The sequence below is a fragment of the Marmota monax genome, unplaced genomic scaffold, assembly GCF_021218885.2.
Source record: "Marmota monax isolate L192 unplaced genomic scaffold, Marmota_monax_Labrador192_F-V1.1 WCK01_AAM20220418_F8-fsc00004, whole genome shotgun sequence".
NCBI classification, from domain to species: domain Eukaryota; kingdom Metazoa; phylum Chordata; class Mammalia; order Rodentia; family Sciuridae; genus Marmota; species Marmota monax.
In genome coordinates, this window is record NW_026692881.1 from 31,065,815 (window position 1) to 31,354,172 (window position 288,358).

General features: G+C 44.5%; 3 protein-coding genes, 1 long non-coding RNA gene and 1 other non-coding gene across 6 annotated transcripts; 2 read left to right on the forward strand and 3 right to left on the reverse strand.

The window, feature by feature from the left end:
* Positions 1 to 14,456: 14,456 nt before the first annotated feature.
* Positions 14,457 to 50,728, forward strand: Slc18a2 (solute carrier family 18 member A2). The gene is made up of 15 exons (XM_046450026.2): positions 14,457 to 14,659; positions 16,074 to 16,428; positions 25,843 to 25,901; positions 26,166 to 26,249; positions 26,516 to 26,608; positions 27,375 to 27,464; positions 27,578 to 27,621; positions 27,693 to 27,753; positions 29,676 to 29,771; positions 38,412 to 38,490; positions 38,667 to 38,718; positions 39,297 to 39,360; positions 41,051 to 41,170; positions 41,308 to 41,441; positions 48,332 to 50,728. The coding sequence occupies exons 1-15, from the start codon at positions 14,539 to 14,541 to the stop codon at positions 48,434 to 48,436; spliced, it is 1,557 nt and encodes a 518-aa protein (XP_046305982.1). The 5' UTR covers positions 14,457 to 14,538; the 3' UTR covers positions 48,437 to 50,728.
* Positions 50,729 to 51,259: 531 nt separating this feature from the next.
* Positions 51,260 to 128,468, reverse strand: Pdzd8 (PDZ domain containing 8). The gene is made up of 5 exons (XM_046450025.2): positions 127,455 to 128,468; positions 97,780 to 97,902; positions 80,634 to 80,736; positions 61,392 to 61,554; positions 51,260 to 56,436 (listed from the first exon to the last, which is right to left on the reverse strand). The coding sequence occupies exons 1-5, from the start codon at positions 128,318 to 128,320 to the stop codon at positions 54,233 to 54,235; spliced, it is 3,459 nt and encodes a 1,152-aa protein (XP_046305981.1). The 5' UTR covers positions 128,321 to 128,468; the 3' UTR covers positions 51,260 to 54,232.
* Trnaa-agc (transfer RNA alanine (anticodon AGC)) lies at positions 114,603 to 114,674 on the reverse strand. Its single transcript has one exon. It is a non-coding gene; the product is annotated as a tRNA-Ala (tRNA).
* A 74,533-nt stretch (positions 128,469 to 203,001) lies between the features above and the next one.
* On the reverse strand, positions 203,002 to 248,833 carry LOC124096244 (uncharacterized). The gene is made up of 3 exons (XR_006852818.2): positions 248,335 to 248,833; positions 204,279 to 204,417; positions 203,002 to 204,070 (listed from the first exon to the last, which is right to left on the reverse strand). It is a non-coding gene; the product is annotated as an uncharacterized LOC124096244 (long non-coding RNA).
* On the forward strand, positions 248,599 to 255,674 carry Emx2 (empty spiracles homeobox 2). Of its 2 annotated transcripts, XM_046449923.2 has the most exons (3): positions 248,627 to 249,870; positions 251,817 to 252,001; positions 254,174 to 255,674. In XM_046449923.2, exons 1-3 carry the CDS (start codon positions 249,462 to 249,464, stop codon positions 254,339 to 254,341), a joined length of 762 nt encoding a protein of 253 aa, XP_046305879.1. In that variant the 5' UTR covers positions 248,627 to 249,461; the 3' UTR covers positions 254,342 to 255,674. The 2 variants fall into 2 exon arrangements, with proteins under 2 accessions (XP_046305880.1, XP_046305879.1); XM_046449924.2 differs by lacking the exon at positions 251,817 to 252,001 and having other exon boundaries at positions 248,599 to 249,870; positions 254,174 to 254,277.
* The last annotated feature ends 32,684 nt before the right edge of the window (positions 255,675 to 288,358 follow it).

Here is a 288,358-nt window from a genome sequence, read left to right on the forward strand (position 1 = left end):
CCTGTTTTGCTCAGGACTGGAGCCTCACAATTCCCCCTCCTGCCCTTCCTTGGAAGGCATCCCAGTTCTCCTAGAGCAGGGACTTTGTTATGAGCTCTGTTGTGCCTCCTCAGCTCCCCACATGGGCTTTGATGTCCTGAGCCCTGTCAGAGGCCTCTTACTTGCCCCCAGCATACCACGGAGTTCCGTGGACGTGGATGTGGGCTTTTGCCCGATTCTGAATGTGTATTGTCTAGTGCCAGGCTCTGACACGTGCTGCCTCCACAAGGGAAGAAGGACTGATGTGCTCACCACTGAGTCCTTGGTGTCTGGCACAGCTCCTAGCACACAATAGGTGCTCAGTAAAGTGAAGGAACGAACACTGGATGGCACAAGACAGGCCTTGATGATGTGCCTAGTCCTGAGCACTCAGGAGGATCCTCCAGGGCAAGCAGCACCCTGTGTGGAGTTGGAAGCTGAGCCAGGTGCGCACCTGTTTGCCAGGGGAAAGCCCTGGGTGAGGACACAGAGATGAGAGGAGACAAGACAGACAGTCCTTGCTCTGTGCCAGACATTGTGCTAAGCTCCAGTGTCCTTCTAGAACCTTCAAAGCTAAACTGACAAAGGCTCTGAGTCCATGAACAGCTGGGCAGGACACATCCATGGTGGTGGTGGGGGGGTACCCCTGCAGCAGACTCCCAGCACCTTCCTGTAGGTTGCACCATTTGGGACAGAAGGGTGGCGCTAACACCAGGGAAGGTGGCCGCAGTCTTGTAGCCACTGCCTGGAAGAGCCTCCCCCAGTCCTCCCAGCTGCTGTGCTGTGCTGCTGTCACAGAGAAGATGGCCTGCAGTATGGGAATGGGTTTTTGAAATGGAATTTATCTACCACAGAATTCCTGCTCTTTGCCCCAACAATGCCACTCCTAGGGGCTCTCTGATAATTGCTCAGGGGAGAAGAGCCACGGTCACAGGCATTGCTCACCGCAGCTTTATCTATTCATGCAAGTGTCCATTCACAGAGAGCCGTCAGGCAAATTCCTGAGCATTCTCGCACTGGACTCTGCACCATTCATTGATGGTGCAACTCTTTTCAATCCACACCTATTCCTGTCATAGTAAGGCGGAAGCACAATAAAATACTTTTTAATTATTGGGAAGGTTTGCCACAGAAGGCTACTATTGCCGAGTTCGACTCCGCGGCAGTAATTGTGCACAGTGCAGGAGAGAGAGGGTGGCGGGGACGTGCTCCGGGGCCTGCCGGGCTGCTGGCAAGACTCTTATCTTGACCTGGGGAGTGGTCACATTGGGGCTCACTGCCCAATTATTCTTCACACAGTAAATGTGTTTGGTGCTCTCTTCCTTATGCCTGATATATTTCATAACGAAAATATAAGGAAAAAATAGCAGCCTGTGGTAAAAAAAAAAAAAAAACTCTTTTAAAAAATATTGAAAGGTAGAAAATTACAACTAAGAATTACAAAGTAAAAACCTTCACCTTTCTGGGCTCCCTCTACACCCACTGTTTCATTCCCTGGAACTAACTGCCGTCAACACCACAGAGGGTGACGAAAACAGCCTTCCACAACCCTCCCATCTGCATTTTGCACGAGCCCATGTATGTACACCTGTGAGCCTTGCTTTCCCTGAAGAATGATGTGTCTTTTGATATATATTTTTTTTATGGTAAACACTGAGCTACTTCAATTGTCTCCAACGTCAGTTGGTGTCCCACCACCTACTCTCACGGCCCCTCTGTGCAGACAATCTGGAGGCTTCTGGGATTGTCCTATTGCCATTCCAAAGTCACACAAATGACTTGACATACGAATATCTTAACTAATTTCAAAAAGATTTCTCACCCTGACGTATCCTCTCCCATTTGGGGGTTTGCAGAACACCTCGGTTTGTAGGACAAACTTCATCTTTCCACGTCACCCTCTAAGGCAATATGTGTTTTGCCTGCCTCAGAGGAAATGGGATTGTGTGATCTAAAACCTCAAGATGAACCTCAGGAAGTCGCCCTGTCGATAGACCCTGGGCCACCAGCATAAAATGAGCAGACCAGAACCTTCCCCAGAGTCTCCCACAAAAGGAGAGGCTGTGTGTGCCTGTGTGTATCTTGTGCAGCGCCCGAGTAATGGTTTTTACAGGAGGCGCTGTCTCCCCAACAGTCAATGTAAATCCAATTGGACATAATGACTGGATTTCTCTCCCCTCAGAGATGGTGACAGTGATTTCTCAGATGCCTTTTAGTTACAGACACAATTCTGAACAACATAATTGGGTTGGGTCTTTGCAGTCTGCCCTATTGGACTATTGATTAGCCACTAAAGTCTTCCGCCCTGCGGATGTCTGGGTGCGCAGTCGGCATAGCAAGTGGGCGAAGACGGCCCTGAGTGGGGGTGTGGGCGCCTTCCCAGAGCTGCATCCTGAGGCGGAGGCTCCTCCCAGAGTCCTCTGCCGCTGACAACCACCTGTCGGCACCCACGTGTCAGCACCCCAAGCCAGGAAGTCCTGAGAAGCCGAGTTCCAGCCTTTGCTGTCCTGTTTCACACCTGTGTGACTTGGATTTGCACTGTCCCTCTCTGGGTCTGCTTTCTTGTATGTCAAAGGTAACCTTCAAGGTCCCTTCTGGCGTTGAAGGCCCTCCCAGCGCCATCTCATAGAAATTGAATGTGAGCTATAAACACAAGTCACATAAGCAATGGAACTTTTCTAGCAGCCACATTGAAAAAAACCAAAAAGACACTGGCAAAATTAGTTTTAATAAAATATTTTATTTAATCCAACAGGTCTTAAATAATATCTTAAATATTTTTGCATGTGAACAATATAGAAAAACTTAGTAAAAGATTTTACATTTTCTTCATACTAAGTCTTTGAAATCCACCCTGGAAGTTTGTGCTCACAGCATCTCGATCCAGCCTGCTTGCATCTCAAGATCCATGCCTGCACGTGGCAGGTGGCCACTGGATCAGACTCAGCAGGGGTATCTGGGCCATGCGTGGCGGGATCTGGCTCTGGCCCCAGTCCCTTACACTGCCTTTCCCTGGGGAAGCCTGAGGATCTACAGATCTCCTCTGTGCCAGGATGGCCACTGCCCTCAGCAAGGCATGGGAGAGGGCGTTGCTTCCTCCGCTGCCAGAGTTCCATTTGGAGGAAGAACAAGACAAAAAGAAAGTGTGTGTGTGTGGGGGGGTGGCGGAGAACATGACCAACTGACCCTACCTGGGAGCAGTGCGAGCTGGTAAAGGCTGTAGTGGAGGCGACCAGCAGGGCTATGTGTTCTTAGAGGCAGAAGCCCAAGAAGACCTCCAGGGTTTGACTTTTGCAGCCGAGAGAAGACTTTCACTAGCCTCTGGGGCTAGACATAGGGGATGGGAAGTCAGAGGGATGAAGAAAATATGGTGATTGTTTCTGGAGCTTTGAGGAGGCCAGTCTGGTAGAGCAGGCGGCAGGAGTTAGCAGCCGGGTGGGGTGAATTGCAGACAGCCTGGAAAGCCAGGCAGAGAGTTCAGATAGGAGGTATTAGGGAGCCACCTTGGGCTCTTGAGCTGGGGAGGAGTTCATTAAAGAAAACACTGGTTCCTGCAGATTGGCTAAGTCGCTTATGAACTGGAGGCAGCGCCCATGACGGGGAGGCCAGTTAGGATGCTGCAAGAGCAGGAGGTGGTCACTGTGGATGGAGAGGGAAGAGTGACCATTCAAGGGAGACTCGCAGGAAGCCTGTGCTGTGACCAACGTCAACTTTGATGGTGAACTGGAGCCATGTGATGACATCTGGTATTTTGCTTTTGGCTGGGCTCCCCTGGCCGAAGGCAGGAAGGACATTCTGGGAAGATGATCAGCCTTAGCACAGACTCATGGTCAGAGAGAAACTGGGATGCAACAGGTAGCTGCCGGGGAGGAGGGGGCCCTGAGGGGGCCCTAAGGGTTCCACCATCTGAGGCCTCAACAAGAGGAGACAGCAAGTCCTTGTTTGTACTATAAATTGAGTGGGTTTTTGGTCAGATGGTGGGATGTTGGGAAAGGTTTTCCAAGTTAAACCAGGTTGAATAGGTAATAAATAAATAAATAATTCCAGAGGTGACATTCCGGGTGCGGCAGTCATTTATGCAAAGGCTTGGAAACTGAACCAGGCACAGCACATCCCCGGGCCTGCGTGGAGCCAGCTTGTTAGGGCAGAGGTCCCCTGGGAACGAGTGCCCAACAACGGATCCTGTGAGTCACACTCCGATGGCTAATGTACTGCCTAAGTGGCCAAGGAACTTGCGTCACAGTGGCATTTAGAAGTTTATTTTGTTTTTAATTTATTTTTTAGCTGCAGTTGGACACAATATTTTATTTATTTTTATGTGGTGCTGAGGATCGAACCCAGGGCCTGGCATATGCTGGGCGAGTACTCTACCGCTGAGCCACAACCCCAGCCCCTGCATTTAGAACTCTTACTCTGTGCCAGGCAGCCTGAGGCTCTGTGGGCAGCGGTGCCCAGGACTCTGAAGGCCCTGCCCTCACCGGGCAGGGAGGATGCAGAAGCCAGACATTAGTAAAATTTTGATTATAACAAGAAATGCCGGACTGAAAGGGTTAGGGACCTAGCAGTACAGCGCAGGGCCGTGAGCGCAGAAGCAGGGAGACTTCCCTCAGAAGAAGTGCTTTCCCATAAGTCTACCTTCCCGCTGCCTGGGGTGGGGGGGCTGCCTTGATAAAGGGGAAGAGGGGAGGACCCTGTAGACAGTAGGAATGGCCAGAGCAAAGACCCCAGGGTGGGAAGGAGCAGAGGAAAGGAATGAGAAGGTAAATCATAGGGAGAAGAGCTTCGCAGGCAGAATGTGAGGAGGCTCTCAGGCCAGAGCACCTTTGGCTGGGATGCCAGGGCTCTGGGGGTCCGTGAAGCCATGCAAGAGCCCATACAATCATGGGAACTTGATCTTAGACATAGGACAATGACAGATGTGCAAATTAAGTAGAGAGAATGGTCAGGGCAGGACCAGGCACGCCCCATGGGGCCATATCTTTGGCATTATCCCAAGTGCGAGCTACAGAAGCATCTTAGACAGAATGGCGTGGCCACTGTGGTACTCAGGAGCCTTCTTGGCTGGTGAGGAGACTGCACTGTGGGAGGCCTGGGCAGACCACAGGGCCATCATTGGGGCCATTGCAATGGTCTAGAGAGTTGAGGATCAGGCATAAAGCTGCCTGGTTCCCCTGCAGCTCTCAATTACTGCAAATGTCCTCAGACAGGTTAGTGATTCTATTAAAGCATCCAAACCTGGAGACCCACATTTACAGATAATGTGCATGAAGCCAGCTAATTCAGTGATCCAATTATTAAGTTAGAGCATCTATGACTTAATTTCATTGGCCGCCAGCAAGGCATCATTCAAGTTAATTGACATCTGCTTTGCCATTCCCTCTTAAAATCTGAACAATCGATTTGGTTAAATTTCATACAGAAAATGTGCTTTTGTAGTGCCCCATGCATACCTCAGAAAAGCCTGAGAACAAAGTGCATTCTTTTTTAAAACTGTAGTTTCATTATATGTATGTATGTTAAACAACTATTAAAGTTGGCATCAAGGGGAAAAAAAAAACCTAATTAAATGAGACAGATCCTGGTTGAGACCTTCCGGGAACACTTGAAAAGAATTCAAAGTCTGCTACTATTCAGTGCAAATCAACGTCAATCAAGCCAAGGTGGCTGAGGTTATTATTTTCCATCTTCTATGTCTGCTGATTTGTCTGTTTAGGTGTCAGAGCAATTGTTGAGAAAATGATACTTCATTCCTTTGCTTTGATTATGAAATTGTCCGTTTCTTCCTTTAATTCTGTCCAGTTTTCTTCCATATATTCTAAGCCCTATGATTGGTAAATATGTGTAATGACTCATCTTCTGGTGATTAACACTTTTACCACTATGAAGTGTCCTTCTTTATGTCTTGGTTTAAAGTTTTATCTGAAATTGACATAGTCACCTCAGCTTTCTTGTGCTTACAGGTGGCATGTACTGGATTGTTTCAACTTATTTGAGATATATATATATATATATATATACATACACACACACACACATATATAAATTTAAGCAATGTCTGCTAAAGATAGCATAGAGTCAAGACAATTTTTTAATTCATTCTAATTTTTTTGTGTGTGTGTGTGTGGTTCTAGGGATTGAACCCAGGGCCTTGTGCATGGGAGGCAAGCACTCTATCAACTGAGCTAAAAATTTCTTTTTTTAAAATCTCAGTGTCCTTTACTATTTAATATAATGTCCACATAGCTGGGTCTCAGCTATCATTTTATTTTTGTTTTCTGCTTGGCTCCTGTATTTTTTGTTTATGTTCCTTTTGTCCCACCTTCCACAATAATTTGAATATTTTTTGGAAATCCTTTTAATTAAAATTTTTCTGTTTCCATCTAGCTATTCTTTGCATTATTTGCACACCAACTGCCTGACAGAGTATATTATATATGCTTAACTTTTCAGAGTCCATTTACAGTTAATAATAGACCACATAAAATGTAGAAATCTGGCCACATTACAGCCTCATAACCACCCCCATCTTTTAAGTTGTAGTTATTTGGAGTAATATATTGATTCATGCCATAAAGTCCTCAAGATAATGTCATGACTTTAATTTTATTCATATTTGTTTATTTATTTTTGGTACTAGGGTTTGAATGCAGGGCCTTGAGCAGGGTAGGTGAGTGCTTTACCACTGAGCTACATCCCCAGCCCTGATTTTAATTTTTTTAAAAATATTTTTTTCGTTGTCAATAGACCTTTTATTATTATTATTATTTATTTACTTATATGCAGTGCTGAGAATTGAACCCAGTGCCTCACACATGCTAGGGAAGTACTCTACCACTGAGCCATCACCCCAGTCCCTAATTTTAATTTTAAATAAAGATGCATAAAGAAAATAGGAGGAAAAAGGCAAAATTCAAAACAAAACAATCCACCCAATAATCTTTGCTGGTAGCCAGCTACTCACCTATCCTGAGGGTCTTCATTCTTTCTGAGGATCTGGTTTCCATCCACCACCCTTTCCCTTTGGTTGGGCTTGAGACAGAGCAAATCCCTGCCTGTCCCTGGGAGATGTTTTCCCCATGTGGCCTCTGTGTTCAGGACAGCCAACCCTGTAAGGACAGCCTTTGTTAGGTCTTCAGGTCACCAGCCCCTTTGATGGACATATCATGGAGGGGGGACCTTATGTTTGGAAAGCTGACTTAGTTCCAAGTGCTTCATGGTAAGTGGCTCTTGCAAGGCCTATTTCTTGGTTTACTTCCTCCTGTTTCCAGACCCCATTCCTGGTTCCCTCCCCACAGGACATGCTCGGGTGCACTTGATCCACAGCCTTGTACAGGAATGTAACCTCTAAATGTGTAGTGTGTGCTTTTCATACACCCACCTGGATTGTCTCTCTTCCCTCTCCTCTCCCTCCCTCTCCCTCCTCCCCTTCCTCCTCCTCCCCTTCCTCCTCCTCTTCCTCCTCTTCTTCCTTCTTCTCTTCCTCCTCTTTTATTTGTACTCAAAGCATCCTAAACTCACCTGTGGAGGTGTGTGTGATTCACTTCTTTTTTTAAAATATTTTTTCATTGTCAATGGACTTTTATTTTGTTGATTTATACGTGGTGCTGAGAATTGAACCCAGTGCCTCACACAGGCTAGACAAGCACTCTTTCACTGAGCTACAATCCCAGCCCTCAGTGTGTCACTTCTAATGGCTCCCTGGGGCTTCTCAGTGAGCATCTTTCCCTTCACTCACAGGATCCCCCAACCTCTCAGCTCCATCCCCAAGGCCTCCAGTAAGTGCCTGAAACCACAGACAGTAAAAAATCCCGTATTTATTATTTTTTCCTCTCCATACATACTTATGAGACACAGTAAGAGATCAACAACAATAACTAATGACAAAATAGAACAATTATGACAAGTAACTAATTATAACAAGTAAGTAGTCTCACAAGGTCTTTTTACAGTGTGCACCCTTCTTGTGATGATGGGAGGTGATACTTAAAAGGGAGCTCTTGACAGCTTCTCTTCGGCATATCTGAATTGCAAGATCACTACCCCTGTGCTCTGCAGCTGCAATTAGGTAAAATATGGGTTACGTGAACACAAGCACAGCACGGCCACATCAGCCCATCTGATGGCGGATTTGACTAACAGGCAGGGAGCATGCACCCTGCAGATATGCCGGACAAAGGGATGATTCATGTCCCAAGCTGGATGGAGAGGCACGGCGCGAGGTTTCATCCTGCTCCTCAAGATGGTGCACCATTTAAAACGTATAGGTTGTTTACTTCTGGAATTTTCCATTTCATATGTTCAGACCATAGTTGACCACTGGTAACTGAAACCTGAGAGAGAAACCCTGGGCAAGGGGGGACAGCACTACTGATTCCCTAGTGATAGAAACTGAGATTGCTCAACCCTCCACCTCCACAGGCAGCACTGCAGTGACCACCCTTCCCCCTTGCGCTGTGGCAGGGATTTTTCTGAGACATAGATGGGTGAGACACTGCAGCCTGGAGGGTCCCTCTTGCTTCAAGAGTGGTCTCAGCCCTGGGCCCTCTCACTTCCTGCCATTCTCTCCTGCTCTGCCCAAGTGTCTCACAGCAGAGAGACCTTCCCTCAAGTCACCCATAAAGCCATCACTAGCACAATGGCTTTGTGTCACCAGGAGGTTAGTAAAGCATTTGGGGATGCTGCAGTCCTCAGTCTCTGGATGATGCAAATAAGCCCTGTCCAGATGGAGGCTTCATTTTTCTCTCATTAAAGGACCAGGGACTAAGGGCCAGGCCACAAGAACCACTGGGGCCTGTGCACAACTGGAGAGGGGTTTGCACCCGGCAGTGTGAACCACCCCTGGTGAGCTAGGGGATCCTGCGGTATGTCCTGTGTGTACCCCAGCTCTCCAGGAACAGCTGTGGGTGCACAGGCCTCCATCTTCAGGGAGCCCCTGGGGAGCTTGGGCCAGGACTGAATCGGAGGCTTCAGTGTGCACCAGGCAACACCCTCGCTCCCCAGGGAGCAATTTGATCTGGATTCCTGGGGTAAAGAAAGACCCAGGGAGGGAGATTGCTGGACCAGAAAGTAGGCACTCACTCCACCAAACCCTGATGGCTTTCCAGAGGCTACACAGCCCACTTCTCCAAGGGAAGGGTACCCCTATACTTACCCATCACCAACAAATTTCCTGCCCCAACTTCCTGTTGTTGCCGGTGCTGGAGGTGTAGCACTGGGTCTTGCTGCCATTTTAACTGGCAATTCGGATTGCTCGTGTGTCCAAGTGTCTCTTCATGAGCTCTGTAATCACTGGGCTCCTGCTTGTTCCTGCCTGTTCCTGTCCAGTTCTCTTCGGGTAGCGTACTGGAGGTGGCTGCCTAGGAACCACTGTGTCTCTTCAGGATGGCTCTGTTCACTTCTGTTCTCACCCATCCTTTGAATTTCACAGCTTAATGCACAGGGAAAAGTTGGTGTCCCTTGTTCCCTAGTTCTCTGGTGAGGGCAGCACCCGAGGTCCGCCTGGAACACCTGCACCTTCCCTGTATTCAGCACTTGCAGTTTCCCAAGAACTGAGAAACCTCACTGAGGGTGCATGTCGGGCACCGTGCGAGGCTCATCCCATTCCATCTCCAGAACTACTCTATGAAGGAGGGACTATTACCATGCTCCAGGGACAGATGAGAAGTCCACCCTCATAAAGGTTAGGCTGCTTGTCTAAGCTCGTAATGTGTGAAAGTGACCCAGCCAGGATGCTATGTCTGGTTTTCACTCAGATTAGTGTCCCTCAAATAAAATCTATTTCAAATAACTGCTGTGTCCCAGGTGGCCACGTGATGTATCATTCCTAAATAGTGAGACTTAATGATGAGGTCAACTCTGGTGGTACCTTTGTGCCTTCTCAGTCCCTAGTGCCTGACAAAGGTGCAAGTTGGTGGAGACAAGGGGCTGGGTGGACAGGGGAACAAACAAACGTGCTCACTGGGCGGCATCCTCAGAGTCTGCTCCTCCTGGCGAGGCCTCCTGTGGGGAGAGCAAGGGCGCCTCTCCTTCTGGTTCCCCAGCTCTGCACTGCAAAGGAAGCCTAACTGGCCACAGCGGTGCTTAATGAGCAAGGACCTCATTAAGGAATGTCAATGATAGTGACCAAAAAGGGTGTTCTGGAATATCAGTGATGAGTGAGCAAAAAGAGTGTCCTCTGTCCTGATACCTGGCGAGACAGATATCCCCAGGCACAATAAGGAACATCCTTTCTCCTGGAGAGAAGGACTCTGGAGGAGGTACTGGTTTTATGACCGCTAAGAAGGGAGGGACCTTCCTGATACTGGGTATGGTGTCCAAAAAAGAACGGCTTCTCCCAGGAAGTGATATCAGGGCTGGTAATGAAGAATGAGGAATCTGTAGCTAGGAAAAGAGGAAGGACTTACAAGGAACAGGGTAAAGAAAGTCAAAGGCCCTGAGGCAGAGAGAGATACGGGAAGAAGAACCTGTGTGGCTGGACGGTACTAGAGGAGGCTATGAAGGTCTGAAAGCCCAGGCCACACTGGCACACGTGAAGATTTCTCAAGCTGCTTGAGACCCTCAATCCATATATCTTCTATTTCAAACTGATCTGCTGAGGTCAACCCCACATTGGTGGAGCCAGAAAAATGTCCCTTTATCACCTTACCTCTCAAGCATCCTTTGTCCCTCCTAGAATGCAAAGAAAGGCTCACCTCTCACTCAACCTAACTCTGGCCATCTTATTGTTACCATGTCCTGAGGCATAAAAGCATCCAGGATAATGTTGGTGCCTCTTTAATCAAGACTCAACAAATTCTCTTCCTACTCATTGAATTAAGTAATGTATTTTAATTAAGTAGTGCAATTTCCCTTTTTATGTTTAATAATTATTTATCAAAGTTCAAATTATATATAGGATACATTGATCTTTTGTGTATCATTCATAATTATCATAATCATACAATCCTCAAGGGAACTGAAAAACTTAGAGCCTTGTGGCCATAAGAAAAATTTAAAAAGTTAATGCATATTCACATTTGTTGCACTTCACATAACAGATGGGTGGTGAATAAAGAAGTTGTGGGACAGAAAGATTAGAGTGGGATAAAATTCTGTTGGAACTGGAGTGAAAACATACTTTGAAGGTGCAAAGGACACAGTGTAAATTTTTTTGACTGTAAAAGAGAAACTCATTTGTATTTTTAAGTCTAATGTAGTAGTTTTGCATTTTTATGCTTATATTCCATCAGATACATTTTAAAAAGAGATGTGATAGCTTTTTATGTGAAGGTCTATGTATGCAATATGTCCCAAATTTGTAATAATAATAAAAACACCATTCTAAATGCCAACTTAAAAATGTATAAGGCAGGGCTGGGCTTTTGGCTCAGTGGTAGAGCACTTGCCTCTTATGTGTGAGGCACTGAATCTGATCCTCAGCACCCCATAAAATAAATAAGTAAAGATATTGTGTCCATCTATAACTAAACTTTTTTTTTAATGTGTAAGGCAATTTATTTATTTATTTGGCATCAGGAATTGAACCAGAGGGGCCTAACCACTGAGCAATATTCCCAGCCCTTTTTATTTTTCATTTTGAGACAGGGTCTCCCTAAGTTGCTAGGTTGCTGAGGCTAACTTTGAACTTGTAATCCTCCTGCCTCAGCCTCCCAAGTTGTTGGGATTACAGGTGTGTGCCAGCTTGACTGGCTAGGCATACATATTTAAAAGAAAATTCTTATGGAGAGGGTGTCATAAAAATGTGGAGCCTTTATTATAGGCCATCGTGTCCTGGGAGTGGTGGCAGAGACCAGTAGGAGGCACGTTCCCTGGAGCCATCTTCCTCCAGCTGGCTGGGCTGGAGTTGGGTGTGGCTCCCTGTGTTCCCCATTATGATGTGACTACATGTGACTACCAGATGTAAGCACTCAAGGGCAAGGATTTTGTCTGTTTGGGCCATTTGTGTCTCCCCAGCAGCAACCACAGTGCTGGTACATGGAAAGCACTCAACCTATTGAATGAATGAATGAATGGCCAACATTGACTGGGCTCTCACTGAGAGCCGCCCATTCATGCCCCTTTAGTTCCCATGACTACCCTGCAGTAGGTCCAATTAGTATCCCCACTTGACAGATGGGGAAATTGAGGCATGAAACAGCTCAGAAGCTGCTCATATTCACCAAAGAAGTAGCAGACTGGGACCCAGGCATCCTGGAAAGAATCCTTAGAATGAGGCCTCTCTGTCCCTGGGGTGCCTGTGTCTTTGGGTTCTGAAGCTCCAAAGCCAGCACTTAGGGGCACTCCAGGAATGTGATCCCTCCACGGCCATCTTAACAGCTCTCTGCCGTCTGCTTTCTCCTCCTACATGGTTTTCCTTCTCCCTCCCTGTTTAATATTTAAGTCACATACATCCTGGGACTTCCTGGAGACCCATGTCACTGACCTACTTACCTATCCAACCATCTTTTCTCACACATGGGGGAGGGGAGCAATGGGAAGCACAGGGGGTCTCTGGAAGGAAGGAAGGAAGGAAGGAGGCGGAGAGCGGAGATGGCCGCAGATCACACTGCTGCTCGGAGCAGACTCCTGCTGTCAGCAGGAGAACATTAATAAAACAAGGTCAGACTCCTCTGCCTGGAGACTGTGACAGGATAACACTGATTCTAAGTGGCTTTCCAAGAAAATCTCTCCTGTTCCTCTGGCCCAGAAGATGGGCCTCCAAAGTGCTAGCTGTATGTATGGGGTGGGGGTGTGGGGGGGAGAGGGGTCTCTATTTTGTAAAAAGGACTTGGAAATCCAAGGTGAGCTCTTACCCCTTGGTAGGGAGAAGAGCTTGAGTTCAGCCACTAACACGCACTGTGTCCCTCTCGCCCTAGCCAGACCCCAGTCACAGCATGGAGGAGTGCCCTTCACCAAAGAAATAGGCAGTGCCTTCTGCCTACAGCCACGTGATCCTGGTGGCCCTAGAGGTCCCAGCCTGTTGCTCCTACTTTTGAACTCAAGGGCCTGGGATCCTTTCCTCTCCCCACTCCCACTGTGGGCTGACCCTGAGAGGCATACTCTTTTCCTGTCTCTGTCACTGGCCTGAGGGTTCCCAGGGCTCAGAAGACTCCAAATGGGAACGTGCATCAGGCTGCAGAGGTGGGAGAAGGGAGGGAATGGTGGGTTGCAGAAGATAGCTTCCACAGTGTTAGGGTTTGAAATGGGGTTTCCTCCAAAGCTCCTGTATTGATGCAGGAATGTGAGAGGACTGGATTGTGAAAGCTGTACTCTAGTAGTCCATCCTAGTTTGTATGTACTGGGTGGTAACCGGAGGCAGGTGGGGCATGCCTGGAGGAGATGGGTCACTGGGGTATGTCCTGGAAGGCTGCATCTTACCTGCGGGCACTTCCCGCTTTCTCTGCTTCCTGACGCCGCTGTGAGCTGATCAGCTTTGCTCCGTGGGGCTGTGACCCCCTGTTTTGCCTCACTTAGGCCTAGAGCAATGGAGACGGCTGCTTATGCACCCAGACCTCTGAAACCATGAACTCCAAATAAAAATTTCCTCCTCCAAGTTTTGGTCACAGCGATGAAAAAGGTAACCAAAACACTTGGTGTCGTCCCTGGCTTCCAACACCTAAGGCCCCTTTTGATGTCACTTCCCTCACTGCCTTCATCCACGTACCCCTGGACCATTTCATCCACACTGAGGCTCAGAGAACCACGCGACCTGTGCAGAGCAGCTCGGGTCACTACTCTGGGACAGAAGAAAGCACTGACCTCTCCTCCTCACCCTGAGCCCCTGACTCTTCTCCGCGGACCCTGGACCCCTCGCCCCGCGGCTTCTGATCCCCTCCCTCCGCGCCCCTGCCACTTCACAGGGCCCAGGTTCCCGGGGCTCAGGCACAGGAGGGCTGGCAGCCCCTCCCGCGCAGCAAGCGACGACGTGGGGTGGGCGAGGCTGGGGCGCCCCAGCCCCCCGCCCCCGCTTCGCGCCGGCCGTGACGTCAGAGCCGGACCGGGTAAACCGAGCGCGGCGGCCGAGCGCTGGGCGGAGACTGCGACCCCGAGCCGCGGACGGACGGAGCCCACGTCGGCCGGGAGGCGCGGGCGTGAGGAGCCTGCAGGCAGCCGCCAGCGACACGAGGTATGCCAGCCCGGTCTTGTCCCCTGCACGGCGCGGAGGAGAGAGGGTCGGGGAGAGCGGGGAGGACCGCAAGCCACACGCGGGGGCTCCAGGGGCCCCCGGGAAGCGGGCCGCGGGGCTCACGGAGAGCGGGGTCCACGGCGCTCTCGAGCCCGCAAAGAGGGGAGACCCTCGGGCGCGGCGGGCAGCGGGACAGCCAGAGCCCAGCGGTCCCAGGTCGGTCCCCGACGACGCTCCGTGCGCTCGTGGGGATGCGCTAGCTGCCGGTGAGCGAGGCTGGGCTTGCTGCTGTCGCCAGTCGCCGCGGACGACTCCTCACCCGCCGCTCACAGCCCCGCCAAGTCTGAGCGCTTGGCCGGGGGCTGCCTGGCTCCCCGGCCCTTACCGCGTTCGCTCCCGCAGCCGCGTCCCGAGCCATGGCCTTGAGCGAGCTGGCACCGCTCCGCTGGCTGCAGGAGAGCCGCCACTCGCGAAAGCTCATCCTGTTCATCGTGTTCCTCGCGCTGCTGCTGGACAACATGCTGCTGACCGTCGTGGGTACGTACCGCCCCGGTGTCCCCAGCCCTCCCGGCACCCTCCTCCGGGGCTCCCTCCTCCTAGGTGCGGTCCCAGAGCTCTGCGCCTGCCTGGGAAAGTTGGAGAACACGCTTTGCAAAAGAAAAAAAGTTAAAAAAAAAAAAAAAGTCCCTAAAAGACTGCAGTGCCTGGACTTGAAGGAGTTGCGTTTGTGGCTTGGCTTTCCTGGTGGTCAGGTCAAAACTGCGACATCCGATAAGACCCGAAACTTATGTTTCCTCTTGATAATTTCTTGCTTCCTTTTACCCACTTTCACCGCGATGAAAAAAAAGATTTCTATTAAAGAGAAGCAGTTTCCCGAGTTCAAAATAATGCGTTCAAATAATTATGCTTCGAGAAAAGGTGGGCTAATTATTTGGTGTGATCCTTCCTTAAATAAAGGAAATGACGTTTAAATGTGTCAGTGGATGATTTGAGATGGAAGCATCTCAGCACGCAGTATAAGAGCAATTGCAACAATCCCTTTTCCTATAGTGGATTTTTGAAAAACTAAATACTTAAAATGTAGATCTCTTAATTAGCCTCGTTAACAGAAAAGTGTTTGGCATGTTTCCCCTTAATATCCCAATTTGCAGCAAATAAAAAAAACAAAACTGTTTTCATTCAAACTCTTAAGTGCTGGGTCATTTCCTCTCTCCCCATTTTCAAGTTCTCTCATGACAGTTTTCTGGGCCTCAGGTTTTCAGCTCAGGAGCATCCTAGCTCATGCCAGTTCAGGAACAGTTTGCCTTTGTCTTGAATGCTTTGTTTCATACACACCCAAGCTTCTGTTGTATCACACAGTTTTCTTTTTCCTTTGTGAAAGTCTACAGAAATCTTAAATCTTACGGGTTGTGTGGGAAATTGCAGATTCCCACTCACAGAATGATGAAATCGGTCTGTTGCAGAATTTCCAATTTATTGCTTCCTGCAGGTTTATCTTTTTCTAAGATGTGTAGATGTGTCATGAAATTTAGATTCCTGTTTCCTTGCTTCATTCATTTACAAATCTTTTGAGCCTCTCAGAGAAGCACTGGTTGATTCTAGATCAGCAATGACTTGACTTCAGCCCAAATTTTGCTTTTTTAAAACATTTTTTTTTTTCTGATGGAAAGCCATAATGAGAAACCCCACAAATGACAAAAACCTTTGGGGCCGGTCACTTTGGCACAGCAGCTGCCCCTGAGAATAGACAGAACTCCCAGGGTGTCTTGGGGCTTTGCTCTCCTCAGTGGAGCGAGCAATGTGAAATTGTTCCAGCATGTGGTCCTGCTTCTGGAGTAGATATGTCCCTTCATTGGGTCTCATTTGGATTTTGATTAAACCATAGTTTTGCTGGCTTTTGTCTGAGGGAGGGTTTGGGGGTGGTCATCGCTTTGTTCTGCTCTTGTCCCAGTCCCCATCATCCCTAGTTACTTATACAGCATTAAGCATGAGAAAAATGCAACTGAAATCCAGACTGCCAGGCCTGCGCTCACAGCCTCCGCCTCAGGAAGCTTCCAGAGCATCTTCTCCTATTATGACAACTCTACCATGGTCACTGGGAATGCTACTGGAAACCTTCATGGGGAACAGCTGCATAGAGCTGCTACCACACAGCACATGGTGACCAACAAGTCCTCTGCCCCTTCTGACTGTCCCAGTGAAGACAAAGACCTTCTCAATGAAAATGTGCAAGTCGGTCTGCTGTTTGCCTCCAAAGCCACCGTCCAGCTCCTCACCAACCCTTTCATAGGGCTGCTGACCAACAGGTAGGTGATGTGAAGCTAGCCAAAGGGTTTATGTTTTTATCACTCCATATGCATTTCCCTGTGCCTTTCTGATTGATCAATTGTCCATATCTCAGGAATCAGTAGCGTGTGAGCTGGGGAAAACCCAGTCTCCTTACTCTTACGTCTCTGTCCTCAGTTAACCATGACTTCCCGTTTGTTCCCTCTTCCCTCCTGTTGTTCAAAGAGTATGAAGATAGTACAGAAGACAGATCAAAGAGAACAAAACAGTGGTTCTTTATAAATGCCGAATTTCTTAATTATATTTGTCGTAATTGCCCTTGGTGGCAAGAACTCTGCGGTCAGGTCACCATGGCTGTCATTAGATCCTATATGCTCTGTGACTTTCTCTTGTCTTCTGCCTCTGGTCAAGCACCTGCTTGTTGAAAGCTGAGGTGGCAAAGGACCTAGTAGCTGCCTAAGTGAGGAGTGTGGGGAAAGTCTGGTGCATGGACCTAACTCTAAACTGATACCCAGGTCCTGGGCCACACTCTGCTCATTTCTGAGCTGTTTCTACAAGCACAAAGAGAATTGAGACTATTTTTTCTGGAGAATCCAAGCTGCCCGTATTAGCTTTATATGAACATAGTGTTCTGATGGTTTTGGCCCTGCATTATTTGGAATAATGGTTCATTTCTCCATTGTTGGTGGCCATCCAGTGAATATTTTTGGTTCTACACCTGAGATAGCCCAGTTCTACCTGGCACCTGGGGGGCTCATAGCACAGGACATGGGGTGCCGCAGTCTGGCTGGGCACAAATGCCGCAGTCTGGCTGGGCACACAATCACGAGCCACCACACAGCTTGTAGATTCAAACAGCAACTCTTTATTCCCGAACTCACACCAGCCATCTACAAACACGTTCTGGGGAAATCCACGTTCTCTGCCCAAAATCACCTCCACTGGGCTTCTGTCTCCCAAAAAATACTGTCTGAATCCCGTGAGAACTCAAGGGGAACTCAGGCAGCAGGATACGCCCTGTTCCCAGCAGGAATAATCTTAAACCTTAAACCTGGAACCTAAACTGGGAACGCCCTAAACCCGATTATCCTAAACTGGGAACACCCTAATCCGCCCTGGTCCTTGAGCAAGGTCACCTACATTCAATGTCACTGCAAAATGTCCTATTTCCACGAGTCCTTCCACTAAGCAACATGGGGTACGCTGGCAAGGAAATTGTCATACCTACTTGTCTAATGGCTCCCAGCAATGGGGATCCTCACCAAAGGTTTCAGCTTCAAGAAGTGGGAGCAGTTGGGGTTAGGGTATCACATGAACAAGTAGCCCCAGAGGCAGAAATTCAAAAGTGGCAGGGAAGAGAGTGCCCAGAGTCTTACCTTCCAGCCAGTGCCAGAGCTGTGACAGAGATAAAGACTAGAGAGGGAGGAAGAGTGAACTAAGGGGACAGGGCTGAGGAGAAAGGCTCCTAGGTGAGGCTGTGAGGCCTCAAGTGCCAGGCCAGAAGTGGGAAGCAGTTGGGATTCATCTGAGATTCCAGAACCAAACTGAAGAGCCAGTGAACCAAGCAGTGGGGAGGTAGGAAGGAGCAGGAGTGGCTGCATAATTTGTGGTCCCAGTGCAAAATGAAAATGCAGAACCCTTGTTCAAATGCTGTGAAGCCTTTCAAGATGGCAGTGACAGGGCACTGAGCCAAGCAGAAGCCCTTCTGAGAGTGGGGCCCTGTGCTTCTGTGGACCTGGGGTGGCGGCAGGGGCTCAGAGAAGGTATGGCAGATCTCATCTTCTTCCAGCACCAGCTGTCCTTGGACACATGGGGTAGCTGCTTGGAGCTCACAGTGAAGTGCACAGGAGCACATTTCCAACTGCAGTTTAATTTCTAGACTGAGTAATGCTGTTGAATCCATGTTAACCATCCCAGGCCATGGCCAGCCCTCCCTTCTGCAGAGCAGGATGAGATAGCTGCCACAAACCATACTCAGTTAGCCCTGGATGGGCTGACTGTGAGCCCACCAAGAAGCACCATTATGGAGGTGACATTCTGCCGTTCCTCTGTTCTCCAGGAAAAACAAACACACCTCAGGAGTTGCAGAATTATTTTCTTTCTTTTTTTTCAAGACTAAGAGTGCTTCTTAAAATATATCTGACATAATTACAGAAAACTGCTCAGGGTTTTGTATCCCAGAGGAGCAAACAGCTCAAATACTATATGTGAAAATTGAGGATGTTATTGTGGCAATGTTTTGCAGGTCTCATGGGTGGAAATGTTACTAACCCTGGATGTAATACTTGGAAATGCCCTGAAATAATGTCAGTATTCTAATCTTGCAAATGTAAATGGCAAATGAAAACCTTTTAAGAATCCCCATTTTGTTTTTAAGATGCTTTGCTTATGCCAGGAGGAACAAACTTGTTTATAATCCGTGAGGCCTTTCCACTAGTAAATGCTGCAAGTTCTTTGAGGTTGCAGCCAGCTAAGGTTTATATTTGGGGCTATAAAAAGTTGACCTCCAAGAGAATACTAAGTTTATCTTGTGACTTGTAAAATTTAGTCTATCCTTTTTTAAAAAAGTATTTTTTTAGTTGTAGTTGTCAATACTTTTATTTTATTTATTTATTTTTATGTGGTGCTGCAGATCGAACCAGTGCTTCACACATGCTAGGCAAGCACTCTGCCACTGAGCTATAGTCCCTGCCCAAATTTAATCTTTCTTATAGTAGGTGATCCACTTTAGAAATCATTGAGAGCAAAATTGTAACCCTTAACTAGTTTCCCCAGTTACCCAGCAAATGGAAAACCATCACTAGTATCCAGTGCTGCCTGTAATGTAGAAATTCAAACAAATTTTAATATTGATGTAGGCAAAACAATTGAGTCAATTCCATCATCTCTTCAAAATGACTGTGGTACTCTCTAAGCCCAGTAGATGTAAATTTGGGGACTTATGGTTCCTCTAGGCACTCCAGGACTCTGCTTCCCTCCACAGTTTAGATGGAAACTAACACAAAAAGGACAAATACATTCCATTTGCACAGAAAGAACAAAGGGACAGGTCCCTCTGTCCTTGTGAGCCATTGCAGACAGTCTTTTGATGTAATTTGGGCCAGTCTCATCCTCAATTACCAAGAGGAGGTATGACTCACATTTTCTGTGTAGTTGGTAAGCACGTGTGTTTACAACAGCATTCTAAAGTTGGTGAGTGTTTTTGATTAAAAGAGGAGCAAAAACCATTATGCATAACTTATGTTTTTAGTGAAATAAACAAGTGTACTTACACAGTATTTTAAGATTGGCTCCTGTATTCCTGGAGAAATTAAAACCATGACATGGGAACTTGCAGAGACTTTCATAAAAGCTTTTGGGCCAGTTTCAGGTTTAATGGGCAAAGGAGCTTGTAGAACAGGAGGAGAAATGTTATGGGAGTCCTGGGCTTAACCGAGCCTTGACTTCAGGGGCCCCAACAAACCAGGACTAGCCACTCCTTGCAACAGAAAAGGTCACAGTGAAAGTCAGGAAAGGAGCATTGACCAATATGGCCATGTTGGGAAGGCAAGATGAGACCCAGCATCTCAGCCCTGTCTTTGGGTGCTAACGGGAGCATACAGAAAAAATTGGGGCAGGGGCCAGAGGTCTGCATAATTAGGTCATTTTGGCCAAACAGTTGTCTGGTTGTTCAGTTCTGGTTCTGTGAGATTGCTCTAGAAGAGTCCTTACTGCTTGAGGGGGCGATTTTCACTTGTTCCCCAGGGTGTTTGTCTCTCAAACCCATGATCCTGGCAGAGGGTAGTGACTGGAAACTTCTAGGCTCGACTCCTGCAGTCTGAGACAGGGTGTTGTGAATCTTACTTCAGTCTTGAAGGGGGAGCGAGAGAGGTTAGGTAAATATATTTCTGGTAAACCTTGTATTAATATTTAGATGAACACTCTTTACATGGTCAGTGTGCCTGCATGCAGAACTGAGCGGGACCTGACCCAAAGTTTAAGGTAATAAAGGAGACAAAATAAAACTAGAGACACCAAGCTCTAGCCTGCTTTTACTTACCGTGGTTGGGCACCTGCAGGCTTGAGTAGGGAGCCACTGCTTTTAGTGAAGGTGGACTCTCAGTCTCTGTGGGGAAAGCCTTTGCCCTCAGCCACAGTAGGGCTATAATCCCACGTCTGTGTACTGTCCCTGTTTCAAGGCTCTGTTCTCCCCACTCCTGTTCTTTGTACCTGCTTACAGTTATACAGCTTGTGCTTTTAGCTACTGAAAATAAAGAATACAGGTTAAAAAATCTGTCATTCTTGCATGTTCTTGGGCCCTTTCTGGTTGTACCACACTAAATAGGTAAAGGTATATAGAGTTTTCATCAGCGGCCAGAGAATTTGGAAAAAAAAAAAAAAATCAGCCTAATTTCTTTGGACCTGGACTTTTTCTGGCTCCAGCTCCTGATGTGAGCTGGCCCAGCTTTGTAAATCCCCCAAAACTCAAGGAGCTGCTTAGTCAGACTGGTAGGAGCCATGACTCTTTGAAGCCCCTGGCTTTAATTTAAGGGGGGCCCATTCTGAGATGAGACATCCAGCACCACATCGGCCCAAGCCCAACCCTGTATTCATGGTCATGATGGTGCCACCTTAGTGCCTTTTGTCAGATGATACAAGAAGGTGGACAGCTTGTCTGTTGTTTTAAGTGTTAGGGTAAGTCTCTGGCCTAACTCTGAAAACACAAAGTAGCCATCTTAGGAAGTGTTTAAGTGTCCGTTTGGCAGTAATCTGATACAAATTATTCTTTCGTTGACTCTTCGGTTACTATATTTCCACTGAAAATATGTGACCACATGAGGAACAAAGGGCATTTGATTTTGTCATATGTCATTGTCAAGTATCTAGCAGCACTTTTTAATGCCTGAGCCTGCCTTGCTTGACTCAATTTCCATCTTGGAGGTTCGTGTGACTTACTTTACAATTCTAGTTGAACTATTCATTTCAGAGTTGTGGTCATGAATAACAGGAGGTAGCAAAATTATACTAGTGACACCTCTCATCATTTGGCCCAGTAAGTGGATTTTAAGCTTATATGTACATAAAAGGAACGCTCACAGACAATGTGAAAACAAATTTCCCTTTCCCCTGCCATAATTCAAGCAAAGATGTGGCTCCTTTTTCTCTTCTTTCTTTTTTGGTGCTGGAATTTGATCCTGGGGCCTCATTCATGCTAGCTTGTCCTCTATTACTGAGCTACCCCCAGCTCAGTGTGTGGCATCCTGGTCTGCCCTTGCCTAGTGTAAAGTTTAAATAGTAGTTGCAGCTTTAGAACCAAAAGATATTCCAAACCTTCCAGCCGGCTGGGGAAGGAGTTAACGGCATTGCTGGGGCTGTCTCCCTTGGCTTCCTCCTTAGCCGTCATTGTCTGGGTGGTCTGTTTTTTATCAAGCCAGAGTCAGTGGCTTAATTTATTTCCATAGTTACCTAGTCGAGTTGAAAGCAGTTATTTTTCAATACAAATCTTAGCTAACATCTGAATGGCAAGGAGGAAGCTAGCTACGGGGCATGAAATCTCTCTGAAATCTTACTGGGGTTATTATTTTCTCTCTCTCTCTCTCTCTCTCTCTCTCTCTCTCTCTCTCTCTCTCTCAGCTTCAGCCAGTTACTCTAAAGTGGGCTTTGCAAGAATCATCAGTGACCTATTCAGCTTCTCTATGAACAGGGGAACCGGCTGTTCTGGACAGGGATCTCCCACTCCAGATGTTGCGGGGATGGTAGAAGCACAGTATGACAGAGTCTTCACTTTGAAATCAGAATAAACTGCAGTGGAATTAGAGCAGTTCTCGTGGGAGCAAAGATTGCAGTTGAGCTGGTGTCGGGAACAGGGCCCCCACCTCAGGAAGGGCAGTAATTCGTGGGCCACATAAATACCTGCTTACATCTTCTATCTGCAGAAGACCTGCAAACCTCAGGGCTAAACCTGAGGATTTTGTTTAATTTAATAAATGATTGATAAACTTCCTATTATAGCCAAGAAAATTTGAAATATCATCCTGTTCCTTGACATTCACTTCCTGTTCCACCTTTTAGGAGTGATCTGAGATAATTAAAAGGGAACAGATCCCTTTGTCTTGTCTGGTGATGGTTCACCCTGCTGGGTCCTTACTTTGTGTCCCTCCTTTTATCATTTCCCAAAGTAGAAGAAACTGTGGTCTTTGCAAGCTAAGAATAGTCTACCTTAGCCTCTCTGGCAAAGAGAAACTACTTATTAGCATTTGAGAATAAATATCATTTGTCAGTGGCCATTAAGGGACATATGGGTTTCTCCACTGACTAGGTCTGTGTAATTAGCCTAACTTTTATTGTTTTCACATATTTTCCTGGGATTCAATATGTGATTTTTAATCTTCCTCAAATTGGGTTAACTGCTCCCTGAGGCTTTATAGAGGATGACCGTGGGCTGGCATGACTCACTGGGAGATGATGGACATTTGGTTAAACGTTGGCTGAATCAGATCTAGCTCTGCTGGTAATACGTTAATTGAGATAGCCTTGAATCCAGATAAGAGGCCAACTCAGATGGTTATGACTAACATCAGTTGAGCTTCTGTCTATTTGTAGACATTGTAGGGAAAGACAAAGGGCTTTGTGTTCTGCCCACTACACAGTGACCCAAGGGTATGGACCACCCTCTTTCTGATGTGAATGTGCAATTTTTGGGCTGGAGGAGTTTGAGGTTGGAGACCTAGCAGCCACCTGTTGGGTCTGATTTGCCTTGGGGCTGAGTATCAGGTAAAGATGCTGCCAGGCACTGGCCACTGGGCAGCCCTGTCAATGGCTTGGCCAGTGCTGAAGGTGCTACAGCTGTGTGTCTGGCAGGAAGGTAGCTTTTGCTCTCTGCAGTTGGGGGTGAGCCACTCCATCTCACCGAAGACCACGAAGGCTATTAACTGGCCAGTCCGGGTGTTTCCACCCAGCTCTGCATTCAGTTATTCCATACATGCTTTGCTAAAACCCAGAGAAATTTTAAATGGATAGTATTGCAGTGTTTATAAAGCAAATGCAGCCTGAGGCTTGGTGAGAAGACCCGTGTGTGAGCACACAGCCCTGTGGACTTTGATGAGATTGTGCACCTCCATCCCAAGTATCACTGGGAATGTCCGTCCCTGGGGCTAGTGTACCCACATGTATGCCAGCAGGACCTGGCACACGTTAGATACTCACAGTATACCTGCCACCTGAGTTTGGGGCAGGTTGCATACCTTCTGGAACCCTAGTGCTGGCTGCTGAAAAGCAGGCATAAAGGCCAAAGGAACTGCAGGATCCCCAGGCCATCTGCCTTCACGATGCAATCAGAGAGTGTCCTAGCCTCCTGGGAAGAGCATGGCTCCGTGGCTTCCAGCCAACCCCAGCTATGTCCTGTCATGGGACCTCAGCTGCTGGCCAAGGTAGACTGGTTGTGGTATCACTGGTGGTTTGGGGCCACAGATGGGTTATTGAATTTTCTTGAGTTCTGACCTGAAACCATTCAGGACTTTTGCCTGCAGTCTGCAAAGGGACCAGAAATGTCTTTTGTGGCCACAGGGCTCCACGTTAAGGCTTTATTAATAACCAAAGCTAAGACCTGGTGAAGGGAGGTAAACCCCTAATTCCAGTGGCTTTGACACACATACCTGGCGCTTCAACTACTGGGTTTCCCAAATGTATGTTGAAAGGGATGAGAGGCCTGTATTTATTCCAGGGGAGCCACGAACATTGTGAGCTGTCTATTCTCTCACAAGATGTGTCACAGTTTCTGAAAATAAACTGCCTGTGAGCTCTTGCTGAGCCTCTTGAACTTTGCCTTATTCAGTGCCCATCAATGCCTTGTGAGACCCCAGTGGGGTTTCTTTGGTCCTTATGAATAAGGAGCACAGAGCACTCTGCTGGGGTGGCTGAGATGAGAGAAGCTGCCCTGTGATGGCCATGTGAACTGTGGCTCAGGATCCCCGTGTCTCTCCTCTTCACCTGATTTGCTTGGAGCCCCCTTTGTGAATTATGAGCTCATCTCAGTTCACATCAGGGAATCTTTTCCGGGAGGGGGACTGAACTGACTGAGAATCTGTTACAATTTTGAGAGGCTATTTATATTTTTGGTACTTGGTTTCTGGATGCACACAAAGCCATTTTAAAAACTATGAGTATAGTCAGGAGAACTTTTGGAAAGATTCCATTTAAAGCCACTTCTGCCCTTTACGTCCCTGGGGAAAAGCTACCAAAGGAAAAGCTCTGGACTGAAGGAAAGCTAGTGGCCCGACTGAAACTAGTCCAATGACGTTGGACAAGTCATTCTTTCAAGCCTTGGTTTCCTTATTTGTAAAATGGGGGCGTGATTGTGTGCTTTTAGGAAATTATTGAACTGGTTGGTCTATGTGTTTGTAGGGTTGGGTGCACCCTTTAAATGAAGATGCTGTGATTGTGACTTTTTATGAGAGACTGGGACGCAAGAACCCGTCCAGGCATGTCTGGGCTCATCAGCTTTTGCCCTCCTGCCTTCCTGGGTTCACTTGGTCCCTCTCCAGGTTTCTGGGGCCTGGGCTGTTGTGGTTTGGAAGAAGCCTACAGTAGGGCAGTGGCTCATCCAGTGGGGGCCCTGCCTGCTCAGGGCTGAGGGGCAGGCAGCTGCCTGGGGCTGCAGGGCCGCTGCACAGCAGGGAGCTCTCGACAGCGCAGCAAAGCAGAGGAAGGAGAGGGAGGAAATGAAATTTCTGAAGCGCCTTCTGTGCTCCAGGCACCCGGTGGACAGTTTATCATCCACATCTCTACATTCCCGCCCTAGAAGATAGGGTAGCGTCTCCCTGGGCTGAGCCGACCTACGTGGCTTTAGGCAGGGTCACGTGTCAGGCAGCCAGGCATCTGGCCTGGTGCTGGAGCCCTGTGTGGGAGGGTGATTTTCCTTAGAGAGAAATTTGGGTTTTGAATTTTTGTACAGAAAAATGAGGTGTATCTTTTGAGGTGGCCTCACTGGGGTCAACGGGAAGGCAGGTTTTAAAACCACCTCCTAGACAGCATGGTTGTCTCTGCTGTCAACTGAAGCACTTGATAGCCTTTTACCAGAGTCAGGTGATTGCAGTTGGTCCCCTTGGGGACGTTCTAGCAAAGACTACAATCAAAGAGATTTAAAAAAAGGGGATGGTGGTGGTGGAACTGGGGGCCATGTATTTTGGGTATGTTCTGGGTTACTTGCTCATATTGTGTTGACATTTATTCCAGAGAAATTTCTGTTCCGAGTGGCAGTCTACAAATGTATTCACGTTCTAAGACAGTCCAAACACTGAAAGGTCACATAGGAAGCACTGAGGATATGAATTTTTAGAAAAGCCAACCAAGCGCTTATCTGTCTGATCCCAAAGGATAATCAGGAGAGAATCAATATAAAGCCTTAAAAAAATACCCAGCAGTCACCAGATTTCCCTCATGTTTGTGTTTTGCAGAATTGGCTATCCCATTCCTATGTTTACGGGATTCTGCATCATGTTTATCTCAACAATTAGTAAGTGTCTCATGTTTGCCTTCTGAGTGTGGGTCTCAGAATGAATCCATGAGCTGACAATCAGAATACAACCTGGGGTGTGTGTATGGGTAACAGCTACAGAAAGCAGCGGCAGAGGGGACCTCCTGGAGCAAGAGCACAGTGTAGGAACATTGAAATGCTCCTTTGGAAAAGGGTGGGCCTCAGAAAGCCCCTGTTGGGATGGTTCCATCCTGTCCTCAGGGGCATGGCCCTAACAGCTGGACTGGCCTCTTGTCTTGGCAGTGTTTGCCTTCTCCAGCAGCTATGCCTTCCTGCTGATCGCCAGGTCCCTGCAGGGCATTGGCTCCTCCTGCTCATCCGTAGCTGGTAGGTGTGGAAACAACCGTTGGAGGGGGAGGCCCAGCCCTGTCCTGTGCAGCCCTTGCACAGCTTGTTGAACTTGGGGACTCAAGGCTGGGTGGTGGTGGGGATTCTCAGAGAAGGTGCCCTCCTCCTTCTTGGATTTCGCTTGGTTTTATGTGTCAGTTAATCTCACAGTTTCCAGAAGATCCCTGGTCTGGCTGGGGAGAGAGGGTAAGTCACAGATGCCTCTGAGCGCCCTCCAGCTGTTGACTGTGTCTTCTCTTGTTTAGGGATGGGCATGCTTGCCAGTGTGTACACAGATGATGAGGAGAGAGGCAACGCTATGGGGATCGCCTTAGGAGGCCTGGCCATGGGGGTCTTAGGTGGGTAAGGCCATCATGCGAGCTTGCAGGCAGAAGAGGCCTGTCTGGCTTTGGGCAGTGACAGTCCTTGCCCAGTGGCCCTGGATACAGTGGGAACAAGTCTATATTTACACTGACAGATTCCCCAGCTGCCCCCCAATCTGCCTTTCTACTTCCTACTTTCAGGGAGACTGTGGAAGATAGTGGGAAGAGTCCTGAGTTAGGAGGACCTGATCTTTGGTCTCCCAAACCTCCTTTGGCCCTAATGAAAAAGAAAGAGTTGAGCAGGAAGGTCTGCAGACCCTCAAACATTCTGAGTTATCCAGAGAACTTTCCAACCGCCTGTGTCTGCCTCCCCAGAATGCCCTCCCACACAGACTTCATAGGCCAGGGGACAGATCTCTCCCCTGAGGGAGAGTTGGATCCTTTCTCTTTTTCTCTGACATTTGGCCTTCATTTGGAGGCATGGTTCCCATCTGTGCCAGTCTGGAGCAGTGGAACCCAGATGCCCCTTTCCTGGGCTCTGGAAGTGGTGCTGTCCTGTGCCTAAACCGGTTCCTGTCCCCCCTTGCCTTTTCAGTGGCCTTATATGCTCTTCCCACTTCTCAGGTGAAAATCCACCTGGAGGAAGCTGTTGAGGCAACTTAGTATTGACGACATAGAATGTAGGGTGTGTACCCCAGATCTTTCTTTGGAACAGAGTAGAGAGGGAAATGCAAGAAGCAAGTAATGGTTCTGGTCCGGGGCAGGGCGTCCACGAGGCTGGCATGGCTCCTCTCTCCCACAGTGGGCCCGCCCTTCGGGAGTGTGCTGTATGAGTTCGTGGGGAAGACGGCTCCGTTCCTGGTGCTGGCTGCCCTGGTGCTCCTGGATGGAGGTGAGTGAGGCCGTGTGGGCACCGTTGCTGTGACCATGGCCTGCACGAGGGTGCATGATCACGGCCACACCTGCTTCCTGAAAAGGGGATCCTCTGTGTTTTCTCCCTTGCAGCTATTCAGCTCTTTGTGCTCCAGCCATCCCGGGTGCAGCCAGAGGTGAGCAGCTGGGGAGTGAGGGCCGGCGGTAGCCACAGTGACTCTTCTAAACTCCTGTTTTTGCTTGACAGAGTCAGAAGGGGACGCCTCTGACCACTCTGTTGAAGGACCCATACATCCTCATTGCCGCAGGTGAGGCTTCCAGGTTCTTCACAGTCGAGGCCACACCCTTGAGGCTGGGGTGGGTGGCAGGTACCAGTTTCCATATTGCTGCTGGAAATGTAGGGCAATGGAAGAAGCCAAAGACAAGAGGGGTTAAAAGTCTCAGGAAATGGTTTTCTTCTGTCATTGATTTCTGACCCTTAGACAAGGTCTCTTTTGTGTTTCACTTGGGGCAAATCTAAATGGTATACACCATGCTCTGCAGAGCTGCCAGAGTCACATTGTGCCCCGGGGACGCCCTGCCTCAGAGTTTTGTTTGAAGCTAAGCCTGCTCATTCCCTTTGTGTCAAAGTCATCATTGTTTGGCCTTGAACTTTCTGGAAGGATTTGCACTGCTGAGGTCTTCGGTGGGCATACTGCTTCTCTTAGCTACTGACAGTGGAGCCCCAGAGGGCCCAGGGGACCCCTCTCCTCCTGCAGGAGCACATCCCCATGGAGCAGCTGGCAGGTCGCAGAAATCACCCTTTAGTGAAAGGTCACGCCTTTGGTTTCTTGGCGTGGATGGGCTAAGAGAAAGCTTTAGGGTTCTGTGACTCTGGGGAAGGGGAAAGGCTGCATTCATCCAAGAGGCTGTTCCCAGTCTGTCTAGGTAGCAGTAGGCCACCTCCCTGCTTGACAAGGGACCAGGTTCATGTAGGTGCTGCCTGGACCTGAGGCCAAGGTCAGCAGGGCCCTGGTGTCAGGCGTCAGGTCTGACTAGTGCTCTCTGGGATGGCCCCGCAGTGAGGCATCACACACAGCTATGGTGAGATTTTTCTAAGCAGGGCTCCAGCTGTCCAGGAGGACTGGGGTGCCTGGGCCCCTGGCCCTGCTGTCCCCGAGGCCATTTAAAGGCTAGTTTTGTTTAATCCTGCTGCTATTGGCTTTTGTAGAATTGGGAAGCTGGTGCTGAGACCTCTTCCTGCAGCAGGCCCTGCAAAGCACAGGTAGCATCCCAGAGCTCAGATGTACCTGGAGCCCTGGCCATTGAAGTGTGGGGATGAGGAGGGTGTGGTTGGGGACCAGGTCTCAGAGATATGACTCCCTGAACCTTGGGCATACCTGGTTTGCCTGCCTAGAATTTCTTGAAGTCTTACTGCCTGGTCCCATTCATGAAAGGAAATACAGAGATATACTCAGTACCGTCAGACCATCCCCAGTTCTGGGGCAGGGGAGTTGGGAACAAGGTGGGTGGGAGGAGAGTCCAATCATTTCTATGTTCTGCCTTTAAATGTCACAGAGAATGAAAAGATCTCTCATTACGTGTGCAGCTTCATCACGATTGCAAGAGTTCTTTGAATTTGTTCTAGCAAATTACAGGTTCCATGGAACACAATACAGGAGGCTCCCAGATTGATAGAGACAGTTCTGTGTGTCTTTTTCCAGATTGTTCTATGTTTACAAAGGGTCTAGTTAACAGAGTGATAATATTTGCATAGGTACCTTGTATGTTTAGTTGATTAAAAAAAATCCCTCCATAGCACACCTGTGCTAACTGCACTGTGGTCTTTCTTGGATTTTCTGGCATTTCAGGGAATCATTAGAAATGTCCACGTTCATTGCACAATAAAACATAGTCACAAGAGCTCAGGTTGTCATCACCATGTGTGGCCTGGAAATTGCTGGCTGCTGGGCAGCCTCAGGCAGGTTCCTTCATTAATAGATTGGATAGATTAACCAAATGACCAGTCAGCGCCCTCTAGTTCTAACCTCATGACTCTGGGATTCTACTTGTTTAAAATTATAATAACAAAAAACTCCTTGTTAGCTCTTTGGCTTGTTGTTTTACCTTTTCCTTATGGAAGGAGGAGAAGTTCTAGATAATGTGAGCTGGGGTCCAACTGTGTTTGGCGAGACCCTGGAGGACACTCGACCTGAAGTCTAAGCATACTCACTTTCTTCCTCCTTCAAAGGCTCCATCTGCTTCGCCAACATGGGGATCGCCATGCTGGAGCCAGCCCTGCCCATCTGGATGATGGAGACTATGTGTTCCCGAAAGTGGCAGCTGGGTAAGGACTGGGGTGGGTTCTTTGGATTCTAGAACTTTTATCCCCAGAGTGGTTCCCATCAGTGCAGCCCTACTGAATTGAACCAGGATGATGCAGTGATTGCTTCTGTTTGACTCCTGTTAGGGTCAATGTCTAGGGTACTTTTGGGGTCTGTTTCAGCTCTGGGTTTTACATCATCCCTGATGAAAGCTTCAGATGGAAAGGTTAAAGTATAATATGAGATTGAGATTGATATAGAGATATATAGAGAGAATATTCACAAACTTTTATTAAATTGCTACTTCTTTTATTTCATTATTGTTAATCTCTGCTATTCTATAAACTTTGGCATAGGTGCATAGGTGTTTAGGGAAAATGATATATGCAGGATTTGGTATTATCTGTAGTTTCAGGCATTCACTAGGGGTCTTGGAACATTTCCTCCACAGAGAAGGGGCTACCACTGTAAGTGCATCACAGTTTTTTGTTATTGTTGTTGTTGGCATTTAGCATTGATGTTTTTGTGACTGTAAATATTGATTCAAGTTGAGCATTGTAGGGTACTGCGATTAATTTTTTCTTTCTACAAACTTGTTTTTCCTGAACAAGTTTTTGCCTTGTTTTTTTTTTTTTTTTCATTTTCTTAGTTTTCTATGTAGCATTTATGAATCACCCCCTAGACTCTGTGGCCGGTATGAAGGTCCCCTAAAGGCGTTCATGTTCATTGGCTGACCTAATCTTTCTGGCTTTCCTCATCTGTGAACTCTGTTCCATCTCTGGGTCTAGATGGAGTGTTCTCCAGGCCTTGCTCCCCATCCCCTGGGCATCCTCTTTGCTTCTCTTGTTTCCTGGGTTCTTCTCTTCTCTGTCCTCTCTCAGGTCACCCCCTCATCATGTGGAAGGGCGATGTCCAGCAGCTTTGGGAAAGAGGGTGCTGCGAGGTGTGGGAAGTTCCGAGGCCCTACATACCTGCAGATGTCTCCACCCGCCCCGTGGCTGACTTAGTCTGCCTTCACAGTTCCTGATGGAAAGCATTTTCTTCCCAAGTTTCGAGGCCACCATTCTATTGCATTCTAGCATCCCGCACTGCTGCTCAGGAGGCCCTGGGTCTTCTGATTCCTGAGTCTCTGTTGGAGCCTTTACCAATCTGGGTTATGAGTGTCTGCGATGGCAATGGGCCATGGTTTTTTATTTTTATTCTTTTCCCAAATACTGGCGGCTTGCTGGGTTAGCCCTTTCACCTGGGGAACCTTTTTCTATGATTACTCTCATTAACCCCTCCCTCCTCATTTTCTTCTTTTACTCCACTTAGTTGGATGTTGGACCTCTATGTTTCATTCTTTTTATTTCTCACCTTTCCTTTTTTGCCCTTAATTTATTAATCTTTTATCTTTTAAGCTATCTATCAAAGTTTTAAGTTGATGCTATCACATTTTTTTTTTCAGTCCTGGCGATTGAACCCAGGGCCTTGTCCATGGTATTGCTGTACAAGTGAGCTACATCCCCATCCTTTTATTTTTTTTAAACATATTTTTAGTTGTTGATAGACCTTTATTTTATTTATTTATATGTGGTTCTGAGAATTGAACCCAGTGCCTCGCACATGCCAGGCAAGTGTGCTACCACCGAGCCCCAGCCCCAGCCCCTTAATTTTTATTTAAAGACAGGATCTTGCTGAATTGCTAATCTTGAACTTGCAGTCCCCTGCCTCAGCCTCCTGAGTAGCTGGGATTGCAAGTGTGCTCCGCCATGCCCAGCTGCCTGTCTTCAATTTGAAGAGCCCTTTTGTATTGTGTGTGTGAGTTGATCTTTGTTGAAATGACACCCCCTGGCCATTTCAGTAGGGACTTTCTTTCAATCCCAATTTCAGCTTCTATTGCCCCTTGCCTCCTTGATGCCCATTCCTTGGGACCTTAACCATTCCAGTTTAGCTTCTCTAGAGAACCTGCATCCTTCTGGGATGAGGGCTGGAGGGCTGGAGGGCTGGAGGGCTGGAGATCCAGCTTCTCTCAAAGTAGCTTTCCCACCTTTTCCCTGTCCACAGTCCCTGCTCTCAGCCGACCTTCTCAGCTCCTCATTCCTCAGCTCCTGAACTTTCTGGAGTATGAGGCACAGGGCTCTTGCTTCTTGTTGACAGCTCCACATGCAGGTGGAAGGTTCCAGTGTTCCCTGTGTGTCCATTGCCCTCTGTTTGCTTCTCTTTCTTGTTACTGCTTCTCTTGGCCCATTCTGTTTGTCCTTAGGCCTGGGGAGGAGCATGTGGGATGTGTGCCTAGAACTTTCATTTATTCTTTTAGGAATATTTGAATAGACATTGGGGGTGTGGGAAGTGGAGTAAATCCTAGAAATTCAGTCTGCCTTTTTTTTTTTAACTACAAGGCCATCATTTATTTTAATGGTGAATATTCTGTTTAAGATTATGCCAGGGGCTGTGGCTCAGTGGTATAGTGCTTGCCTAGCACGTGTGAGGCCATGGGTTCGATCCTCAGCACCACATAAAAATAAATACATAAAATAAAGATATTTTTTTAAAAAGGATTATGCCATAAATTTGCAACCATTGCCTTTTGTTGGGCATTTGGGTTACTGCCAGTTTGTACCATTAGAAACCATACTGCAGAGAATACCCATCATCTGCATCCCTCTTCATGTTTGGAGATATATTTGACGGGCACAAATCCTAAAAGTTAAACGAATGTTTTAGTGCCTGGAAGTGAGTGTTTTAGCACAGCTATTATTGGTCTTCAGTCTTTTCCAGTGACTAAAACGTGTAAGAAAGGGGAGCTTGTTTTAATTTCATTTAATAAGTGAAATTGAGCATCTTTTTGTAGGGTTTATTAGCCAATTTCTTATTGATATTTGCCCCTTTTCTTTAAAAATTGATTGATATCCATCTTAGAGATTTATTTTCCTTTCATAGTTTTTTGAACTCATATGGGAGATCGCAGGGAGACTCAGTTTTGAGTTAAGCTGGCGTTTTTAATGTCCCCAAGCCTTTCTGCAGGCCACCTGTATTTGTCCTTGAGCATCCAGCCCTCACAGGGGTGTCTTCTTGGAAGCTTCCACCTCTTGATTTAGACTGTGTCCTACTCTGGCTCCCACCACGTGGTCCAGCCTGAGAACCCGCCAGTCCCTTCAAGTTCTGCATTGATTCGCTGGTGTTCTCTCACCAACCAATCCTTAAGCAGCCCCAAACTAGGTGTGAGGTTTCTTTTTGGGGTGATCATAGTCTTGTGGATTCAGTTGGTGGTGGCGATTGCACAACCTGGTGAACATACCCAAACCAACCAAATTGCACACTGTCAAGGGCGAATTTTACAGGATGTAAATTGTGTCACAAAAGAAGCCCCAAATACAAGAGTTATTCCCTGTAAGAGGGAGGACTCTTGGAGCTAAGCAAAGGTTATTTCTTAGGCATAAAATGTATCTCTGAACTTCGGAGTCAAGATGGGAGAGGAAATCCAGGAACCTTCAAGGTCCTGGGGAAAGCACCATGCTCTGCAGGAGGAGCACTTCCTCTTATGCTTAGTGCTGATACGTTTTGCAAAAGATGAGGACATTCTCAGTCTTGCTGCTGCTCTTGTAGAGGTGTTTCCCAGCTTTCCCTTCCCTCTGGGACCTGGGTCTCAGGTGTCCTCAGGAAGCACCGTCTCCCAGGTGGGCGTGCACAGCCCAGCAGAGCTCCCTGCACTTGACTGCACAATGTGGGCTGTGAGGCTTTCCCCAGGCCTTCTGAGTTCCACTTAATTGGCCCGTGATCCTAATTAAATGTGGCCCGGTCATGTGCAGGGCACTCTAGCTGCCCTGCTCTTGTCCTCTTCAAAGCCCGAGGCTTCCTTTGTAAAGTCTTTAAGGTCAGCCGGGAGCCCTGGGCCACGTGGGTAGACAGCAGAGTACAGGCTGCCTGGATGTCGGAGGGAGGTCATTTTTCAGGTTCATCACCTGCGCTTTCAGTGTCCACCTGACCAGCACCACACATTTCCACCACTGAGGTTCCTCTCCCATTTGCCTCAGAGGTAGACTCATCTTTCTTCAAGAGAATCTAATTTCTCTTCTGTTTTCCTCAGATCCAGCATGGGGGAAACATGCCACCTTATGTGGGTTTCTGAAGTTTGGGGTCCATGGCTCCTGCATCCCCCCAGGCCCCAGAATCTGGGGATACTGTGGGAGACAGAGTTATGAAGGACCAGTGCCTGCAGGCCAGTCAGTCCTCTGGAGCCCCACAGCTCTCCTGCCCAGTTTCTCTCGGCTCAGGAGTCTTCTGCAATCTGCTATAACCCAGTGGGGACAGGAGCCTTTCCACCTCTGTGTGTCCCTTGTCATTTCTGGAGAAGGAACAAAAGTCAGAGCTTACTAACTATGTGGACCACACACAATTACTCTCCTTGGGCCATGGTTTTAGGGGAGGTAGACTCCTTTGGTCTGCCCCCCACCCCCACCCAAACTCCTCTCTGACATTTGGCAGGAAGTCCTGAGTTTGAGTTGGTGGAGAGAGAATTCTTTCATGGTGTTTTCTTTATACCTTAAGTTCTAGTCACATGACCTCCCCCAGAACCTTGATTCTTAGGAACTCAGAATTCAGAGTGAGGCCTATAAATCCCCAAGGGGGAGCTTAGGCCCAGGCAAGGCTGGAGTCAAACTCTTTCTTCTGGTTCTTCCAGCCCATTTGTCTTGAATAAGATGTGGTGATGCAGTGTGGGATGGAGGACAGGGTGGGGCCACTCTGCTCCTAGCCAGCTATGACCTCATGTCATGTCCTGTGCCAGCCCTGCAGGGTCCCAAGACAAGAGGATGGCCAGCATCCTGTAGTTCCCTGATTTGAGGCCTCCTCTAGGATAGGGCAACCTAAGACCATTGTCTCATTTCATTTACAAGCAGAGCCTTGGGGGGGTGGGCACTTGGGGGCAGGTCATTTGGAGCTGGGAAGAAGCCCAAGGGCACATTCCTTGCATCACTTCTAGGACTGTGCATCCAGCTCCAGCTCCTGAGCTTCAAGGGGTCGAGCTGTACCTGGTGTGCTGGCAGTGGCTGCAGGTGAAGCCAGACTAGAGAGCACTGGGGTGGGTGGAGCAGCTGCCTGTGCTGAACTTTCTGGTATGACCAGAGGTGAGTGAGGAAGCCACCAGCATCCCTGTCAGGACAGCAATGACATGCAGGAGGAGGGGCTCATGCCAGTGGCCATGGGCACCATGTGTACAACCAGGCCCAGCCAACACTTCTCATTGAATTCTGAAAAGAATCGGCCAGCAGGTTGCAGATAAAAGGTCTCCTTAGGCAGAAAAGGCCTGCAGGGAACATGGTGCAGTTTCTTTGATGCCTTACAATTGAAAGACCTTTCCTGTGAAGACACGGTGGGGGGCCTGGTGGAAGAGCAGGTTTGCGTGCTACAAGCCCCTCATGGTCTGGTGATGAAGGGGCTCCAGAGAGGTCAAAACAGGGAGGAGGAGAGCTACTGAGGAGCTTGGGAAACAAAGCCTATGGGATGCATTTGGTCCTTCTTTTCTTTCGCTTGTTGCTCATCTGTGTAGCCAGCAAGAAGATGGAGGTGGGGTCAGCTGTAGGCATCATGTTTCCAAGTAGAGAAAGAACTTGAACTTGTCCACAGGGAAACTGGTGGGAGCCTTGTATTGGAGAACAATCCAAAGCCCTGGTGTGTTTCATTTGGACTTCTAGGTCTTACTCTTCTTGTGCTAGTGGCTGTTCTGGGACAAGGTTGGCGCCATCTTCCATTGGCTCTGGATGCAAACCATGACGTTTAGGGCTTGTTGTCAGAAGCCTGCCCAATTTTTGGAGCTATCTTAGAAATGGCTGGAAAAGTCCCCTGGTCCTGGGTGTTGGAGCAAAGGTAGATGGCCACCTCTGGCAACTACTGGCTGAGGGCTCTTCACCCCTTATGGGCTGCCACTTGAGACACTGAGGTGTCTTTGAGTTCCAGGACTCTGAGGTTCTGTAAGTTGTGGAGCCCTGGTGAGAAAAGGGTGCTGAGCAACATCAGAACAGGTGCAAACAGGCTCTTCCCTCTCCATGGCCATGCTCTGGGTACCTCCTGAGTGCCACTGTTGAACTAGGCCACCGAAGACAGGTGAGGGGTTTCTGCTCACTGGGAACTTATTGAGCATGGAGAAGGCCAGCAGGCTGGGGTGGAAAATGGGAGTCTGGGGTTTGCATGGAATGACAGGGCACTGAAATCAAACTGGTAGGGCTGTTTACCAAGAGCCATGAAATGCACCTAGCCATTTGATCCTTAAAACCATGCTGTGAGCTTTGCACAATGGGAGCTATGGCTGTTTCTTGGGCTCTAAGAGGTTGAAGTGACCTTTTCAGGCCTCAGGTAGCAAGTTCAAGTTGAAGTGAAAACCTTGCTGCATGCCTACTAATCTAGTGCTTTTTGCTTGAGACTCATAAGATGGAGTTTGCGCCTGTACAGCCCTGCTCTTTTGGCTCCTTGGTCCTATGTGTGAGCTCTTCCCATTCAACAGGTTGGGAAGATGTGGCTGCTCTGTGGCTTCTGCTGGAGCTTCTCTAGGTACCCCTGCCTTAAGTTTTTGGCTTCAGTGCTGCATCCCTTGCCCTACTTCTGGAGTGAGTACTGACCAGGAGCCCTGGAGCCCCGCTGGGCTCCCTGTGAGCTACTTCATTTGACGAGATCTTACAATGGACTGTCTGTGGCCCAAATTCAGCTCTTAAGCAGGTTTTTTTTTTTTTTTCTTTTTTGAGTGACTGGTATAGTGTTAATTTCTTGGGGTTTGTTTTTAAAGGATGAATTTCCAACATTTAAATTCAGATTTCCTGTAAGAATCCAGAATTCCAGCTTATCTAGAAAAAATAGATCTTCCAATACTGAAACTGTGGTCTCCCAGGGTAGCGACTGATTGGAGAGAGTAGCAGCTGCCTCCTCTGATGGGGTCTTGGCCCCGCATGTCACCAGACCTCCTCCCCACTCCAGGGTTCAGTCTGTTTCTCTGACTCTGGGGCTGAATGTCGGTGGCTCTTTATCATGGGGCTTGCACTGTTGTTTTTCTTACAGTTTATTGCTTCCTTCATTTACTCCTCCCTGGCCCCAGAGCCACTTATCATGACACAAGGATGACAGGATTTCTATGCACAGACTAACAGTCTGTGGAGTGTGGGAAATTGGCTGCTTACCTCGGAGGTCAGGTGTAGATTCTGTCTGCTTTGGGGAGCTTGGCCAGCTGTGGCTCTGGGCTCCTGGACCACGGTACCTGTGCTTTTGTTACATTCTTAATGAGGGTATGTTTCTGTTCAAACATCATCTGACTTTTTCTTTCAAAGACATTTTTGTGGTGACAAGAGCCACACTGTCATTGTCTCTGCTGCAGGCCATTGCTGTGCTAGGCACATGGCTGTCAGTAAATGTTTGCTGAATCAGATTACACTGAGCAATTATTTGGCCACCGCATATTGCCAAGTATGGTGGAAATGATTCCCTGGAACATGAAGTGAGATTGCTCTTTATTATTATTTTCCAGAATCCCCAGGCCTGGAATGATTTGGTTTTGGATTTTGCTCATGGAACCCATCATTCTGAAGTCCCTACTGTGTTGGAGGCTTGACCTTTCTCCGGGTTTGATGGCTTTCATTAGTGCCTATTCTTAAAGGGACAAGATCATACTTGTCCAGGAAGGCTCCAGGGCCTCTGCTTTTGGAATGCAGCAGGCGCTTACAGACAGTCTGGGACCTAAGGCCATCATGATTGAGAACTGGGAAGCTTTTACCATTTGTGGATAAGGCTTGGAATCAAATATGATTTATCTGTCTTCTGACAAAAAATGCTAGAGTTTGATAAGTAGTCTCTCTTAAAGAGATTGTCTTGTCATCCTAATAATAGACAGTGAGTTGAGGTGGACACAGCCCATGGCAGCCAAGCCTGGTCTGTCTTGACTAATCTTCCTGTTCAGTGAAGGGGCATATTCAAGGCAGCCACTGCCCTACCTGCAGGAAATCTCTCCTGGCTCATGAGAACCCAGGAGATGCAAGTAATTCGACCACAGACGTGAAATTGTCAGTCACGTATGATTCCACTGCAAAAGGTGACCATGTAGATACAGTTCTGTTTTTGATATGTAAAAATGGTCATGAAACTAATTGAGAAAAGCAGGATGTAGAGCAGTAGGCACAGCATAGCCCCTTTGGAGTGCACAGGATCCTGTGCACACATGTGTACGTATAAACTTAAAAGGGAGAAGAGTGATGGGGTTTGGATAATTTTATCTCCTGTCTTTTCGCTTACCTCAATTTCCCCTAATACTTTCAACGATTGCATTTTACTTCTGACATGCAAAATTGAAGAGAGGAGCAGGACACGTGCGTAGACGCCTGGCGCACACAGGTCCTGTTGCTGGCCTCCTGCAGCTGGGAGCTGTGCGTATCAGTGCACGTGTCATGCCTGCTCCAGACAGATGAAGCCGAGGATAGAGAAATGATTTTCATCTCTGGAGTGTCTCAGCAGCTCTGTGGGACAGACGAGCCGTGTGGGGTCCAGACTGGAGCCGTGGGCTGCCGGATATGAGCTGCTCGGGCGCGGGCCCTGGGGCTTCATTTCATCTGCTCTAATCAACACTGGGGTGTCTGTGGTTATTAGTTTTTCTAACATGTGACTGCTCTCAGTACTGATAAGGTGTCCTTTTCATAAATTTACAGGCGTTGCTTTCTTGCCAGCGAGTATTTCTTATCTCATTGGAACCAATATTTTTGGGATACTTGCACACAAAATGGGGAGGTAAGATTAAATGAAAACAGCCTTCTTTCTGTTATACTGATAATGAAGTGATTCTTTTAAAAAAATTCTAAGTGTTTCTACTTTAGATGTTACAATTGTTTTGATTTCCATTGAATATTTGGACTGGGGAAAAAACATTAAATGTTCATTTATTGATGTGCTTTTTCTTTTGACAGGTGGCTTTGTGCACTTCTAGGAATGATAATTGTTGGAATCAGCATTTTATGTGTGAGTAAAAGATGGCATTTGACAAGTGGGAACAGTCTGAGACTGAGACTTTGGTTTTGGGCAAGACTCACCAAGCAACATTATAGCAATTCGAGTTTGGTGATGTTTAGTTTTGTTGTCTTCCATTTTATCTTTTTTTTGGGGAAAAGACTCTCCAATGCATTTATGTTAGAAATTTAGATATTTTATTACCTAGTTTGCCTTTTACCCCCTCCATTATTTAAATCTTGCCATATCTTAAATACTGTAGAGCAACTAGCCTGAAACAATAGCAGGATGTCTTCCTAGAATAGAACATCTCCTACCAGTGGCCAATAAATACCCCAAATGAGACCTCCTTGTCCTTGTCAGACATTGAGTGTGGACTAGTCTGATCCCTCACAGATAGCAGCTGACTAATTTTTCATGGTCGTCAGAATACTGTTTTAATGATTGGGACGTCAAGTCCCATCCTTCCTTTTCCTTGTGTAGGAAGTAGCCATATCAGGCCCAGAGAAAACATGTTTTTAAGAAGTTTTTAAGATTACTTGGAGTTGGATATTCCATTATTTTATCATGACATTTATTTCCTCTTACAGATTCCTTTTGCAAAAAACATTTATGGTCTCATAGCTCCCAACTTTGGAGTTGGTTTTGCAATTGGTAAGTTGCATGAAGCTTATGCCTAAATTTAACACTTATTTAACCTCTAGGAGAGATTTACTCTGGTAGAGTAAGTAGACTGTAGTTCTCAGCCTGAATTTCTAGAGGTTCGAGCAGAGGCTGCTGGCAGCTTAGCCCAATGATATCCTGTAGACCATCTCCACAAACACTTTCTTCCACTACGCATCATTTATGTCCTGGAAGCCAGCATTTCTAAATGCCTGATGCTTAGAAGCAGACTGCTGTGCCATTGCTATGCTTGGGCAAACAGGGGACCCCCTCACCTATAGCACATCTCCCAGGACTCCTATCTGAAAACAAACCAAACAAGGCTGGGGGACAAAGTCTGTTTTTTTATAGGGCTCAGTAAGGGAGTGCTGACTGCTGTGCCCAGATTTTCACAGATAGAGGCAATGGGTCTTTGTAACATAGGAAAAATGTCAGGAAAGAACTTGTTAATATTTTGGATGAACAGTGTGTTTTTGTTTCTCATTAATTGAATAATAATTGATCATGATAAAGGCAAATGCCAAATCTGTCACTCCATTGAGGCAGGAATTTAATCTTTGATTGGCACAGCAGAAAGAATAAATGGAGCCCTTCCTGACCCCTGAGGAGTTAGGTCCTCCTGGTTTCTGCATGTCCCATGGCACGTTCACAGCCTCAGTCCCAGTCACCGTTCGACTCTTTGCCTGGCTTCCAGCTCTTATGTTTGGTTCATCCCTTGCTCCCCAGCACCTTGCCCATATCAGGAGATCAGCAAATACTCTTTGAATGAAAGACATTTCTCTCTGTGTGGGCTGTTGCCTGTGGAGGGGAGGGAACTAACATTTCTAATGTTTGAGTCCTCCCCTGGTGTGTTCATGGACACTGGCTCTCCGCAGCCAGTCATCAGCACCTCCATTTTGTAGATGGAGAAACAGTGTTCAGAGAGGTTAGGTCTGACCATGCTCACTCAGCCAGGCATTTGAACCCAGCACTCTGAACACTTGTGCCCTTTATGCTCCCTGTATCTGGCTGTTTAAGAGATCAGAGATTCAAATACTGGTCTTTGTTGTTGGTTTTAGCCAACTACATGAGACTCCCTCTTTGGGTTTTACTTTCCCAAGTAGAGCCAGATGATCTCTCAGGCTCCTTTGTATACTGATATCTTCTGATTTCTCCGTAGCATTTTCCACCATGGTGACTCTGATGGTTTGAGTGTGAGGGCTGGTGTGGATGGGGAAGAGGCTAGGTGAGACCCGTAGGTGTGCCAACTGGCAAGGGACAAGAGGATGAGAAAAATGGCAAATCAGGGAAGCACCAGCAGGAAGTAGGCTCCTAGGGATCCACATAGCTAGTAACCTGCAAGACCACTGGATCTGAAGAACGGCACGGTAGGTCACCAGAGGACTAGACGCTGTCACCCAAAGATGGGCCATTCTGGCAGAGGGGGACAAGGTGAGGTTAAGGCAGGGGGCAGGCAAGTGGAGGCTTAATAAAGGACTCAGACCGTGGTGCTGGATTCCACCCTCAACCTCAGTTACCTTCCACTGTCCTCAGTGAAAGGTTTGCTGTCAAGGGTCCACCATTGCAGGTGGTGATGACAAAGGGGAAGAGCTGGCAGTGTAGTGAGTTTAGAACACTGTCACTCAGCTCATTTTTGCTTTCCATCTGTTTTCTATACACTGTGCTCCCTGACTGTCCACAGGGATGGTGGATTCATCAATGATGCCTATCATGGGCTACCTTGTGGACCTGCGGCACGTGTCCGTCTATGGGAGTGTGTATGCCATTGCAGATGTGGCGTTTTGTATGGGATATGCTATAGGTAAGAACATGGCTCTCAAAAAAGCCTTTTACCTCTGTGCAGGATGGATAATGCCTCCTAAAAATATTGAAGTCTTTGCATTCTCTGTGGACAAGGCATTTGGGGAGAGCTTTATCTAATTCTCTGTTTCCTGAAAGGTCCTTCTGCTGGTGGTGCTATCGCAAAGGCAATTGGCTTTCCATGGCTCATGACAATTATTGGGATCATTGATATTCTTTTTGCTCCCCTCTGCTTTTTCCTTCGAAGTCCACCTGCCAAGGAAGAAAAAATGGTAAGAAAAATTGGGGATTCAATGAAGCCATCTGGGTTATTTCCTCATGGTTCAATTGGAAAATATATTTCTGATCCTTTTGGGCAGAATTCTCCAAACACAGAGTTCCTGTTTCGTTTGTATCCCAAGGGTAGTTACTTGTTTTATTTTTACTACCTTTATAGTTATTTCTTTCAAGTAGTATGTTTTTAAACTTAAAGAATGAAATTATTTTGTACATAGATTAGCGTCAGTACTCTTTTCAACCAAGTATAAGCCTGGCAGCATTCAATTTGATTTTCTGTGGATCTTGCAAATCTTGGACATAATTTCCCAGGGTTCACCATTTGTGGCACTGTTTGCTTTCTCCTCTTTCAGCATTCAGTGACAGTTGGTGTCTTGTTCCTTACTGTATATAGGAATAGAGATGATTTTAGGTATTTTTTTCTTATTGAAAACCATTGTATATGCACCCTGAGGCCCACATGTGAACATGTAGAAGTGTTTAATACGTAATCATCAGAATCGTAGCCACAGGCAAGATACCGAGAATAAATTGTCTTTTTGAACAGATTCCAACTTATTGGTTCTAAATTTGAATTTTGAAGTGTACAGGTCATTTTGCCCTTTGGGTGTTTACTCTACCCAGCAGAGAGAAGCTCAGTGTTTCTGATAATTATTCATACTTGGTAGTAATGTTGCTGATTTTTTTTCAATATCAAATGCTGATATTCATGTAGCTAAGGAGAGGGTCTTGGACAAAGAGTAAATGAATTGAGCATGAGAAGGTGATTTTTTTTTTGATATTTAGTTGTAGGTGGAAACCATACCTTTATTTTTTATTTTTATGTGGTACTGAGGATGGAACCCCGTGGCTCACATGTGCTAGACGAGTACTCTACCACTGAGCCACAACCCAGACTGATTTTTTTTGTTGTTGTTTTTATGAGGCTAGTTTATAATGTTTTCTTGGAAGTATGTTGGAAGTTCTTTCCGAGAGTTGAACTGAATTGGTCTTAGTGCTTTGGCATTTTGTGAACTGCCCTCTGGTGATGGTTTTCTCCAAAAGTGGACTTAAAGACAGACCCTAAAGTTAGGTTATGTGAACTCGATGTTTGGGGCATTTTAAAAATTCATCACTTTGTTCATCAAGTCTTAAAAATATGTCAAGTATTTAACTAGATAACTAAGTTGCTCACGACCCACTGGACTCTGAAAAAAGGAGAGGGAAGGTGCCATGGCCCTTGAGTCCCTTCTCCTTTCTCTCCTCTTACGAGCATGCGTCTCCAGTTCCCCTCTCGTATGGGCCTTGCAGCTTTCCAGCCTGGTTGTGTATATTCCTGCTCCATCTTCATCTGGCTGACCAGAGTGCAGTATCATGTGCAAAACAGGCCAGAACATTCTTAGCACAATAATATATATATATAAATTACCTGAAAATACTTCTGTCACTCAGGAGACTATTTGAAACTCTTTAGATGTCAGAGGCTAGCCTGGGCCTGGCAGCAGCTGAACTGCCCCCGCCCATAGGCCTGTGTGATTCTGTGTCGAGTGGGGAAATGAGAGCTTCTGCCTCACACGGTTGTTTGAAGAGTAAACAAAAGTGTCCCAGCAGAATGCTTGGCTGTGTGACTCAGTGAATGTGTTCCTGTCATCTCCAGCATCACCCTCTTATCCTTCTTGCTTTGTGTACCTCTCCACTTACTCTGTCCACCCAGTGGCACCCGAATATCCTCCCTGCCCCCCTCTGCATCATGACAGCTTCCTTCCTTTTGCTATACAGATCCCAGAACTGCTGGGTAGATGCCTCTCACCAGGGTGGTGGGCCGCAGCTGTGGTGTTATCTGTCTGTGGTCCACAGTATGATGGCTTATCTGAGGGAGTGAAGGAAATGAATGAGGTCAAAGGACAAGTGGGGGATGTGCTTCCTCAGCCAGTTGTCACTGTGTCCTGCAAAATGATGGCAGAAGGCAGGCCTCAGGACCCCTTTTCTTTCTCCATATAAACCAGAGCTTTAGTTCATTAAAAAATGATGGAGGAAGTGGAAGAGACTATCCTGAAAGGGAAAGCAATAAGAATTACAGGTTTCCAGAAAGCCACTCCACTCTCACTGTAAAATGTCACAATCCTCAGTAAGTGCCTAGCTAGATAAACCATTAAAATCTTGAGAAAAATGTGCATCTCACTGCCTATAATTGATGCCCATAATGAAGGATGCCATTTGACTGGCATGGTGGTGACATTTGAGGGTGTTGGCTAGCAGCTGCTGCCTGCTCATTGTGCAAGTAGAGCAGGAAGAAAGTGGGTGGAAGCTGATATAGCACCTAATGACAAGGGGATGTGCGGGTTGGACACTGTGTGCCATGAAGGAGAAAGAATCAATTACCGTGCACTTGAGAAAACTCAGCAGAGACAAGTGCTGGCATTCAGGATCAGCAGTAACCAAAGGCAGCGGGATGCGAGAGCCAGAGGCGGCTTGCACCCTTAGCAGAGTTCTCTCATGAGACAGTGTCCTGATAACAGGGTGTTCAGACTTGACCTCTTTTATATTGAAAGACCTGATGCTACTTTCATAGATCACAACTCACAGAATCATGAATTAGCTTGTAAGCACTTGAGTCTTCCTTCTATTTGGTTTATTGGATTTCTGTTTCTTATAATCAGCGTTAACAATATAGGCAGAGGACAACAAAACAAAACAAAACCCTCACGGATACTTGAGTCCCTCTGTAAATATAAGGAATTTCCATATTGCCATTAGGAAAACTGTCCCAGGGACAAGGCAATTCAGGGCAGCCCTTAACTCTCAAAATACCCAGCTGAATTTTGGTATGGATTTTTCTCTTCCAGGTTGAATAATAATAATTTTTAAAGGCAGGGCAGGGTTCTTAGTTTTGCTCTTGAAGTTCCTAATTGTTGCCAGGGCAGAAGACTCTGTAGTGGGAGAACTGCCAATTGCTTTTACTGGATGGCTCTGATAGTGGTGCCATAGGTCCTCCAACAACCCTGTCTCCTGGATGCCATGGGCTGGGCAGGGATGGGTGGCCAGAGGCTAAAGACCAGATATGCTCTACACATTGCAATCCATTTGTGGAAACCTGTTCCTTTGCAAGGCACTTACACAGTGGGTACAAAACCACTTTTTTTTTTTTTTTCTAGGTACATTAAAAACAGAGAAAAAAGGAAAACTTTTTTTTTTACTAGATCTGGTACCTTTCAAAGTCCCCAAGACTAGGACTTTTTCCTTCTAATGCTTTAACTGTTGTTTCCTTAGCCCAGAATCACATTTCATTTGGTCTGACATGGTTTTACTACCTTAAGATCTGGGTTTTGCTCTGTATCTGACATGAGCTTAGGTGTTGCAGGGGCTACCCTTGGCTCTTACCATTTGGGCTTTGCTCTATCGCAAAACACCAATGCCTCCTATTGATTTTCTCTTCATTTGTGAGGTGACACACCTTTCTCCCCAAAGCAACATACAGAGTGCTGGTTTAAATTGTGGACCTGTGTGGGCTGTGGTGTAGCTCAGTGATAGAGTACTTGCTGAGCATGCATGAGACCGTGGGTTTTAGCCCCAATGACCTCCCCCACCACACACACACAAATTGCCTGCTTGCTCCACAGACCCGCTCCTCATCATGAACTTGACTTAGACCCACTTACACTATTTGTGCCTTGCTTTTCTTTCCTTCCCTCTTCCTTCTTCCCTCCCCTCTCCTTCTCTCCCTTTCTATCAAACCTCAGGTGATCCACCACAGAGCTACATCTCCAGCCCCTCCCTCTTTTTTGTTTCTTTCAGACAGTTAAGTTCCCAAGCTGGCCTTGAACTTGTGGTCCTCCTGCCTCAGCCTCCTGGGTTGCTGAGACAACAGGCGTGTGCCACCACTCCCAGCTTGTGCTTGCTTTTCATGGTGCTTTTGCAGTATTACATGCCATCTGCCTTATTTAATCATATATTACTTTTTTGGAAAAAAAAAGTACAATTTCATAATTACTCTTTCAAGACAGGTTCAGAAGCCAGTGAGCTAGGTTTTAGAAGCTATGAAACAGTATTTCATGGAAGAAACTTCTTTACTGGACTGTGTAGCCAAGTACCATTGGCTGTGTTGATAAATACTGGTCATTTACTTCTGTATAATGCCAAATAATCAGCCTGATAGAACTTTCACCCTGCAGTGCATTTTAAAAAAATGTTTTTTGCAATGCTGGGGATGGAACCCAGGGCCTCCAGCATACTAGGTAAGTGCTCTACCACTGAGCTACATCCCCAGCCCAGCAATGCAGTTTTATAGAGATTTTTTTTTGTGCATTTTAGTTGTACATATGGTGGGATTCATTATGCCATATTCATAAATGCACATAATTTTATTAATCTTGTTCTCTAGTACCTTACCCTTCTTTCTCCTCAGGAATGTAATTTTTTAGTAAGTTCATATTTTGTGCCAGGTCCTAGGTTCAGGGGATCCTTAAGATTACACATTCAGGTGTAATGGTGAGTGAGCCAGAGAGTGGAAGGCAATCAATCATAAGGTAGTGATGGCCATCTTTCCGAAGGAAGTCTTGCTGCCTTTGGGCAAGTGTGGCTCAAGGCCCACTTGGCATTCCTGGCTCTGACTTCCGACTGACTTCTCACATTGCTTCCTCCCCAGATCTTTGATGGTCAGGCGGCTTCCTGCTGCCCTGTTGCTGAATAATGCATGCTTTGCTCATGGCCTCCTCCCCTGCTGTCCAAATCTTTTCATCTTTCAAGGATTTTCTCAACTCCCTTTCTTCCATATAACCTTCTCTGGCACTTGACCCACAGTAAGCACTTGACCTGTGACCCTGGAGGACCTGGCCTTACTTGTGCAGGAAGGTAATTTAGTTGCTGACACTCTAGAAGGTGTCTTGGAAGTTCTTGATGGCTGGATGACTGCTTTGTCATCCAGCTTAGAAAATGCCTTATAACTAGGGGAGTGTTTCTCAAAGCCATCAATAGCACCATCACATGAAAGTAGGGATCTGGAATTTCATTTTTAACCCGCTCCATACCCATTACCCATGCGCCACCTCTCCCACCCCCAAGTGATCCTTAGACACATTTCTTTGAGAATCACTAGTCTGGGCAGATGAGACAGTTAGCTACTAGGGGGTTAAATTAAACCTTTGTGTAACATAGGGAGAATGGTCCTGGTGTATGATGTCTGTTGCCTCAGTTATTTTTAGAAATTGAACTCTTTTTAAAAATACAAGCATCAATTCACTCGGCAAGCAGTATAATCAGAAACAGTTAAGTCCAAAGCTGACAGTGTGAGCTGGCAGCTTGACTCTGAGGTCAAGGAAGTCTTATCTTTATGTGTCACACAGGCAAAATCATTTGAGAATTTCTTGGGAAATGATAAATGGGTTAAGCATTGACTGGACTCTTATCACATCTGCAGGACAAGAGCTGGGGTAATAGCTAACAGACACTGAGATAGGTTGCAACAGGCCAGCATCAGGAACATTCTAATCCATTTAGATTTTCAAACTACACAAAAAGGGTTGAGAAATGGTTCATGCAAAGGGAAGAAAACTGTAGGAGACGTACCTGGGAAGAGAGAGAATCCACTGTAGTTGCATGTGGCGTCCCACCAATGGCCTCGGCGTTTCCAGCTGCCTGGGTGTGTCGCACACCTTTGTCCTGAGGCTGTCGAGGCTCCCTCAACCTGTCACCTTCTGCTATACTGTTGACCTTCACATCTGTGGGTTCTGTGTGTGTGGCTTCAATCAACTGGTTTGAAATATTTGAAAAAACTGCATCTGTACTAATGTATACAAACCTTTTTCATTATTCCCTAAAAATACAGCATAACAAGTCTATACACAGCATCTTCAGTGTGTTAGGTATTATAAGTAAACTAAAGGTGATTTTTGAGTATACAGTATGTGTAGGTTATGTGCAAACAATTACACCACTTTATATAGGGGATTTGAGCATTCACAGATTTGGTGTCCTGGTGTGTGTGTATGTGTGTGGGGGGGTGTCCTAGAATAATCCCCTGAGAATTCAAGGGACAGCTGTGTATCCCTTGGTCCAATAACCACTCTGTGCCTGCTTCCTCAGCCTACCACACAGAGTTATTCTGGAGTTCAGGAATTGCATCTAAAATGCTTAGTATAGTCCCAGCCTGGTAAACACCAGCTGTCACCAGCCTGCATGCTTGGTTCCACACATTTCAGGAGGAAGAACGGCTGTCCGTGCTTAGTGGTTGAGTATGCTTTGAAAACAAGGCATTACTTGTTTTTTTTCAGTCACACTATTTAAAAAGTTTTTAGTAATAATAAGAAGGCGAGACTTTTATGTTCATCAGAGGAGAAACACATTAAAAATAATCATACCAAATGGATGAGGACAGCAAGGATCTGAGGAAGAAGTGGTCTGGACATCACATTAATCTCAGGACAGTGTGTGTATATGGTTGATATCAAAACCACATCTATGAATGGAAATAATGGAGTGAGTGGGTTGTAGTCCAGACTTCCAGAGGTTTCTAAGAAGTGTGAGCTCCCCTCAAGAAGCATTATAAAATGTGCTGTCACAATAGTTGGACTGGGTGATCCCCAGAGTCCCCACTTTCATTTCCCAGAACCTAGGTATAACTCTCCTTAAACTTAACCTCTTATTGCACAGCATCTAAATTCCCAGAAATGACTTTTCCCTGAAAAGGTAAATGAAAACTTGGCAACGACCATTTCTGCTATCTCCTACCACTGGGAATTTCCACACAGCAGAGAATTCCAAGTCTTTTAGGCCAGGTACCTGGCAATTGTGCCAAAATGACTGGGTAATAACAGATAGTACAGCACTTTCAAACTAATCCCTAAACAGTAATTCCATCTGATCTTTACCTAACAGGAAGTTAATGTACCTGCACTGTGCTCTTTTTTAGGCTATTCTCATGGATCACAACTGCCCCATTAAAACAAAAATGTACACTCAGAATAATATCCAGTCATATCCGATAGGTGATGATGAAGAATCAGAAAGTGACTGAGACCCTCAAAAATCATCGGTGTTTAATTGTATACAAGTGTTTCCAGTGAAATGACTCATCCGGAGCTGTCTTAGTCATACCATCCATCCCTGGCGAAAGAGTAAAACAACCAAAGGTTATTATTTCTTTTCTGTGGTTATGATTGACTGCCAACAGCCTTATAAAGAAAAAGAAGCTTTTCTAGGGGTTTGTATAAATAGTGTTGAAAACTTTATTTTATGTATTTGATTTTATTAAATATTATACAATATATTTTGACGAAATAGGTATATTGTAAATCTATAAATATTTGAATCCAAATCAAATATAATTTTTTAACTTACATTCATGAACACTTGGACAAAAATATCTTATATTTTTTCTGAATATTGGTAATGAGTGTTTAAAGCACACATTGACTCTTCCAACAATGAGAAATTAGAAGGAAGTCTGAAAACAATCACATAAGACGGCATGTTATGTAGCAACACTGAGAGTATTATTTAACTTGTAATTACTATCAGTATATTTATGAGTTAAAAGCTAGTTTTCTCAAGTGCAGAGGACAAGAACTCAAGTCAGTATCTTTTGGATTTATCTGTAAATCTTTCGCCGGCATTAGTTTTCTACGTAATCACCTACTTGGAAAGGGATGGTTGTAAATTATGTTTACATGTCCTGTGGTTGGCAGCAAACATTAAAGCCAACATGGGAAAATAGTAAATGTTCTGAAAGCAGAGAAAAGCACCGAAATGTCAAGTTATGAAGCAAAGCTTTCCTTGTAAGATGTGTAGTTCTTCTTATTGGGTGAGAATGGGGAGTACAGGCACCTTACACTGTTAAGGTTGTGTAAGCAAGGTAAGGTTTGTCAACATCTAGTTCAAAATTTTTGGAAAAAATAAAACAAGGCTAATTGTTGCTATAAATTGAAAACTCAGACTGTAATATCTTCAGCCGGTCTGTAGGTCATCCAAGTGTTTTTTTTTTTTTAGGGATCTATTAATTTTTGGTTGTCCAAAACTATTATTTTTTGACTCCCCAAAGTTGTTCACATAATGTGGAAACAAATTTTAAACAAAAATGGAATTAAATTGTTTATGTATTTAATCCCACATTAGAAAATCAGATAAAATTCATAAGGTGGTCAGGACACATCTCCTTTCCCAGGCAGAAAAGAAAAACCAAACATAAAAATGTGTGTGTTACCATATCATCTGTGTGCTGGGTAATAAACATTTTCTAAGCATGATAACATTGATATATCTTTTTAGTGTACCAGCAAATACTGTTAGTGAATATTGTTGTTTACATTGTTTCATATGAGGTATGACTGGAATGTGAAGATAGTGTGGAATATATCCCAAATAATACTAATTCTACAATTCTGTAACCATAAATTACTTCATGTCAGTTTGGTTCAGTAAACTGTGTGTTAACTTGGACATCAAGGAGCAAAGATCTTTAGAACAGAGACTTCTCAACCTTATTGACTACTACATATTCTCTAGGAAAGTGGCTAGTACTTCTTTTGCTTTCTAAAGCTCTTCCATGGGGATTAGATGATTTGATAATTGGTTTCCAAGGGCAGTGTGTTTGAGAAAAACAAGCTTCCTACTCAGTAGTGTGGACTATTACACAAGTCAGCTACTTTGGAAGACGGCTCTGGAGGAATTCTTACATGGCCAAAACAAAACAGCAGGATTGTTTTCACTTGTACAGAATAGCCTTTAAAAAAATATACTAGGAGCTGAGGATGTGGTTCAGCGGTAGCGAGCCTGCCTGACACTTGAGGCCCTGGGTTCAATCCCCAGCATTGCAAAACCAAAACAAACAAAAAAGAACCAGTGTGCTGCAAATTGCTTCTTAGAGGGACTTGTGGTTCTCCCTGCCCCAATACTCTATAATTTATTCCTATTTTACTTTTGCCTCTAAGGATTCAGCTTCTGTTAAGGCATGCTTGCTATTGATCCCTAGGAAAAAGATAAAACAGATGGATTTTTGAGAACTGTTTGGGGAGCAAAAGAAATGTATGTATTTAAGGAGAAAAATGATAAGGTATTTTATATGACTAATATTCTGGATTAACAAGACTGTGAAAACGGGTGATGTTGTATCATGTATATCAGAACAAAGAACATACAGCTCTCTGAACATTTATTTTTTTGAAGAAATGGCTTTTATGTTTGTACTTGGTAATACAGACACAAAAACCTTAATGAGGTAGTAATGAATACTCATCTTTCTTTTGACTGCTATTGTGTATCTGTCCTAATCATGTTTTAGCTAGCCTATTTAATAAACCTGATCACACTATACTGTGCCTGTTTGTACTCTTTCATAAACCAAATATTGTTGGAATAAAATATATTAGGTATCATTTTGATTATGGATGTTTAATTAAAAACTCTTCTATGCTTGCAGGCTTAATTAAAAGTCACTCCAGGTTAGTGTGTACTTTTTAGCTTCCCACATTTGTTTTAAATAAAAATATGTAACTAGGCACATTATGTCAATGTGGAAAATAGTTATCCCCAAACTTCTACTCTTGCATTACTATTCTGATTGCTGTGAACAAGTTAACTGTACCTGATAAAAAGAACTATAATATCCAGCCATTTGGCATAATGTACGCAGGCCCCTGGGTCCTGGAAGTTTTGTAAAACCCTTGAAATCAGGGGCATTCTGAATGGGGTGAACATGATCCAGCTTCCAGGGCTGAGGGTCCACAGTTTTAACCAGACCTTAAAGGGTATCCGGGACTCAAAAAGGATGAGGGGAATCTCCCACTCTTTTGGGGTACACTATTATCTCAATTTAGAAACAAAGACAACATTTTAAAAAAGATTTAAAGTGATTTTAAATTTATTCACTTTTAGAGGACTTGAGAATCTTATTCATTATCCTACTACTAGAGCCAAATGTTTTCAAATTGCCTTTTAAAAATCTAGATACATTTAAATTTAGAACTTGGTAGTACCCTCAAAGTTTTTATACTGCTTTCTTCCCTCAGAATCACAAAATATCCACATAATAAATATTTCAACCAGTTCTGATATTGAAGAATGTTTCCTGATATTAAGAAATGTAGCATATATTTTATAATTGCAAAATAATGCCAAAATGTTGCTCATTTTCTCTAACCCATTCATGTAAATACCAATATGGAAAATATACACTCTAGTAGTCTAATTATTACTATATAGCAGAAGCAAATCCATAACTATGATATTTCACAAGTTAAGAAAACAACAATTAAAAAATTGTTTTTGCAATTTCATTTTGTAAAAGTGGACTTCAGTAGCTTATCTGCATGGCCAAATTATACCAGGCAATAATTCCACATAGATGCAGCAATCACTTTTTTTTTTTTTTGGATGGCATCAAATGAAGATATTCTTTTTTTCTGTGGTAGTCTTTATTTATTTATTATTTTTAGCTATTGATAACATAGCATGGCAGCAAGATTACATCAGTAATGTAATATAATACAATTTTTTCACTGAAGCCTTATACCTTACTATACTCTAGGCTGTCTGGAGTGTTCCCCCCTTGCACTAAAGTACAACTGAGATGCCTCTACTGCTTCTTCCAGCAGATAGAAAAATATTGCACTACATTCAAGGTATATTTTACAAATGCCATTAGCAGCATTACTGAGCTTTCCATAATTGTGGTTTCAAAGAGTTAAATACTTTAAAACATGAGTAGATTCTTATGAAATCAAAGTTTTGCATTATCTCCATTGCTCTTTCAAATGCAACAGCTTCAGGGGCATGTTTAGATGTCACTAAAACTCCCATGGTTTAATCTATAAACACCAACCACTTAGATACTCCGCCTTCCTGGTTAGCAATGGTAAGTTATTTTACAATAGGAAACATGGTTATACATTGGGCAGACAGGTTCACGCATATGTTGTGGGACACTTTAGCTTTCAAGGGATTTGGTGTGGAAAGTCTGCTGTAGCAGTGTTCTTTTAAAATTCGAGCATGCGTAAACAATGAGAAAGGGGGTTCACATACATTCTTGTTATAAACCTGGCCAAGAAAGATATTTAGTGTCTTAATATTTTCCTTAGTAGTCTACTGATTTTAAAAGTGGAATGACTTTTCTACCCTCAAAAATGTTTTTCTCATATAAATAATATCTTCTATCTGTATAGCTTTTTGCTGTTCAAAGTGCTTTTGTAGTTATGCTACTATTTTCCTCACAACAACCCTGTGAGGTAGTTATTAGAGTAAGTAGTATTATCCTAGCTTTACAGATGGGAAACGGCTGCACTGAGCCCTTCTGTGACTTGCTTATGGCTGACAGCTCATTAAGGGAAGACCTTGAACTTAAACTCTTATATAGAGTCCTGGGTCACAATCCTTACTGTGCCTTTCTTTGCCCACCATGAAAGCTGTTTCATCTTGTTTTAAAGTCGTGTTGATTATGTATCAACTTATCAGACTAGTTACCTATAAAAGGGGAAAAATATATATATTTATTTTGTAGGCATATAATAGGCCCAAACTATTAAGGTATACAAACAGAGGTCAAGTTTACACATTTTCCCTCAGATGTGTTACTGGCATCAATAAGTGGACCAGTATCAGAGAAGATCTTCATTTTCAGAGAACTGGTTCCAATTCCTATGTATATGGTCTATTTTTTTTTTCTTTCTAAAAAAAAGAATGACAGTCTGCACTACAGAAATATTCAGAATGATCACTATTCCTTTAAGCCTGTAAAATAGATGAAGCAATAAATACACTTTGCATAACTCCTCTCCTTCACAATATATACTCCTACATGAGAATGTTTTTAAAACAAAACCAATTATCAATAGTCATTTAACAACAGTCCTCTGAAACTTTAAATATCCTTGTACATGCTTTATTTCCTATGGGAGAACTGAAGATAAAAAAAAAAAAAAAACCATCATGAATGCTTAGGACTTCCATTTAAAAGGAAAGAATTGAAATTTTGAAAAATATTGAAAAAATATTTCAAAACCCTACTGGCTACTAATTTTCAGTAATCTTGTTATCTTCTACAAAATTCTTGACCAACTGTATTCTATTATTCCCTATTTTGTTTATCAATGCAAGCCCTTCAGATTCATCACTAGGTATCTACTATACTTCAGCTGCACACAAGCTTTAGACAAAAATCTCAGAAGCATAGATAGCAAGCAATATATGTAAAAAATAATTTTACTAAATCAGCATAATAGACTAAAACTGCAGCATCTGCTTCCATGTTATATTTGGCAAAAACAAAAGAAAAAGCCCCCCAAAGCCCCAAAGTAACAAAAATCTCAAGCAAGTAGAAATGACAAACTTCAAAACAAAAAACAAAACAAAAAGATTCAAAACCTGTTCCCTCAAAGATTGCTGTTGTCAATTTGGGCATGCAGCAAAACTGTTCTTATAACCGTGATGGAAATGAAAATATTACGAGTCTGGACAATATCCTATTTAACACTAATTCAAAAACTAAGTTGAAGGAAAAATAACACAGTGAGACACCACACATACATAAATGTGACAAATTAGCTTACATAATTAGAAAAAGTTAAAAATAAATTAGTAAAAATAAATTCCCAGTATAAACCCCAAAAAAGCATAGCTATAAATGCAACCCAAAACAACCAATTAATGAGCTGGTCATATTTTTACTGGAAAACAAACTCATTCCTGTTCTTTCTTATACAAGTAAATAACTGGAGCAGCAGGCTGAGGTGCATTATAAGAGAACTGAAACATGGCTGTATCCATGGTACTTTAGATGCATCTTTTCCCCAATCATTTGAAAGCTGACACAGCCTGTTGGTTACACAGACTCGGATGGACCAAATAGGTCATCTGAGATACTGCTGAATGGCTGCGAGTCTATCAGTTGGCTTATTTCACTATCAAGGTCTTCTTCTGTATCTTCTGTGTACTTGCTTATTTTTTTGGAGTGCTGGTCTAATGATAGACTTTCTAAAGTTTCAATATCTTCAATGCCTGCCCTATAGTGGATCATAAGAAGTGTGAGAGCTTGTAGTCTTTCACCCGATTTAGCCAAAGCAGCTGAAAGAACTGATTTTTTCCTTGTATCAGTTGTCTCTTTTTCTTCTCTAACAAGGGAATTATTGTGTTCCAACTCCTGATCAATCTCATTCTGTAGTTTATCCAGCATAAACTCCAGCTTCTGGATTCTCTCCTCTGTAGGCAAGCCCCTGTACAGATCACGGCCGATTTCTTTAACTGCAATAAAAACACTGTCATCCAGCCCACCTTCTTTTCTCACTAACTTTATTCCTGTGCTGCTTCCTCGTTTGGAAGGACTGTTTGGACCACAGACCTCTGTGTCACTGCCTTCATTGTCTGATGTGTTGGGTGTGTGTTTTGGTGAAGGTTCTACAAGATCGGTTCCTGGTTCAGAAAGGCGAGTTTTAGAGACTTGACGTAAATTTAGCAAACGAGAGCTTGTATTAATAATGTGCCTTGTCAAACCTGTCGTTTTATTAACTGACTTGTTAGCTTCGGCATCAACACGAGGAGCCAGGCCCAAGAGGGGTTCCTGTCCTTCTAGCCTAAGGTTTTTCAGGGTTCGGTCTATTCGTCTCTCAGTTGCTCCACAAAGAGGAGTCTCAGCTAGACACTTTTCTTGACATTTTTTATGGCAAACATAAGCACAGAACATACACTGGGAAGCTGCTTTTGTCCAAACTTTTTTTTTACAGTAATCACACCAAGTTGGGTTTTGGAACTGAGTATCCTGGAAACTATGTTTACTTTCTGATGAACCCATCTGTCCAACAAAGTGCTCCTCTTTAGGCAGGATAGAAACTTCTTCAACCAAATGGAGTTCTTTTTCTTTCTCTAAATTAGTAACTACATGGTGGTCTGGTTCTCCTTCCTTCAAATATTTGAAGTGAATAGTAATGTCACCATAGCAAAATTTGTCATTGAAGCCCTTTTGCATACTCAGATTCCTTAAAGCAGTTCTAGTGACCATGGCCTTAGGTGCAGGAGCTTCCAGTCTGAATTTTGAAAGGTATTCCATGTTTGATGTAGCTAAGCATCCTAAAGCCACCTCTTCAAGTTTTAAGCTAATGTGCCCCAAACAGATGAGACCTCCCAACTTGAAAGGATCCCTGCACCACAGTGCAACATTCAGGTATCTGTGGCAGGCTTCTATATCAAACAAACAGGATGCTCTGGTTTTTGTCCACTTTCCTAGCTTATTCCGATAAAGAATTTCTGATGACTCCCACATTTGATGGTCATCCGAACTGTCTTTAGTAGGGCAAGAACCTTCTGAAGTAAAATCTTTAGTCATTTCTTGCTTTGCTATAAACTGCTTAGATGTAGTCACATCTTCTATGTGATCCACATTTTTTGCTTGCTTCTCAGATTTATCTGCAGGAGGAGGAGGAAGAAGCACCTTCTCTGGCTTTTCAACAAGAATGTCTGGTTCAGCCTGATTTGGGGTGTCAGCAGAAGGCAAAGGAACTTTTAATTGTGGTCGTGGTGGCACAGGTGGTTTGAAAGTGGATCCTTGGGTGGGTTTTGACACTTGTGCTGGGTCTAGTACCTCAGAAGTTTTTAGGGCTGGCGGTTTATTTCCTTCTTTGGCTGGAATTTTTGGTGGTAGTGGGTGACTTCCTGTAACTAATTTACGGTTTAAAACTGGGGATATAGCGCCAAGAGGTTTAATAGAAAGTGTTGTTGGAGTACGTTTGGGACTATGACTTAATGACTGTGCCTCATCTTTGAACTCGTTTTGTACTCTGACATCACTTGCCAAATCTTCAAATTCAGAATCAAGGTCTCTATTTTCAGCATCCACTGCAAGTCCTGCAGCTTCCTCTTCATAACTTGGTTGGCATGAGCTTGACAAAAAGTTTTCTTCCAACTGGCCAAAATTATCTTGCAGAACAGTACCTTGATTGCTCTGGCCAACAGGCCTTTCATAGTACACCAAGACTCGGTCACCAGCCTGCTTGATAAGCTTCAACACCTGTAGTGTCGATGTAATTTTTACACCTGGTTGAAGATTTAAAAGGGAAAACATGTAAATTACTGCAATAAAAACTGCCTAATTTTTAAAATATAATTGCTATTACCTCAAAATTATTTAACCAAAAAACAACACAAATGTATGATATTGTCTGTAGAGGTAAATGTTTAAATTCCTGGCACTGAATTTCAAGTGAAATTTGTCATATTTATACATGCACTTGATCAATCTCTTCCCCCTGTACCTTTCTTTTACTTCTTTTCCTCCTTCTGCCCATCCATTTGCTCTACTCTAACGATCTCCCTTCTATTATTATTAATAAAAGTGGAATTCATTGTGAAAAAAATTATTTACCTTATGGAAGAATAATAGGGAAACCTAAGGATATTTGACTTTTGACTCTTGTACTGAATCTTAGCTGAATGTGTGGATATTCTGGAAATTTACCTTGTCAGCCTGGTTATTAACTGCTAATTGCTTCCCATTCTTTCCTAGGTTAAATGACATTACTTCTGAGTTTGAAATGAGAAAGTGAGCAGACAGAGACCTATTTAAATGGGCTTTGTTATTGGTTAAACCAGACTTAGAATGATGAGAAGCTATGATTCCACTGAAAGAAATTCCAAAATATTCCCCAGAGATTGCAAGCTATGTGCCAAATGACTTAAATCAAGAGACCAATGCTTAAAATAAGTGTAGCAAAATACTATAAGATGGACAATGGACTCAGATTCTTTCTATTAGCTACAGCCACACAACTCATTTGTTTCAGGATGTGAAAAAACAAGGGATAAATTGCTTAAAGTTAAACAAATTGGTTACTATCTAAATCTGGAATATCTATCTTAAATTTTATTATTTTCTAATTTTGATACCAACAGAGTTTAACACTCAAAAGACACAAATGGATACAGAGTGAAAAACTCTTCACCTTTACCTTCTAGCTATTCTGTCCCTTCCATAAGGTACCCAATGTGTTAAACATACTCTAGAAGTATTGTCATTTGAAGATGTGACTTGTTTCCTGCAAGTCTTCTCAACTTCCTCAGATAGTACTTATTTCTTACGTAGAGTTTGGAGAAAAAGTCCTTGTTTTCCAAAGGTCTCCAGGCCATCCTCAATAAATCAAAGTTAACACCAGCCCCTTCTAATACCTTGATCTCAAGAGTTCCTCAACTGTGTGATCTACTTCAGTGCCTGGAAAGATCATGCTGTAGGCTGCTCATCAAGTTTAACTTTCCCATATCAAAGATCTCTCATTCTAAATTAATTTCTGACCACATCTCCAATTTTTCATCTATTACAATACTGTCTGCTGACTCTGCTTTTAGGTAGTTTACTGGCCCAACCATTCCTTCTTTCTTTGCATGGTCCCACTGGTCTTCTGATATCACATGCTTTGCTATCCAACTTAAGTGTCAAGATTACAAAATAATGTTCTCACAAATATTTGTGATTCTCTTGTTCTAGCCCTTTCCTCTTCTAGGTTTTTTTTTTTTTTTTTTTTTAAATAATTAATCCTCAGATTTGCTAGCCCTCCACCCCCTTTTCCTGCTTTTCAGCTTTCCATCTGGATCTAGAATTGAGTCATGCTATCCATCCTCGGCAAGGTGTTCAGTGCTGCTTAGCATTTAGATTGCTCTCTAATAAAACAATTAAGATTCCAAATCAACAGTTTTAAACCTTTCCTGTTCCCTGAAGCTCAACCCTCCCTACTCTTTCTCTGCAGATAGATGTCATCTATCTTACTAACCAAAAAGCACCACATGAAGTTACCTGAACTCCCTGCCAGTAACTATTTTATTTCAGAGGAGGAAGTATCCCTTTTTTATATTTTTGATCCTGCCCTCCTGTCTCCTTCAGGATTTTGCTTTATCAGTTATTCTCTATTCCCCCCACCCTTTGGGTACTAGGATTGAACTCAGGGGCACTCAACCACTGAGCCACATCCCCAGCCCTATTTTGTATTTTATTTATAGACAGGGTATCACCGAGTTGCTTAGTGCCTCACTTTTGCTGAGGCTAGCTTTGAACTCTGGATCCTCCTACCTCAGCCTTCTGAGCTCCTCCAATTACAGGTGTGCATCCACACTCAGCCTCACTTATTTTTTCTTACTTCTTTTTTCTTTAGAACTTTTCTTGTCCTTAGCTTTCAAGATACTGTACTAAACTGGTTCTCATCATCTCTCCTCTGGTTTCTTTTCTGTATATACACTTGACCTTTACACGTAGTCACTACGAAGGTTTGTCTGTCATTAGTTCTCAGCCTTTTTTTTGCTTTCTTCCTGGTACAAAGGTCCCCTCTAATAGTTCACAAACTAGCATATTTGTTTTTGGTTGGTTTCTCCTTTTATTCACTACTGCCCAACTTCCAGACAAAACCATCTGGATACTTCTTTGGCACTACATTTTTGGCACAGTTAAAATCCTTCTGTGACTCTCTGATCCTCTTATCCTGACTATTATGAATCAACCTGCCACCTCCCAGTTAGCTCAATTTGAATCCTGGAAGTAGCAGACTCCCTAGATCCATTCATCTGTCAATTCTAATTCAGAGTTCAGGTCCATTTGCTTTCAGTGTTTGGATACTCCTGATCACTGCCCTCAACTACGGAAATAAACAGTCTTCAACTACAACCTCTCACTCAGACCTTTGCTACTTTAATCACCAAGTATATTGCTGCCAGATTTTCCTAAAGTTACAGCTCAAAAGCCTTTGGCCAAAAAACTCACATTGAAATCCAGAGCTTTCTAATGTGGTTCTTCATGATTCACCTAGCTTTAACTTCTAATGCTTCTCTCTAAGTACACTATGTCACAGGAACACCTCAGTTTGACATATACATAAATGAAAAATAAATCCATCCAGTGATCTTTAGCAGGAAAAAACTTCAACTCAACCTAAATCCATTTATTTGTGACTCAAAAAATCTGTCCTTGTCTCATCTCTTTTCTAATCATCAGGTGCTTGTGGAGATGGCTACTGTACCTCTCTCTCCAGGCTAGATCATTCAGGTTTGGATTTTTCTTTTGGAATACTTAAAACATCCTTGAAAGCTATAAAACCAGTAAAATGGACTATTAATGAATTTAGCTATAACATTTTGCCAATCTTATTTCAACTTTCACCAATACCCTGATACTAAGTACCTTAAAACTTTTATATATCCATATAAGTGAATCAATTACAAATATACGAAAAATAGCTGTTGACATGGGGTAAAGTTTGTGACATATTTAAAAAAAAAAAAAAAAAAGCCTACTACCAAAAATACACTGTAGGCTTTTAATTTGCTTCCTAGAACTGGGGCAGAGGATGTACTTAAGGGAGAAAAAAAAAAAAAAGCCAGGAAAGAGATGTAAAGTTTTTCTGTTATGCTTTAAACCTTTTGTCAATGATTGTTTATTGCATCTGTCTAATCAATAAAAGTTATATTTTTATAAATGTTAGATTTGAAGGAACAATTTTTACTTTTATTCTCTGTATACGTTTGTATTGGTTGAATTTATTTGTCATTTATTTTGAATTACAGATATTCACTACTTCTGTCATTTAAAATGAAACCCTAAAAGAGACATAAAAAAGTAAAAAAAAAAAATTTCACCCAATATATAAAACCAAAACAGGGTATGTGTGAACATAAAAAAATTATATTGAATTGTGAGTTTAGCAGAGTTTTTTAGACAGCTGACATAATGAACGGAGGGCTATTTTATGACTTTCCTAGTGTCTTCCTAGTGTTTATGGACCAGTAGCACTGGCATCATCTGGGAAGTTGTTAGAAACAGAATTCTGGGCCCTTCCTCAGGTCTACCAAATACATATTTGAACATGTCTACATGACAGGAATACACATGGAAGTGTGACAAGTGCTGCTTAGGCTATGATCAGAGCATGTGACAATGCTAACTTAGTTGGGTTTCATTATTTTCTTGTCATGATGAAACTGAACCAAAGACAGGTTTTTAGTTTTTTGAACTAGAAATTGATTCCAGGGGCACTTTACCACTGAGTTACATTCCCAAGTCCTTTTTATTTTGAAGCTGGGTCTCTCAAAGTTGCTGAGGTTGACCTTGAACTTGTAATCCTCCTGCCTTAGCCTCTAGTCTCTGGGATTACAGGTGTCTTTGGTCACCCTACCAAAGACAGTTTTTCGACATGTAACCAAGGATAATTGCTCTTTGCTTTGAGAACTGCTGTATCTTATTTAGTGTCTTAGCTGTGAAAGAACATACCACAATGCCCTTAAAGGACCAAATGTGACCAAGCATGTGTTCAAGAAATCTCTTACAAGCCATAACAGCCAGGTACCACAAGGTTAGAAAAGGGTTCGACTTTCCCCTCTGGCTGTGCTGTGCTTAGACATATATATACAAGAAAGTAATCCTATTAATAGGGAGTTTTTGTTGCTGTTATTAATAATCTGGTTGATAAAAAGGTATGCAGTAAGCAGGTGATGTATTTTTCCACCAGTGATTTAGGCTGAACTCTAAATAACAGCCTCCTAACAAACAGCTGGCTTTTCAAACAATATGGGGCCTTAGGACAGTGCAGATATATCCTCTTGGACAATGAATAATATTTCTTCTCCTCTTCATTTTCTAATTGTATGGGATGGGGGCAATAGTGCTAGTACTCATAGTAGTAATGGTGGTAATTATGAAAAAAGATAACTTATTGACTTACCCTAAAAAACAAGAGAAGTAGAGGATAGGAAGAGAAGGAAAATTAGAGAAGTTACATAAAAGTGGTCTAAAAATGAAGTTAATGATTTATATGTTAGGACTAAAATAGCATATGTTTTAAATGCATTTGTAAAGTATCCTTCCAACTAGCATTTAAAATAGTTTATTTCTTTCCATAATAAAATTAACAAGTGCTTATTATAGAAGTAAGGAAGAAGACAGACAAGAAAAACTCCACATCTACTTTCTAGTTTCTCTGTAAATATTAAATATTTATTTACATTAGCATCATTACCTCCAATAGCAATGAGTCGATCTCCCCGCTGAAGATCTGCAATTGCAGCAGGTGAGTTTGGGGCCACAGTTTCAATTATGACATGCCCAGCATATCCATCAGTTGACTGAACAAGACGAAGTGTAAGTCCAACGCTTTGTAAATTCCCTTTTATTAATTCAACCTTTGATAAAGCATGAAAAAGTAAAAATAGGTTCAATGGATTCACAGTAGTAGAGTGAGATAACAGTAACACACTGAGATCACCACAGATGACTGTGACTTCTGCACAATGGTAAGCATAATTACAGTCAAAGGAGGGATAAAAATCATTATTGAAACAATGTAAGTTAAAATATTCTCAGATCATACACTTAAGTTATTGAAAAAAATCAAGCACTTTGTCTTCCATGTGTTTTATTAAGGATTCATGCTTACTCTAGAAAATGTGGAAGTGGAAAGGCAAAATAAAAGAAAACCACTCCAAATCATACCATCTAGAAATACTGTTAATATTTTGTATTTTCTAACATGTATTTAATAGAAAATTGAGAAATGCCTCAAAACTGAGGCATTGTGAATATAAATAGACACCCTATTAATATAATGATATATTTTGAGTAAAATTCTAAATCTTGCTTTTTTCAAATATAATGGTAATAATTAAATGGGAACCACCCCCCCGCAACGTGTCTATACTGAATATGTACAGACGATTTTATTGTCATTACTTGAACTACAGTATGACAACTATTTACACAGAATTTACATTAGATAAGTAATCAAGAGATGATTTAAAGCATATGGGAGAATATGCATAGGTTATATGTAAATACTCTGCTATTTTATATAATGGACTTGAACATCTGCTGATTTTGGTGTCACAAGGTAAGAAGTTGGGGATGGAGATACCAAGGGTGGACTGTGTAGTTTGAGTTTTCTTTTTTGGGAGGGAAGGCAAAGGAAGAGTTTACATTTACAACTTATTAAGTTATTTTATTAATGAGATGCTGTGTTCTACTTCATCAGGATGAATTTGTTTTCTAAACAAATCAGTCACCTAATTTATCAGGAATACATATTCCAGATTAATATCATCTGTGAATGAAGAAGAAAAGCATGCCATTCAAATCACCAATTAAAAAAAAAAAAAAAGGACTCCACAACCCTCCAGATGTCAAGAATTCAACTGGTGTTTATGGTGCTCAGTTAGAAATCAGTCTAATTATATCATCCTCCAGCTGACATTTCTTAGTCCTGTTCTTTAAGGGTATGTCATGAGGAACTTTGTCAAATACCTTAATATCCAAACATATCATTGTCTGTGGCTTTAATATATAAATCACACTTAGCTAAAATGCAGTTTCTCTAAATAATGATGTTGGCTGGAACCCTTATTAGAAGTTGTTCTTTAATTTGAGTGCTAATAGGGTTTAAAAAGTTTCTTTTCTTTTTTTTTTCATTTGAGGAAAATCTTAATTATATTATGTTGGTGGGAGAGGAAATTTGGTCAAAGTTTGAATTACATAGAGGTTTATAAAACACGAAGATAACCCATATAAAAAACATAATTTATATCAAACCTCCCCAAACATCCATCACTGAATTCCTGCCTTATGATCTAGTAAATAAATCATCTTATAAAATATTTTTCAGTTAATAAAGCTCTAGGAACACATCCTTGCAAATCTAGGAACACACACACACACACACACACATTAATAGACAAAATGCCAATTAGGAAATTTAGAATGTAAAATCTCTAGTTACATTCAGAAACTTACTAAGAGTAGCAAATAAGAAGTTAATTTGTATGAGTCTGAATACTGGATATTTAAAAAATTAACAACTGGGTTTAGAATGTGTTTTCTATGACTCTTTGCTCTTCAAAGTAGAATAGAAGCTGGGAGGAATGGGTTTGAGAAATGAATTGAATCTAGTAAAAGTATCAGAATAATTTAGCTTCTTTATTTTCTGCCTATAAATCATGTTCTTTTTCATTTCAAATGATAGTTGAAGTAAACATTCCAGATGGAGAAAGAGATTAATGAGGGGAAATATTAACTTATTCCCTCTTTCCCCAATTAAGTTTGGACAGTGTCTCAAAAGTGACTCAAGAGTATAAAAATATCTTTTAATTAAAAATCTGATAGAATGATGCACTTCAAAATGAGTATAAATGGAAATACTGTATTTTATCATAAAATTTAAGATGAACTTTAGAAGACCATTCAAACGATACGTAGCTTTTAGAACAAAATTGACATCTCCATGGAGTTAAGACTATTCTTTTTAAGCAAGAATAGTGAAAAAAAAACACATAACTACCTCCCGTATATATATCTATATTTTAAAGTTATACATGACAATTGAATATACCATGCACTATATATATATATATATATAAACACAAAACATGACTTTTGAAATGATATGACAATAAACAGAAATAGAAATCCTAAATACTTCTCCTATGTTTGATGAAGCATATAATATGCATTCCCTAGAACATGATGTATTACCTGAGAAACTGTTCATAACATTTTATTGTGGAAAATTTCAAATAGATACAAGACTACAGAAAACATTAAAATAAACCCTAGTAAGTTGTAAAATATGGTCACAGATTTCTCCTGTCCTTGTATGAATGTTCTCTGCAATGTAACTTTACTGAACTTGCAATTAGAAGTATAATTTATTCTCTAGCCTTTTCTCAACAACCAATATAACTGGGGGGGGGGGGCCCACCCGGGAGGTAAAGCAGAGACACAGGTGATCTGAACATTATTAACCTTGAGTTAACTGACACTTATAGAACAATACACCTCACAATGGGACAATACACTTTTCAAATGCCTACAGAATATGGAAGACCATAAAACAAGTATAAGTAAATTTAAAAAGACTAAAATTGTAAAATGTCTATTTTCTGACCATAATGGAATTAAGTTAGAAATGATTCATAATTAGTAAAACCCTAAATGTTTGAAAAGTAAAACAACATACTCCTAAATAATTCATGGAATCAAAGAAGAAATTGCAAGGTAAAGTGAAAATATGTTTAATGAAATGATGAAAATATAATCAATGTGATTATAACTAAATCACTGAGAGGAAATTTACAGCTTTAAATGCTCATGTTAGAGAAAATAATCTAAAATTAGTAATATGAATTCCCACTTTCAGAAATGCAAAACTCAGAAGGAAACAATAAAGAGAAGAAACAATGAAACAGAAAATAAAAGAGAAATCAATGAAATCTGATTCAATGAAATGATAAAAGAAAACTGGTAAGTCTCTAGGTTAAACTGATGGAGGACATGTATTATTAAAATCAAGAATAAGAGAGACAGCACTAGAGATGCTACAGATCCTATGAACACAATAGGACAACAATTTCATGTCAATACAGTTGACAGCCTAGATGAGCTGGAAACATTTCCTTCAAAGATAGAAATAACAAATACCCACCAAAGACAGAAAATTTTAATACTCCTATTATCAGCTGAATACATCAAATTTACAATTTTAAGGTCAGTCCCTATGCCCCAGCAAAGAAAGCCCCTGCAGGTCTAGGTTGCTTCACTTGTGAATTCTTTTTTTAAATTATTTTTTGTAGTTACAAATGAATACAAGACCTTTAATTTTATTTATTTATCATTATATGGTGCTGAGGACTGAACCCAGGGCCTCACACATGCCAGGCAAACGCTCTACCACTGAGCCAAAACCACAGTAAACCCCACTTGTGAATTCTTAAAGAAGAAATTGTAACAATCTTACCTGGAATCTTTTAGAATGAGAGAAAAAGGAAACACTTCCCAAATCATAGGTTAAGGTCAATATTCACTTATATCAAACACATAACAAGAAAAGAGAACTATAGAATAATATCTCTAATATTCAAGCATGGATGAAAAATGAAACAGTCTAGCAATATTAAAAAAGGATAATAAAAACATAACCAAATAGGGATTGATTCCAGGAATTCAAGACTGGATTAGCACTCAGGAATTGATCAGTGTAAATTATCATATTAACAAAATAATGACGAAAGCCAAATAAATATTTTAACAACTGCCAAAAAATTCGTTTAATTTAAAAATCCAACATCTATTCATGAGAAAAGCCCTCAGCCAACTAGAAACACAAGGAAATTTTTTTAAAACTAATTATGTTCATTTACAAAAATCTACAAATAACATAAAACTCAAAGGTGGAAAAAAAAGAATCCATGTTTTCTATCTGAATCAGAAACAAAGCAAGGATTTCTGCTCTTATCACTTCAAAATTCAATACTGTACAGGAAGTGACAGCATGATGAAAAAAGGGAAAGCATAAAGACTGTACAGGGAGGAAAAAAACATCTGTAGATAACAGCATCCTATACATGGATCATTCCAAGGCATATAACAATTTTTGTCTTAAGATATTTAATACACAGATCATTATTTCAGATCACCCTTCGTTTTTTTCATTTTAAATATTTATGTTAATAAAATGCATAATTCTTAATTATAGATAATTAGTATTACCAGACTATAAAGGATTAGGCCACATATAATTAGAAGCAAGAACTAAATGTTTATGAAAAAAAATGCCACCAAAATAAAATCCAAGTTTTTAATTTTAATACTGTTAAATTTAGAGGAAAAAAATTAGACCATTTAAACTTTTATCAAATATTTGCATGTGATTAAAAAATAAGTGAAAGTAATTTAAAGAACAACAGTCCTGTCTCCCCATTACCAATACCAACACCACCATAGCAACTACTTTAAAACTCTGTTTTTGGTTGTTCTTTAAGTTACCCTTTGTTTTTTGCTAGATAATATATGTATATGTTATTATTTCTTAATATATCAAATTTTAGGCAACGTATTGACTTCCTACTATTAACAAATATTCCCCCTTCCCCAAGTTATAATAAAGCTGTAGCACTGTTTTAGTTCTACTATATAATAACCTTTCTGTAATTTTAATTAATACATTATACTCCTATTTGTTATTCATCAACTACAGAAAATATATATTTTGATATTTAAACTTCACTCATTCCCTCCATCTTTCCTCCTTTTTTTTTTTTCTGGTCGGTGTGGGGTGTGTGTGCTGGGGCTTGAACTCAGGGCACTCAACCACTGAGCCACATTCCCAGCCCTATTTTGTATTTTATTTAGAGACAGGGTCTCACTGAGTTGCTTAGCACCTTGCTTTTTGCTCAGGCTGGCTTTGAACTCAAGATCCTCCTTCCTCAGCCTCCCTAGCCAGTGGGATTACAGGCATATGCCACCATGCCTAGCATAAGTGACACCATATAAGAGAAATAAGAAATGAAATATATAACAATTATCAAACACTTACTATATGCTTAGTATAGACACCAATGTTTGCTAAGCCCTCTCTGGCTTTGGGATCCATGCAATCCTTTAATCCCACATATGTTACAGCAGGAACAATCATGCTCATATAAACCTGGTTCCACTGCTTTGTCTCATTTGATGGTTCAGAGGCACACACCTGATCAAAATGAACCAGAATTCCGGGATGGTTTGAATTTAGACTCAACGATCTCTTGAATCTCTCTTTATTCTAAATGTAATTATAGCTGTAGGAATCTGTATGTGTTCTTATGGACCTTGCAAATCTAAATCTGTAGTGATGCAAGCCATATAAACTACTCAGCTCACAAGGAACTGGAGAATGTCTCCAGATTTCAAACATCCAAGTAACCAGGAAGAGAAAGCAAACAGAAGTAGTAGCTCAAAGTGGCTTGGTCTTCTGTTCTAGTTTCTTTCTTTTTTGTACTGGGGATTGAACCCAGGGGTGTTTAACCATTGAGCTGTATCCCAGTTTTGTGAAAAAATAATTTATTTTGAGATAGCATGTCAGTTGCTGAGGGTCTTGCTAAATTGCCCAATCTGGCTCATATCTATGATCCTCCTGCCTCAACCAACTGAGTTGCTAGGATTAGATGCATATGCCATTGTACCTAGTGTCTGTTTCATTGTACCTAGTGTTGTTTCTAAGGCCTGACTGTATTCTTGCTTAAAGGTGTGCAGAGCTTAACCCACACCACCATGCAGTATCACTTATGCCAGGTGCGGAGGCATAAGCCTGTAATTCCAGTGGCTAGGGAGGCTGAGGAAGGAAGATCTTGAGTTCAAAGCCAGCCTGAGCAAAAGCAAGGTGCTAAGCAACTCAGTGAGACCCTGTCTCTAAATAAAATATAAAATAGGGCTGAGATGTGGCTCAGTAGTCAAGAGCCTCTGGGTTCAATCACCAGATGGCTGCCCTGGGGTCCAGAAAACACCCTAGTATCTTTAGGGTAAGTACTTTTTTTGCTTGCACTAGTTTTAGTGTGTATCTGATTTTCTCTAATAGGCTTCTAGCTTGCCAGACATTGTGCTAGACACTGTCATATATAATATCTTATTAATCTGAAATGCTGGTTTATTAAATTGAAAAGCTAAAAATAAATTATAAAGGTAGGATGTACTCTGTGGCTTAGCCTGTGTCAACTGGCTTGAATTTGTTAAAACTAAAAGGTAGATTTCTACTGGAGTTAGAAATACTATTTCTATGACATGCACAAAAATGTCTATTAATTACCAAGAATTGTGACACATGCTAACTAAACATAAAATTGCATTAGTTGACTCACAGGGGTCATTATATACAAGATTGTGAATAGTCTGTGTTTAACTTCATCACTGATGCCAGTCACCATTTAAAAAATTCTAGCTGTTTGTGCATCTGTCTTGGAAAGAGCAATTTAATAACAACAAGACTGCCTTTAAGAGCTCTCACACTCTGACAGCCTTTTAGTCTTAAAGACACAGCTGGAAGCCCCTTGGCAGGGGGACAACACATTATCTTTTCCATCCCTTTCTAACTAACATGGATGAACATCATTTTATATGCTAGATAACAAGAGGATATATTTTAATAGCACATCGATGTAACTCTCTTATTTTACTTTATTTATTTATTTATTTTTATATGGTGCTGAGGATCAAACCCAGGGCCTTGCACCTGCTAGGCAAGTGCTCTACCACTGAGCTACAACCCCAGTCCTCGAACTCTCTTATTTACAAACTGTTCTCTCCTACACTGGCTTATAACGTCAATGAAAAATAAAAAATCCAAGAAAAAGTAAAAAGATCACCAAGTGAAAAACACTAAATTACTATGATCAGTTATATTTTAAATATACTTTCATCAAATAAAATTCTCAAAATTACCTCACAAGAACTATTTCTCGGCTTTTTTTTTAAGAATAGTGATGCAAGGAAGGGAAAAATATGATATAAAACATAATAATCAGTTCATGTATGTCCATGACACCAATATAAAACTGAATTTTTCACAAAGGTATACAATCCTGAACACAGATGAGCTTCTCTGTCTTCAAAGGAGCAGGAAAGGAGGGCATGTGCAAGTTACTGCAATTATTCAGTGATTTAATAAGAGCCACTTAATACAAGTAAGGGGAGGTGTGTTAATCAGCTTTCCACTGCAGTTGCAAAATACCTGAGGGAAAATAGCTTAGAGGATGAAAGATGTGGTTCAGGTTTCAGAGGTTGTAGTTTGGTCTGCTGGCTCCATTGCTTTAAGCCTGAGGTGAGGCAGAACATCATGGTAGAAAGGTGAGGCGGAGTAAAACTGACTGTCTCATAAAAGCCCAGACGTAAAGAGAAAGCCGAAGGGGCTGGGGACAACAAATAGTTCCCAAGAACATGCTTCCAAGTGATGACTTCCCTCAATAGGGAACTCCAGTAGAAATCTACCTTTTAATTTCAACAAAATTAGGCCAGTTGACACAGGCTACCTCCTACACTACCTCTCATGAAAGTCTTCAAGTAGTTAATCCATCAATATATTAATCCACTGATGAGGTCAGTAACTAAAGATCATTGTTTTTGATGGACCAATGTATTGACAATGTATTGATCAACTTTGCTTGGCTTTCTTTTGAAATATAAAAGTTTCAAGCAATTATATTTAGCATATTAAAGGTATGTCTCCAAACTTTGTATTATAATCGAGAAAAACTAAATTTAAACTAAATAAGTTATCTTATTAATTTTAAGGTGAACTTCTAGGTACAACCTATTTGGCACAGAATGTATCGGAAATGTAACTTTCTGATCATTTCATGTATTAGTTCAATTTGTTTATGATTACCAGGAAAATTACACCAGGCTAGGGACTAATAGTTAGCTTATTGTCCATCCCAACTGGGAACAATAAGGTTGTTGAAGATCTAGGACTAGATTTCCTCTTTTACCATTCCGGTAACCTTTAAAAGTCACAACTGATTATCCTACTAACACCATTAGTACTAGGAAAACACAAAACGAAGCATGTTTTTGTTCATATTAATTTTCTTATTCCTTCCTTCCCCAAACACACTTGGGTATAAGGTAACACAAGAAACATCTGGCTTCATTAGAAGAGGCTGAGTTAGAACAAGAGTAGTATTACTCAACATCTATTTAAAAGGCTATTTCTTTCTTTTTTAAAAACATTTTTTTATTTTAAGACAGAGTTTCACTATGTTGCCCAGGCTAGCCTTGAACTTTTGATTTTCTTGCCTCAGCCTTCCAAGTAGCTGGGGTTACAGGTGTGCACCATCATGCCCAGCCTAATCCATTTTTGTCTCTTGGTTCTAGATGTGAAAAATCCATAAAAATTTAAATAATATATGATACATAATTATATAATATGCAATTATACAATAAAAATATAATTGTATCAACTAATATAAGCTCTGTATTCTGATTTCCAACACATTTTAATGTACCTATCAATTTCATTGAAATGCTTGAGAATTTAAAATTTGGGACTTAATGGATTAAAAGGATATGCCAGGCTGAGCGTGGTGGTGCATGCCTGTAATCCCAGCAGCCCTGAAGGCTGAGGCAGGAGGATCACAAGTTCAAAGCCAGACTGAGCAAGAGCGAGGTGCTAAGCAACTCAGTGAGATCCTGTCTCTAAATAAAATACAAAATAGGGCTGGGAATGTGGCTCAGTGGATGAGTGCCCCCTGAGTTCAATCCCCGGTACCAAAAACAAAACAAAAAGTATATGCCAATAAATTATTATCCCAAGAAGTCACTAAAACTTGATTCTAGAATAAAAAAAGGAAACATATAAAAAAGAAATAAAAGCCAAGTCTCTGAAGGTATTAGTCTAATCTACTTCTAAACACCAGTTATTCTTTTAAATGCATAGAAGATGCAAACAAATATTTCCTGCACCCTCCCTCAACTACTTATAAATTATGTATACCTTGTTCCCAAGGACCACATTAAATTCTAAATTAACTACTATTCAGTTCCATCATTCTTTTTTAAAAAAATATTTTTGTTATTGATGGACCTTTATTTTATTTGCTTATTTATATGTGGTGCTAGGAATTGAACCCAGTGCCTCACACGTATGAGGCAAGTGCTTTACCTTTGAGCTACAACTCCAGCCCCAACTTCCATCACTCTTAACAGAAGAAAGGAGATACTATTTTTATTAGTTGTCTTCTTTGAAACTGTCTCTTACCAGTAAAAATTCACAATGTGAATGCATACGATCACACTATCCTTTTCGTAGAAAAAATAACTCTTTGAAATCAATACATGGCAATGTCTTGCTTTTATCTCTTGGCAGAAAAATTATCACTCTCACAAAACTTTTCAGAGGCCTGTCATTTAAGTTTGACCAATTCATAAAGGTATAAATTAGAATAGTTCTTTAACTTGTAAGCCAGATAAATAAAAAAGAATCCGTCAACTAATATATTTCTGCTGAAGTAAAATTTGATGTCGCCATTCCAATGATGACAAAAATTACATGTGTACATATGCACATACATACACACAAGTTTTTTTGGACCAGGCATTGAACTCATGGATGCTGAACCATAGAGCTACCTCCCAGCCCTTTTTTATAGTTCATTTAGAGACAGGATCTCCCTGAGTTGCTTAGGGCCTTGCTAAATTACTGAGGTTAGCTTTGAACACATGATCCTCCTGCCTCAGCATCCCAAGCTGCTGGGATTACAGGTATGCCCCATCATACCCAGCTCACACAAAGTTCTGAAGAGAACAGGTCTGAAAAGTACAAGGAATGAATTCTAAATTCTTTCACATGAACTCTCAGAAGGTAAATATTTTCCTTGTGATAATAATGCCTACATTTTCAGTAATTAACTCTTAATGGATAGCTGAAAAACCACTGATATCATACACCTCTACCCTGCTCTGGTGTGGATATTGTGGCAGATGGCCAGATGGCCTCATAATAGTGGGAGTACATGTGGAAGGAAGAGAACCCACAGCAAAATGTGAAGCGAGAGAAGGATCCTGGGGCTGTGCTTGCTCTTATAACATGCTGTTTAAGAGCTCAGTAGTCCCAAGAGCTACCTGCTGAAGGCAGTACCCTCTAACCTCTGACCTAAGGATTTCCTACTAGGCCCCACCTCTTAAAGGTTCAATCACTTCCCACACTGCCAAACTGGGGACCAAGCTTCCAACACTCAGGCCTTTGGGGGACAAACTCAAATAATACCCAAATCATAGGAAAGAGGCTACTAATAATTGTCTACCACACTGGGTTGCTGTTGTCAAGATTAAAGGAAATTATGGGCATAAAAGTCTGGCATTTCCATTATCTTCCCTCAGGAAGACTTCTTTCTAGGTGATACAAGTGAAGCCCCTCAAAACAGAATGCCACTTTGGCTATCTGATAACTTGGTCTCTAAAATAACTAGAAAGTAAATTAGGACTGCATCCGTAAGTATGCTAAAAAAGTAAAACTCCATTATACAAATGCAACATACCTAAGAGATCTAAGGAATAAAAATGTTCTTCAACTTAAAAGGGTTCAAAAGGTGGTTAGGAAAATAATTATATCTAAATGATTACAACACACTCAGGTTTCTTCTTTTTTCTCTTTTTAAATCTAATTGAAGTCTCTATCAATGTTTTGATTTAAAACAAATTTAAATTTTATACAGCCATTCAGTGAAATAAAAAGCTAAGAAAAGTAGGCAGAGGCTGAGGTTGTTATGGAAACAATGGAGTGGAACATTCTTGCCCTTTATAATTCCTTTGTCAAACAGAAACAGCTTTATTTTGAATCATAAAATCAACCTTCACCTTCATATATTACATTATAGTCATGCAGGATGACTTGTATCTTACTAAAAAAGTGGGAGAGTCTAAAGGATAGTTTTTTTCTTTTACAAGTTTTAAAAATAACCTTTTATCTTGAAATTATTTCAAAATAGAAAAGTTGCAAGACATTTAAAAAAGACATCCCATTTATCCTGAACCCATATTTCTCAGTTGTTAATACCATCTCACCACATTTGTTTCTCCCTGTATATTTTTTACTGGATCATTTAAAATTAAGTTTCAGACATAATCACAGTACAGTTATCAAAGTCAGAAAACATTGGCACAATACTATTATATAATTTGTAGACCTTATTCTAGTGGGATGCAATTTTGAAATATATATCAACAGCCTACTATTCTTACATAAGTACAAAGGGGATACTTAAATCAAGGGTCAGCAAACTATAGTCTATGGGTTGATTTTTTAAAAAATCTTATTAGAACCATACTTACTTGTCTATGTCTTGTCTATGGCAGCTTTAACTAAAACAGCAGAACCGGGTAGTGTCATGGCAATTGTCTATCCTGGAAAACCCCAAATACTTACTTTGGCCCTTTCCAGAAAAAGTGTACCAAACCATGACTTGAAGAATAGAATGCATGTGAATATACATATATTGATATTAATTACAGATTTCATTAAACATCAAAAAACTGAAAAACATAAACCCTAAATCCCTAAATGTTTGTCAACAGACTGAGTGATTAAATAAAATAAGGTATACACTAAAATACCATGCAGGCATAAAAACAGTGACACGTGTACAAGCAGACAGAAATATGCCCTCAGTATATTGTTAAGCTTTGAAAAAGGCAGGTTATAAAAGACTCCTGATGTTATTGTTAAAATATGCAAGCTTCCTTGCATTTTGAAAATGAGTACATTATTACAAAAATTAAAAATCTCTTTCATATTTCCTTCCTTCTGCTCAATGGCTATGTACAACATTCTCAGCATTGATCAATTTATGAAAGATAATTCACACATCATTCATCATTTTGAAAACAAGTCATCTGTCCATACTCTAAAAATTACTAGATAACCTTTTTCTTGGCACTGGGAATTGAACTCATGTGTGCTAGGCCCACTGAACTACATCCCAGTCCACAAACTAAGTCAAGTTCAATAGTAACAGTGTATGCTGGTATTGTGCTAAGTGTTTTCACATATTTAAAACCTGTAGCCTATAAGGCAGATGTTATTCCCTTTATCTTAGAGATGATGAAACAATTTGCTCAGAGTCATAAAAGTAGAATGGAAATGTGGACATGAACGCAGGCCTACTAGGTACCATTTGTGGAGATGATGCAGTAATGTTAAGAATACCAGCTGTGGAGTTATTATACCTGGCTTTGCAGACTGTCTTTATCCCTTGCCAGCTATGTGTGACTTTCTCCTTTTGCACCTCAGTTTCCTCATATGTAAAATGGAGATGATGACAGTGTCCATTCTCATGGAGTTGATCAATGAGGATTAAATAGTTATTGCATGAGTAGTCTTAAAACTGAGACTGGCAAAGAGACTGTATATTGTAGTGCCGACAAACCCTGGACTGGGTACATCTGGGTCATGAGTTGAATACTACTACAGCTCTCTGATAACACCACTCTTAACACCTTTCTAAATCATTCATGATCTAGTTCTACATTCTGTATAAACTCTTTATATGACTCAAAACAAGTTATATGGCTAGGTGAGTTTTTGTATTGGGGACTAAACTTGGGAGCACTTGACCACTGAGCCACATCCCCAGCCCTTTTTTGTATTTTATTTAGAGACAGGGTCTCATTGAGTTGCTTATCGCCTTGCTGTTTGTGAAGCTGGCTTTTAAACTTGAGATCCTCCTGTCTCAGCCTACAAAGCTGCTGGGATTACAGGCGATGCAACACAGCACCCGGCCTAAGTTAGTTTTTAATGGGAAATTACTACTGTGCTTGAAAAGGATGTTTTAGTCCGTGAGAAAGTATGAACCGAGTCAATCAATTTTACTTGGGTCACAGTAAACTGCAGGGTCCTGAAAAACAAAATGTAAAAGTAATGTTTAAGTTTTATGAATATGTTCTCCTTAATCTTCTTTCAAAATCTCTTTCTAAAAACCTTTTTAGCAAGAGATGTAGCTCAATGGTTGAATGCCTAGTATGCATGAGACCCTGCATTTGATCCTCAGCAAAATAAAAATAAATTAGAATGTTATCACTATATTGTAAAAACACTGTTTTTCTTATCCTATTTGAAAAAAGAGAATTAAAAAATATAGCAGCATAAAGCCCAACAGTGTTCATCTTAAAAGTTCACTAGAAGTTGAAATAACAGATTTGAAAATTTTAAAAAAGCAAAGAACAAAACAGCAGATCACAAAATTTCCATCTCTGGACTGGCCTGTTTTTATAGTTTGCCACTGTAATTTCAAAACCAACTTGTCCTAAGTGAGATCCTCTTTTGCCTTTTCTTTTTCCCTCCTCATAGCCTGGTCTTTCTGGCTTCCCTTCTTACTCCCAAACCTTTCCAATTCCAAAGGTATGCAAATTCACATTGATAATATTTTCCATTTCCATTGTTATCATCTTGGATCAGACTTTTATTAGACATCACCACTAGTACTTTATGTTCAAATCAAACCATCCTTGACTTTACCCACTGTGGCTGGTCAATACACATATTATCAATAAACTACTATGTGCCAGCTACTGTACTAGATATTTTCATATACAGAATCTCATTTAACCCCCATACATCCATGAGAAGCACTATCAGTCCCATTTTATAGAATGATAACTACGTGTGGATAGAATGGCTTTGGGAACTTTGATGAAGGTCATGCTACCAACAAGTGGTCTGAGATTGAAATCCAGTTTCAAGACTACCTAAAGAAAGACTGTGATGAGCTTGTTTTCATTTTAAAAGCCGCCATAGTTCCTACTATCTTTGACCGTAAACAGTCAAATTCTTAGCCTGGTATTTAAAGCACTCTATAATAAGATCCAAGCTTTCACTCTTATTTGGCATAATCTTCCTATGCTACCATATTCTTTAGACAACTTTGACAACTCACTATATCTTAATTATACCCAAATATTCTTACTCTTTATTGGGGTTTATGCCATGTCCTCCATCTTGAAATGCCTTCTTTACCATCTCAAAATTCCACATACACTGTGAGGCTAGGCTCAAATGTCATCTCCTTAATATATTCTTTTCTAGATTTTCCAAAAGAATGTTGCTTTCCTTTCAATGGAAGCTCATGGTATTTTATACTGAAACTCTGATTCCCTTCATATGTTAATAGTGATACTGATGATGTACACAGTACCACTGTTCACATTTCCATTAAAGAAAAGGATCACAAAATGACTTATCTCCTCATATTCAGTTTCTTCTCATACAATAGTGCCTTACACTGATCTGATATGGAGACTTTATGTTTCTGTATTTTAACATAAGTGCCCACTCTTTTTGCAGCATTTCACAATCATACTAAACAGTAAGAAAACCTATGGCAGAAAACTGCATCCCTCATTTTTAATTAAGATCAATTTCAAGAGTGAAAATGTTGCACAGGATTTACTATTAAAGCTCAAAGGCATTTAGTATTTAAAAAGCCAAATCGCAGAACATTATATACAGTTAAAATTTCACTGAATCCCTCCTGTATTTGCAAATATTATCAGATTGAACTAAACCAGAGTTTTCATAAAAACTGACATTTTCAAAAAAGCTTTATTTGCATTAATCTTTCTCTTTCTTTTCATAAGATTAAGACTGTAAATGGCAAATGGTTAAATAGGTGCACCAAAATGCTACCTGCAAGGCATTTGGCCCTACACAAATACCAAAATGCCAACTTTGAGGCATCTGGCCTAAAGTATTTATAAATCTGTCTCAGATGTTCTTACTCAAAAAGTCAGAGTTCTTTAGGGAGCTCTTTTATGTTCTTTGTATGAACACTCAACAAAATGTAGCTAGAACATTCAATATCACTCAGCAAGAATTCTAAAATTCTCTAAAACTAAAAGGGTAAATCTTAGATCATACTTAGTCATTTTATTTAGGCAACCCTGAACTTACACATAGTCAGAAGTCCTTTTGACATTTTTAGTAATTCCAGAAGTAAAATACTTACACCAATAGGTATCACATTTGTAAACTAAAATTCTCATTCTACAAACCAGACTTTTCACAAAAGTAATATTCAGCAGGAAATCTTGTTTTGTGGACTTCCTCTTCAAAAGGTTTTTATTTTATTAAAACAGATCAAAAACAGCTTTGAAGGAAGGAAGGAGACAGAAACATGATTAAAAGTCACTCTGAAACCCTGAAGGTGTGAGAACAAAAAAGTGTTGAGAGTACCTGGAGGATGGAGGCCAGAGTCTTCTCAGAAACAGTTACTGAATATCCAGAGTAAAACCAATCATGACACTTGCTGTAATGAAAGATACTGGTGGCGATAACACTGATCAAATTAGCATAGAGCTACAAATATAAAATTCCAACTGTGACACAAGTATTTATCAAGGAGTTTGTGCTAGTTAGGAAAGGCTTCCCAGAGGAAATGATGATTGGTTTATCAGGTTCTGATGAGAAAAGAGAAAACACCTGAGTATTTGAAAGCATGGGACTTAAAAATGGGAATGGCTACTTGGTGACAGAAAAACTGAATACCAAATAAGGAGAGAGTGAGGAAACTCAGATATTAGCTACAGTAAAAAGTCACTACTACCTTAGGCTGGAATGACAGAGGGGAAAAAGTGGTATTAGAAGAGGCCAGGGGCTGAAGTACCAAACAGAAGTTGGAAGCATTGTGGGCCTGTCCTGGGAGAAACAAAGAGCATGGAGGAGAAAGAGCCTCTGCCAGACATGTTGTCCAAAGCAGAGGATAAGAGGAAGACCTCCCTGGCTTCCCCGGTGCTTCACTTCCCATGAGTGCTTCACTCTGGTCAAACTTGGCTGAAAGCTGGATACCCTTGAAGGCTTGACACACAATGGCAGAGGCTAGTCCTCTTAAGGCATGGAGCAGGGAGGCGGCCCAAGAACAAACCTGAGGGCAAACAAGCTAACATCTGGCACAAGCAGAGATCTAAAGAATGGGGTGGGTGAAGATATGTGTGGAGGAGTGAGTTGGGGGGAAGGGTACACACATATCAGGATCCTGTAGTGTACAGAGAGTGTGATCAGGTATGACGGAGTAAAAGACAACCAAACCACACATGGTTTGGTTGAGAATGAGAAGCAAGAAAGAGGGCAGGGAAAACAAATAGGAACCAGACCAGGAAGGTTGACTTTGTCACATCAAAGAATTTGTTCTTAACCTAAGAGCAATAAAAAGTCATTGAGGGAGTTGGAGAATATCATGCTAAGAGAGGTAAGCCAATCCCAAGAAAACCAAACGCTGAATGTTTTCTCTGATAGGTGGATGCTAATCCATAATGGGGGGAGGGGGACGAGTGGAGGAACTTTGGATTGGGCAAAGGGGAGGGAGGGGCAGGGAGGGGCACAGGGGTAGGAAATATGTTGAAATGGGATGGACATCATTACGCTAGATATGTGCATGATTGATTGCACAAATGGTGTGACCCTACTTTGCATACAACCAGAAGCGAAAAATTGTGCTCCATTTGTGTACAACGAAGAGTATTCTGCTAGCATGTATAACTGACAAGAACAAATTAAAAAAAGAGAGAGAAGGAAAAAAAGCCATTGAGGGACTTAAGTGGGCAATGGACAGAATTAGATCTATATTTCAGAAAATCATTCTGTCTTTTTGCTTCCAGGACATTGACTGAACAACACAACATACCAGGAATTATACTAAGTGTAGGACACATAGCATTAAAAATATAGCATATTTGTCCTCCTGTGAAGTCTACCACCAAGTATGTAGCCTGCAGTATTATCAAAGACCTTTTAAGTATTCTTTTAGCATTAATCACTTGATTATCATCAGGGACATGAGGTTTATATTCATAATTCCATAGACTTAGTTCTCAACTCAGTAAATTTGTTGATTATCATTTATTTTTTGTATTTATACATTCTCATTAATTACACCCATCTGTCTTTTCAGCTGAAGAACACTAATTCTTTTTCCCATCCATTTACTTTTATATGGCTAACTCATTTCCGTGTACCCGGGGGTACATTTTAAGTAAAATATTGAAAGACAAAATCTGGTTGACATGTGCCTTTGGCCTATCTTAGACCTTACCCTTTTTCTTAAATGATGTGATACTGAGGAGTGCATTAGATATCTTGCAATCATAAGGATAAAACTATATGAGTGACGGAAGATGAAGCCAGGCTCTTTTACTACAGCGTTGTAGTGTCTTAAAACTTCAAAGGCACATTAAAATACTGGAGGAATTAAATTTCTTTCATTCTGCATATTCATTACAATTAGTGGTTACACGCACTGAACAAATTTCAACATTTAAAAGGTGAATTTAAACCTGAAGACTGTATTTATACAATGATAATGTCCTAAATTCATCATTAATTTAGCATACTTGTTTTCTAAAGAGCTATTTTCTACTCAAATTTGAAATATATCCCAAATTATCAAATCCTATTCTCTGTTATTTTGTCTTGTCTTGAAAAACTAATTCTCCTCCCTTGAGTTATTAAATTCAGACATAGGTAATTTAATGCCTGAAGACACTTAATGTTTTTGACATTTTCAATGAGATTACTAAATACAGTAACCTAGAATTCTTTCTTGAAAACTGTTAATGACATATACTAAGATCTAAAATAATAATTCAAGATGAAGGTCTTGCTAGCCTTTGTTCTAAAGTATTAAAGCTGTCTAATCTCATATCTTTGCAAATATAATAAAGGAAACTGAAAATGCCAACAGCAATGGCAAGTTACAACCAACTTGCAGTCAAAAATGTACTTAGACAAAACAACATGTTTCAATGTAGTTATGTATTTCAATACAAACTCTAAAACTGGATATTTTATTCCTCTGAGGAGCTGATTCAAGCAGCTGAGATATAACTTAAAAGAAAGTTGGGCAATGACAGTCACCAAATAAAAAAGGAAAACACCTTTAAACCTCTATTTTGACCATGTCAGTTACCAGGGTCAAAATCTTCAGCAGCTCCCACTATTTTCATCATCTCAAATTCTGTGTGCCAGGCTGCCCTCCCTTGCCAGTTTTACTTCTCCCTACTTTCCCACTCTCATCAAAATTACTTTATTCCTTCCAAGAAAATTTCTATCCCCCCCTCTGATTTTTATGTAAGGATGTTCACAACAGAAAGAAATTGAAAACAAATTAAAAGTAAAAGGAACATACATAAAAATACCTTGCCATTACATGTTAAAAGATTTAGCAGCATTTTTGACTGTTAACCCTGAAATACTAGGGAGATATTAATATTAATATTGGGAAGAGAAAAAAATACATATATATGTTCATTATTTACCTATGATTCAGATTTAGCTGAGCATCGCCTCCAGTGCCTTCTTTTTAGAGGCTTTCCCTGTTATCACCAGATCTAAAAAGCCTCCTTTGTCATACACCTTTTCATGTACTTTTCTTCCCAGTACTTGTCAATCTCTGGAACTTTGTTCACTTTTTTGGCTTATAGTTTATTGCTACATTCTATCCTATAATGGGAAGCTTACCTCCCAGCCAGCTTCTAACTCCCACACCAAACCACTACCCCATGTTCATATAACAGGTATATGATCTTTTCTTTTTTGGAATCGTCCCTCCAGCCTCCAAACAGTACCTACCACAAAATAAGTGCTCCTAAAACACCTGCTAAATGAATGAATGCTGTGAATTCACGTTTTCTCAGGCATTCAGTAAAACTATTTCCTTCTAATCCCTTACTGAAACAATTTTAAAGTTCTGGAATGAAAATCAGTCAGATTTTACTTCTTAGGCAGACAGTCTGAATATTAACTATTTTCACGTGATTTATTTTATTACCAATATTGTACTATTTTAATAAGACAATTAAGAACTGGTCATCACTATTTGCTCATGACTAAAAATAACTCTATGAATATAAAAATATTAATAAAAATATGCTTAGAGAATAAAACCTTATACAGAAGTAAAATTAAGTAAATCAATTTTACCGTCTTAATAGAACTCCTTTGTTTTTCTTCCCAAACACCACTGCTCAACTCAAGTGTGCAATGAATATTTGCTTCTCTATCATAGGATCCAAAAATGAGTAATCTGCAGTACAAAATAAAACAGGAAGAGCATTATACCGATTCTATGCATTTTTTTTTATTTCTGGTCACTATAAAAATAAATACTTATTCCATTACTATTGTGGTTTATTTACAGGGGAAAAAAACAAGTCAAACCTAACATTTTGTATGCCCTCTAGTGGAAAAGCAAAGTAAAGCTAAAATTAGATGAGATCACAAGATATGCTCTTTTTCAGCAGCCAAGCCAAACAAGAAAATATTATCCACTCATAAGACACTGACCACATAGCCTTATGTAGTAAGCAAGAGTTAGAGATTTTTCAAGACTGTCGAATTAAGAATTTTAAAAGTTGCAAATCGATACAGTACACCAGCTCCACAAGAATTAAATACACAGAAGTATAATACAATTGTTTATAAACAAACACACAACTTCATCTCCTAATGTGAACCTATGCAAATTATTTACTTCTCTAAATCCAGCTGCTCCTGCAGAAAATTTGGGGTTAAAAATAATACTTACCTCTAAGAATTGTTCTGAAAGTACAAGACAATGTATAAAAGGCATTTAGCACAGTGTTTAGCAAACTCTAAGTGCTCAATGGATGTGTGTCATTTCTATTATCTTGAAAACAATTATCAATGAATAGCAACACCTAATTTCCCTTTTTACTAGGCTGTCCTAAAAAAGAACATCTGAGGTCCAATTATGAAATGATGTAAAAACTGTCTTTATTACTGAATTTAAAAAAAGAGATCCCTTATGTGTCCAACTTCTATTTTACCTATATCCTTAGAATCACACTGTAATCTTCCAATTTGTTTCAGAACAGTTTTAGCACTAACCAACATTTTGACTGTTACTCTACCACTTCATCTCTACATGAAGATTATAAATAGGAGTGAGATAATTAAGTAGATAAAATACATTAGAGAAATCTGAGAAAATTGTGTCCTGGGTTTGGCAAATCATGACATCATGTGCATACCTAACAAACTGGCCTTTTCACATACTGAAAAGTCTGAATAAACTTATGTAGAAAAATACCTGATTTAAATAATCCTTCAAGAATCTTACAAGGAGCTTAAAACTCAGCATTTAACAACCTATTACCAAAAAGAAGGCAGGCCAAAAGAACTCATAATTTTAAAATACTAACTTCTAACTACAATTTTCATTCACCAAACTCTGCTGCCACCATCTGTTTAAAGAGTAAACTACCTCAGAGCCTTTACTACCATACAGAGAAAAGAAGGTTGGGCACCACCTAGCGCTCCCAACAGAATTCTCAGAAATTCTCCCTGAATTCATAAGCTATTCCATATTTTCCATAGTGTTTTAAAAATGCTTTTAAAAATAATTACACAAAGCATAACAAAAATTGACCACAGACCTAAATGAAGAGCTAAAACAAAATTCTTAGAAGAAAACATAAAATCAAACCTTTTTGACCTTGAACTACGCAATGGTTTGCTAGATAAAACATCAAAAACATGATCGCCAAAAGGGAAAATAGATAACTTTGGCTTCATCACAATTAAAAAAGTTTTGGAAAGGGCACACCATGAAAATGAAAAGATAACCCACACATTGGGAGAAAATATTTGCAAATTATGTACTTGGTTAAGTCTCCAGTATCCAGAAAAAAAATGAAAAACTCTTACAACTCAACAATAAAAAGTCAAATAATCCACTTTTAAAACAGGCAAAAGGATCTGAATAGGTGTTTCTACAAAGATGTACAAATGACCAGTAAAGCACATGAAAAGAAGCTCAATGTTATTAGCCATCAAGGTAATACAAATCAAAACTACTTGAAATGCACTAGAATAGCCATAGTGAAAAAGGTAGCAAGTACTGGTAAGGATATAGAAAAACTGGAATCCTCATACATACTGGCGGGAATGTAAAACAGTGCTGTCACTTTGGAAAACAGTTTGGCAATTGCTTAAAAAATTAACATATGAGGGGCTGGGGTTGTGGCTCAGAGGTAGAGCACTTGCCTAGCATGCGTGAGGCAGTGGGTTCGATCCTCAGCACACATAAAAATAAAATTAAAATATTGTGTCCACTTATAACTAAAGAAAAAATATATTTAAAAAAGTTAACATATGATATGATTCAGCAATTTCACTTCTAGCTATACAGCTGAAAGAAAAGCTTAAAATATTTATATTAACATCAAAATAGGCATATGAATGTTCAAAGGAGCATAATTCATAACAGCCTCAAAGTGTTAACAACCAAAATGTCTAACAAATGATAAATAGGTTAAACAAAATGTGGTATATTCATAAAATGAAATATTTTTTGAAGCAAAATGAAGTACTAGAATATGCCATAATACAAACAGAAAATGCTAAGTGAAAGACGGTCACAAAAGAACACATATACGGAATATGAAAATTTATAGATAGAAAGTAGATAAGTATGTATAACAAATTATAAGAAGCCATTGTTTATTTATTTTTTCATTATTTATCATTTATTACTTATTTTAGTTTATTTTGGGTACTGAGGATTGAACCCAGAGGTGCTTCACGACTGAGCTATAACCTACTTTCACCCACTCCCAGTTTTTTCATGTTTTTGAGACAGGCTCTCACTCAGTTGCTTAGGACCTCACTAAGTAGCTAAGGCTGGCTTTGAACTTGTGATCCTCCTGCCTCACTCAACATCCTAAATTGCTATGATTATAAGCATGTGCCCCTACTCCCAGCAAGAGGCCCTGAATGAACAGACCAAGCCAAATGGAGTTATTCAAAATTAAGTACCACATAATCAAACTGAAACTTTAATGAAGCAGATAGATCCCCAAACACACCAGTTTTTCCTAAAAGCAATACATTTCAGTATATCTGAATCAGTATAATAAGGAAGTTCCCTTAGCTTTAACCTTGACAAAAAAGCAATCTGAAGTAACCTGATGTTAATTAACCTTTTTTCCCTTCTATTGCTGTTTCCTTGTTCCCATTTCATTCTTAACAATGAAAACCCACTGTTTTACTACTGCCCATTGGGAACTATAAGGGGTTTTGTAGAAGGGATGTCACCTGCTATTTTGTTGAATAGTTGCTGCCTTGATTCATGAACTGCAAATAAAATCCAATTGGATCTATAACTAAATTTGTCATCACTTTGTTGTCCAACAAACTTCCCAATGTTGAATTAGGAAAAACTAGAGGAGAATGGGAGGTCTGCTAATGAGTATGGGATTTCTTTGAGAGGAATGAAAATGACCTAAAATTAGATTATGATGATGGTTGCATAACCCTGTTACAAATACAGTAAAAAACAGTAAATTGTACACTTTAAATGGTAGAATTGTATGGTAGACGAACTTTATCTCAATAATGCAATTCAAAGAAAACAAATAATGAGTGATTATAATAATGAATAATCATTTTTCTGTGATAGGGTCATAATAAGTTTCAAAGATGTTAAAGGATAATAAATGCTTGGTTTACTATTATTATGAATCAATAATAATATTGCAACAAGATTATATATCTCAAAAAATATATAAAAAAAACATAAACATGACCTTTACCTGATACAGAAATTTGATAATACAACATATTAAAAGGAATCTTAGGACAAAATAAATTCAATAGAAATCATTAAAAATATTAAAAAGATAATGACACAAATATTTGAAACTTATCATTATTGTTTTTTCTTTTTTGCTATACTGGGGATCGAAACCAGGGCCTCACATATAGTAGGTTAAGTGTTTTACCACTGAGCTACATTCCCCAGCCAACAATTTATCATTCTTAACAATGGATGTTTAAAGCACACAAAACATTATTCATTCTATTCAAAAGTCTTTATTTATTTATTTTTTTAATGACAAATATCCCAGCAAATGGACTCTTTCGCTATTACTGACTGCTCCAATCGTATGAGTACGGGTTGAATATCTCTTATCTAAAATGCTTGGGACCAGTAGTGTTTCAGGTTTCAGATTTTTCTGATTTTGGAACATCTGCATATACCTTTGAAATGCTTAGGGAATGGAACCCAAGTCTAAACATGAATTTCATTTATGTTTTATATATACATTATACATATAACCTGAAGGTAATTTTATACATCATTTTTAGTGTTCTTGAGTTTTGACTGCAACCTGTCAATGAAGTCAGATGTGAAATTTCCCACTTGTGGGTACATACTGGTGCTCAAAAATTTTTGGATTTTGCTGCATTTTGGATTTCAGATTTGAGATGCTCAGCCTGTATTTTCATTGTTTCAGTTAAGTTTATTTTGATGTTTAATGATTAAAATATTTTGTCTGGTTGTTTAGAATTTAGTTTTGCTTTTGTAATGTATATTGATTTAACTGATTTGAAATCAGCTTTTGATTCTAGTCAAAGCATTACACAACATCTTCACATACATCACATCTTCTTTTTACATTTCTTCTGTTAAAGCACTCAGAAGGAACTGCAGCCTTTAGTAAATGTTCAAATACTAGAAAACACCAGCAAACAGTATTAATACTCAATAAAGAAAGTAACATCAGTGCTTCCTAGATAAGTTAACTTCCCTATTGCTGTGGTCTGGATGTTCCCCACAAAACTCATGTTGAAGTCTAAATCTCCACTATGAGGTATTATTAAGGGAGTAGAAACTTAGTCCAACAATAATATTTGAAGGTGGAAATACTGGGAGGTAAATAAAGTTAAATGAGGCCAAAAGAGTAGGACCCTGATTAGACGGGGTTCTGGCTTCCTAAAAGGAGAAGAAACTTGAGCTAGACACTCAGTCTTCCTTACTAAGAGATCAATTTTTAGCAACACTGTTTTCGGTCATAAGGCCTGCATAAGAAGTCAAGCAGAGGCTAGTGCCATGTTCTTGGACCTCCAGAACTGTGAACAAAATAAACCTCCCACTTCCCAGCCTCAGATATTCTATTATAGCAAAAGCAAACATACTAAGACAATTTCACAGAAACACTTGTCAAAATTGCCAATCTAATAATTTAGTCCAAAATTTATCTCTTAAAAAAGTACTATTTCTTAGAATTTTAATAAAGTATGTTTATGAACTTATGTTTAATATTTTTTCAGTCTAAGAATAACAAAAACTTACTCCAGACTGTTTAGATTGTAACTATTTTCAACAAGCTCCATATCTCGTTCCTGGGACATAATTCTTTACATTAGTGTTTCCTGCGCCTGCTTTTGACTTCGATTATTAGTGGACTCCTTTGACCAGTAATGCATCTATGTTGGCTGTCAGGCTTTACTTCTCTGAAGAATAACAGTATTTCCTCCATTTTCCTGATTTCCCAACTGTTATCTATTTCCCAATATATTTTTTTTAATTTTTATTGTTGGTTGTTCAAAACATTACATAGTTCTTGACATATCATATTTCACACTTTGATTCAAGTGGGTTATGAATTCCCATTTTTACCCCATATACAGATTGCAGAATCACATCAGTTACACATCCACTAATTTACATATTGCCATACTAGTGTCTGTTGTATTCTGCTGCCTTTCCTATCCTCTACTATCCCCCCTCCCCTCCCCTTCCCTCCCATCTTCTCTCTCTACCCCATCTACTGTAATTCATTTCTCCCCCTTGTTTTTTTCCCCCTTTCCCCTCACTTCCTCTTGTATGTAATTTTGTATAACCATGCAATTTCCCTTCTCTCTCCCTTTCCCTCCCACCTCTCATCCCTGTTTAATGTTAAATCTTCTTCTCATGCTCTTCCTCCCTACTCTGTTCTTAGTTACTCTCCTTATACCAAAGAAGACATTTGGCATTTGTTTTTTAGGGATTGGCTAGCTTCACTTAGCATAATCTGCTCTAATGCCATCCATTTCCCTGCAAATTCCATGATTTTGTCATTTTTTAATGCAGAGTAATACTCCATTGTGTATAAATGCCAAATTTTTTTTTATCCATTCGTCTATTGAAGGGCATCTAGGTTGGTTCCACAGTCTTGCTATTGTGAATTGTGCTGCCATGAACATCGATGTAGCAGTGTCCCTGTAGTATGCTCTTTTTAGGTCTTTAGGGAATAGACCGAGAAGGGGAATAGCTGGGTCAAATGGTGGTTCCATTCCCAGCTTTCCAAGAAATCTCCATACTTCTTTCCAAATTGGCCGCACCAATTTGCAGTCCCACCAGCAATGTACAAGTGTACCCTTTTCCCCACATCCTCGCCAGCACTTGTTGTTGTTTGACTTCATAATGGCTGCCAATCTTACTGGAGTGAGATGGTATCTTAGGGTGGTTTTGATTTGCATTTCTCTGACTGCTAGAGATGGTGAGCATTTTTTCATGTACTTGTTGATTGATTGTATGTCCTCCTCTGAGAAATGTCTGTTCAGGTCCTTGGCCCATTTGTTGATTGGGTTATTTGTTTTCTTATTGTTTAATTTTTTGAGTTCTTTGTATACTCTGGATATTAGGGCTCTATCTGAAGTGTGAGGAGTAAAGATTTGTTCCCAGGATGTAGGCTCCCTATTTACCTCTCTTATTGTTTCTTTTGCTGAGAAAAAACTTTTTAGTTTGAGTAAGTCCCATTTGTTGATTCTAGTTAACTCTTGTGCTATGGGTATCCTATTGAGGAATTTGGAGCCCGACCCCACAGTATGTAGATTGTAGCCGACTTTTTCTTCTATCAGACACCGTGTCTCTGATTTGATATCAAGCTCCTTGATCCATTCTGAGTTAACTTTTGTGCATGGCGAGAGAAAGGGATTGTTTCATTTTGTTGCATATGGATTTCCAGTTTTCCCAGCACCATTTGTTGAAGATGCTATCCTTCCTCCATTGCATGCTTTTAGCCCCTCGACCGACCAGCAGCACAGGCCCAGCGGCCCGCCGGCATGGTAGACACATCACCCCTATTTCCCAATATTTAAAAAATATGGAAGTTTCTGAAGAAATGACAGAAACGAATGCCTACTGGAAATACTAGGACCAGTTAGATGTATGCTTTTAGCTTAAGATGAACTACACTCCTCATATTTAAAGTACTAATTTTCATTCTATACCTCTGTATTCTTACAATTCAATCTTCAGTAAACAAAGCCAGACATTCCATTCAAATTATAAAATCACTAGGAATAAGTAGTAACAACCATTGGCTAATACCTGTTTTAATTAAAAAAATAATCAAATTACACAGAGTAGACAATAAATGAGTATAAACCAAATTTTTACTATACTATTTCCAAAGAGTGAGGAAAGATCAGCACTATTAAACAAAAAGCAAAGGAAATTGCCTTTAGACCCCTCTATCTGTTGAAAGAGCTATTATTAGCTCCATGAAAGTTCTGAGTTCAAAATATAAAGTAAAAGGTATCTTGAAAGCTTATGTTAAACACAAACACAAACCAGATCTATCAAGAAATAGGGAAAAAGAATTTACATGGCTCAAGAGCAAACTACTGAGAAAAGGAAAGTAATTCCCAATGCCCCTGTATTAAAAAGTTGTTTTTTTAATAATTTAATATGAAAGGAGAACCTTGTGCCCAAAGGGGGCCAACTATCAACTCATCAGTTGTTAAAAAAATTAAGCTTGGCTGCTCACTCCCTCTCACATTCCTCCCACTCAGAAACATCCTCACATAAGGACTCAACTCTACCGTCTACGACAGTGACTTAAAAATCAAATCTCCAGGCCTCATCTTTCTCCTACTCAACCTGTAAAACTCCAAGAATTTGCAGAAAACTTCTACAAGGAAATTTAACCACACCCTTCTCCTTACGTCACATAAAATGAAATCCACTTGCTTCTGAAATTAAGCACCTGTTTCCCTTACTACTCTTCGAAGGTAGAAAGCTAAGTTTTGCTCTTTACATCTCCAAAATCTGAAAAATAATAAATACTTGCTGGCCAAATTAATGCCAATGATAACACGATTCTATACAAGAATCCTTAGCATTCCTTTTCCTCCCCTGCCTATACCATCCACAGTCACTCTAAGCCCTGTCCCAGTTACCCCTCATGTCCCTACCTTCCTGTTCTTACTAATGTGTATCCTCACTCTTACTACTGCATCCCTTAGTTTGTCTCTGGGGATTCAATCATTCCTTTTAAAACCCACCCTATAACAGTCTTCTGAAATAGGTATTTCTTAATGATACCAACAATGACTTTTCTTTGATTAAAGGATCACAGTCTTCTTTTGCTAGCAAATTTGGCCCTCATTTTTATGCTTCTACACTTCATTCAGACAGATCCCTGAAAATATTTACAATTCTCACTTTTATCAAACTGGCTTTTTCAATTATGTAATATCTATCATCCATCTGTCTGTCTCTTATTCATAAGGTTCTCAATAGCAGCCTCAACTAGAAAACATATTTCCCTTGCACTAATTTCTATAACTACTTAAGCCTCAATTCAATCAGACAGCCTTGAATAGATGATTGGCTTATGCATTTGTTTTTGTCGATTAGCTTAACTGCACTTTCATTTCCAGAGGGCAGGCAATGAAAATGAACTTCACACTTTCTTGTATTCACCACAGTACATAGACAAAATTTTTCACTACTGACAGTAACAGAATGATTGGCGGTAGAAGTGGTGGCGATAGCAGTAGTAGTAACAATTAACATTTACTATAGGAGCAGTTCTAAGAGCTTTAAATGTATTATTACACTAAATTTTCAAAATTACTCCATGAGATAGATTATATTATTACCCATGATTTATAGCTTGTAAAACTGGTCACAGAGAGGTTGGGTAACCTGCCAAATATCACACAGCTAATGAAGACTACATAAATTGAGATGAACAAGTTGAAGAAATTTTGACAGCAAAAAAAAAAAAAAAAAAAAAGACAGTTATCTTTTGGTTCAAATCATTAACTTATTTGCAAATAAAATACATTAAAAGCACTGATGGACAGTTATGGCATAATGGTAGAAAGATAGGGAAAATTCAAAGACATAATCGTTTTATGAATTCTTATTTCTGACCACAGTTCATTTTTTTATAGTTCATCTTTGTGGAAGGTATTAAATATGAGCAGATAGCATGCCAACACAACATTAAAAAGAATTGGAGTTCCACATTTTAAAACAGCACTGGTTTTATGTCAGCTGGCTCCCTAATTTTCTTAAATTCTTACAATTCAGGCACCAGAGGAATTAAAACAGCTATATTTTGCCATATGAAATAGAGTAGAAGTATACAAAGAAACAAAACTATTTTCTAACATCATAACTTTAGGGAGGAAAAAAAGAGAATCTATGCAAATGCAGGACAGATGAATTCCAAAATTGGAATCTTCTGTAAAGTTTAGTCAAAAGCAACTTAATTATAGGGAAGATTCTTTAATTACACCCTACAGAAACAAACAAACAAAAAAAAAAAAAAAATGAAGAGAAAACACCACTTGGCTTTATTTATTTAAACTTTCATGGGGAACTTAAATAGCTAATAAACACAAGCATAGTCTCAAGACTTCTATATTCTATAGATAGAATCATTTCTAAATTCACACAGAATTATAGATATAAGATATAATAATAATCAGCAACAAATCCAAGAAATTCCTTCCAGTTTTATTAACTTTGAGTGAAAGTTATACAAATTTAAATGTCTCATGTTTAAACTAATTTCTTCTCTTTCCTTCCATGAAGGAAAAAACTTTCAGCCTTCATCTGAATGATACTTGATTCTTTTTCTTTTCTTCTTTTTTTTGGGCAGTACTAGAGATTCAACCCAGGGCCTTGCTCATGCTAGGCAAGTGCTCTATCTCTGAACTACATGCCCAGCTCTTGGTATTTCATTCTTAATTTACATTTATAAATCATAAGACCTTGAAAAGGTAACTTATTTTAAAAATACTAACCTGCCCTTAAAAAGGCAAAAAAATTCTAAAATTTATATTCTTCTAATATAATATCAAGATTTTAGGACAAAGTATTTTTTCTTCTGTAAGTTGAAAAGAAAAAGAAAAAAAAATATGGAATAAGATAACAGAGTAAGGAATTTTGGAGTCAAACACAGATCCCAATTCCAGCTGCACATTCTTAAGCAAGTAACTCATGTATCTTGGTTCATCTATAAAATGGATACAATAATACTAATCTTATAAAAATGCTCTAAGCTAAAAACAATGAATGCAAAGTGCTTACTACAGGGACAACATATTGTAGTTAACTCAGAATTATGTGTAGCCATCATGTCCTCAAATATTTAGTTCTTCCTTTCTAAAAATTAAATAAGATGTCAAAAATTAAAATAAATGCAGAAATTATAAAGAATAACCATATATTAACTACTCAAGGGGGAAAAAACAAAGATTATTACTTAGTCTCATTTGCTTCCGATAGAGGTTTTTTTATTAAATATATTTTTTAGTTGTAGGTGGACACAATACCTTTATTTATTTATTCATTTTTATGTGTTGCTAAGGGTCAAACCTAATGCCTCACATGTGCCAGGCAATCGCTCTACTACTGAGCCACGATTTGAGCCCCCCCATAGAGGTTTTTAAAAAACATAATACCTGGACCAAAAATAATCACATAAATTCAAACTCAATGCTAAAATAAATGAAGACTTCACAAACAAATGCAAACTAGAAATATTTTGTGGTTATAACACAGAAACCATAACCATTCTTGTAAATTAATTTCAAAATTCTGTAATATTAATATGCCAACCTACAGAAGATCTAAACATATCACTTTAAAATATGAACATAGTGCTATTTAAAGGATTAATTCTGTTCCTCCCTTCTAACAAATTTTCATCTTCAAACTGTTTCTCCTATTACATATAATAAGACAAGTGATATCATTAACAAAGAATTAAATCACAATCAAACACTTCCCTTTGCCTTATAAAAACCAAAGTAAAATTATTTTTCGTTCTTGATGGATGTCAGGGGCCAAATCACCATGATAAGAGCCATTAAGTGAGTGTCTCCTATGTGCAAGGATTAATGATAATTACAATCTAGTAAGATCAATATTAGCATTCTGTATTACAGATAAGGAAACATTCAGTGAGTCCAAATGCATACCCCAGGCTAATATTTAGTAATTAAAACAAGAGATGATGAGGGTATAATTGTAAGATTCTAAAGCTTAGTGGCATGGTTTGAGTCTCCTTAAATGCCCTCAACAGAAGCACAAAAGGCAACCAAGAAAACTACAACAAAATCAAGTGACCAGTAGACAGAATGCTATTACCTCAGCAGTGAAGTGGTCAAACCTTCCATAAACTGCAATTATAGAACTAGACAAAAAGAATGTTTAAAACACACTTAAAGACAATGAAAACTTACTCATAGCAGACTTTTGAGATTAATATTTAATCTAAAAAACTTGCATCTGGAAGATGTACAAATTGCTAGCTTGTGGTTTTTCAAGTCTAAGGACACTATTTGACCCGAGCCCAGTTCACCTAGCTCAGAGCAAAGGCTGCAGGAAAATGGTGGTTAGTTTGGGCAGCAGAAGTTTGAAGCTTTATGGGCTTCAAGTTATTAGAAGACAGAATGCAAAGCCAGCAGAGCTAACAGTAGTTGACCACATGTCCTCAATATGGAGGGTAGGGTCAGGAGAACTGCAAATAAATCCTCAACTCCTTGTAGTAAATATTTTTTGTGTGTTTTAAATTATTTTGTTGTTGTTGTTGTAGATGGACAGTATGCCTTTATTTTTATTTATTTATTTTTATGTGGTGCTGAGGATCGAACCCAGCACCTCACACATGCTAGGCAAGTGCTCTGCTACTGAGCTACAGCCTCAGCCCTGTAGTAAATGTTTTTTGTATCTGAATAAAAAAAAAGTCTGAAACTATTACAGAACTGAACAAACGAATTAAAGTACTGATGCTGTTGGGAGAAGCAAACACAAAATACAAAATGGGAGAAGGACCAAGGCAAGAAAAAACCCCATGAAGATGAAATGAAGCTGGACACATCAGGTGAACTCAACAGACTTCTAATGTTACATGTATGTATGTGTAAAACATAAATGCATTTCCTAAATCTGCCTGAAGAAGAGGTCAATAAATATATGAAAGAACAGTGAACACACCCAGATCCTGGTTTCTTTCTTTTTTTTATTTATTTATTTTTTTAGTTGTAGATGGACACAATGCCTTTACTTTATTTTTATGTGCTGAGGATGGAACCCAGTGCCTCACCTATGCTAGGCAAGCGCTCTACCACTCCAGCTCCCCCAGATCCTGGTTTCAAAGACTTGCTTTAGTCAGCTTTCATGACACTGTGACCAATATGCCTGACAAAAACAACTTAAAAGGAGGGAAAGTTTATTAGACGCTCATAGTTTCAGAGGTTTCAGTCCAAAGTGGTCATTCCAGTGCTCTAGGCCCAAGATGAGGCACCATAATATGGGAACAGGGCCCAGTGAAGGAATGCTGCTCAGATCATGGAGAGGTCATGAAGCAGGGAGAGAGGGGAGAAGGGGCCACAGGGAAGATGCAGCTTCCAGGGCACACCTCAGTGACCCATCTTCTCCAGCCACGCCCCACAAGCCTACAGTTACCACCCAGTTAGTCCATTCAAACGAGGATAGACTGAGAAGGTTGCAGCCTTCACAATCCAATCATTTCACCTCTGAACATTCCTGCATTAACACAGGTGCTTTGGAGGACATCTCATATCCATACCATAACCACCATTTCTATTAAAAGAAAACTAAGGTTCTTTGGAAACATAGTTGATACTAGGATTATGGCAGAGGGAAGATAAGATAAACATATAACTGCTTGTTACAGCAGAAAGTAATGAAGTTCTCAAAAATAAAGTTGGGGTCATGTCATAAGCATGCAGGGGCCGGCTTGATAGGGGCTCCTACTAGCCAAATCTGGGACAATTTAGGCACTAAAATAATTAAAATGGTCCTTCTCCCATTTTGTATTTTGTATTTGCTTCTCCCAACAGCATCAGTACTTTTATTCATTTGTTCAGACAATAAGGGATTACAAACATTGAGAAAAACTGAAATTCGTGAGTCCATGATGACAACAGATTAATGAGAATAAGGCAACAAAGAATGCCAACTGCTTTATTTTATAATATTTAACATTAAAAAGTTTTTTAAAGATGTATTTTTGGAACCCAGAAAAATAACACGTTAAAAGCTGCTAAGAAAACAGAGGCTTTAGAACAGCATAAGTGTGACTCAGTGAAGAACTGACCTTAATTAGTATCTCCTTCTATTTAAAATCAGTTCAGACACTCCGAAATACACTGCTTTGGAGTAGGGGATTCTTACACAACAAAGATTTCAGCCTTTGCTTTCATTGACTATAATCTTAATTTGTTTTAAAAAATGTTATTGGGTTAGTAAAATCAAATCCTCAAATATATCCACTACATTATTCAATGTCTTACATAAAGCTTTATGGACACATCCCTCTTAGAATGTGAAGTCAGAATTTTTTTCTCCTAAAGGACATGCATACTTTATCAGAAAATTGAATTAAGTGCTTGTGAGGTAATACAGGTTACTTAGCTTGAGTTAGCCATTTTACAATGTGTATATATCTATATCTGTATCTAATGTATTTCAAAATAATATGTTGTACAAAATAAACACAATTTTTCAATTAAAAATAAGTTAATTTTTTAAAAAATGATAATAAGAGCTAAATAATTCATCAATTTCCTTTGTTGCCAAGGCTGTCAGAAAATTTATCTCTTTTCTATATGGTTGTTTTGATCCAATTTATCTTGTATTTAATCTCACAAGGGTATATGTTTTCTTTGAAAAACACCTCAAGTTCTTCAAGATAGAAGAGGGACTGCAGGTTAAAATTAAAAACTAATCATCTTAATAATATGATACCACACTAATGTAAAATAATAGAGCCTCTTAATAGCAGTACTACAAATATAGCAATTGAATTCATTTGTGGTTAAAAAAAGAAGCTTTAGTCAACTCAAATATACAACCATTTAGACTGATTGCTTTTTAATAAGACAAAAGCAAAATGTTGGAAGCAATATTTACAAACAAAATTATCTTTCCACATCCAAGCTACTGCTTGGGAATCTCAAAACTATATTTCAGATAATTAGAATTGAACTTCCCTTTACAGTATGAGACCCTTTAAATTAATAAAATTCAAATTCTAATTCTTACAACAAAATATGCAAAAGAGAAGACAGTTTGTTTAATGACCTTTTTCTTGATAAATACTATAATGATGATCTTGAGAAATAATAACAGAAGCTACTTCAACTGCAGGCTTACCACAAGGTAGGCACTGTGGTTCAGCTGCCTATCTCTGATCAAAATTACCATCTCTAAGAGTTTCAAAAAGCATTGTGTTCTATTAACATTTCTAATTTGTTTCCACATTGGCAAAATTTACTCTCAAAACCTTACAACAGGGAAATTCAATAAAAGTCTTCAAAGACTTTTCTGTAAGTCTGAAGTTACTTCAAAATAAAGTTAAAAAGTTCTCACTCAGAACCATTTTATTTTTATTTCAAATTGATACTTTAAAAACTGAAAGTCCTCACATGGAACTATGGCTACCTGTGGGTGAGGAGTATGATATTCCACCTTATGGATCTGGAGAAACAATTACTGAAGTTATATTCTTTGTACTTGATTCAAGTTCTACAAAGTTTAACAAATAAAAATATGAAGCTAAAATTAATAGTAAATAATCCATATGATATAACAATTCAGATAGGTTTAAATAGGTCTTGTTCAAACAGCAGAAATGTGAATATGCATGCCCAAATGCTAAAAACAAAGGAAATGCCAAGGCATGACCGCATGCTAATTCAAAACAACTTTATGGACAGACAAATCGTCTACAGAAACACCTTAATTTTAACTGGTTTGTGTTGTTTTAAAATTTTGACCATTCTATTTATTTCCAATTTTTTTTGTATCACTAAGTAGTTATGGTTAAAACACACACACTCCTCAAGGTGTTAAATATTTAACTTGTTTCCAATATGTGAAATAAGCATTGCTTTTGGTTCTTCCTCCAAAAAAAGGGGCACTATTATTTGTTCTGATATTTTCTCTAGAGACATTCTCTGCTTCAGAGATGACAATAAACCACAGAGGATGAATTTACACTCAAAATAAGACAAAAACTGAAATAATGCTTAGTAATATCTCCTCTTTAGTTGGAATCTACCTGAGAGTTCTATTTTACAGTAAAATGTGTGCTATCACCTTGACTCCATCCATCATCATCAACCTAGATCCCTCTCTCTTTATCATCAACCTTGATCCCTATAAGAACTTTTTTTAAAATATATTTTTAGACATTGATGAACCTTTAATTTTATTCATTTATTTATATGTGGTGCTGAGGATAGCACCCAATGCCTCACACATGCTAGGCAAGTGCTCTACCACTAAGCCACAACTCCAGCCCCTTGTAAGAATTTTTACTGGTTTCTCATGCACCCTTTCAGATTTATTATGCAGTTCTTTATTAAAATAAAGAGGGTTGCAACTACTCCACAAATTGTTGTGCTTTCCTTTGTACCATTTATCTCAATTCAATGAGACCTAAATAATGTCTGTCTACCCTGTGGCAAGGCTTCGAGTAGTTCCACAGGAAAAGCAAAAACATCAGTGAGCAAAGAAACACCAAAACTAGCAGTCACACAGACACGAGCTAACACACATTAATCAATCCTTCACCTCACCAGCAATACTAAGGCAAAAAAAGAACTAGTCTTTTCTAAATACGGAGCATAGTACCTAATACATCTATTTTACTATAGTTCCTTTTACAAAATATAGAGGATATTTAGTCTTTTGAGGGAGGGGGCAGGGACAGTAAAAGAATTCTTTGTCAATCACACTTTGTGACAGAATGATGCATAATCGCAATGTCACTTCAGGACTTAAATGAAACCTTGGTACTCAAGTGCTTATTTTTATTATGGTTTGGAAATAAAAACTATAAGTACCAAGTAAATGATAAAAGCAAGCATCAGAAAAATGTAGCAGACAGAGTACATTTCACTTGGAACTATCAGGAAAGACATTAAGGCTGAACTAGGCAAGGTTGGTTTTAGGGAGTAGAGAATGGGGTAAGACAAGGAAAGAGCGAAGAGTCAACTTAAGGGGTTTTATACTTTAAAATATCTAAGCAGGGAATGGCAAACTACAACTAGTGGTCCAAATCCAATCCACTGCTTATTTTATTTGGTTTAAAGGTTCATCAACATTTAAAAAATTTTTTTTAATTCTTTTTTTTTAATGTTTTAAATGGTTAAAAAAATCAAAAGACATTTCATGACACATGAAAATTAAGATATTCATATATGAAGTTTTACGGCTACACAGCCAAGCCATACATTCGCATGTCTGTGATCTACAAGGCAGAGCTGGGAACTGCAACAGAGACCTCAACTCACAAAGCCTAAAATATTTACTATTGGCATTTCAGAGAAAAAAATTGTCAATCTCTTCCCTTAGGACAGCCTATTTATCTCAAATATTATAAGTGAGGGGCTGGGAAGAGGATGGTGAGAAAGAATAGAATAAGAGACTCATAGGTGGAAGTAAGGATTTTAGTCCACATCCTAGAAGTAGTGGGGAAGTCATTAAATAAAGAGTTTTAAGGAAAATGACAACTAGATTTGTATTTTGAAAAGATCATTCTGGCTGTTATACTGGGAGCTAGAGTGTTAAAAGATAAATAAGAAAACTAGTGTAGTAAATAGTTCAAGCAAGATAAGAACTTAATTTGTGGGAGCAAAATTATTTCTGAACCCAGAAGGGTTCAAAGTCTGGCTATGCAACTTGCCAGGTTATTTCAATTCTCACATTCATTATGTTACAACAGTTTTAGGTAGAGAAAGCTAAAAATATTCCAAAGTATGTACATCTAAAAAGTTTGGGAATTATTACAGAATAAGTGCTCCCTCAGAACACTTTCTAAAATGTTTTATTCTTGTTATACACTAGAAAAGACTTTTACTAAATTTACAATTAAAGAATTTACAAGTAAACAATACAACATAAATTAACAAAAACAAAAAAGGGAATATATACAAATGCTGCTTAGGTACATTTTTCAGAGCCCTTTTTTCCCATAGTGTAGTAGTAACAAAACAAAGAACGTACCTGCTACATTCTAACAACGTAACTTTAAGACGTCCTTCAGCAAGTGCCCACTGGTGTATATGGATATACTCTTCATCTTCTTCAGATTCTTGCAAGGTCTGATATGGAAAAAACGGCTTGAACCTGACAAAAGTAAAAATAAGTCTAAATTTCTAAATAATACACCACTCTAAAGTTCAAAGCACAATAACAAAACATACACATACTTTAAAAAACAATACAAAACACCTAATACTGCATGTGCTCTACAAAACCAAAGCTTATTGTATCTGCCCATAAATGGCAACAACTGGTGGTGGCACTTTTTTTTTTTTTTTTTGGTACTAGGGATTGAACCCAGAGATACTTTTATCACTGAGCTACATCCCCTGCCCTTTTCATTTATTTTGAGACAGGTCTACCTAAGTTGCTGAGGCTGGCCTTGAATTTTCAATCCTCTGGTCTCAGCCTCCCCAGTCACTGGAATTATAGGTATGTGCCACCATGCCCATAAAATGGTGCTTTCTTTATAGCACCCAGGAATTCTCACTTTTTGGTCTGCTCTCAATAAAAAGGCAGGACTCATCACTAGAAAGGAAACTCCAGAAGGAGCCAGTAGGTTTAGGTGGGGCAAGAGATTCTTTGGATCAGATGGGAAAAGTGTTCCTATAGCACAAGTTCAAAATTCAGAATGTACTGTTTTATGGAAATGAGATAAAAATTAGTACATGATAATGATAATTTCAGTAAAAATTAATAGCAGCAAGGTATTCACCAGAGTAACAAGGTAACAAGTAACCAGTCTAGTAGCTGTTTCACATGCATTATTTTATTTAATGCTCACAAACTAAGAGGTGATATTGCTTGCTCTTTTCTGCAGATGAAGAGTGAGTCTTCATCTGAGTGAAGCATTTGTTCAATTTTACACAGTGGGTGGCCAAACCAGAATTCAAGCTAGTCTGACTCCACCAAAATCCAAACTATCTCACAATTTTGTCACCCATGAATTATTTGGGCTATGTGTTCATTGTTAACCCTTATTTTTAATGGAGATACTTATGCTGAATTACATAAACTGTAGGCTTTAAAAAAACTTTTTAATCTGAAATAGAACTCATACTCCTCCATTATAGCAAAGGACAAAGAAAATGAGAGAAAACTGGGCTTGAGGCCCTGTAGTTTTCAATTCACCCTAAACACTATCACTAACCATGGCATTTGCTTGTTCAGAAAGTTTTCATGGCTTCCCACTAACCACAAAAGAACAGCAAGAAAAGAGCTAGGTGTGGTGGTGCACACTAGTAAGCCTGTAGTCCCAGCTATTCAGGAGGCTGAGGCAGGAGTCACAAGAGTTCACAACCATCCTGGACAATATAACACTATCCTGTTTCAAAAGAGAGAGTGCTAAGTCACTAGTTCCACATTCAAGATCCACCACAATTTTTCTAATCATATATTTACTTAAAATAAATCTTTCATTCTAGGAAGTTACCTTCTATAGTTCAAAAACATTACATATTCCTGCTTTCAGGTCTCTGTGCCCACTGAAGGTTTTTCTTAGTACTCAAGGATTGTCCAGCTCCTAAGCTCTTTCTATATTTGGTTTCAGATTCTAGACCACAGCATTCCCATCCACTGGTTTCAATTCTGTTTATCTTGCAGTCATTTAAATGGCCTAGTCTCACAATTCTCTGCACAAGTCACATATCTGACAAGTCTCCTCATACACTTAAGACTTGAGTATGTGATGAGTTAATTATAAAAATCCAACACTGAAAATGAAATAAAACACTTGGAAAGTATTAATAGCCCACTATAGTTTATACCAGAAAAATACTGAAGAGGGGAAGTATCACCACCTATCTGAGGTGGCAACCTACGGTGGGTTCACAAAATCTGACTATTTCAATAACTTAAGGAAACGGCCAAGAAACCATGCAAACACACAGAAGTACCTTTTCAAAATACAGGGATGGCTCTGTAACCTTAGGGGTCCGTAGAAAGAGAGAGAGCCACTGGAATTCTTTTTTTCTTATATAGAGAACACACAAGGGGAGGTTCCATGGAACATTCTATCCCAAAAAGGGCAAAGGGGTAGGATTACCAAGGAACAGGTGAGTGTAACTCAACCCCACCGGGTGACGCCCACTCCTGGAGCCACACCTTCCTAATCCAAGCAGAAGTAAAGCCCAATGTATTGTGGGGTACAATAACTGCTCAGCACCTCTTTACTCAGGACTTACAGGTGTGCACAAAGCTTCTGTCCAGAGCGGCTCCCAAATGGGAAGGGTACTGTTTTATGTCTTCCTGGTAAACAGTACTAAAGAAAAAAAAACTTTTTAAGAAAACAGAATTAGACACACAGACAATGCTTAGTGCTTTCTCCTTTATCTGAACTAGTATAGCAAACAGAAGTTTCGTTTCTCCCAGCTACTACACTAATTTGCATTTGAAGTCATTTGATTCAGACAGACTGGCACCAAAGTTTAGAGGGAAAAATATAGGAACCAAATTAATTATATTAACACAATGCTATAACTGAGTGCTTTTAACACAAACCTTATAGCTCCTAAAGAGCATATAACCTTGTTACTCTGTAATAAAATTACAAATATCACTACATACACTAGCAATTTCAAATGTAGTAACCCAAGCTAATTAGTTAAAATAAAAACTGCTTTTAGAAAACTTTTCTTGTCAAGTTTAAAGTTAAAATTCAATAAAAAAATTTCTCACAGGGGTGTGAATTGAATGTTATATGGAATAAAGTCTAATTTGGTTAAGTAATACCTAGAGGGTTTAACTAAGAGTGTTTATGCACAAAAATATATTAAAATCAGAAAAACAAAATAAAAATAAAATAAAAATAGAAACATATTCCTTTTAAAATGAATATACTAAGCTGTGATGCAGCTCAGTGGTAGAGCACTTGCCTAGTATGTTTGAGGACCAAGCTTTAATGCCCAGTGCAGCCAAGAAAAACAACAGAATCCACACACGAATGTTTTATAAAAACACTTGGTTTTCAAAACATTTAAGTACAAGCCTTTTAAAATATCTCAAAACCATAAGGACTCCAAATAATTATGCAGACTTCCTGTTTCCCTTCCTTTTATCTTCCTGTCCTACCGAATTATCTTTCCTTAGTTTATCTCCTGTTAGTCAAAAATGTCCATTTTCTCGCTCAAGTTCCCAGGAAACGAGCCTTCTTTACCAAGCTACCTGAACTCCTCCTACAGAAACTTAGGAAATTAACCTAGGAAAATTTATTTTCAGGGTAATAGCATGAGGAACTGTGCTGATGGGCTCCCCAGTGAAACTGGTGAAAACTATTTTAAAACAAAATACCGACCACGCGACTGGGCGGCTAGAGATCACCCGCACGCCGGCGACAGCCCACCCGCTGCCCGCGTGACTGGGCGGCTGGAGACCGCCCGCCCGCCAGCGACCAGGAGCTGAAACCAACCAGAGACAGTCCAGTCCCACCCCCCCCATTCGGACACCCCGGCAAGGAGCCTGGGGCCAGCCATAGCAGAGAGGTGACGACACAGGAGTTCGGCCATAGGAATTCCTTCCCAGCGGATTCCACTTTAGCAGGCATAGTCTACCAACACAAAGGAGAGACAACAGAGATATACAAAACCAAAACAAATCTATAGAAGAGAGCAGAAACACAGCAATCAAACAGAGCTGGAAAGTAACGTGAACATCATGAAAAAACAAGGGAAAAAAGGAGTACAAACAATGCAGGACAACTTAATTCTACAGGAGGACCTAGAAGCATCAGAAACAGGGATAGGGAAAGAACTCAAGGCATACCTAACTCAGATGGAAAGGAATATTAGAGAAGACATGAGGCAGCAAGTCCAAGCAATAAAAGTATATTTTGAAAATGAATTAAACAAACAAATTCAAATGGCAAAGAACGAGCTTTATCAGGAGATAAAGATCTTTAAAAAAAATCAAACAGTAATCCTAGAAATGCAGGAAACTATAAACCAAATTAAAAACTCAAACAAGAATATTACAAATAGACTAGATCAAGTAGAAGTCAGAACATCAGATAATGAAGACAAAGTTTATCAACTTGAAAAGAATATAGTCAACACAGAAAAGATGCTTAAATCCCATGAGCAATCTATTCAAGAGATATGGGATGTCATAAAAAAACCAAATTTGAGAGTCATCGGGATAGAAGAAGGCATAGAGATTCAAACCAAAGGAATGGACAACATATTAAATGAAATAATTCTAGTAAACTTCCCAGAGATGAAAGATGGAATGGATTGCCAAATCCTGGAAGCCTACAGGACCCCAAACATTCAAAACCGTAATAGACCAACTCCAAGACAAATAATTATGAAGATAGCCAACATACAGAACAAGGAGAGAATATTAAAAGCTACGAGAGAAAGGAGGCAGATTACATTCAGAGGTAAACCAATTAGGTTAACAACTGATTTTTCATCACAGACTTTAAAAGCGGAGAAGATACTGGAACAATGTATTTCAAACGCTGAAAAACAATGGATTCCAACCAAGAATACTGTATCCAGCAAAATTAAGCTTCAGATTTGACAATGAAATTAATATCTTTCACGATAAACAAAAGCTAAAAGAATTCGCAGCCAGAAAACCAGCACTGCAAAGCATTTTGAGCAAAATACTACAAGAAGAGGAATTGAAAAATAGTGCCCAAAACTAACAGCGGGAGGTATCTCAGTAAAGGGGGAGGAAAATAACCAAAAAGTAAAAACTAGCCAAACTAAAATAAATAAATAAATAAACATGACTGGAAGTACAAATCATATTTCAATTGTAACCTTAAATGTTAATGGCCTAAACTCACCAATCAAGAGACATAGGCTAGTAACCTGGATCAAAAAAACAAATCCAACAATATGCTGCCTTCAGGAGACTCATAAGATAGGAAAAGACATACACACGCTGAAGGTAAAAGGTTGGGAAAAATCATACCACTCGCATGGCCCTCGCAAGCAAGCAGGAGTGGCCATACTCATATTGAATAAAATCAACTTCAAACCTAAGTTAATCAAAAGGGATAAAGAAGGACACTATATACTGTTAAAAGGAACCATCCACCAACAAGACATAACAATTATCAATTTATATGCACCAAACAATGGAGCTGCAACGTTCATAAAACAAACTCTCCTCAAGTTCAAGAGTCAAATAGACTACAACAAAATAATTATGGGTGACTTCAACACACCGCTCTCGCCATTAGACAGATCCTCTAGACAAAAACTGAATAAAGAAACTATAGAACTCAACAGCACAATCAATAACCTAGACTTAACCGACATATATAGAATATATCAACCATCATCAAGTGGATATACATTCTTCTCAGCAGCACATGGATCCTACTCAAAGACAGACCATATATTATGCCATAGGGCAACTCTTAGTAAATATAAAGGCGTGGAGATAATACCATGCACCATATCTGATCATAATGGAATGAAACTGGAAATCAATGATAAAAGAAGGAAGTAAAAATCCTACATCACATGGAAAATGAACAATATGCTACTAAATGATCAATGGGTTACAGAAGACATAAAGGAGGAGATAAAAAAATTCTTAGAGACAAATGACAATACAGACACAACATACCGGAATCTATGGGACACAATGAAAGCAGTTTTAAGAGGGAAATTCATTTCTTGGAGTTCTTTCCTCAAAAAAAGAAAAAAACCAACAAATAAATGAACTCACACTACACCTCAAAAACCTAGAAAAGGAAGAGCAAAACAACAGCAAATGTAGTAGAAGAAAGAATTAAAATTAGAGCAGAAATCAACGAAATTGAAACAAAAAAAAAACATTGAAAAAATTGATAAAACTAAAAGTTGGTTCTTTGAAAAAATAAATATGATCGACAGGCCCTTAGCCATGCTAATGAAGAGAAGAAGAGAGAGAACTCAAATTACTAACATACGGGATGAAAAAGGCAATATCACAACAGACACTACAGAAATACAGAAGATAATTAGGAAGTATTATGAAACCCTATATTCCAATAAAATAGAAGATAGTGAAGATATCGATAAATTTCTTAAGTCATATGATCTGCCCAGATTGAGTCAGGAAGACACACACAATTTAAACAGACCAATAACAAAGGAAGAAATAGAAGAAGACATCAAAAGACTACCAACCAAAAAAAGCCCTGGACCGGATGGGTATACAGCGGAGTTCTACAAAACCTTCAAAGAAGAATTAATACCAATACTTTTCAAACTATTTCAAGAAATAGAAAAAGAATGAGCTCTTCCAAATTCATTCTATGAGGCCAACATCACCCTGATCCCGAAACCAGACAAAGACACTTCAAAGAAAGAAAACTACAGACCAATATCTCTAATGAACTTGGATGCAAAAATTCTCAATAAAATCCTGGCAAATCAAATACAAAAGCATATCAAAAGAATTGTGCACCATGATCAAGTAGGATTCATCCCTGGGATGCAAGGCTGGTTCAATATACGGAAATCAATAAATGCTATTCACCACATCAATAGACTTAAAGACAAGAACCATATGATCATCTCGATAGATGCAGAAAAAGCATTCGACAAAGTACAGCATCCCTTTATGTTCAAAACACTAGAAAAATTAGGGATAACAGGAACTTACCTCAACATTGTAAAAGCTATATATGCTAAACCTCAGGCTAGCATCATCCTAAATGGAGAAAAACTGAAGGCATTCCCTCTAAAATCTGGAACAAGACAGGGATGCCCTCTATCACCATTTCTATTCAATTTAGTTCTTGAAATACTAGCCAGAGCAATTAGACAGACAAAAGAAATTAAAGGCATAAAAACAGGAAAAGAAGAACTTAAATTATCGCTATTTGCGGATGACATGATAATATATTTAACAGACCCAAAAGGGTCTACAAAGAAACTGCTAGAGTTAATAAATGAATTCAGCAAAGTGGCAGGATATAAAATCAACACGCATAAATCAAAGGCATTCCTGTATATCAGCAACAAAACTTCTGAAATGGAAATGAGGAAAACCACTCCATTCACAATATCCTCAAAGAAAATAAGATACTTGGGAATCAACCTAACAAAAGAGGTGAAAGATTTATATAATGAAAACTACAGAACCCTAAAGAGAGAGATAGAAGAAGATCTTAGAAGATGGAAAAATGTACCCTGTTCATGGATAGGCAGAACTAACATCATCAAAATGGCGATATTACCCAAAGTTCTCTACAGGTTTAATGTGATGCCAATCAAAATCCCAACGGCATTTCTTGTAGAAATAGATAAAGCAATCATGAAATTCATATGGAAAAACAAAAAACCCAGAATAGCAAAAGCAATTCTAAGCAGGAAGTGTGAATCTGGAGGTATAGCGATACCAGAGTTCAAACTGTACTACAAAGCAATAGTAACAAAAACAGCATGGTACTGGTACCAAAACAGGCAGGTGGACCAATGGTACAGAATAGAGGACACAGAAACCAATCCACAAAATTACAACTTTCTTATATTTGATAAAGGGGCCAAAAACATGCAATGGAGGAAGAATAGCATCTTCAACAAATGGTGCTGGGAAAACTGGAAATCCATATGCAACAAAATGAAACTGAATCCCTTTCTCTCGCCATGCACAAAAGTTAACTCAAAATGGATCAAGGAGCTAGATATCAAATCAGAGACACTGCGTCTGATAGAAGAAAAAGTTGGCTACGATCTACATACTGTGGGGTCGGGCTCCAAATTCCTTAATAGGACGCCCATAGCCCAAGAGGTAATAACAAGAATAAACAAATGGGACTTACTTAAACTAAAAAGTTTTTTCTCAGCAAGAGAAACAATAAGGGAGGTAAATAGAGAGCCTACATCCTGGGAACAAATATTTACTCCTCACACTTCACATAGAGCCCTAATATCCAGAATATACAAAGAACTCAAAAAATTAAACAATAAGATAACAAATAACCCAATCAACAAATGGGCCAAGGACCTGAACAGACACTTCACAGAGGAGGACATACAATCAATCAACAAGTACATGAAAAAATGCTCACCATCTCTAGCAGTCAGAGAAATGCAAATCAAAACCACCCTAAGATACCATCTCACTCCAGTAAGATTGGCAGCCATTATGAAGTCAAACAACAACAAGTGCTGGCAAGAATGTGGGGAAAAGGGTACACTTGTACATTGCTGGTGGGACTGCAAATTGGTGCGGCCAATTTGGAAAGCAGTATGGAGATTTCTTGGAAAGCTGGGAATGGAACCACCATTTGACCCAGCTATTCCCCTTCTCGGTCTATTCCCTAAAGACCTAAAAAGAGCATACTACAGGGACACTGCTACATCGATGTTCATGGCAGCACAATTCACAATAGCAAGACTGTGGAACCAACCTAGATGCCCTTCAATAGATGAATGGATAAAAAAAAATGTGGCATCTATACACAATGGAGTATTACGCAGCACTAAAAAATGACAAAATCATAGAATTTGCAGGGAAATGGATGGCATTAGAGCAGATTATGCTAAGCGAAGCTAGCCAATCCTTAAAAAACAAATGCCAAATGTCTTCTTTGATATAAAGAGAGCAACTAAGAACAGAACAGGGAGGAAGAGCATGAGGAAAAGATTAACATTAAACAAAGACAAATGGGGGGAGAGAAAGGGAGAGAGAAGGGAAAGCATATGGAAATGGTAGGAGACCCTCAATGTTACACAAAATTACATATAAGAGGTTGTGAGGGGAAAGGGGGGGAACAAGGGAGAGAATTGAACAACAGCAGATGAGGTAGAGAGCGAAGATGGGAGGGGAGGGGAGGGTGGATAGTAGGGGATAGGAAAAGTAGCAGAATACAACAGTCACTAATATGCCATTATGTAAAAATGTGAGTGTGTAACCGATGTGATTCTGCAATTTGTATTTGGGGTAAAAATGGGAGTTCATAACCCAAATTGAGTCAAATGTATGAAAGATGATATATCATGAGCTTTGTAATGTTTTGAACAACCAATTAAAAAAAAAAAAAAAAAAAGATGCAGGCAAGGTTGGTTTCCAGTGAGGATCTCTCCTTGGCTTGCAGATGGCTTCCTTCTCACCGTATCCTCTCTTGGCCTTTTCTGCGTGCATATTCCTGATGTCTCTTCTTCTTAGAGGGATACCAGTTTTATTAAGTTAGATCTTATGATATCACTTAACCTTAATTATCTCCTTGAAGGTCCAATCTCAAACCACAGTCACATTGAGGAGTAAGATTTCAACAGAAGAATTTGCAAGGGACAGAAAGAGGGCACAATTCAGTCCATAACACAAATGTAACTGCAGAGCCTGGTCTACAGTCTGAGGCTGATCTGACTGCCATCCTGTTAGCTGCAGGAATATATGCTCTAGTACCAGAGTAAAGGTACCTGCCAAGGAGTCTTCTCCTCTTGCATGTATTATTATGCTTGATACTCACAATTATATGGTGAGGCAAGCGGGTCCCCATCACTTCCTCATTTCCCACAGACACATTAACAGGGTCAGGAAAAACAAACTGTCTGCCGAAGGATGCACTTTTTATTTTAAAAATGACATAAAAATACAGGCCCACAAAATGGGGGCCTAAGGCAAAAATGAAAAAGTGATCCAGAAAATAGTGAATCCAAGTCAGGAGAGCAATGATGTCTAAAACCAGATGACCAATATGTGGCAAGCCAAATAAAGGAAATAAGAGAGATAAAAGAAATGAGGCGGGAGAGGGGCACTGTGAAAATTTGGTTTAAGGCTATATGATAAGAGAATAAAAAAGAATTCAAACAACTCAAGGAACATATTGCTTTTAATGATACAAAGGTTAAGAAACTAGAATATTTAAAAGGAAATGTTGAGAAGGAATTGTATGTGGACATAACATTTATGTAGACATAATAATGTGAATACAGAGAATAAGAAAGACTTAACTATAAGCAGAACATAAACATTATAAGTCATATAAAAATAAGGATGTAGTTCAATGAATGAACTGAAATAGTGATATAATTATATTGGGAAAAGGCAAAAAAAGGAAGGCAAGAGAGGATACTGCTTAGCTAAATCCTCATCTATCTTAGAAAGTCAATCAATAGACAAGGTCTAAAGTTGTTAAATTAAAAATAGCTATATTACATTGCTTACCGATATAGAGATAATACCATAATTTATTGAATACTCACCATGGAAACATTTATTGAATACTTAGCATGGAAAGGCATTATATTAACTTAGTTAATTCCCACAACAATTTCATGAGATAGGTAATATTATTAACCTCCATTGTGCAAATGAGGGAGCTGAGACACAGAGACATTGAACAATTTGCGCTCCGATACATCGCTATTAAGTGGAAGAGTCAATCTAAGCAGTTTAGCTTCATGATCATACTCTTGATTAATGTTTCAACATTGTTGAAAAGAGAAATTACCAATGGTTGCTTCTGAAGAACATGATTTAGCACAGAAAAGTAGAGGGTTTAGGAAGGAACTAATGATTTTCATGATAAATCCTTCTGTTATATTTGGTTTTTAAATTATGGGCATTACCTAAAACAAAGATAGACAATACCAAATGTTGAAGAGGATGTCAAATTGTTGGTGTGAGATTATTAAAATTACCTTGAAAACTGTAAATATCTACTTAACCTGAAGAGATACACATAGCCCATGACTTACAACTGTACCCCTAGTCATAACCAATAGAAAGGTGCAGTGTTCATCAAGAGACATTGTAAGAACATTCATAATAACACTATCCACCATCATCGGTAGAATGGTTAGCTTGAGGTACATTCACACAATGGAACACGCCACAGATTGGTCCCACAAATATACTGTAGTCTAAGAAGCAAGACCAAAAAAAAAAAAAAAAATGAATACAGTATGATTCTATTAAAAAGTTTAAAACATACCAAAAAACAAAAAACAAACAAAAAAAAAAGCAATGGTGTTTGAGGTCAGGAGAGTAGCTACTTTTAGGCTGGCCAAGGCAAGGCAGGAAAGGACAGGGACTAGGTGGCATACAAGGGGCTTCTTGGTTACTGATATATTCTGTTGTCACTTGTTCTGAAGGCTGGTTTCATGGGTCCATTCATATTGTCAAAATTCACTCTGTTAAACTTTTACAACTGTTACACTTTTCAGGTAATGACATATTTTAATAAAAGTTTAAGTAAATGTTTAATTTTAAAATGTATATTAGTATAGTAGAATTTTAAAATATATTTAACATTTTACACTTACAAGAGAAGCAAGCCTTCTTCTCACATATGGATCTGAGAAAATCTTTTTTAACATTTAAGATATTTTTTCAATCTAAGATGTCTTTTCAAGATTGCTCTTGAATACCAGCTGGTGACATCTTCATCACACGGTAGCAATAAAACTGTTAGTAAACACTGCAATCTTTAGAGAAAAAGAGTTTACAACAAATCCAATAGAAAAATATGCTGTGATCTAGATCTACTCTTGATTTGTATGGGGCTTGTGTGTCCTTGCCTAAATGAGAAATCAGTTAAGAATTTTTAGCTCAAGCCGGGTACAGTAGCACACACCTATAAATCCCACCAGCTATGGAGGCTGAGGCAAGAGGAACCCAAGTTTAAAGGCAGCCTTAGCAACTTAGCCAGGCCTTGCAAGCAACTTAGCCAGACCCTGTGTCAAAAAAAAAAAAAAAAAAAAAGGTCTGGGAATGTGATTAGGGGTTGAGTATCCCTGGGTTCAAGCCCTGGTATCCACCCCTCCCCCAAACCCCCCTCCCATAAAAAAAAAGACAAATCCTTACACCAAGCTCCTCTATGTTTACCAAAGTTAGTCCTCCATATTATTTCTTCTGATGAACTGTATCTATTAACCACTCTGATCCCATACCTAGCCCCGTCTGGTAAACTCCTTTTCACTATTCAAGTTCTACTTTAAAGTAACCTCCTCTCTATAACCTGTCTCCCTCCCTTCTCTACCATCTGGTAATCGCTTCCTCACTTAAGTTCTAAAATTACTTTATAAACACTTCTATTATACTACCAGTCAACCTGTTTACTGCCTGTCTCTTTCCAGTGCTCCTCAAATGGCACCTTCCTCACAATTAAATCATGAGTTGCTGAGAAAAAGAACCATATGTCATAGGCAGTACAAACAGTGGTTAAGAGCAGAATTTCAAGCCAGACTGCTTGGCTAGGGATCCTGTTGTACCATTTCCCAGCAATATGACCTTCAGAAAACTGTCTTTAATCTTCAGTTTCCCCAAATGCAAAAATTATACCTACTTCATGGTGGTAGTATAAGGAATGCATAAAATAATGAAAACCACTTAGAACCATGCCAGAAAATTCCTGTTTAATAGCAGGAATTTAAGCTGAACAATAAACAAAATGCCTCAACATGAATCGGCCATTTAATATATATCCACCAAAATAAAAATGCCATTTGATGTTAAAATGGTGTAACTGTAATTATTCTACAATACTTGGATTTTTCTGAAACTCTGGAAATTCCTAAAAGAAATTCCATAAAGGTTTTATTAGTCTACTTTATTATAACAATTATGGTACATTTTTAATTTAAAGTTACTATATACATGTTTTTCCTAAAACTACAGTAGCCTTAAGTCTTGGAGAAGATCTCATTCACTGTTACTAATGGGTTAATTCCATGGTCATTCCTTTTTTCTTTTCTATTAACTGAATTTCCTATAAGTTCTCTTTTTAAGGCAACTGTGTTTAATCTGGAACTGCCTAATATTTAACATAATATTTTCCATCTTAACATCAGTTAATAAGAAATAATTTTTCATCTTATTTTTAATGTTAAAAAAGAAAAACTCTATTTGAAGATCATCATAAACTTTTGAAAATAACAAAAGCACTTCCAAATACTAATTTATTCCACAGACTATTACACATGAAAGATAACTCCATACATAGCCAAGAGTTTAAATCCCTTCATTTTACTGATGAGAAAATTAAAAACTAAAAAGATTAAAGAAATGACCAAGTTTTAAAATGTAGGTACACTGACTCTCAGGCCTGTCCTCTTTTAGGGATATATTTGAAGGCTCCAGACTAGCAACATTACCCACCGTGGTAGAAACATATTATTCTTATTCCTACCAGCATTTACAAAACTAAGTTTGGCTGATGTGATAACAGAATAATATGTGCTCTACCATGAATCTACCATTAAGGTAGGTATCCTACTCTGGGTGGAGGAAAGTTGGGGGTCATGTCCAGAAGGAACAAAAGGGAAGAAAAAAAATTAGAAATAACCCAGATAGCTTTTAAGTCATATGCAGTTATAATTGAGATTACTATTGACATAGAAAGAGTTCATGTCTGTCTTATCTAAGGTTTTGGAGTACTCTCTGCCCCTCCCATCCCATGATACAAAACCTTTAAACCTTTGAGAAATTAAAGTATTTTAACATATTATCATGTTATTATTTTAGCTTAAAATTTTTCATAGTGACAAACTTTCTTCCAGTAAAAGCAAATAAAACAGTGAAGTGTTTAAATAAAACAAAGGAATGCATTTGAATCTTAAAAGATAATTTACAAAGTTAAAATAAAATATAGGAAAATGTTTAAGTTAAAAGGGGCTGGGATTGCAGCTCAGTGGTAGAGCCTGTGGAGCATGCATGAGGCACTAGGTTTGATCCCAGCACCACATAAAAATAAACAAAATAAAGGTACTGTGTCCATCTTTACAACTAAAAAAATAGTTAAAAAAACAAAAAAAAGGCTATGGCCAGGGCCGGGTGCAGTAGCACACACCAGTAATACCAATGGCTCAGAATGTTAGGTAGCAGCTAGCAATGAGCATTGAGATATATGGATTAATGGGACTAACAACAGGGTCCACCCGGAAATTGATGTGAAGTTAGGAATTATAGCTATAAGTGTGTCTCCATGTATCTAGGAAGACTTTGCACTGTAACTTCTGACCAGCTATTGACCCCAGTGCCCACATTAACATGGGACTGACTTGTAGACAAAGCCCTCCTAAGTAGGATGGCCACTATGACAATTCTGGAGAGGACCAACTAAGGTCAAATACTCTACCACCCAACATGAAGGAGGGACTGAACCTATGATTGGTAAAGAGTACAGAAGGTGGTCCCCAGTTCTCCTGGTAAGCATCAAATAGTAATAAAATTTGGGGACAGCATTGTATTTCTTATCATTCTCTGCACAGAGATAGCCCACTCTCTCTTAAGAGTGCTCTCTGCTTACACCTCACGTTTCCTTTATGTTCACCTCACTTTTGCTTATAATAAAGTTCTCTTGCATGGCTTTTGGTATCTGACTTTAAATTTTCTTTCACTGGAACACAAGAACAGGGGTTTGGAGTTTTAGCTCCCTGCTTTCCCGTGACAAGGAGGCTGAGACAGGAGGCTAACAAGTTCAAAGCCAGCCTCATCAATTTAGTGAGGCTCTAAACAATTAGCAAGACTCTATCTCAAAATAAAATATAAAAAGGATGTGGCTGAATGGTTAAGTGTCCTGGGTTCAATCCCCAGCACAAAAGAAAAAAGAGAAAAAAAAAAAAAAACCTCTGTAGGAAATCAGGATTCATTGTTGAATCTCAGAGCACTATACATTATGTTGTATAAAATGAACCAAAAGTCTATGTTCGAAAATGCCTACAGGATCAGGAAAATTTAAACACTAAATATTTAATGAATTTGGCATTACTGTTGAAATTTATTTTAGATCTGATAAAAATTAAAATTCTTCTTCTTTAGATATACAGACTTTGTATTTGTGGATAAAATATGTGGAGATTTGCTTCAAAATAATCCAGGTGGGGGAGGGAGGTTAGAGATAAAATAAGATTGGCTGTGAGTTGACAACTGTTAAATTAGGGACAGACATCTGAAAGTTCATTTTACTACATGTTTTACCTCTGAACTATGAATTTTTTCCTAATAAAAAGTCAAAACAGTGCTGGATATGGTGGAACACACCTTTAATCCAGCAATTCAGAGGATTACAAGTTCCACGTTAGCCTCAGAAACTTAGGAAGACCCTGTCTCAAAATTAAAAATAAATAAATAAATTTAACGAACTGAGAATATAACTCAGTGGTAGAGTATCACTGGGTTCAATCCTCAGTACTGCAAAAAAAGTTAAAAGTCCCCACTATATAGTAATATAATATAAAAGTATGAGCTCTATAATCTCAGAAACCTAGGTTTCAAATTGAGTAATTCATTTAATCTTTCTCACCCTATATTGATTCATTTATAACTGAAATATCACTATTATGGTATTATTATGTAGATTTGATAATATACATATAAAACATATAGTACTGTCCTGGCCCAAATTAGAAGTTTAATAAATCTAATCATATTTCTTACTTTCTTCTTCAACTCTTCTTTTATAAACTGCAAAATAGTTCTCTGCCAATTGCTGACCCTTAATTTCCAGTTCTGTGTTCCACATCCATTTTAATATCTATCATCTAATCTTTGTATTTCCTCTGATTTTCTTCTCTTGGGTTTTCTATTATTTCTCCTTCACATGTCTGCTTTTTCTTGACAAGGCAGTTTAAAATAGTGCTATTAAGCACACAGGCTTTAGAGTCAATAGTTAGTCTTCAATTTTGGCTCTAATCCTTACTAGCTCTGAGACCCTGGGCAAGTTACTTCAGCTTTAAAACCCAAGTTTCTTCATCTGTAAAGTAAGATAATTACAGAACCTAGTTTTGAGTAGTTATTGTAAAGATCAGATGAGAAATTTCTCATAAAGCATTTGGCACAGTGAAATGCTCCAGAAATACTGTCTATCAACTTTCTATTTATTTATATTAAGGCTGGTTTCCTACAGAATCATCAGGGAACAAACTGTTCCCTCTTCACAAGGAACTACTTCAGGACTCAGCATTCACCATGTGTGAGGTTCAAACTCATAGTATTTGTCTTCCTCTGACTTCACCCACCACATGGCCATGATTTCAGTCCCCATGCTAGTTCATTTTTAAAAAAATGTGTGTTCTGTGATATTATCAACTTGTAATTGCAAAAGAACAATTTAACAATAGCTAATATGCCTCCCTATTTTAGGTATCACCTTTCTACTTCTGTGTCATTAAGTTTTATAAATAAGATTATATTAAACTCAACATATTAAGAATATATTAAAGAAACCCATGCAGAATTGTCCTGTTTATGGAATTCCTTGGTGTGTTCTATTGCTGACCAACTCTATTCACATGGGGAAAGGATTTTAATTTCTGTAGTTCTACAGAGAAAAAAGTACTCTTGAATAGTTATGAAACTATGAACAAGAATAACAAACACTATCACAAAAAAACCCCAACAACCCCAAAGTTTCCACCGCTTGTTCCTATACCCTCTCTCTAATAATGCTTATTTTTTTCAATTCTGCATAAGAATAATCAAGATCTAAAATGTCTCCAATTTTCTTAAGTGGATTTACCTATACAAGGAACAAAAGAGTAATAATAGAGGCTTGCTGGTCTCTCATAAAAGAACTTAAATAGCTGGTGACTCAAAGGTGAATCAATGTCAACTGATATCCTATGCACCGGAGAGATAAGGTATCAAGTGAGATGAGTTGCTCAGGGAACCTAAGTCATTCTCTTGACCAGGTCTGTCAAATCTAATATCCTTTTAGGTTCACCAAAACCCAAAAAGAGTCCTTTACCATTATCTAGGATCAAAACTACTACTTCATATATCTCTAGCACTTATGCAAATTACACAATACTTCACATACACAGTGTATTCCCATGACTCATAACAACGTATGATATTATATACATATAATTATTTTGTGTGTGTGTTGGGGGTGGTGGTGCTGGGGATTGAACCCAGGGCCTTATGCATGCTAGGCAAGTGCCCTACCACTGAGCTACATCCCCAGCCCATACTTTTTCACATGAGGAAAATAAGGATGAAAAAGGCCAAGTGTCTTGTACATGATCATGTAATAAATGGTACAGTCAAAACTGAAACAGATCTATCAACCCTGTGTGCCAAGATGGACAAGCAATACCAGACAGCAATTAAAAATAGTATTGTGTCTAATATTTACTAAAGATAACTGATAAAGTGAAGTAATTGAGATAGTTCCTTTATATGTGGCAAAAAAATATGTAGACCAGTGGTTCTGGTTCTCAACACCCCAATACAAATTTTAAATTATTGAGGACCCCAAAGGACCAATACTTTTGTGAATTATATTCATAAATATTTCCCATATGAGATATTTAAAATGATAGTGTTTATAACATAAGAATGTACAAGCTTACATTTCATTAATAGGGTGATGAGTCATCACACATAACTTCTGGAAAACACCACCAATATACTTATGAGAGAATGAGAGTGCTAAAGGCAGAAACATTCTCAAATTACTATGGGAATTGTTTTGATTTGGTAGGTTTTGATTTGGTAGGTCCATCTTGGGAAAGATTGGAGATTCAAAAGGATGCCCCAATAACACATAGAAAACCATTTAGTTAGACTGTAATAACTCTTAATTGTGGCAATTCTTTTTTTAATTATTTTTGGTTGTAGATGGACACAATACCTTTATTTTATTTATTTATTTCTATATGATGCTGAGGATTGAATCCGTGCCTCACACGTGCCAGGCAAGCACTCCACCACTGAGCCACAACTCCAGCCCCCACAATTCTTTTTAAAAAAGTTTAAGCCACAACTCATTACCTTAAGTTCACTATTTCTCCTACTTGATTAAAACAAAACCTTAAAAAGATGACTATTTTGCTTTATTCCCTTTCAGCACTAGTTCTTTCTTCAGTATACTGTAGAATAGGCATAGATCGTATTGAACATTTATTGAATAAAATGATTTTTTTCTGAATTGAGGGACAAAAAACATCTTAAGGTAAAATTATTGCCTCACTACTATAATAAAGGCATAAACAATTATTTAATACAAAAGTCTAGTCATCTTAAACCAGTCAAATGAATTAAGACAAAAACAAAAACAAAAAACTCTGTTTCAGATATGAAGTAAGAAACAGCAAAAGAAATGATAACAAATTTAATACTTCAAGGTTATAATTGTCAGCTTTTCCCCAATTTCTCCCTAGCCAAGTAAAAGCAAAACATCTTCAAAAGTATGATTGTATTTCTCCATCTCAGTTTATAATTATTTCACTCAAGTTTGAACTTATTAAATGAAAATGGTAATTTTTATCTACATAGTTGAGAGGTAGCTCTACATTAGACTTATGGTAGGATAAGAGGCAGCCTGCAGAAATAATAGAAGAGTATTAAACAATGCCACCTTAATGCAATCAATTTTGCATAATTGTGTTCTCTTTAAAAATTTTAGATTCTATTTCATTTGGTCTCAAAAATAATAACTTAAACCAACAAATCAATAGTAATTACAGAAACAGATTCCTTATCTTCTAATTCTACTTTTTGAAGGCAACAGGCCGCGTTACTTTTAAGACAAATTTTAAGAACATAGATATTTTGTAAGCTTCAACAATTCTTATCACTGAATCTAGTTCAATAAATTCTTATTGACTGTCATGATTCTCATAATTACTGAGTCCAAATTCTACTCTGTAGTACTAAAAATTATAGATAATTTACTTAATTATTTCACACAAGAAATTTATTTCAATATAGAATATAACTTAGGTATACTGTACTCATGGGCTTTATTACAGACTAAGGCTATCAGGAATTTTCTCTTAACATTTTATTAATGTTAAAATAGCCAAACTAAATTCAATTTGTATAACCTACCACACCAGAATTGGTACACAAAAGAATTCATATTTTACTATAAACATTCAGTTAAATTCTTCCATGTCAAGAGTTTGACACTCCGGTTCTAATTAAAATCTACAATGTTAAATATATACTGAGAACTAACTAACTAATACATCTTTCCAAATATTGAAAGAGATATCACCTGTCCTAAATTTTATACAGAAAATAATATTATACTTACTAATGGTGGGAACAAAATAAGATTTTCAGTGCATTATAAAAATAATTATCAAAACAACTGAAATTAGCTACATTAGAATGGCTTACTTTAGCCAAAGCATGTTGCAGAGAACTATAAGCTTTGAATTATTACTTGCATGATTAAGTAAATAATTTGCATAAGCAAAGGATTAAGGTAAGAAGACTAGTGAGTTAGGATAATCTAGTATGAAAGACTATTAAGTGAAAAGGTTAAAAAAAAAAAAAGCGTACAACAGAAACCCAACGAACTATTTAGTAGATAATGATGTCTGCACAAAATGTTGTTTCTAAGAACAGGAGATATTTTTCAAAATACAGATTCTTGTAGTCAGCTACTATACCGAAATGGTCTCCTTATTATTGCTACTTAAGATTTTACAGCAAAAAAAAAAAAAAAAAAGAAAAGGTCATTTATAATTGTACATTACAGAGGTAGGATACAGAATTGATCCTAGAAGAAACACCATTAAGTCACAAATGTCTGTTTAACTGCTACATATCTTACCAAAGACCAAGTAAACATAATAGGCTCTTAAAACAAAAGAATAAACTCCATTAGCTTATTTTTACCATGCAAATCACAGCATTTTTAAAGTACATAGCAACAAGAACTAATTATGCCAGGGAGTGGGAAATTTTCTAGCTACTTTATCAGTTAGGCAAATCAGAGCTCAGATATTTCAGTACCCCACCCACCATTCTCATTAGCTCCATTCTCCTTATAATACATGAAGAATTCATGGGCATAAATACTCAAAGTGCTGATTAGGAGAATAAAGAGAAATATGTTCTAAAGCATCCTGCTGATTTCACAAAAATGCATCAGACTAATGAAAACAAGTTTTATTGTTATTCTATATATTAGACCAGGGGAAGGTATAAACTGCAGTTTATCAGCACTAACTTTTCTGAGAAATGTGAAATTAAAAACCCAGTCTTCCAAAATGTCAGAGAAGGTTGCAATCACATCTATGCTTTTGTGTGCGGGCGCACGTGCACAAATGGGTACCTGTGTGGTACCAGGAGAGATCTCAAAGTCAGCAAGTTGAACAGCTCAGATACCTCAATTGTAGGCCTGCACGAAGGAGAGGAGGCACTCTTCTTCAATACAGTATTGGCTTACAGTCATCAGCCTGTGTTTACTATGACAACTTTTAAACATTAAGGGGGGGGGGGGAATAAGTTCCACTCATTCTGTTTAAGAAATCCAAAAATACAGATGTTCTTTAAAAAGAGAAAGACTAAATTCAAAATCACATTATTTCAGTTAAATGGCTGACTTCACTTTGTGAAAATTCATCATTTAGGATTTTGGCAGTTTCTGTACAAACGTATTCATATATTATACTTTAGTAAGAGGTATGTGCAGGAAAAAACTCAGTATTTAAAGGGTTAACCCTCTTTTTATGATATTTAAAGGTGATATTTTAATGTAAACTGAAATATGATGGAATGAGTCTTTAGCTTTCTGTGTGAAAAACACTGTAGAAATGAGAATAGCAAAGGTCCTCTGGTGAGATTAAGTGAAGGCCTATTCTTGCAAAGTAAGATTAAGAGGCATGCCAGTAGGCATGAAGAGATTAAGAAGTAAAGAGAAGGAAGACAGGTCTAGCTGGAGAGAATGTGCAAGAATGTTGTGCACAGTGAATGATCAGGAACAAGTTGGATTCGTATATACTGTCTACAGACATGCCCACGTTATAAGCCAATTTGCAGGATCATGTTTATATTATACTCCCATTTTATATTAAGCACAAAGGGAGGGATGGATGGAAAGGAAAGAAGAAAAAGAAAGAGTGAGGTACTCCTCAATATAAGAGGCTTGTGTGAGTGTGTAAGACAGTTAGGTGTAGACCTCAAATTTAACACTGGATATATCAGGGAGACAAAATGGAGAGGTAATTTTTAACTACTAGTATTTTAACTACTCGGTAGTGTTTGAACATCTGCAAAAAAAAAAAAAAAGAACAAGAAAAACCCAGCTCTACCCAAAGAGATAGATAGAAGGATGTTTAATGGTACCGTTATTTATTTTAGTAAGGAACAAATGAATGAAAAAAAAAACCCTCTTAACAATGTAGTGGTTAATTTATGGTACAACTGATCAATGTCATTCCATGTACCCATTAGAACAAAAGAGGTATATATAGAAAACCCAAAATACAATAAGGGGAGTGGGGAAACAAGATGCTAATACTGATACTGAGTACGATCTTGTTTTTGTAAATTAATAACAAATTATAATACATGTTAAGTGGAAGAACAGTTCCCAAATTTCAGTTTTCTTTAAGAAAATGTATTACAGATTTTTTATATTACATATTTTCTATCTGCTTGAATTCTTAAAATGAGTTTATCCCTCATTTGAAAGGGAAAAAAAATTAATATTTCACTTAGGAAATACCTGATATATCTCTACAAAATGTTGACAAGCGTAGGGTAATCAACAAAAATGTATCTGATTACTTATGAAAGATATTTATTCAATAGTTATCACATATATGAAATTACCTACAATTAAACAACTTTATTTCTATTTTATAATTAAGGAAACTGAGACTATGAAAAATGTCTTTTGTTCAGGGTCTATTGTTCAGGACAATGCTGATATCTGAAATAGGTCCATGTTACTACAAAGCTCTGTCTATTCAAAGAGACAACCTAAGTATTTCTCTACAGCCTCAATCCAAAAAAAGTTAAAATACTTCTATAGTACTAGATTCTCTTCTTATCATCTTGTAAACTGTTCTAAGAAAATGGAGAATGTGATGGGAAGAAAATGTTAAGTCTGTAACTTTTAAACACAGTAGTTAGTAGAAAAAACCTCTAACTTGAAATGTTAGATATTCTTATTGACTACTGATTTAGAGTGTCTCAGCCTACAATAGGGAAGCTCATCAAGAAGAAAAAAAGAGGGGTGGGAGGGACATGTTACTCCTAACTAGTTGGAGGATTACATCCCCTTCCAACTTGTTTAGAAATGCCTGAGCCATACCAATCCTGTATATATTTTAAGAAGGTAAACAAGATTATGAAGTTTGAATATTTATTTTAGGGTGTTAGTTTTAGTTCTATTTATGGCAACAAAGTTGTATCCTGGCTGTGTTACTCTCCAACCAGAAGTCTAAGAAACCTGGGCAGGTTTCAAGGGGACTATGAATTTCATGAAATTAAATAAAAAACTGTTTATGTATTTTTTTTCTGCAGAAATTATCCACAGCTTTCATTAACTTTCCAAAAAACAATGACCCTTCAGAAAAGATTAAGAAGAACTTTCAATATATATGCACAAATTCTTTCTTTCTTTCTTTTTTTTTTTTTCCTTTTTCTTTTTGCAGAACTAGGAATCAAACACAATTCCCTAAGTTGCACCGGTTGGCCTCAAACTTGAGATCCTCCTGCCTCAGCGCCCCGCATCACTGGGATTAGAGGTATGTATGGTGACACCCCTACATATCCCCATTTTTATTAAGCATTTTAGCTTTTTTTAAATTTAAGAGCAGAGATCAGGGAATCTTTTTAATAAAAGGCTAGATGGTAAATATTTTAGAATTTGTGGGTGCATATAGTCTGTCACACCCTTTTAAACAACTTTAAAGTTTTAAAACCATACAAAGGCCATCTTAACTGAGGCCTAATGGGATCTAGTCTGCATGGACTTTGGGAGTCTAGGACTTTTTCCCTAGACCTTAGAAATCCACTAATCTCCTCTAAGTTTGAAGTTGCTCCATCTATAAAAATGAGACACTGCACCTTTCCTACATATAAGTGAAAGAGCAAGTACATGGTCAACCCACACAGTGCTTGAAATACACATACGTAGCAAACTAATTTTATTACCCTTCTCATCTAATAGATTGTTAGTAATACCTGTAAATCAATATTAAATGTTTAATAAAGCATGCACCTCCAACTCAATCTGCTAATGATCTAGTTTAGCTCTTTTCAGGAACAAACTGGCTTTCTGGGATACCCAATATACCCATATTACTAGTTAGAACTTAATATCCACCTCAAAATTACTCTTCTCCCCTCAATGTGTAAAGCAAAGATTTATCAATTATTTTCCATCTAAACTTTGACTTTCTATGGGAAAAACATTGTAGAAATGAGAATAGCAAAGGAAATCCAACTTGTAAGAAGTAAAATTAGCACCAAACAGAGTATACTTAGATGTACTAGGTCACAATACATTATAAGTTGTCTTCCCTTACCTACAAGGGATAAGCTCTAATCCCCCCCCCACACCTGTTGATGTCTGAAACTACACATAGTACTAAATCCTAATGTACTGTTTCTTCATAGATATAATGAAATAATCAGTGGATATCCTTATCAGAGAGACTGATCTCTCTTCTTCCTGTTTCTCACAAAACTATAGGTCTTCTATATATCATTATAATGAGTTTTGATTATTCTTTGCTTTTCCTAGAACTAACCAGAATTAAGAATATGAACTACCTTATTAACTATTTTACCTATACCATACTCACCATACTAGGCATGGCAGTCTGCAGTAAGCACTTAAAAATGACTAATCATGATTCATCTCTAAGAAAACGATCTTGCAATTCCATTCATAAAGAGATATTAAAACAGATTTCTTCTGATGATAAGTACAAGGAAAAGCACAGTAAGGCAGGCATGGTGGCATGCACCTATAATCCCAGCTATTCAGGAGGCTAAGTAGGAGGATTGTAAATTCTTGAGGCCAGCCTTGGCAATTTAGTTGAGACCCAGTCTCAAAATAAAAAGGGTTGGGATAGCTCACTGGTGAAGTGCCCTTGGGTTCAATTCCCAGTAAAAAAAAAAAAAAAGAAAAAAGCATAATAGATTTAAAATGAGCTACTATCTCACATTATTATTGCAGGACAGCTAGATTCATACACAATGCCTGTTGTCTCTAATATACCAAAGGATCAAAAGTTAGTTATTACATTTTCTACCAACATTAGTAAGTAAAACTATGATGACTATATCACTAAAGAATTTTTTTAAACATTTATTTTTTTTAGTTTAGACAATTCCTTTACTTCTTTATTTTTATGTGGTGCTGAGGATCAAACCCAGGGCTTTGCACGTGCTAGGGGAGCGCTCTACCGCTGAGCCACAATCACAGCTCCCTCACTAAAGAATTTTATTAGCTGATTTAAAATTCATTCTACTCTAAGACGCCTTTTTAAAGTTGTCTACACACACACACACACACACACACACAATGAAATAATGAAAAAAAAAGTAAATAAATACATTAACTTCAGAAATGGTTTTGTCACCTTTCAGGGAATTTGCTTTAAAAGTTTTTGAGACAGCACTGATTACTAAAGTCACATTTCCTCAAATAATCAATAAAATGAAAAGCTATAAATTAAGAATAAACATTTTTGTTCCTCATTTCAGAAGACCAAGGAAGATTATACATTGTATACAAACCACATTATAGACTATGAAGCTTTACAGACCAGGCCAAATTCATTTACCTGAAATTAATGGCATATCGATTAATTTAAAGTTGCTTCAACCCTTAAGGAAATAGTTTTGTCTTTCTTGCCTTCTAGGCACTAAGAATATTTGAAAATTTCCATGAATACATTTCAAAAATGTTTTTCAGAAGAACAAATAATCAGTTATGACAAAAATAGTCATGCTCAGAAAACATTAGAAGAAACTATAAAGTCAAGTTTTCCAAAAATGTATTCCATATGCATTAAATTCTAGTGTCAATAAATATGTTTTCTATAGATCAAAGTTATACAGTTAACTAATGAAAAACTAACGAAAAATATCCACCAAATCCAAGCAAAAATCAGCCACCATTGTTTGCTATAATGACATGACAGAAAAGTGGAAATATTTCAAGGAATTTTTTTGTTTTGTTTTGAGTTTCTGAGGGAAATAAGTCTTTAAAATTCAGCATTATATAGACACCATCTTTTTTTTAAAAAAAATATTTATTTATGTATGTATCTTTAGTTTTAGGTGGATACATTAGTTTGTTTTTATGTGGTGCCGAGGATCGAACTCAGTGCCTCATGCATGCTAGGCGAGCACTCTACCACTGAGCCACCACCCCAGCCCTAACACTATCTTTTAAAATAAAATTAAACAATGAAAATCCGTTCCAAGATAGTTAAAGAGGGGTTAGAATACAAACAACAATAAGTGTTGGCAAGGATGTGGCAGAATAGGCACACTCATACATTGCTGGTGGGACTGCAAATTGGTACAGCTAATCTGGAAAGTAGTATGGAGATTCCTTAGAAAACCTGGAATGGAACCACCATTTGACCCAGCTCTCCCACTCCTTGGTATATACCCAAATGACTTAAAATCAGCATATTATAGTAATGCAGCCACATCAATGTTTACATCACAATAGCTAAATTGTGGAACCAACCTAGATGCCCTTCAATAGATGAATGGATAAAGAAACTGTGATATATATACACAATGGAATATTATTCAGCATTAAAAGAATAAAATTATGGCATTTGCAGGTAAATGGATGGAGTTGGAGAATATCATGCTAACCAAAGTAAGCCAATCCCAAAACACCAAAGGCCAAATGTTCTCTCTGAGAACATAATGGGATTTGGGGGGTGGGTGGGGGGGGGGCGGTGATGGGAAAAATGGAGGAACTGTGAATGGGCAAAGGGGAAGGAGAGGAGGGGAGGAAGCATGGGGGCAGGAAAGATGGTGGAATGAGATAGATATCATTACCCTAGGTACATGTATGACTGTACATATGGTGCCACCCTATATCATATACAACCAGAGAAATGAAAAGATGTGCTGCAATTGTGTACAATGAATCAAAATGCATTCTGCTTTCACATATAATTAGAATAAATAAATAAATAAAATTTAAAGAAAAAAAATCTATCTTTCCTATCTATTAGATCTCCCCATTATTACTCTTCCAATAAGGGTCTAACTCCAGGCTAGGCAAGTACCAGTAGTCAAATGAGGCAAGTTCATGGAGACTGTAAACTACCTGCAGGAGCTTACAGGCTCCTCCCCTGCTCCAACCTGCTACTACAGATCCTTTCTCATCCTATTGATAACTGTAAGGAATGCAGACCTGGTACAAGATACCTCAGTTTTTCCTAACAGAAGTCAAAAAATCAAATCCTGTGAAATCTTCCATTTTTTACTGTTAGCAATTAAAAATCAAACCCAAAACAGTGCAGACTAAGTAACAAGTATATACAAACTGAATTTGACCTTCCAGTATGCAACCAATACTAGCTGCAGGGAAAGAATACTGCACAAACAGAAGCATCAGTAAGAATCTTAAACATGTGACTCCTAAAACCCCCAAAAGCCTCCTCACTCCAGGACTAATACTCAGATTTCACAATGAAGACAGGCTCAACACATACTAAAAAATACCACCAGTAATCTTTCCCACTTGAAGATGAATTTTGAGGTTAATTTTTTTCAATAATACTACTTTAATATACCATTTTAGTATACATTTTAAGGGAAAAAAAACAAAAGTTATCACTGACATGACTGGATCAAGAAACATCTAACTTCAATAAATTAGAAACCACATTTTCTATAGATTTTTTTAAAAGTTAGTATTTTATAAACCAAATATGTTAGGTAAAATGAAGTGTCAATCAGCTAGATCCTTAGGAAGCAACTACTTGAGCTACTTTAGCATCTCTAGGTGAAATATCAGGAACTGGCAGTCCTGATAGGACATTTCAATTAAGCAACATGAAAAAGGAAAAGTAAAGGGGGAAGAAGTGACAACAATATTAACTGGCAAGATATTTCTGTTATGTAATGATTAAAAATGCCAGAGGACCCAAGATTCAATACAATTTTCTTTACTGCTTTAGCTCTACTAAGAAGATTAGATGGCTAAAATGGATAAACTAGCAAGACCTTCTATTTGGAAACACAATCTGCTGGATTTTAAAAAATGCTATGTGGAGTAGCACTCAAAGATTTAATCTTATGGTTTAACTTTAAAAGGATCCTCTCAAAATTTCCAATTTAAGGGAAAAATAAGCTTTATAGAGTTCTCACTTAACTTGGAAAGATAACCCATATATATTATATTGACGACATTTTTAAGCCCTTAAGAACAATGCAATATGATTTTTTTAAGGCAGTCTGACTTCTTCAAAGCTAGATTTCATCACCTGAAAGCTGTGTGACTTTATACAGGTTATTAAACTACTCTGAACTTCACTCCTCTCATCTATAAAACAGGATAACACTAGGCTAACTTAATTCCCATAGTGAGAACTGTAATACATCTTAGATGCACTGTAATTTAGTCTCTTTAAATCACCAGTTTAAAACACTTCTTGCAGAGCAGGTACACACACAAAAAAGAGAAGTTAATACTTTCTGAGGTCACCTTTTTCATTCCTATACTTCTATTTTTCTTTCACTAAGCAAAAATCAATTTCCCCAGTTACTTCAATCCCATCAATCCCACTCAACCTTAAATCTTATCAAGTACAGGTAATTCAACTCTCACTGAATTCTAGACTCTGAGAGTTGAGCCTATATCTATTTAGTATTAAAGCCCTAGCACACAGAATAATAAGCATATTGCAGGAGTCTAATAAATACCTGCAGACTGAGTGATGCAGTCTGTGCAGTATTTACTTACTGATCAATAAGATGCCCTCTAATAAAAAGGGCACAGATGTGTATATTTTCAGGCATGATCATTTAATGCTGAAGGTTTAAAGTTAAAATAACAATCAAACTTATGTTGTACTTGGAGGAGGAGGGAAGTATGGGGGATTAACCCTGGGGCACTCTACCACTGAATTCACTCCCAACCTTTTTAAAAAATCTCATGTGTGGGGGTAGGGGTGGGCAGAGAGAGAGAGACAAGGTCTCCCTAAGTTGGTGAGGGTCTCCCTAAACTATGCAGGCTGTCCTGGAACATGTGATCAACCTCTTGCCTCAGCCTTCTAAGGTGCTGGGATTATAGACGTGCACCACCAAACTTGGGTATGTCCTGCTTTCTTTAAAATCCTTCTGTATACAGTAAATGAAAGGCAATTTTGCCATACTTAAAATAAATAGTGTTCTTCTTCAATGATAAAGCTTATTCAAAGTAATGAACTTCTCAATGGCTCCATAACTCTTACTCATCGCTTCAGATATAACTGAATTCCAAATCTACATTTTAAAAAATTCTCAAAATGATATGCAATCTTATCACCAATGACTATCTGCAAATAAGCCCCAAATAATAAAAACCTACTCAAATTTTATCACTCGAAGGCTCCAGAAAACATCAGTATTAAAGTTGTGATTATAAAATCTGTAACAACTTTTTCTCATTACTTTCTCAGCAACACACTGCTATAAATAAACGCTTCACTGCTTACACACTCATTTATGATTTAGTCATTTATATTCCACAACTTAAAAGTAGGTTTCATAAAGTATGATCTATTTCACAAAACCAGAAAGCAAACAATGAATGATTAGTTTACCATCCTCTGCAAATCTATAGGAAAATTTTCATTATAAAATAAATTTCTCCCACCCAACAATTTTGTCACTGTGCTATTAGCTTAAACAAGTCTGCTACATACTCAAGTCAACAGCCATTCCAAATTCACAATATTTCTGGATTATCTGGCTTGAGCATGTGGTAGTGATCCAGAACTATTCAGCCTCCTCTAAAGGACATTAGGTAAAGCTACTACAAAACAGAAATAATTTTATAATAAAGAGTAAAATCCAAAAGGCTTCATTAATAAACACAAAACTAAGGGAGGATATGAAGAGAAATTTAATATTCAGCTTTTAAAAGAAACAGCCATGTTTTTTCCCACTCTAACCACAAACTTTGCCATCCACTAAAGTGGATGAAGCCTATAGTCCTACAAAACTTTCTTTTCCCTTCCATTTCTCCTGTGATAGTAAAAGAAAACTCATACATTAACCAAAACAGTATATTACGTAAAAATAAGCCATTACATGCAGGAAGGCTCTAAAAAATTAAAATCACTACATCATTAAAATACTATCTGAAGGGTGACTTTAAGTACTGAGTGAGGAACTTACAGCCAGAGAATAGACACTTGAGGGGCCCATTCTGGGTCTGTACCACACAGGCTACCCCCAAAGGGAAGATGACAGTAATTTAAAATGCACGGATCCACACACTATCTACGGGCTCCTAACTCCTTCCCAATTTGCTGCGGAAAGTATTCCTTTGCTATGGCCCTCAAAGTTGCCAATGCATCAAAGCAAAAGTGGTTGGAGATGGCAAAATAGAACAGACCTGGGCTAAAAGCACACCTTCATGCCTGTCCTGTGTCCAGGAACAATTTCTCAACGTGGCCCAGGGCTTGCTGCAAAGCCAATGACACGGCCCTTCTTGCAGCAAGCACGCAAAGGAAGTTTCTCAACAGTCCTAGAGGCGACTTCTGGGGATAATTATCAATATACTTCCATTATCGATGCGCTGCTGACAGCATCAGGAGTGCCCACGAACACAAGGAAAGGTTCGGAGGCAAAGTGTCCATTATTTGCCTTTGCCTAGGTCCCTGTTCCTGGGGAAACAGGGGCTGGGGTTACAAGTACGCCTCTGCCCTTCCCACTCCCCGTAGGCAGAAGCCGCCGGCCGGCCCCGATCCCGCACCCAGGTCCCGCGCCTGCGGACCCCGTGGGTGCCCCGGCCCCGCTCTCACCTGATCTTGTAATTCGGCAGCGTGTGTTTGCGCTTGATGATTTTCTTGAGCTGGTTGACGATGATGGAGGTGAGTTGGGGCATGGGCCGCCCTTCAAACTGGGAGCGCACCTCGAAGTCGATCAGCGGGTCCTCCACGAAGGAGAAGAACCAGTGGGTGAAGGGCACGCGGGTGAGGACGAAGCGCAACCTCCCCACCACTCGGGACAGTTTGACGAACAGGTAGGCGGACTTGCCAAAGACCAGGTCCACGTCGATGGCCAGGTGGAAGCCCCCGCTGTACTCCACCTCCGCCTCAAAGGCCAGCTCCTCCGGGCAGGAGGCGGGCAGCGCCTCCCCCTCGGGGCCATGGGGCTCCCCGGTGGCCGACGCTACCACGGGCCGCACGAGCCGGATGGTCTTGATGAAGGGCACCGTCTCGCCCAGGAACACGTCCCGCAGGCTCAGCCCCTCCAGCAGGCGCCCTGCCGTCTTGGTCTGCAGCAGCTCCTCAAACTCCACCTTGATCTTCTTGGTGACCCAGCGGCGAGTCAGCGCGGTGTCCCGCAGCTCCCGGAACAGGAACAGGATGGTGGCGTTGAGAAAGTAGCAGGTCTCCCGCGTCGGCGGGGCGGGGGTCTCGGAGGCCGGGGTCGCACCGCCCTCGGGGGCCCCGCTGGAGGGCTCCTCAGCCCCGCCGCCGCCATAGAGGTACTCCCGCAGGGGCAGGCCCGGCACCGGCTTGGAGTAGCTGAAGCCGTCGCCTGCGCTGGCCGCCTCGTCCGGCGGCGGCTCGGGCTGTCTGCGGTACAGCAGCAGGAACTGGGTGAGCAGCGTGAGGAAGGAGCCCAGCACGGCCGACGCCAGGATCATGAGCAGCAGCCCCATCCCGCCGCCGCCGCCCGGGCCGCCGGGCCCCCTACTCCCGCGCCCACAGCGCCGCTTTCTTCACGCCACCGCCCCCGCTGCCTCCATCTTGAGGGCATGGGGCGGCGGGGTCGGGGCGAGCGGCTCCCTGGGCCTCGTCCGGGACTTGGGCCCGCGCGCTGCGGCGCCTGAGCCTGCAGCGGCCCGCGCCTCCTCAGACTCTCCCGGGGCGGCCGGTGCGACCGCGGCAGCGGCGGCGGCGGCGGCGGGGCGAGGGCGGGAGGAGGCGGGGACGGCGCCTCCCCCAAGCCTCCGCTCATTGGGCGAGCGGCGAGTGACGTCAAGCGTGCTCGCTCCCGGAAGCGTCGCCTGGCAGTCGGCGTCAGGGCGCGCGGACGCGGGTACTTCACCTCTCGGGCCCCTTTCCAGCCCCGCCCCCACGCCCACATTCCATTCCCCGCCTCGCGCGCCGCGATCCACGTGGATGTCACTTCTGGAGTCGCGGTCAGCATCTGAGAGGATAACTGAGGGCACGGGTTAGAGGCTGCGAGGTCCGGCGGAGATGGCTTGTCGGGTCATTCAGTTATCTTCTAACGCGCCCATCCCCCTCCCTGGCCACTGGCCCTGCCGCCTCTGCAGCAGCGTCGTTCTTCCCGCAGTGTGGTTCTTCCACTTGCTGCCGCACATCTGTCCCCTCGCCGACAGCTGAGCCGGTGGCGGCTGTGGCTTTCCCTGCAAAGCCCAACTGCAGAAGTCCCGAGCAGGCCACTCGGACACTGCCCAAACTGACTAAAGAAAACTGATCGTCTCAGAGACCGCCATCGCTGGCCAGCAATCCGACCAGCAGTCGCCCTGCGTCCGCGGAGCGTGGGCCCTGGGAAGAAGAGACAAAGGCAAAGGACTAACTTTCCCTCCAAAGGAAGTTTAAATGAGAGCTGACCGGAGGATGACCGAAATGAATCTGCCAGGTGATTGGAAGACGAATTAGTGACTGTCAGGTTCTTGTTGAACCCCTATGTGTATTACCACATTTAGGCCATCTCTGAGGCAGTTAGTGAGAGCCTTCACCCATTTTACAGATGCGAATTGACACAGAGCCTAAGGAAGTGGCATGGGATCACATAGTGGATCCTGGTTTATCCAACATGAAACCCGAAGTTTTTGGTCATCACTCTGTACCATAACACCAAGATTGCTAGAGTTTTAAGAGGGCTGATCTGTTCCCTGGTGCACCAGAAGGGAGAGTTGGGGGAGGGGTGTCAGGGAAAACAGAATTTTGTCCCTGGCAGCATCTCAACCACATGAAGCCAGATTGCTTAGTAAACAGTGTTATTCCTTTGATCTCTAAGTCGTTGCCTCATAAAAGTCGTTGCCACATCTGCCTCCATCCACGTGGACACCACAACACTTCTAATCCTACAGAAGCCAGATATTCTATACATATTCTATGCAGCTGCCCCTAAGGCACCAGAGGAGCACTCCTCTCTAACCCTTAAAAATCTTCAGGCCAAGAATTCTCTTTGACTCTGGGTGATTCTAGGACAAAGTCAGAGTTCTGACCCTACTAGGGCAAGTACAGAACTTTGGAACCAGTCTGATCTCACATATTCATGCCCAAGTCAGAAACCAGAATGACTATTACTAGGAAGATATAAGTCAGGTGTCTGCTCAGAAACAAGGCTCAAAACCTTGCCGAGATTTCTGGAAGGTCAAGCAACTTCTGTTCTCATCATCACCCTCTGCTTCTGGGATGCTGTCTCAGAAATGTACACCTTTTCTCAATTTCTGAAACCTTATAAATAACACTCATGCACTGTTTTAGCCAGCTTCTTTGCTGCTGGGACTAAAAGACCTGACCTGAACAATTTTAAGGGTGGAAAAGTTTATTTAAGGGCTTGTGGTTTCAGAGGTCTCTATCCATAGACTGCAGGCTCCATTCCTCAGGGCTTGAGATGAGGCAGGACATCATGGCTGAAGAGTGTGGCAGAGAGAACCAGCTCACATGGTGATCAGAAAGCAGAGAGAGACTTCACTCTCCAGACACAAAATATATACCCCATAGCCATGCCCCCAATGGACTAGTTCCTCTAGCCACACCACATCTGCCTCCAGTTACTACTCAGTCAATCCCATCAGGGACCAATTCGCTGATCATGCCAAGACTATAATCCAATCATCTCTCCTTGCATTGTCTCACACATGAGCTTTTGGGGGACACCACATCTAAACCATAACATGCACCATTGTAGTAAATGTTACAGAAACCAGAGGTGAAGTGGGGAGAAGGAATATTTCACATCAGTGACATGAAAACCTCAGACTGTATGTTTACCCTTCCTGGATCTTAATGTACCCTTCACCTGCCTACCCACAAGATAAGGTGGTAGTCTTCACGGTCCTCAATCTCACACTCCATCCTGTAGACTCCTTCCCTTCCCCCATCTTCTGCCTTACTCCTTAGAATATTTCTGGGTACCCAAATCTTCTCAATCCATTATTCAGTCATTCAGTTCCTCAGCAACACTTGTCCCATGAAGGAGTTTAGCAAACCTCTGGGGGAAGATAGAAGAAAAATATATTCCCTTGTGTTAAAAATGGTTAACATTTATTGAGCACCAATTCTCACAATTCAGAGAATTAACTTGTACCAGGCACAATGTTAAGCACTTCATAATTTAAAAATACTTACCTATTTTTAAAAATATTTGAAAATCAAAATGTTAATGAGTTTTTATACAGTCAAATGTATTTGATATTTAAATTAGGTGGTAATGAGCATGATAATTTTGGTGTTAACATACACTTTATTTTATGAAATGATGTTGTGTTAACAGAAGCTTAGTGTTTTTAGTGTTATTCGTTGGAAGAATATAAATTCAGCAACCCTTTTTTCTTTTTAAATATTCATGCTGGTTCATAGTAATTCTAAAGACTGAGAGCCACTGGCCTTGGCTCTGAAAATCTATGATTCTGAGTAGGTTTCTAAAGAAAGGAGTTGTACTGCTGACTTTTTAATGTGCTTTAAATGACATCATTGAAATTAAGCTGCCCCAACAGCCTTCACAGGAAGTATGCATTTCAAAGACAAAGACAGTTGAATACTGAAAGACAGGTTTTGTCTAGGATTCAAAATCCCACCATCCAGAGAGAGACTTGTGCTTCTAGTGCTGCTAAGCCCTTACTCCTTCCTGGTACCCACCAAATAGGAGAAAGCCAAAGCATATGAGTGTGGGAAGTTTGTGAGTACATGAAAAGCTGATTTGATTAAAACCATATAAAATAATGCAAATGTAGCAACATGGAGGTAGGCATAGAGAAGTTTAGAGTATTTGCTAACAAATGATCCATCAACTCATCCTATCAACTCTGAGGATATAAATCCAACAACTATTTTCTGAGCATCCAACATGTGTCAGGCTCTAGAGGTGCTGGATGAACAGGATCAAGTTCTTGCCCTCAGGGGTGCCAGGCCCCTGTTTGCTTGCCAGGTGCAAGCAAACACACCAGCATAACTCTGATGATAAGAGATAGTTATTGTACTAGCAGAGCCTTCTGGTTCATGGGGAGAGACAGTTGACTACAAGGAACAGAAACTGCCTCAGGATAACTTAACTGAAATTGGATTCATGTTAAGGATACTGGAATATCTCCAGGAACTCCACTGCAAGATGTTGAGCTGGGGCATCACAGAAACCCTGGAATGGTTTTTTTCTCTCTCTCTCTCCACCTGTCCCCACCCCCACCCAATATCTTGTGCTTACAGCTCTCTGCAGATATGCTGTGTTATTCTATATGGCTCTTGATTTCTGCTCCCCTATGGCCTCAGCATGCAGGCAACTTGGAAGGCACCAACTCTGCACCCAAATCTAGATGGTCCCATGTCCCCTGTATCTAATTGGTTACTCAAATCCAGCCATTTGTGCCCCAGGGCTTGCTGCTTCTGCACTGCTGGAAGGTGAGGCAACTTCCCCAATAAGGGGGATTGAGAAAATGTGATGGGCAATTCTAGTTTGATAGGGGATGATGAGAGAGGAATGCTGGCTTGGGAAGGTGGGAGGCTTCCTAGGGTAAATGGAATTTGCATTAACCTTGGAGGATTAGACAGATGCTCTAATCAGAAGGAGGCCAAAGCTCAGAAATTGGAATTCCAACAGAACCTAGAGAAATAGCAGGATGAATGGAGGAGGATAGCATGAATAGGGTTGGTGCCAAGGGGAGGGAAAGAAGATGGGGGTAAAACATAAACTGAGTTATGGAGGGACTGAGTATCAGGGCAAAAGAGGATTCTATTTTACAGGCTTTGTAAAGTCTCCAAAGTTTGTTTAAGTAAGAGCATGGCATTTAATACTTTTCCTTCCATCTCCTTTGCCTGCAAAATCTCAACCTTAATGTGATCCAGCTATCTTCCTTTTCCCCTCTGCGTCTGTAAACTTATGGTCTTCATTCTCATGGGGCCTTCATAGCACTCCTAGTTCCCACCTACTCTTTTATCCATTACCCCAGCCAACATCTTCTTCTCTCCCACAACAATGTCATCAAACCTTGACCATCTCAGGCCTCCCACCCTTACCTGCCCCATCAAGCTTAAGAGAGGACCCAGGTCCCCATTAATGAGAAGAAAAAGAAACCCTAAGGCTGGCATGCCCTGGGCTTGCCTGGCCCCAGATCACCTGCAAGAGACACTTGTCTTTTCATCCTCCTCTTCTGTGGCAACAACGTAACGACTAAAAACCACACACACACACACACGCACACACACACACACACACACACTAAAAGGAGGAGGAGGAGGAAATAAAGAAAAGCAGACAGACAAAACAGCAAAAACTTTGCTTCTGCTGTGGATCCCACTGCCTTCCAGGGTCTATCTCCTCTTCTTTAGCAGATCAGCCACTTTTGATTCTCACAAAATGAAAATGAACATCCTACTTTAAGCCTTCCAACTTGTGTCTTTTTTATCTCTTCATAGTCAAGTCTAACTGATTCTTTCTGATTACATCCTTCCTTTCCACTCCCTTGAGTCCTCTGTACTCTGACTTCTGCCTGAACAGCTCTTCCTCACTCCATGAACCCATTCTTGCCAAAGCCCCAGTAACTTCCTTTTGGTCACAACCAATAGACTTTTAAAATTTTTTTTCATCAGAGGATCCAAGGATCCTCTGATAATATGGATCATTTCTTCTTTCTTGAAACCCTTCCATTCCTTGGTAACACCATAAAGGACATCAACTGAAGGTAAATGTAAAACATGCTTCCTTATTTAGGTTGCAGTGCAGAGAAATTGCCACTTGAATGTTGCCTGCCATTTCTGTGTCTAGAGATGATGACAGAAAAATGTCTTCCATGAAGAACCCCCTGGGTTCTTCCTGGATGCAGGATGGCCAGCTGCTCCAATTTTCCCACCATTGAGAGAGTTCCTGAGAGTAAGACCTCAAGGCTAAAATTAGAAAAGACTGGGCAAGATGCTCAGCCTACCTGGGTGGTACTTTCAGGAATTAAATAATAGGTGAGTTGGTTCCCATCCTCCTGAATGTCTCAATATTTTATGGAATAGTGGAAGGACAGTATTGTTTATTTTCTCTTTCTCAATTGAAATGAAAAACTGCTTCTAACAATACATTGAGGAGAGTCTATCAGAAACTCTAAATTCTATCTACTTTATACTTTAATCATTGTACTTGACAAACTCAAACTTCTTATCTTTCTTTTAAGGCTATCTACCAATTTCAACTCCCTTTCATTACAATTCAGAAACCTAACTAAATCCTGGCGCCAGGCTTCTAAGAAGGTCATTTTGACACTTTCCTTCTTGAAACAACTATAATCAGATCCTTTTCAAATGGATGAGGCCTTAACTAGCATTTGCATTCCCCCCAAACTGTCCTCCAATCTGTTCCATTTCTGTCCTTCCCCTGACAATGCTTGGATCTGGGGCATTGTCATCTGAACCCTTTAAGTTCAGACTTGAATATTCCTCTCAAGGAGGCTCTCCTTGACTTGGCCCCTGTCTCTTGCTCATATAAATCTTGTGCCTTCCCTATTCTGATGCTTTGTAGAAGAGACTGCTAGTAGTTTCTCCCATATCCATTCACTCCTTCCATCATTTCAAAGAAGAATATGAGACCAGCAAATTCTTCAGCTTAAAAAAAAAAAAAAAAAACTTTTCCCAACCAGCCTTGCAGATAAGAGTGGTCAATATGATATAAGCAGATGTTGTTGGGCGGGAGCTCTTTAAAGAATTCTGACTCAACATGCTCCATTTGTTTTATGTACTTCATTCTCCCACCTTTCTGCCTGGAAAGCAGATGGAATGGCTGGAGCTGCAGTGTCCATCTTATAACTCTGTGATAATCTTGAGGATAAATGCCACATGCTAATGATGATTTGGTAGGACAGAAGATGCTCAGAATACTGATGATATTGAAGCTACACTCAACCTTACAATCCCCACTTCCAGACGACTTTTACATTAGAGGGGGAAATGCCTCTTAAACTGTCAAGCAACTATTTCTCTGGTCTCTCTGCTGCTAGCAGCCAAATACAATTCTGACACAGTATTCACCATGCTGCTGACAGGCAGCACTTACACAAGGTATATTTTGTAAATACATTTTCCCAATTCTGGGCACAGGACCCGGCACATAGGAATCGCTCAATTGATAATTATGAAGGGGATGAAGAAATTAACATGATGTACTCTCCACTTTTGGTGAGAAAGAGCCAAGCTATTCTCCTGAAGCTTTGTCACCAACTGTTTGAAAGAAGAGGCTCAGGTACAGGAAAAGCCAACATGCAAATGCCCTAAGAGGCCTGGAAGGGACATAACTGTTGCTATGCTCCTGGCTTTGCCAGGAGCTAATGTTGGGGAGAATAACCTGGTAAGCAGTCACAGGCTCTGAGATGGTTGGTCTTTGAGATTGAATGTGGATCTAAATCCTCTGTTTAGAGAGCAATGTATCTGTTGGGGCCCCAGCATACATGTCCTCACCCCTGTTGCACTTATCCAGTCTTATAGCTTTTATACGGTTCATATGCTGATGCATCCCAGTGTATTTATTCAGTCTGAGCTTCTCTGGGAAACCCTTACATCCAATAGCTTACCAGGCACTTCCACGTGGATTTGAAATGGCCTACTGAGTGCAGACCTGAGCAGATACTCATCCCACCCCAGTTCTTGGGCAGTCAGTGGTACCTCTGTACTTCCAGCTGCTCAGGTAAACAGCCTTATTTTGTCCTTGACTCTTCTTTCAAATCTACATTCACTCTGCCAACAAATACTGTTAGCTTTACCTTCAAAGTGTCTTCAGAATGTACCCACTTCTCACCACATTCACTGTCCTGGTGCAAGCAGTATCTTGGACCTGGATTATTGGAATGGCTTCTTAACTGGCTTTTCTGCTTCTGTCCTTGCTACTCTGGTGTCTATTCCAACACAGCAACCACAATAGCTGTGTTAAAGTATATCACATCATGTCTCCCATCTGTTCCCAACCCCCAATGGTTTTTGTGATGGACAAATAATAATAGTCTTCCAAAGATGTCCATATCCAAATCCCCAGAACCTGTGAATATATTAATAGTGAAGGGCAATTAATGGTGCAGATGGAATTGAGCTTGTTATTCAGCTGACCTTCAGTTAAGGAGATTATGCTAGATTTATCAAGTTGGGCCCAATATAATCACAAAGGTCCTTGAAAGTGAAAGAGGGAGGCAGAAGGAAAAGTCAGAGTGATGTGATGTGATGATGACTAACCTGCCATTGCTAGCTTTGGAGGTGGAAGGACCTAGAAGCAAGGAGTAGATAGATTCAGAACTGGAAAATACCAGGAAACGAGTTCTCCCTGAGATTAGAGCCTCCAGAAGGAGTTCATCTCTATTGACACTTGTTTTTTTCAGTCCAGAGAGTCCTGCTAGAGGTCAGATTTTTTTATGTCTAGAACCTTACTGTTATAAACTGTATTATTTTAAGTTGCTAAGCTTGTGGCAATTTGTTATAGCAGCCACAGAAACTCATACAGTTCCCTACCTCATGCAAGGTAAAAACCAAGGTCCTCCGAGGGAAGTCCAAGGTTCCAAATGACCTGATCTTGGCTACCTCTCCAGACTTACCTCCTATGGCCAACCCGATTTACACTCTAGTCACACTGCCCTCTTGCTCCAGCCACCATTTTTGTAGAATGAAGGAATGATTTTGAAACTCCTCATTTCCCAGAAGAAAGAGAGGAGAAGTAGGTTGCCCATGGCCCCTGCAGAGACCGGGACCCAGGACTCCTGTCCAATTACTAGTAAGTTACTATTTCTACATGTGCTTAGCATTCTCCCTGAGAAGGATTGTGGTTAAGCCTCCCCTGGCCACCTGCTTTTATGACAGGAAAAAAAAAATGACTAATTATATAATTGTGATCAAAGTATATAAATAATTTATGTGCTGTTGTCAGTAATTACCTAAAGGATTAAAAATAACATGTAATTGTATTTAAAAAGTATCAAATTGGAATATATTTCCATCAAAATGTAAAATAAAAGTGAATGTAGAAATAAAAATTGAAGAAATTTTATTTAAAAAATATTTTAAAAATATATTTTTATTTAAAAAATAAACATGAAAATTATTACCATTAAAAGACAAAGTAGAAATTATAATTAATGAATGTAAAAGTTACAGATAAAATTATTTAATCTATAATTAAATAATTGTAGCTCAGTGGTGAAGTGCTTGCCTAGCACATGTGAGGCACTGGGTTTGATCTTCAGCACCACATAAAAATAAATAAAGGCATTGTGCTCATCTACAACTATATATAGATTATTTATATAGAAATAATATTTTTAAATTATTTAAAGTAAAAATTATTTAAGTACATCTGTGGCTTTTACTTAAACTTTTGACAATTTTAAATTTTCATAAAAGTAAACTGTTGGGGCTGAGATTGTGGCTCAGTGGTAGAGTGCTTGCCTAGCATGTGTGAGGCACTGGGTTCAATTCTCAGCATCACATATAAATTAATAAATAAATAAAGGTCCATCAACAACTAAAAAATATATATTAAAAAAAAGTAAACTCTTCACAATTGTAGCATTCATTCTCTTAATTTAGCTGCCAATATAAATGATCAGTATCTTTTTTGACTTGTATTAAGCCCAGGCTTACAAATGTATCTGAGTAATATGAGCTTTTTAATAATGTTATATATTTTTAAAAATATTTTTTAGTTGTAGATTGTCACAATTTATTTATTTATTTATTTGTTTGTTTGTTTGTTTATTTATTTAGTGCTGAGGATCGAACCCAGTCCCTTACATGTGCTAGGCAAGCACTCTACCACTGAGCCACAACCCCAGCCCTATTGTATATTTTTCAACTACCCATGTGCATACATTCATGATAATGCCAACTTATGAGTTCTTTAGAAACCGCAAATGGAACACAAATCAAAGAAAAAGAAAACAAGTCAGCATGCCGGCAATGACAGGGCTATCCCAAAATCCATTTCATTAACGCTCTCTGGGAGGAAGGGATTCACAAATTAATCTGCCTTTCTTTTTACTCAGGGCTCCGACCATTTCAGCCCTCTCTGCCCTCTGAAGCAGTTTCCATCTCTGATGTGGGCAGGAACAGTCCACAAACTTCCTGGCATTTGGGGTTGGTAGAGAACAAAAGGAAAGATATGTGACAAATATTCCCTGAGGCCGGAGCAGTGTTGGACTGAAGAATGGATGTTTAGGATGAGGGGTTGTGATGTGCTAGTGCTATCAGAGCCCAAGTGACAGGCACACACGTTCTTTAGTGTGTGTGCGTGTGTGAGTGTGTGAAGTTGGAGGGTCATCAAGGTCAGGGATCTCTCTTTCCTTGCCCAGGTCTGCTGAGGGCAGTGTAGAAAGGAGGCCCCTGGACAGGGTTGACAGGTCTCTGGGGTGTGAGCTCTGTAAGCAAACTCTTCTGCTTAGCCTCTCAGGAATCTCTGGAATGAGTGGGGCCTTAAAGGCAAGTGGGAGCTGAGGGAATGTGCGGTGCCTCTTGCCTACGCTGTTCCTCTCTGCCCACCACACGTCAAAGGGCGGGGTGCAGTAGCTCAGTAGCTCTCTCGGGCTCTGACTTCTGCGAAGGAGGAGAAGAGCCCCATGCGATAAAACAATTCATACTTGGCAATCAAGGGCTTTAGTTCTTCATTTCCTGACTGATAGCAAACTCTCAGAAAAGAACTTTGATGAGTAACTTAATAATAAACACATCAAGATGAAACAGCTAATGGGAAAGAAGGATAAGATCCTGTTCTGCAGAAAATGTCAACATTTAAGTCAGGAATACTCATCCATGCCTACTAACGGCCTTTTAAAAAATGGGACTGAGGGTGTAGCTCAGAGGTAGTGCATTCACTTAGCATGTATGAGGCCCAGGGTTCAATTCCCAGTTCAATTCCCATGAATACAATAGGTAGATCTTCAAATAAAAACTGAAGTAAGTATAGAATTCCCATTTTGCAGAGAAGGAAATGCAGGCTCAGAAAGTCTATGTAGCTTGCACCAGGTCACACAGCTACTAAGACACAAGGACAGTATTCCAAGCCAGGTGTGTCTGTGTGCAGATTCTGACCTTGTAACCTATATGACACACCAGTTCTTGCTCCCTTCCACTCAACATCTGAAAGATCCAGATAATCAATATTAGCAAAGAAAAATTCAGTGGGAGCCCTGGTAACCATTCTTCTGGTTCACCACAAAAGACAAAAAAAATCTTATTAACCCCAAATAAACAGTTAATAAGTGTGTGTTACAGGGTTATTATAAGATATTAAAAAGCAATGTTTGTTGACCTACTTTTCTAATTGTGTACAAACCTAACTACTGAACTTTGGAGAACCTTTCATTACAAAATGCTGGCTTACTTCATCTTTTGAAGATCAACAAGCTTTGCAGGGTTAAGGCAAGTTGAAAAAGTGCCTGCAGGGCCTTGAGTCATAAAATGGGGAAACATGTTGTAGTGTTACAAAAATATTGACAATATCGTTATGATTAATGGCATTTTTTGTATTCCATCAAATTCATCCTTTGAAAGTGTAAATTTCTCCAGTTTTAAATATATTCAGAGTTTGTCAGCATCACCACAGTCTAATTTTAGAACTTTTCAACACCCTAAGAAGAAACCTATACCCATCAATAGTCATTCCCCTGTTCCCTCCCAACCCAGAAATCAATTAATCACTTTCTGACCCTGTGTATTTTCTTAATCTGGATATTCCACATAAAAGGAACCATACATGTTGTCTTTTGTGGCTTCTTGCTCTTGCCATGTTTTCAAGGTTCACTCATGTTGTTTCACGTGGCTGTATTTGGATCTTTTTTATGATCAAATATTCCTTGTGGGATATGCAAGTTATATTTCATAAGGAGAAATGTTAGATGCTTGGGATAAGTCTGCTGTCTTTACCTGAGAATTTGATGACCATCTATTTTAAAATACAAAGTAAAAGTGAATGTCTGTAGCAGAGGCCTTTCTCCTTCTTCATATTCTTTCCCCTCCCCCCCTTGGAGTTGCATTACTCCACCCTCTCCCAACTTATGTCTTAAATCTCAGATGATTTTTTTTCTTGTTTTCTTTGCTGCCTCCTGTTTCTCTCTCTGTTCCCTAAATGATAGACACCTCCAGGTTCATTGCCTTCATCCTTATCTCTGCCCTTCATATTCTTCAAGTCTGCAAAAGTCATTGACCCAGAGTGACCGTCTCAGGTCATGCTTTCTACAATGCTTCCAGACCCCCATCTCCCTGATTATGTCCTTTATAGCACTCATTATCATCTGAAATTATGTTTGTTTATTTTTTTTATCCTTTGTCTCATCCCACCAAAATGTAACTTCATATGGACAGCAACTACATCTGTCTTATTCACTGCTATATCAAACAGTACCTGCCTGGTACATAGTAGGTACTCAGTAAATATCTGAATTAATACCTAGAAGACCTGGTCTCTCCCTATGCTTCTTCGCCTCCATCTTACATGTCTTCCTGTCCACTTCTCTCTTCATCCTAGTGACTGTCAATGATCCCTTGAATGATAAGACTTTGTACCTCTGTGCCTTTGCACGGGCACTTGCTCTAATGGACTGCCTCTACCTCCCTGTCAGATTCCCTCTTTGTTCTTGAAAATGCTCTGTCACTCCATAGGGTTCTTTAATTTCCTAAGATGCTTGTCACTACAATTAGATAGGGCTCCTTGAAGGCAGGGACAACAACCTTATCTGTCTTTATAGCTCCATGCCCAGGAATTTCACATGTGTCAAATGAATGATTTGGATCCATTTGGTATATATGAACTCCTTTGGGGAGAAAAACACCTCAAATTTTCTAACCAGTAATCCTGAAAGTTTTGGCACATCTGTGAGCAAGTCATTCTTTTACAAACTGGAAAGAAGTATTAATGATTGTTGGATTCATTAACAGGGATAGGTTGATTAAGAAGAGTCTTGCAGGACTCTATACATGTATGTTTTTTAAACATCCCTGTGAGGACTGAATTTTCTCAAATGCTTGAATGCATTGGTTAAATAAGCCCCTACTTGTCAAAACTCCTCTTTTCCTGGAACTCTATAGAAGTTGACCTAGACTCTCACTCAACCCCTAGAAGGTTCTGTTCTCATTTGCCCAAAAGCCACTTTCCTCAAACCACACTTGGGCTCTTGACCTCCTCTGCTACCTTTGGATCAATAGGTGGAAGATGCTCATGGTTTTCAGATGTTTTTACCCTCACTGTCTCACTTCCTGGCTCAGACCAAAATATCTCTGGACTGAACACAGACCAAATGCTGGCCTAAGAACATCGATCCTGCCCATTTTAGACCACACGCCTTTTTATAGTCATTCCCATCAGCATGGGAGTGATCAAGAGCATCCCTAGAATGATGGGGGTTGAGTCCTTTCCACAAAATTGCTTAGCTGGCAGACCTTCCTTCTTGCATGTTGCTAGGTTGCCTCCAAATTCCACAGGGATGGATTGGAGGGGATCCCTTTCTTAATGAAGAGGAGCCAAACTGTCTTTTTGACCACGGGCAATTTCCTGGTACATTTAGTACAGGAATGATCAATGCTGACCCATGCGTCTAGTACAACATGAAGGTTAGGAGTCTTCTGTTTTGAAACTGCTCCACATGACTCTACAAAGAATCCTTGAGAGGATTGCATACCACTTTCTACCATAAAGCCAGTACAAATGGCCTTGTGTACCCCAACCTACGAAGCCCTTGTTTTAGAGCTCAGAGGTCACACATAAAGCTTGAAAAATTTGTATTTATCTTAGAAAATGAAGAATTCCTTTCTCTCTATCCTAGTCATAAGCTTTTAAAGTAAAGCATGCCTAGTGCTCATTCTACTGTCATTATTAATGCAGAATCAAAACAAAAAAAATTAGAAGAAACTTCAGAGATATGGTGTGTTATAGCACAAAAAATGAAAAACAAAGATCTGCTCAGGAAAACCCTAGCTGAAGAAAGAGGAGAGGAGCCAGAGCCCCCACCCTTCATTCTCCAATCACATATATCACTCTTCCCCTTCCTCCTCTCATGGGGCAGAGAGAGGTCAACAGCCTTCCTCGGAGGGAGTTTCTTTCACAAAGAAACATAAGATGCTCCACTCCCAAAGGAATTTTTTGCCACATGATTTGGGGGAACAGTGGGCTAGGCTCTAGTAAGCAAGGTCTGTCTACTCTCTTCCCTGTAGATCTAGGAAAATATGCTTATGTCAAGGGAGATGTGGTGTGCTGTTTTCTCTAAAGGCATTTGACCATTTAAATTCTCTTCCCAATTTCTAAATTTTCTTCCCAGACCATCCCTTCTCAAGGTTAGTATTCCATGGCACACACTTAACTCCTGGGTCTACAATTAACTCATGCTTCTCCATCCAGACCTGGGGACCCTGTTCTCAAAGCACAATCACTTCCCAGGAAGGAGAAATGTGGTACTGCCTAGAGCATGTGTGGTTTTGTTGTCTGGTCAGACTTAAGCCATGTTCTTCAATATAACTTTATCAGTGATAAAGGCAATCTTTTCATTTATATCTCCTAATTTGTTCAAAACTCAATTGTAATTTCTTTACTGGTCCATGAAAATCCCAAGACCCATTAAACCAGGGTTCCTCTGGACATATTTTGAAAACCCCTGCTGTAGGCTAATGGGGGGGGGGAGCGTAATCATAGAGTTGAAATCAAAGGAGCAAGAAGAACAAACCAAGACCTGACAGAAGTGTGGAGACCAGAGTCCTGGGGCCATATCCAGGGCCACAACAGTCGGGGACTAGGGGGAGGAAGACGCTGAAGGAATAGATAGGCCGAACATGATGACAGATGGCGCTGAGGCAGAAAGCAAAACTGAATGAGGAGGACATCCTGGGGGCCAACTTGGATGACTCTGTAGATGGAATTATGTGGGGAGCAATAAGGGAAGAAGGAAGGTTGTGGTCTTGATCTGAGTTGTGTGTCCTCAACACTTGAGGAAGTGGCAATAAGGAGGAGGAAGGAAACTGTGAGACTAGCGTGGGGCTTTTGAAAGGAAGTCCCCTCCTAGGATTGGGGTGGGAAAATCACTGAGACCTGTGCCAGGGGAGGCTGCCTCACTTCCATTCCCATCCAGACCCACAATTTGGGAATTGACATTAGTAGCTTCTCCTACAAGAAGAATATTCTAATCCCGGGGCTATTTTCTCACCCAACATTTGTAGTTGCCTTTCTGGAGTCTATCTGTGTCATGTTTCCTTAAGTTATTGCGAGGAGACCTGGAGGGGTGGTCCCCTGGGGCCTGAGAAACTGGAAAGCCTGGTTCTTTGTCCTACAGACTTCTGCAGATAGCAAACATGGGTAGCATCCATGGCTAGTGTGATAAGACTTCTGCATCAGCTTCATCTCAGAGGAGCTACAAAGATCAAATGAGATAACAGACATGAAGCACCAAACACAAAGGTTGGCACATTGTGGTTTCTGCCCACATGTTTGAGTTCATTTTCTGTTGCTCTAGCATAATACCTAATACTGAATAAATTTTAAAGGAAAATGGTTAATTTTAGCTCAATGTTCTGGAGGCTAGGAAGTCTGAGATTGGGTGATCCTATCTGGTTAGAGTCTCATGCTGCTTCATAACATGGTGGAAGTCAGAAAGGCAAGTGTACACATGTGAAAGAGAGAAAATCTAAGGGATAGCCTGACTTGATAACAACTTGCTCACATGTACAAATCTAGTTCTGTGAGAAAGGTATTAATCCTTCTTAATGATCTAATCACTTATTGAGCTTCCACTTCCTTCTCCATTTTTCCATCACAATGGAGAATCAAATTCAGCATGAGTTTAGAAGAAGCCAAAACCATAGTCCCACAGTCCTCAACTGTGCTGGGTCTCCATAAAGAGCATCCTGGGATGAAACCCACCATGCGGGCTCCAACTTGGTTCTGGCTCTTGGGGATAATAAACCTACTTCTGGAAGCTCATTGTGAAGATTCTATGTGACATTCTATGTAAAGAGCCATGAGAAGTGCCTGGCACCTAGCGAGCATCATGGCAGCCATTAAGCAGTAATTATTATCATCAGTACAAATACATGAGACTAGAGAAGACAGTGACTTCCAATGTGACAGAGCAGGGCTTGGCTCCATCCCAGAATATTTAAAACCAAAGTGTCACACTTTGCCCATAAAAAACACAACACATATTGCTTTATTCATTGATCCATCCTTTAGAATCTATAAACCATTTTTACTGTGGGCTGCATCTCACTTTACCAGGATATTCAGGAATACTAGGCAGGTTCAAGACTCAGTGTGCTTCAGGGTGTAGCAAGTTGAATGGTGGCATCCCAAAAGACATGTTTGAGTTCTAATATTTGGACCCTATCGATATTACCTCACTTGGGAGGTCTTTGTAGATGTAATTAAGTGAAGGATCTAGATCATCCTGGTTAATCAGGTGTGCCCTATGTCCATCAACAAGTATCTTGTGATAGAGAAGCGAAGATCCATAGGAGAAGAGGTCCTACAAAGATGGAGGTAAAGATTGGAATGAAGCCGCAAGAAGCCAAGGAGCACCTGAAGCCACCCAAAGTTGGAGGAAGCAAAGAAGGAAACTCGCCTAGAGGCTCAGAGGGATTGTGACTCTGCTGACACCTTGATTTCAGACTTCTAGCTGCTGGAACAGTGGGAGACCCGTTTCCGCTGTTGTAAACTACACAGGCTGTGGCAATCTTTTTACAACAGTCACAGGAAGCTAGTATATGGGGAACAGTCACACACTCAAACCAACTTTGACAACAGAAAAATGGTGAGAGGGATTTTCCAGGAAGACTTGAAGGTATATTATGGATTCCAACGACAGAAATTTTGTAAGGGACGAAGCCCAGGACCTGGACAGTTGAAAATGGTCTGGCTCCTTGATGCGGGGACACCTGACTTCTCCTCTCTTGTCTTTCTTCCTTCTTTTTCTGCAGGCTGGCTCTCTCTGCTTCTTCATGCAGCCAAACCTTGAACTTGACCTTCATCACATTCCATTCCAAGTGCCTAACAGAGCAACAGATGGCTCTGTGGTCTGACTCCAAAATCGAGAGAGAGAGAGAGAGAGAGAGAGAGAGAGAGAGAGAGAGAGAGAGAGAGAGAGAGAGAGAGAGAAGAGGAGGGGAGGGGAGGGAGGGGAGGGAGGGGAGGGAGGGGGGGGGGGGGGGGGAGGAGAGGAGAGGAGAGGAGAGGAGAGGAGAGGAGAGGAGATCTCTCCTCTGTGGAATAATGAACTCTCCCCAAAGGACGAGTTCTCAGGTCTGGGGACATTTGTCTGGGATCAGGAGCTCACTGGCAGACACCTTTGCTTGTTTCTTCTGGCATGGCAAGGACAGTTTTGAGAGGCATACAACTAATTGGCTAAACTCGCCCCTGGTGTGACAGGTCCAAGAGAATCTAACCTCACATCTTGCAGGAGGGATGATGTCCTTGGCCTTTTAACCTGTCTCCTCAAATTCTTCTCTCTGCATCATTTTACAGAGGGGGAAAGAGCAGCAGAAAAGCTGTCCATTTAGATTCTCTTCCTGCTCTAAACATGAAGTTAATCTACTGGAACAAAAATCCTATTGATTTTTACCTATTATATTCTTCTCCCTGAAACAGCAAATGCATGCTACTACTGGGGTCATATTTGCCTTCTTTTGGATTCAGAGCTTAATAAAATTTCCAACTCATTATTTTTACATGCTGCTTTTGCACGGCTCCTTGAGGCCAAGTGGTACCTGAGATATTGGAGGTTGAAGGACTTTGCCTTCGACTGTAAAATTTTCCATCTTCAAAGCAAAGCCTCAAAGCAAACAGAAATCCAACCCAGGCACAACTGGAGAAACGGGATTGGGGGGGGGGATCCCATTACTTGATGTGCTTTCAATAGTCAATGAGAATCTGTTGGGTGTGGACCAAGTGTGGGCCTTGAGCTGGAAGCGTGGGTTACAGAGGTGAACGAGCTGGACATTGGGTTTCTCACATGGAGTTTATGGCCTTGGGAGAGGCAGGCAGAGATGAAAGAAAATAACACAAATGGATGCATAATTGCAAGCTATGACAGGCTATGCGGGAGAGGCACCTTGGTGTCGTGAAGGCGAATAAGCTCAGACAACAGCCTGAGGGTCAGGAACAGCTCCAAGGGGGCACCTTCCCCTGAGATCTGAAGAGTATGTGGGTGTTTCACCGGGTGAAGGAGGGAGGTGGAGTTTGGGAGAGGGGTGTTCATTATGCTAGCCCAGCTGAAACTCATAAAATGTTGATAGTCCACCCATGGCCTTGTGAAGGCCTAGGCCAGCAGGCAGGTGTGCTCTGCTTTTTTTTGTCATCTTCAAGTAAAAGAGGCTGCTTGAGTTTCTCCACCCAGTCTCTGACCCCTTATAGATCTCCCCAGAGTGTTTTAAGGGGCACATCAAATTCTGGGCTCAGTTGAGAGTCCCCAGGGCTCTGTGTCAGCCACATCCATAGTGCATAAAGGTGCTTCTAGTCTAACGGGTCTTGTCAGAACAAAAATTAATGTTGAAAAGAGAAGCTATTGCATACTCTTTTATCTTGTTACTAAAGGAGGCAGATGGGATTCTTCTCGCACAGGGAGAGGCCCACCTGAGATTTTTTCATCTGATACTTGACCATCTCAGACCTGTGCACCTGAGGCCCTCCAGTCCAGAGAAGGCCACATGCAGGAGTAAGCGTCTCACCCTGGAGCAGCGATCAGCATGGAGAAAAGTGGAGGATGTGAGGAGGAGGTGCCTGGCTTCTCTCCAGGACATCTTCTTGGCCATTCCTAAGAGGCCACTCCTTCCAGTGTGTTCCAGGAGCCTGAGGAACACATCTCCATCAGAGTCAGCTTATCATGTTCTTCTGACCTGTCTGCCTCCCCAACAAGACTCTGGAGTCCTCCAGGGACAGTGTTTTTCCATCTGTTTTGTGCCCAGCCCCTGGAATCTACATGATAAGCATTCACTAAATATTTATTAAAGGAATAAATACATAGACCTTATTAATTTATACTTTCCTGCAGTCTCTAATCATTTTGAGGCTGAACCATGCTGCCTAGATAAAGGTGAGAGGGGTTATTATATTAAGGGTACTCTTCTTCCCACTCCCTTGTACATAGTAGGTGCTTTGTGGTGACTTACCATGACCATAGATGCGTCCATGTTAATGCTCTAGAGCTTATATGTAGTTTCTTTCTTAGTGGCATTGATTTTGCAACAAAGCCACACGGTGGGAGTGTACTAAGACCTCCCAATGCGCACTATTTTGGTAAGGCAGAAAGCCCCCAATGAGTGTATGTTTTGAGACTGTAGCTTCTTTCTCCGGGACCAACCTTTTTTTTTTTTTTCATGTATTCAGGAAACGAGGGATGAACGTCCTTCAGCAGAGGCAGTTGTGGTTTCTATATCTCTTGCATAATGAATCCTGCCGCTGAAGACTCAGCCAGGGTGGGAGGGGGTGGCAGGTGGCCAGGATGGCCTGTGGCATTTCGATAAACAAACATCAATATTTATCAGAGCTGCTCTGACATGCTTCCTTGGCTGTAGGAACAGGGAGTCCTCCCTGGGTTTGTATATAGTTTTCTCTGTATGAGATAAATGTTTGGGGCCATTAAAGGGGGAAAAATGTTTGTACTCCGCTCCCCAGTTACCTTGGCTAATTTACTGCACTAGGAGGTCCTGTAGTTCATTAATAATATACAAATACAAATCAAAGGAAGAAATTGCCTTGTTAATTGACTTTTGTGATGCTAATCTAAGTCAGGCTTCTCAACATTGCCCTACAACCATGTTTCTATCACACTGGAACAATTGACTTTGGAGAAAGCAGAAAGCCACCAAAGCAAAAGTCTGAAATCGTTGCTGAGAGCTTTGTAAACAGATCCGCACCTCTCCTGGCTCTCTTTAGGAATCTAAAGGTAGAGAACACAGACCTGGTGGCTGATGAGAGGTCACATTGGGTTGTGCTGGGCTGTAGGGGGTGTCCCAGCCTCCCAGCCCCAGCCCAGATGTCTGCAGCAAGATTGATCAGAAACAATAACCATTAAACTCAGCTGACTAGTCCAGTTAAGAGCAAGGTTCATCAGTGTTAAGAATTAAATTGGTGCCATATCCATTTTCCACTGACATCCCTGGGCTGAGCTCTGACTCCTCTTGTTCTCTCTGATCTTCACCTCTGGGGAAGACACAGAGCTTTTGTCAGTTCAACAATGGAGTGGGAGGTGGTAGAGTGCGGGGACAAGGTTTCCCAGGCCAGCCTTGGCAGTCAAAAAGATCTGGATTTAGATACTGCCCATTCTCTCTTTCCCTATAGCTGCCCATCACCCACCATGGAAAGTGTGGGAGCTGGCATTTCAAGTTCATGACTATGATCTGGACATTAGCATCTCCCAGCCTCCAGCACTACCTCTGTTCTCTCTGAGTCGGCTTGGGCCTCCTGGATGACAGACCTGGCTCCTTCTAGAAGGAGCCACTCACCAGCCCCACTCAGAGGGAGCCATGTAGATTTTATGACAGATTTCACAGGAAGGGCAACTGTTGTAGGGACAAATGAGGCAAAGCACCGAAGATAGCAGGAAACAGTTTTATTTGGCTGCAGCCAGGTTCGGGGGCACAGCTTTTGCAGTAATCAATTAATCCTCTGAACCCCGAGTTCAGGTAGTTTCAGAGTTTTATACCCAGTATGTAAGGGGAGGGGCTCAGAAGTTCACAGTCTGCAGAAGTTCACATAAAATAAGCTTTTTCTTTCACTGTTTTGGGCAAGTTAACCCTTCAAGGACAACACCTGGGAAGGGGAGAGCTTCTTCTCCCCTTTCTATTCTCCCCCTGCCAGCTGGTACCATGGAGCCCAGTTGGTAACTTATCTTAAAAATGTAGACATCTCTGTGAAGCCCAGCTCAAGGCCAGAGGCCTTGTTTGCACATTTCTTCAAAGTACTATACTGGATATGTTTGTGAAGGGGGTGTCCAGCACCTGGAGTGCTGGTATCTTCCCGGCCAGCGGCCAAGTAAACAGGGTGACACGAAAATAGGAAGTTTATCTACATTGAACTCTTTTGCAGAAACTCTTTTGCTGACAGTCCTAAAATCAGCCATGGTGAAGATTTCTGGAGAGGCCCAGTTAAGACTTTTCAGTCACCCCTTCACAACAGGCGGCTTTAAACTGCCTACTCCCCAGAACCATCCTGGATTCCTTGCTAGAACCTTCCCCAAATTCTCCTTGATTGCTTTGCCTCTGGGAATTTTTCTCTTTCATGTGATTCTTTGAAGTCTCTTATTCCTCTATAAAAAAGTAAATGAAATAAACCAAAACCAATTTGATCCAGATTATGAAGTTTGAGATTCATTTGTCTATTCTGTAAAATGGGGAGGACAATTCCTGTCTTAGAAGGTGAGATGGAGAATTAAATGGGAATTAAGTACATGTGAATCCTTGCTGTGAGTGAGCTATGTCATTAACATAGACCAAACCCATCTGTGTCTTTCTACAATGTCCTCACTTATTGAATAATAATAAATTCACAGGCTACACCACTTTCATCAGTGACAGTTCACTGAATACTTGTGGGATACTTGGTAATCATAAGCGGGGCAATCACAGGTTCTTTTATTCCAATCTTAATTTCTGTCATCTATGACATTCAGGTCACATATCACACTTCACACAATTATATATAGAGATTACAGGAAGGGTAACAAAGGGTTAAGGCAGCCACAGGGGCTCAGGAGGCAGAGCTGAGAGCGAGGCAGAGAGCAGATAGTAATGCAAACAGCCTCAGTAGGAGGTCAGATAAGATTAAGAACCTGGGGAAGAACTTGTTCCGGGTGCAGAGCTGTCAAAGCACTGGAACTTATTCTAGGCCAAAGTCCACACAGATGGCAATTTCACAGTGTCAGTGTGGAGTGTTAGCTTGGAGTGGGACTTGCGTGGTTGTCATGGGCACAAGCAACTGCACTCTGCTAAAGCCCAAGGACAGAGATTCAGAAGTTCGTCGCTGTGGCGATTTTCCTGAGCAAGACTTGAGATGAGAGACCAGGTGATGAGGCCAGGAGGCTGCTGTGTCCAGCTTGGGGTGCTCCACCTCATAGGGCCCTCGAGTAAGGGGGTTGCTTCATTCAGTGGTCTGGTGTGTTCAAAGTTCATGGGCCTGTTTTTTCCAGTATGAGTTTGGTACATCCACGCATCCACATGCTTTTGATCAATTCAGTAAGTCCACAGGTGGGCATTCTTATTAGCACATTTAATTCATTTATGGGTTTGTGCCTTAAGATTGAGCCAGGCAGGTGGTAGTTGTTTACTTGTATACACAGATGTAGAGTCATTCCGCCTCAGCACTTAAACTCAAAATGGAGTACCATATGGCAAACCACTGCTTCTGGTTTAGGTACAGCCTTAAAAATGCTGTGCTGTACATCATGGAGTAGCTCCGCAGAGTACAGCCTGCTCTGCACAACTCCAAAGCAATGTTTTTCAACCATGATCTGTGAAATCACTGTCATGGGTTGCTACCAGCCTTAAAATGAAATAGTATAAAATTAAAAGAGCAGCATGTGCTGCAAGCAGCTTTGTTTTCTACCTCTTATTTTGGTTTCATTATGCACATATGTGCATGCGTCTGTGTGTGACCACTAGCAAAATACGATGGACTTTTGTGGTGGGCAATGGGGGAGCAGGATGTGCCTGGCTCTGGGTCTCTCCATGATGAACAGAGCAGTAGTTTTCAGGCTGTGCCTAACCCTGAATTATCCATTTTATAAGCAGTAATTTGCCCTGAGTTATTCCACTTTGAGGATGAGTGCTGAGGTGGAATGACTCTCTACCCAGCTGGTACAAGTAAACAATCACCATCTGCCTAGCACAAGCATAAGGTACAAACTGATAAATAAATTAATCATGCTAATAAAAATGACCAATTATTAACAGCAATTAAATTAAATTAGAAACTCATGGCTATATGGGCATATCAAACCCATATCTGAGAGAACAGGCCCATAAGCTTATCAAACATGCCAGACCACCAAATGAAGCAACCCCCTTACCTGAGACTAATACAAGGAGGAGCACCCCAAGACTGGACACAGTGGCACACTAACCCCATCACCTGGTTGCTGTGAGCCTTGCCCAGGAAAATTGCCACAGTGGTGATCCTCCGATTCTCTGTCTCTGGGCTTCAGCTTGGCATAGTTTTTCTTGCCTGTAAAGACAATGTACAGGCAAGAAAAACTATGACAAGAAAAACTATCCAAGTTGACACCTCAAGCTGACACTCTGAAACTGTTTCATCTGTCCAGACCCTGACCTAGAGTAAGTTGTCTGTCCAGTCTCCCCGACTCTGTCCCCACTTGCTGCACAGTTCTGGGTCCTGAGCAAGTTCACCACTGGTTTGAAATGTTATCTGACCACCTACAGTGATGTCCATTCCAATTAGCTTTCTGCTTTTACTCTCAGTTCAGCCTCCTGAGCCCCAGTGGCCACCTTAACCCTTTCTTAGCCTTTCTGTCATACATTTTTTTTTAAAGAGAAAGAGAGAGAGAGAGAGAGAGAGAGAGAGAGAGAGAGAGAGAGAGAGAGAGAGAGTGTTTTAATATTTATTTTTTAGTTATCGGCGGACACAACATCTTTGTGTTTGTATGTGGTGCTGAGGATCGAACCCGGGCCACACACATGCCAGGAGAGCGCGCTACCGCTTGAGCCACATCCCCAGCCCTCTGTTATACATTTGTAATGGTGTCAAGTTTGATATGTGTTTTGAGTGTTATAGATTTTAGTACTTGGGATTGGAATAAAAGCAGTTAAGATTGAGCAGCTTGACTACCAGGTGACCCCCAAGTACTCAATGAATAGCAATGGATGAAAGTGATCTGGCATGTGACTTTATTGCTATTCAATAAATTCTGTCATCATGGAAAGAGACAAACATGTTTGATCTATGTTAATGGCATAGCTCACTCAAGACAAAATGTTTGAAAACTCTTTAAGAGATACATAGATTACGGTATTTATCATTAAAATTTGTCTTTACCTCTGAGGTAGTGATCTCATAGACTTAAGTGAGTTGCAAAACCCTGATGTTGAAAAGATCAGTCACCCTTAGCTAGTCCTTTGCCACAGGGAGAGTCGATGATGTCACACCAAAAACAGCCTAGAGACCTAATTCTTTTCACACACATTTTTGTTAGGCTCACATGATATTTTTAAAAAATATTTACTTTTTAAATTTTAGGTGGACGCAATATTTTTATTTTACACTTATGTGGTTCTGAGGATTGAACCTCATGCATGCTAGGCGAGCGCTCTACCACTGAACCACAACCCCAGCCCCATAGGCTCACAAAACATTTATAAAAATGTTTGAAATAATTGTCATTTGAAAATGAGGCTGGGTATAAAAATCTGGATTTTTAACTTTTCTTGAAGATTTGGAGAGCTGACCGCACCAGGAGTTTCCCCAGCCCCTCACCTGCCTGTGTCCCCCTGCATGCCACCCCTTCATCTGGGCTCTGGACTCTCTCCAGGATTCTCTGGGCAGACTCCGTGGGCTAACATTGCTGCCCTTCCCTGCTCTGGAGTCCTTCTCTACCCAATGCTCAAGGTTTATTTCCAAAATCCACGAAGCTGGACTATCCCAAGGGTTCCTTTTGTTCAAAATCTCATCTGTCCATGGAGGAAAGGGGCCCAGGCAGGAAGAGGTGATTCAACCAAGGTCACAGGGATCTCTAGTGAGAAGAGCCCAGGTCTCCCTCCCCCTGGGTTGTGATCCTCTTCATCCATCCTCCTTCTCATAAAAACGGAGAATTTATTAAGAAATGTGTTTGAGTCACCTCGGTGGTCATCATCAGCCCTTGCTTTTTTTCCTCTGGTCTCCACCAAGGCAAATGTTTACCTTGTACAAGTGAAATTAGATCCAGAGTGGTTCTTGCGTGGTTTTCACGGTGCTTAAATGTCTCTGCTCTTGTTCTCTGTGACGTTTCCTCGCTGCTGTCTTGCTGGGGCTGCAGCTGCCCTACAGCAGCTTCAGTCTGCAGAAGACACCCAGGCAAAGGGCAGAGGGACTCACTAAAGTGGGCATTTGGAAAGGACACACATCTCTGATTTGTTTCACCCTGGTTTAGTCAAGGTCAGAGAAAACAGCTTGGGGCGGATGCAGTTTTCATTAAGCAAGGTTACAGGCAATGCCAACATCAGCAGCATGACACATGTGCCACTCTCTGACAGTCCTAGTAGAGGGTGCAGCACAGCCCTGGGGGGGCCATTCACAGGAGGAAGCCACCCTGTGTCCTACACTGCACCAGGAGCTTGAGGATCTGTTTTCTGATTCTTTTAACTTTTAAAAATTACTTTTGCATAATAAAATAGTCAAACATATACAAAAGTAGAAAGAACATAGGATGAAACCCCATTTATCTGTCACTCAGATTCAACATTTATTAAGATTTTGCTACAGTGTTTCCTACCCCTGCTTTTTAACTTTCAGTTTGACAGATTAACATATATACAGCTAAATGCATCAATCTTTTTTTTTGAGAGAGAGAATGAATCTTTTTTTTTTTGTAGATGGACACAACACAATGCCTTTATTTTTATGTGGTGCTGAGAATCGAACCTGTGCTAGGTGAGCACTCTACCACTGAGCCACAATCCCAGCCCAAAATGCATCAATCTTAAGCAAACAGACTGATGAGTTTTTAAGCTTTTACTATTATGAAATAATAATTTTATACATAGAAGGAGTTGCAAAAATAAGACAAAGAATTTGTATATTCTTTTCACTGACTGCCTGTTTACATTTTTTACCACACTTGCTTTATGATTTTATCATGCTTTATATACACTCACACACTCACTATTGTTAATGATTTTTTCTGAATACACAGATGCTATTATTCTTCTTCTGAACCATTTGCAGGTCAATGAGTTTTGAGACATATTTATGCCCATGATATTATCACTCCAATCAAGTTGAGTTGTAGAGCATTTTCCATACTCCAGAAAGTTCCCTGGTGCCCTTCCAAAGGAAATCAATGTTCTTATTTTTATCACCATAGATTAGTTTTGCCTGTTCCTGAACTCAGTGTAAATGGAATCATCCCCCACTATTTTTGCTGAATTATTTTAAAGCAAATCCAAGCTCTCGGGTTCTATCATCCCTGTATCGTCTGTAAATGTCTCTACAAGGGGCATTTTCTTACATATGGAAATCCCCTGTGATTATGTAAGAAGTCTCCGTAGCAAGCTACTGATTATTTCCGTTTCACAGAAGAGCACACAGGTCCAAGTTTACCCCGGGAAGAGCTGGGGGAGCAGGCTGTCTTCCTGCCAAGCCAGTACCTTTCTTCTGCTGCTGAGCAGGTGCTGTGGCCCAGCAGGGTCCCCTGCAGTGGTGTTGGCTGCTCTGGGGAGCAGGTAAGTCTGACCCTTTCCTGCTCTCCCATGGTTGCTCTCACACACCAGTACTTCCTAGCATTGCTGCCTGCTGCCTCTGGCTGCTTCTTGCTGAAGACAGAAGAAAGGCAACTCTCAGCCCCCAGTGGTTGAGCAGACGGAGAGCCCCGCAGATGTGTTTGAAGGCTGCTGAGAGCTTCCCCTTCAGCACAATCTAGACTTCAGAGACAACCGAAATCATCAAAACACAGAACTGACCTATGACTTTAATATTTCAGATCACACTTGCAAATGAGTTCTAATAATACACAAACCCACATTTACACAAAAAGGAAAATAAGCCCCACAACAACCTGTTCTTCCAGAGGCAGACAGGTAGCAACAAATCTAAAAGCATACATTTTCCCCCTGGAAGTGCAACACAGGGCTCCCCAGGAACAAATAACTTATTAGCTGAATCAACTCCTCATGATCATGATTTTATTGTCTCATAAATTGGAAGGTTGGTGTAGCAACTAGATAAGTCAAAGACTTATGCATTCACAAATCATTTCTTGTTCCTAAAACATAGCTGGATGGGGCTGTTTGAATAGAAATGGATTGTCAGCAAAACTATATTGCCCAGTTACTTAGAAATAACTTTCTATGTTCCCCAGATGATGGACGAGTTGACTATTGTAAGGTTTTCAAGCTGTGTTCCTTTTTAGGCACAGAAATCAAAAGAAGGGCCTTGGCTAGGGCTTAGATTGGGAGGTGCAGAGAGGCAGAGACTGTAGGGGGATGGGTCATGACCTCCTTAGGAGAAGGAACTGTTCCTTTGCAAATGAAAAAATGTGACACTCACAAAAAACTTGAATTGCTTGGTCAAGCTCATCAGGTAGTAGGGATGGAACTGGGACTAGAACCATCTCCTGCCTGGAGTCCCCTGACCTGGGCTGTGGCAGGATCCTGTCTACATTAGGGGCAGGAAGGACTTTCATCTACCTGCCCCTGGCTGGAGGGGCCAGCAACACCTTTTCCCACACCCACTCACACCGAAGACACAGAAGCATCCTTGGCCCCCCACAAAGGCCTCATGATCCCTCAGAGCCTGATGGTGTTCAAATATATGGGACAAGAAGAACTCTTTGGAGATAGGGCCTTTTTAATTTTATTTCATTTCACAAACACAATGAAAAAAAATTCTGCTAATAGGATTGCCAACTCAGCAGGTCCAGGCAGGCGATGCGAAGGAAATAGAAAGCATCCTGGCACACCTGGAGATTGATTGCAAGTCAAGAACAATGACAGGCAACCAGAAATTAATCAGCAGAGTCGCTTCTCACTAAAGGGAGGGGGAGGAGAGACTGAGAGGTGCAGCCATTACCACCGACTCCTATTGATTATGTGTGTTTCTCCTGGGGCCCCCATGGCTCCTGGGAGCAGGGAAGTAGCCAGGTGGCTCTCCAGGCTGCCCGAGAGCCAGCTGTCTCTCCTACCCCCATGAACAGTCAGCTGCACTGTCAGCAAAGGAAGGGCTGGTGCAGGTGATAAACCCTGGTCCTGCCCTGCCCCATAGGCCTCTCTGGGGAGGCACCATGCCTCCCGGGCCACAAGAGGCCCCTTGTTTCTAATCCTGGGCCTTCAGCAGCTCTGACTTGGGGCTGATGCACCAGCTTCCAAACTGCTATCTGCCACCTCCCTAAGATTGCTATCTGCTGGTTTCACGTGGTTCTTCAGCACGGTGGCCTTCACGTGGATCTTCTTATCACTCACCTCTGCCAGGCAGCTGACTATGGTAGGAGGGCTGAGCATGATCAGGTGGGGGCCCACAGGGAGGCAGCAGCTCCAGGACAAGGCACAGAGGTCCAGGCCTGGCTGCGCTCCAGCACCTGTGTAGCTCACAGGCCCCCCTCCTCTTTCAGGTCTCAGACCTCCCTGGAAAGGGATCTGTGGGTGCTCAGATCTTGGGTTATAGTCCAAACTCCTCAGGTAATATTCAGGGCTTTGTGAATTTACCCTTGACCTTGTATGCTATGCTCAGGTCAAGAATTTTCCAGAATGCCTAGTGCTCATATAGCTTTCTCCCCTGCTCCTCCTTTACTGGTAATTCCTCCTCCTCCCTGGAGTCCTGCTCTGGTATCACCTCCTCCCTGGCTCTGGTAAGGCCTTTCCTGACAGAAGCCCCACACCTTGCCCTGCCTGCCCTATAAATAGCAGGTAAATGTCACTTACCTACTGCTACATACTGTTAAACCCGGCCCAGTGCAGAGGCCAAAGAAAGGCATGACAGAGATGGTTTAGGCTCTGCTTGGGAGAATACAGGCCAATCTTAGGGGTGGCAGGCACTGCACCTGTTTCTGACCCTGAAATCCTGTTACCCTGGACTATGTTTCAGTCTTGTTATTCAAAAAAGTCTGCCTGAGCCTCCAGACCATCATGAGAAGCACCTGAATTCATCCATTTGCCTTCATTTTAAGACCCAGGAGTAACTGCCAAGAGTGTTGCCGCTATTGACCAATTGCTTCCTTATTTTCAATGCCCTTCTGTCTCCTAAAGCAGAGGGCAGGGCATCACCACGGCTGCCCCTTTGCTCTGTGTGCTCCTTTGTCAGTGGGACTGTACGTGTTTTAAGGAGACTGGGTTTCCCCTGGAGAGGGCATACTTGCACCCCTGTTGGGAGAGATGGGCACTGTACATCCCAATGACTGCTTCTAGGAGAGTTGTCAGGGCCTTTGGGCTCACCTAGATGGCCCTCCTGGGATGGGAGCTGAGGGCCAGGACTCTGCCCAGAACTGCATTTATAGGCCGGTAGTTTCTTCCTGCTGGTCATAAGGCAACTGAATTTTGACCTCTCCACTCAAGTTTCTTCTCCGGGCTCACTGCCTTTCTGAGTACCTGCCTTCTGCTTGAGGAGGAGAGATCAGAGGGATGCTCAGATATGGGGGAGAATGACTGCCACCCACAAACTATAGATGGGTAGGACTTGGCAGGGAGTTGAGAGACCAATCAGCTCATTTCAGTCTTAACACTTAACAATGTGGTGAGCTTGGAGGGGTGTTTTTTTGTTTTAACTTACGAAGAGCAAATGTACTATGGAAGTAATTGAAGAGGCACTTGGCAACTGAAATTTTCAGATGCCAAACAGCAGGGATTCCAACAGGGTAGATACTCAGATCATGGCAACCACTCTTCTCTGGAGGAAGCTCAGAGTAGGACCAAGCCTGGGCTGTGTGTTCTCAAACCCATGTCACATCCATGAAATTGATTGGTCCAGAGTTGGGCACCTAGCCAAAGCCAAGCCAATCAGAGTTCTTCCCTGGGAATTTTTCAGATTTGGAATCATTTGGAGGTGGGCAGCACCAGCATATGAACATGTTGGCATATTATCATCCACATGGAGAAAACTGGGCCATGGTGAGAGAAAATGAAATCAACAGGCAGAGGAAAGGTGGCATTTGAGTCCCTGTTCGCAGTTGTTCCCATGGCCCAACTGCAGCTCCATCCTTCCGGCATTGAGGCATTGAGGTGAGACAGCTCCTTATAGTCTGAGTGAGTTTGAGATTCTATCACTGTGACCAAGTACCCAGATTCATAGAAGCAAAGCCCCATCTAACATTGGACATGCCAGGAACTATTTTTTTCCTTAAAGAACCCTTCTTAAGAAAGACCCCTACCTCTGTAGAAGATGATGTCATAAGAGAGGTCAGCAACCTGGAAATATCTGTATTGAAGTTACAGTAAGCTCACCGAAAGAGTTTTCATAACTAAGCCAAGCACAGCTTTTGACTTTTCCTCACCTTCTGTTCTCAAAACCTCCTCATTGCTGCCTCTGTTCTACTGTCCTTTGTCTGACCTTGACAGGCCTGTGCTGGGGTGCAGAAGCACTGGACTGGGAGGCCCAGTTCTCACCCTTCCCAGTCATGTGAGGTCAGGTAAACCAAGGAGCCTCTATGAGGGTTTGTTCTCTCATTCTCAGGATGGGAAGAATAATACGTAACTCATGGATTTGCTGGGAGGCCCATCTGGAAGGGAAGTTCTGAACTCAAGGGCTGTGGCTATCTCTTGTGAAACAAGTGGGGACCACATGTCTGATAGCTCTTCAATCATTTGGTTCAGTTCAATTCCATTTAATAAATATTGCCGAGTGGCCGCCATATGTCAGTTCTGTTTGGGGAGCTGAAGATGCTGTAAGGAGCAGAACAGATAAGGATTGTCCTAAGCTGCTGACATTCTAATTGGGAAAACAAACAGATCAACCAAGAAATGAGCAGTTCAGAAAGTGTGGAGAGAAGCTGTGAAGAGAATCCACGGGACAGAGAGTGAGTGGGGCTGAGCTGCAGAAAAGGGTGGGCGGGGTATTGAAACTGGGACAATCCTACAAATCTGGGGCATGATGTCCATAAATATAAGCCTGTCTCCATAGGTCACACACCCAGCATGCTGGTGACGGGCCATAGCCAGTGGAGGACAGAGGTAGAGATGGTAATGGCTGAAGAACTCCCAGGCACTTTTGTACTCTGCAACTCAAAGAACTGAAAGATTGTTTCTTAAGCATTAAGAAACAGTGTGTATTAACTGAAGGCTGGCTTGAGGAGGGGCAAATGCCCACTCTGAGTTTGCATTTCTTCGTTTCCTTCTCTGGCATTTCTTTGCTGTGGGTAACATCTGGAAAGTCTTCCAGTTCAAGTCTGATTTAGCTTCTACTTTTTTCCTTAAACAATTGGGCCTCACTCATCTGGTGGTCCAACACTTTGGAGTTTCCTCCTGCTGACAGCTTCAAAAAAAGAAAAAAAAATTTTTTTTCCCTCCCATGAGGATTCTAAATGTTGGGAGGACCATGCCTTAGTCACCGTGTGGGGGCATTGCACCATTTCATCCTTAAAAGACTGGGCTTGCAGAGGCTGTGTGAGTCAACCCAAGTCACAAGGCTGGTCAAAACCCGGCAGCCAGCCTCCACGTCCTGGACCTGGTCACCTAGCTGCTTGGCCTCTTAGCTTTACCAGGGACTCCTATCCACAAACGACAGAAGGCGTTGCTCAGCATGCCTGAAACAAAGCTGCTCAGGAGTTCTTCTGCACAAAAGCTAGATGGGGTGCTGTGGATATTTCTATTATGACTTGTGAGTTCCTCTTCCCTGTCACTTTTTTGCTCCCCTTTTCCAAGGTACTGCATTTCTTACTTAAATGAACTGCTTTTAAGGCCATGATAATAAGAATCCTTCATGCCACCCCCCCCCCCAAAAAAAAAAGCCAGAACAAAAATAAGAGGATCCACCTGGTACCTTGCTCTTCTGGGTTGCAGTGACTGTTCTGGCTTTGTGCATGAGGCTAATCAGAGTCCTTCTTGGAGTTTATTGTATTTTGAGCTAGAGGAAATGAACCATTTCCTTGCAGTGGTAAGTCCACACAGGAGCCTAGAGCTGAAGGTAGCCTCGCTGAGTTGCAGCCTTGAAGAGAAGCGGGTTTGAGAGAATGAAGCCAGATGTCCAGGAGAGAATGCAGGATCCTAAGGTGTCGGTGGCCCTTGTTTTGATTCCTCCTGTTCTTCAGTTTGAGTTAACTTGCTAGGACATGCATTCAGAGAGCTTTCACTATGAGGCTAGCAGGAATGAGTTTGTAGGGTAGCAACTAGGGACAGTGGCTTCATATAAGTTGCTTTGAGAGGCAATATAAGAGCCTCTAAATGATAGAAAACTCCAACTTAAACCAGTTTACTAATAAAGAAGGTTCAATAACAGATGTAATTTAGAAATCTACAGAGAAAATCCCACCTTCAGGTGATGCCTGATCCAGGCTCTATTGATGTCCCTGAAGTTATTGCTTTTAAACTTTGTTCCTCAGGTTTCACAAAATGACCCTAGAAGCTTTGGGTTTCCCTTATAGCAGCAGAATGCCTCAGTTTCAGACCTTCAGAGAAAGAGAAGGTAATTTTTGTTTCCCATAGATTTTGCACAGTCTGGGATTTGCCTTTCCTTGGTGGTTCAGGCTGGGCCAGCTGCCATTTTAAAATAAACCACTTGCACTAAATTGCAAGGAGATTTTAGAGCAATCTGTCCCCATTCCACGAAGGAGGGAGAATCCTCCAAAGGAAAATCAGCATCTCGTTGGAGAGAGAAGTAGAGGTAAAGACAATGGAACCCACAGCACAGGTCCCCTGAGGCTGTCATGGCTAAGGTCACTGTGTGCCCAATATAGACGGAGGCTGGCTGAGATGTTGGGGGCAGCGCAGCTTACATAGAGACAAGGGGAGCTTTTGAAAAACAGCTACAGAGGAAACACACTTTGGGGTGATCTGCAGGAGCTGGTGCCTACTTAGCCAATCAGCTCACTCTACTGAGGATGTAGCAGATGAAGTGTCACGTGGCCTTCCTCCTGCACCCTGAACCTCCTCATGGGGCAGAGTGGGATTCTTAACCCGAGGTCTCTGATGTCCCCAGACTCTACTGCCCATCAAGATCAAAGCCATGTCCTCTCTCCTGCTCTTCTAGCTGTTGGTGCTCCCCCTCTCTGGACCAGGCACTGTCTAGCTGTGTACAGCCTGTCTGTCTCTGCAGAGGGCAGGCTACTTAGGTATAGGAACAGGGAGCCCTGCGAGTCTGTCGTGATGACAACCAAGGTTCCCTCACTGCCTGCTGAGTCAAGAGTTTTAGGGCTTACGCTAATATTTTGAGTCTTAAAAAACCAGCTAAACAGACTCTCCTGACTTTGTGTTATTTATAAGATACAGCTTCAAAATATAGCCCAGGTTTTTCACTTCTAAAAATCTGACCTTTTCAAATGCCCAAACAGCTGTTCCTTTTGCATTATGTATAATAGAGATCAGAGAGAAGCCTATTTCTACCAATAGGATACCTCTCTGATGGGACACTTAGAAGCTCTTTTTAAAAAATGGATTAGTCACATGTCCTCTCATGGAAAGATGTCCGGGATATATATTCAAATGACATAAAAAGTCACAGAATAGTATCTAGTATAACCCTCCCACCCCCCGCCACCACCACCAAAATAACGCACATGAATCACTGACGAGTACTCTCTGTCCAGAGGCCAACAATCCAGGTCTGGTCTGTTCATAGTGATTCTCTTTGGATAACAGGATTGGGGAGGGTATTTTAATTTTTGTTTTACTTTATTTCATATTTCTTGTTATCTTTGATAGTGAATATATACTATTTTTGTAATTTAAAACAATTAAAATAACTCCCAAATAAAATAAAAATAAACTGTGGTGGTGGGTTGGTGGGTGGTGCTCACCACTCATCACATCCTCCTTCAGGGTGTCCCTTCCAAATGGCAGGCATAAGAAACTAGAAAAGGACACATCCTGGACTCCTTTGCAGTGGGGGTTTGGGTGTGAGTTAGATTTCGCCAGGCTCCTTTATGGGGCGCTGGGAGGGTGTAAGTGACATAGAAGTTGCTCTTGTGCTGGTTGGCACAGCCTTGGGGGTGGGAGCCTGGGCTTGACTGGGGAAGTGTTAACAGAGGTCTCAGAGCTGACCAGTCCCTCTGTGGGTGTAGGGTGTGGCACCACTTGCAGTTTGAGCCTGCTGCAAGGGAAGCTTTCTGGTTCACTGGGGATAGAAGGGCCAGCTGCCCCCTCGGAGCCTGATTATGTCATTGGACTGGAAATTGTACCTTTTTCCAGTCTGTTCTATAATTGTATAAACTGTAATCAACTCTTTCTGTTTAAACTAGTTAGCCTGCTGGGTTTTTTGTTTGTTTGTTTGTTTGTTTTTCATTTTTTTTTTATTCTTGACAGATACATTTACATGGAAATCTGCAAAAAGCAACATAGTATTTCTTCTGTTTCAAAGCCCTCTGGTACCTTAAGGAAACATAAAAAAAAATTGAGGTTGTTTCTTTTAAATTAAGCTCAACTAAGGAGACTAGACTAAACTAGACTAAACTGTGTTCAGTCTTGGGGCCACCGTCCCTCCACACAGCCCCTCCTGCACACATGCCGTTTCTCTATCTCTGGCCACATCATCATTTCATCTTTCAGATATAATGGAAATCCAAGAAAAACATTGTAAGGAAATGAAAAAGGGCTTGGTGTACCAGTCATGGGTATTAACGGCAGCTCTCTTTATGGGAAAACAAATGGGGATGGTATTTTTCCTTTTGGTTGTGCTTCTTTTTCTTAAAACCTGTTTTGATATGTAATTTTTGAAGTTTGGTGGACCTGAAGTTACTTACTGATTTCATCTCAGAGCCTTTTATCCAGAGAATGAGGAATCCCCTAATTGGTGAGGTTGCCCTGGGAAGCCAAGGCAGAGTCTCTGGGGCTTGAGGGACATTGGAAACTGGACCTGTTATTTGTCATCTGGCCAAGCCCCTAATACATCCTCCCCAGCTCCACTTTGTACTGCCTGTCAATCAGCTCCCTCACCCGGCAGCCTCCGCTGCACAGCACTTTAGTTACAGAAAGCTTTTTTGTAGCTTCTCATTCGGCATTCCCATAACCCTAGGAGGACAGCAGAGCAGGTGCATCAACCTCACCTCAAAGACCAGGAAGCTAAAGCGCAGAGAGTTTAAGGGGCTTGCTCCAGGTGGCACAGAAGCAACCCCAAGTTTCTAACTCAAAGACCTGTGCATTTTCTAGAAGGCTATGTGGCCACTTGTGTTTTATTCTTTATGATCTTACCCCTATGCTAGCGATGGCCACCATTTCTCCCTATGGCTCTGGGACCAACATTCAAATAACTCACATGCATCTCACAAAGTAGGAGGAATTAGACCTGAGATTGTTGGCCTCTGGACACAGTCACACGGTTCTCCTAAGCTAACATCATTGTTAGCTCCCACTCTCCACTCCTGCTTTATCTGAACACTGAGTGGATTCTGGGAAGAGAGATGCAGAGAGAGCTTCAGGCAGATAACTCTCTGTGACCACTGGATGTCAGTGCTGATCTACTCTTGATAACCAAATTCCTTCCCACATTAGGCAGAGCCATCAGCACCAGTGTCAAAATGGAATCAGACAGGTGCATTGACCAAAAGCAAAGGGTACAGTGGCTGTGTATTTTAATTAAACAATTAAACTTCCAGCTCCTCCTGTGTATTTTAATTAAACAATTAAACTTCCAGCTCCTCCTGGGGAGCTGTGTTCCGTTCAAGGCCGTTCAAGGGTTTCTCTGACCTGCTGCTGTTCTTGAATTTCTCTAAATTGCTTGATCTAGCCATTCTAGCCTTGATCTAGCAAGAGGGAAGAATCAGCCTTCCAAACACAGGCTTAGAACATCTCTGCTGGCCCCTCACTAAGGATACAACTCCAGATGTATTTAAAGTATTATCAAGTAAGACCAGAAGTGGTTGCCTTTAAGATGGAGAAAACTAAGAGGGAAGAGCTTTGAATAACTATGTGAGTCTTGTTTTCCCGACAGTTTTGGGGATGGAACCCAGGGCTCTTCTACCATTGAGCCACATGCCCTTTTTACCTTGAGACAGGGTCTTACTAAGTTGCTGCAGTTGGCCTCGAACTTGGGATCCTCCCGCCTCAGCCTCCCAAATAGCTGGCATGGACCACTTTGCTGGGCACTATGTGACTCTAAGTTCTGGGAATGTGTCGCTTGAATAAAAATAGGCACACACAAAAGTGTGCTGAAGCAGCCACCGCACGTGAAGGGAGGGAAAGAAGGGAGGCTGGGCCTTTGGGCTGGACACAATGGCCCTGGCTGAGAGCTCTGAGGACCCTGCCCTAGAAGTTTCCTGCATGGACCCATCCTCTTCTGTTTTAGCCTCTAGCAGTACCATGAGGCCCTAGAAGAGGAAACTGAGGTTTGAGAGGTTATATACCAGGAGCCTGAGGGTGTGGAACTGAGCTTCAAATTCCCGCCTGCCTGGCCCCAGAACCCACGCTCTACCTGCTCGGTTTTCCTGTCTCCCTGCACCTTCACCCACAGGCTCTAGTGACTTGTCCGAGACCATGTTTGGGGTTGGGGAAGTGGAGGGACTAAGTATTGGTGTTTCCTGACATCTGGAATGTCCTTTCCCTGGCCTCACTGAGCTCCTCCAGTCGTCAGTGTCAGAACTGGGGGGAGGTGGGGCCGAGGAGCCATTTCATCACTGCCTTGGGGAGGGGCCCCCATAGCCATGGCGACTGTTTTGTAGGGCTCCACAGCCCAGCTCTGACCACCCTCACTTCCAGGGCCCCTCCAGCCTTTCCTCCTGTGGCCTGCAGCCCCCGCCCCGGACCTAGCCAAGTAACCCCAGGCTGGCGGGAGCTCCTCCTCACGCTCCTCCTGGGGAGCTGTGTTCCGTTCAAGGCCGCTTTCCAAACTTCTCAATCTGGTACCCACGTCATCAGGAGCCCTTTTCTTGTCACCTGGGATGTGGCAACAGGTGTGCATGTGAAGCGTGGGTCTCCGAGACTGCTCACCTGGTGATTCTGATCTGGCCACCTCGGGGTCCCAAACCAGGTCTCCAACCTGGACCTGGGAGGTTTCCTCAGAAGGCTTAGTAGTTCAAGTGGTGGGACTTCCAGGAGGAGAAGCCCCTCTGTCCTCCAGTTAGAGACAGGTGGAAGGCCCCACTTCCTCCCCTGTCATATAATGAGGTGGATCTGGGGGACCTTCCGTGGCCACCCACCTCCCGTGTTCTGTGTGTCTAAGGAAAGTTGAGTCTGGAGCATGACCTGAGCTGATGTCATTCATGATGACAGGTGGGCAGAGCCTCAGCTCACCCTAGATGGTGGGTCAAGGGATCTAGTGACCTCTCAGATGGCAGATGGATGAGGTCTGGTGGAAGAACAAGATGTCCTCGGTCTCCAACCCAACAAAAGTCCCTACTCAAATCAAAGGCATCACCCAGGTGAGTAACCTGATTTATGAGGAAGTTGGGCACTCTTCCAAGTTCACAACCATCTCCAGGTAGATGGCAGGGGTGGAACTTTGAGGCTGCAAAGGACAAGAAGTAGTTCTGAGGTCACTCACCCTGCAGGAGGAAGGATTGGCTGCTGGCCTGCATCCTCAGCCGTCAGATCAGGAAGCCATTGTTGAGTTAGAAAATGTTAGCTCTTTCCCCCTCCTTTTCCCTGAGGAGTTTGATGGAGCAGGTAAGATGAATTTTTCAAATTCCCTAAAAAGCTGGAAGGCGAGTGGGATGGGTGGGAGAGAATCTGGGTGGATGATGAGCACGGAGGCAGAGGGTGGTCAGCCTGGTGCCTTCATATTACAGATATGCAAGTTTTGGCTTGCCTCACCTTGAAATTGGAGTTTGCATGGAAGAAAATACGTCAGGTAGACAGATTCTCTCCTTTATGAAATGTCTTATGACTATTCTTGCATGCAGCTATTTTTCTTTTAAAATAATTCATAATGGTAGACTTGTTGCCATAATCGGTTTCTGTTTCCATTATAAATCCAATTTGGAAGGGTGACGGTGTCTGTCATTTCATCTTCCTCAGTGCTTCAACTTTGTATTTCCTTAAAAAAAAAAGCAACTTGTATGTGTGTTTACAGAAACTAAAAATCTGTGCTTTTTGGAACATGATTTAGCAAGAGGACTTGAGGTAAGAACAGGATAATGAGTGGGTGTCAACTCCCTTGTCAACTTTGATCAATTCTAAGTGGATGACTGGAGTGTTGGGAGGAGAAGGATTCTAAGACCACATCTGGCATCAGTGGAAAATAACTGTGATTGATTAATGATGTCTGCCACCAACCTCTGCGAGGGAGATGGGAGAAGGATGGAAACATTTTTCTTCCAACTAGAGTAAGTTTTCTCCTATTGGGGACCCTTTACTTCTTTACAGTATTTAATAGTTGCAGAAATATTTCTCACGTGCTTTTTTATTTTTTAATATATTTTTATTTTTTGGTGCTGGGGATTGAACACGGGCCTTGTGCATGGGACACAAACACTCTACCAACTGAGCTATATCCCTCATGTACTTTGTTTTCATTTAACCATTAATTCAACTGGGTAAACTCACTAGAGCTCATCTGTGTTCATATGAATTTATCTGTTAGATTTTTTTGAACAATTACTGTGCTGGTCTGTGGGAGACAATCTTCACACATGCTGCCTCTCTCAGCAGGATGTGGAGTCTGATTCTTCCCCCTTCAGCCTGGACTGTACTTAGTGATTTGCTTGGCCAACAGGATGCAGCTGAAATTATCCCCTGGCACTTCCAATGCAAGGTCTTAAGAAGCCTTACCATTTCAGTCTAGATCTTCTTGAAACCTTTGCATTTGAAGTCCTGATGTTAGGAAACACTTAGGAAATACCACCCTTCTGTAAAGATCATGTGAAGAGGTCCAGAGGCTCTAGGGAGGGGCTCAACTGAGCCCAGCCCTCTTGCTGTGCCACCAAGGCACTAGTTATGTGAGACACTATCTTTGATTCTCCAGCCCAGCCCTGTTGCCAGTGAATACCACTGAGTCACACCGCTGAGTCACCCCAAAGGAATCATGGACTGAGTTCTGCCTGAATTCCTGACTCACAAAATCATCAAGTGAAAAGATTGTTACTGGAAGTTCTGGGGTAGTTTGTTATGTAGCAATGTTATGTTATGTAACCAGAATGTTGACCTAGGATGAGTAAGACCCAATTTCAACCCGAGAGAGCTCCAAATCTCTTTGGAGAAATGGACACACGATGGACAAAACATAATTTGGTGAAACTACACATTTATAAGATAAGATGGAATGGTAGCTCGGATAACAGGCAGGGAACTCTAGCTTGAAGGGATAGGGAAGGCTTCCTGACAGGAATGATGCCTGTCTGGTCTCTGGTTCTATCATTCTTGGGATGCATGACCTATAAGAAGCCATTTTTTTTTCTGGGAATACCCCCAACATGAAAGAAGGGTGCCCAGTGGCCAAGTCTGCATTAGCTGACTTTTTTTTTTTTTCCCTTGGCCATAGCTGTTAAGTCCAGGGCTGGACAAATACTCAAGGTGGCTAATCAAGCTTTTTCTCCCAGTATACTGTAATTTCTAAGGTTGGGTGTCATTGGAACCAATCATGGGGTGACAATAGTCTTCTGGGGCAGGGTTTCTTAGTCTTGGCACTATTTATATTTGGGCTGGCTAATTCTTTGCTGGGTGGACGGAACCATCCTGTGCATTCTAGAATGCTCAGCAACCTCCATGGACTCCATCCAGTAGATGCCTGTAGCACTGGACCTCCCATCACAAGCATCAGAAAGTCTCCAGACATTTCCAAGTACGCACTGAGGGGCAAAATCACCCCCAGCTGAGAACCTTTTATCTGGAGTGACAGTCTCAAAGTTCATGAGCTGCCCAAGCCTGGTCCTTATTGAGATGTGCTTGTCGAACTCTGTGTATCTGGGAGGCATCCCAGAGCCTCTACTAATCCAGAGTCAGTTTCCATATCTTGCAACCCAAAGAGTCCTTGTCCACATGGTATTGAAGAATGGAATGGAGTTTGTACCACAGGTAGGGCTGGTATTTGAATGGAGGTGTGAAATACCACACTAGAAGCTATTCCATGGCTGAAGCTATGTGTGGAAGGTGGGGGTACGCTGTAGGGCCACAAGGACCAGCCATACTTTGTAGGCCACACTCAAGTATGCAGACCAGGGGACTGTGGCTCTGGGAACCTAAATGTCAGTGTTTCCCATGGAACCAAAAGGCCAGCTTCTATTATTTCAGGAAGGAAAGTTCTTTGGTGGCTCCATCTTGGGAACTTACAGAACCATACTCCACTGAGAAGATGTCTCCTTGTTGAAGAGTGTGTGGCTCCTAGATTTTAACCTTGTCCACATTTCATAGACAAACTGAAGTGAGGAACTGAAGACATTTTTTTTGAATCATACTGGATCTCAAGTGTCTGCTCAAAGTCAGGTCAAAGGGGAATGCCTTGTGCTTGAATCAGTCTGGTAAGTGTGCCATTGTTCACTTGGCTATCTGTGCACATGTTTGAGTGTGTGCATGAGGATCTTTGGGGCCACAGAGAGCAGAGATGAACTACTTCAGGCTACAGGCTCTGTTGTGAGGAGCTCTACAGTACTGTAAGCAGCCAGGCCGCAGGAGCAAGAGCCTTCTCTTCCTTAGGGACTGGCCCCTCTCAACTCACATTTCCACTGCTCTTCCTGATACCCAGTAATAGGTTTTTTTGCGAATCTCAAGTTCTCAGGGAATTAGTCTGGTTAGTTTAGGCTAGCTAACAGGACAGAGTTTTGGCTCTTGGCCAACTAGAAACTATTGCCTTGGGGGACTGTGTTCATCCCTGAGAAAACCAGGTACGTAGTAAGATGGACCCTTTGCAGAAAAAGGGTCTTATCAAAGGCTTGTGTGGAAGCAGAATCTCTAAGCTGCCCCAGAAATGGATGTGTTCTTGACAGGCTCCATCATAAATACCTGAGTTGGGGCTGAGCTGTGCTGTTGGTCTTCCTCTGCAAATTACAGGCTGTGCTTCTGGACCCAGAAGGCCCAGTTTCTAACCAACTGGTCAAATCCATCAGCCCTGGACTAGGTGTTCCAAGGGGAGGCCACTTCTGAGGAGTTAGCTTCCAGGAATAAATTCCCTTGGGAAACTTCACAGGCGACTTAAACCTCAAGAAAACTACTCATTAGGAGCTTGGGGAGCTGTTAATTGCCCTGTCCAGCCAAGACGCAGCGCTGCTGTGCCAGCCTGCTGAAAAATAATGAAGTCACAAGAAGTTCCAGCTCTGGCCCTGTCTGCCTGGGCCCCCTCCTGCTTCCTCTTCCTCCTCTCACTCCAGACACTCTGGCCCCCCTGCTGCCCTGCTGCCCAGAGACCCTCACTGTGGTGTTCAAACAAAACTGCTCCCCCAGGGACCTATCCCGGAGGCAATCAAATTCTCAGAAAGAACACACGGGAATATGGAACTCGGCAAAGGCTTGTTTTGCTGCATTATAAATGTATTCATCTCAAAGTTCTGTTTACAAAGGGATAAAGATTAACTACCAGAGAGCTATTACTCATCCTTCTTACAGAAGTATGAAAATTCAAGAAATTCATCCAGTCTTGGACAAGCTGTGGCTTTGGGTTGCCATGGCAATACTCACATCCTCTGCCTCCTGGAGCAGGCCAGCTGCAGCCTTTAGGACAGTGCAGAGGGGTGGAAAGACCATGGGAGGGGAAGCTGGGAGGCCTGTGTTCTAATCTCAGCTCCAATGCTAACTTGCCAGCTTCTCTGAGCTGTCTGGAACAGGAGCGATGAACTGGTAGATTCCATCTTTTTTGGCAGGAGCATCCCAGGGTAAATTATGTGAGTGCAGGGGACCTTGTGCCCTTTTAAAGGAATTTGGCATGTGAAGCCACTTGGTACTGGGGCAATTCTCCCATAGGGTGCATTAAGGTGGGAAGGGCTCCCGACCAGCTCATTGGGGAAGTTGGAGTTGGGCAGAGGCTGTCTCTCTGCCCTTGGCCACCAGGGGGCAGCATCAAACCTATGCCCAGGCAACTGGTTTTCTTCTGGAACTGTGAATCTGGAGAATGACCCAGAAACAACTTTGCATGGTGGCAGCTGCGGGGGTGCCAACACCCCAGGGTAACAGTGATGTTCCCGTCGAGCTTCCCTGTGGCACCCACACAACTGTGCCGCCCCCGCTGACTTCCACGGTCTTGCCTCTTTGCTCCTTTTTCGATTTTGTGAGCAACCCAGTATTTTCAGAAGGGATCTGGTGTTTTCTCTTCAGTTGGCCAGAGCTGGTTTCCATTGTTCGAAACCAGAATCCTTGACCGGAACCTCGCTGAACTAATGAACCCACAGCATGCTACCCATGGCTGAAACCATCTGAAGGTCTGACCTAATGCCAGAAGTCTTTCAAGGAAAAAACTGGCATCCGTGAAATGTCAACCCAAGGCTGCCACAGATGTCACCTCACCTGCCAGTTCTGCTTAATTGGGAGGGGCTGCATTGAGGAGGACTCTGAATGTAGAGTGGTTATGGAAACAGAGGAGTATCCCAAGTCCCCCCAATGCTCCTGCCTCAGGACTTCCTCTAGCACCCTCTAGAGAAATGGGTCACCCTCTAGCAGCACGGTCTCTTTGACAAACCAAAGACAGGGGCAGCACCCCTCTGTGGGACCTACCAGAGAGCCTCATGGGGGGCTACTCAGGTGACCAGAGCTGCAAAGCTAGAGGGACTAGCCCGTGGTGTCAGAGCGGCAGAGGCAGTACGCTCTGATATTCCCACAGCACAGAGGGGGAAATTGAGGCCCAGGGAGGGGACGGATGACTTGCCTGTGGCTCTGCGTTGGATTTAGTGGCAGTCTGAGGTTTCACACATTGCTTGGCTCTTGGCCAGTGTTCCTGCTGCATCCCACCTTCCTGCCACTTGGTTTCTCCTGACGTTTCAGTCATCCCTACATTTGGAATTGCCACCCCCCCCCCCCCAGCTGTGGAAGTTTCCTACGGCTGTTACAACAAATTAACAAAAACCTGGTGGCTTATAGTAACTCCAGGGTACCTCATGGTTCTGGAGGTCAGAAGTCTGACATCTGTCCCCCTGGGCTAAAAGCCGACTGCTCTCCCTCTGGGATGAGTCCATTTCCTTCCTCTTCTGGCTTTGCCCACATCCCTCAGCGTGGGACCGGCTTCCTGCATCATCAGAGCAGCGCCGGCTGGCTGAGTCTTTGTCACATCACACTGCTCTGCTATCTACGGCTCTGCCTCCTCCTGCTTTCCAGGGCCCTCATGATGCGCTGGGGCCTGCCTGGGTAGCCCAGGGTCATCGCCCCATGTTGAGGTCAATCAATGAGCATCTTCATTCTCTTGGCAATCTTCACTCACCTTTACCACGTAAGGTGACAGGTACACAGGTTTCAGGCATTAGGAAAGGGACGTTTTGGAAGGTTATTATTGTGCCGACCATACCCACATTCTCTCTGAAATCAGGATTTATCCTAAAAAAATCATTTCCTGGCTCTCCTGTACTGACCCCGGGTGCCGCAGGCTCTCTCTTGGGTTCACTGCTGAGCCCCTGGAGGGAGGGTCTGTTCTTCCTGCCTCCGTTCCATAAGCATCCATTGATTTAAAATCCTTGGGATAATGATAGCCCTCTAGTGTGCACAATTTAGAGGTTTGTGGAGTGGTCACTGTGTGGTGCAAACACATCCCCTGTCTAATTCCACCACCTTGAAAAGAGATCTCGTGCCCATCGGCAGTCACTGCCCACTCCTCCCTCCCCACCGCTGGCAGCCGCTAATCCTCTTTCAGCCTCTGTGGGTCACCCGTCCAATTCTGGACATTTTATGGCAGTGCTGAACTGGCATCTGTGGCCTTTCCTGTGTGGCTGCTTTCCCTCAGCAACGTCTTCAGGTTTGCTCTCTTACAGACCTTGCCACCTGGCTGCTGCGCGCCCACCTGTGCCACCCTTGCTGAGTCCTCTAAGATGTCCAGCCCCAGGGCTTTTCTCTGCCCTGGTCCATCACTGGTGAGCCTGTCCTCCCCAGAGTCCCCTCTTCGCAGAGTCCCCTCCTCCCTAGAATGCGGGGCTCTGCCATGACACCCCTTCTTTGTTCTCCTACCTCTAGGCTCTTTGTAAATTCTCCTGTGGCCCTGATCGCTTTCCCCCTGTCTTCTGAAGAGAGAGCCCCCTAGGCCCAAGGCTCTCTGCTGTGCCCCGTATCCCAGAGGTTCTTGGAGTCCCTGGGAGGGCTTTCGGGAGATGCCCCTGGAACAGCAGAGCATTCGGTGCATGCGCAGCTTTCGTCAGCTTCTCAAGTGCCTGTCTGAGCGGCAGAGAATTGAACTGCTGCTTTGTGAACTTTCTGCCTTTGAGAGCCACGTTAGCTACGACTCTTAGGGATGCAAGTGACAGAAACCCAACTCAAGATTCATTCTCTCCTGCAAATTAGCATCCTTCAAACCACGGGAGATTCACCTGGCCCTTCCGTTCCTCCTGCCGCCCTGGACTCCAGAGACAAAGCCCTACTCTGTCCAGTTCCAAATCAAAAGACCCCAAGGGCAGGTGCTCAGTGTCCCGTGTTAGGTCACCTGCAGCCATGGGAGCAGTGCCATGGCTGAGGGAGTCACGTGCTGGGACAGATGCTGGGGGCAGGGTCAGTGACTGGCAGCCCTGCAGAGCTCATGGATGTATGTCTCCTGCAGAGGTGCTTAGCTACAGCCATGGGGACGATCCCCATGGTCCCCAGCTGCCACCTGCCCACTGGCTCCCAAACTGAGCATCCCTGGTGTCCTGTCTTTGTCAATGGCACCCCCCACCTGTCACCGGAGCTTTTCTCTGTTCTTTGCCCTCATGCGTACCTATCCTGGCTCCCATCCAGGGGGTCTCCAAGACCCGCTGATCTGAGCACTTCTCTCCCAGCCATCATTCTTATCACCAGGTCCCCTCTGATCAGACTTTCTGGGCCTGTTGCCCTAAGTCACCTCCCTATTTCTTAGTGGGTCTTCCTTTTTTCAAAGATAGACTCAACCATGGCTATGGCACCCCCTCCCTGCTGGAAATGCACTGGGCATGGCTATTTAAAAATTCTCATACTACCAGGCGCCGAGGCGCACGTCTGGAATCCCAGCCTCTCAGGAGACTAAGGCAGAGGATCGTGAGTTCAAAGCCAGCCTCAGCAACTTGGTGAGACCCTGTCTTAAAATAAAAAAGGGCCAGGGATGTGGCTCAGTGGTTAAGAGCCCCTGGATTCAATGCCTGGTACCCCCCCCCCCAAAAAAAAAATGCCAACAAGGCCCACGTGGGGGAGAGCATTCTCACTTTGACAGGTCAGGAAAGAGCCTTGGTAAGTTGAGGGCTTGCCAAAGGGGCATGAATCTCCAATTCCAAACCTAGTGCGGGTTCCTGGCTCCCCTCCATGCCTTAAAATAGTTGCTGAATGAATTTATGAAAGATTGCATTATTCTTTTGGATCACACAGCTGTCTGAACATTCTGGTTTACAAATCAGAAGAGTCCTTGAGCTGCTCGGTCCTTGCTTGCTGCTCACAAAGCAAAGTGATACTAAGCTGACTCTGATACCTGGGCTTTTCTGAGAGGTTGGGGGTCCCATTTTTCTCAGGGGGGTCTAGAGAAGGGAAGAAAGCATGTTTCCAAAGAGAGTTAACCAGAAGAATCCACAGAAAGCACGTAATGCGTGGCCTGGCACCTGGTAAGTCAACTCTCTTAACTGCAGCTCTTGATCAAGCCATGTGGGGAGAGGTGGGGGGTGAGACTCCAGGTCCTAGCCGCCCCTGAAGGCCACAGGGGCCTCTCTGGGCTGCTACTCCTGCTAGTAACATTGCTGCTGCAGGCTCTGTTGCTGGTCTTCTTGCTCAGGTTTGTTTTCAGCCCACTTGGAGTGGGAGGTCTTTGCCTGTTTTCTTCTGTGCCAGTGATTGACACAAAGTAGATGCTCAATAAATAATTTGGAATGGATGGAGGGATGGCATGGAGAGACCAGGGAATGAATTCTAGTTAAAGCCCTGGACTGAGATATTCTGAACTCCAGTGTCTGGCACTCCCACTCAAGAGCCAGTTGATTTTCCACTGACTTGATCCACTGTGTCCAAACAGGGCAGAGCCACAGGGACAGGGCCTCTAAATGGTCACTGAAGGCTCCACGAAAAATGCCTGCCATTCCCCTCCCACATCAAGCTTCCTGCTGCAGAACACAGGGCCACTCTCTAATTGACCTTGAATGAAGCGGTGTTTACAGCTGCGACTTGGCAGCCATTGATCTTGAATTGATTAAGCAAGCAATTTGCAAAAGGGAACTTCAAGAACCTGGGGAAAGAACCCAGTGTGTGAAGGAGCAGCAGCCCCCACTTTCTCCCCTCCCCACACCCACTGCTGGGCCCTTTTAAAAAATAAACAAACAATTAGTGAATTACTCTAGGGCCAGAAGGGAGCGGGTCCAATTCTGTCCCAGCACGGGGGCAGCGTGGCTGTCTAGGGCCCTGCCAGGGCTTTGGGGCCTCATTAGTTTGGGCTGGAGGGGCTCCCCCAGTTCCCAGCATGGCCTCCCAGGGCTCTGTGGGTGGGGACTTCATCAGCGATTATAACCTCTTTGCATCTGCTGTTTTTTGGGGGTGGGACCCAGCTGTTGGCAGGGTCCCCAGAAAGAGCAGAGACATGGGTTCTCCTCTTGGCTCGGCCTGGCTGAGCTGGACCGGGCAAGGCACTTTGGGGACTTCAGATCACTCATCTGTAAAATGAGGGGGGGTGGACAGGCGCAGTGGTTTCCAAACATTTTATTTATTTATTTTTTGTCCTAGACTCTGTTCTTGAAACAAAGCCTAACTGGGCCACCTCGCCCTCTGAAATCCGCTACGACAAAGTTCCTAAAGAGACAGGCCAGGGAGAGGCAGCAAGTTCCCATGCCCCTCTGGCCTCTGCTCTTCAGTTCGGGTCGGGGCTCCACGGAATCCCTCTGCTCCTGCAGAACAGTTTACTAATTTCTTCTGGATCTCGTTCAGTGTTAATCAGAGTTGCTGCTCGTGAGAAGGAACCGGTAGCAGTTAGGAGTTGTGTGTGGCTGCTACAAAGAGCAAACTGACAGGGGCTTAGGTAGACTAAGGGCTTAATATGTAATCATGGATTTGGTAACAAGAAGCCCAAACGCAGGCTGCCCGGGGCTGATCAGGCAGCTTCACAACATCCTCTGGGAGAAGAGACCAGGCTCCCTTTCTCTTTCTGTTCCATCATCCTGAGCCCATGACTGCCAATCTCAAATTGAATTCACAGTCAAATGTGGCTTCTGAAGCTCCAGACATCACATTCACATTCTAAACAAGGGAGAAAGGCACCTGGAAGTTTAGTCTAACTCCTTTAAAAATATTTCCTGGGAATATTACCTATATCTTCAGCTGATATCTCTTGCTAGAACTGCAGTTGTCAGCTGGAGACTTCTGACTGCTAAAAATAGTTGCATTATTATTTTTTCAACAAGGGTATATTGGTATCCAGCATATAACCAGAATTCTGCTAATAAGAATGATGAAAAGAACTGGTCTTGGGTAGACACAGGAAAGCCACTATAGTAAGCTAATGTCTGTTGAGCACTGCCAAGTACCAAGCACAGTGATGAGAACTGTGCATGTATTATCTCATTTAAATTCTCATGACTGCTCATCATTCCTGTCTTACAGCTGAGGATCTCGAGGTACTGAGAAGTTAAGTAACTTGGCCAAGTTTCCCCAGGAAATAAGTGGTGAAGCCAGGATTTTAACTCAAATGCTACAGCCCCAAACTCTGACCACCAGATGAAACCTTTATGGTAAAGACTTTAAAGTCAATCATCCCCATGTCTTTCAATGCTATTTCAGCATCTTTCAGGGAAAGAGGGACAAAACCTTGGTGTGGAGGGCCAGAGCTGTCTCTCTGCTCCACAGTTTCTTATCGTCCTTCTCCTGATAATGAAGACGGCACTGACGGTCTGAATGGGCCATGAGGCGTTGACCAGAGGGTGTTTCAAATACAGTTTGGAGGGATTTCAGGAACTTGACTTGCAGGAATGACTTATGAAGCAAGATTAAAAGAGCTAAATACATCGGGGCTGGCGCAGGGTGGACAGGGTAAGGGCGGAGGAGGCATGGAAGGAAAACAGAGACACTCTGAGCATTCCAGAAACCCAGGGGAGGGCCGTGGCAACCCGAGGCAGAGGTCTCTGCTCAGCTCCAGTGGGACCTGGGCTCCGTCAGCAGAAGGCTTCTGTAGCGCTCGCTCTGGCCTCAGCGCTGGGATGCGGGCAGGGGCTCCTGCCTCCACGGCTTGGAGCCAAGAGTTGTGTGCAGAAGGGAACTGCTGAGGGCTGGCCGTGCAGGGAGAGCCTGGTCGGAAATGTGGTCTCCTGCGGGAAGGAGGCAACAGCTTTTAGTACACTTCCTAGTGTGCAGTCTGCTCTGGTCACATTTCTTCTCTGAAGTGTCACCATATCATCCCCAGTTTGCAGATGAGAAAATGAAGGCAGAGCTGGCTCAAGTGGCTTCCAGTTCAGGTGACATGGCACAGCCTCAATCAGGGGCAGATGCAGGAATGGGGACAGCAGGGGCAACGGCAGGAACACTGCTCCTGCTCTCAAAAGCAGCATCCTCAGGACGATAACTGACACATAATAGACGCACAGTTAATGCCATCACTCTGCACAGTGTGGCTCATAACTAAACTGTGGACAAAGCCTCTCATTGGTCAGGATTTATCTCGAGGAATGTTTGATTTCAGTGTCAGCTCACTCATCAGGAGAAAGACTCAGCAAAGGGAGAAAGTGGGAATAAATATCTCTAAGGCCAAGGAGTCACGCAACCTAAGTTGCCACGAACCAACATGGAATCAGATACTGACGTGGAATTTTATTTTATAGTTTTTTGTTTGTTTGTTTGCGCAAGGAAGCCTTTCTTCCTGGGGTGTCAGTAGCTTTCTATGTCTTCATTCACTGTGATAATCAGTCCAGCCTTGTCATTTGCATGCACTTTATTAAAGTGTATTTAATATTTAGAAAGGTTCTTTAAAAAAAAAATTCAAGTGGCATCTTCAGCAGTTTAAGGGTTAAGTCAGTTAAGATGGTGTCCTGGCAGAGACTACAGGTACCTCCCAACGTCACCTTCCTTCCTGCACCTTTGAGTGTTCGAGGCTTGGAGTGGTGCATGTGGCCACCCCACTTGGCTGTACAATGGACCACTGTCCCTGCTGTGCTGTGGGAGGTTGTGTCACACTCCATGGTTCCTGGGAGAGCCATGGAGACCACATGGCTTAAAACATGAGTGAGGCAGCACCTGCCAGAGGGTTTTTCTTGATTTCCAATCATAAACATAGAAAGGCATTTTATTTTACTGTGAAGCTGCCTTTACCAAAAAGTTGGAGATCAGACCCATGATCTCCATGGTATATGAGCCCCTGGGCTTAATCATTATGGTGTCCACCCTGCTGGAGTCCCAAAGACACCAGTTGCAGCTCAGATGCTATGGAAAGGGAAATGTGGCTATTTGTCCCTAAAGGATCCCAAGGATACCCTTTTTAGGGAAATCGGAACCAATAGACAGTCTCTAGAATTCCCTGTCTTCCTAAATCACCTAAAACTTTGGGCTAGTGAAACAATAAAGCAACCAAAAAGCCTAACCAGTGATTTAATTAATAAAGAGTGTTTATTATCTCCCATAACCAGAGGTCAGGCAATGCGGGGGCTGCAGGGTTGGATAGCTTAGCACTTCAACATGGAATGCAAGACTTCACCGACAAGTGCGAGACCCAGGTTCTTGCCGTATTTTTGCTCTGCTGTCTTTGAAAGCTGGTCCCTCATGGTCACAAGACAGCTCCATCAACCTCACACAGCAATGTCCATAGGCCAGAAAGTTGGAAGAAGGCATAGCTCTTCCTCATGTCCCCTTTGAAGAATATGGACCACACTTCCTTTTATGTCTCTTTTGAAGCCATTACTATGTCTGTGTCCGTCCTTTAGTCACTCACTGGCAAGGAGAATGGGATTACTATCATGATTGGTTTGTTGGCTAACTATGGCTGTACTGCAGAACCATCTGGGAAGTTTAAAGACCGTGTCTGTGCCTGGATCCCAGCCCCAGATGACCTGTTTCATCTGATTTCAGATAGGATCTATTAGTGGGTATAAAGTCCCCCCATCCCAAGACAGTGCTAATATGCATCCAGGGTTGAAAAGCCCCAAGTTAGACCACTTCAGATTCCACCTTGGGGCTGGGTTAGGACTGGGACCCAGCCTGCTGTGGAACCCCTGGCCACCTGATTCCTGAACAGAACTAAGTTTCTATTTAGTATAAAAGAACAAGGAGGGGTGAGGCAGAGAAGGGGCCCCCCCACACCCCTTCCTTCTCCTGCAGGTAGAGGCAGGGACTCTCATGAGTGACAGCAGAGCACAGTTAAGATTTCTGTTCCATCATGGTGCTTCCATTCCAGCAGCCAGAGCTAGCAGCTCCCAGCAGTTAGGCAAAATAGAACCATCCAGAAGAGGCCTTGATGTTGTCACTAGCTGAAGTCACGTGGGAAAGGAGAAAATGAGAGCAGGGCACATAGCTCCTCTGTCTCCACATATGTGTGGGCCAAATTTCAGTTTGCTCTGCCCACCTGGACCCCTTAAAAATGTTGATTCCTGGCCAGCCATGGTGGTGCACACCTGTAACCTCAGCTACTTGGGAGACTGAGGCAGCTCAAGACCAGCCTGAGCAAATTAGCAAGAGTCTGTCTCAAAATAAAATAACCCCAAGTGCTCTGCGTGCCCCTGCTGCAGTGCCCCAGACACCTGTGGCTTCATGACTGTGCGCTGGGCTCCACGGCTTTGCTGGTGCTGCTCCCTCCCCCAGAGCATCCTCCAAGGCTTAAAATGCGGCTCCCACCCAAAAGGTTCCCAAGCAGGATGCCCACTGCCACCTCTGTGCCCCAACAGGGAGGCAGAAGAGAAGCACCCGATGCTCCCAAGAGACTCTTTATTTCTGCCTTCTGTGGCTGACAGCCGGCAGCTTGGAGGAGTTTGCTTAGGCTTTGGCAGCTTTGGTGGTGGGTCAGGCCCAAATGACTTTGTCCTGCAGCCTCTCTGGTGACCCCACCTCTCTTCAGCCCTTCAGCTAGTCCCAGTCTGATCAGCAAGGGCCCCTCTCTGACCCAATGACTAAGCAGAGAGGCTGCAGTTGGTTGGCAGAGATCGCACATGTGTGGGCCTGACATTTTGCCTATGCAGCTTCCACACACCCTTCCCAGGTCCGTCGGGGTGCTGCTTCCCCTTAGGCTGCAGCAGAGTCCTAGTAAGGCCTCTTCTGAGAGCTGCTAGCTCTGGCTGCTGGACGGGTTCCAGAGAGCTTCTGACTGACAGGAGAGCTGCCAACACCAAGACCTGAGAGTCGCTGACCCTCAGAGCTCAGAGCTGCTAACCCTGAGGGAGCTGCACTGGGTCTGTTAGTGATTTCTGTCTGAATTGAGCAAAAGTACCAACCCTCAGCTGCTTGGTCACATGGGAGCACTTGAGTCCTTCAATGCAGGGCTGTGAGATGTTTCCTCGAGCTGACGAGGAAAGGGCGTATCTCGTTCTTGAGCCTGCAGACCCCCATTGGGCCCATCAGCTTCTGCAGGGTCTGCTCCAGAGTCTCTGTGGGAGCATCTCCCCGGAGCCCTCTTCTCTGTCCTCCCAGCAGCTCATGCCATGGTCTCCACTTCCTGGTGCCAACTGGAAAGCAATGTGACTCACTCGTGTGAGGAAACAGGTTGCCCCGAGCAGGACAAGTGAGATGCTGACAGGACCAGGGTCACCTCCAGGCAGGCCAAGTCGAGGCTCCCAGGCCTCACCCCAAGCTCTTCCTGGTGAGCTCAGGCCAGGCGAGGGGCAGAGCCAGGCAGGCAGGAAGGAGAAGGTGGGGATTGATTTATGGGCTCATTGTATGCAAATGAGATGGAAGGGGCCACAGGCCTCCCCTTGACCCCAGCCCTGCCCCAGTGCTGGGTGGAGAAAGGCAACAAGTGTCACCACCCTTTCTCTGCTGCCATTGTTTCAGGTCTATGGAGAAGAAAGGAGACCAAAGTAATTATGGGTGAAAAATCATGAAATGAGATCTTTTTTTTAAATCTAGGTTTCTGTCCTTGTCTAGGCCCAGGCCAGTGACCATGTTAAACACCCCCAGTCCCTGAGCTGCCCCAGATCCTGACTCAGGGCTCAGGCCTGGCCGCCCTCTGGGTGTCCACAGCCCTGCAGGCATCCCCAGCCACCGCTGCAGGAAGTGGAGGCCACCAAGCCAGTTCCCCTCCCCCTTGCCTCTCTCTGGGTTTGGGGGCTTTCCTTCTGAAACTCCCTTTTTCTCCCTGGTGGCAATTTCTCTCCCCAACAGCCTCCCAGGAACCGGAAGTGGTCACGGTTTCAGGAAAATTCATGCCAGCCGAACCACCCAGAGGGAGGCTCTTCTTTAAGAGGGTCTGTGTGTCCACCAGCAGCTGGGCCCAGCCCTCCCCCACCCACAGGGTGGCTGCCCTTCCCTCCACGGCACAGGCAGCCTGGCTTGGCACAGCTGAGGGGGGCCTCAGATGGAGTTATCCCTGGGTCCAGGAGCTTGGAGAGAAGAGGGAGGAAGCAGCGGGGCAGAGGAAGAGAGGCAGAGGAAGAGGAGAGGGAGAGGAGGAGGCGGAAGGGAGGAGACCAGGAAGAGCAGTATGACCATGGGGCGAAGGCCTTGCCCACAGAGAAGGGCCCTTGGTGGCCTGAAGGTTCTCCTGGAACCAGAGAGACTCCCATCCTTTTTGCCCGTCCACCTGCATCTCCCAAGCCAGCCCTGCATCTAGGGCCTGCCCTTCTTGCTGCCCCGTGGCTGCCTGGCCCACCTCCTACATCCCCACGGCCTGCTCAGGGTCTGGTCTGCTGCCCTCATGTGGGCCTCTGCCTGCGTCCACCCTCACCACAGAGCTCCTGTTGACTGGCAGAAGCACAACCTCATTAAGTGCTCATGGTACCCTCTGAGATCAGTGGTTTTACTCTTGCTTTTCACATGGGTACACTGAGGCCAGAAAGGTTTGATGTCCAAGGTCATGTTGACTAGTAACAACTGAGATGGATTGGAGCCTGTGTGTCTGACTCATGTTCTTAACCTCAACACCCCCCATAAACTCTTTTGGCTTATTTTAACTAAAAAAAACAAAGTTTCAATGATTAGGATTTGCTTTTATTTGACTTCAGACCATTGCACATAAGGTCTGGTGGAGTGTCCTGTGACTGTTCTCCATGGAGTAATCAAAATATCTCACCAGGCAACAGAAACACCTGCCCACAGGTGCTGATGTTCGGCAGAGGGAAGTTGAGCCTCCTCACGCATGGCTTAGGGGATGCCAAGGTTCCCGGGTGGGCTTGCTCCTTCCCCTCTGGTCACTTTCTGGGGCCTCCTTTCCCCCTCAGTGATAATTAGGAGTAGTAACACCCACCCACGATATTAGAGCAGTTTCAAAACTCTTTCAGGGCCTCTGTTTTGTTTGATCCTTCCTCCAAGCCTCTGGAGTGGAAGACCAATACATTTTGCTCCCAGTTCACAGATGGAGAAATAGAGGCCAGATAGGTTACTGACTTTACCAAGTTCCCACAGCTGAGCTGAAACAGTTCTGCAACTCCCTGGCTCCTCATCCAGGTGGAGACACAGGCTTCGCTGACTATATCCCAGGGGTTTGAGCAGGGAGGACCTGCAGGACCATCTCACCCATGTCCTTTGTTTCATAGATGAGCTGAAGGGCAGAGCGGGTCATGCCTTGTCCCAGTTTACACACGGCCTGGGGAGAGCTGGGAGAAGGCCCAGGGAGGGTTTGCCACCTACGACTGATGGTGTGATATGGCCAGGGACAAGACGGAGACAACACATGCGCATGTCTCCTTACCTACAGATACAGTGAAGCATGGAGCTCTGAGTTCTGCTGCTGAAGGCTGTAAAGGGAGACATTAAAACATTTCGAATTACAGTGACACAGCCTTATCCATGTTTACAGCAGCTCAATTCACAGTAGCTAAACTATGGCATCAACTTAGGTGTCCTTCAATAGATGAATGGATAAAGAAAATGCAATAGATACACAATAGAATATTACCCAGCCTTAAAGCAAAATGAAATTATGGCATTTGCTGGTAAAATGAATGGAGCTGGAGAATATCATACTAAGTGAAATAAGCCAATCCCAGAAAACCAAAAGCCGAAATGTTTTCTCTGATATGCGGATGCTAGTTCATAATGGCGGGGTGGTGAGCTAGGAAAGAATATAGCTACTTTGGATTGGGTAGAGCAGAGTGAATAGAGGGGAGGGGTTTTGGGGTTAGGAAGGATAGTAGAATGAATATCAGACATTATTACCCTATGTACATATATGACTATACGATCAGTGGGATTCTATATCATGCACAACCAGAAGAATGAGAAATCATACTCCATTATATATAGTATAACAAAGTGCATTCTAATGTCATGTATAACTAATAAAACTAAATTTAAAAAAATTATAAAAACATTTCAAGGTGTGGGTGGAGAAGAACACTTGGTTTTGAAATCAGATGTCCTACTTGACTCTACGGGTAAATGACTTCATCCCACAGAGTCTTGGTTTCCTCATCTGCAAAACTGAGACCATTGCACATAAGGTCTGGTGGAGCCATGCCCACCTGGCAGAGTTGTTTAAGGACTCAATGTATGTGAATACTTAGCTCAAGCCTGGGTCACAGGAAGCACTCAGGGAGGGAAGCTGTTCTAGTCACTGTGGTGTTGGTACTGGCTGTTGTCTCCTCCAAGCAGCCGGCAGAGCGCTGAGCTCCAAGAGGGCGGGAGAGTGTCTCTCCCACTCGTCTCTGTGTCTCTGGTGCCCAGATGCTGCCTGGCATGAGGCCAGCACTTGGTAGAGTTCTTTGAGTTGAGCTCAAGCCTTGCTGGTCTTCACTGTTATGTGACACTTTGCACTTTTGTAAATCCTCTGAACACTGTATTCCACTTGAGCTTGCCACATTCCTGTGGGGACAGCAGGGCCAGTGTCATCTTTCCCATTTCATAGCTGAAAAAAAATCGAGGCTTCCTGCCGAAGCCAATGGCTGAGCTGAGATAGCCAGATTCTGGCTGTCTCACGGCCACTGCGTGAAAACCATCCACAGAAAGCAGATCCCCAGAGGGAAAAGCCACTTCAGAAACTCCCAGGGTTCCTAGCTGAGAGGTTCAGAAAGGCTTCCAAGAATGGCCGAGATAAGGTCATTGGCCATGCTGACCTTGGTCCTTCTCCCAGAGCAGGGCAGCTCAGGGCCTATCAGAAAGGACCCTGGGAGCCCTGTCGATTGTAGCACATTTCAGGTAGGGCCGCTTGGGTGCCTCCAGGAGCTGGGAGCAGGAGGTCCTGCCCAGCTGCAGGAGGAGCAGAGTCCGCCTCCTGGCCAGCCCACAGCCTCACTGACAGGTTTATTACCAAGTTTATGACCCCCATGCTTAGTCACTGCTGAAGTTGGCCTGCCCAGAAAAGACACATAGCAAAGCCGCGACCCAAATGCTTCAGCTGGGAAAGGCAGACCCCGCCTCAGCAGAACTGGCCTCCAGAGCCAAGTCTGGGCATATGGGAGGCAGCAGGGCTGTGGCCGGGTGTGTTTTGGTGGACCACACAGTTGTCCTTTGTTTCGCTCAACTGGTTGTCCCTGAGACAGCCTGACACAGGCCAGGGGTATCTGATCCCGTCCCCTAGACCTTCCTTGGGAACCTGAACATGATGGACGGCACCTCTTCTGACAGGTGGATCTGACTCCCTTCTGGCTTTCAGGTCGTAAGCAGAGATGGAAGCCTAAGCCGGCCCACCGCAGTTCAACCTCAGATTCCTGTTCTTATGGATGCTCCCACCTCCTTGCAGCCTCCTTGAAAACCAGGTCTTCCTGAATCTCTAGCCATGACCCTGAGAACAGCACCGAGTCCTTCATCTGAGTACTTGGCTGCAGAGGCCCAGATGCAGTGACAAAGCTCCTCTGCCCAGCTGGATGCCCAGAGCCCTGGGAATGAGGAGCCCACCTCATGGGAGGCCAGCCTGGCTGCCTGAGGCTGCAAGGACATGGAACCTTCTTCCTGCTGGGTGGCCCTTTGTTGGTACTGGGGATTAAACACAGGGGCTCTTACTAAGCCACAACCCTGGTCCTTTTGTATTTTATTTTGGGACTAACATCTCCGTGGCTGGAACAAGTCACATGACTACATCCAATGACAGGGATGTGGGAAGCCGTTCTCGCACGTGATTGGGCACCTCCCTGACTGGGTGTGAGGCGTTCTGGCCAAGCTGTGTCAGAACCTATCCCCACCCTTTTTAGGTGCGAGAGCCTGTCCGTGTGGGGGTGTGACTGACCATTGACCCTGAGACCAATCACTGACCCTGACCTTGGGATGCTGTCCCCCTCGACTTTCATTGGATGGAATTTTCCCCTGAATTTCTTGTTCCCCAATAAAAGGCCACTCTCTGGCGTGCCCTTCCTCTCTCCTGCTAGTCTCTTGTGTAACCTCGCTACCCTACCAGGTGGCTGGAGGCAGGAGCCGGGGAGGGCCGTCTCTGACCTGGTCAAGAAAGAGGTAAATTGAGTTTATGTGTGTTTATTTTGATCTCACTAGTTAACTTCTATGCTTAGGACCTCTGGTATGAAGCTAGCGTGCTGGTCGTGCGGCAGACACTTAGGGCCCCATGACCAGGTGGAGAAGACAGGCAGCCATGATGGTAACTGGGAGCTGGCTCCAGCCTGGAGCTGCGCTGAGCTCGCCCGGCTCCTTTGCCCTGTGGCTTCAGTGCTCCATCACGGCGGGTGCTTCTCTTCTCCAGGTCCCCGCTTGACCCTCACCCTGCACTAAGTCGCCACTGTCATTTGCCTGATTAAATGCAAGAGCCTCTTCACTGACCTCCCGCTGGAGGACTCGGGCCCTGAGGGAAAGAATAATCATTTTCTCCTTCTTTCTCTCCTTGGCCCTTTCATATCTCAAACACGGTCCATTTCCTTCATTTCCCTTTTCCCCCTTCTTCTTCAATATACTGGTGTCTTATTCTAAAAACTAGTCTTGACCTCTAGCTAATTATAATACAGTAAGATCCACAGTGATGCTCTTAAATGGGATTGAAAATCCGCACGCATGACAGGTGAGGGGCACCCTTGAGAAGTTTACGGGATGAGCAGGGGAGTCTGTGCTTCTGGGCAGCTCCAGGCTCCAGAGGTCAGTGGTCACTTATGTCACGCCCCCATTTGTATCACAAGTGTGTGTCATTGCAGGGTTTTGCTGGAACGACACAAATATCTGCATTTTGAACTTTAACCCCTGCCCCAATCATAAATTTAAATCCCAACTATGCCACTTACTAATTTTGCCACACAGGCCAATATATAACCCTCAATTCCAGATTCTTCGTCTGTAAAATGGTAGGGAATAATGCTCACCTCATAGAGACATAAGGTTTAAAACTGTATCAGTCAGCTATGGCTGTGTAACAATCTGCCATCACCTCTTAGTGGCATTCACAAATGAGTGCTTTTTTCTAATATTTCTCAGGGTTGGCTGAGACCAGCTGATGTGGCTGGGCATGGCTGGGTCCAGTGTGTTTCAAGCTGTACATCTGGCCGACTCATGCCTATTCTATGAATCTCACAGTGGGCCCAGGTAAAGTGAGCTCAGCTGCCTGGGGGAGTTTATTTTTTGGTACTGGGGATTAAATGCAGGGGCTCTTACTAAGCCACAACCCTGGTCCTTTTGTATTTTATTTTGGGACTAACATCTCCATGGCTGGAACAAGTCACATGACTACATCCAATGACAGGGATGGGGGTGCACTCTGCCATAGGCAGGCCCCTGATGCTGGAGGATCAGGGTGAATAATGTAATCAGCCAGAGAGGGCAGTGCTCAATCAGCTCCCACATGGAAGCCTGGGGACACTACAAAGGCTGCCCTTCCTGAGAGTGAGAGACACTCCACCTGCCTTCTCGCCTGCACTTGGGACACATTTTTTCGTTCGTTTGTTTTTCTGCCTTCAGACTTGAACTGCAACACTGGCTCTGCTGGGTCTCAAAGCTTTTAGACTCGGGGCTGCTGGATCTCCTGGCTCCAGCCTGCTGCCTGCAGACTGGGGCTTCTTGTCCTTCATAATTAGGAGTCACCCCCATATATATCTATCTATCTCAGCTCTGTCTCTCTGGAGATCCTGACTGACACAAGCCTGTCCTTTGCTGTCCTGGTGTGTGTATGCTGGGGCCCACCAAGACCATGAGGAGAAAAACCAGGAAGCACGTGACTCCGTGACTTCACAGGCCAGGAAGCAGTGGCCATGGGTCTCATTGGTGTCCTCCGTGTTCTTCATCCCTTGCTGCCTCCCTATCCCATTGCCGAGCGCTGCTGCTAGCTGGGCAGAGTGTTCCCCCCAAGATGGTGAAGCGGCCCAGAGGGGTCCTGGCCTGAAAGCCCCACCTGAGCCCTGCGGAGAGTTCTACCAGGGCTGGCTCCGGTAGGTGCGATTTACTTTGCCTTTTCCGAAGACTAGTTAGTGGCTGAGTGTCAGGGCTGCTTATCTGTCTCTCGATGGCCCCAGATTCAGACTGGGAGTGACACATGGAATTAAATCCAGAATTAAAATGCACGGCTTGTTCTGGACTGGAAAGGCGACTCAGCCCTTTCCCTCAGGGTAAAAGAAAAGCCCAAGGCTGGCTCGAGAGGGCAGTTTGGCTGGGGGTCTGCTGGGGTGATGGGCTGTCTGCTGCAGGGTGGGAGGAGACAGAGCCCCTGTCATCAGGGGATTTACACATGCAAGAGCCCAGAGGGGCACAGGAGGCTAAAGGACCACGGCTGGAGGCAGCCTCCCACCCTCCTGCAGGGAGGGCACCTCTGCCCCTGCCTCATGGCCTCCACTGTAGGTGGCCACCTGCTTTCCCCTCTCTGCATCCCTTCCCAGAAAACCCTGTGCCCAAGGCAGGAGGAAGACGGGGGCCAGGGAGGCCCAGGCTGGAGGCTGCGAGCCTCTTTCTTAGACCTGGGTGTCTTCTTTCCCCCCACTCAGGCCAGCTCCCTGGGTGCCCAGAGTGTAGGCCAAGCCTGGGGGACCCCATGTAAGGAATCTGCTCTTGGCAGGAGGTGGGGTAGTGGAGTGGTTAATTCCAGAAGAGCTGCTTGGGTCCTGGGTCTACTGCACAGTCGCTGCTCACCCGGGCAATGCAGCCTCCTTCCACACGCTTCACTTTTTTTGTTTGTAAATGGGAAGGAAGAGGGTTGCCATCCTGCGGCTGCCCCCAGTTACTGTCATTAATGCATCAAATGAATCAGGAGGGGAAAGCTCTGGCCGGCTTTTCAGAGGCCCTCGGTTGTGTGGATTGTGATATCCTCATTTACTGTGATTGGCTAGAGGAGGCCCTGTGACCCCATGGGTGGTGTCATCTGCTGGCAGAGGTGATCCCTGCACAGGTTGTCTGGTACCGGGTCTGGAGCCGCTTTCTGAATTCCCCGTCCTTGCTTTTTTTCCTGGGCAAAAGTTCTTTACTCCTGTTGGTTGTTGAGAGACTCAACCTTGGTCAGGAAAGCCACAGAAGTGGAGTTGACGGTGGCACCATGACAGAATTTCCGGCCTGGTTTGGAGAGACCCCTACAGATGGAGGTAGGTCTCAGGACTAGGAGTGACTATTGGCTGAATGTCTGGCCTGCCATTGGTCAAGGCCCTGCAGAATTCAAGAGAGACTTCAAGTCATTGTCCCCAGGAAGGACTCACAGAGGAAGGCCCATGCCCTGAACACCAACCCCAGCCTAATTGGGGCACCCAGTTTTTAGCTCTCCCTGGTGTCAAATGGGCCCAACTCTTCCCCTCCAGATTTGGAGTGGATCTTTGCCTTCCGTTTTCTTCAGATGCCTGCAATGCTTCATTTTTCACTTTACTGGGCTTGGGGTGCCCAAATACTGGGTTACATTATTCTGTGTGCTAAAGGAGATTAATATTTGAACTGTAACATTGAGCTACCACACCTATGTGGGTGGGCTTTGCCCCATCAGTCGAAGGCCTCCGTAGTACAAAGGCCTTCCCTGTGTAAGGGGGGACTCCTGCCCGACGGCCTTCAAGCTGGAACACCGGTTTGTTCTTGCATTTTGTCTTAAACTGAGACAATGACTCTCCTGGTTCTCCAGTTTTCCCACTCTTCCTGCAGATAGTGGGACTTCTTTCCCTCCATAACTGTGTGAGCCAATTCCTTATAACGGATCCCTTCTCTGTCTGTGGCCATCCTGTTGATTCTGCTTCTCTGGAGAACTTGCTGGTCCTGTGCCCTGCAGGGCAGTCTGGGGCCCTTCTTTCAGGCTCACAACCTTCTCACCGCTTCTCCTAGAGGCCCAGGACTCCTGCATACAAGGCTCCTCCAGTGTCCTGTGGCTTCCAAAGGGGCCTGTCTTTTGTGCCCCTGTGCCCATGACCTGCCTCACCTATAAATGCCTATTTTCTGAGGCATTGGTGGGTGCACCCTGCCAGTCCCTGCTCCCTCGGGCTTCCTTGCAGGACAGACAGCAAATCTGAGGACTAGAACCCACAAAGAACCCTGACCCGGTCTTGGTGGGAAGGTCCTGTGACAAAGCAAAGTCACCCTTAAGTAAATGAATGACCTCTATTTGGAGACAGTGTTTGTCCAATTGAATCTTCTGTGGGTTAACTTTCCTCATATGAGTAAAAATCATATTTGGGATTAAGTTTTCACTGCGCTGAATGCATTACTGGATTTCTGCTTCTGTCATTAGGAAGGGGGCGTCACCTTCGCTGCTGCGGTCTGCGGGGACCCCGGACGGCTGGCGTTCTGGCCGAGAGCTGACTGACCGCGGGGATTAGGGCCGAGCACAACTCATTTCCCACTGAAAATAAGCCGATTTGTTTTTGTTTTTAAATAAGCCTTATTAAAAACTGGCTGCGCTCGTGTAGGATCTGCGGAAGCATCCTGGGGCAGGCTGCGATTTCCCAGCCTTGGCAGATAGCAAACCCCAAACAATCGCTTTTTCCAAATTCAGGAATAATCTAGAAAGACTTGCTACTGTCCAGGGTCCTGGAGGAGGTCCAGAAGCTGGAGTCCCAGGGAGTGGTGGAACGTGGGCAGCTTTGGGCCTAGTTGTCAAATTGCGGGAGACCCTGGGCGTGGGCTGGGTAGGCACAGGGACTTCTTGGGTCTTCTTCTCTCTGCAGCCATTGGCCTTCCTGTGGGTCCCCAGGGCACGTCCCATTAGGATGCTCTGGTCTCCCCTTCCCCTCCTCCCCGCTGTCCCGCCCCTCTAGGCCCCACCGTGCATTCTAGAGCAGATGGGCTGTTCCCAGTGGGTTCTGGGGTGCATGGGAGATCTCGGGAGATTCCAGGAGATCCATAAAGTGAGAGCTGTTTCCCTTTTCCCTTTCATTCCTTCACGAGTGAGTGGCAGAGTTTTCCAGAGGCTGTAAGCCATGTGGCTGATGTTTCCCCTCCGGCAGCCGATGGAGGGGCTCTGGGCGGTTCTTGTTTGCTAAACATTTCCTAGTTTTAATTTTGAATGTGAGAAATGTCAATAGATACAAACCATGCAAACCCAGCTTTTGGGGGAGGGTCTTAATTGTGGTTTAAAGAATGTAAAAAAAAAAAAAATCTTGAGATCAAAAGCTTAGCCTTTTCTAGATCTTTCTTTCTTCTCTTCAAGGAGAGGTGCCGTATTTACTCAAAGATTTATGTATGTCTTAACTGTTTAATGCAAGTAAAATTGCGTTACTGTTTTTATTAGTGCAGAATCGAAAGAGGTTTTCCTTGTGGCCTTAACACCTTCTTTCTCATAAATGCTCTAATTTTTATTGTGTGATTTTGATCACTGTTGTGTCTCCAGAGCACCTTTCATCTTGCAGAACTAAATCTCTGTGCCCCTTAAACCCTAACTCCCTGTTGCCCCCCACCTCCAGGCCCTGGCAACCTCCATTCTGTCCTCTGTCTAGGAACGTGACCTCAGCATGAGACTGAAATGCCTTAGATTCCTCCTCTCTAAAATCAGGACTTACTCCTTTCTGGGGGTTGTGAAGATTAAAAAAATAAATAAATAAATACGATGGAGGAGAAGGAAGGGATGTTGGTGGGTAGTATCTAGAAAGCCTGGGAGAGGAAGAGAATGGCACAGGAAGGGGCTGGGGACAGGAGCAGGTGGCAGAAACTCAGCTTGCCAAGTGTGAAGTCAAAGGTGAGAAGCACTGAGGCGCCACATTGTGAAGGGTCCTGTGGCTTTGTGGCTTCATTCAGAGGGCCATGAGGAGCCATGGAAAGCTTTAGACAGAGAGAAGACTGTCAGATTTGCATTTCAGGAAGGTCACCCCTTCAGTCCTTCACTGGAGTGGACAATGCCTTGGTGGGGGTCACAGTGAGGGACCAGGGAGGAAGCCACTGCCATGTCCTGGGTGATAGATGTTAGGATTCAGCAAAATGCTATGAAAGTCCCCTTGAAACCTCTTTTTTCTTTCCTCAAAGTTTCTCTTCCCTTCCTCTCCTTTCTCTTTTATTCTATGGTCTGTAAAACCTTCTAGATTATTCTGAGCAATCCTGCTTTCACTCTCGACTCTCACTCCCCTCCCAAGTGAGCTAAGGGCTTAGCTGGAAACCACCCCTGCTTCCTCAAGCATGCCCTTGGGGGTCTCCCTGCCCCCGACTCCAGTCGAAGAGCTTATCAAAGTATCCACCCAAGAAGTCGGCTGCCTGTGAGGGCAGCTCGGCCAGCAGACTCGGAGCTGAGGCAGCCATTCGTTGACGTGGGTGCTCCTGATTTCCTATTGTCTTGTCGCCCTCTCCCATTTGGAGGATCATCATCTTTCAATGCAGAGAACAAGAGTTACATTTTTGATGTTAGATTTTGAAAGCCAAGGGCAAAGTGAAACAAAAGATCTGAAAGACTGATCCCTGAGCCTGTCCCCTGCTCCTCAGAGAGGAGACCCCAGCGTGCCCAGCAAGGATTGGGTAGAGGCCAATAAGGGAAACATGGGCTTTAGCTGTAGGGCTCCCTGCCCTAGTCAAGTCCCTGTGTACATTTTGAGCAGGGAGAGGTGAGGCAGAGGGATGCATCAGAACCTTAAGTCAGGTTTGGGGAGCTGAGTGCATGTGACTGGGAAGGGGGCCAGACCCCAGAGTTCCCTCTGTCCAGTATAAAGCCAGAGAAATATCTGGACAGATGATGATAACCAAGGACTAGATGCATTCTGACCCCCAGGAGTGCTTATGGGACAGATGAAAAGTCTGTGTGATGTAGGAGGCTGCTTCTCAAAAGTAACAGGAAATACTCCTCTTGGCTTAAATGATAAAGAGATTTTATTGGTTCAAGTAAATGAAAAGGTCCAGAATAGGATGGTCTTCAGGTGCAGTTTGATGCAGATGTTCAGCAAGGCACCAGGATGTGGCTCTATTTCTCTCTCATTCTCTTGGCTTTGTGTTCCTTTCTATGAAGGTATTGTCTTTTGCTCATACTAACAAGATGCCACATGCTTCTTTGTCCTGGGGGTGACAGCAGAGAAAGAAAGAGATTGTATTTCTCTTCCCCTAATGATTGAACAAAAGCCCAAGATTTACCCTGTTGAACTAACATGCCTGTGGTTAAGATTTGCCGTAAACCAAAGGGAGGAATGGTGGGAAGTGAGGTCCCAGAGGTGGGAAGGGGTCTGCCAAGGTCAGAAAGCCATGGGAAGGGTTTGAATTCTACTCTAATGACTGGGGAAGACAGTGGGTTGGGGCTGGGTATGATAAAAGCTGATTTGCATTTTTAAAGAACACTCAGCTAAGGATGGAGAATGGATTAAGTGGATGAAGCTTTTGGGTGTGGGAAGGAGTGAGAACTTTTGGCTACTTACAACCCTTGGGTCTGTCATGGTAAGGGAGAATCCCCTTGCATGAAAGAACTTTCTGCCCTGAGCTGGCAAACTCAGGGAGCAGAGGCTGGTCAGGACTGAATTTCATTGTGTAAGAAAAAGGAAGGATTGTATTGTAATTTTTAGCTGCTGTTCTTCTGAGACAGTGGACAGGGATTGGGGGGGAGAGAGATGAACCAAGTAGAAATCAGAAGGCTACAGCTGGTGCTTCCAGAACTTTGGGGGCAATTAGAGAAATAGGTTTTTTGAACTTGGACTTTTAAGTTGTATGGATCCTGAGCTGTAAATCCTTCCATTTCCCTGAAGCTTCAGTAGTCTGCACATTTATGAATAACTGGGTGTGAGAGAAATGTGTGTTTGTGTGTGTATGTGTGTGTGTATGTGCACACGCGCACACAGATGCATGTTATGGAAAAGGGCTCAGTCCCAAGACCAGGTTAGTGTCACCTGGACAGACTAGCATGCATGGGATTAGAAGGTGGATCCAAATGAGATGATTTCAGGCTCATCTAGAATGAGGAGTCACAGGTGACCCTAAAACTGCAAGCTCTTCCCTCTCCCAAGAGTAATTTCCAGAAACCTCGGTTGGGACATTGACTTAGGGAATCTGCAGAATGGGGATTGAAGGCTTGTAACTTAGAATTCAAGGGGAAGCCACCACCAACTGATATCTGAGCTGTAACTGCTTTAGAGTTTATAAAGTAATTTCACATGTTTTCCTAAAGATGAAGTGAAATTTAAAAAAGGCTTTCCCTGAGAGATTGATGGTCACCCTCTGGTTTGAGAGCTGAGGACTTATTCTGAAGGAGTGAGAATCACAAGATCTTTCTGGGCTGCTCTCTGGCAGTGCCTACTACCATTTAAGCACCCATCGCCCCTGGTGCAGTAATCTCACTTATAGGACTCTGAGCTAGGACATAAACCCCCATTAAGCAGGAGGAAATCCACAGTGAGTGCTCAGGGTCATTTATAGCAACAGCAAAAAGAAAAACAAAACAAACAAAAAAACAATAAACAAAAATAAAACTCAAAAAAGCCCCCCCCCAACCTCAAACAAACCCCACCATTCAAACAAATCCAAAACCCAACCTGAAACAATCCAGATGTCCTTTAACAAAAGACGAAGCAGTTAAGTCATGGTACCTCCACCCAGTGGGAGGGGATGCAGCTGTTAAAAGGGGGCTGGAATATAGTAGAGCGCTTGGCTCGCATGCACAGGGCCCTGGGTTTGATCCCCAGCACCACACACACGAAAGAAAGAAGGAAGGAAGGAAGGAAGGAAAGAAGGAGGGAGGGAGGGAGGGAGGGTGGGTCAGGCCAGCACTGTGACACATGGCTGTAATCCCAGTGGCTCTGGGAGTCTGAGACAGGAGGGTCGTGAGGGGTTCGCGAGTTCAAAGCCAGCCTCAGCAAAATAGTGAGGCACAGGCTGGGGCTGTGGCTCAGTGGCAGAGGGCTTGCCTCGCATGTATGAGGCACTGGGTTTGATTCTCAGCACCACATAAAAATAAAAAAATATAGGCATGCTGTCCAACTACAAAACAACAAAAGTGAGGCCCTAAGCAACTCAGTGAGACCCTGTCTCTGTATAAAATACAAAATAGGGCTGGGGATGTGGCTCAGTGGTCGGGTGCTCCCGAGTTCAATCCCTGGTACCCCATCCCCCCCCAAAAAAGTTGGGTCAGATCCATGTCTCATGAGCCAGAACAATAGAAAGGATGTATTGTCACATTTTAGAAAAGCAAGTTTTGAGATAACATGAGGCCTACCTAGTTTTGTCAGGGGGAGTGGAAAGACAGTAAGTGAATGTGTATTTCTAAGTATTAAAAAACAACAAAACACAACCATTAATGATGCACAACAAACTAGTAATTCTCAGAGGGGTGGGACTAAGAGACAGGGGAAAAACCATGAACTCACTCTATATACCAATATAAAACTTTATTTATTATGTGATTTGTTTCCATATTTATGAAAAAAATCCCGACTCACTCTGAGGAGGAGCTGCCACTGTATTGTGGGAGAAATGTTCTGGGCTCTGTGGATGGCTGGTACTTTTCTGTGTGTCACAGCAGGAAGTATCTTCTGTGCAAGAGGGTATTAGTGTATGCGTGGGGTGCGTGGGAGGGAGGGCTTAGCTCAAGCCAGTAACTGGAAGTGATTTATCTCACCCATCCTTATCCATACAACCTTCTGAATAACAAATAAACAAAAGAAGAAAAAAAAAAAGGAAGAAAAGCCAATGTTGAGGGTGGGGTTTCTAAGATGGAGACTGGTCTTCCACAGCCTAAATTCTCCTCATCTCTTCTCAAGGGAGACCCACTTGGCAAAGGAGTGTTCAGCCATATTGGCCCCCATTGGACAATTTCCACTTCTTGTTTATCTTCCATTTTCCTTCTCGGTCTCCACTTCCTGCCTTTCTACTTCTTGCTTTTCTTCTTCCTCTTACAGGTATCTGAACCTTCTGAGCAATACTGTGGGAGTACAGATCCTCCATCTTGGTCTCAGTCCTTGTAGAATTGGGCCCTTGAAGGAGGATTGTGCCCAGGTAAAGGCCTCTTTGATTCCACAGAGTGACACGGATTGGAGTTTAACCAGCTGGATTCCTTTCTGTCTTTAGTACTCACCCCCACTTTTTTTTTTTTTAAAGCACCAGGGGAAGAGAGGTTAGGAAGAAGAGAGGCTTTGAGAGGCTTCTCCACTAGGTAAACTAGGACTTGGACTGGAAGAAAAAGCTGGGTAGACGTGGGGGTAGCAATGGACAGCAGACGGCTGAAGGTCCCCAGGTTTCCCCAACCCTGAAGGTTTCACAGGAGGCCTGTCTCTTTAGACAGTGTCTGCCAGGAAGCTTCCTAAACTGAACCTACTGCCCAAGGGTCCCGGCCGGAGCCTTACAGACCCAGGCTTGGGGCCTTCCACATACAAACATATTAAATGGACAATGCCTCTGCAGTGAGTGGCCACTTTCCACTGGGGAAAATTTGTTTTCCCCTTGAAAAGCTAATGAAAAGCAGTCACGGTGAGAAACTCAGCCAAAGAAAGAATTGAAGCTTGTTTTCTAAGAGGAGAACACTACCAATTTCTGGGTGGTTCTTTGTGGAATCCAGACCTAGGGAGAGAGGCAGCTGGGCCACTCAGAGTCCCTCAAACTCTGGTTGGAAGATGGGCTTCAGGGCCAGTCTGAAAAGGTACTGGGGTTGGCAAAGGCCAGGGGAGCCCAGGAAACATGTGCGTTCTTCTGGGTATGATGGGGAATGCCTGCTCGGAGAGGAATTCCGGAGCATCTGAATAGAGTAAGATAGTGCGAGAGCCTGAGCTCGATTTAATAAATTCATGCCTCCTTGCTCTGGGCGGGGGCCTGACTGGAACCATCAGAGTGCCCTGTCTCCAGGAGCCCTGGCTCACCCCTCCTATGTTCTTCTCCCACATCACCCAGAGAATGGACAACAGGGCTCACTTCTGGCCTGAGATCTTTTCGATCCTCTCTTCCTGCTTAACACCTTCACCATCTTCCTGTTGCCTCCAGAAATTCCACTTTCTAGGTTGCCGTTCAAAGCTCTTTGTAACTGCGCTCCTGTCTCTGTTCACCACTGCATCTCCTCTACCACCTCACAAGCCTCTTGGGTTGCAGAGTTAACAAATGACTCACTACACCCAGGTGCCTTGCACACGATGTTCCTGCTCCAGGAATTTGCTTCTCTTCCACCTTGTGCTGGGGATCCCTGAATGCTCCATGAGGCTCAGGTCCTGTTCTTCCATTACTGCAACTTGCACTGCCCTGAACCATTAGAGCAGGAGGCTTTCAGAGTCAGGATGCCCATGGTTCAACTCCCAGCCCTTCCAGGAACAAGCTGCTGGGCCTCAGACAAGACTCTTGCACTCTTTGCACCTGTTTACTCATTTGTAAAATGGGCACGGTAACGGTGCCTGCCTTGCAAGACCTGTGAGCATCAAGGAGAGAACGCACATTCAGTGCTTGGAGGCCATCCAGCCTCCTAGAAGGCCTTTGCTAAAATTAGATGCATAATTGACAGCTGAGCAAAGGGACGCTTGGCCTTGGGGTGACCTACTGCCTCCCAGCTGCCCCTGATGCAACATCTTTCCTTGCTGGCCAGACATAACCTCCCAGTTCCTGGGAAGCTTGTCTGGCTGACGAAGCTGGAGCTCTAATATGCATTCAGCTAAAAAGCAAAGCAAATGAACAGCTGCAAGATCAGGGTGAAGAATACTATGAACAACATGCACATCTGGATTAAGCTTCTATGGACGCAGGTGCTTAGAGATGCACGAAAGCATCTCTGGGAGGTCAGCAGGTCAGCAGGGACAGTGGCTGCCTCTGAAGAAGCTGTCTGGGGTCTGGACACCAGGAGGGGTACAGCTGCTTTCCTCAGCGTGTCCTTTGTTGCTTGGATCACTGTCCACACTCCCCACAAAGTGATTGAGGCCCCACCTTCCCTGTAACTTCTCCCACAGCAAGGAGGACTGGGAGAGGTGGCTTGAGCTGCTGAGGCCTGGAGCACAGGGCCTCCTCAATGTCCCCTGGACCAGGGTGATGACACCTGTGCCTGGCCCCGCCCCTGGCTGTCCTGGCCTCTGCTTGGTGCTGTTGCAAGAGCTCCGTGGAATTTGGAGTCAGTGCACACAGTCGCCCAGCTCAGGGCACCAAGGGCCCTGAGACCTTAGAATTCACCCACTGGCAGCTTTCCTCTTTGCTGAGCACCTACTGAGTGCCAGGGTTGAGCACAGTCGCCGTGGAGTTGTCGGTGGTGGGGATTACGACAACAGAGAAGTGGACAGCCTAGCCATGTGGTCAGTGTCCTGGTCAGGTGTGCTGCAGCGGCAAAACAAGAGGGCCTCAAGGCTGCGGCCACAGGGGGGCAGGGCGAGCAGGTGATGTTCAGGCTGAGAGCTGAGGTGAGAAGGGGCAGCAGGGAGAGGTGGGGCAGAGCGCTGGCTGAGGGACATGCATGGTGGCCCCATGGAGGATAGACCGGAAGGACCACAGGCAGCCAATGAGGCCAAAGAGTGATGAGTAGGGACAGCAGGGAGCCAGGTGAGCTGGGGGGAGGGAGGAGGGATGCCACACTCCTGCAGACCTGATGGGCTCAGCTGTTGGGTTGGGACTGTGATGGTCCACCTCCCTAGGGGCTGCAGGTGCCTTTTCTTGGCTCCCCCTGACCCGGTTTCCATCCAGCTGGGTGTAACCGCCCCACTGTTCCTAGGAGGACGGGACTCTGTGGCTAGTTCCTGCCCACTGGCTTTGCTCGTTGTAAGAGGTATGTTCTGGATCCAACTTTCTGAGAATAGGGTGATATGAAAAAGGGGGTGTAAGGGCCTTGCTTGGCATCTGGACGGCCATCATAAGTGACAGCCACCATTTTAAGAAAAAATTCATTTTCCCACCCAAGGCTGTCTCTGAGACAGGCTCCCCTCTCCCTCATACCAACTCCACCCTTCACTGCTGGCATTAGGATCTGCCCAGCTCTAATCCCTGAGCCTGCCCCATAAAAGTACCGAACCCCAAGCCTGTTTTGCCTCTCTCTGTCTGTGGAAAGATGGCCTTTGTTTGTCAGCTCTGATAAATAAACTCTGGTGTGTACCTCTGCCTGGTCTCCGTCGTTCATTTCTCGATTGCCAGTCTCCCAGTTCCTCGCTTTCCTTTCAGGGGGCTCTGTAGCAGTTTGGTTAGCATTATGTTTGGCTGCATGGGTCAGAAAACGCTAGCTCATGTAGCTTAAACAAGATAGATTTTTTTTTTCAGGTGAACAAGATCTGGAGGTAAATCTAGTCCAAGATCACCCATGAGAAACTAACTCATGATTCAAGATAGCTGCTCAAACACCTGCAATCACAACTACAGTTCAAACAGGAAGAGGAAGGTGTGGAAAAGAGGAGAGCATACTTCTTCTCTGAAAGACCCCTTCCTGGAAGGCATATATGATTTACTTCTGTCTATATTTCATTGTCCAGAAATTATGGCAGGGCTGCACCCTGCTGCAGGGAAAGCTGGGAAATGTAGTAGCCATATGCCATGCTAATAATACTGGGGTTTGTGTGTCTTAGGAAGGAGGGGAAAATGGAAAATGTAAGTCACAACGTTCTCTGCTGCATATGAGCAAATGAATTTGAGAACTGCTTGGCTAAATAAAGTTAAAGGGTTCCTTTACTAGGAAGCATCCTGTAGTCTTTAGGGCACCAACAGGCACTATTAACCTGCAAAAGGGGGTATAGTATGGAGCGTTTGCAAAATGCATTAAGTTATAGAATTGGTGTGTGTGTTTGTGTGTGTGTGTGTGTGCACATGTATGTGATGCGCTTTACAGAATTGTTCTGCAGATGACACTCAGGTAAACTCAGTCTTTGATGATCCAAAAATGACAGAACCAGGCAGCACTCTTCATTTTCCAGACCAAATGCAAAGCCGTCAGTAAACCTAGGGTAGCTGCCCTGGATCAGAAGGTCTTGGCGAGGTGCTGGCCGGTAGAGAGGGGTCATGCTGGCAGGTAGATATGGGTCGTGTTTTCCACTCTTAGTAAGTTCAAAGTCAGGTGAGACACAGTCTCAGCAAAAGAATCACAACAATACCCAGTGGAACGTGAACTTGGAGGTGTGACATTGGCCTGCAGAAGCTGGTGGTGATGGAGGTAAAGGGGGAAGAGGGCTGGCATGGAAAATGAGGGACCTTGCAGAGTGGGGGCAACAGCACGGACTAGGTGGATGGAAAAGGGTTCGTTAATGGGGACGAGGGGCAAATGCCTCCCAGACTGGAATTAGCCTATGAAGGCACAGAAGGGCCACTGCCTAGGAGTGGAGTCCAGGCCTCTCCTGCTCCCCCCTCCTGGCTCCCAGCTCCCAGCCCACTGCCCACCCTGGAGGAGAGTGCATCTTTGTTTAAAACAATCATCAATTTGGGGGACTTTGGTCCAAAAGCACACAGCTCTTGGCAGGTCACGCAGCTCTGTCACTTCCCTTCCCTCGATTTCATAAAGAACCAGAACCAGAGAGGACAGGGAGGCCATTCTCACCCCCACTCTTCAGAATCTGGATGGCTCCAGCGTCACCCCCTTCCAGGGACAGGCTACAAAGGGGGAAAATTTCAGCCGGTTGCTGGGGAGTGTGGGGCGAGGAGGCTGAGGCTGAAGCCCCTCTGAGGCTGGCCTGGGCTCTGCAGTCTATTCCTAGCCCTGACGAAGGTGCCCCGGAGGCCGCTGCATTTGGCAGCAGGAAGGGCTCCCGTCTCGGTTTCCTGGGCTGCCAGACAAAATGCCACAAACCACGTGAACAGACAACTGAAATGCGTCCTCTCCCTGTTCTGGAGACCAGAAGAATGGAGTCAAGGTGTGGGCAGGGCCTGCTCTGAGGGACCTAGGGGAGGAGACCTCCTGCCCTTCCAGCCTCTGGCCATGGGGGACTGACTGACTATCCTTGGCTTATAGATGCGTGGCCCCAATCTCTGCCTCCGCCGTCTCACACCGTTCCTCGTGTGTGTGCATCTCTGTCTTAGAACAGCTTCCTCCTCTTTGGGTGTCTGCCCAAAGTTCCCTTGTCTAAAGACCTTGGAGGAGAGCCCACTGAATCCAGTATGCCTCCCCCTTACGTGGTTACCTCTGCAAAGACCCCATTTCCACATTCAGAGTCTAGGACTTCAACCTCTGTTTTTATGGGGATACAATTCAGCCTACAACAGTGGTGACGTTTCCCCTCTTGGACTCACACTCCAGCCAGCCCAGAGCCATGGAAAGGACCCGGTGACGACACTAGATCCTGCAGCTCTAACCACCAGCGAATCAACAAATCCCACTTATCTCTAATTTATTAGCTTTGCATTGATCTAACGCCCTTCAGTACAAAGCCCTATAAACACACACTGTTTTCCTACTGACTCCCGGCCAGGTATGTGGTGGGGAGCTGGGCCAGCTGGCAGGGAGCACCACCCTGGCCAGGGAGGCAGGCAGGGATGTAGCCAAGTTTTCCTCCTCTGCTCCTCTGCCTGTCCAGGGCACTCATCTGCAATCAGGCAGGGGACAAGCTGGTTTTGTAGGCAGCCTGGGTACCCCCTGCAGCCCACCTCCCCACCCTGGTCAGCTGCATCATGTTTAACAGCTTTGCAAGTGACAGCCATGGGAGGGGTACGGGGTGCTCAGGTTCTGTTCATTTCAACTGGCAGCAAGTTTGCTTTCTGTGTGCCACACAAATTCCTGCTGTCTGTCGACGCTGTATCAGTTTGCTAGTGCTGCTGTAACACAGATTCACAAGTTATGTATTTCAACAACAGAAATGTATTGCCTCTGTTCTGGAGGCTGAAGCCTGAAATCAAGGTCAGCAGGGTTGCTTCCTTCTGAGGAGACAAGATCTCCTCCTGCTGCCCATGAGGGAGAATCTGTTTCATGCCTATCTCCCAGGTTCTGGCAGGATTAGGCATCTCTTGGCTTGTGGACGCTTCACCTGATCTCTGCCTTGTCTTCACGTGGCATTCTCCCTGTGTGCATGCAGCTTACCCCCAGCACAGGGTAAGCAAAGTGACCCAACCCTGGAGGAGAGTGCATCTTTGTTTAAAACAATCATCAATTTTTGGAACCATTTGAGACTCTCCCTGTCTGTTTTGGGTGTCAAGGGAAGTGGCCAGGCAGAGCCATCTGGGGCTCTAAAAATGCATATAAATGCTGGCCACATTGAAGGGCCCCTTTGGAACCTGGATTTAGGAAATAAAGTTGTCTTCAAATTTAAACTCTAAGACAAACAAAGCTAAGGTCAGAGAGCGACCAAGACTTTGTTTCACTAGATTGACAGACAGTATTAACAACAGCCCCAAAAATGTGGTTGTCAGATATAAGTGTGTGTGAGTGTGTGTGTGTGTGTGTGTGTGTGTGTGTGTGTGAGAGAGAGAGAGAGAGAGAGAGAGAGAGAGAGAGAGTAGAAGCATGTCTGTGGATGTGGGAGTTTGTGTGATTTGGACAATCATGTGTGCAATCGTGTGTGTAGCGAGGGGACAGCCAGGGAGGCCCAGGACAGAGTGGCTACCCTTCCCTGGGGACAACTGTCCCTGATTAACTGGTACTTTGTTCACTCTTGGAGTGGACAGTTAGGGCAGGAGTTGGATACCAAGTTCTCTGAACAGCCACGTGGTCACCAGGCCAAGTCTTCTTCATTAGTTTGGAGGGCAGTGTCCCTGAGCATGGCTGGCAGCCTCTGATTCCAAGTGTGTTCCAGGGAGCAGCAAAATCAACCTGAGCGAGGGGCTTGTTCAAAATGCAGAAAACAGGGCCAGATCCATGGAATCCCAGCCCACCTTCCAAGCAGACCCGGGGTAGCCATGTACATAGTAAGCTGTGAGGCTGCCGCTCTGGAGGAGGCGCCACGGGGACCTAGAGTTTGGTCACTGCTAAAAGAAACTCCAGCATTTGGGAACTGCTCCTTCTTCCCCCTCCAGAAGGTGCGTCCACGTAACGGATCCACCTGGACAAGGCTGCCCTGGGTAGGCGCGGGCCTTGGCTTCTTTGCTTCTTGTCTCCCCTCTCCCCTCCCCTCTTTTCAAACTCTTTCACCTGTCAACAACCAAACTGTTACGCTGGTCAACAGCCTGGTTTTCCTCATGATGATAATGAAACACTTCTCTGCTGTCTGCTGACTGACTGGTCTCTGCTGATTTTAAATTCCACGGGAATCATCATCAAGGCAAGTTATACTGCAGACAGTTTTACCGCCCCTCTGTGGGGACCAGCCCAGGCCCTGGCATGCACCTTGTGATGCCTGAGGAGCTTACGGCCTCCTCAGCCTTCCTCCGCACCTCGCCTTCCGCCCAGCTGTGCAGAGATGGCACCGGGGCACTCCCTGCCTTGGTTCTTCCCCCTCTTACCTGCTTTAGAAAAACTACAAGCAACGTCAGTGGCAATACACTAAAACCTGATGACAGCCAGAGAACTCCTAAATCTTCCCAATTGCCACCTGCTCTTCCTCTAACTTGACGCCCTGGCATGCCCGCCCCGCCCTCCCCCATCCGGTCCCAACATCGTAATCTGCCACCTGCTCCTCCAGCCGCTTCGGGGAAATGCTGGAGCTCCAGGTGCCAGCCTGTTCCCAGCACACCGTCCCAGAGTGGGATGCAGTAAGGAGCGGGGACCCCGTGGGGTGTCAGGAGACAGTGTGGCCTAGAACGCGCCCAGATCCAGCTCACTGGGAAGGCCCCTTTGGCTTCCCACATGGAAAACCAGCCAAGAAATGAAGGAATCCAGTGAATCTTTCACAGGTCAAAAAAAGAACTCCTGGTGGGTGGGAAGGGAGCAAGGAGAAGCTACCTTCTTCCTGCACAGCCCCATGCTAGGTGTGGGAGCTCAAAAGGAAGGTTAGAATTTTCTTCCAACAACTAGAGATTAAGCCTCTGCCTGGGGTTCAAGTTGAACATAGAGTCTAGTTTTCTGGTGTCAACTTTACCAGAGAAAGCGGGTGGAGAAAGCCCTTGGCTTGGCATTGACATGACCTGCAGCTGACTCCTGGCCCCAGCACTGGTAAAGGGCTTTGGGAGACCTGTGCTCCCCGAGGGCCCCCTTACCCGTCAGAGGTGCAGAGGCCAGCTCTTGGCCGCCAGTGCTCCTTTGATTTTAGAGAAGGTAGGGAGAAGCAAGGCCATTTAGTCTTCATTTCTTAATGAAGAATGTTGTTGTTTTAAACCTTCCTGTCCCTTTTACCAGCTGACCCTGTCATTACAGCGAGATCACTCTTTCTATGTCATCTCCCCATCGAGGTCCATTAGTTAGGACCTAAACAAGAGGGCACTTTTATATCAGAGGCTTTAAGGACCATGTACAAGGGTGTGGGTGAGGTACTGGGAAACTAAAGGGCATGCTACAGGGTCCTGGGATCAGTAACTTACCGTGAGGCTCTCTCCACCCTGGACCTGAGGCCTGCTAACAGGAGGCGCACTTTCTGGATCAGGTAGAAGATGATCAAGGAGAGCAGGGGCCCAGAGGAACAGGAACCTTCAGCCCAGGGGTGCAGCTGGCCTGAGATGACCCTGCGAGGAGGGAGATAGGGAGAGTGATCCTAGCCTCACCTTCCCCCTTCCCTGCTGTCTTATGCCAAAGTCCCCAGTGACTGGACTCACCCGAGAGGCAGGGGGGAAGGAGCCTGGGATGTGGCATGCCCAGGGCAGAGGGCAGGATGGAGAAGGTCAAGAATGGATCAGGAGGGACCAAGAGGAGCCACCTGGGCCCCAGGCTGCCCTTCCATCCATCCATCCTGGCCCCATCAGATTCAATCGGTGCAGCCGTGTAGACAGCTGGTCATTTTACTCTTGCACTGTCCACTTGTCATCAACATCACTGTACACTGCCAGAGACCCCATTGGCCAAGGCAGCTCATAAGCTTCTCAGGGACAGAGATCACATCTACCTGGGATTCTTTCTTGGCCTTGGGTGCCTCCTTTGGACAAGAGAGGCAAGTGTGTGTGTACACACATGCACGTGTGCACATGGGAGCATCAGTAAGGATAGGTGATATTGCAGTGACTACATTAGATCTCAGTAGCTTTGTACAATAAATGTTTTTTTCCTGTTCACATTACTCATCTGTCTTAGTCCGTCTTCTGTTGCTATAACAGAATACATGAGACTGGTAAATTATAAAAGAAAGAATTTTATTTTTCTCCATGGTTTTGGAAGCTGGGAGTCCAAGAACATGGTAGCAGCATTGGCTTGGCTTCATGTACCACGTTCGTGTGCTGAGTTATAACATGGTGGGAGGCCAGAAAGAATCAGGTGGTAAAAGAGGATGAGAGAAAAGCCAAGGAAACCAGTCACTTATCACTTTCCCGATAACTCCCTTCTCCTGAGAATTAATCCTCTCCTTTGAGAAATGAGTGACTCTCTCTTCATGACCTGATCGCCCTTTAAACGCCCCACCTCCCAACGCTACCCCCAATGACTTCCAAATTCCACAAGAGCTTGGGAGGAGGCAAGCCACATTCAGTCCACAGCGCCAACCATTGTGGGTCTGCAGGTCATAATACTCTGGGACCAGTGATGGCTTCATCGAGATACTTGCATCCACAAGAAGATGAAGAAGATAGAGCAGATTGCATGCTGGCCTGAAGTTTCTGTCAGGTGGGTCACTTCACACATTTCATTGTCCAAAGCTTCACGGCCATACCATTTTTGGGCAGGAAGGCAAAATCCTTGCATACTCAAAAAACAGAGAAGATTATCTTGTGAGTAGTTCCCACAGTGGGTGAGGATAGTCTCCACAGGGAGCTATGAAGGAGTGGGTGATGTTTTTGAATTTAATTTAACAGCAATTATTAATAAAAATTAAACTTAAAACTAACCTAAGTCTTTTTGACATACTCAATTTTAATTGTTCTCAACAATAGCAACAAAAGGTTAAGTGTTCAAGAATTACAGAAATCAGAAGATTTTTTAAATGCACAGACTGGTTTACATTACAATGCTCTATTTTGGGCTGGTTTTCATATAGCCTGTTTTGTTTGATAGGAATTGAATTTTCCCTGGAGAATGAATTCTTCACCCCTCCCCCCAATCAGGTTATCATTTTCCAGATCCTCACGTCCTTGGCTGTTCTTTAAATCTTGGATAGATTGACATAGATCTGCTCATCAATCTTGATCCCTTTGGCTCAGATTCAAGGACACTCCCTTCTCTGCCACTTGTGGAGCACACCCAGAAATGATACCTGCAATGTCCCCAGGTACTGGGTTACAAACTTGCCCAAGTCTGGGTCCCCCCAAGAAATCCTGGACCTCGAAGGAAATCACCTTACCTCAAAAGGGGGGAAAAGTAAAAAGATGTGAAGACCTAGGCAATTGCTCCATTGAATGAAAATTTAAAAAGCAAATAGACAGACAAATAACCCCCCCCAAAACATCAAAACCAGTTCTTACCATTATTGTCAAAAGTAGAAAAGCATCTTCACCCATCTTCAGAGATTGTCCACATCTAGGAACTGTTTGGGTGGTGACCCTGGCCAGCTGGGGGTAATCATCCAATTGGCTCATCCAATCAGTTTCCCAAAGGGTTTACCTAATGAAAACAGGAAGAGATTGCGGCTGAAGGTGAAAAAGATGGTCATATTAAAAATAACAAAAAATGAACAAACAATAACAAAAACAACACAACAACAACAACAACAAAACAGTATCTCTTCTCTGTTCTTTCCTACTTTTGGGTTATTTTTTTAAGCCCTGAAGGTAAATGCCAACACTACTTCCTCAAAGTGTCAAAGTAATTTTGGTGGGTGGATTTAGGAAGAGAGAAGTTTCATCTAATTCACGGGATCTCAAGGGGCTCTCCACAGTAGAAGAGAAAGGCTGAAATGGACCCTGGGGTTCAGGGTGCACAGGACCTCAATGATAAGGCGTTTGTTGCAACCATTACAGACGCGGATGCCAGTGGAGTGACTAGCTGCATCCTCCTCTGACCCAAGGCCTGGGGCAATTTAGCTCTGGGACCTCCTGGAGGGTCCTTTTGTGACCCTGCTTCTCATCCTCAGTTTTTTCACTAGTTCAAATTCTGATATAACCTGTCAGGGAGGGCGTGGGAACCATCAGAAGAAAGAGCGATCCTCATTTTTATAATTCCTTTACCTGATGGTAAAAGTAGTGTATGCTCATTGCAGAGAATTTTAAAACCATAAAATCTAAGAGGAGAAAATAAGAAGAAACAGTGTTTCTCCACCTAGTGATGATCACCATTGATTTTTCTCATATCTCCCGCCCCCTTTTTGATTTTTAAATTAGATATTTTAATCATTCACCCATCTTTACTTATTGATCATCTACTTTTGCCCTGTTCTCAGTTTGAGTGATATAAATAGTATATTTATATCAAAGTATCTGCTTATTATATTATTATATTATGTCCATATCTGCTTATTATATTATTATATTGTGTCCATTTCTTAATGGACAGTCCTGTTCTCACGGGGATACAACCTCAAAGATTTTGAGGTGATTATTGAAATTCAGTGGACAGAAAGACAACAAGAAAATCTCCAAACCCTCGGAAGTTCAACAGCATATCACTGAATACTTCATAGGTCAGAGAATCTCAAAGAAAATAAGAAATACTTGGCACTCTGAGGTGCAACTAAAAATGCTAACCTTAGAGCACAGGAAATCAACCAATAGTCAAAGTTCTCACTTCAGGAAACGAGAAAAAAGGCACAAAATTACAGTCAAGACAAGTAGAAAAGAGAAATCAAAATAGGAGCAGAATCAATGAAATCAAAAGTGGGAAAATAATAGAAAAAAAACAATGGAACAAAAAGAGCTGATAAATCTCTAGGAAGATGGACAAAAGTTAAAAATGAGTATCAGCAATTACCAGTATCAGCTATTACACAAAGGATATAACCACAGATCCTGCTGTCATTAAAAATATAATAAGCAGATACTTTGAGTAACTTTATGCTCATAAATTCAACACACCTTAAAAGAAATGGGCCAATTCCCCAAACACTGCAAATTACCCAAATCCAACCAGGATGAAACAGACTACCTGAATAGCCCTATAACCACTACAGAGGCAGAGTTAGTAATTTAATAAGCTTCCAAGGTAGCTTTACTGGAGGACTCTTGCAGACGTTTAAATAATTAATACTCATTTTACACCCCTTTTTCCAGAAAATAGAAGAGGAAGGGACATTTCCCAACTCATTTTTGAAACTAGTGTCACCCTGATTCCAAAATAGTTAAGGATGGTACAAGAGAACCACTGCCCACCATCTCTCATGAACTTAGGTGCAAAAGTCCTCAACAAAATAGGAGCAATTTGAATCCAGCAAAGTGTACTGAGAAAATGAAATGGCAGGCCGAAGAAGTCAGTGCAAGTTATCATTTTCCATATTTGTCTCTGTTTATTTCTTAAAGAGAAATGGAATGTCGTGGATACAGTCAATGTCTACTTCCGCAGTGGATGTTAGCATGAAGTGGTTAGAGTGTATCTTTCTGTTCCAAGTTTTTAATAGTATTGCTACTCAGATATATGTTAGGTGTAATTTGTACATCATTATGTGTGTCTTTTAAAGGAACATAAGTGGCATTCTATATCTATATCTATATCTATGTCTATATATCTTAACAACTTCTCTTTTATTCTTTTAATGTGGGTGTAGACCTACACCATAGTTTTAACAATCAGGAGCATATGGAATATGTGCTTGTAGAAGACTGAACACCTTCTTTTGAAAATTCAACATTGATTGCCTGTCAACCTTACATCCAACTGGAATATAACTTATTATGCTTTCAGCACACATGGGCATATGGCACATAGTAGGAGCTCAGTAAATATCAAAGACATGAATAATGGATTGATTTCTTAATTCCCCACAACTACTCAGGAGTTGGGTAGTGACCTTCCCATTGAGGTGGAACCTGGGAGATGGGGTGGAAGTGGCAGGGCAGGGAGTCGGAGCCATACCACTGGCCTCCCAAACTCTCACCTCTCTGCACTACAGCCAGTATTAGTCAGGTGTCCAATGAGCCAGCAGATGGTCACCTCATTGCAGGCAGGGCCTTAAAGGTCTCCCCAGCCCTGCTGCCTCCATGGGAGCCCAGGTAGAGGCCTGGCTCCCGTCCTCAGAAGGGTGGATGGTGGAAGTGCAAGGAGCAGGAGGAGAGGCTGAGGAAGAGGGAGCACAGGCTGCTGGAGGCGGAGGATGGGCTGGGGCTCCTGGGCCTGGGCAGAGGTGTGGGGACAGGAGAGGTGGGGCTCTGGGGGGAGGCCGGCAGGTCCTGGGAAGCGGGTGCTCATGCAGATGCTCTGGGTGCAGGTTGCTGTGTGGGGCTGACGCTAGGCACAGAATGATGCCTCAGATCCTCGGTGAGCGTTTGCTCAGCATCACACCCGTCGTTGGTGTGAAGTGCACCTGGCACATCACCTGGCACAGGAGGTTTGACTTAGTTTCCCCCCATTTTATTTGCATATTCACAGCATAAAGAGACTTGCTGGAGGGGCCAGTGCTCTTGATGTCCAAGTTTTCTGGATGCCTTGGCGTTGGGGACTCTCTCTTCCTTCTCTGAAACAAAAGCCAATGCTACGGACTGCACAGTTGGTCCTTCCCCACTAGATGTGCGCACTGAGGAAATGCACAGAGAGAGGGCAGTGGTCTGCAGGCCAGGGAGAGCCCTCCCCGAAGCCCAGCTGGCCAGCACCTCCCTGATCTTGATCTTCACGTCCAGGCTCTAGAACTGTGAAGAAATGAATCCTGTGTTTCTGTCACCCAGCCTGTGGTAGACGAGCAGACGAGTGCAGCCAGGTTCTTACCCGTGGCCTGCGAGACCACACTCTTCTCTCCAGTCACCTCCTTCAAGTCATTGCTCAAAGATGGATAGCTACTTAAATTTGTAACTCACCTTTCCCACGGCCCCAGCACTTCCAATCACTTTGCATATCCTACTTTTTAATTTTTTCCATGCACTTATCACTGTGCAAGAATATCACCCAGAAGAACAGGGATATGCATCTGTTTTGCTTCTTGATAAGTCCCCAGCACCCAGCACTATGATGGTATTCCTTTTCCGTCAGTATTTCCATGGCTGAGTCAATGAGCCTCTTCATCCCTGGAGAATTAGCCGGCCAGCTGGGAGACCATGCCATGCCAGCACTGCCCAGCAGAGGGCAGCCGACGCACACCAGACTGGAGCTCAAGGTTTTCCCAAAGAAGTGTAAGAAAACCACCTGGGAGACGGAATCCTGTTGGACTTTTTTTCTAACCCAGACTCCTCTGTGTGCCCAAGAGGCTGAATGTAAGAGGTGAGCTGGTGATCCAATAAAGCCATTAGCTAGCACAGGAGGCTGTTTACCCAAAATTCTGGGGTAAAAATTGTAAACTGCTGTTGAAAAAAACCAGCTCATTCTTCTCATGGTGGAGAAGGACTGTGGTCATGGATCTGTGTCACTCCTCCAAATGATGGGAAAAGGATACTTACCCACTACTACCAAGGAAGAGAAGTCAGCCCCTAACCCACCACTGGGGTGTGAAGCTTCTAGTCTTACCCCCAGAACACCAGAGACGCTTGTCATGGGAACTTCAAGTCTCTCTCTGGGTGCCTGCAGAGGTGGCCTCTTCCCAGGTGCTTCTGTTACCCATTCAATCAGGAACTGAGTAGCAGTTGACCATAGGCCCTTCAAAAGCCAAGTTCAAGGTGAGACTACCTTAGATCCAAGTCAGCATTCGAGTGTCTAGTTAGGGTGAGGTTCCAAGCAGGTACTGCTCAAGAATCTGAATCTAGGGGGCTGGGGATCTAGCTCAGTTGGTAGAGTGCTTGCCTCACACGCACAAGGCCCTGGGTTGGATCCTCAGCAACACACACACACACACACACAATCTGAGTCTACAAGACAATCCAGCCAGTTGCTAGTAGGAAGGGAACTGGCTCCAGTTCATACAGAGAACCCCAAAGCCTAAGCACAAAGAAGCATCCTGAGCCTTCGCATCCCCGACTAGCGCTGTGAGGTAAACCGCAGGTGTTTATTTTGCCTTCCATATTTGCATCAGTCTTTGCTGGCACTAGATTCTTCTGCAGGATTTGTGAAAACAACAATTTGTCTCTTACTTTAGGAGTTTTGTCAACCAGTAGACTGTCCAGCTGGAAAAATCACTGGCCTCTCATATGGTGAATTTGCTTCTGTGGCTCTTAGCTGGTGTCCTGGTCAAGCCCATCAACCTGCAAGCTGGTTCATTCATTGGGAAGAAGGAAATAATGCTAGTCACCTAAGGATGCCTTGGATTCTAGGCCAGGGATTCCAGCACAATTGGGAGCTGCAAATGCAGGCTACCTATGTAATCTTAAATTTTCTAGTGGCCACATCAAAAAGAAGCAAAAAGAGCAGGTGAATCAATGTACCTGGCACCACCCACCGGCTTTAGTTTTTACAATTGTTTTATTTAATTCAATATCTTCAAAATATCAGCAAGTCAATAGGCAGTTGTTAGTGAGATCCTTTATGTTTTGATTTCACATCAAGCCTTCGCGATCTGGTGTGTATTTTGCATCAACAGCACTTCTGATTCGCATCAGCCACATTTCAAATGCTCCATAGGCACGCATGGCTAGTGGCTACTGTATTGGACAGTCCTGTCCCAGGTCCTTCTCTGACCTCTGCAGGTACCTTTGGAAACCTTCCCTGCCCAAATTCCTCTCTCCCAGTGTCACCGACGGGACTTGTGTCTTCCCTGCGAAAGTTCATCTGGTCCTCTGTCTCCCTGCAGCAGGAGTTTTTGTAACAAGCAGGACAGATTGTGATACAGGGAGGTGGGAAGGCCGAGGAGGGTGAGGTGATAGGGACAATTGGAAGAGTCAGTCCTTCCCAAGGAGGGGGCTGGCCCCTGGGGTCCTGGAGCCAGGGCTCTGGGCACCATGAGTGCTGGGAGCCATTAGCCAAGTAGGTGTGACAGTTTCCTTGCCAGCGTACCCCATGTTGCTTAGTGGAAGGACTCGTGGAAATAGGACATTTTGCAGTGACATTGCATGTAGGTGACCTTGCTCAAGGACCAGGGCGGATCCGGGTTTAGGGTGTTCCCGGTTTAGGACATTCCAGGTTTAAGGTTATTCCTGCTGGGAATAGGGCGTATCCTGCTGCCTGAGTTCCCCTTGAGTTCTCACGGGATTCAGACAGTATTTTTTGGGAGACAGAAGCCCAGTGGGGGTGGATTTGGGCAGAGAACGTGGATTTCCCCAGAACATGATTGTAGACGGCCGGTGTGAGTTCGGGAATAAAGAGTTGCTGTTTGAATCTACAAGCTGTGTGGTGGCTCGTGATTTTGTGCCCAGCCAGACTGCGGCACATGAGTCCTGGGCACTAAACCAGCTTAGAAGCTCCCCTCAGTCCACCCTACTCAACTCTGTGGCCTGAACAGAAACATCCTCATTACAAAAGCGCCCCACCTCTGTGGCCATTCTGACATTTGGTAATTATTGTGTGGAAGGCCTGCGATTGTGCATGGGCTGCGCTCAGAGAAACGTAAAAAGGCCCAAGCCAGGCTTCAGCCTCCAGGGGTTGGGGTGGGTGATGGGAGGCAGTGTTGCCCGGGTTCTCCTGATGGCAGTGGTTCCTGGGCCTCCAAGAGGGTCAAGGTCAGCTCCAGTCCTCTGGAGCTACAGAGGACTGACAAGGACAAGAAGGGCCTCTGTAAGCCTAGACTGGGACCAAGTGGGAAGCGCAGATGGGCCTGCTGACACACAGGGCTTTCCAGCACACCTGGGGAAGACAGACACCCATCACTCTCCCTTCACCCCCAGCTTCCAGATGGTACCTCCTTTTTTTCTGGAAGGCAGTGGCTGGGGCCCAAAGTCTGCATTCAGACTGCCTGGGTTCAAATCCTGACTCTTCCACTCATTGTGTGAATCCAGCAATTGCCTCTCTTAGCCTTGGTCCTCATCTGGGACTCCTTGCTGGGGTTTCTGAGCATTAAATGGGGCAATGATGTGAGGCTTAGCATCATGCCAGGCTACTATTATTATATTTTACTGGGGAGTGAGCTGGTTCCCCAGCCCTTCAGCTTGTCCAGGATAGAGGCATCCTATTATTTTTTCAATTAACACATTTTATGAGTTAAAAGCACAACATTAATGTAAATCTATGCTGATAGAGAACAATCTGAAATGCATCATTAAGTTAAAAAAGGGAGTGCAGGCTCGTATGTAATATGGACCAACATGGTGCCATAGTGTGGCTTGTATTTGGAAAGGCAGAAAAGGCACTGGTAAGGGGTGACTGGGGGTGGGGATCTAGGGACAGGGTGCCAGAGAGGTTGACTTCCCATTATCCAGTTCCTCATATTCCCGTTTTACTATGGATGTGTATTTCTGCCTTTTGAGGTTGTGTTACTCCTTTAGTTAAAAGTAAACATTAACCCCTCACACCTATCACAAATGGTTGCTGTGGAAAATGTCTGAATTCTGAAGGCAGCTCATGAAAACATAGTGCATTCCCCTGTGGAGTGTTTGAGGATCCAGGTCCCTAATGGGAGAGAAGGCTTGTTTGATCCTAAGTTCATTTTCTATGTTTCACCCTTTGCGCATCTGTCAGGATATAAATCAGGCAAAAAGAAAATATCAAAGGGTCCATTCATATGTGTACATGTAACATACATGGGGCCACTCACACATGTGTGTCCAACGTGCATGGGATCACCCACACATGTACATGTAACAGGCATGCACTCAACAAAGGAAGCATGTCACATGCTCACAGGCATGTGCAATGTCAGCTACACACATGCCCCTCAAACAAACCACTCCACACCTACATATCAGCAGCAGAAGGTCTACCTCCACTTTACCCACCCACGTCCCAGTTCCCCAAAGCACTTTGCACCTACAACTACACACACTCCAATAACCAAGCCTGTCTTCACACGCCCATCAACCAAAGCGCTTCACACACCCCCAGTAATCAAAGCACTCCATCCATGCACCAATACAGGGACACACACACACCAATAAACAAAGCACGTCATCACTATACACACCCCAAAGAGCTTTACTCCCCCAACCAAGTGCTTCATACCTAGCCCCCAGCAACCAAGATATTTCCTGCCGCCGCCCCCAGCCCAGCTCCGCACGCAGCCCGCAGCCCCCAGCCCCCAGCGTGTGGGTTTGCTTTCTGCAGCAGCAGATACTTGAACACTAAAACACTAGGCTGCGACTTTCTTTTCAGATTAATGAGCAGAAAAAGATTGGAAGAAGGGGGGCTGAGAGTGGCGGGAGAGAGCAATTACACCCAAATCTTTTCTCTGTTGATTAGGGATTCCTTCTCCAGCCTGCTTTGGCTCTGGCTAAATCTTTTTCTAATGAGATGTGGCTTATCCAGATCAGAGCGCTGAGAAAAAAGTTGCAATTAACTTTAGGAAGAAAAGGAGTGAGTGAGAAAGAGAATGAAGTGCGGGGGTGGGGTGGGGGCAGGGCCTGTGCGTGGGGGCAGGGACAATGGGGCAGACAGGGAGCCCAGCCAGGAAGGGCTTCCGGCAGGTGGAGGGACACAGGCCAGTCTCACCAGGACCTCCAGCCTCTCTGAGGCCACGGCTCTTGCCCCTTGGATTCCAGAGCTTAGGGAACTCCCACGAGGCCTCCGTGTGTCTGGGTCAGGCCTCAGGGCCACTTTGGGCACAAGTAAGGCTGGAAGATGGTAGGTCTTCTTGAGTGGGGTCTGCCCACGCCAGAACACCACCCCTCGGTTGCTTCTCTCCCTTTTGCTTGCCCACCCTCAAGAAGACACAGGCCCTTGACCACCCGACAGGACCCTAGGGCCCCATGTCAGGACAGCACCAACTCTTGTCTTAGGAGCTGCCCACTGGTGGCCAGGGGCCATGGTCCAGGAGGGGCCTGAGGATCCAGAGCCACTGCTGGGATGGCCCAGGCCTGCCTCACTCCTCCCACCTGAGGGGGGTCCTCAGTTTTATTTTCATATGAGTCACTTGAAAGGGCAGGGGGCACTGCCACTGAAGAGGTGCAAACGCCCGCGGCCCCCGAGAACCAGCGCAGTCCACCCGAGTGCGCCTTTCCACAGCGGAGCCCGAGCGTGGCCAAGCCACAGCTGCGGACCAGCTTCCCCCGGTGCCCAGCGTCTTCATCTGTAAGAAAAATCAAGGAGGAGGACAGCGGGCTCCACAGCCTCTGCCGGTCCTGACACCCCTCGATCAGGCACAGTCGTGGCTTCTGCATGTCCCCACTTGAGTCACCGAGCTTGTGTCCCCTGACTTCCTTTCTCTGCTTTGCATATCCACGGGAGACTTTTACCTTCCTACAAGTTCTTGTCCATGAGGAGACTGGGTTTGGCCCCCCTACCCAGCAATGCCTGACGGACGGCTCCAACCTGGCACTCGTGTGGGCTCTGGGGTCTCAGGTCATAAGTGGACGTGGGTATGCCAGTGGAGCTGGGACCCTGAGCTCGGACCAGCTGGAATTAGGTGAGGAGGGGTGGGTGGAAGGGCAGGAGTGGGGTACAGCCTTCGTCCTTTTCAGTCACACATGCACACACACAGCCATGTATGCTAAAGGGTCCAGGTGGGACCCTCTACTCTCCTAGTCACAGCCTAGGTTTTTCCAATCCTCTGTCTTCCCAGTGTGACTGGGAAGGGCTTTTTATCGATGGCACTGCTGGTGACTCTGTTGGAGCCAGTGAAGCTGAGCCTCTGAATTTTGCCCCACCGGACGAGCTTGTCTGATGCCCAGAGAAGGGCCCCTGTGTGTGTGTGGCCACCGGCAGACACACAGCTCCCCCCTTGGCCTCAGACTGGGGACACACAAGCTGAGGCCATTTTTCCTATGCCTGAGTTCCAAGAGTCCCAGAGTCCCCACCTTCAAGCCTTGAAGCCTGGTACCTGGGTCCCAGGCATCCCTCCTCTCTGCCCCCCGCCCTCCACGGCACGAGCTATGGGAGTCAATCGTGGGTTTCCCCCACCTCTGCCTGGCCATCGTCAATCCAATAAGCATATGTGTTAGAAATACTAGCTGGAGTGCTAAGTTAGAAATCCCCCTTAAACATATAGCAAGGTCAGATGAAGGGAAAAAAAAATAGAAAACAAAACACAAAACCCCGAAACAGAAATTGGACACAGAAGGGCAGATGTGGACTGAACAGGAAGTGCCGGCCCTGAGCTAAATGAAACAGCTGTCACCATTGTTCTGGACCCGGGACAGCCTCTGCAGGCTCCATGCGGCCCGGCTCAGAAAGCAGATGTTAATAATTACAGCACATGAAACGAAGGGCACAGGATTAGGCAAGTGACGAAAAAGAAATGGTACCAGTAGATTTATAACTCACTCAGGCAAATCTGCCTGGGTTGGGGTGGGGGGTGGGCCAGGGGCCTCACGGCAGAGGCCCCCTCTATCCCCTCCCTAGCTCTGCCTTTCGGCTCCCGGGATGGTCTCAGAATTGGGGGGTTGTTCAGGTTGTTTTATGGCGCAGGTCTCTCCTAGCTGCTGTCCCAGGGACCCCCATGTCTACAGGGCCACAGCCAACTGCCTGTAACCTACAGGAAACAGATACAATCCACAATATTCCGCCTAAGCGCCAAAAAGGGGATCTCAGGGCAAGCTAGTAGTTGGATGGCTTACTGGTGAGCAGCGACTTTGAATAACACGGGACTCTTGCTCTGACTGCAGGGTTCATGCTTTAAATCCAGGAGCTGACGTTCTTTGCAGTTCAAGTTGATTCAGGTTTTCAAGTGGGCCAGCAGCTCGTGCCTTGGGGAAGGCCAGGTAGCGCTGGGAGAAGGCTGGGACCGTTGCAGAAAGGAAACGAGTCAAGTTTGGGGGCTAATTCCGTAAGTCGAAAAAGCAGAGTCTCCACATGTTTTCTGAACACTCCTCTGTGCTTTTCCACGTGAATGGTAAAAAGCAAAACACGACAACACAGTGACACCCACCAAAAAATCCTCCCCTCCCGCCCCCCGCCGGCAGGGACGTCTCTCAGAAAGGTTAGAAAGAAGGTAAGGCATGTGTTTACCATCTTTCTGCCTGATATGGAAACCATATGCTTAAATACACTAGCAAACATACTTAATATAACACTCTCTTTTATTAAATGTGGTTTTATAAACGGTCTCCCCAGCCAGGGCACCTCTGTGGAGCTGGAGGCTGGAGCTTGGCAGAATAATCTTCCCGCTGTTCCATGTATTGATACACATTTTTTTGAAAATGAGTCTCGGACCCTTGGAAAATAGACTGGTTCTGATTATTATTGCAGGAGGGAAGGGGCGCACGAGGGCATCTTTTTTCCTCTGATAAATTAAAAGAACTGTAACGGGTGCGTTCTGCAACCTGCAAAAGGGCAGCGCCATCTGTGATTCATTTAGCAGCCCCTTACAGAAGATTTATTTGATTAATTCGGTCAGAAGAGAGAGAATATGGATTTTTCCTCTTCTCAGAAAGGCACATACACACACACGCTCCCACCCATGGGTAGATATCTTAGGAATGAAAAATGACTAATCATGTTATTGGAACCGGGGGCCGTGGGGCCGTGGTGGTGAGAGAGCGGGCACCCGCCCTGCCGATGGGAGGGCTGGCTTCAGAGTAGATTTAATGTCCTCAGGCCCAACGCCACTGAGCGAGCCCAGAGAATAATGCCAGAAGGCTGGGTGGCTTGGATTAGATGTGATTACTGGGTGCCAGGCACTGCCCTGAGCTCTTTATATAATTATCTCACTGCTTGGTTCCAATGTCCTCACTGGGAGGTCAGTGGGGGTGATATTATCATCATCAGTGTCCACACAGCGCGACAGCTCCCTTCCCAGCATACCCCTGATCAAAAGTCTTTCCCTTTTTTTTTTTTTTTTGGTACCAGGGATTGAACCCAGGGGTGCTCAACCACTGAGCCACATCCCTAGCCTTTTAAAAAATATTTTATTTATTTATTGAGAGAGAGAGAATTTTTTAACATTTATTTTTTAGTTTTCGGCGGACACAACATCTTTGTTTGTATGTGGTGCTGAGGATCGAACCCGGGCCGCACGCATGCCAGGCGAGCGCGCTACCGCTTGAGCCACATCCCCAGCCCTAAATATTTTATTTAGAGACAGGGTCTGGCAGAGCTGCGTAGGGCCTTACTAAGTTGCGAAGGATGGCTTTGAACTTGAGGTCTTTCTGCTTCAGCCTCCCCACTGCTGAGATTACAGGCATGCACCACCGTGCTCAGCTTTTTTCACTTTTTTTTTTTAGATGGTATTTGGCTTTCTCTGTCTTGCTCACCTAAACCAGGCTCACGGTGTGTATTATCACCTTCTCTGCTTTCTCATCTGTGGGTGTCAGTTCAGTGGTGACCACAGAATGCCTCTCTTTTAGGCTTATTTCTGGTCTCCAGGACAGCTAGCCTCCCCAACCTTGGTGGCCTGTAACTCGCATGGCCCATCCCCTCAAACACTGTCGTTACTTCCTGGTGGATGGGTCCTCAAAGAAAGCACCAAAACCAAGAGGAATTTTAAAATCATACAAGATAAATACACCTGGCAAGTTAATGTGCCCCTTCTCTCTATCCTTTGCCCAGAGCAGGCATTACTAATTGATCTCAGCTATCCTTCAACATCTTCTCAACACAGCCCCCCAGGTGGCCTCCACCAAGAGGTCAGCACTAGCACCTGAGCTGAAAGTTGGTAGCAGTTCCTTTTGGTTGAAACAGGAGGGAGAAACAGGGGAGAAGTCAGCTACAAAACCAGGTAGGAAGTGGTTCCAAGCCTCCCTTCTCTTTCCCACCCCCACCCCCACCATTTTTTTTTTTTATATCTACTCCAGTGAGGCAGGACCAAACCAGGCACAGTGGGTCATGAACCTCTGGGTTTCTGCTCCCTTTCCCAGTAGATGGGCACCTAAGCTACTCGCAGACCTGGTAAAATCTTCCCCAGGGCAGAAGGCAGAAGACTGAAGGTCTCTTTGTTATTTTAAAGTAATTAACCCCAAACCAAGATGGGGTGGGGTGGCTTGAGCCCATGACATGTTACAGCCCAGGGTCCGAGAGTCTAGAAAGCAATGCAGTTTTTCACTGAGGGAAACTCTGGGGTCAGCAGACACTCCCCACTCCTCACTGGCCTGACCACAGGAAATGCCAGGATCAAAGGCAACCGAGACTCAATAGGCTTAAGGTATTGAGGGCTTGTCTAGCTGCGGCTGCTTTTTCTGTGAGGCAGCCTCTCTCCATGGAAAGAACAACAGGGTTCTGAGAAAGGAAGAGGGAGTCTCACGTCCAGATTCCCCTCTGCAGCCCCTGTCCTGCTGACCCCGTCTGGGGCCTGACGGTAACTGCTCCTCAGCCTGGGGCGGCTCCGGGGGACTTGAGGCTCACTCCCTGAATGTCTGATTGGCAGGAATAAAGCCTGTCCACAGGGAAAGGGACACTGTGAGCCAGGGCTCTGGTCCCATGAGCCAGAGGGTGAGTCTGAAACAGCACATTGCAGCGAAGGCATAGGTGGTCAGCTCACTGTCCAGGTTGCCTGCGGGTGGAGGGGAGGGATCTGCTTGAAGCTCAGATGTGAGTGGGGTGGGGGGGGACCGTCCTCGCAGTGCCTGGGAGTGCAGGTTGCTCCTGCTGTTTCTGCCATCTCTGAGGAGGCTTGGAAACACTTTGTTTAAGCCTGATTTCTACAATCTTGTTTATACTCTGAATTTCTGCTTTTTATGAAGGAAAGTTTACTAACCAGATCCCACACTAGCTCCACACAACCTCTCTAAAAGAGCACAAATATTGAGTTAGTGAGGTCCTAAAGAATGAAGGACTTTACAGGGATCAAATAATACCCCTTAAAGGGTTTTGTAGACCAAACATCATTTGTTGACTAAAGATGTTTGTCTCGATAGCAGGAGTGGTTTTTCTAGAATGTTCCTGACTGAGGGGATGATTGGATAGCTCAAAGAAGGAGCCAGATTGCAGGAGCGGTTGATGAAGAGAGGCCCTTGTGCCATTTTGGATTCCACTTGGGGATAAGGAGTGGACTTAAGGGTGGATGAGTCGTCCCTGCCAACTGGGAGTCACAATCAAACTCCGGAGCTAAGCCGATATTCACTAGCTATGTGACCTTGGGCAAACTAGAGAACCTCTCTGTACTTCAGTGTCCTTATTGGTAAAGTAGGGGTAACCATAGCACCTATCTCATAAGGTTGTTGTGAGGATTAAATGAGATGAAGTACTTAGAACAGGGACTGACACATAGTATCAAGAACATATCATCTCCCCAGTGCTCACCGAGGACAAGTGGACACAGAAGGTGGTATATTCATACTATGAGACTTTATTCACCCAGTAAAGTATCCATACATCCTCTAAGGTGACGGATCTAGAAAGCATTACATTAAATGAAACAAGCCGGACACGAAGGGCCACACACTATCCAGTTCCGTTCAGATGAAAGATCTAGAACAGGCAACTTCACAGAGAAACGAAGCAGATCAGCAGTCACTTAGGGCTGGTGGGGGAGGTGACAGCAAACAGCAGGGGGCTTCCCTCTGAGGTGACAGAAGTGTTCTAAAATTGACAGTGGTGGGGGGTGCCCGTATCCAGTTCACCACTGAAGAGCATCTATTGACACCCTAACTGGATGGACGGTGTACTCTGTGACAATCTGAATAAAGCCATTTTAAGATGAAACCAAGATCTTCCTTTTGACAGTAATAGGGTGGTGGAAACTGATAACTGGAGAGTGCTTGTCCCACCTAGAGACCCTCAGAAGGAAAAACTCATGAGACAGGCCTGGGGGGCCAAGCCCGGCCTCCGTGTCCCCATGTTCTAGAAGGGAAAGAAGTTCCTCCCTCCAAGGGCCGCTGGAAGGAAAGATAATTCACAAGAGCACTCGGCACACCCTAGGCACTAGGGAGGCAGAAGGGGACGTTATCATCATCCTGTTAGACTCCAGAGTTCATGTGGCTGGCGTCTGGGGGACAATCCTGTTGGAGAGTGGGGGAGTCACATAAGGAAGTGGTAATACCCGCAAATCCAGCCTACAAATCAGCCTAGGTCCTGGGTGACAATAACAAGAAATTTGCAGTTTTCTAAGGTGCTTTCATTCTCACTTTTCATGAGGTTGCAAACACATCTACATCAAATAATAACTTGATTATTTTTTAAAACTTGGGGCGTCTTTGATGGGAGGCTGGTGTAGACTTGGGAGGAATCCATGTCTCCCTGCTCCGTGCCTTCCACCACCCTGTTTAGGATGAAGTGCTTATGACAAACAGCATTACAAAGGGCACCAGAGAACCAAGGGCTGACTGGACCCGACTCTGCCGCTCACTGACTGCGGGACTCAGGAAAAGAACTTCCCTGGAATCTGGTGTTTTCGGCTATAAAATGGGAAGACATGGGTGCCACCTCTGGGTGTCCTTCAAGCAAAACTCTTCAGCTTCTATGGCAGTGGACTGAATCTCACCACTGGCCAAGGGAGCCAGACCTGTCTGCTGTAGGCTATCCCAAGGGTCTGTCCCAAGGGTCTGAGGTTCTAGAATCTCAGCTGGAAGCACACACTGGCTATTGCAGCCACCAGATTCTCCTCCCAAATCCTGTCCTCCAGAATCTGTGATTGTGACCTGGTGTAGAAATAGGACTTTTGAAGATGTGATCTAGTTACCACGTGATCCTTAGGATGGCCCCTAATCCGATGATCAGGCCCTTCTAAGGGAAGGGAGTTTGGAAGCAAAGACACATAGAGACACAGAGGGACATGCCATGTGACAAGGGAGGCAGAGAGGGGAACGAAGGTGCTACCAGCCTAGGAACACCAAGGATGGCCAATGCCTCCCAGTAGCGAGGAGAGGGATGGAGGACAGATTCTCCAGAAGGAACCAGCTTTGATCCTGAACTTCCAGCTAAGGATGTACCAGTCCTGGGCTGCAGGGTGGGTTGAGATTGTTCTGTAGATTCTTGAGCATTTTTTGCAATTTCTGAGTCTAATGGAGACGGTGGAGCTACTCCCAGCCGGTCACTCGGGCTTCTGGGCACGTCACATTCCTTTGCAGTGATCTGAAATGATATCAGCTGCACACAGCGTTGCTCATTCTCCTGCGGGGGCCAGAGCTGCTCAGATGGCAGCACTGTAGCCAGAATTAACTTCTTGCAACAGCAAAGCAGTTAGTACACGATGAACGCTCAGCAGATAGACACTGTCAAACTGCAAAACCCACTGTAGGGAGAAACAAAGGGATCTCGGGGAAAGGAAAGCCCTTGCACTTGATTTATAAAATGCCTTTGATGGCACCTGTGCCAAGCTCTGTGCTTGGTGCTGGGAAGAGTGATACACAGGGCAGGGAAGGTCCCTGCTCCCTTAGAGCTGATGCACTCACTACAGGAGAAAGACAGTCCATAGGGACAAAAACATGATCTTCTTAGGCACTTAATAAAAGGTACCAATATAAATGTCCCACAATAGGGTGCTGGTTTGGTGTATTTTAATATACCCACACCTTGGACCATTGTGTAGCCACCATAACCACAGTTATTGAAGAGCATCTATTGACACAGAAATGTGCTCATGGTTTATTCATTCATTCACAAGTATTAGTTGAGCACCTATTTTGTTATGGCCCTGTCCTGGGCTCTGGAGACACAGCAAGGCGTAGCTGAGACCCTGGACAGATTCCCTGCTGTTCTGAAATTTATATCCTATCAGGGGTAACAACTACCAGCCTTATGGAAAAAAGATCCAAATGGGAAAAAGATCAGTTGGAGGCAACAAACAGGGTGCCATGGCAGACTCCCAGGGAGACAGGAGGGAGCTGCTGGAGCAGGTGATCAGGGAAGGCTGCCTGGAGGAAGTGGCCCCAAAGCTAAGACTGACCAACAGGTGACCAGCAAGCAGTTGAGGAATTCCTGCAAATGATCATCTCCCAAGGGACAAGTGAGGAATCAGGGTCTGGATTTATGCTTAGACATGGCAGGTCAGAGAGTGGTGGGTCCTGCAGGACCAACTGGCTTTTCTTTTTTTTTTTTTTAATATTTATTATTTAGTTGTAGTTGGACTCAATACCTTTATTTTATATATTTACTTTTATGTGGTGCTGAGGATCGAACCCAGGGCCTCTCACGTGCTAGGCAAGTGCTCTACCGCTGAGCCACAACCCCAGCTCCCCAACTGTCTTGTCTTTAGGGCTATAGATGGGTACTCTGAGGTGCTGCAGTCTGTCTTGCATCTCTCAGGAGGTCGGTGGCAAAGCCAGGACCTGGGCTCCCTGGATGATGCCCTTCCCAGGCTGTGTACCTGCTTCCCAGGAGATGTCCCCACTGAGTGCTTCTGGGGACATACAGAGGGTATGTGTCTCCATCAGGGAGGTCCCAAGCACTTCTGGAAGTCCTACAGCGTGGAGGCCAGCAGGGAGACCCACACCCACACAGGGAAGGGGAGGCAGCAAAGCCAGGGAGCCAGGGTTCAGGGGGCTGCGCAGGGCGGGCCCGAGGGGTCTCCTGGGTGGAGAGGCAGGCGGCTGGGAGGTGGAAGCCATTGATTCCCAGGCGCCTTCTCAACCCTGTGTCTTTGGCCCCCAGGCCTTGGCACAGGATGGGGAGGTCCTGGCTGGAGCCCCAGGCCTCGCCATGCGCCCAGGTCGGGTGTCCTGCACCTCCAGAGAGGCCCCGCCCTCAGCACAGCCACAGGATGTGGCACAGCCCGGTGCCTGCACTTCTGTTCCTCGTTGCTGCGCCGTCCCGCTGGCTTTGATCTCCACCCCACTCGGCTTGGCCGGGCTCGGAGGTCTCCTGCTGCGACGCCTCAGGACGGGTCTCCAGCTCCCAGCTCCCAACTCTCCCGGCTCTATCATAGTCCAGATCTGGCCTCCTGCTTGCTGTGCTGTCGCCATGGGACCGCTCTGGGGCCCAGGGGGGCGGGGACGAAAGAAAAAGGTAGCTTTGGGCGAGATGGGGGAGGGTTCTGCAGCCAGGGGCAGCCCGGTGACCCACTGGGATGGCCAGCGGGTCAGCAGGGGTCAGGAGTTTCAGCTCTGGGTGGGAAGAGCTGGTCACAGCCCAGTTGATGCCATTTCTTCCCCGGAAACCATGATCAAGCTCTTAGAGCCATGTTGTGCCTGCAGGCACCCGGCTCCCGGCGACTGCGCAGGGCCGGGCTGTGTTTCCTGCCTCCGTGGGCTTTGGGAGGGATCAGGGCCAGCCCTCAGGATGGTTCTCGGAGCCCTCTGCATGGCGGGACTCTACCTCCCCTTTCCCTCCTCCTCTCTTCCCCCACTGGCCCCTGGCCCAGGTGGGCTCTGCCAGCCTCAGAGGCTGAGCACCTGCTTCCTTCATCCCTGCCCAATCCCCCACCCTCTTTAAGCTCCAGCTTCCCCTGTTTGCAACGGACCCAAGGAGCTTGCAGACCCGCTCAGAGTCTTCTGTGGATCTCAGGGACTGCAGAGGAAATAGCCACCTCCCCAGTCTTGATTGAAGACCCTCAATAATCTGACCTTTGTCTTAACATCTCAGCCTTCTGGGGGCCTGGGAAGTCCAAGCCAGCTCTTGAAATGGGGTTCTACTGCACCTGAGCTGTGAAGTCTTGGCAAATGCACATGATGTCTCTGTACCTTGGTTTTCTGATTTATAAAATGGAGAAGATGATACCTGCCTTGTCGACTTCATGGGGATGCTTGAGAATCCACTGAGTGGAGCTGAGGATGCTGTTTGGAATCTGGAAAGCGAATCACTGTTTCTGGATCATACAGTGGCTTCCTTTCTTGAGACCTTGGGCCACGATGTTCCCTCCCCGGGAGTGCCTTGTGACCCTCAGATGCCACCATCCAGGTGGGGATATCATTCAGAGCCCCGAGGAATCAGCGTCTCTGGTGAAGTTGCCTATGTCCTCCACCAGAAGTGCTCCCTTCCTGTACTGAGACCCCCCCCCATTTCCAAACACACCTCCTGTGTCTGCCCAGCTCCCTCCTTTGATGGGGGGCTCCTGGGGGTCAGGGCCACACTGGCCAGCGCTTCCCTTCCCACAGCACCTGGCCCTCCTCAGGCTGGTGATGGGGGCGGGGCTGCTAAAAGGATGGGCAAGGATCTGGGAGGAGCCAAAGGAGGGGGTGGGGTGGCAGACTGCCCCCCAGGTCTGTATGACCCTCCATATCTGTCAGACAGGTAGCCAGTTCCAGTGTGTGACCCAAATGTTTACACACAGTGGACCCAGAGTGCCTATGAGAGAGGGACCCAGGGGCAGAAACTTGATTGGCCGCCAGGGAGGGGGCTTGTCTGGACGCTGTGATACGGTGACCAAGTACACACACACACACACACACACACACAGGAGCGCACGTCTCCCTTGGGGACACAGGAACATGTGTGTGGGGTGCGTCCCACACCAACCCAGGGAGTGGGGGTGAGTCATTATCCTGCTGGGGAGTCAGTCTCCTAAAGTGCCTTCCTGGGGTGGGGTGGGGTGGGGGGACGGGCTGGGGAGGTGACTCTGGGTGACCTGAATTGCGTTCCACACACAGGAGCCCTGATACATTATCAGGGACTGAAGTACAAAGAACAAAGGGCCCTGGGGACATCCGTGACCCCTGCGTTCCCTCTGGGTTCTGGGTGGGGCGTAGCACTCTGGGTCATTCTCAGGGTGTCTGCTCTGCAGGAGCCCCGGGCCCACCCCCACGGGTATTCCTCCACACATTCCTCAGGCGATGCCCAACCTGAGTGTCTGAATGCCTGATATCTATCACTGTATGGAGTTTTGTTTTATCATGAGGCCATAGAAACCTTTTTTTTGATATCTCTTTGAAACAGATGTCAGCAAAAGCTCCCAGCACTGATCAAGGGCAGGTTAAGGGCTTTGAGATGGGTCTGAATGTCCCTTTAACATCGTTCAATCTAATACCCAAATATACCTCGAGTCATTACCCTGTTTTTATAAGAAGCTCTGAACCATATGTTCGGGAACTAATTAAGCATACAAATCAAACCCCGGGATCAGGTGGCGCTCTGTTTAAATATCTTAACCTTTTATGATTATCTTAATTTAGAGAAAATTCAAAACACATTCAGAAGTCTTAGAAAATGAACTAAGTAGGAATTTACCGGCCGGTGCTTTCCTTGATGTCAGGATCCTTTCTTTACGAGCCCAGCCCGGGTTCCTGGGGAAGTCCTGGGCGCTCGCTCCAGCTCCCTGGGATCGGGAGGCTTTGAGAAGGGGCCACACCTGACTTCACCTCCCCAGGGTGGCGGAGGCTTCTCTCAGCGGCAGCCCCCCACCTCCTGTGGCGGCCACTCACCTGTCGTCTACTGGAGCCAGCAGGAGGAAGAAGAGTGGGATCTGCACTTGGGGGGTTTATCTTCTTTTTAAATAAAATAAAACATGAAATTAGTAGGTGGGAAATATTCCTGCAGCCTGAGATGTTTGGGGAGCTGTGGAAGGGAGCCCGGGCTGTGATGGGAACAGCCCAGGCCTGCTCCCTTGATTGCATGTTGGCTGCAGATGGCTAAGGGAGAAGACCCGAGCACAGGAGCTGCCCTCTTTCTTGATTCTGTTTCTTCTAGCAGTGGAAAGTGGGGCCTGAGGTTCCATCTTCTGCCCTCCTCAGGCCGAGGAGACACTCAATCCGAAGGGCACATCTGAAATATATATACTTACCAAATCCAACTGTCTCATGACAAATTCTTACAGTCTCTTAGCTGCTTAGTCCACACATTTTTTTTTTTTACTGACCACCTACTATATGCCAGCTCTATTCTAGGAATAGTCGGTACGAGGACATTAAACTCCCCTCTGACACAGGTGCCCAGTTAGTGTAGCAGGACTGGACTGGGTCTCTTTTCATTCTTAGGACAATTTAACTTTTACAGTAGGGCTTCCAGACAAACTACAGGATGCCCTGTAAATGTAAATTTCAGATAAAAAATACATACTCCTTTACTTGAAGTATATCCCAAATATCACATGGGACATAATCATACTAAATAACGATTCATTACTTATCTAAAGTTCAAATTTAAATGGATGTCCTGTTTTTATTTGTCAGATCTTACAATCTAACTTTAGAAAAAGATTAGAGTCGATGGGGATGGTGTCTCAATCTTGGATGCTAAATACTAACTTTGCTTGGGTGACCTCCTTTAGATCTCACCAGAGCCACTCCCCAAAGTAGGTTCTATTGCCATCCCCATTTTGCCCATGGGTGATCTCAAGCTCAGACAGGTTAAGTGATCTTCCCAAGGTTGCCCAGCTGGACTTTTTAGCCCAGCTCTGCTGGACTTCAAAGCCTGGGCTCCTTTCATGGCACCCCCCTGTGCAAAACTGATGGTTATCTTTCCAGAGTTCTCAGGTTCCCAGCTTGCCCTGGCTTCTCTCAACTTCTCCTCTTTTTCCACAAATGTTCAAGGAGAGATTCACTCCGTCAGATCAATGTCACTGCCATAATGAAAACCTCCCAAGCCCACGCAGGACGAGATCTGTCGGACCCTAATGAGAATGGTTCCGATTATGCAAAAAGCAACCTCATGGTTATTCTAATGTTACAAGTAAATATAAAACATTTAGAAATACTTGGCTTGGGAGTGGTTTTTTTTTTTTTTTTCAAGTACAGATGTCTGACTCGCTGCCAGTTTGTTATTAAAAATGCTATGGTGGTTTGGGTACAAAGATTGCAGTAAAAATAAAAGCTGATGTCCTCTCAGCATTCGCTTTGACTTTGCGGGGAAGTCGGAGACGGGGAGGCAGGAGCAGATGGTGAATAACAGTGGCCCTAAAAGTGGGGACCCCCATGTTCAGGGCTCAGTCACTGCCCTGCCGAAAGCCCAGCCAGGGTCTCCCATTGCCCCTCCAGTCCCAGAGGGGCTCCTGCTGGCCCACATTCCTGGGCTTCCCGGTTCCCGACTCACCTGCACCTGCCCTTGCCCGGCTCTGCGTAGGGAGCGTCTCCCAGCTCCCCTCTGCCTGGCTCCTCTTGCCTTCATCCTCAGCCTCTCTGACCAACTCCTCTGGCATGGTTCTCCTGCTCCTGCCTCCTGTCCCTCTGTCCCCTCACTCTGCCGGCTTCCTTTCTTCCCCTCACGTTCCTCTGGGATGATCTTGGTCACTTTTGGTCTTTCTCACCGGTCAGTAAACCCTGGGGAGGACTTTTCCTTCTCTTTTTTTGGTTCATCCAACACCTAAAGCCATGCTAGCCACATAGTAGTTGTTCAATAAACATTTGCTGAACAAATGAGTCTATCAAAGCACCTGAAATCTTGCCCTGCTTCGTGCCCTCTGGGGCCACAGGCAGAAAGGAAAGTGGCAGCTTCTACAGATTTTAATCAACTCCTGGAAAACACTGGAACTTGAGAGAGTCCCAAACCTCTGTGAGTGATGGCTTTGAATCCTGCGGGAATTTCCAGGACAACATTGCGAACTGCGGCACGGAAAACCCTTGGTTGCCACTGCGTTTGCCTCCGTGTAGGAGGAGAAGTGCAAAACAGAAGATCCAGGAGTTCCGATGCACCGACATGATATTGTCACCCTGAACAGTGACTTTGATGTCACTGAGTAGTCTGGGAGGTGTGGGCACAGAGGTGCTTCTTAGCCCTGCATTCGGGGTTCTTCCCACTGGCACCTCTCCCTCCCCTCCCAGATTCCTGCTCACCCTGTCTTTGTGCAGCCCTCCCGCCCTGGTCCTGAAGGGCTCGCCATGTGCCCCATCCTTCATGCTTCCCGTGCCAGCCTCCATGTCTGGCCGTGTATCTTCCCCTGACCTTGCATGTCCAGACCTAGCCACCCTCACAGCCGGGCTCACACTCCATGTCCCCCCAGACCCCATCACAGCCACCCCAACCTGGCCGCCCCCTCTTCTTGGAACTCTCTGGGCATTTTTGCCTTTTCCTTCTCACCATCTTCCTGATATCAAGCCTGACTTCAAGCTGCTTCCGGGCAGGAACTGTGCCTCACTTTTGTGTCTTCTGCTGCCCCTGGAACCGTTGATTTTTGTGGATGAATGATGAGGATGTTGCTTAGGACATGCCACCTTGGTCAATATGGGCAATAACCATTGCCCACGTAGTGTGCGAATGCTGCGGCTGGACAGAGTCCTCCCTCCCCAAGATGACAAGTGACGTGGCTCATGGAGTGGGCAATCCAAGCCAGTGTCCCCACCACCCACGTGTCCAGATAAAAGGCCCCATAAACAAAAACTCCAGAAAACAGCCTGAACCTTCACTGTTCCACTCAGATGTTTTCCTGTTGGGTGGCCAGAAGCCTGAAACAGCTGAATTCCTGGGCGATCTACAAACCTCTCCCATCCCCAACTTTCTCAAATGTTTTATTCCAAAACTTGGTCCAAGCAAAAAAAAGTCCCTCCAGAAACTCAAGTGCTAACACTGAACACATGAGTTGGAGAGCCAGAGATCCAAGTGGAAACAAACGCCCAGTTCTTGCTAGGTGAGTATCGTTGAACATGTGAGCAGGCAGATGGGTTTATCTCAAGTGGGTTCTTGCAGAGGATGCCTCTCACCAGGGATCCCAAGCCGCTTGCAAAAGACAGTAACTGCTTTTGGAGAATCACATGCTCAGGAAGCAAGGATCCCTTCTTTCAGCCTGATCTAGGAGATGTGGAGGGTTCTGCAAGCAATGCGGCTTAAAATGAAGCCCAGTGCAAGCTTTTGATCTATTCAGGGTAGTATGTGTTCATGCATCACTGAGCCGGCGGGCTAAATTTAAACACTCCCCTCATGGACAGAATCTGGATACATTACTTTGTTTTGGGACACACGGATCATTTGAGTTTGTACATATAGGACACAGAGGTGGGCGCAACAGGAACAGTTTTTGTCAGGCTAACACCGTGTGTCTTAGCTGCGATAGGATCATCGTCCTATTTCAAAAGCGACTGCTGTTGGAGAGAGCGAGCGAGCTGGTAGAAAGTTTTCCCCGAGCTCACAAAGGATTGCAACAGGAGGAAACACTCCATCACCGTGAAGTGACACTAATATATTCTATTAGATTTGCTTATCATGTTAAAGAGTGTATTAAAAGGAAATGTTTGGAAAAGGGATGCCCTAACGTGGGATGATGGATGGAGAATTCCTAATTTGGAAAAAATGTGCTAAGAGGACATGATGGATGTGAGTGACCTACTTTATTTTATAAGAAAGTCTGACTTGCCTGGGGCCCATTGGTACACATATTTGGAAAAAGTTGTTTTTTTTCCACATTAAGTTTTTATTAACATTTTCAAAAGAGCGAAAACACCATAGAAGGATAGAAGTTCTGACTTGTCAACGCAGATGTGTTTGTAGTCATTTGCTGTTTGGGAAAAACGTGTCCCCTTGCTCGAAGTACTTCTGAATGAGGAGTTCATGCCAGGGGAACACCTGATGGGGGGAACAACGTGACATCCTTTCCGGTGATAAAAAGTGACAGGGAAAGGGTGTTTTTATTGAAAGCCCAAATGGATCCTCTGCCACATGTAAGTAGTGACCTCTTACAGTGGTGAACACCTCCTGGAGGCCCTGCCCTTCTGCTGCAAGGGGCAAAGGATCAAGGCTGAGTTAACCATTCTCGTTCCACCCTAGATGATGGAGCACAGGGCTGAGAATCCCCGACATGGAAGGAAACTCCTCTGTCTGGGAGTCAGGAACTCTGGGGTTTGTCTAGGCAGCAGAAGGGACTGCCAGGGTCCTCCAGGGGACTGGTGGCAGACAATACTCTGTCACCACTGTAACGATGTTGTCAGAACCTAAGAAATACCTGTGGTGTCACGTTTACTGCAGCAAGTGGGATGGAAGGGGAGAAGAGTGCCAATTTGTCACAAAAGTCTTGGATTGCTACATATCTGGTTCTAGAAATTCTTTAGGAGATATAGTCACAAATAGTCACCAAGATTTAGCCAATAAATTGTTCACTGTAGAACTATTTATAATAATAATAAATAATAATAAGAGATAGGCTCAACCTAAATGTCTGAGGCTGGGAGACTGCTTAAATACATTCAAACATTTAATGCAGCCATTAAAATGATAATGTAGAAGAAGAATGTGGAAAAACCTTTAAAGCATCGATCGTATTAAGTAGGAAAAGTGGGTTATAAATATTATGCATGTTATAATGCTCTTTGAAAAACTTATATAGGTTTACTGCAGCAGTTAGATATAAAATGTTGTATATATTATCACAGTCTTTTATAGTATATATGTGTATACATACAGATTTTGATGAAGGACACTTCACAGTTAGAAGTGACTGTGAAGAGTAGGTTTTATAAGTACTCTTTCATTTCTTTCCTTCTGAATGTTTGCATTTTCTACATAAGACATGCTTTACTTGGGTAACAAGTAAATCGGTTTCAATGGAAAATCTAAGAGACGCAACTGGTTACTTAGTAGAAATAATCAAGAGAGCTTGCAAGGATTCCCAGACACAAACTAAATGGTTTTCTCATATAATAATAAGAACTTAGAAATACAAAATGGAAAATTACTCCATTCCCAATAGCAAAACCAAAGCCTAAATCATTCACAAAACAGAAAATACAATGACTCATTCATGCAAGACGCATCTAAGACCTATTTAGAACCGAATAATGAAACATATCAAAGAAACTCTAAACAAATTACTGTTTCTGGTTAGGAAACTAAATATTGTGAAGGTTTCAATTCTCTCCCAAATTTGTTTATAAATTTTAGACAATTTCAGGGAAGTTTCTGATTAAGGTAGCTGGCAAGTAGATTCTAGACATTATCTCAGAGCAGATACTTAAAAACAATTTTTTTTTTCAAGAAAAAAAATAAGAGAGAGGAAGTTTACCCTCTTGGGTTTTAAAAGATACTACAAAGTGAGAGTAATTAAGCAGTAGATAATCTAGGGATACCAAACAAATAATGAGTAAAATAGAATGCAGAATAGAATAAACTAGATTAATGGAATAAAACATAGGCACCTAGCATTTGATAAAGATTTAATTTCTTGTCAATTGAGAAAGGCTCAATTGTTCCATAAATGATTTTGAAATAATTAGTTACTCATTTGGAGGAAAATAGAGTTTTGTTTTGTTTTTACTTCATGCCACATTCACAGGAAAAAAATGCCAAATGTATCAGATACATTGTAAAAAATCATAAAAGTTATAAAGGAGGCTAAATAATAATCATTTCATATTTGAGGATGAGAAAGACCTTTCTTGAAAAAAGACAAATCTCAGGATGCATAAGGGAAAAATTAACAATTCTACCTGCAAAAATATTTAAATATTTGAAAAAGGAAATATACACTATAATTAAAGAGTAAATTAGGAAGGAAATGCAAGCAATAGATGAGGGTCTTTACTATATAAAGTGCTGTTCTAAGACAAGAAAAAGACCATCATATGCACAAGGTCCTGGGTTTGATCCCCCGTACCACAAACAAACAAACAAAAAACAGTAAAAGATCATCGTTGGAAAGACACAAGCAAGCTTTTTACTGAAGAAGAAATTCAAATAATCACTAAGCACACTAATAATCAAATAAATATTAAACAGAAAAATGTTATTTTCACTTACCACTGTTAGTTTTAAAAAGGAACAATAGTCAATATACTTAGGGCTCGGAGAAAGACTTTTGATGCAGTAATTTCATCCCAGGGAATTGACCCTGTGAGGACTCACCAGATGGTCTGGCAGAGCTCTGGTGGTACAAGGCGGTTGAATGAATGAGCCAGAACTGTACCCTGGTGGAGGCAAAGTCTGAGAGATATTGACAAGTAAAGCCAGAGAGCAATGGATCTTTGCTGCCCCAATCTCTCTCTCTCCTTGTGTGTGTGTCTCTCTCTTTGTCTCTTCTCTTTCTCTGTCTCTTTCTCTCTCTCTCTCTCTCTCTCTTTTTTTTTTCTTAGCACCAGGGATTGAACCCAGGGGTGGTTAACCACTGAGCCATACCCCCAGCCCCCTTTTTAAATGTTTTATTTTGAGACAGGATTTCACTAAGTTGCTTAGGGCCTTTCTAGGTTGCTGAGGCTGGCTTTGAACCTGTGATCCTCCTGCTTCCTCCTCCTGAGCCCCTGGGATTACAGGCCTGCACCACCTCGCCTGGCCCAATATCTCTTTAAGAAGCAGATGGACTATTTGTGTGTTTGGATAATTCTGTAGTAGATTTTTGACATTCTTTTTTGTCATAGTTTTTTTTTTTTAAGAGAGAGAGAGAGACAGGAGAGAAAAGAGAGAGAGAGAGAGAGAGAGAGAGAGAGAGAGAGAGAGAGAGAGAATTTTTTAGTATTTATTTTTCAGTTTTTGGTGGACACAACATCTTTATTTTATTTTTATATGGTGCTGAGAATCGAACCCAGTGCCCCATGCATGCCAGGCGAGCGCACTACCGCTTGAGCCACATCCCCAGCCCCTGTCATAGATTTTTAAGGTCATCATGCTTTTATAATAAAACCAGCACACACCTGACAAAATCTGCTCATTGAGGTGGGGTGACTTGCCCAAGGTTGACAGCTTGTGAGGACCAGAAGGAGCTGGGTCTCCTGATGCCCAGGTTGCTGGTGCTCCTGCAGAGTCCCCTCTTCTTACTGAGGGGCCCACAGGACCACAGCATAGCCTCTTAGCCAAAGGGGGCCACAATGCCCCCAAATTTGCCACTGGCGGCCACCTGTCAGCTTGCAGAACACCCCAGACCCCAGGCACAGGCAGCTGATTGGAGCACATGCCAAGGCAGGAGTTTAGTGAGCCCCCGGGGGGGGGGGGGAGGCTGCAGTCTCAGTGGTGACTGGGCTGCTCAGCCCCTGCTGAGCAGTGGTGCCAGCTGTCCACGTGCCTCGTGCTGGTGTCGGTGGGCTCTGGAGGGACCCCTGCAACCCACAAGAAGGGACCAGGCCAGGGATTAGCCCCAACCTCAGGCTGCTCCTGCATTCACCACACTGGGAAACCTCATACCGCTGACAGGAAGGGTCTGGGGGGCGGGGCTAGGCATGGAGGAGACGTAGGAAGGAGAGGCAGCAGGCAGAAACAACTCTTTGGGAACATAATATCAGCTTAAATTAAAAGTGCCTTGTCATTCCCTTACCCACCCACTTCCTCAGCTGACCTTGAGGATCATTTATCTCGGGGAAGAACAAGAGTAACTGTTACTATTCCATTTAGAGAAGGAGAAACTGAGGCACAGGAGGAGGTTGACCATCTGCCTGCTGGCAGAGCTGGGACCTGTGGACAAAGAATAAGAGGCGGGGGTCAGCCGGGGCGGCTCTTCTGCTCCTGCCACATGGCCTTTTATCTTCTCTTCTGGGTCAACAACACCCACCCTCAGCCTGTGGGTGCTTCTGCCCACCAACGCCCTGGTTGCTAAGCCTGACCTATGGTTGATTCACACCTGCACTCCCACAATCTGGCCAAGTGCTTGGTATACAGCAGGTGCTCAACAAGGTTGCTGAATCAGTGGAGTGACCAGAGGAACTCTGAGTCCATCTAAGTCATCCGAGAGCTCACCCTGACATTAGGCCATCCTTGCCCCCACCTGAGAGTCTTCTCCCATACTGTGACATGGGTGTGAGGTCGTCACTAGGTCCTGAAGCCACCTGGCTAGGTGAGGGGCTCTATCAATTTTATTTTCAGAAGTGAGAGGCTAGAGGACCAGCAGCCAGTGTTGCCGGGGAGATCCAGAGGGAGAGATGGCGGGGAAGTGGAGGAGGGGCCCACGGTCTGCTCTGAATCCATCTGTCTATTGGTTTCACCAGCTTTGACACCTCTAGTTATTTGCTTTGGCCATGAGCAGCCTCTTAAGGACAGGGACCTTGCCTCTTGCTCCTATCCCCAGGGGCACATGAATGAAAGAATGACAGTGAGCTCCTGCCACGGCTTGCCGTAACAGAAATCAGAAGACCAACTCCCTTGCTTGGAGACGAGTACGTGGACGACTCCATCAAGGGTACAGAGGGAACCAGGACAGATCCGGGTAGGAAGCAGGAGCTGGTTTTCCGAGATCAGATCAGTCAAAGCAAGGCCAGCTGCCTTGGCTTGTTTCGGGAATCAGAGGGACCCTGTTGGGAGCCACCTACAATCACTAGAACCCCCACACCGATTATCCCAGAATCTCCATTACCAAGGGGAGAGGCCTGATGCTCTCCTAATGACGTCACATCTATAGCCAGGATCCTTGAGGCTACTTAACGGTGAAATAATTATATGTGCCCAGAACTGGGAGAGCAAGCGTTTCTGTAGAGAAGCCCATGATGCTCTTAAACAAGGTTTCACTATAAACCCAGGCGGGGTGGGGAGAGGCAAGATTTCCAAGCCAGGACTCCACGTTTTAATTCCACCTTTTATGTTTTGGCACCTTCCCAACTGTGTGTCTATGTTGCTGTAGAGACATATTAAAACAACATTAAAGGAGATTAAAAGAGTAACAATTGTCATCCGTAATCATATTGCTATAACTAAATTGTACGCACATGCATGTGTCTCCTTGTTTAATGATGCCCGTGATACATGAATGCATTATCATCAGTAGCAATTAAACAATCAAGAAGGACACGCTGCAGTCAGTAAATGTCCAGTCCACACCAGACACACCCCTTCCCTTCTCTCTGGAAGCAACACAGTTGTCAGCTTAGTGGCTGACAATTACAGTGTATCTTTCCAGAACTTTTCTGAGTTCACATTTAAATATACACAGGTAGCTACCCACTGTGTAAACACACAGTGTTTATTTCAAACATTAACAGGATCATAGTATGTGTTGTTCTAGAACTTGCTTCTTCTCCCCTTCCTAGGTCTTAGAGATCTTTCCAGGATACTACAGAGATCTACTTCCACCTTTGCAAATAGCTACATAGTTTTCTATAGTATGGAAACATCCTAATTTTTTTTTTAAAAGTAGTCACCATTAAGGATATTTAGGTTGTTTCTGATTTTTCAATATTCTAAAAAAGGACTACATGTAGCCTCATCTTGCTTTAGGCTCCTGCCTCCCTCCCAAGGCTGATCAATCTTTTTATTCTCGTCAGCAGAGAGTCCTGTGGGGGAACATCAGCTCAACGAGGGCAGAGGTTTTGCTTTATCCCCAGTGCCCATAACCATGCCTCACTCAGCACATGTACACAAGAAATGTTTGTCGAATGAATAATTGACTGGCAAGACAAAGACGAAGCTGCAAATCATTTTAGCAATCACTGCTTGTCTAGTTCTACATTTTGCAAAGTGTTTCAACTCCCTTCCTAGAACCATTCAATGCTTAGAACTGCTTGTGAGGTCGGCAGATCCTGCACTGTCATCGCCCCTGACCTCCTGATGAATTCTGGCCTGAAGTCAGGGTTTAGGAGTCGGAAGACAAAGGTCCAAAGCCTTGTGCAGTCATTTCTCTGTGTGTCTTTGGATAATGCACTTAACTTCCATGAGCCCCAATTTTTTAAGTTATAAAACAAAGACACACATACCTCCCCTCGAAGGGTTTTTTGACAGTTACTGTGATTGGCCATGCAAAGTACCCATACACAGCAAGCACTCAATAAGTGATTGTTCCTTTTTGTCCCTTTCTTGGTATATTCTTTCTGCCTGTCCAGGGCCAGCCACCCATTCCCTACTTGTCATGTACCTACCAATGACAAAATGCCCTACTGTTTTCTCTAAAGGACCCCTGGCAAACTTACAGGAGTTTCCTGGGGTGAGGTGCAGGAAATATTTGCCTGTCTTATTTAAATATGACATCAGCACCATTTTCCTGAGTATTTCATATTTGAACACTTATCACATTAAATTATATGGGGCTGACTAGTTCCCCAACTAGTTCTTGAGGGAGAGAACCATGATTGACTAACCTCATTAAATGTGGGTCAACTGCAAATTTTCTTATAAATAGTAAATGCTAGGTATGGGTACGATAAAGAAATGCTCCCCAAATACCGTGAAAGTCTGGTCCTGTGCTTCTAGACTTCTGAGGGACAGGCTGACATGCTCTGCTCTCAAGAGCCTTCTGGAACCAGGCTGCCCATCCAGTGGCTGGTAGAAGGAACAGACCTCCTCTCTGCCCAGTGCTGGGTTGATGCTTCAGCCTGCCTGCTCCTCAGTCAAACCCACCTCCGGCCGTGCTTCTGCTGGGCTAGTACGTCTTTCCTTTTCCCTTTGGAATTGCAAGTCTTGCCCATTTCTACTCCCTTTAAACAATTTGAAAGTCAAAAATAATCAACGCACCCCAGTAGAGACTGGGGAGTTAAACTGTGATGCCCTCACAGCAGCGAAAGGAAGACATTTCCTGCAATACCTGAGACTGTGTGCACTTAAGTGCCTCCAGGGGGGTCTTCTTCTACTGGACTCTGAGCTCCTTGAGGGCTGGTATCATAGGATTTGTCATTATTGAACCCCCAAAGCCAACAGAATGCTTGGCACGGCAGGGGTGTGTTTGGGGGATAAGGATATTGCTGTCTAGTCAGTTTTCTTTTTATTTTCATGCCACACAATCACTATAACTCAATATACTTGTATTCTTACCAAATTTAAAATTCTTGTGTTTTTTATGAGTAGGTCTTTTACAGGCCTTTTGGGTGGAATCTTAACCAACTTTTATAGCATGGTTTTTACGAGGGACAACATACTCAATGCCAGATAATGACTAGAAAGAAACTTTTGGAATTTGTGTGAAAGTTAAGGTTTTCTACTTTCCTGCCCTGCCTTAGTTTGCATTCCTTCCCCCACCCCCCCAACCATCTCTGTTCCCTTCAGTACTGGGGAATGAACCAAGTAGTGCTCTACCACTGAGCTACATCCCCAGCACTTTTCATTAAAAAAAAAAAAATTAGCTGTTGATAGACTTTTTTTTTTTATTTATATGTGGTGCTGAGAATCGAACCCAGTACTTCACACATGCCAGGCAAGTGTGCTAACGCTGAGCTCCAGCCCAAAGCCCTTTTCATTTTTGAGGTGAAATCTCACTAAGTTGTCCAGGCTGGCCTCAAAGTTGCCATCCTCCTGACTCTGCCTCCCAGGAGCTGGGATTAGGTCTGAGCCACACTTCCCAGCTCAGCACCGAGCTTAGTGGTTCTCCAAGGGACCCTCACTCCTGCCGGAAATACAGGATGTCCCTATGAACATATCAGAGGAATAACACCAAATTTGGGAGATTGTGGGTCCCAGTCGCATCTTACAATGGCATCACTCTTGGATTTAACTGGACTGGAGTGAAGGGGCCCTGCTGCTCTCCCTCTCCACAGGGCTTGGTGTGGGCAGTCTGTCTTAGCTCAGCCTGTTATGCTTTGAGCTCAGTCTTTTTCTTCTCCACCTCTCCGGTTGGCCTTTTACTACGGTATCTAAGATTCCTTCCTTTATTTTTCTCTATTAAGGTTTAATCATTTACTGTAAAATGCTTTAAAAGACTTGAATCCAATGAGTTTTTATAGTTGCAAACACCCCTATAACCATTACCCAAATCAGGATAGAGAACATTTCTGGAAGGCTGCAAGGCTCCTTCTGTCCCTCTCCAGTCACCCCTCTCCAGGATACGGTCATATCTATAGATGAGATTTGTCCTGAAAACAGGACCACAAAGCCTGTTCCTTGCCTTTCATTTATTCACTGGAACAACAATAACAAAAATCATTAATAACAACAATAATGAAAAGGTATAGACATAATCTAATTTCTTTTCCTTTCCAAGATGTTCAAAGTTAACATTCTAAAATGTTTGGCAGTGGTGGCTTCTGGGTAGAAGGAATTTGGGTTATTGTTACTGACTTCTTTATAGAGTCTGGTATAATATAAACAAATGCACATGATTTTGTAATAACAAAGGGAAAAAGGTTTGTGGAGGGACATGGCTCTTGTGGAGAAGTGAAGAAGTGAGGTTCGGAAGGGGCCTGATGGGGGAGCCCTGGCCTTCTTGAAGCCTGAGAACACCCATCCTTGGTAAGCTCTTGCTGGTGGTGGTGACCGAGGCGGGACTTGGCATATTATGTCAAACTCACTGACCTCTCAAGCCATTTCCTATCTGGATTCTTGTTTGTCTCTTTGGACATGGAACCATTTGACTAAAGGATTCCTCCTCCCTCAAATTCTTCCCTTGGAAATTTTTGGAGAGAAAGCACCATCTAAGGATAAAATCCTAAGTTATTATTAGTTATATCATAAATGTCTAAATGAAAAATATTATGAAATCATGAAACACTCACAGATACACACACACACTTTAAACCTTTGATCCCACATTTGAGTTTTAGTAGTCTCTGTAAGACAATAGCAATGAAGTGAAAGTCACAACCGTAGGTCACAGCTGTACACCACGGTCTCTGAACCCCACCAGACTACAGATAGCGCCAGCCCCTCTTCTGTTTCCTCAATGGCTTGTGATACAGACGAAGAAGGAAGGAGGAGGAGAGCAGCATAATGCAGAGGAAGTCTAGAACCCTGAAGTGATGGTCACAGGAACCTTCAGAACATGAAAAAGAGAAGACAATTCGACAATTTCACAACAGAACGCAAGGCCTCCCTCTGTTGGCTAAATGATCCCACATGTGGTAATCTACAAAGTGGGGAGGCTTGAAGTGGGCCCCCTGGGCGGTGCCAGGGCTCGACACAAACTGGCTGAGTGGTGGGCAAGTTGTGCAATCCACTGACCCCATTTCTGTCTCTGTACCATGGGGTAATAATGGTGGGGTCCACCTCCCAGAGCTGGTTGGGGAGGTGGCTGGAGGGAAGCATGGGCCATTTTCCACCTACTAACCGTCCACTGTCTCTTGTGGACTCAGGATAAGTGCTCTGAAGAGGAAGTGCGATCCAGGCTCTGTATCCTAGGATCATTTTCTTTTGTGGGCACTACGGAGCTCCTCACCCTGTGGGCTGTTGCTTCCTCAGTGGGGAAAAGGTGGTATTTGATTAGGAAATTAGAGGAGGGGGGAAGACAGGAAAAGCTGTTGGGGTCCTGCAGCCCTGGGTGGAATCCTGACTATCCCAGTGTGTTTGACCTTGGGTGAATTCCTTAACATCTCAAAGCCTCAGTTTTCTCACATGGAAAATGGGCACAGTCTTCAATGGATTCAATGGACTGCATCTGTGGATTGTGCTGGGAGGACTGAGTGAGATAATCCTTGTAATAGGTGCTTAGCACAGCACCTGGGACAGGAGCCATCAGTGATAGAAATGGATTTCCTCTCATGCGAGATGCCCTGGTAGCAGGCAAGAAATGAAATAGGCTCTGTCTTCTTTCTGGCACACCTGAGCAGCTCTTTTTCATGGGAGCTCAGAGAAAGGGGCAGAAATATGGAGCTCTGCTGCTCACACCACCAGAATACAGCTTTCCATCGCACTGCGAGTGGACCAGATGGATCACCTGGATGAGAAAATGCTACAGAGGGGCCAGGTGTGGCCAAGCCCATGGCGGGCAGAGACACATGGTTGGCCTCGCCATGGGCATCCACTCCTCAGCCAGAAGGCTTGGTCTGCTGCGCATGTTCAGACACCTCCCCAGGCAGCCAGGCCCAGAGGCCCCATCACAAGGAAGGGGGACCAGGTGTTTTCTTGTTTTGTTTTGGCAACAACAGGATCTTTTTCTCTCTCCTCTTACTGCTCCATCCCCCTCTCCCCAGCTCATCTCTGCAGATAGCTGAGAGCTTGTCAGGGACAGAGCAGGGACACACAGACTGCATTCCTCCATCTCTACAAAACCTTCCCCCAAGCCTGGGAACTGATTGGGCCAGGACTTTGCTGAACAGAATGCCAATAGGTTTTGCTGGAACTGGGGCGCCAACCTGGACCGGTTTTGGTTTCAGTCTAATGTTCTATACCCATGGGTGGGGCAGGAGGGAGGCACTATTTTTAAGAAATAAGGAAATAACCCAGTGCCTAATCACTGTCTCTTCCCCCTCCTGATCCTCTTCGGGGACCCCCTTTCCCAACCCCTTCCATCCCAATTTCCCTTCTCAACTCCTATGCCTCTGAACAAGGAGTCTCCTGTTTTAGGTTAAAGTTAGCGGGATTCTCATTTCTTCTTATTATTTATTTTTCTAGTTGTAGATGGTCATAATACCTTTATTTTGTTTATTTATTTAAGCATTTATTTATTTTTTATTATTGTTTTAGGTTAGGTGGACACAACACAATGTCTTTATTTTTATGTGGTGCTGAGGATCGAACACTTGAGAGGCAAGTGCTCTACCTCTGAGTCACAACTCCAGCCCAGTGGGATTCTCATTTCTGATGCTTTAGTTGGCTCTACCTGACTGCCCCCTCCCCACCCTCTGCCTCCCCCCGCCCTTCTTAAACTGAGTCCCTCTCTTGGTTCCTGTCTTTTAAAGAGGGGATACCTTGCGCACATCTGAAATCCTGACTTTATTTCCCTGGGGCCTGCCTAGCTCGGTCCTTGTAGGGGAACTCCCAAATGCCTACCCATCTTAGCCCTTAAATTGATACTAAAAGTGGGCTGGAGCTGGGACCATCTGACTTGTAAGCAGCTGGGGTGGGGGAGGGCAGCGAGCTGCGCAAGGAAGCAGCAATTCCCTCAGGCGGCTTGTCGTCTGGAGCCCAGGACCCGAGGTGAGAGGCCTCTGCTACTCTCCCAGACGCCTCAGTGAGTGTATGCTGAGCTCCCAAAGTTCATTTTTAATTTATGACATCAGTTTGGGACCATTTGAACCTCTAAACCTCCTTTTACAAAACCAAAACCGCTGCCCCAGCAGGAGTGAGCAGAGACCAGGTAGGCTGGGTCCGGAATATTGTCTCTTTGGTCCCTAGAAAAGGGTCAATTGGGAAACCACTTTGCAGAGGGGACCTGCTGTCCTTCACCACAGAGCTTCTCCTACCTTACCTTTTCTTGGAGATGAAATTGGACCCCAAGGTATTTGTTATGGGACGTAGCTGGTCTCAAAGTGGTTTCGATTAGGACTTTATAAAGTTACATCAAAACGACGAAATATGTACTTGCAAGGGATATTTGAGGCTCCCCCGAAGACATTCATAAATCCCCACAAACATCCATACACACACAGTATAGTATAAATGAATATCTAGAATGGTGTACAACACATAAATGTACAATAAAACAGGTTAGATAAATAATATAACAATAAAGGAGCTAGATGTATATATTAAAACGGTAGGATGAGACCATAAGATCCATTTTATATGTTAAATGGAATATAATAAAACCAGATCCTATACATTATAGATCGTTTATGTGAAACGAAATGCCCTCTTCTGAAATATCCAAAGTGCTGTGCGGGAGCTTCCTCCAGCCTGGAGCTGGCTCAGTACATGGTGCCGCAAAGGATGAAAAGCAGCCACCACCGTCTCTCCTGTCTCCCCATGCTGATGCTGTGACTCTATTCCTTGCCCTATCCCAGCTCCCCATAAGCCCACCTGTCTTTCAGGTGGATGAAGATTCCAGAAGACTTTATTGGGTTAACTGCGGAACAGATTATCTCTTCTTACAGGGGTCAGATTCCAAACTGGGGGTAGTCACAGTGCTATAAATGACACTATGAGGGCAGGCTACTTTAAGTCCTGTGTGGCGGGCCTTTGGTCCCTGGCTCAGAAACCTTTGTATGTCTCAGACATACAAAACAAGGTAACAAGCCATTTTCCAAAATAGGCATTTAGGGACAATTTGGAAATAGAAACGAATTTTTAAATGAAAGACCTGGAAACCTCTGGAGGCCTTTTAAAGCTGCGGTTGGAAAGGCAGTTAGGGGATGGTGGATGGGCTGCCGGGAGACAATTCAAAGCACAGCAAAATGCACACTTAGAAATTTGATATTAACTGTGCTGTCACGTGTAAAGGCAGCTTAATAATAATTGCCGCATGTGTGTTCACTCTTTCAATGCAGGAGAAATAAGAGCGACAGTTCGACAGAAAAGTTACACTGAAGAGTGACACCATTTAAAAGGGGAAATATTTCAGTGTCGATGCTGACTTACTAGCAACCTAAAACGGTCGGTGGGAATTGATTTTTCTCGAATTCTCTAGAAGCGGAATCTCAGGATCATTTGGAAGATAGGAAGGGTGTTAAAGGAGGGCTGTTTTCGAAGGAATGCGCAGCGCAATTCCTCAGAACAGCCCAGGACCCCAAGACTCTTGGCGACCCCTAGTTCTTCAGTGCAAGGCCTGGGCGCAGCCGCAGCCGGCGCCGAGGTTCGCGGCCCCAGGACGCGCCGCGCGCTAGCAGCTTTTATTTGCAATCTCTTTAACTCTGCATTTCTGCTTCTCTTCCCCTCGAGCGCCCTGCCGCGGAGTGTTAGACAAGCCCTGTTGTCTGTGGGCTCTCACCTCAGAGTCAATATTATCTCAGATGGGCACAATAGACTGGAATGAAAAGCTAATATTGAACCAATGCGGTCCCTGCCCGCGCAGCGCCAATGCCACCCTTTGTTGCATAGCCCAGGCGGGCAGCCGGCAGCCCGGCTAAGCAGAGGGTGGCAGGGGTCAGGCCTCCTCGGGTCCCCGCTGGGGGAAGGGGTTCATTTTGGGTCCCTTGTGCAGGCTGCTGCAGACCCCCATAGGTCCCCTTGGGCCCCAATTGTGGCCTCTTCCCGCCCCCGGGAAGGGCGAGGAAGTGAGGCCCCATAGAAGTGGGACACCATGCACTTCCCTTTACCTAGACGCCTAGGAGATGCAAATAGGGGCACCAGGACTAGTGTATTCAATCACTAGCTCCAGGGGCCCTGGACAGTGAGTGTAGTGTGGTAGCCAGATTAGGGCTCCTTACCTCTCCTAGGAGGCTGGGCTGCACGGCCACTTGTATTTAAAACCTCCAGGACTGCAGGGGTCTTCGTGTGTGAGTGTGTGTGTGTGTGTGTGTGTGTGTGTGTGTGTGAGAGAGAGAGAGAGAGAGAGAGAGAGAGATCCCAGCCCCTGTCCATTCAGGGCTCTGGGCTCCACCAAGCAGGATGGACAAATAGGGAGACCAAGGAGTTCCTCCTTACTCACATTTTTCTACCTGCAGCACTAATACCATGCTCTGGCTACATCAGGAGTTTCAGGGTCCACTTTGAATGCCTCACACAAGTGACATGGGTACACTGGGCACATGGAGTCTCAGCAGTGGGCAGGCAGTACTGCCCTGCCTGCGCTTCAGCTCATAGGTGGTGGCCAGGTTACCAATGGCCCTCCAGTGCTAAATCCTGGGCTTGAGTGAGTGGGAGGCGACCTGGGGAAAAAGAAGGCAGGAGGCAGGGCCTGGAAAGCAGCCTGGAGGTCAATGGTGGGTGACTGCCTGTGAGGCAAGAGTTACCCTGATGTAGGAGGTGTAGGGCCTCCTGGATGTGGGGTTCCAGGATGGTTTGGGCACAGACAACGAGGGCCATGGCTCTTCCCTGCCTTTTCTACTTAGCTTGAGTGCAGGTGTGTGGAGACTGGGTCGGGAGGACAGGTGGAGCTGTCCCAGGGTTCCTCTTGGAGTGACCACTGCCTCTATAACCAGGAGTTGGAGTATAGCCAGGGACTTTGTTCAAGGTCCCTGAGCTTCAGTTTTCTTGCCCAGAAAATGGGTATTACTGCTCCTTTCCTAATTTATCACACCAGACTGTGAGGTTCAGGGAGATGATGGGTGGGAGCATACATATTTAAAGCTGAAATTCCATGTAGGCGAGAGGAACTGTTAAGTGTTTTTTTTTTTTTTAAGTCTTCTGAGCATCCTCCCTAATGTTCAAGGAGATCTCTTCCCTCCTCCAAAAAAAGAAGCCCTCTTTCCTCTTTTCCTCACAAGGCCATGATCCCCTTTCTGAACTCAGCCAAGCCCTTGGAGAAATTGGGGAGGTACTAAAAGAAGAGAGGATCAAGTCCCTGAGAGGGGCTACTGGGTGTCTGCATTGAAAGTTATAGGTTGGAAGGTGAATTGCTACACTAAAGCAAGTCTAGGAGCGAAAGAAGGTGAGGACCGAAAGAAGACAGAACTCCAAGTTAGGAGGCTGGGCTGCAGTGGTGGAGAGCCCTCTTGAACTAAAGGATGAGAGAGCCTGCAGAGGGTGAAGGCGCTGGGTTCCCAACCCTGTACCGAGTGTAGGGACTCCAGCAGCACCCTGGCGTGTCTGGAGGTACTCAAATGACCTGATGGAGATGGAGCTTTGAGGGCGATTGCTGGGGTGGTGGGAGTGCCACATTTACACACACACACACACACACACACACACACACACAGCTTCTGGGAGACTGCAAGGGAGACTGCAAGAGAGAGGATGTCTTCTCCTCTGACGGGGCACAAGGGTGTCGGTTTTCTCTTGATTCGGCGTCGGGTCTGTCTTCCCTTGCCAGTCCTAGGCTTTCGTTTGCAGGCAGCTGAGGGCGAAAGAAACTGGGACCTCCCTTTGATTCGATTTCTTTGCTTTCAATATTGAATCAGGTCAGCGCAGGTCGACACATGGAGTTTTGACCGGACGAAGAAAGTAAAACCCGACGGCGCTGCGTGCGCCTGCTGGCGGGAGTGCGGAATTCCGAGCGCAAATGTTGGGTCTCAAAAGAGATGATCTCCCGAGACCATAGGCTCACAGGTTCCCCCGAGCAGAGGCCAGGACTAGGGTCAAGACTGTCCTGCCAGGGCTCGGACCCCCAGGTCGGCGCTCCGAGCTTACAGTAAAGCCGAAGGCGGCCACTTCATATCACGCGGGTTTCCTGGACTTCACCTCACCGGAGGAATCAGGAAGGAACAGGGGAGGATGGGGATCCACGCACTCTAGGAGGCAGGGGCGAGGCATCTGAACCCTATCTCAGTAGTCCATTTTTGTCCTTGGAATGTGTCGCTGGTGATCAGTTGCCACTTCCCCAATAGCCAAGGACCTTCGGTCTGGGGCGTCCTCCGCCAGCCGCAAGGGGGCGCGAATCTGGGAGAGCTGCACTCGGAAACCCCAGCTCTACCCCAGTCAGGGCTCCGGCAGAGGGTCCCGGCCCATTCTCGGAGCCACCGTGGTTGGACGGGGTGATCTGAGACCTCAGGCAATGGAGTTGTGGACGCCTTTGCGCGATAGCGGGCCATCTCCTTGGTTCAGGTGGTCTGCCTAGTCCTTAGAGAAGAACCTGTCCTCTCCTCCCTGTCCCTTTCGGAAGGGAAGTCTAACTCCTAATGAAACTGGAATTCCAGCGCGGATGAACTCTGGAGCAGAGAGCTGGAGCTGATAGATGGAGGAGGGACGCATTTCCAAGTGGTTATCTCTTCTTTAGCTAATGAGCCTCTTTAGTCTTTCTTCTCTGGCTTGGATTTCGGTCTCTGCGAGATGTTTGTAATGGGGGGTAACCCTGTCGCCCCGCGCACCGGCTCAGGGACTGTGAGGGTATCGTTCCTGCGCGGGTCCCTCGCCACTAGGCGCCGCTGCGCGCACACCGATCTAGGACTTGAGCCGCCGCGCCCGCCTTCCGAGAGGCCTCTGGGGAGGACGCCAGAAAGGGATTTGCCGTAATAATTTTAAAAAATGTTTTAAAGGTATTAATTCTACTTTTTGTTCCTCAACACTGCCCTACGCATTCAGAGAGGCCAAGGTGACTGGGAATCACAGTAAGTTGGAGGACTTCTTAACCGGTCCCCAGGCCTCCCCATCACCGGACACCTTTTGCATGTCTTGGGCCGGGAAGGGGCTCACCCTTCGCCTCGCTCACCCGGCGCTTCCCTCGCGGCGCTGCCGTCGCACAGTAAGGACCTATGACTCTGGCCCACTGGGAGGATCCATACCGGCGCGACCCTGTCGCAGAGGGAGAACTTCGGGTGGGCCTGACAGAACAAGGCCATGGCCTAACAATAACTAAAATTCGGTGAACGCTATCGTGTGCCAAGCCTACCTATTCCTCTCCACAACCGTCGGAATATTGATATTTCCTTTTCACAGGTGGACAACCAGAACTCAAGAAGGTGGTCCAACAGGTAGTGACCCCAGATAGCCCCCGAGCACCTGAAGTGCATAGGCTGTGCACCCACTCCAGACAATGCTCAGACCTAGAAGGAAGCAGGTAGGGGAGAGAGACCGGGGTTTGCTCCTTTGCAGCATAGGGGCCTTACAGAAACTCAGAGCAAATGGTTATGAACCCCCACCCCCAGGAATCACTACCCTTTTATGCCTCCAGAGAGCCAGGAATACAGGCTTCGCTCACCCCAACAACTCCTGAGAGTTGAGAGCCTTTGAGAGAGCATGGAGGAGCTTGGCAGAGTGTGAGACCAGCTTTAGTGCATTCATATATCTTTATTGTTCACAGTCTGTGAAGCCCAACAACAAGCCCTGGTGGTGGGTAGGTAATAACAGCAACATCCAGTTCAGGTGATTTTTTTGAAGTTCATTTGTGCCGGACACTGAACACTTTGCTTATCAAACAAGTCCAAGGGACAAGGTACTATTATTTATTCCCATTTGAGAGAAAAGAAAACAGAGGCACAAAGAGGTTAGGTAACTTGCCCAAGGTCACACAGTTAAGCTGTGAATGCAAGCCTCTTTGGGCTTATTATTATACCTTAATAATAAGGTATAATTACATATGGTAAAATTCACACTGTACTGTACCAATTCTGTGAGTTTTGAAAAATAGTGGTGTAAGTACCATCACAACCATAAAGTAAAACAATTCTACCCGCCTCCCCCCCCCCAAAAAAAAAAAAACACCCAGCTTCATTACTACCCTTTACTACCTTCCAGGCAGTACTGGCTGTATTTTTACTTATGACAAAATGTCTGGAGAGGTTGTGGTGTTGCCCAAGGTCGTTCAGTAAGTGACAGATCCGGGTCAGATCCTTAGCATGTGTCTGCTAGGCCAGCTGCCTGAAGAGCGTAGATTCCGGAGTCTACAGTTAGGCGATGGCTTGGGGCACACACGCAGAAGGGAGGAAGCCCCGCTGCACGCACAGGTTTTGTGTGTTGTTTTGTTTATAAACCGGACGCCCACTTCTTTAGCAGCGGAGAAACAAAGCCCGGGGGGGGGGCATTTTACCACGCCTAAAGCCACGAGTAAAGTGAAAGGCAGCCTTAAGGACTAAGAGCTCAGGGTCCGAGCCCAGACCTGAGCTCCCAGCGCCCTGGCGCACCTCGGCCAGCCCATGCGATTAATGAGTTACTCTGCTAGTTAATTCCCCCGCACGTCGGGCCGAGCTGCGAACCTTCCCGGGAGCCTCAGGTCCGGCGCATGAATTAGCATAGATTACCCAGCTTCCAGGGCTTCCGCACCGCCCCTGACTCACCGGAAACGCACTACTTCTTCCAGGGGGCCCGGAGCTGGCTTAGGGTTAGCGGCGCTTGGGGAGAAGGCATGCCTTGCTTCCTTCTAAAAGGCGGTCACTAGACATCGCTACTCCCTCACTCTTGCCCACCTGCCCACCAGCCAGAACCCTTGGGGTTACCCTATCCCTAAAGGGCAGTTTGCAAGAGGCGGGTGGGCTTCGGAGGATGTCACAGGACAGAAGACAGAACAGTTTGGCCCCTGCTCCAGCCAAATGTCCCCCATTGGGCATGAGGCTAAGGGGCCCAGCCTTCAGTCTGTCACTCACTTAAGACATTCTCCCAGGGTCCTGGCCCAAAAGGTGAAAGGTTAAGAAAGTACCAAATAAACTTGAAGCACTTAGGGCTGAAATTTTTAAATGATGGAAACACCCTTACATAGCATACCCTATTGGGGTCTCACCCAATCTCTCAGACAGGACTGCATTCCCTTTGCCCTCAAGGTCAATGACTTTTAATACTTCCAACCAAGATCACTAATGCTAGCTGTGCAATAAATGACCATTCCATGCCCCATGGCCTGGGCAATACTTTTGTGACCCTGGTTTGGAGCTTTAGAGTCTCAGGCCTAGTGTGGAGGCCTGGTCTAGATTTCCTACAAAGATCACACAGAGAAGGTGCCCTCTCCTTCTCTCCCTCTCTTGCTTGCTTGCCACAGGATCCAGGATCCACAGTTTACCCAAATTGGATGCCTCCAGCTTCAGATACCGCAGGACTCATCCCTGGCTCCACTGGGGCTGCTGGTTAGGCACCACTCAAAGACCTCTACCCTTCACTGTGGCTTTAAGCTCCCTGCCAGTGAGGGCTTGGTGGGGCTATTTCCATAGCTTGGTGGAGGGAAGGACTTCTGAGGTGGTTTTGGTTTTTGGTTCAAGTCTGAGGAGTGTGTAGCATTTGAATATACCCCTACCCCAAGATCCAATGCCCAGAGTCTTTAAACTTGGAAAAGGTGTGTGTGTTTGGGGGGGTGGGTTGACAAAGCAAGGCAGTATGGAAAAGACAAAGGGTACAAACTGGGCCAGGACTGGGGACTGCAGCTGGTGATGCAGATTTTTGAAGCCTGAGATAGGAGGAAATTTTTCCCATCATGAAGGCAAAGATGAGGCCTATACCTGTCGTGTGTGTGTGTGTGTGTGTGTGTGTGTGTGTGTGTACATGCATGCACATGATTTCTGTGGACTCCCTTCTAATCTGTTTAAAGCCCCAACAACACCAGAAAACACCTCTCTCCCAATGCCTCTTTTTCCTTGAAGATTTCTCTCTTGGAGGAGTTTCTGGACAATTCCCTCAGCAAGCACGACACTATAGGTGAAATAAAGTTCAGAAATTGACACAGCCAAGGGAAGTCAGATGCAGTAGGGAGAGGTAAAGAGGAGGGAAGGGAAGGAAGTAGCTGAGGAATCTGGGGGCATGTCCTAAGACCCAGATCCTTGGCTGAATCTGGTGGCATTGCAGCCTCCTTCTTGAGGACTTCACTTCTCCCCCATCCTGAAGGATTTCTAGGTTTCACGGAAACCAACCTAGTCTTCAAACAGGCATTTCTTTCTCCTTAAGATAAATGACATGGGCTTGGGAGTAATAGATTTAAAGGATGCCAGGATTTTTTTTTTTTTATCATTAATTGTAAACGTGCAAAATACCTGCTGGTACTTCACTTTAGAAGAATGTAATTGGCAAAAGGGTGGGGGGAGGAAAAAAGAGGCGGCTGATGAATAGATAATAGATCTTTAACCACCAATAAACAGAGAGCAGCGCCAGCAGCCTGGGGGATGTGATCATAATTATGCCGCTACACGAGCCAATAGGGACAAGAGATCTGGGCCCTAAAATCATCCCAAAACCGAAGGCAAGCTCGAAAATGCGGACACGGTCTGGGACCGGAGACACCATCCACAGCCCTTAGTTGCTAGTTCAGGTTTTGCACAGCAACCCAGCTCAGGGACAACAGATGGCAGAATAATAATAGAAATAATAATAATAGCAGCAATAATAACAATGTCAGCACTAATAAAAATAATTCCGGCAACAGAACGGTAGTAATAGCACCGCACCAACTGCTCCCTAACCTTGGTCCCCCGGTCCCGGATATCTCAGAAGGAGTCGTTTATTGGGGGGCAAGGAGGTGCGCGCTTTTCCAGGCTGAAAAAAACTAGAGGCTGTGGTTTGACAGCGGCGGGGAGGTGGAATCGCACAGCCCGGGAATGGTTGGAGGCTCCAGTCTCAACTTGCAAACGAACCAACCGGGTCAAGGATCGCAAACGCGCGGACCCCGGAACCTCGAAGCTTACGGGTGGTTAGAAGGGTGGGAGGACACCCTCCATCCCCCACCCCAGCCTAAGAAACCGCCGGGAGTTTGCTGGGGGTGGGGATTGCTATAACCGAAAGGCGCCTTCAGTCCTCTCCCGGAACCAGTCCCCGCCCGCTTACCCTCGCCGTTCTCCCGGGGCGATCCCAGCTCCCTAGACGCGGAGCCACGGGGTGCAGCTGCGGCGGAGCGCTGAGCGTGAGGAATCTGCCTGTCGGTCGTTCCTACAAGCTCCAGTGCAGCAGGCTCGGGATCCAGGGGGCTGCAGTGGAGGCGCGCGGGCCCGGGACTCTGCAGGGACCCGGGTGCCCCGGAGGGAGTGGTGGTGGTGGAGGAGGCGGTGGCTGAGGGGGAGGAGGTTGGGAAAGAGGAGGAGGAAGAAGAGGAGGAGGAGAAGAAGGAGGAAGAGGAGGAGGAGAGGAAACCGGAGGAAGAGGAGGAGGCGAAAGAGGAGGAGAGAAGCCTCAGCGGGCTCCGGGGGAGCGAGTGAGCTTGGAGAGCGGGGCGAAGGCACGAAGAGGTCGAGGGACCGGGCGGGCGGCAGGAGGCACGGCCGGGGCAGCGGCGCCGACTCCGTTCCACTCTCGGCCCAGATCCAGGCCTCCGGGTTCCCAGGCGCTCGCCTCCCTCTGACGCACTTTAAAGAGTCTCCCCCCTTCCACCTCAGGGCGAGTAATAGCGACCAATCATCAAGCCATTTACCAGGCTTCGGAGGAAGCTGTTTATGTGATCCCCGCACTAATTAGGCTCATGAACTAACAAATCGTTTGCACAACTTGTGAAGAAGCGAACACTTCCATGGATTGTCCTTGGACTTAGGGCGCCCTGCCCGCCTTTTGGAGAGGAGAGAAAACTTTTTTTTTGCCTCCCCCAAGAAACTTTCCCCCCCTCTCCTCCCTGCTTCTAACTCCGATCCCCCCCCCCTCCACGCCATCTCGCCAAAAAAAAAAAAAAAAAAAAAAATCACCCCAATCCACGCCTGCAAATTCTTCTGGAAGGATTTTCCCCCTCTCTCCAGGTTGGGCGCCTTTGGTGCAAGATTCTCGGGATCTTCGGCTTTGCTTCTCCTTCCCCTCCCCCTCCTTTCCTTTTTCCTTTCCTTTCTTTCTTCCTTTCCTACCCCCACCCCCACCCCAAACAAACGAGTCCCCAATTCTCGTCGGTCCTCTCCACGAGCACCGGGCGGCGGAGGCAGCGTGCCACGGTCGCCGGGAGCAGGGAGCCTGGGGCGCCCGCTCCTCGGCGCAGCATGTTCCAGCCGGCGCCCAAGCGCTGTTTCACCATCGAGTCGCTGGTGGCCAAGGACAGTCCCCTGCCCGCCTCGCGATCCGAGGACCCCATCCGTCCTGCAGCGCTCAGCTACGCCAACTCCAGCCCCATAAATCCGTTCCTCAACGGCTTCCATTCGGCCGCCGCCGCCGCAGCCGCGGGCAGGGGCGTCTACTCCAACCCGGACTTAGTGTTCGCCGAAGCGGTCTCGCACCCGCCCAACCCCGCGGTGCCAGTGCACCCGGTGCCGCCACCGCACGCCCTGGCCGCCCACCCCTTGCCCTCCTCGCACTCGCCACACCCCCTCTTCGCCTCGCAGCAGCGGGACCCGTCCACCTTCTACCCCTGGCTCATCCACCGTTACCGATATCTGGGCCATCGATTCCAAGGTACGTGCCACGTCGCGGGACTGCGGCGCGCCGCTCCCGCCGCATCCCTCACTGCGCCCGGCCTGCTCCCGGTGGGCACTTAGCAAGGCCTGGGCGGAGGTTCCACCGGCTCTCCGGCCCAGGCGCCCGGTTTGAAAACTGGGCAGCGAAGGGCTGCGGCGATGGTGTTGATCCCCGCTCTCCCAAACTATGGCTGGTTTTGGGTTCTGGCCCGCCGGCCGCTTGACCTTTTGAGAAGGGGCGCGGACAGAGTTGTCCCCGTGTGCGCTTGAGTCTGGACACGCCAGAGCAGCCTGGTCGGCGTGCCCGTCGCCAGGGAGCCCAGAAACCGCTATGTCCTTAGTCTCGCGGTCCCCTTGGTCCGAGGGCCACGGACAGGGCCGCCAGGTTCACCTACGACTGCGTTCCATTCTGTTCGCCACCCGTTGCACGCCCCTTCATCCCAGACCCGCGACTTCAGTCTTAGACCCTTCTACCCAGACCAGGAGACTCTTGTGACCCTGGAGCAAAGTGTGTTTCCCCCTGCTTTTTGGAGGCCCAGCGAGGGGCGGAAACCCGAGCGGGTAGCAACCTCCGGGGCTCGGCTCTCTCGCAGCGACCTGCTTAATTGGGGCGCGGAGCGGCCCCGGCTGGAAAGCAGGTTCGGTCTGGTTTTTGTTTTTCCTTTTTTCAAAAGAAATGAACCAGGTCGAAAGACGGCCTGGGAGGGAAAGATCTGTTTGGGTGTCTTCGTTTCTTGCTATTTAAAAATTTTGTTTTTCTCTAGTTGGGGGTTGGGAGGAAAGTTAAAACAACTTCGGAAAAAGCGGCGAATAATTAGTTTGCCGATTTGAGTCGGATCCAGTTCCTAATAGACCGACCTCAGGCGGCAGCCGATCAATACTTAGAGCCTTGTCTGTCCATTAACCCTTTACATTCCCTCCAGAGTCTGGAATTGGGTAGATGTCACACCCCTCCCCATAGTTAAAAAAAAACAAAAACAAAAACAAAAACAAAAAACAAAAAACAATCCAAACCAAACCAAAGAACTTTTTGCCCTTACTCCTGATCAGAATTTGCCTCCATTCCCGCCTGGACTGTCGGTCTGTTTTCTTTGTTTGTTTGTTTGTTGAATTGATTTCCTACTCAAATGAGTGAACCCAAAACATTGGATTTCCTCTCAAAGTTCAGGGCTTCCCTTCTCCATTCTCTGCCAGCTGCCCTCTTGGTCGCCCCAACAGATCTGGAGCAACCAGCATCTTCCCGGGCCGCAGACCGTCCTGGCTCGTGCCGGCAAATCGTAACCCCTGGGTTTCGATCCCATCGCTCAAGTCTCTCCCAGTTCTTTGGAGCCGGGGACCACGGGAGCCAGGTCATCCGGAGGCAGCAGCGGTTGAAACCCGGCACACCAGCCGTGAGATTCTTGTCGCAGTCCGGCTACAACGACTCTTCCGGCCTCTGTACTTTCTCCGAGGCGTAGCAAGACAAAAATAAAAAATTTTAATAAGTCCGCGAGAAAATTCAGGATAGCGGCCCTCTGCCTCTCCACACTGAGGTCAAAGTTTCCTGAGAGGCTAGAAAGAAGAGAGATTTCTGTGGGTGGTGGGCACCAATCTCTCGGCCGGTCTCTGCTGCCCCCTCCTCTGCCTCGGGCGCCGGGAATTGGAGTGTGAGGCCCGCGGCTCCCGGGCGGCTGCGGAGCCCGCCACGGTCCGGAGCTGGGGACTGGCCCCACTCGGGCAGCTTCTGGTTGTGTGCGGCACAGGTGGATCCCCGGCTGTCCGGGGCTTGGCAGCTAAGCCGGCCTCCCTCTCGCGCTCCTGGGGAGGGCCACCAGCATCCGCAGGTCTAGAGCCGCAGACTAGGTGGAGGCCTTGAGCGCTCTGCCCCGCCAGCCCGGCTCGGGAGAAGCGCGCGACTCTGACCAGAGCCGCCACCTAATGGCACTTCTGCTGTGCCCCCTGCAGGGAACGACACAAGCCCCGAGAGTTTCCTTTTGCACAACGCGTTGGCCCGAAAGCCGAAAAGGATCCGAACCGCCTTCTCCCCGTCCCAGCTTCTAAGGCTGGAACACGCCTTCGAGAAGAATCACTACGTGGTGGGCGCGGAAAGGAAGCAGCTGGCTCACAGCCTCAGCCTTACGGAAACTCAGGTGAGAGCGGCCAGCAGCCAGGACATCCCGTCTAGGCAGAGGCCCCCTCACCCCAATATAAGGACCCTGGTAGCTGGCACCCAGCACACCCACGAGTGCTGAGCTCCGACAGGGCGTTTGCAAAGGGCCCTGTGGTTCCTTTCAAGCCAGGGCTCTGGATTTATAACTTCCCTGCTGCCCAGCTGCCCTGGGCTCCAGCAAGGAGGCTCTAAGAGTCTAAGCGCTGAGTTGCTCCTTCTGCCTAGCTGTACAGGCCTTGTAGCCTCTGGCTAGATACCTCTATAGTTTTGATGAGACTTTTGGTAAGAGTCATGGGGTCCAGGATGAGGGAAAGTGAAGCGGCATGTCTGGGTGATTGAGGCTCAAGGTTGGAGAGGGTAGAGAGCCGGTTAAGGGAGAGTTCTGAGCAACTCAAGGCCCAAGGCTCTCATTATAGGCCCCAGTTACTCTTCTCAAAGAAGGAGAGTCTTGGAAGCTGGAGGCCAAGAGTGCTGGGTGCAATCGAAATCAGAGAAATAGAATTTGAAGATTGCAGAGAGGGGCTGGGGGGATAGGCCCTTCTGCTCAGCAGGGTCCCGAGGCCGGCCAGGCTTGGGCTTGTCCCAAGGCGGGGAGGGGGCTTGGGGCTACTGTAGGCGCTACTGTACCGGAGCCCCAGGGCGGGGTCAAAGTTCCCAACAAACAGTAACATTTTCGAGCAGATTAAGTTGTAACACTTTTTCTGGGAAGCGCAAAAAGGTCGAGGCTTTTGTTTTTAAAGCGTTCCCCCCCGGACAAAACTGAAGAGGGCCTCGCGGGTTTGTGCGGGGCAGGCACAAGGCGCGGCCCGGCTGATTTCTCCTGGACAGGCGAGGCGGCGGTGGTCTTTGTCCGCCTCGCTGCCCACGCTGCCTGGAGTCTTTGTGTGCGTGTCAAGCCCCGAGCGCACCGACGCGCGCCTTGGGCGAGCGCCGGGGGAGAAATGAACCATCCTCCCCCTCAATTAGCAAACTCAAAGCAAATTAAACTCAGCCTTGTTCCCGCTCAGCTTTTCCATGGGGCACTTTGGGGGACTGCGGCATTCGGGGAGAGCAAGCGGATCTGTGGTGTCTTAAGGGAGAGAGTGGGCGCGGGATCTCGAGGGCACTGCTCTGATATGACTCCCTGGCATGTGGAAGGTGCGGCAGTCACGTATTTCTAGCCAGGACCCACTGCGGGAAGCTTGGACAAGGGCTACTATTTGGTCTGGTTGCGGGTGGGGACCCACCACCCAGTTTTCCCAGGGGGCCATCGAATCTCAGCTGACTCCAACCTCATTGGTCTCGGGACCTCTAGCAGTTGCTCTGAAGAGGCCAGGCTGCCTGCTCTGCCTGCCTTGGTGGGAAGTGATGTGGCCCAATCTGAGGTTGACCCCTGGCCTGTTCTGGGCTGGATAGGAGGGAGGAATATGGGGACTCTCTCTTTCCCCCTCCTCTTTGTCAGTTTCTCTTACTTCCCTCTATTCCACAGTCTTTCCCGAGCTTTCACTTTTGAACCCCATTTCCTGGCTGGAAAGGCAAGGCTGGGTTAGTCCTCAGTCCCTTTTCCCCACTGTTCCTTGGCTTCCTCCATCTCAGCCCACTTTTGCTCACCTGCAGGGTCACTCAGCAAGGAGGCAGTGGCTGAGGCACATCCTGATCTTCTACCCAGGGACCAGCGCCTTACAGATGAGGCTCTATATTTAGGCTAGGAAAGACCTGCAGAAAATGGAAAGCACATTGGGCCCTCGGGGAAGTTGCAGCCTGGACTGAGGTCTTCTTGCACTCACTTGTTGGAGGGAGTTAGGATCATAACTTTTTAAATTTCTCCTACTTATTATTTTATAGGGGTTCTTGTTCTTTGCAGTCTGCTCTCAGAGGGAAGTGGGTACCTGGGCAGGGCCAGGCAAGAAGGGGTTCAGTGTGCTGTGGACAGCGGGGGCCCTGGGGAAGGGCTGTCTAGGGGGGATTCAGAAGGGCAGGGAGCTGGGCTTCCCACTCATCACTGGGGACCCTGCTTCCCGAGGGGAGGCCCTGGGCGGCCAGCCTTTAGGTATGCATTTGAAAGACTGGACTCTCAGTCTTGCACTGGGAGCCATCTGGGGAAGGGATCAGGCACTTGGTACCAGGATGCTGCTAAGGACCTAATGCACAGCACCTGCTTCTGCCCCTACAGGTAAAAGTATGGTTTCAGAACCGGAGGACAAAGTTCAAAAGGCAGAAGCTGGAGGAAGAAGGCTCAGATTCGCAACAAAAGAAAAAAGGGACACACCATATTAACCGGTGGAGAATTGCCACCAAGCAAGCAAGTCCGGAGGAAATAGACGTGACCTCAGACGATTAAAAACACAAACCCAAACCCACAGAAACGGACAACATGGAGTAAAACAGAGACAGGGAGAGGAGGGGAAGAAGGAAAAAACCCTACAAAACAAAAACAAACCGCGCACACATTCACCGAGAAAGGGAGAGGGGATCAGAGAGCTACAGCAGGCTTCGCAGACTTTGGACAGCGAGGGCGCTGGGTCCCAATCCGAGACCACGCCAGGATGGCAGAGGATCCAGGCTCCTACATCAACTTGCAACCTTCGTCTAAAGAGGCAGCTGAGTGAGTGAGAGACAGAGAGAGGAAGAGAGAGGGAGGGAGAGGGAGAGAGAGAAGGAGAGAGGGAGAGGGAGAGAAAGAAGGAGATCTCCAGATCCAAATGTGGTAGAGCTGAAGGCGCACTCTGACAAGGAGAGCTGTTAGTCAATCGCCAAACAGGGAGACAAGATGATTGGCAGGTATTCCGTTTATCACAGTCCACTTAAAAAATGATGATAATGATGATTTTTAAAAAACCAACCCAACCAGGCACAGGACTTTTAATTTTGCACTTCGCAGTTTTCCCCCAGTCTTTAAAAATAATTAGTTATAACAAGTGAAATTCCATATCTAGCCCCATCCCACACCTGTTTCAGAAACTTGAATTGCATGTAGCAGTTGTTGGGCGAATGGTGTCTAAAGACAAAATGAATTGTAATTTTATTTTCCTTTTAAAGACAGGTTCTGTGTGTTTTTTATTTTTATTTTTTCCGAGAAATGTGCAGTCTGTAAACACTTTTTGATACCTTCTGATGTCAAAGTGATTGTGAAAGCTAAATGAAGTAGGCTCAGAGATAGTGGTCCTCTTACAGAGAAACGGGGAGCAGGATGGGGATGTGGGTGGTAAGGGAGGGTGCCCACCAGAAAAATCAGGATTTGTGCTAGGGGAAAAAAAAAACATAAATTAATTCTATTTCTTGGACATTCCCTTTCCTTACATTCTGAGGCTCAAAACCACCAAGTTAACTTTTCCTTGTAGTGGTTGGAGAAATTGGCTGAGTTCAACCATTCATTGTAAGGGCCGTTCAAAACTTTAAATCTATGTATTGCAAAAATGGAAGGACTGTAGTTAGCGGGGATGATGTTAGTGTGGCCAAGGACATGTGGCAAGTTTTCAAGCACTGAGTTTCTCTTCCAAGACCATAGACTTACTAAAGAGAGCGACAAATGCTTCCTTAATGTCTTCTATACCAGAATGTAAATATTTTTGTGTTTTGTGTTAATTTGTTAGAATTCTAACACACTATATACTTCCAAGAAGTATGTCAATGTCAATATTTTGTCAATAAAGATTTATCAATATGCCCTCAGAGTAGTCGTCTTGGGAAACTGAATTGGGTCTTTACAAAAAAGTATCTCTATGATTTGAGTGTGGTCCTTTCCCAAATGGGCTCAAGAAATCCTGGCTCCCCACCTGCAAATGGGCCGTATTGTTGGCTTCCGGCAACATTTTAAAGAGATATGAAAGTAGAGAAGGGAGTTGATTAGGATAACTAAAGTCTTTTAGAAAGAGAGAAAAAGTTTTTTTCAAGCAGACTTTTGCCTGTAGGTTGCATGCCCTACTGGAGGGGGTTCCGTTTGAACTTCAGATCCAAAATTGGCACTTATCTTTACCTCTGTTTTTTTTTTTTTTTAATTTAAACATATAATTATGACTTGAAGAACATTCTCCCAGTATTGGGAAAAACACTTAGCAGAATCAGAATCCTGGGACTTCTAAACTTGGTTTCTGACTTCAAAACCCCTTAAGTACAAGTCTCCCCCACCCCCTCTCCCTTCTTTCCTTCTTTCCTTCCTTTCTTTCCTCTCTCCCTGGCCCCAATCTGCCAAAGGTGATGGGATGAACCCAAAGGCCTCAGGAACCTTATAAGGCAAGCATTCTGAGAAACCTTTAACTCTTAATTTTAACATTAAAGAAAAAGTTGTAACCATTCTTGGAGGAAACTTAGCTTTTCCCTTCCTCCTTCCCCCTTCTGGGGGTATGAGGTTGTTTTTGCATGCTTCATTTGCTTCTTATCCTGATAGGCTGCATTAATCAGTTTTATTTCCATTGATAGAGAAACCTCGTCTGTTCTGTTCGAGCTACAAAGCGTCCTGCGAGCTTTTGTGAAAGTGCAAATCAGTTTAAGCAATTATCATACCAGGAATATGAAGGGGAAAGAGGAGGCCCTGCCCAGTGGTCTCCTTTAATCTCTTAATCCATGGATCCAGGGGGGCTGCCTGGACATAATTTAGGACAATCTCCCCACCCTTTACACTGTGATAAGGCCAAGTTACAATGCAGGGCAAAAATACAAGCTTTGTTAACATCCTGCCTTGAAAAGTTAAGATTAGACATTCTGTGCACGTGTGGGGACTATAGGGCACTATGGAAATTTTCTTTCTGTTTTTCCTCCCCTCCTCAAAAGTAGAATTCATTCTCCATCTCTCCCCCACCCACCCCCATCTCTGCTTGTCTCCCCACTTTCCCTCAGTAGACCTGGTTGCTCATAGTGCCTGTGCATAGACCCCTCTTGGAAAGTGTGCTATGCCAGGGTGAGAGGGGTGGGTTTAAGGGAGACCCCCCCAGTGGCTTCTTGCAGGGACAGGTGCAGCCGTGGTATCGCCGATACCCAAGTGGTGCTTTCGGCTGCTTGGACAGCAGGACTCTCAGTGACTGCTAGCTGTCCCTTGGCAGGCAGGCAGTGTTCTCGGAACGCATCTCTTTCCCTTGAACCAGTCCAGGTTACCTTTTCTTTCCACCTACCTTTCAAACCCAGAATGCTTCAACCATGGAGCTCTCTCCCAGTAAAATTTACACTGGCCTTTCCAGAAAAAAAATTCTCACCTTGGTTTATGGCTAATTTCTGTAGAAACCATATATATATATATATATATATATATATATATATATATATATATATATATATATATATTTAAGTGCAAGAAGAGGGGGCAGTGGTGAAGATTTTTTTTTTTTTTTTTTTTGGTAAACGTCCTATGTAGTGTAACAGCAATAAAATCATCAGAGAATACTATTAGCTTTGAGGGGAAAAAAAAAAAACCTAAAAGCTTTATTACAAACCAAGCTTTGAAAATAGGGGGGATTAGGTGGCTGAAAGGGTCCCACAATGGTAAGAAGAAAAGGTTTCATGCTAATGAGGTTAATGCCCTTTGTATCTCCGGCCTCCACATCTTCATTACGCGCTATCTCCGGCTGCACGGAGCGGCTCAGAGCGCTGCAATCCACTCCAACGCCCCCCTTCCCGGCCCAAAGAAGGATTTGATAGCAGCTCTGTTCAAACTAGATAATTATATCTTTTCAAGTCGGAATTAAGATAAAGAAAGTGAAGCAGAGGCGGCTCGCCTTGATCCACTGCAAACAAATTTGGCGCACTTTCGAGTCCTTCCCCCCCGCCTCAAAAAGGCAGGACAGTCAGCTTATTAGCCGCTCGTTTGCTTTATTAATTCATCTATTTAAAGTGGCAGGATTAGAGCGTCTAATGTGGACGCGGGCTGCCGTGGCGCTGAGGAATATAAATATTTGCGAGATGCCATCCCGCGATGACTATCTGGGCGTGGGGCGCCGCGCAGGGTACGCGGGACGCGTGTGCTCTACGACTGCGTCCCCTTCCCAGTATGCGCGTGCTAGGCTGGAGTCTTCTGGGAGCTGTATGCCCTCTCCTGTTACATGGGTGCCAGGCCTGAGTGCTCCTGAGCAGGGCTCTTTGGGTACCGTGGGCCGGACTCTGCGTTCCTTCCAGCACGGGACTAATTGCATGCATGTTGCCATGTGGTTTTGTGACCTGAACAGGGATGTAGGTCACGAGTTTGATCCACGTCCTGTTTCCTTGTTGGTTACTTGTGGGCCTTTCCTGTGCACCCCCCTGTGCTAAGTGGATGTTCCAGAGACGCGGGTTCCTAGTTTGAGTTGCCCGGAGAGGGTCAAACGGAATATACAAAGCAAGTGGGCCGAGGCGACGCTCTCCTGCGTGGCACACTTGGGTTTTGTATGCGTTTCTCGCTGGGTAACCTGTTCCTCCGCGAAGGCTGCAGAAACTCTAGGGGTGGCAGAAGCCTTGGACCTCCGTCAGTTACCCTTCCTAGCTCTTGTTCTGGTTGTTCGCTACTCCCAGCTCCCTCGGACTCTGCTCCTGGCAGCCGAGCCAAACCCGAGCGGTGCGTTGGCCACCATCGGGAACCTGCCGGGCCACTTTTGTGCTGGGGGCGGATTGTGGCAGCTGGAGAGGCCCGCCAAGCGGGCCGGGCAGAAAGGAAACTCGGGCCTGAGCGTGGCTTTGGAAACCTCGGCTCCTCCCCGTCCCCAACACAAGTCGCAGGAAACAAAGTTGTGGACGCTAGGGCCGACTGGGGAGGGACTCTGGATGTTCGGAAGCCTGGCCAGGGGCCCCCGCTCTGAGGTGGTGGGGATATGGGCTGGGTTGTCCAAGTGTGGGCTGTGGCAAGTCGGTATCTGGTCGAGTTAGGGTGAGGGTCAGCGATCCTGAGTTTGTAGAGGTGTGTGTACTAGTTAGTTGTGATACAACTGTCTGCGGATCCTGGAAATGCAATTGTGTGTCTCACTAGGGACTTGAGTCAGTTTGTGTCAGTAATGGTAGAGGGTGGAGGCTGCTGAGGCTAGAGCTACTTGTGTAGATGTTGTGAATGTGCCAAGATGTCGGTCTTTCATTTCTCATGCAGATTGTTTTGAGTTAGGGCAAGAACTTGCATTTGTAGGACTGAGGAGTGCCTATGAAGGTGTGAACATGCAGTTTATTGGATTTGTGTGCCAGGGTCTGGTCGCCCGGTTGAGTTCTGTTGAAGTTCCATCTCCAAGGATGGAGTGGCCTCAGGGCCTCAATGTGTGTGACTTGGGGGGACATTTCTTCGTGTTTAGGTGGGAGCTCCTGCGATGATCATCCTAGAGCCCAGCACTAGGGCAGCATTGGTATCTGTCCTGGGGGCTAGGTGCTCCTGTGTCTTGTCAGGAGGCTTGGGGTGTTGTTTCCGTCTTACCTCCAATCCCGAGTTGGGCAAAACCACCGTTTTCCCCCCCTTTAAACTGCGCATTTTTCTTGTCAGCCTTTATTATTCCGGCAATCAGCGATTGATTTATTTGGGTGCTGCCACTCGGCAGCCGCGGGTGGGGCAGAGGATGCGGGCCTACAGCGTTGGGCCACCGCGCCCGGATACAGAACTGCGACTGCGTCCGCGTCCGCGGCTCGGCCGGCTGATTTATTTTCCCCACTAACCAGTCCCGAAGCGAGCGGGAAGTGGGAGTTTTGAGAACCCTCTGACCCCAGCCGTGACCCCGCTCCAGGAGGCAGCTTCTCCCAGCACGACCCTGTGCACCAGGAAACCCGAGGCAGTGCCACACTTGAAAGCGAAAGGTCCATTCATCAGCCGCGCCCCAGCGTCTAATTGGCCTTTTGTTTATTAGTGCCTGTTGCCCGGCGGGGGAACTTGGGAGGGCCCTGGGGCTGCAAGTCGGGGTGCCTGGGGTGGGCAGAGGGCCAGTGCCAGGAGCCAAAGTCTCTTTAAAGCAAAGGCGCGTCGCACTCCTCCAGGGGGGCGCCAGAGAGCGCCAAAGATCACTACCACGTGCGAAAATGCGCTCTCGGAGGTTGGTCGCCTAGCGATCTGGCCTGGTCCTGGACCTGGAAAGCCCATGGCTTCCTCCCTGCCCCACCTCCACCTGCAAACCAAACTCTCCTCTCTCCTCCGATTGCAGGTCCGCCTTCCTGCCTCTTCCTGCGCTGGTTTGGGGCTGAGTTGGGCTCACATCCTGCCCTTCTTCATGCATCAAGTTCATCTTCCTTGTCAGCTTCTTACCCAAGAGAGACTCTGGGCTACCCTCACCAACTAGGCACCAACGGGCACTGTCATGGCACTCTTCTGCTGAGTGAGGAATTGAGAGAACTTTTGGCATAGCCAGGGAGGTGGGAGTTTCCCCAATTTCCATGATGGGAGGGAAAGGAAGACCAGTTCTCCACCACTCCAAACTCCACCTCCTTGATTCCTACCTCGGGTTCAGTGTCCAATTTCCAAACCTAACCTCCCAGTCCCCCTCTCTACTCCACCCTCTCTGCCCCTCCACACACCTGCCAGAGGAGCCCTAGAGAAAACACAGGGGTCCTACCAGAGGCCCAAAGGCCAAGACGCACCTGAGGGGCCTTGGAGATGCCCAGGTTGGCATGGGATCGCTTTTGGAAAATGAGCAAAAAGGACCAGCTTTGCCTGGTACTGGCCTGACGGCCAGCAACCTCTGAGATCTGGGTGCCTCAGTCAGGCCCCAGACTGCCCCTGCCCCCAGCAAACTCCAGGCCCTATATATAGCCGGGGTCTCTATAACCCTGGCTGGACCCTGACGTCAGGAAGAACTTGATCTTGCCTGCTTCACTCCTGCTTCTGAAACTGATCCTTGAAATGAGAGAACAGACTCTACACAATTCCCATGGCCTTGACATAAGGTACAGCGATAAATATACACCACTAATGAGCAATTACCATATAATCACCTTCCAATTAGCTCGCATAATGATGAATTAAACATTCTAGCAGGCGGGATTAGGTTTCTTACTTTGTATATTATTTACGAAGGCTATAGCTTCTGCAAAGAACCAAATATCAAATTAGATGGGGGAATTTTCACTTGGGGGTAATTATGCACTCAGGCCAGCGGCTGTGTTCTGGTCACTTGTCAAATGAGGTCTCCTGCAAGGTACTGACTGGTTTATTTTCCCTTTTCCTTCTCTCTTTAGTTTGCAATTGCCTTTCCTTTTCCCTTTTACCACCCTGGGCGTGGTGGGACACTGGGGGCTGGGTGATGACTAGGTGAGGTTTGGGGAGGGACCTCAGTCTCCAAGGAGGTTGCGCTGTCGGCATCGAGGCCCTCCCATCATTTCTTTGGGGTCCTGTACTCCCTGGTCTCTGGTCGCATTTCTCCAAGCCCAGGGTGGGCGCTCGGTCGTCCCTGGGGGTCTCTTCCCTGCAGTTGCTACCCCAGAGCAAAAGCGGCGGCTCCGTGAGGATGCAGAGCCTAGGCCAGGCGGCTGCCCACTCCCTCTACCGCGGGCTTCCCACCGCGCCCTGGGCGCCGCCGCCTGCAACCCCTGGCCTCCTGGAGGCTTCCGTGCGGTCTTTCCGACTTTTACCCCCACTCCCACCCCAGTGACAGCGAGAGGAAAGGTGGCGTTGGGGGGGACAAGGAAACAAACAACAAACCTCAGCCCCGCCCGCAGCCACCTCTCTTGTACGGAAATGAATTTTGGCAAGAGATTAGTTCCTAATCTGATCTAACGCGGCTGACATTTGGGAAGAAGATGAAAATGGCAGCTCAATTTCATTCTGAAACGGGGTCACTTCGCGGGGCTCTGCTCCCCAGAGAACGTGGACGCCCCTCCCCCACTCTCCCCTTAACCAGAGGAACTGGCTTGGAGCTGGAGGGGCGCCAGCGCCGGGACTGCCCCCGCCCCCCACCCCCGAGCAGGGGCTAGACCCTGACCTGCATCGGTTGAATGTCGCGGGTAGGAAGCTGAATGGGTCGGGCAACTCTGTTCTCCACCACCTCCTTTCAGGACATTTGCTTGATCAGAATGGGGGCTTCTGAACCCCCATCCGGACTCTTCATGCTAGAGAGTCTCTTTCTTGTGGCAGGCTCATGGAAGGTAAAAAAGTTCCAGGAGTGATCAATGAAGCAATTAAAATGCAGTGTCCCCAAGGCCTGCCCGTTTCTTCCCTTGTGTACTTGGGGCAGGTAAAACTGCATCCAGAGCTGGATGGCTAGCCTTGGTAGAAGGTCTGGCTTACTAGGAAGACATGGATCTGGTGATAATACTTGTTGCACTGGCTCCAGGAAGCTGCAAAGTCCTGGGAGGTAGGAGCCAGGCCTCCTTGGAGAGAGAGGTTCCCTTTCTCCCCAGACCAGTTCACATTGCAAACCCAGAAGTGGGTGGGCCATGTTCTCGGTCACCCAGCAGGTCCCATAGTGCCCAGTCTCTGCCCTCAGCTGGGACTGTGCCAGTTAGCAATGGCTTCATCCTGGGTCAGGTGAGAGGGGGAAGGTGGAATTGATTGTTAGGGGACCTGTTTATTCCCTGGATCCTCTCCTTCAGGGAGGATTCCTGGAAGCCTGGCACTTCTGAGGCCCTGCCTGTGGGGTGCAGGGCCTGATATGGTAGTTGAAGGCATTGTCTTCAGTGCAGGCCAAGGAGCAGGGAAGAATGTGTGCCTGGATCCCTGCCAGTGAGCATGGTAATGCAGAGGGCTCTGTTCCTGACTTTGGCCTGGAACCTTGCGAGCTGGTGTCCACAGAGGCATGAGTGGCTGTACCTGAATGTGCTTGTACAGCACGTAGCTTTCAGCACGTGATCACATACTGTGTATATAAGTGTGCATGGGGCACATAGTTGCTGCAGCCTGTGCCATGTATCCTTTCTTCTGGGTGTAGGGTTGCTGTGGCCTGGCAAGTGACATCTGGATTTCAGTGAAGCACCCAGACTCAGCCCGTAAACAAGCTGTAACTTTGGTAGGGATATCTGGGTGTTGGATGTGATGTTCTAAAAAAAAATGCTTTTATTATTGAGAATCAGCTTTTCTCTGAGCAGTCTCACCTTTACTGGGTGTACCCCTAGCTGAGGACTGTTCCTGCCCCTTCCAGTATGGAGGATCCACCACTGCCATCTGTGACCTTCAGGGTTCCTGGACATCATGCCAAGGCTGGTAACCACAGGGACCTTTGCACTTGTGAGTGAGGCTGAGCAGCTGGGAGTGCACATGCACATGTTTGGAAGTGTGTAAGTGTGAACATTTGAGTGTGTGGGGGTGTGTGGCACAGGTGTAATGGCGGGGTGAGGCATAACTGAGCATGCGTTTCCCCCCCACTTGTTGTACTAGACATGGAATCCAGGAAAGTTCTGCCTCTGGACTATATCCCCAGCCCATTTTTAATTTTTGTTTTGAGATAAGGTCTCCCCAAGTTGCCAGGGCTGGCCTCTCACTTAGGCCTCCCAAGTGGCTGGGATTACAGGCATGTGCCACAGTTCCTGTCATGACCAAGCATGTTGGTCAATAAAGTGCATGGGGAGGTGCTGGCTTTCCTGGTAACCTTGTCGACCTGCCCCCTTGGTCAAGGTAGTCTGCCTCTGCAGGGCTCACCACATCCCCCTCCCGTTCCCCCAACACCACGTCTAAGTGACTGCAATTATGCTCTTCCACAAAAAACAGAAGTGGAGTTTAATACTGTAGACCACTTCAAGTGGAAGGTCACTGCTTTGTTAAGTAAATGATGCCACGCAATTCAGATGTTCTTCTCCTACTTGTATAGGAACAGCACAGAGGGAACTTCTGCACCCCAGGAGGGGGCTTCCAGTGCTGAGGTTTAAGAAAAGCCAGAACACTGTAAAGACCCCTCTTCTCTGCCCACACCCCCTGCCACCCCATACCCTGCTCCCTCAAATCTCAAGCTTTCACAGCTGATAAGGAGATTTTTAGAATATGCTAGAGGTCAGTCCTGTTTGTCCCAGCCCCAGGGGGGGACAGAAAGAGGTTGTGTGTTGGCCTGTGTGTACTGTGAGATGTGTGTGCCATCAGTTGTAAGTGTAAACCCCTGGAAGAACAGTCTAGAGAGGTCACTCATTTCTCACCCCCTTGAAGGAAATAGGTGGGCCAGCATCGGACCTCATGAACTCTCAGGAGCTCTCTCCCTCTCCTGGCCTCTGGCCTCACACAACCATTGCTTTTGCTCCAAACACCTACTACGTGCCAGCGCTTCACAAATATGATGTGGGTTCTATCCCCCTGCCCACACCACAGGTCAGGTCCTTGGCATCTGTCCTTCCTACCACTATTCTCATGGGGCTTTCTTTCTAGTGCAAACTAAAGGAGCCATGGAAAACACGTGGGGGATGAAGAGAGAGAGCTCTGTGTTCTCTCTTCCCCAGGCCCCTGACTTGCTCTCTCCTACCAGTGAAAGGGACCAAATAAGATAGGATCTGCAGTAGGCCCACCTGGACCCATTACTGTCTGCTGTTCTGTCTGATTGTGGTCTTCGCCCGTGTCTCCAGGCCTGTGCTCTGCTTGTTTGGAGCCAGGGAGGTAGCTGTGCCCAGCAAGAGTGGAAGACAGACCCCCTGCCCCTTCTCTGGGTGTTCTTTCCTCCCTCCCTCTCTCCCTTCCTTCTTTCTTTTCTCCTATCATATCTGCCTGCCTGCCTGCCTGCCTGCCTGTCTATCCATCCATCCATCCATCCATCCATCCATCCATCCATCCATCCATCCAACTTATAGAATTTATTGCACAAATACATTCATATATATGTGATTAATTATAATTATTGTTTACTACAGGAAGATATTTGAAGCAATTGAAATGCCCATCAGTAGGAAATTGGCGAAATAATTTACCTTAGGATTGGGTGTTATGCATTAGTTGAAAAGGCAGAGATCATGTTCTAAAATGGGAGTTCCTCTCAGATATGTAAATGTTAATTAACAGAAGCAAAAAGAATGTGCAAGGAATATCAGGAGTGTGATAGAAATACATACAAGGTGTTTGAATTCATTGGAACTTGCCCATAGTCTTTTTTAGGAGGAGACAACAGGAAGTGGTAAGTGGATTCCATAGTCTGTTCTGGAAGCAGAGGTGTGGTTTCCAGCTCCCTCAGCACCTGGCTCCAACCCTCCAGATTCAGGTCTGTCTTCTTGAATGTTAATGTTGCCTTTGTGACGGGAGGACATGATATGGAGGCTTAGGATCCTGGAGGTTCCCTCCAGTGCTCAGCGGGCCCATCCCTTGCTCTAACCACTCTACTTCTGTGAATGCAATCCAAGGTGGCACTGGCTTAGTTCCAGAAGTTGGCCAGTCCAACTTTCCCTCCATGAAAGAAACCTATAGGAGGCCTCCCCAGAGGTCCACAGCCTGGGTTTGGAGGTTTCCGGTGCCGAGAAGCTCAGTACCTACCAAAGTTGCTTTGTCTGTTCTGAAATAGCCTTGAGTAGGCTTTTCTCTGAAGTCTGACCTGGCGACACAACAGTTGTTTGAAATACTCCCTCTGCCCACTCCCTCTCATTATTATCAACAAACAAAACATACAAAAAATACAAAAATACAAACAGTGCAGGTAGTGTAAGGTACATACCTAGCCCATCTTTATCATACTGTCAGTGAATTGTGTCCTCTCTCCAGGTTTATATATTGAAATCCTAACCCCTAGTAATGCAGAATGTGACCTTATTTGGAGAGAGTGTCTTTATAAAAGTAATCAAGTTAAAATGTGCTCATTGGAGCGGTTCCTAATTCATTATGACCAGTGATCTTAGAAGAAGAGGAAATTTGGACACGGACAGACATGCAGGCTAGATGATGAGAAGACTCCATCCTGGAAAGTTACCCAGGGCTGGGAAGAACTCCAGGGCCTCTGGGAGGACCAACACTGCTGACACGCCGATCCTGGAGTTCTAGCCTTGTGAGAAAATAAATTTCTGGTGTTTAAGCCACCCCGTCTGCTGTGCTACTTAGTTCTGGCAGCCCTCGCAAGCAAGTTCATACGAATTATCTGCCCAAGGTCAATCTCGTTCTGTCTGCACTTCCTGGGCCTTCCACATCTCAGGCTATTTTGAAGAAAATTCCAGACATTATGTCTTTTCCCTACTAACACTTTTAGGATATATCTTTAATAGAATGCTTCAAAAATGTTAACCACAAAACCACGGTTCCTTAATAATTTGACCGTCTATGAGGTAGGCGAGGCACCGATTTGTGAGGAGACTCAGGTCCGGCCAGCCTGGGCTCTGGACTCTGGACTCCTTCACAATTCAGCTTCCACTTTCCTTGAATGTGAGGGTCTTGTGGATCCAGGTGAACCAGACTCGCCAGCCCCAGACCCTGGGAAGGAGAATCTGGCATCTGCCTTCATGCTGTCCATGCCCCCGGTTAGCTTGTACCACAGTGACACGGTGAGAACACCTGTAGGTTCGGTGAGTCTCATTAGGCAAGATGTTCTCAGAAATTTCCAGAAATAGCAAATGCTTTATAGAACTGAAAAAAATATATATATATGCAATCCTTCTGCTGGCTGGGAGGTATGAGGGCATGAGACAAAATATCTGTTCTGCCTGTTTGGAAACCTCCATGATAATGGACCTGAATCAAAATGAATGAATAAGATGAGTGAATAAAAATCATTTTAAGAGCTGGCTCTTGTGTGCCATGTACTTTCCATGTAATGTAGTAGATCTCATATCAATGTGGTGAAGGCAGTGGATCATCATAGGATTATCCCCACTTTGCGGATGAGAAAATACACCAGGTAAGTTTTTTTGCCCAAGGTCTCAGAGCAGGAAGTGGCTGGGACAGTACCTGATTTGAGGTGAGTTGTGACCTGACGGCTCATTCTCTCTATGCTCAAAACCATGCTCCTGTGGCCCAGGCTCTGAACTGAGCTTTTCACATGTCCTATTTCATTTACGCTTCGCAGCAGCTCCACAGGGTGGATTCTGTGAGCACGCCCATTGTACAGATGAGGACACTGAGCTCCTGAGTGATGGGATGGCCTCAAGGGGCCAAGGTCAGAAGTGGCAGAACTAGGACAGGAACTAGGTCTGCCTCGCTATAATGTCTAGATTCTTAACCCCAAATCCTTTATCTAGAACCTTCCGTGGCTCAATCAAATGTATTAGCTGTGACTCAGGGAGGGACCTCCTGGTGACATCAGGAGATAGATAGGAATACAGTTATGGGCCTGTGTGCTTCTTCCCTAAGATGTGACTGAGGAGGCAGCTTGGACACAGGGGGAGCCATCAGCACAGGTTGGTGACTTCCTCCCCACACAGGGAAGGAGACACTCAGTGGAGGCAAACAGGCTCCCCATCTCCTCCTCCTCGGCTGTGCTGCATTGCTAAGTCTTTACACCCATGGCAGCTCAGCTGCACCCTCAGCAAATCAGGTGCTGATCTGAAGGTGTAATTAAGCAATAGTGAGTGCAATTAGCAATGACGAGTGCCTTCCCTCGCTGGTGGGGCAATCACCGGTGAAGAGCCCGTTCAAAGACCTGGTCCCACCCTGTTCTGAGCCTTGGCAAAGAGATACCTCGAAGCCAACTTCTGTTGGGTTTCTAAATTTTGGGGAGAACCTTCGGTTGTGTCAGGGTGCTAAACATAATTAGCATTCTTGAGGAACAAAATACACACAAGCCTGCTATTGTTTTCTTAATTATATGTCTTCAGATATAAAACAATCCCTTGGTGTTGGTGATGTGTTGATTAATTACCCCAAACAGTTCCTTTTGAAAGTTAGGAAATGTGTCTCTTGACCTCCTTCTCCATTTCACAGGAGCCAAGCTGGCCGGGTTCCTCCTTACTGGGCCGAAAAGGAGGAGGAGGAAGGGATACCTTGGGCAGGGGGGGCAGGCTGGCTGGCAGGCATCTGGGGGCCTTGCTGGATTTGAGGTGTTAGTGAGCGGTGCTGGGTGATGCTCTGGGCAGACCCAGGGAAGCCAGGTCTGCAGCCTGTGGGGAGGGACCCATGCTCTCCTGGGTTGGTGGGGTGATGATGGAGCCAGGTGGTATGCCCTGGTAGCTCAATGAGCATCCTCATCTTGCCCCTCAAGCCTTGGGGAAGCAGGCCATGGTCAGGCAGCAAGGGGCACATGCCTGGCCTGAGAGGGTCCACAAGGCTGAGCCAGGGAGGGCTTTGTCAGGTGTGTATAAATAACACTGTGGGTGTTGAGGACGAAGGAGAGGCCCCTGCAAAGAGCTCTGGAGGTGTGTGTGTGTGCATGTGTGTGTGTGTAAATATGTGCATGGCTGTTTATGTGTGTGTGTGCACGCACATGGGTTCTATGTATTTTTGTGTGTGCATGTATGTGCATTTGGGCATGGGTGTGTTTGTGCATGTTGGGGATATATGTGTGGTGTGTGCATGTGTGTGCTATGAGTACATGTATACACAGGCGTGTATAGGAGTATATGTGTATAGGTGTGTGTATTTGTGTGTTATGGGTGTGTGTATGCATAAATGAGTGTGTGTTTGTGTGTGTTGGGGCAATAGGTCAGGATGGGTTTTCTTTGAAGTGCCACGTTTCAGCCATTGCTCACTCGGGCCTGGAGTGTCTACCTCTGTCCCCCTCCTGGGGACATGCTCCTTGCCCTTCTAGGGCAGGCTCACACTCTCCATGCCCAGGAAGTGCTTGTGGGGCCTCTCCAGCATAGCGGCTGCCATCATTGCCCCATGCTGGTGTCCCATGTGGTCACCTCTCTCCCTTAGGTCACAAGACTGCAGGTGGGAGCGGAGCCAGGCCTTGTCCATCTCTGCTGCCAGCATTGCCACTGCCCCTGGCGCTGCTCAGTGCCCCTGTCCTCTCTTGGCCCCTCTCGCAGCCCTGCCTTCCCCCGTCTCTCCTCCCCGTCACTTCTGCCTGTCTGTGTATTTCTCTGAGCATCTGCCTTTTCTGTCTCATTACTAAAAATATTTGAGATGGCCCCACAGGGATTATACTTAAACTTAATTAATGATACATAAGAGGTCGAAACACATTATAATGTACAAATAAGACAGTAACAAAATCCATACTGGGGAAACCATAAATAAAATAGTCAAGGCCGGGGGAAAGTTGGCAGGAGACATGTTAGATCTTATCATCTCTGCCTTGCGGTGACAGCGATCGCGGCCAGCAGTCATGGAATGTGCTTGGTGCTGGGCTCTGAACTTCATGTGTATCATCTCATTTCAACTTCTTGCTAATATCCCCAGAGCCAGGAGCTCTCGTTGACCTCACTTAAAAAATGACCACACTGGACTCAGAGTGGTTCAGTGTCTTGCCTGAGGTCACACAGCCAGTAAATGACAGAGCAGGGATTTGAGCAGAGATGTCTGGTCTTTGGAGAAGTTCATAAGCAGGCTGTACCAAGGAGTGACAGGCTGGGCGTCTGGGAATGTGTGCCGGGGAGGAAGGAGAGCTTACTGGGAGCTCTTGGGGAGCAGGATGCTGATATGGGTGGAGAGGAAGGAAGGAGGAGGGTCACCTTGATGACCCAGGAACATCAAGAGGTCAGTGAAAACCAGGGAAGAGGAGAAGGGGTGACTCAGGCAGCCCTTGGGCTCGTCAGGAGGGCATGGGAGCAAGCAGACCTGAGCAGAGGCGCTTGGAGGTAAGGTCACCGCAGGGTTCTGGTAACCCCACAGAAGAAGCAGAGTCCCTGTGTCCCCTCCCCAGTGGGCGGTCTCTCCAGGAGAGGAACACAGCCTTGTCTTGGGCACACCTGGTTGCCCCACTGACCGGCTTGGATTTCAGGAACGCCAGATAACAGGCTGGGAGCCCTCCCCAAGGAGGGGCCTGTGGGTGCGGATTCTCTGGCCAGGCCCAGTCCCCTTAACTGGCCACCAACCAAAAAACTACTTACCCTCCCAAGAGCAAGTGAGGGAACTGTATACCCGTGGGGTGCAGGGGCGCTGGAAAGCGAGGCTGCTGCATGGTGGGAAGATGGGGTGGGGCGTGCGGCTGTAGAGAGAAGAGTCTTTCAGGAGGAAAGGAGAGAAAGTGTTGGTCTCAGGGGGAGAGTTGAAAGCCGGGGCTTACAAGGGGAAACAGGATCACTTCCTGTCCCCTGCCCCGGGCAAGTCTTGGGAAATCTCTTAGCAACGTGCGTTTACAAATCTTAGCTGAAATTATTGGCTTGGGCAAGACAAATGGCTGGGAGACCCAGCAGCTGGCTCCTGGGGATGAATGAAGGCCCATCCTAATGGCCCCTCGCTCATTCTGGCCTGGAAGCATCCAAGGAACTGGCTTGTAGAGTCTAGTTTTGCTGGCACCCAGAAGCCAGCTTCCCACCCTGGCTCAAAGTTCAGTTGGGCTAAACTGGCCGCTCAGCTCACCTACCTGCCGCAAGCTGCTCAGCCTGGCTTCTTCAACCACAAACAGGGCAATAAGAAGACCTACCACATGGTGGTTGTTTCAATGAAGGGAGCCGAGTGCGCAGCAAGATTTCAATGCAAGGCACTCTGAGTGCTACCAGCCACCTGGGGAGCAAGGCCATTACATTACCAAGAGTTCAGCTTTCTCTTGACCTCGCTCTGCTGTCACCCAGCCCTGTTGTCAGACAGTGTCGATTTCTGCAGTGAGATGGACCCTGGGTCAGAGCCAGAAGACACGAATCCAGCCCCAGCTCTTTCTCTGTATGACTTTGGGCCAGTTCCTTTCACTCTCTGGGTTCAGTTCTCTCACCTGGGCGGCAGAGGATCCTAAGCTATAAGGAAGATCCCAACGAGAAGAGAAAAACCTTTCCTCCCAGCACAACTCAGCCTGTGTCCTGGGGCATCTTCGCTGCCATGCAGGCTTTGTCTGAGTTGGGTGGAGACGATTCCTTCCTGGGATCTGAACAGGCCTAGCCTCCGAACACACGCAGCACTGGAATGCAGGGAGCTGCTCCCCTGAGATGTCTTTGTAGAAATCATTGCTCTGTGCCCCTGCCCAGAGTGGGGTGTGCTTGGTGATCTTGGAGCAGCCGAACCCTGGACTGCCACGGCCAGATTTAGCAAATAAAAACATAAGACGCCCAGTTAAATTAGAAGAGCTCTACTGGATTGTTGTAATTTATTGACAAAAGCTGAACATAAGACATTTATTGTGGACCACCTTGATATCCCCCCCAGGACACAGGACACATCTAGCAAACACGGGACACACCTTTGTATCCAGGATGCCCGGCAACACTGCTCCCAGAGGCACCCAAGTCTGTGACATTTGGACTGAAAGCTGCAGAGAAATTCCCAGTTTGGAAAATGGGCAGGTCACCTGAGATGCTCTCTAATGGGAGTTTTGGGGAAAGAGGAGAAACGGAAGAAAAAGTCCTAAGGCTTTGCTGGAGGAGGGGGCCTGAATGCACTAAGTCCCAGAGATGATCCCTTGTCTTCCCTCATGGAGAAGTGCCCAGCAGCCTGCTTACCACACCACTGACCTGTTCCTTTGGGGGCAGCTGCCTGGGGAACCATTGCTAGTCCAGCATGGAGAAGGGAGCATGGGAAGGACCCGGCTCAGACTCCACTTCCTGCCCTGTGCTCCAGCTTGGATCAGCCCTCTTCCTAATTCTTTGTTCATCCACCCTCTCAGTGGGCAGCGGGACCTCGAGCTTTGCAAATGATTAAATTGAGGCCCAGGGCGATTCTGCGTGCACCTCTAGGATGTTTGCTGTGGAACTAACAGGAGGCTTCTATCCCCCCATGAGCCATGCTGGACAGGTCTCTCTGGCCCCATGGGGCTGGAGCCTGTGCAGGGTGTGTGAGGGCTGCAGGTGGTACCACAGTATATAGGGAACTGACCAAGCTGTGTGGCAGGGCTGAGGCTGTTGAGTTAATGCAGGAAACAGCACCTTGCCCAGTGCGTGGACTACACGCAGGGGCTGGGAAGGATGTATTTATACTGTCAAGTGAAGCTCTGGCTGCCTTTATCCCATACACATTTATAAAGCAGTTTTGATGAACCAGGCACTGTGCTAGAAGCCAAGGGGATTCTTGGAGCAAGAATTGAGCACTTATTGTCTCCAGGGAGCTGCTGACAGGCTGGGAGGTCAAGGAGGGCTTCCTGGAGGAGGTGAGGTTCCGGCTCTGGGCCCAGCTAGCTCCCAGCCCAGGACATACTCTTCAGCATGCTGAGCTTTGGGGCATGCTGGCAGGGAGTTTCCTGGTGTACCCACAGGCTGGACAGACACTCTTGGGTGGGAGAAGAGGGGAGTGAGTGTCCATCCTTGGCTAGAGTTTTGAAGGCCTGGGGTGACATCGGCTCTTCATCTGCACCATGACTTCCCAAAGCCAAGAGGGGAAATGACAGGTCACACCCAGGTGTGGGCCATCTTGTCCTGGCTGGAGGCTGCTCTGCTGAGAAGCTGCCAGTTCCTCCCTAGGTGCCTGCTGTGGCCTTTGTCCCCATGTGTGGGGATGCGTAGACCCTCTTCTCACCTTAGGGATTCCATGTGGCCTTTATTTTCGTGTGGAGCAGTGATGGATATTACTACAAAACAACAACAACAACAACCCCAAACAACCACCACCACAACAACAAAACAACCCACAACACAACACAAGAGAAAATGGCAAGAGAAGCCTACCTTCCCCTGCCTGGCTCTTTCCTCTGTTCTTCTGTGTGGCCTGACTGATGGAATTTGACATTCCAGGCTCATTAGCTCAGGAGTCGCTTACAACGAGCAGCCTGCTTGGGGAGGAGAAATGGGCTTTACTTTGGCGTCAGTGAGAACTTTGGCCTCTAGGGAGAAGATGCTGGAGGGGCTCACCCCCATTCCCAGGATCCCCCTTCTGCTCTGCACAGGCTTCGTCCAACTGGGCTGTGACCCCTTTTCCAGGGAGGGGAGTCCTAGGTTCCAGAGGCCAGCATAGGCCTGCCTCCCCAGTCCATCTCCCAGCTTGACACCTGATTGTCATATATAACTCCAACACTTTTCAGATGGGGAAACTGAGGCCCAGAAAGTGGCATGAAATGCCCAGAGTCACCCAGCATTTCAGGGAAACAGGAGGTGTAGACAGGAGTGTGGGGTCTGAAATCAGGAAGACGAGGCTACAGAGCCTGCCCCTATGGCTCCATGGCTGTGTGACCTTGGATAGTGCATGCCCTTACCTCAGAGGACTTCGAGAGGATCAAGGTAACACACCTAAGGCACCAGCTCTGTGCCTGACATGGACCGAGGGCTCAGTGCCCCACTTACCCTATTCCTCTTGTTCCAACTGTGGTTGAGTCCAGACTGCCTGATTTCCTGTGTGGCCCATTAGTTCAAGGTGAGGCCTTTTCACAGCCTTGAGTTGTCCAGCAAAAGTCAAATAGCAAGCAGCAGGGTCATGGTGCACCCAGGCCCGCTCTGTGTTCCTGTTTTGACCTTTTTCTGAAGCATCCAGGGACTGGGCTTCAGGAAAGCCAAGCTTCAGTGGGTTCCAATGTCCCCTGTGGGCAGCAGCATGTGTCCCTGTCATCACCCAGCACCCACTGAGTTGGCTTTGTAATAGCCTTGTCAAATGAATGAACGAATGATGGAATGTTTTCCCATGGTCCTTTTCTCCAGACCCAGGCTCCTTGAGGGCTCTCTTCCAAGGCAGAAAAAAGCATGAGTTTTAGAGCTAACGGTCCTATTTCCTCATCTGCAGGAGGAGCATCATGTATCCCTTGGGACTCAAGAGAAGATGTGTTTGGAGAATTTGGCACAGAGCAGGTGGATCCAAAGAGGGTGCCCTGGCCTCACCCCATCCTACCTGCAGATGTGCCCCTGCTTTGCGGGCACCTCTCCTTCCTCTCTGTTCCTTATGATGCTTTTGGACAGGAAGGAGACACACCGCAATTCTCAGTGTACAGGGAGGAAACTGAGGCCAGAGAGGTAAGTGACTTGGCCACAAAGTCAGCAACAGAGCCAGGGACTCAGGCCAAACCTCTGCTTGCGGTTCAGCAGGCTGACACAAATAGTCGCAATGAAACAGCTCAGCAGTTTCTCAGCCCTTTTCTTCACCTGCCCTGGGGATCTGCCGAGCTTTCCTGTTCTGAGGCATGAACAATCCCCTCAGATTGAGGGCACTTTGGGTTTTCACCCCACAGATTTGGGTCAGGTTCCACAAAAGGAAGGGGTCCCCAGGCATAGGGTGGGCAACGTGGACGGGGGCTGAGGCCCCAGGCTGGGGGTCCTGCTCAGGCCAGCGTCCAGGGCGATGTGCTTGATTTCCTCCATGCACCTCTCACATAACCCTGGACAAACAGGCCTCTCCACCTGGCTCAGAGTCCTGGTGATTAGGATTTAATGAGCTGGCTGCAGAGAGCTCAGCGGCTGGGGTCAGTCTTGGAGGCCTGTGGAATGCACCTCCACCATGGGCTGGGGCTCTGCATCTTGTGTTTGGGGCCAATCTGATCCTTGTGTATCTATTTGGAACCAGCGAGTCCCCCCAGAGCATTTTATCAGGTTATTTGGAATTAGGAGTTTAACAACCCACAGTGCAGATGTAGAAGGCTTGAAGGAGAGAGAGAGTAAATGAAGTTGGCAAGGGACAGCCTGCAGGGGAGAAAGGCGGAAGTCCCAGGCTGAGTGTTGGAAGAGGGCTTGATGATGTTGGTGACAGCAGGCTGCATCTTCCAGAACAGGAATCCCCCTGTGGTTTACAAAACACTTCCCCCGACATAATTCTACTTAAATTGCACAATGCTGAGAGGTAGACTGGGCTTGCCTTAATGTCTTGATTTTACAGACTGTGAAACTGAGGCTCTGAGAGGTGCTGGCTTCAGCAGAGAAGAGCATCCTTTCACGAGCCTTCTGGTTTTCCTGCCCTCGTTGGGTTTCAGCGGGGTACTGTGGTGCATGCTGGTGGTACTCTGCCCAGATCTTCCTGTGGGAGCCAGACAGAGGGGCAAACAGGCCTGAGAGTGAAGGGCCTATAGGGTGACTGATGGCAGCAGGAGTGGTGTGGGCCTGGCTTCCTTGCCCCAAGTTAGGAGGACAAATTCTGAGGTAGAATTGGCCTCCCGGCTGGAGCTGAGACTTTACTTGAAGTGCCCCTGGCAGGGTTTCTGTCCTTCTCTGGGCCCCAGGCCTTCCTCCCACCTGTGCTGGGTCATTTCCTTAATAAGTCACTAAGTATGCAAATGTCACCTCCAGGTCTGTGTCGGACCCCTTTCCCCCAGACAGCAGCTGGGGGCTCAGGGCAAGGAGTACCAAGATGGTGACAGAGATGGCATCCATGGGGGAGGGGAAGCTTTCTTGTCAAAACCTAACCTGGGTCAGGGAGTCCTCACTGTAGCTGCAGCTGGACGGGTGTGGGGTGGAGGTCTCCTGAGAACCCGCTCCAGTCTGTTCCAATCTGGTTGAGCTTAGAGAGCTCGGGACAGGGCCACAAACACACAGGGTACTGCCTGGGGTCTGAGAGAGAGATTAGTAGGTGAGCATGCGGGACATCTGTTACCCCGCCCTCTCCACACCACACCACTGCTTTTCTCTTTTTTTTTCCCTTGGTCAAACAAGTCTGCTCAAGTTAATGGTAAGCCGTAGAAGTGCAATTACACGAACAGCCCCATAGATGACACGTTTAACTGGTTTTCATTGTCTTGTAAGGTGGTGAAGGCGGGATCCACTCTGGGAGATTCTTTCTGGTAGTGCAGAGGTGGGCACGGTGATGCAGCATGGGGCACCCTGAGTTCATGCTTTGTCCAGATGAGTTGACAAGCAGGTGGTTCTATGGTTGGAGGACCATCTGTCATTCGGGGAAGGCCATGCAACAGCACCAGGCTTCCACCCACATCTCAGAATGTTTTCTGTTAATTTTCGTAGCATATATGGCTTGTGGGTGACATCCTGAAGGGAATTCGTAGAGAGCGCTTTCCAACTGTTATAGCCTGCGTTTGGGGACCTACAGTGACTCCAGCTTGTCCTGGGGGTGCTCTTAGGCACAAACCTGTAAGAGTGAGGGCAGCAGGATGGGTAGAGGGAGATGTTGGGCTGTGGTACAGTAGAGCCCAAGGCTTCTGCTGGCCCCATGGGGCCTCTGGAGCTAGGATTGCCTTCGGAGATGTCCTGAGTTGGCGTCGGGAGGCTGGGTCTTTGCACTCCTGTGATGACAACTCCCTGGACACCGACTGCTCCGGAGAAGTGTGAAAGTTTGAAAGAGGCAGCTTTCGCCAGCTCAGCACAAGTTCTGCAGAAGGACTCAGCTGAGGGCTCTGGACAGGGCAGCACAGGGCTGCACAGACGTGAGCCAGCTGCTGTCTGACCTGTGCCCACTCACCATGTTCTTGCCCCTGTTTCATCAGATCTTTGGTACAGAGTCATCAAAAGGGAGGAAACATGCCTCTTTCAATCCCATTTTAGTCAGTGTGAATTTCTGGGGCACCTCTTATACACTGGGCCCTGCAGGCACCATGGAGGCCTGAGTGTCCAACAGGACACCTTCCCTCTCCTCAGGAAGCTCAGTCCTGCTGGACAGACAGCTCTTGCCTGTGAGAAGGGACTGCTCAGGAGGGCTGCTGTCCTCATGGCTCCTGTCACCATGTGCCAGACACTGAGCCAGATGTCAGCTCATTTACCCTCATAACAACTCTGGATGCAGGAGGGTATTTTAGCCTCATTTCTCAGAAGGCTTTACTGACTCTTCTGTAAAGTGGAATAGTAAGTGGACCTCTGTCTACGCTGTCTACGAATTCCCTTCAGGATGTCACCCACAAGCCATATATGCTACCAGAATTAAAGGAAAAATGTTCTGAGATGTGGGTGGAAGCCTGGTGCTGTTGCATGGCCTTCCCCGAATGACAGATGGTCCTCCAACCATAGAACCACCTGCTTGTCAACTCATCTGGACAAAGCATGAACTCAGGGTGCCCCATGCTGCATCACCGTGCCCACCTCTGCACTACCAGAAAGAATCTCCCAGAGTGGGTCCCGCCTTCACCACCTTACAAGACAATGAAAACCAGTTAAACGTGTCAAATACGGGGCTGTTCATGTAATTGCACTTTAGTAAGAGGACAAAATAGGATTTTAACTCATACATTGTGACTCTAAATTCTGAATTCTCAAGACCCATCCTCTACTGTCTGTGTAGAGATCACTGAGGGATTCTGGAGCTTTCTGCAGGGTGAGGAAAGGAGTACTGGGAAGACAGCCTAGAGGTGGTGGCCCAGGGTCTGACCTTGCAGCATGTGCTTTCGAGGGGAACGGGGTTTGCACAGAAGCTCCTTAGAAAAGAGGCAGCTCTCATTGAATCCCTGGCTTTATAAAATTCACCCTCATCTGAGAGTCCACCTAGTTAAGCAGTAGCAGCTTGATGGTTCAATGGAGTCCCCTCTTCTGAGTAGGGGAGGGGCTTTGCTGTCTGCCCCTTTGACTTGCAGTGACCACTGCACCTCAGCAGTTATACCCTGTCTCCATCGCTGCCCAGTGACGTGGTGGTAAGTGTTCAGCAACTTGCTCACCCCATAATGTCTGCCAGTTTCTGGGATAAAATTACTGCTATCATATCTGATTCAACTTAGCAGCATGGCATCACTGGGGGGCGCATTGGGAAGAGAGGTGCTCAATGGGCCAGTGTGAGTTGGCTCTAGGGACCACCAACAAGTGACTTTCTTCTCCAACATCGCTGTTTCCAGAGCTGGATTCTGAGAACCAGATTTCAATTTTTCTCATGTCCAGGAAGAGGGATGGTTCTCTTGGCAGGTGATGTCTCACATCGTCGTAATAGGAAGCCGAGGATGTGGATTTCATTGTGAAAGGCCACTGTTCGCACAGAGTGAACACCTTTCAGTGCCTGCCCTGGGACATCACGCTGTCCACTCACCTCCTTCCTCTGTGTCAGATGCTCTGGTCTGGGGCCTATGAGAGGGCAAGCACTTCGCAGGGCACTGATCACAGCCGTCATCTCAGATGACAGTCCTGAAAGTGACCGAGCTGAGACAATGACCATCCCAGGCTGGAGAGGTGGAAGGACTTACTCCATGTCCCACGGGCTGGTGAATGATGGCAGAGCCCGGCCTAAACTTTAGCTTCTGAGGCTCATTCTAGCATTTTCTTCTCTTTTAGGCAGGTTGAAATATCATGAATATTCTAGAATACACCGTCGATTAAAAGCTGTATAAACACCAACATGCCTGGACTTATTTTAATTTAGAAATATTAACTAAAAATCATGCCGACATATGTCCAATGTTTTCTCCATTGCTCCCCTGTTGATTTTCCATAGCAGTCGGACACCAGGAGTTTTGGGTGGAAAATGGCCTTCTTTGTCAGTGCTCCATCTTCTCCTGAGCCTCTCCCCAACCCAGACGCTGTTGCAGCCCAGGTCACAGTGGGGGGGGGGGGGCGGGCAGAGGAACTATTTCAGCCCAAGGTGTTTTAGATCAACAACTTCTTCAGTCAAGATGACAAAAGTATTTATTACAGGAAATCCCTGGCAAGGAGGAGCAGTTGGTTCTCGGAGAGCAATAAAGGCAAACTCTTGCCGGGAGCATCCGACTTCTGAGGCTGAGCTGCCAGGATCTGACCAAGGCGCCTCAGCATTCCTGCAGGGGGCGGGGCCTGCTCTCCTGACCAGGAAGTCGTGAACAATGGACACCCACCAGTGCAGCCTTTGGTGGAGGGAGATTTATGTCTGTTCTTCTCTCCTGACCTGCTGTCCCTCACCTCTGGGCTGGAACAGCTGTTATGTCTGACTCCACTTTCAGGAAGGATAAACCTGCCATCTGCCAGACACACCCACACACCTGCTCACCCACCCCATGCTCTGTGAAGTCCCATCGCGCTTCCTTCCAGCGCAGGAGTGAGGAGCCTGGATGAATGTTTCTAGAACTTGTCTGATAGGACGTTTAGAAATACTGAGTCCAGGTTCTCGCTGCCCCTTCCCTCAGTGGAATTCAGTAGCCCCTGTGGGGGTGGGGTGGGGCAGGGACTCTCTGAGAAGGAGGCCTGAGCCAGATCATGGGTGGTTCTTGTGATAAATTCCAGAGGCAGCAGGTGTGGTGGACCAGAGGGTCTCCAGCAGAGGAGGCACCTGGGTCAGCAGGAGGTTTGTTAACGAGAGCGCTGACACTCCTACTGGGCCTGAGAATCTGCATTCCCAACACCTCCCCAAGTTGGGCAGTGCCATGCGATGGTTGGGGACCCTCCTTGGAAAGCTGCTGCTATGGTTAACAGCAGAACTCTGGAGCCAGACTTCACCTCCTAAGCCTCGATTTCATCTTATTCTGTAATATGGGCTGATCATCCTACCTACCCTCTAAGCAGGGCTGTCATGAGGATCAAGAGAATTGATATTGGTCCAGCACTTACAACAGAGTCTTCTTAGTATAACATGTTTGCTAAATTGGTTAAACAAATTGGCAGCCTAAGTGAGAGGTTTCTATTCATTTTTCCTTTCAACGAATTGTTACTGAGCACTTACCCTGAGCTGGAACCATAGTTAGTTGCTGTGGTTTGGATGTAATTGACTGTGCCCTGCCCCCCACAGCCACCCATTTTGTTCATGTGCTGGAAGCTGCATTCCCAGTGTCTAGCTTAGTTTGGGAGATGCAGACTGTAAGATCAGGAGGCCCCATCTATTTGGCCTCTAGGGAGGACTCTCTGGTGCTGAAGTTGTGGAAACTTGAAGAGATGGGGCCTAGGACAAGGTCATGGGGGGGGGCACTGGAAGGGATTAACTAGTATTAACAGGTTTTGTGGTGTGAGTGCTCCGGAGAGCAGATTGTTATAAAGTAAGGTCACCCCACGTGCATGGCCCTTTCTGCATAGAGCTGGCTCAGTTTCCATTTCTCTGCCATGTTATGATGAAGTCAAGGGGGAGTTCACCAGGGACCAAATAGATGGGGCTGCCTGATCTAGTACTTTGTTCCCAAACTGTGAGATAAATAAACCTCTTTCCTTTATAAGATACCCGGCCTCAGGTATTCTGTTAGAGCAAGAGAAAACAGATTAACACAATAAGTATGGGACAACAAGGTGGTACAGGAAGCAGATGCCATACTTTCTTGTTTTTTGATAAGAAGCAGTAAATTTTTTTGGTTACGGATGATGCATTTTCCCAGCATGTCACTGTTGGGGCTTTATGTATCTCCCCATAGTCTTAAAAAACAGTAGTATGATCAACATCAGAACCCTGTTCTCTCCTAGTACTTTATCTCCATAGAACCCATCTTGCTCTGTAATCACATGTTCGTTTGTGCAATGGCCGACCAGTTGCTTCCTCATGGACTGCATGCTCTGCAAGTGCAGGCTCTGTCTTTGTGGTCATCCTAGCACATAACACCATGCTGGGTATATCATAGCTGATCAATGAAAACTTATTAACTGGATGGGTGGATGTTGGTGCAGTGCAGGAGGACCCAGGCCCACCCTAGCCTTCTCCCCAGTGCTGGAGCAGTTTCCTGATCAGGCTTCCTGCCTTCTCTCTTGGCCTCCTAAATCCATCTCTCTGGAGCTGTGGAGATGGTACTAAAAGCCAGGATTGATCTGCTCACTGTCCAGTTAACTCCCTTTTCATGGTACCCTTTTTTAAGAACTATTTTCCATGGACCATGTGTTGACTAAATCCCGTGATTTCTGAATTAATTCACATCTCTATTTGCAAATAATCAAAGCAATGTGGCTACCATGCAGAATGTCCCCTGGGATTGGAGACCTGGGTATGTAGGTCTTTCCATGAGCCAGAGAGACCTGCAGGAGACAGTTGGTCTTAGCTGGTGGGACAATGTGACCCCAGTTGAGAATGTCTGAATGGGGGGAATCTCTGGAAGCATAGGGTTTGGTGTCTAAATAGCAGGAGAAGGAGCAATTCCCAACAGAGGAAACCAGAGAAACCCAGAGAACCCCTGCTGCGTGTCAGTCCTGAGCTGGGCCTGTCCAAGTGGTCAGGTGTCTTCCATAACTTTGTGTGCTCTGTATATTGGCCAATTCCGTGTCTGTGTGAAATGCTATCTTGATTGATTGATCTGCTGCTGGCCCAGGTTAAGAGTTCCCTTTTCTCTGAGCATCTTTGGATCTTGGGCAGGTAACACAGTCACACGGCTAGTGCACATGAGGAAGGTGATTGAGTTTTCCAAGATTTGGGGACCAAAGTAGAGGTCGTGCTGTGGAGGGGCCAAATGGCCTACACCTTGATTATTTGGTAAAAGAGGTCCCCTTGCCCTGGTTGAGTTGCGGGATACACAGCTCTGCCCCTTTCCTCCATTCCCACCCTTCCTGCATCTGCCTATGTGGCCAAGAGAACCCTGGTCATGTCTCCCATGCCATTTATCACTGTGTTAGATACTTAAACCCAGTTCCCTCTCATGGTGCTGTGCAGGGAGGGTGGGGAGGAGCCAGTGCCCGGATGCATCTGTGTACTTGCTCAGGATCTTGCACTAGATTTAATGCTCTGCTGTTGCCAGCTGGATTGTATTTGAATAAGATACCCTGCCTTTTCAGCTTGCACCAGGCCCTTCAAATTAGGGAGCCAATTCTGGTGGGAGCATCTTTGTAGAACAAACCCTTGTGTCTCCCTGGAAGCCAGTACCATAAAAATCCAACCACGTTGTATGTAAAACTGTTAAACAGCAGAGGCTGAGCTGCTGGGCATGCCCTGTGTGTGGCGGCGTGCAGGTGGGTCTGTGAGGTGTCTTATGCGTGACCCAGGACGAAATGGGGTGTTCAGGTTTTTGCCCAATGGTGAGAGGAGAAAGTGCTGTTACCTGGAATCTCACTCAGGAAGTTGCTCTTCTCAACTAGAGGAAAGGAATCAAATGCTCTCCCCAATTTCTATGCCAGAGAGGGACTCCAGAAACAAATACACAAAGCCAGGCATCTGGCCACAAAGCCTCTAAAACAGAGACAAGCCATCCCATCCCCTTGGGTAATCAGTAATTAGCAGCAGGCACTTTACTAAAAGGATCGGGAGGATGCAAATCTTCCTCAGTAAGCGACTGATAGAGAACTGGCACTTGCAGTAGACTCCGAACAAGTGAATAAGCAATCACAATTAGTGTTCTGCAAATCTCAAGGGTCCTATATACCAGGTGACCAACCATCTGTACGATTAGGGGCTGACCAGGAACCATGCCAGGTACTTATAACAGAGGGAATGTAATACAGGGAATTTGTTACACAGGTGATGTGGAGGAGTCCAGAAGCCAAACAAGGTCACTTCAGTGAAGTACCCTAGGGTTGAGCAATGCAGGAAGCCACAACCAGCCCAGGCTGGAGAAACAAAGGGAAGAGACAGTTCTTGGAGCCCAGTGTGGTCTGCAAGCCTGCTGGGTGGCAGCTGGGGCTACAGAGGAGCTGCAGAGAGGCCACGGGACCCTGGGTCTGTCTTCCCTGATCCTCGACCTCTCATCGGTGCCTCCCATTAGCTAGTGCAGAAACCCGGTGATGCAGCTTGTAGTGTGGACCCTGCTGTGATTCAGAGCAGGATAAGGGGGCAGTAAAGATCTGAGCGCAGACAGTGTAGCACGGTCCAGCATCCTAGCACAGAACAGTAAAGGCCACTGCATGTAGGACCACTGTCACATCTCAAGAACACCAGAAAGCCAGGCAGGGTGTCAGTATCGGTAACATGAACCATTTATTGACAATTTACTGTGGGCCAAGTGATCCTTGATTTCATGGAATCTTTTTGTTTGTTTTTGTTGAGACAGGATCTCACTATGTTGCCCAGGCTGGTCTTGAACTCTTGAGCTCAAGAAATCCTTCCACCTCAGTCTTCTGAATAGTTGGGACTATAGACATGTGTCACCATGCCTGGCTGCACAGAACCTTTTATGACAATTCTATGAGGTAAATAGTGTTAGCTCTATTTTATGCAAGAGGTGACATAGGCTCAAACTAAATAACTTGCCCAAGGGCTCAGTGAACTCAGTGATGGGGATGGAGCTGGAGGCCAGGTTCATGTTACTCAGAGTTTTGCTTCTAACCACCATAATGTGACCCTTGCTTAGTTATATGGATTAAGGGAGGGGGACATCCGTAACATTAGAATCCCCTGCAGATCACTCACGATTTGTGTGTACAATAATATTCAAGAGGACTGTGTTTCGAAATGCTTAGAATTTTCACTTCATGACTGTTTCAGCAAATTCTTCACATTCTCAGCAAATTCTTTTACTGGCATCACTAAGTCTCAAATCAGTAACCCCTCAGAGAGTCTTGGCCAAGTACCCGAACGGGGGAGATGGCTTTTGGTAGTCCAGATGTGTTCCGGTTCCCAAAGTGGGAACTTCCAGGAGAGGATAATAACCTCAATGTGGGCATTGCTCACTCCGATTTGTTGGTGTTTAACAGTAGTTGTGGTTGTGTAGTGCAATCTCATTATCCTTTTCATTTTCATTTCCCTAATGACTAATAATGTTGAGCATTATCAGTGTCTTTTTTGTGAAATTTCTATTCAGATCTTTTGTCCATTCCCACCCCCCACCCCGGCCTTGGATTGTTTGTTTTCTTACTGAGTTGTAAAATTCTTTATATATTCTGGATACACATTCTTTGTGAGACATATGTGTGGTATATATGGTAAATCTGTTTTTCTCTCTTTCATCCTTCCTTCTTTTGCATACCACTGAGCTATGGTCCTCAGTTTTTTTGGTTTTTTTTGAGACAGGGTCTCCATAAGTGGCTGAATGGCCTTGAACTTGTGATTCTCCTGTTTCAGCGTCCCAAATTGCTGGGATTATAGCTGTACACCACCATGCTCAACTTGAATTTTTTCTTACCGTTTGTTGCTTGCCTATTGTTTTTCTTAATATAGAAAAGCAGAAGTTTAACATTTTGATTAAATCCACTTCATTTAAAAATGTGTGGTGTGTGTGTGTGTGTGTGTGTGTGCGCGCGGGCGCATGTGAGCATGTGCCCCACTTAAGAAATCTTAGCTGACCTCAAGGTCAGAAATTTTTTTCTTCTGTCTTCTAGAAATTTTGTAATTTTAACTTTTATGTCTAGGCTTATGTTTCATTTTGAGCTTATTTTTGTGCATATTGTGAGTTATGGGTCAAGATTCATTTTTTCCTAATTTATGGATAGCTATTTTTTTTTCCAGCACTGTTTGATGAGAAGACCCTCCTTTCCCTGTTGAATTGGCCTGGTGCCTCTGTCAAACATCAATTGACCATTACATGCATATCTGCTTCTGGACTCCATATGTCTGTTCTTACCCTAATGCCACGGCTACTTTAATTACTGTAGCTCTCTAAGCTGTATGTGTGAGTGTGTGTGTGTGTGTGTGTGTTTATGACTTGTATAAATTACAGTTATAAGAAATCAAGTAATGCAATTTGCTTAGCTTATTATACTTATACTTCTGGCTGTCCAAAGGTCTTTATATTTCCATATCAACTTTAATCATCAGCATTTCAATCTTTACAACAGAACCTGATGGGAGTCTTATTAGGGTTACCTTATACTGATAGATTAATTTGGGGTGATTCAATATCATAACAATTTTGAATTTTTCAAAGTGAAGACATAGTCTATTCCTCCATTTACTTAGTTTTCTTCAGAAATTATTCATTTCTTTTGGCAATGTTTGGTAAGTTTCAATATAGATATCTCACACATTTTAAAACTTTCATTCCTCTTGCTATTATAAATAAATTGATTTTAAAATCACATTTTAAGTGTTTCCTGCTAATACAGGATTTTGATATATTTGTATAATCAATCAGTTGATTTTTATTTTTTAACTCATATGTCGTTTAATTTTAAATAGTAGAAAAATTTCCGGGCATCTTTTTGTTATTGATTTCTGCGAGATAACATACTCTATATGATTGTCCTTTTGCATTTATGAGATGTGTTTATTGATCTGGTAGATGGTCAACCTTGGTGAAGGTTCTGTGTGCACTGAGTAGTTGTTGATACAGTGTGTAACTATCAATTAGCTCGAACTGGTTGCTAGGGATGTTCAGAATTCTATATTATTACCTACATTTTACTTATTTGTTAATAAGAGAGGAATGTTGAAGTTACCAACTATAATGAATCTGTCTATTTCTCCTTTCCGTCTGTTTACTGCCTCATGTAATGTAAGGCTCTGTTAGTAGCTAGGTAGACACTTAGGATTATTATGTCTTGCTGATTAATTGACCCCTTTATTACTAAGAAATGTCCTCGTTCTGAAGTCTAATTTGTCTGACTTTAATACAGACACTATTCTGTCTTATGCTTACTATTCTTGTGCATGTTTATCCAATCTTTTAATTTTGGGGGAGAGGTGGGGAGGCGGTCAAGGATTGAACCAAGGGCCCACTGTGCTAAGTTAAGCACACACCTGCCACTGAGCTACGTCCCCAACCTTGTATCTTTTTTACTCTTGATGTATCTGTGTCTTTATCCTCTAAGTGTGTTTCTTGGACAGACTATAGTCAGGTCTTGATGTTTTAATTTTGTTTGACAACATCTTCCCTTTAATGGGTGTGATTATTCCATTTCAACTTAACGTAATAAGGATATGGTTGGGTTTAAGTCTGATATCTTGCTCTTTGTTGACTTTGTGTCATCTGTTTTTTTTTTTCATTCCTGATTTTTTAAAATAGTTCAGCTATTTTTGGTATTTTATTTTATCTTCTCTATTGGATTCTTAGTTATATCTCTTTTTTCCTTTTCTTTGTGATGGCTCAAGGGCTTACAATATGCATTTTTTTTAGAGAGAGAGAGAGAGAGAGAGAGAGAGAGAGAGAGAGAGAATTTTTTAATATTTATTTTTTAGTTTTTGGCGGACACAACATCTTTATTTGTATGTGGTGCTGAGGATCGAACTCAGGCCGCACGCATGCCAGGCAAGCGCGCTACCGCTTGAGCCACATCCCCAGCCCACAATATGCATCTTTAATTTTATCACCATACATTCTGAAAAGGTTTATTTCACTTCTATATAGTGAACTAATTTTATAATCAAACATTTCCAATCTCTGCTCATTTTTCTTATTGGATGTATATAATAAGCTCCACAACACACAATCATTACCTTCATGACTTTTCATCAATTTTCTTTTAAAGAAACTGAAAATGGGAAAATATACTTATTTATCTGCATATTTATTGTGTGTTCCTTCTGATTCCTTCATGGAGGACTGAATTTGCCTGGTGTCCTGTCATGTTTTTTTCAGTTTCTTGGGAGTGCAGATCTGCTGGCTATATACTTTCTTATCCTTTTGTTTGTGGGAGGGCATGAAGATGTTTTTATTTTGTCTTCCTTTTTTTTGTGGGGATGGGGTACCAGGGATTGAACTCAGGGACACTCGACCACTGAGCCACATCCCCAGCCCTATTTTGTGTTTTATTTAGAGACAGGGTCTCACTGAGTTGCTTAGTTCCTCGCTTTGCCTGAGGCCAGCTTTGAACTCCGGATCCTCCTGTCTCAGCCTCCCAAGACCCTGGGATTATAGGCATGTGCCACTGCACTGGGCTCATCTTCCTTTTTGAATGATTTTTTTCTTACTGGATACAGACTTCTTGTTTGACAGCCTATCTATCATCCACCCACCTGTGTTACTTTTAGCTTTCCAAGTTGTTATTCCATTTGCTCTTATGTTACATTTTTCTTCAAAGGAGTCATCAGTCCTTTTTACTTTGTTCTTTTGCAAATTTTGCTTGTCTGCTTTCTAAGATTTTAATTAATTAATTAATTAGAACTAATTAATTAAATTATTAGTTCTAATTCATTAATTAATAAGATTTCAATTAACTTGTTCCCAGCAATTTGATTATGATGTGACATGGTATGGTTTTATTTTTGTTCATTCTTCTTGGGATTCACTGACATTCTTGGAATGTGGATTGAACTTTTCATCAAAATCTGGGACAAAAATTTCAGCCATTATTTCTTCATGTATTCCCACCCTTTTGAGTTTTGGAATTCCAGTTGTGTGCCTGTTGGACTGCTCAGGATTGGGCTGAAGGTTGCTTTGGTTCTGCTCATTCTTTTTACACCTGCCCCCACCAGCTTGGGGCATCAGATTGAGTTGTTTCTGTGACCTGTCTTCTAGTTTGATGATCTTCTCTTCTGTTGTCTAATGTGTTAAGCCCATCCAGTGAACTTTTTATCTTATATGTTAAAATTTTCAGTTTAAAAGCTTTGGGTTTTTTTTTCATAATATTTCCTTTTTTTTTCAAATTATGTTCCTATTTTCTTTCGGTCCTTGAAATTATAGTTATTGTTTTAAGATTTTTTTCTCTGCTAATCTTGTCATCTAGACCATTTATGGATCTATTTTTACTGACTTTTTTTTTTCTAGCTATAGGTGACATTTTCTTGCTTCTTTGTTGTCTAGTGATACATGATTGGATGCTAGACATGTGATCATCATGTTCAGTTGTGGATTTTATTGACTTCATTTAAAGAGTGTTGTCTTTTGTTCTCCAGGGATCTCCTTTACTTGGGGGAACAGTGCAATCATTTTAAACAATCTTTATGTTAAATACCCTTTAGTTTAGGACTTATTTAGACATATTCCTAAGGCCTGAGATTTCTGGGTCTCCATGGGATGCTTGGATATTGAAGGAAATGTGAACAATCTGGCTACTTGGTACTTGAACATCTCCCAGTCCTGCGTGAACTCTGGTAGCTTTTCTTATCCTGGGGATTGTTCTTTACCTGGGCTTGTGGAGTCTCACTCCATGTACGAGCTGCTTAGTAGTAAGACAAAGATTTGTGGGGTCTCTATAGCAATTTCTAAGACGGTTCTTTGGGTGGTTTCTTCTTCTCTAGCGTTCTATCTCACAAATCCTGGATAGCCTAACTGCTCTGAACCCCAATCTCTGTTTCCTTACTCAGCATGACGACTATGCTCTGCTTGAGTTTTCTTTTCCTGTGCTACCATCTAAAAAGTGTCCCTGGGGCTGAGGATGTGGCTCAAGCGGTAGCGTGCTCGCCTGGCATGCGCACGGCGATGGGTTCCATCCTTAGCACCACATACAAAAAAAAAAAAATAAAGATGTTGTGTCTGCCGAAAACTAAAAAATAAATATTAAAACTCTCTCTCTCTCTCTCTCTCTCTCTCTCTCTCTCTCTCAAATAAATAAATAAATAAGCTTACCTATGTCCCCACCTCAAAAAAAAATTAAAAAAAAAGTGTCCCTTACTCCCCAGGCAGAAAGTTGTATTTATGTAAGTGCACATAATTTTCATCTCTCCTTTCTCAGGGACCACAGTGCTATAATGCCTATTGTTTAATGTGAAAAATTGATTATTTTCATCCAGTTTTTTAATTGTTTCAGGTCTAGTTATTCCATCACAGATAATGGAAGAAACCCCTCCATTTTAAAGCATCTATACAATATTCCTTTGTGTGTACCAAATTTATTTAACCAGTTCACGATTGATAACCCTTTGTTTCCAATCCTTACCTTTTATAAACAATGTTGTAGAGGAAGTCACCATACCTAACTCATTTCATGTACGTCTGAGTATATATTTGTCAAGTGAATCCTCAATAGATTAAAGGAGGGCTAAATGGCATGTGCATTTTTACTTTTATTTTTTTTGCATTTTTATTTTGTTAGACATTTTTATATTGCTCTCATCAAGGGCTCTGTT

Bases quoted from the DNA above. Each gene is read 5' to 3' on its own strand.
- Slc18a2 (XM_046450026.2), top strand. From the start codon at position 14,539: ATGGCCTTGAGCGAGCTGGCACCGCTCCGCTGGCTGCAGGAGAGCCGC. The intron at 38,719-39,296 runs GTGAGTAAAAGA...TTCCTCTTACAG, and splicing joins TTGGAATCAGCATTTTATGT to ATTCCTTTTGCAAAAAACAT. The intron at 41,171-41,307 runs GTAAGAACATGG...GTTTCCTGAAAG, and splicing joins TTGTATGGGATATGCTATAG to GTCCTTCTGCTGGTGGTGCT.
- Pdzd8 (XM_046450025.2), bottom strand. From the start codon at position 128,320: ATGGGGCTGCTGCTCATGATCCTGGCGTCGGCCGTGCTGGGCTCCTTC. The intron at 97,903-127,454 runs GTGAGAGCGGGG...TACTTTTGTCAG, and splicing joins CTGCCGAATTACAAGATCAG to GTTCAAGCCGTTTTTTCCAT. The intron at 56,437-61,391 runs GTAATGATGCTA...ATCTTCAACCAG, and splicing joins TCGACTCATTGCTATTGGAG to GTGTAAAAATTACATCGACA.
- Emx2 (XM_046449923.2), top strand. From the start codon at position 249,462: ATGTTCCAGCCGGCGCCCAAGCGCTGTTTCACCATCGAGTCGCTGGTG. The intron at 249,871-251,816 runs GTACGTGCCACG...TGCCCCCTGCAG, and splicing joins TCTGGGCCATCGATTCCAAG to GGAACGACACAAGCCCCGAG. The intron at 252,002-254,173 runs GTGAGAGCGGCC...CTGCCCCTACAG, and splicing joins TCAGCCTTACGGAAACTCAG to GTAAAAGTATGGTTTCAGAA.